General features: G+C 62.6%; 11 protein-coding genes across 30 annotated transcripts; 3 read left to right on the top strand and 8 right to left on the bottom strand.

Annotated features, from left to right (window-relative positions):
* The first annotated feature begins 42736 nt into the window (after window positions 1-42736).
* On the top strand, window positions 42737-109796 carry ADGRB1 (adhesion G protein-coupled receptor B1). 7 transcript variants are annotated; one of them, XM_088023080.1, is made up of 31 exons: window positions 42737-43523; window positions 55305-55466; window positions 56931-57041; window positions 57494-57658; window positions 57755-57919; window positions 58376-58540; window positions 58765-58929; window positions 59139-59240; window positions 60467-60573; window positions 60776-60970; window positions 61496-61564; window positions 62202-62310; window positions 63938-64081; window positions 64613-64688; window positions 64827-64929; window positions 65933-65976; window positions 80974-81115; window positions 87245-87348; window positions 89750-89852; window positions 90535-90685; window positions 91301-91370; window positions 92663-92729; window positions 94974-95059; window positions 96664-96762; window positions 99306-99477; window positions 102365-102460; window positions 104071-104125; window positions 106255-106937; window positions 107982-108017; window positions 108143-108247; window positions 109103-109796. In XM_088023080.1, exons 1-31 carry the CDS (start codon window positions 42737-42739, stop codon window positions 109298-109300), a joined length of 4836 nt encoding a protein of 1611 aa, XP_087879206.1. In that variant the 3' UTR covers window positions 109301-109796. The 7 variants fall into 7 exon arrangements, with proteins under 7 accessions (XP_087879206.1, XP_087879205.1, XP_087879211.1 ...); XM_088023079.1 differs by having other exon boundaries at window positions 109100-109796; XM_088023085.1 differs by lacking the exon at window positions 96664-96762 and adding an exon at window positions 57981-57985 and having other exon boundaries at window positions 57755-57923; window positions 91301-91352; window positions 104071-104110.
* Window positions 109797-112097: 2301 nt separating this feature from the next.
* Window positions 112098-172083, bottom strand: LOC148164595 (maestro heat-like repeat family member 5). Its single transcript, XM_088022876.1, has 43 exons — window positions 172071-172083; window positions 171800-171936; window positions 171135-171229; window positions 170995-171047; window positions 167335-167688; window positions 165867-165938; window positions 165210-165450; window positions 162200-162414; window positions 156610-156712; window positions 155349-155578; window positions 153048-153132; window positions 150158-150309; window positions 148201-148349; window positions 147058-147141; window positions 146556-146672; window positions 146198-146317; window positions 145574-145720; window positions 145301-145423; window positions 145104-145180; window positions 144359-144494; window positions 140262-140357; window positions 139558-139662; window positions 138941-139076; window positions 138774-138868; window positions 137471-137620; window positions 136690-136844; window positions 135536-135680; window positions 135039-135223; window positions 134542-134679; window positions 134230-134341; window positions 133854-133997; window positions 133151-133327; window positions 132117-132272; window positions 130443-130565; window positions 125658-125760; window positions 125330-125404; window positions 125031-125119; window positions 124515-124555; window positions 124209-124321; window positions 122237-122423; window positions 120936-121095; window positions 115770-115841; window positions 112098-112358 (listed from the first exon to the last, which is right to left on the bottom strand). Exons 1-43 carry the CDS (start codon window positions 172081-172083, stop codon window positions 112098-112100), a joined length of 5721 nt encoding a protein of 1906 aa, XP_087879002.1.
* On the bottom strand, window positions 170614-173797 carry ARC (activity regulated cytoskeleton associated protein). The gene is made up of 3 exons (XM_028096009.2): window positions 171800-173797; window positions 171440-171564; window positions 170614-171229 (listed from the first exon to the last, which is right to left on the bottom strand). The coding sequence occupies exon 1, from the start codon at window positions 173616-173618 to the stop codon at window positions 172428-172430; it is 1191 nt and encodes a 396-aa protein (XP_027951810.1). The 5' UTR covers window positions 173619-173797; the 3' UTR covers window positions 170614-171229; window positions 171440-171564; window positions 171800-172427.
* A 30308-nt stretch (window positions 173798-204105) lies between these two features.
* Window positions 204106-209962, bottom strand: JRK (Jrk helix-turn-helix protein). Of its 2 annotated transcripts, none has more exons than XM_028095988.2 (2): window positions 209914-209953; window positions 204106-207825 (listed from the first exon to the last, which is right to left on the bottom strand). In XM_028095988.2, exon 2 carries the CDS (start codon window positions 207409-207411, stop codon window positions 205786-205788), a length of 1626 nt encoding a protein of 541 aa, XP_027951789.1. In that variant the 5' UTR covers window positions 207412-207825; window positions 209914-209953; the 3' UTR covers window positions 204106-205785. The 2 variants fall into 2 exon arrangements, 1 of the variants encoding a protein (XP_027951789.1); XR_015768051.1 differs by lacking the exon at window positions 204106-207825 and adding an exon at window positions 208557-208936 and having other exon boundaries at window positions 209914-209962.
* Window positions 209963-216038: 6076 nt separating this feature from the next.
* On the top strand, window positions 216039-218232 carry PSCA (prostate stem cell antigen). The gene is given in 3 exon segments (XM_028095987.1): window positions 216039-216090; window positions 217434-217541; window positions 218018-218232. Coding segments are annotated over 3 exon segments (375 nt in total).
* Window positions 218233-221091: 2859 nt separating this feature from the next.
* THEM6 (thioesterase superfamily member 6) lies at window positions 221092-225492 on the top strand. The gene is made up of 2 exons (XM_028095982.2): window positions 221092-221704; window positions 223927-225492. The coding sequence occupies exons 1-2, from the start codon at window positions 221192-221194 to the stop codon at window positions 224038-224040; spliced, it is 627 nt and encodes a 208-aa protein (XP_027951783.1). The 5' UTR covers window positions 221092-221191; the 3' UTR covers window positions 224041-225492.
* A 2739-nt stretch (window positions 225493-228231) lies between these two features.
* Window positions 228232-229587, bottom strand: SLURP1 (secreted LY6/PLAUR domain containing 1). The gene is made up of 3 exons (XM_028096012.2): window positions 229480-229587; window positions 228932-229051; window positions 228232-228574 (listed from the first exon to the last, which is right to left on the bottom strand). Exons 1-3 carry the CDS (start codon window positions 229538-229540, stop codon window positions 228444-228446), a joined length of 312 nt encoding a protein of 103 aa, XP_027951813.1. The 5' UTR covers window positions 229541-229587; the 3' UTR covers window positions 228232-228443.
* A 3476-nt stretch (window positions 229588-233063) lies between these two features.
* Window positions 233064-234946, bottom strand: LYPD2 (LY6/PLAUR domain containing 2). 2 transcript variants are annotated; one of them, XM_088023078.1, is made up of 3 exons: window positions 234849-234946; window positions 233731-233850; window positions 233064-233269 (listed from the first exon to the last, which is right to left on the bottom strand). In XM_088023078.1, the coding sequence occupies exons 1-3, from the start codon at window positions 234913-234915 to the stop codon at window positions 233064-233066; spliced, it is 393 nt and encodes a 130-aa protein (XP_087879204.1). In that variant the 5' UTR covers window positions 234916-234946. The 2 variants fall into 2 exon arrangements, with proteins under 2 accessions (XP_087879204.1, XP_027951786.1); XM_028095985.1 differs by having other exon boundaries at window positions 234858-234946.
* Window positions 234947-239455: 4509 nt separating this feature from the next.
* SLURP2 (secreted LY6/PLAUR domain containing 2) lies at window positions 239456-243566 on the bottom strand. Its single transcript, XM_088022728.1, has 3 exons — window positions 243515-243566; window positions 240008-240106; window positions 239456-239741 (listed from the first exon to the last, which is right to left on the bottom strand). The coding sequence occupies exons 1-3, from the start codon at window positions 243564-243566 to the stop codon at window positions 239605-239607; spliced, it is 288 nt and encodes a 95-aa protein (XP_087878854.1). The 3' UTR covers window positions 239456-239604.
* Window positions 243567-244743: 1177 nt separating this feature from the next.
* On the bottom strand, window positions 244744-254824 carry LYNX1 (Ly6/neurotoxin 1). Of its 11 annotated transcripts, none has more exons than XM_028096003.2 (8): window positions 254716-254824; window positions 250769-250861; window positions 249641-249710; window positions 249317-249498; window positions 248997-249098; window positions 248766-248788; window positions 248243-248301; window positions 244744-246027 (listed from the first exon to the last, which is right to left on the bottom strand). In XM_028096003.2, the coding sequence occupies exons 4-8, from the start codon at window positions 249366-249368 to the stop codon at window positions 245868-245870; spliced, it is 396 nt and encodes a 131-aa protein (XP_027951804.1). In that variant the 5' UTR covers window positions 249369-249498; window positions 249641-249710; window positions 250769-250861; window positions 254716-254824; the 3' UTR covers window positions 244744-245867. The 11 variants fall into 11 exon arrangements, with proteins under 11 accessions (XP_027951804.1, XP_027951803.1, XP_027951809.1 ...); XM_028096002.2 differs by having other exon boundaries at window positions 249641-249727; window positions 254716-254811; XM_028096008.2 differs by lacking the exon at window positions 250769-250861.
* A 4425-nt stretch (window positions 254825-259249) lies between these two features.
* Window positions 259250-267759, bottom strand: LOC114202693 (lymphocyte antigen 6D). Of its 2 annotated transcripts, XM_028096011.2 has the most exons (4): window positions 267336-267759; window positions 261139-261254; window positions 260006-260104; window positions 259250-259794 (listed from the first exon to the last, which is right to left on the bottom strand). In XM_028096011.2, the coding sequence occupies exons 2-4, from the start codon at window positions 261188-261190 to the stop codon at window positions 259559-259561; spliced, it is 387 nt and encodes a 128-aa protein (XP_027951812.1). In that variant the 5' UTR covers window positions 261191-261254; window positions 267336-267759; the 3' UTR covers window positions 259250-259558. The 2 variants fall into 2 exon arrangements, with proteins under 2 accessions (XP_027951812.1, XP_027951811.1); XM_028096010.2 differs by lacking the exon at window positions 267336-267759 and having other exon boundaries at window positions 261139-263953.
* Between the last annotated feature and the right edge of the window lie 5225 nt (window positions 267760-272984).

Raw genomic sequence — 272984 nt, 5'->3', positions numbered from 1 at the left:
GTTCATTGTGTTTGTTGAGTGAATGATGGGCTGGGAGTGGCTGAGCTGTGTGGGTCTGGGAGATGGTCCAGACTATTCCAGGGGAAACTGAGGCCCAGAGAAAGGGTGAGGCCTCCTGGCCCTCCTCGGCTGTCGTGGTGGAGTGGGTCCTGAGGGCTGGGGGCCACCCTGTCTCTCCCCCATCCCTGAGTCCTCGCTGCTCCCCACGCTCCATCAACGCCCTCTGAGCCAGAGCCCCTAGCCGACCCTTCTCTGCCTCAGATACCTGCCCCTTGGCCAAGTTACGGGCTCTGAAGATCAGGTGGCAAGGGAGCTTGAGGCAGGGCTTCCGCTCTGGGGCTGCCGGGCCCGCGCTCCTTCACCCCCCAGCCTCACGGAGCCTGAGTGCTCAGAGGCGCCTGGCACCAGGATGGACAGCATCTCTGGCCCCTTGGAGGTCATGGAGCTAGGGACAGGTGATCTAGGCTGGACGGAGGTGAGCGGCTCCCTGAGCCCCTCCACAGGAAAGAGTTGGAGCACCCAGGGCAGCAGGCGGTTTCGGGAGGAGTTACCGTGCTGTCGACCATGCAACAGACTCCCCAGGTGTCTCCCTCGGTTTTCTTCACAGCAGGAGGCTAACATGCAGGTATCCTTACAAAGACCAGGTGCATGGGGGCCAGCACAGCTCCCAAGACAAACAGCAAGGGCCCAGCTGGTGGGACTCCTCTGTGCCTGGCCCCAGGCCCCTGTAGGGGTATTGGTCAGGGAGGCGAGGTCAGGGAGTGCCATGGGAGAGACAGCCCGAAGCCTGAGGTCCAGCCCCCGTGTCTGGAGCCACATGGACATTTCCAGATCTGGAAATTCCATTTCTATCTGGAGAAAGAGGCCTCTGATCTCAGTTCTGATCCTCACTTGGGTGCAACGTCACCTTCGGGGCAGAGCACAGACTCTTGGCAGGGCTCCCCTGCTCTCAGTTAAGGAAGAACGTGTTCCCAAGGCAAGTGCAAGGGGTTCTCTGGGCCCTGGGTATGCAAGGGTGTAGGCCTCGGGAGGAAGTCCTTAGGACCCTGTGATTCTCCAATTTGAAGATTCTAGTGTTCCATGATTCCTTCCACAAATGTTTATGGGGCTCAGCATGGCAGGGAAGGTGGCTGTGGGAAGGACTTCGGGCAGAGGGGCCAAGTGGGCAAGGCTCCGAGGAACACCCAGCAGCAACTGTGATGACCATGGCTGGGGGATGCAAGCTCCCCTCAGCCTCTGGACCCCACACTGTTCCATGTGAGATGTGGCTTTTAGAGGTACCAGGAGCTTTGTCCTGGTTCAGACCTGGCTCTTGGTCTTCTTTGCTGTGTGACTCTGAGCAAGTCACTCCACCTCTCTGGGCCTCAGTTCCTCCCAGGGAAATGGGTACCTGAGACCGACCACGTGGACATAAAGTATACAGAGCTTGGCAAACAGCTATTTGTACTTTGCACCATACCTGACAAGAAAGTGGAGTGCTAGGCTGTCCAAGATGGGAGAGGAGAAGGGTCTGTCCCTGAGAGCCTCATGCATCCGTCCCTCTGCCCTGGGTCCCTGGCCATGTGGGTGCACAGCTCACCAGGCTCCTCTGGTGACCATGGGCCAGTGCTGGGGTGGGAGGTGTTGGGTGGTGTTGGGTGCATTGCCCGTGTATGGTGATCACTGTTGTATTTATAGGGCTTGATGGGGATAAAAATAAAGTGGGGGCAATCTCGGGAGTCACCACAGAGTGCAGTGCACTGAAGAATCTGCCTCTCCTGTCTGGAGAGGAGGCCTGGAGGGGACAGGCAGGGGCAGGGGCACATGGGCCCAGGATGATACACGGACCTATCGGTGGATATCAGTGGATCCACATGCCCACCTGGAAGCAGAATTCCCACCACTACTGCTTCTCCTACCCAGGCCTCCCTGTGGCCAAAGCCTGTATTAGTGGATGTCCAATGAGGTAGGGCCTCAGCCTGGGACCAGGGTCTGGGTCAGCATATGACCAGGGTCGGGATTCAGTGTGTGACCAGGATCAGGGCTCAGTGTGTGACCAGGGTCAGGGTTCAGTGTGTGACCAGGATCAGGCTCTGTATGTGACCAGGATCTGGGCTCAGTGTGTGACCAGGATCAGGGCTCAGTGTGTGGCCAGGGTCAGGGTTCAGTGTGTGACCAGGATCAGGGCTCAGTGTGTGACGAGAGTCAGGGTTCAGTGTGTGACCAGGATCAGGGCTCAGTGTGTGACCAGGGTCAGGGCTCAGAGTGTGACCAGGATCAGGGCTCAGTGTGTGACCAGGGTCAGGGTTCAGTGTGTGACCAGGATCAGGCTCTGTATGTGACCAGGATCAGGGCTCAGAGTGTGACCAGGATCAGGGCTCAGAGTGTGACCAGGATCAGGGCTCATTGTGTGACCAGGGTCAGGGTTCTGGTGGTCTGGATCCTTCTGCATCAGGAGGCTGTCCTGAGTGCTTCTCCAGCAGCCGAGGCAGTGCTTCACAGAGGCGGGAACGCTGTGGCCCCTCCCTGTCTAAGGTCTCCCCACCCACGTCCTCCAAAGAGGCGGCTTCCTCCCCAGCTACCCCTTACCCTCCCACTGGAGCCGCGCCTCCTCACCTGTGAGCCCCTTGCCACGGGGGGTGGGGGAGTCTCAGAAGCAGGTGATTTGCCGTCAAGCCCATCCCCTTCCCCAGCCACGGAGCTTGCAGTGGTTTCCATGGACACCCCCAGATTCCCCTTCAGCCTGCTCCCTGCCACTCAAGTGTGGCCAGATGCCAGGGTCAGCCTCCCTCTGTGGGATGGATCTGACTCAAAGGAGCTAGCTTGCCCACACCCCAGGACTGGTTGACATGTGCTGCAGAGGCCCACACCCTTGTCCCTGGTTGGGACAGCTTTTCAGGGCCATCCCCCCTCCTGTGGGGCCGGCTGTGGCCTCCGGGACAGGGCAGCCAGCGCAGGCTCTCCCTCCGCTCAGCCTTGCCGCCCTCAACCCTGACATCAGACGTTCCCTTCACCTTTCCCCAGTAAATTTCCAGCAGGCAAGGCTCAGTCTCAGGGTCTGTGTCTGGGCTGAATCCTTCTTTCCTGTGGGCCCCATTGTGCCAGGACCCCATCCCTGATGCTTCCCCCCTCCCGGTTGGGGCTTCCCAGCCTTTCCTGCCTCTTCTGCTGGGGCCACTACATAGTAGATGCACATTTTGAAGGTACCTCTTTTTGTGCCACAGGCAGGAGCTTGTCTGAGAGCTGAGAAGCAAGATGGGGTGCACAGAGTACCACATGAGCTCCTGGATCCCCCTAGGCCTGAAGCAGTCTCCTGCCAGGAACTGATGGGGGTTTATTGGGTTTCCTTGCCCTCTGAGTTAGGACCCCACCCGGCCTGGCTAGGAGGCACTCTGTGAAGGGAGAGACACCTTGCAGGTGGGAGGTCGGGGGGAACTTCAGGGCTGCGGGTGCATTGTGAGTAAGGACTCAGGACCATGCAAGCCACAAGGAGTTTGGGGAATTAGCTGCTGTGTCTTGGAAGGTCATTTCCAGCTATCACAGCCCACCACCCCTGGTTCCAGGGAGCAGTGCTGGGGTCCCTGTCCCTGGGAAGGGGCAGGGGTGGCCCCCTCATCAGCTGACCCGGGCCCCACACATGAGGGTCTCTGCACAAGCAGCAAGTGGAGCAGGACCCCGGGGGAAGCCGGGTCAGCTCCAGGCAGAGGGCGAGTGCGGAGGCCGGGGAGCAGGGCCAGGCTCGGGCATCATTTGGGGAGCGCCCAGCCCCACCAGCAAGTCAGCTGGCCATGGAGGGGGCTCTCGTCCACTTCACTCCCAGGCAAGCCCCTGCCAGCACCGCACCAGCCATCTACCCCCGGCAGCTGCTGGCCAACACAGACATCACTCTGTTGGCAGAAACCAGGGTGTCCAGCGGCTGACCCCGAGACGTCCCTTCCTCAGATCCTGCAGCTCGGCCTGGTTACCTTCCATCAGCCCTGCTCGCCCCGCACCCCCTGCCCCCTGTGGGCCAACTGCCCTCTCTGCCTTGGGTCTCTGGGTGCCCCGTGGCCCAGCCCCCTGGGCAGAGTCTTCCAGAACTTGCAGTCCGTGAAGCAGAAATGAGGCACGGGGAGACTGAGGCTCCAAGAAGGTGGTGGCCAACAGCCCCATGGTAGAAGGACGGACCTGTCCCCCTGCCGCATTGTTCCGCACTCGGACCGGAGCGGCCGAGGGGCCACAGCCTCTGCCGGTCTCCCCATTCCCACTGTCGGGTGCAGCGGGGGCCCAGGTGGAGGGCTGCTGAGGGTAGCACAGCCCCCCCCCCCCAAGCCGCGCAGAGGTGTGCCCACAGCTCTGAGCGGTGTTGGCCACATCGGGGGTGAGAACGGCTGTGAGGTGGAGAAAAAGCAGGCCACCCAAAACGGGGCCAAGGAGGCGAGGGACTTAGTGGGTGACAGGGCAGCAGGCCTCCCGGTGCGGTGCGTACCAGGGCTAGCGGGCTGGCCACACCTGGCCCTCCCCAGCACACCTCCATCACCCGCCCTCTGCTCTCCCTGCCCTGCCCCTCCTCCGGGGGCCTCATCTCACCCACTTTCCCGGAGCTTCGTGGGGCCTCCTCAGGTCACCATCTTGGGGCTGGGAGTTCTGAGCAGACCACCTGCCACCCAACCCCAGGACCCTGGGCCCCACCCTCAGTGCCGCCTTAGGCCGTCAGAAGGGTCTCCTGGGGGTGGGCTGCCCTCTTCCCCGGGGCCTGGGAAACAGTCTGGAGCCTTCCTCTCTTGAAATGCCCGCGGCTCTGCAGGATGAGTCCCCGGGGTCCTGCGCCACCCCACCCTCCCAGGCCCCACCCCATGACCCCTCCCCAAACCTCCTGGGAGAGTCTTGGGGGTCTTGAGTGGAGCTTGTTTCCCAGCAATGCTCCATGTCCAAGAGCGGGGCCCTCCTGAAACTCTGCTTCTTCCCTCCTGAAATTCAAAGTCCCCCCGGGGGAAGGCAGGGAAGGAGCCCTGTGCCCCTCCTGGAACACAGCCCAGGGGCGCACCCTGCGCCCCACCCGGACCCTTGTTTCCACAGCTCCTCCAAACTGCCCTCCCCACCCCCAGCCCCCTAGAGCGGCGTCCCATCCCTGTTGTCTGGCACCCTTCTGTGACCCTCCTTGGCCTCTCTTCCCCCTCTGCCCCTCGCACGGCTCCGCTGCCGGACTCCCTGTGAGGACCCAGGGCAGCCTGGCCTTCCTGGAGCCTTAGCCCTTGCCCCTCATTTATCCTCTCCAGTGTGCTGGGTCCCCACAAACCCCCACACAGGGGTACCCTCCCACCTTGCACAAGGCAGAGGGGATGGAGGCCCGGGCCTTGCTGGTACCCAGACCCCTCCTCACACTGCTCCGGGTCCTAGAGGGGTTCCAGCCCGTCAGCCTCCCTCCCCCTGCCCTGCAGCCGGGCCCAGGTCAATGCACCAGCACCGAGCTCTCCCACGCCATCTCCCCAGGCCCCTGAGGACATGCGGGTCCACCACCCACAGAAACCCTGGAGCTGTCCCCGGCTGCGGAGGAACCCTGGCCTCTGCAGGGAGGGTCACGGCACGTCCTTCCTGTCTGCCTCCTGGACACCTGCAGGGTCCAAGCCCTGTCCCGTGAGACCCCTGGGCCAGGGTGCCTGAGGCTGCCCCCCACGGCGCGGCCCCTGCCTGGGCTCCGCGTGAATTACTGGGCTTCTCTGAAATGCCAGTCAGAAACAGCACCGCTTCCCAGGACGGCTGAGGGACAGAAGGAATCCGAGCGCACGTGCTCAAAGCAGGGGCCCCCAGTGCTGGGACCTCGGCCTCCCGCTGTCATCTCCTGTCCCCCCCCCCCCTCGCAGACTGTGAAGGGGTCTCGCTGGGTGGCCTGGGGACTGGCAGGGGTGGGAGGAGCGGAAGGAGGACCCACAGGGTGCAGAGGCCTGGGAGGCCCGCTGGGTACTGGTAGCCCCGCGGGCATTAGGCTTGGCTCCCGGCCTGCTCCCCAACGCCGGACTTGGCCGCGGCCGGGCACTAGGATGCACAAACGCACCAGGAGGCCTGTGGTGACCACGGGGATCTCCGCTGCTGGGTGGGTGCGAGTGTCACACCAGCCTCACTTCACCCTCCAGCTGCCGTTCCTGCCGCCAACACAGGGTCACCGAGACCTCCATCGTCACTGTCCCCCCCGCCGCGGTGCCACCCCATGTCCCATCTGCGGCTGTCGCCTCACCGTGCAGTCACCACCCCAGCCACCCCCACCGGGGGCCCCATCATTCCCCCGCTCCCCATCCTGCGGATGCTGTGCTTCGTCTATAGATGCTTGGCTTTCCCATCCGTTTGGTGATGGGAAAGGATGAGAAATTTTGGAACAAACATCTAAGGGACCACAGGCCGGCATCCAGGGAGAAGATAAAGGTTTTTCTGAAGGATCAAGGAAGGAAGTTTAGTCTTAGCAGTGCAGGGAGAGAAATTTTCATTTTATCGGAGAGTCAGAGAATTTTCAGGTCAGACAAGGATGCTTGTACTCACCTACCCCCTCTGAATTCAGGAATAATTCAGGAGACAGGGAGCCGTGGTCTGATGGCCTTGGTGTATGAAGGCCCAGCCGTCGCCTGCCCTATCACTGGGCCTGGTTAGCTTCACCCTGACCTTCTGCATGTGGGGTGATGCCTTGGCTTGAAGGTCAAGCTTAGACCCTCTCAAGTGTCCCAGAAGAGGGTCTGTGACTCCTCGCTGTTGCAGAGACAGTGAATTGGGGGTCCCCTGCCCCCTTTTGCCCTCTCCTCCCATCTGGAAATAGGTAGGGGTTGAGACCAGGGGAACGGGAGGTCTGTGTTAAAAGTACCGGAGTTGAGTTCTAGGTGAGACAACAGCCCTCTCCCATTGAGCGTGGCTATAAAACCCAAACAGTGTGCACGGGGCAGCCACACCAGGACTCTGGAAAATCGGCATCAGCCCGTGATTGGGGAAGATGCAGGAATCCGAAGCCACCTTCAGGTCACTGGTGTCCCCCCCCATTTTCCGTCTGGCGTCCTAAGGTCTGGAACGGGTGTTGGTGCCCACAGAGAGCTCAAAGAACGTCCCTCTGGTTCCAGCTCAAAAAGAACAGAGAGGACTGCTAGCATGGAGAGTGAGAGAAATTCCCGCTTGATTCTTCCTTTCTCTGCTACCCCGGCCCCGGCCCCAGGTGACCCTGGCGGTGGCTGGCACGGCAGCAGTGGGTCTATGGGCACCCGCTGTGGACGCCGAAGGACAAAACTCCCTCTGCAATCAGGAACCGTGCTCTCAAGAAGGCAGGATGGACCCGCACTTCTCCTCTTCTACTTCGTCCTCACCCACATGGCCCCAGATGTCAGTCCTAATGAAAACCCCACCTTTGGCCAGAAGACCCAGTGGAGGGTCCCAGGAAAGAGAAGGTATCCGGAGAACTCAGAAAAGGGGCTTGGGAAAGTGACCCCATACGCTTATTTCTGATTGCCGAGGACAAAACCCACGCTGAACACGCATGACCCCTATGAGAAATCAGCCGAAGGGCAGGCACGGCCAGCCCAGAGTGGCCATGGGGGCTCGCCCAGGATGGATGCAAATTGCACAGAGAGCCTGAATCACGGCCCCTGGAGACTGGCTGGAACGTGCCCCCTGGACCGACCTGACTCGGCTGCCTTCTCACATGAAAGTACCTGCACCTTCCCAGGACTTAGAGCAGATCCAGAGCCTTCGAAAACAGCATTCGGAATTTCCGGGACACAATCCAAGTGACTTGGCAAACAAGGAAACAGAAAAATCACAATTCGCGCTCCGAACGGCACAAGACAGCAAACAGAAGCCAACTCAAGACAACGCAGATGTTAGGACTAGCGAAAACCGCAAGGCAGTTATTATACAAAGGATTTCCACAGGTAAGAGCAAACACTCTTGAAACAAACAGAAATCCAGAAAGCCTCAGCAAAACAGGAGAGCAGATAGAAAGCAGGACCAGAAGGAAACGTGGGAACCGAAAGACCCATAAAATAAAACTCCTGGAGGTGTGAGTCCAAGCGCTGCACGGAAGGGACAGAACGGCTGGGCGTGAACACAGGTCCCTGGAAAGGGTCCCACATGACCAGGAGGAGAGAGTGAGGGGACCTGGGTGATAATACCAGGTCTACTCTTCGTGAACATGGGGAGGAGCATGGTGCAGAAAACTATTTGAAGAAAGAATGGCTCTAAGTTTCCCACACTTAGTGAAATGCATACACCTACAGAGTCAAGATCAGCCGACCAAGAAATTCGTTCCCGGGCACATCAGATTCAAACAGCTAGAAAATGAAGGTGTAGAATTAGCCCTTGACGGTGGACAGAGAAACAATACACATTGTTTATAAGGAGAAAAATCAGCCAGAGGACTCGGATGCATCGTCGGAAAGCATGGAGCCCAGAGGAGACCATGCACCGTGGAGCAGCGTGTTCAAGGCCCTGGAAGGCAAGAGCCCAGCGGCCCGGGCCCAGTGGGAGCATCCTCCAGGACCAGAGGAGGAACAGAGACCTCTCAGGGGCAGGCAGGCTGGGAACTTCCGTGGCTTGCGTTACTCTGACATAAGAGGTTAAGCAAACGGGTGAAACACATGAACAGACACTTCACCAAGGAGGGACCTGATGGTAAGTAAGCAGGTTCTCAACATTATTAGTCCTCGGGAACCACAAACACAAAGCATCACGAGGTCCCACCTCACTCCATTAGAACAGCTGAGCTGGAAAGCACCCGCCAGACCCCGAGCAGGAGGGATCGTGGGCACGGGGAGCCCGCGTGCTGGCAGGAGCACACCATGGACAGCCGCTCTGCAGCAAGGCTCGGCGGCCACTGCCCGAGTTCAACACCCAGGTGCGTGGGCCCCATTGCCCTGCCGGCAAGTGGGGGCCCACCCTCTGCGTTCACCCGAGTGAAACAAGCCTGTCCGCAGCTGTTCATGACATCTTTGTCTGTGCGTGCCCCAAGCTAAAAACCAGCCAGTGTCCTTCCGTGGATGACGCTGTGGCCTGCGGGGCAGGTCCACGCCCCAGAATGGTGCCCAGCCAGAAAAGGGAACAAGTTTTGGTCCACGCAACAACACGGTTACATTTCGGGTGGCAGAAGCCAGCTGCAGGGGATGGCATGCGCAGGATTCCGCCCACAGGACGTCCTCAGAAGGACCCGACTGTTAGGACAGAGGCCACACGAGCAGTGGCCAGGGCCTGGGGTTGGGGCGGGTATGACTGCAAACACCCCTCCCTCCTCCCTGCCTCTTTGAACAGGTTTTTACTCAAAGTCGGCTGTCGAAAGGGTTTGCATTTCTGGAGCAGACCAATTCCAGCTCCAGCAGTGGGCGCTTCCCTTCTGGCTGGCTGCCTGGGAGCTGACCACTCCCCCTCCGCAGCCCCTCTGCTCTGGCCTGGGCATGGCCCTCACAGCTCTGAGGATCTGGACAAGGCAAAGGGGGCAGGAAGCGGGTGGCAGGGGTGGCAGGTCAGGCCCCAGGGCTTCGCCGGATAGGGGGCCAGGAGACCCGGCCTGCTCTGCTGGTCACACACTGCGTCCAGCCCACTGATGCCAGGTGGGCATGGGCACTTGCCCTTCCCCTTCCCGGGCAGCAGGCCAGCCCACTGGACGACCCACCTCTGGGGTGCCACTGTAGTCTGGCCCCTGGATGGGCTGTCCCACCACCAGTCCTGAGGGCCCTCTCTGCCTTGGCCTGCCCTGCCTCCTCCCTGCCCAAAGCATCCAAAGGAAGCCCTTCCTCAGCATCTGTCTGACCATCTCCTGTGTCCCTCGATACCCCTGCCCGGATCTAAGGCTTGTCTCCCTACCAGCGTGTGGGTGACGAAGGGGAGCACAGTGTCTGAGTCGCCCCCCGCGCCACTTGCAGCTCCTGGAGCAAGGTGCCACACCACTTGCCTATGGGCATGGAGTCCTGGCCACAGGCTGAAGCCCAGCCTGCCAGGCCCTGTGTCGGAATGTCCCCACACTCCCAGGAGGTGGTGTCTCTAACCATGTGACCCAGGCTCCACTACCTAGTGCCCCTTCTTCCTCAGGAATGGAAGCCTGGGTGTATTGCTGGGTGAGAAGTAGCCCAAATAAACACCCTACTTCCCAGCCTGCCTTGCAGCTTGACCTAAGTTCTGACCAACAGAATATGTGAAAAGCTGGAGCCCTGATCACACTTGACCTGAAACCCATAAAGTTCAGACTTTTCATTTACATGAGCCAATCCAGCCCCTTTATGGTTCAAGCCAGCTTGAGTTGAGTTTTCTGTCACAGGCCAATGAAGCTTCCCAAAAGATCCTGTGGGGGAGGTGTGTGCTGTGAGAGAGGCATATGGCTCAATCTTCCTGTGGGAGGAGAGTCCTGAGGAGGGAAAGGAGCCTGGGGAACGCACAGAAGGCTTCCTGTAGGAGGCGGAGCACTGGAGGGGAGGGGGAAGAGCATCCCATACGGTGGGGCGAGGGTTAGGGCACAGGGGCTGGCCACGGTGCTGGCTACCTGTACAGACAGGGAGAAGCCACGGCCCCCAGACATGGCAGTCCTATGACCAAGAACCCGGACAGACCCGGTTGCCAAGTCCAGGACACCTTGCCAGTCTCCATTTGGCCCAATTTAAAATTCACAGGTAGCACCTCACAACTTCCTTGGAACTGTGAAAAGCACAGCATGACCTTCATACAATCTGGGAGGTTCGTTTCTCACACCACCCAGATTTTTCAAGGCCAGAGGGATTTGCCACTCCATTCTCTCCACCAGCTGCACGGGTCAGGCATGCTTGCACGCATATAACAAACACAAGTGCGTGTGCACTCATCCTATGAGGTCTGTGTGTATCTCGTCTGTTTACACATGTCCATGTGCACAAACCAGGCACGTTTGTGCTGTGCACATACACACATGTCCATGCCCAAGCATGAGTGTGGGGTGCACGCACATGCACACGGGTGTGGTGCACATGGTGTGTATGTGCCTGTGTGCATGTGTATGTACATAAGTGCATGTGTCCACACACAGATACACACGTCCACGCACATGCACATGAGTGTGGCACACGTGGGCATGTACCTGTCTGTGTGCACTTCCTGTGTGCACATGTACATGCCCAGGTACACGTGTATATGTGCATGCACATGTGTGTGGTGCATGTGGATGTGTATGTGCCTGTGTGCACGTGTCCACGCCCAGGTACACACGTCCACGCACATGCACATGAGTGTGGCGCACGTGGGCATGTACCTGTCTGTGTGCACTTCCTGTGTGCACATGTACATGCTCAGGTACATGTGTATACACACATGCAGGGTGGGAATGCATAATGGCGTGTGATCCAGGGGTGTGGGTGGGCTTGATGTGCACTAATACCCCATCGCCTCCTTATGTGCATCCCCCCAGTAAGATGTTTCTATAGACACCCTTGGGGGGGTATGCCCCAGGCCCCCTCCCTCCCTGCACCCCATCCAGGATGTGGGACTCTGGGCCATGGGCCTGGCTGGGGTGGGCACTGGACGAACACCCCCTTACGCCAGGCCCCATGGAGACCCCAGCCCAGCCCAAGGTCTTCCCCACTTCATTAACTCCAGCGCCTCAACCCCACCAGCAACGCTGCCCCAACTGCCATGCTCCCGCCCACCTTGGGCCCTCGGGGAATATTCTGTCGGCAGGACATGACCTCAAGGATCACAGACAGCAGAGCAGAGAAGTGATGGGCCCAAGACCCCACAACTTTTAGGGGCCAAGCTGGGGTCTGAGCCTGCCCCACCTGGCAGAAGGCCCCAGGCGCCGCCATCCCTGACCTAACACCAGCATCCTTCCGGCCTCCAGATGACACCTTCCCCACCAATACCACCCTCACTGTCTTCTTATTGCTGTGTCATCCTCCTCCTGACTGACGTTACACCCCTGCCAGCCCCAGCACGACCACCGACATCCCCAGGCCTGTCACCTCACACATCAGGGCCCTGGGGAGATGGGCACCAGGTGGCCAGCAGTGTCTCTCCAGCCAGCCCGACCTTCGCCAGGTATCTCCATGACAGCACTGTGGCCCGGCCGCTACCCGCCCGTTGCCCTCCCGGCGCCAACGTGGGCTCTCCCTCTGCGCCAGGCACCAGGTGACCCTGACCCTGTGACCGGCCGGTGCTGCGCGCCCCCCCCCCCACCGCCACGGTGCCCGGCCCTGTGCAGTTCCGCCAATTGCCACCCTTCCCTCTGCTAATGCCCTGAATGAGCACTAATGGAACCCTCTCGGCTGGCTGGCTTTGGTTTTTGTTGCCTGTTTATTTATTTTTTGTCTCTGCGTCTCACTCTTTTTTCTCCTCTAAATTGGCACGGCGTGGGGAATTCGCGATTCACCCTCCTGGTTCCCATTCCGGCACGCTCTCCTCTCTGCTGCCTTAATTATCTAATTTGTAATATTTCATCTCCCCTCCCTTTCATCTCTCTCCGAACACCCCGACCGGTTAAAATAAATATGTATTTTTAATTTTGAGGCGCCTAATTTAATCTGGCAGGCAACGTTCTGCCACTCACTGGCACGCAGCTCCGGCTGAGTCACACTCCGGGCCACCAGGCGCACCAGCCTCCCGCCCATCCTGCCAGCGGAGAGCCCGGGAGGCAGGCCCGGGGTAGGCGGGCAGTGCCGCGGCCCCAGCAGCGTCCTTTCCTGGAGAGAACCCACTTGACGCCACCCTGGAATCCCGCAGGAGGCTCCTGGCTCCGAGCGCTGGGACCCCCCCGCAGTCGGCCGGAGCCTTGGTTCTCACGCACCTTCCTCTCTCCAGGGGCCAGTCAGGTAGGAAGGGAGGGCCTGGCATCCGGTGAAGGGATGGGGCCCCCAGGCAGCTGACAGTTGCCCCTTCCTGGGCTGCATGGTATCGATTTCCAGCCCTTCATGCCTTCTGCTGGGCTCCTCTCAGACCACCCAGAGGACACAGTCACCTCCTTGGAGACCACCGACCCTCCCCACATTGCCATCCTTGCAGCTGAACTGGGATCTGCTTCCTCCCCTGCCTTCTGAGCTCCAGGCCCTGGCCATGCACTCCACGGGCAGGCCAGGGTCGAGAGGTGAGGGCAGCTCCTGGCCTGTCACCGGGTCTCCTCAGGGGCAAGGGTGTCGGCAAGGACAGAGAAGTGAGAGCCCCACTCTGCATCCCCTGGCCAGGCCTCTGCTCACCCGAAGATCTCCTGTAGCCCGTGGACTGTGTGCGACTTGAACTTCCCTGAGTTATTGAGCACCTTGCCTCCTAATGAAGTCCACCTGCTTCGTTCATTCACTTGTCCGTCTGTCCATCCACTCAGTCTGACCCAAGTGTGTCTGGCAGCCAGAGACGAGATTTGGAGTCCACGGACTGAGAAATGAGGTGTGCTGGGGGATGGGGTTCTCGCATCAGGAAGGCTCAATGTGCTCAGGGCTGGAGACAGCGGAAGTGAAGACAAGCCCCCAAACCACAGGGTATCTCCTACGGGCTTGCTGCCACTCCCACCAGTGCACGTGGTGGAGACCTGAACCCGGGCTGCACCCAGACCACCGCCCGACCTCTGCGGCCCGGCCCTCTCTGCCACTCCAGTGGCTCTGGGCAGCGTGGCTGCCACCCCCCCCTCCGGCTTCTTTCCACTGACCTGTCTCCGCTGACCTGCCTCCTGTCCCTTCCCCCCTCAGCCTCCAAGGCCAATGGGAATATCTGAGGAAGGGGACAGACATCAGGAAACCACAGGATGCTCATCCTCGCCCCCCTACCCAGGCCAGACCAGCTACAAGGTCAAGTATAGTAGCAGCCGGCACCCCTAAGGAGCAACCATATTGGACATTAAGCTGTGCCTGCCCTTTGACCTGTGTGCCTCTGTTTCCAGGTGCACACCCTAGAGGGGCCACCCCACCCACCTAAGAGGTCACAGGAGGTTGTTATGTGTGGCTTGATGTGGAGAGACCATGCAAACCTTGCCTGCACATGCCGGTCATTGCTCTAGGCCGAGACAACATCTCCTCTAATGTAGGTGACACCTGGGGGCTCTGGGAATGGGGTCAGGACAGAAGAATGGATGAAGGAATTATGGCCTGTCTCTGATGGGGTATTACACACAGTGAGGGTAAGGACGCCCAGAGTGAGCGTAAGGACCCATGCAGTGAGCATAAGGACGCACAGAGTGAGCATAAGGATGCACACAGTGAACGTAAGGACACACGCAGTGAGCGTAGGACGCACGCAGTGAGGGAAAGGATGCACAGAGCGAGGATAAGGACGCACAGAGTGAGCATAAGGATGCACACAGTGAGGGTAAGGATGCATGCAGTGAGGGTAGGGATGCATGCAGTGAGTGTAAGGACACACACAGTGAGGGTAAGGATGCATGCAGTGAGGGTAAGGATGCATGCAGTGAGGGTAAGGATGCATGCAGTGAGGGTAAGGACACACGCAGTGAGGTTAAGGATGCATGCAGTGAGGGTAAGGATGCACAGAATGAGGGTAAGGACCCACACAGTGAGGGTAAGGACACACGCAGTGAGGGTAAGGATGCATGCAGTGAGTGTAAGGACACACGCAGTGAGGGTAAGGACGCACACAGTGAGGGTAAGGATGCATGCAGTGAGGGTAAGGACATGCGCAGTGAGGGTAAGGATGCACACAGTGAGGGTAAGGACGCATGCAGTGAGGGTAAGGATGCACGCAGTGAGGGTAAGGATGCACACAGTGAGGGTAAGGATGCATGCAGTGAGGGTAAGGATGCACAGAATGAGGGTAAGGACCCACACAGTGAGGGTAAGGATGCATGCAGTGAGGTTAAGGACCCACGCAGTGAGGGTAAGGACCCACACAGTGAGGGTAAGAACGCACACAGTGAAGGTAAGGACGCACAGAGTGAGGGTAAGGACGCACAGAGTGAGGGTAAGGATGCACACAGTGAGGGTAAGGATGCACACAGTGAGGGTAAGGACCCACGCAGTGAGGGTAAGGATGCATGCAGTGAGGCTAAGGATCCACACAGTGAGGGTAAGGACCCACGCAGTGAGGGTAAGGATGCGCACAGTGAAGGTAAGGATGCACAGAGTGAGGGTAAGGATGCACGCAGTGAGGGTAAGGTTGCACACAGGGAGGGTAAGGATGCATGCAGTGAGTGTAAGGACACATGCAATGAGGGTAAGGATGCATGCAGTGAGGGTAAGGACGCACAGAGTGACGGTAAGGATGCACACAGTGAGAGTAAGGACGCATGCAGTCAGGGTAAGGACGCACACAGTGAGGGTAAGGATGCATGCACTGAGGGTAAGGACGCACAGAGTGAGGGTAAGGATGCACACAGTGAGGGTAAGGATGCATGCAGTGAGGGTAAGGACGCACGCAGTGAGGGTAAGGATGCATGCAGTGAGGGTAAGGATGCATGCAGTGAGGGTAAGGATGCACGCAGTGAGGGTAAGGATGCACACAGTGAGGGTAAGGATGCACGCAGTGAGGGTAAGGACGCATGCAGTGAGGGTAAGGATGCACGCACTGAGGGTAAGGACGCATGCAGTCAGGGTAAGGATGCATGCAGTGAGGGTAAGGATGCATGCAGTGAGTGTAAGGACACACGCAGTGAGGGTAAGGATGCATGCAGTGAGGGTAAGGATGCACACAGTGAGAGTAAGGACGCATGCAGTCAGGGTAAGGACGCACACAGTGAGGGTAAGGATGCATGCACTGAGGGTAAGGACGCACAGAGTGAGGGTAAGGATGCACGCAGTGAGGGTAAGGACGCACGCAGTGAGGGTAAGGACGCACGCAGTGAGGGTAAGGATGCATGCACTGAGGGTAAGGACACAGAGTGAGGGTAAGGACGCACGCAGTGAGGGTAAGGACGCACGCAGTGAGGGTAAGGACGCACGCAGTGAGGGTAAGGACGCACGCAGTGAGGGTAAGGACGCACACAGTGAGGGTAAGGATGCACAGAGCTGCACCGTTGGCACGGCTCTACCTCCCACAGAAGTCAGTGGGCTGCTGAGAGCATACAAGCACCAGTTAGGTGACGTCCATCTAGGGTCCCTGCAGAAGCTCAGGTGGCATTAAAGGCCAAGTGGGACACAGCAGGGGGGTCAGGATCCTGGGTTCAGGAGAACAGATGCTCAGACTGGCTCCACTCTGCCTGGGTGTGTGCTCTGGGTCCTGTGGGCCCAGTTCTGTGCATGTGTGCATGTGTGTGATTATGTGTATGTTGGTGGGTTTGGTGTGTGTATGTGTCTGTGCTCATGTATGTATACACAGGCAGGCACACCCTGGAACCGAGACCATGTGGGAGTCACAGCGCAGCAGTGAACATGGGACAGACAGAGCTCTGAGGGCCCTGCAGATCCAGGCTCTAGCTTGGGGGCAGAGGGGGGACAGCAGTAGATGCCTGCCTGGTCCCAGGGCATGGGGGTAGGCAGGGGTGGGGAAGAAGAGGGCTGCAGAGTAATGGAGGGTTCTTTGGAGTTTAGGGAGCTCTTCCCCTTGCCTTACCATATCTCCATATCTGGACTCATTTCAGCCTACATTTATCAGACAGTGACCAAGTAAGGAAGCCCCTCAGCCCAACCCTCAGCTAGGTGTGGGATAGATGCAGAAATAAGGATGCCCCAGGCCACACACCTGAGTACTGGGAGACAGACAGCACACCAGGAAGGAGCTGCCTGGGAGGACAGGATGTAGGGACAGCAATGAGAGGGAGACCCCTTGCCCAGAGCTGCAGCCTGAAAGGAGACAGTAGACTAACCATAGGCAGAAGGATATAGGCATTAAATAAACCAGCCACTTGCTCCAGAAGCATTGAGGAGAGGGCCACACAGACTCTTGTTCTTGGCTCCTTGAGTCTTCCAACGAGACAGACCCATGCTCTTCAACATCACAAAAATCACCATTGTCATCACCACCACCAACTCCACTACTACCATCACCACCATCATCATCAAAACCACCATCACCATCATCACCACCACCACCACCACCATCATCACCACCTCCATCACCATTATCCACCACCACCATCACCACCATCACCACCATTACCACCACCACCACCATCACCATCATCACCACCACCACCACCACCATCATCACCACCACCTCCACCACCATCATCACCACCTCCATCACCATTATCCACCACCACCATCACCACCATCACCACCATTACCACCACCACGACCATCACCATCATCACCACCACCACCACCATCATCATCATCACCACCACCATCCCCATTATCCACCACCACCATCACCACCATCACCACCATCACCATCATCACCACCACCACCACCACCATCATCACCACCACCTCCACCACCACCACCATCACCATCACCATCATCACCATCACCACCATCATCATCACCACTACCATCACCATTATCCACCACCACCCTCACCACCTCCACCACCATTGCCATCACCATCATCACCATCACCATCATCATCACCACCACCACCTCCACCACCACCACCACCATCACCACCACGACAACCACCTCCACCACCATCACCACCACCATCATCATCATCACCACCATCCTCACACCATCTCCACCACCACCATTGCCATCTCCATCACCATCACCTCCACCACCACCATCACCACCGTGACCTCTACCATCACCACCGTCACCTCCACCATCACCACCACCACCATCACTACCATCTTCCCTCATTAGGTTCTGGGCAGAGGACTATATAAGTCAGGTGGGGGCAGGAGGTGGTGAAGGAGAGCAGCAAGGATTGGCAGGTCTCAGGTCCTTACGAGGTTATTGCTTGTCATATGACCTAGCACAATTGACTTGCTATCTCTGAGCCTCAGTTTCCCCACTTTTAAGAAAGAAATTATGCTCCCCGACCTCTCTACTTCTCGATGTTGTTTTGACAGTGAAATAATTGGAGATATTTGAAGGTGTCATGTAAATTTCAAAGTGCTGAGCAAATGTGATGCATTATTATCACCATGTAGAGTCCAGCCCCAGTCATGCTCCCCCCTCAGCCCCCTCCCAGCAACACATACTGCCTGGTCTTGGGAGCACCACAGTCCCAGAAACCAACCCCAGGACCTGCAAGATTGCTTCCACCTTTGACTGGAATGCAAACAACATACAAACGAACATAGAACTGCCTCCGCTCCTTTTGGAGACCCCAGCCTGGTGTGGGATGGGCCGCCTCCTGCCTCTGTTCAGAATGTGGACGAGGGGCGAGGCTGTGGGAGGCGGAGGAGGGAAGGCTCAGAGAGGCCAGCACCGCCTGAGAACTCTCTGGCCGCCGTTCTCGCGAAGTCTCGGTCCCACAAAGCAGCAACACGTCAGTACAGAGATGCAGGCTTCCCTTCATTGTCTCCCATGCCGGCGTCTGCCCCTGTGTGTCCAGGCCGCTCCCTCCTCTCCTCCCCTCCTCCAGCTCTCCCTGGGCACCTGCGCAGGCCCTGGATTCGGTCTCCCTCAAGGGCAGCTGGGCTTCGGGGACAGAGACAAACAGAAGGTGACCCCCGCGTTCCACCCCACTGTCCCCGCACCCCACGACCGTGATTCAGGATGCGGAAGGACGTGGGGACACTGAGGCAGCGAGTCACCCTTACTTGGGGAAAGGCAGGAGTCCTCCCCGAGGGTGACATGGTCCAAAGGCAGAGGGTGCCCCAGATGGAGGACATATTGGGAAGGGACTTAGGAGAGCAAGCAAGAGCCTGGCTCAGACAGGGAGGGGCAGGGCAGGAGGGGTGGACAGGGAAATGCTCAGGATGAGGCAGGAGGGACAGCCGGGGGGACCAGGAGAGGCCTCGGACCTGGCTTGGTTTGGGGCTTCTTTGGCAGGAAATGGAGAGCCACTTAAGGCTTTGACGCCCAGGACAGTTGCAGGTCATGCCTGCCTTCAGAAGGATCTCAGCCAGTGGAGGTCAGGCGGCGGGAGGGCCAGAGTCCACCTTAACAGCCCTGATACTTGATCCAACTCTCCTTGAAGCTGCAGAAATACTGAGGCCCAGGTGAGGAGGGGCCTGGCCCACGTGGTCAGACCCGACGATTGTTCTTGGCCCCTCCCCAAGGCAGAGGGCGCCTCCTGCAGGTGGGCGGGTGGACTGTACCCCGGGGGCTCATCCTGCAGACAGATGGATGCCAGGGTCCCCGTGCCCCCTACAAGTCGGCCACCAACTCCGAGTCCTGCTGCGGTACTTTGGTGCGTATGCCCCAGGCCCAGGCCCTGACCTCCACTCCGCCACCCTGCCCACTGTGGCTGGCACTGGAGGAAAGAAGACAAAGCTGGCCCCACGCCATCACCTGAGCCCCAGGTAGGGCTCCCCTGGTCACCGTGGTGATAACCCTAGCCAGACTGAGGAGCCCCGACTCTGCCTGTGGGTGAGGGAGGCCCATGGAGGCGGCTCTCACCAGCCCTGGGCCAGGGCTGTCCATGTGCTGGGCTGCCGAGAGAGATCCTGATGCCTTGGAAACCCTAGTGTCCCATGCAGGGGGAGCGAAGCCATCCCACAGGCACCTCTGGTGGGATCTGCATCAAATCCTACCTCGCTCTCCTTTTGAACAATGTTAATCTGCTTGGGAGGAGCCCACTGTCCTGAGGCAGCCAGCAGGGCCTGTGTTCTTGCTGGAACCCGACATTAGGGCCGAGTGTCTGCTCTGTGAGTGTGAGGGAGGGATGGCGGGGGGTGGGGGGTGTGGGCTCCGTCCCCTCCCTGAGGCTCGTGCAAGTCCTGTGGCCCATGCTCACGTCCACACACACACACACACACACTCACACGTGCACCCTTGCTCCTCCTGCCTGCTCCCCCATGCACCTGCCCCTGGCCTCCTTCCCCTCCTCAGCCTTCTGTGTCCACTGGGTGAGCCCAGGCTGCTGTGACAAGCGGCACCACAGATTGGTGGCAGGAAAGTCACCATCACACAGTCCCCTGGGACCCAGGCCCCTCCATCTGTGGCCCACCAGCCCCAGATCTTGCCGGTTGTCATCTTTATCAAGCATGGGGAAGTATGGAGAAGTTGGGGGCCTCCAAGGGCCCAGCCCCATGGCCAGGACTCCATCGGCTGGAACCAGCCACATGCCACAGCTCAGGGAGGGGCGCTGGGAAGTGAGGGCACCTGACGGCGGTGTTGCCTGCATACAGTGGGGCATGTCGGTGTCGGCGTTGTGAGTGCCTCAAGGGGGCCCGTCCACCACACAGGACGGCCTGGGCTGAGGCCCTGCTGGGACAGGGCAGACAGGGGACAGGGAGAGATGACTTCCAGCCTGGTGGAGATGGCCTGGGAGACTCAGGGCACACAGTGGGAGTCGGGCTTCTGACCTAGGCCCAGCCCCCATTTTCCCCCAGGTGGCTTTCAGACTTCTGGGCTCTGAGGACGCCAAGACCCATCCCCAGGGTGTCAACCCCATGGACCCCCAGGTGCCCAAGGCCACCCTTTGAGAAACCCTGCTGTGGAGTTGTGTATCTACTGCTCTTTGTGCTCAGAGTCAGGGCTCAGTCTGCAATCAGGAATCAGGATCAGTATGTCTGTCCACCCACCTCCTGGCCCGGACTGTGTCCTGGGGTGCTCAGATAGACACACCACCAGTGATAGCTGGAGACAGTGAGACCACCCAGTAGGGCCATGGGTATGAGACATTGGGGCTGAGGTATGGGGCGGATATATGCAGAGGCCCAGGTCATGTCTGGGGTCCTTGTGAGCTGTGAGTATGTGGGAGTATGCCATCTTAGTTGGGGGGGCTGGGTGGGCACCAAGGATAGGTGAGGGAGACCTTGGCCAGCCCCCAAGAGGAGCAAGGGGGCCCACGCACTGTCCACACCTCTCGGAGCCTGCTGTATGCTGAGTGTGGCCGATGGAGTGCAGAGCCTGCATGGCTGCCTTCAACCTCCACTCCTGTTGGCTCCCTGATCCCTCTGATTGTTCTGATTTTCACTGCACTATTTATTAAATGCTTAATCTCCCACCACTGAATGTTTCCCAGAGCTCGCTTGGTATCCTGCATTCCCTGGGCTGGCTAAGCCCAGAGAGAGGGCCTGGAGGGGCAGCTGTGTGCTCAGGCCCTAAAGTCCACCCAGCCTCTGCTTGGGGAACCAGGGCTGGGGGGGAAAGGGTTGGGCCTGGTGTGGGCAGGGCCCCAGGCGCACAAGAGGGGCTTGATGAAAATGGGTCCAATGACTGTGGGTGATGCTAATCCTCAGGAAATGACCAGGATGTTAGAGGGTCAGAACTCAGTCTGTGATTATGGATCAGTGTACAGTGTATGCCCAGGATCAGGGCTCAGCCAGTGATAAGAGATCAGTATGTGCTCAGAGTCAGCGCCCAGTCTGTGATCAGGAATCAGGATCAGCACGGGGCCAAGACCTGGGCTCAGTCTGTGATGAGGGGATCTGGGCCATCTCACGACCAGGCCAGGGCTCAGGCAGGATGCTGTGAGGACTGGAAACAGTGCTCAGGAAGGGTCCAGGGCGGTTCCTGGCCTGGAGCCACTCCCTCTCCTTCCCTTTCCACCTGTCAGTCTCAAAGACCCCCTTTAAAGGACAAGTCTTTGGCCCGGGGCCCATGCTGGTCAGAGTGAAGGCTGTAGGGGCAGTCCTCGCTGCTGGCCACGTGGCCTCGGGCAAGTCACATCCGCTCTGTGAGCTGCAGTTTTTCCGGCTGTGGAATGGCGCCATGCCTGTGGCCTCTGGTCACTGCCCCGAGGGCCGATGGGGGCAGGGGACAGAGTCTCTTCCTCCAGTATAGCTGCCGAGCAAGTGCAGGAGGATGATTACCAGGCTTCAGGATTTGCAGGGGACTCAGTGGTCCCAGGGCTTCCCTGGCTGGCCTCCAGCCCCAGGGGACCCACAGTGCAGCAGTGGCAGCCGCAGGGGCTGGTTGCGTGGCTGGTGCTCCAGCCTCTCCCTGACCTGCATTTCCTTTGCCCGCCGCCCCCCCACCCCCCCCACCCCCGGCCAAGGTGTTAGGAAAACCCGCCATTTGCGCCTGGTTCTCACTGAGAGTTGTGAGAACTAGTGGTTGAAAATAGCCTAAAACTCCCCAGCCGCCTCCTCCCCAGGGAGGACAGGGGCAGGCGAGCGGTGCCCAAGGAGTGCACAGGGCCCCTGGGCTGGTCGAGGCTTGCCCACGGCGCCCTGCCCTGCTCCTCAGGAGAAGGCTGAGGACTCAGCGTCAGCACCATGGCCAGGGGGACATCTGGCGTCCGGCCTTGTGCAGGGAGAGGCCGGGGTCCCCGCAGCCAGGCCCCTTGTCTGCGGCCTGGACAGGCTTCCCTGGGGCTGGGTGTGGACACACTGTAAAGCACTTGGTCCTGAGTGTCCTCAGCCCCCTGCAGCCTGCCCTGGGTCCAGGCCGAGGGGGATTCGCTGTGTGGCCTTGGCCGGAGCCTTCACCTCTCTGAGCCTTTCCTGTGGACACAGAGAAATAAGGCTGCCCAGCCCAGACAAGGGCAGCTGTGGCCACACGGGTGAGCTCAGCAAAGGGGACTGGCCACTTGCCCGCTGCCCCCAACCCTTCTCTCCTCTCCTATGCCCTGTGTGTTGCCTCTCTCCCAGCCTGGGGGGCCAACTCTCAGGAAGCATGTCTCCCCTCTGAGTGCCCATACCCCGATGCCCCCAGGGCTTTGACACCATCCATGGGAGCAAGCACAGTGCCTCGCTGAAGGGACCTTAGTATTTGCAGGCCCAAGTGAGCCCTCAAATCTGTGAGGTGAGGACTGCTGTGCCAGGCAGGCCTGGCCTTCTCTGGGGCCTCACACAAATGGTCGGACACAGGGCCCAGGACAAGGCTCTAGACAGAGGGCTTCAGGTCAGGTGTAGGAGGAACTCCCAAGGGGCAGGGGCTCTAACCCCCAGGATTATGAGGGGAGCCCCTCTCCTGTGTTCCCACCCTGCCAAGGGCCAACGGCTGTGCTGAGGGTGTACACAGTGGGTCCCTGGAAACTCCTTCTGTGGGACTGGAGTGGGGCGAGGCAGGGCACTGTGGCCAGACGCGGGATGATGCCCTGGGCAGCAGTCATGCCTGCTGACCCAGAGGGGCTGGAAGAAGGGGGTTCCGTCCTGTGGGCTGGGCTGAGTCAGTGCAGGGGAGGAGGAGGGGGGCCGGAGCTGGGCCCAGGCCAGGACGTTTGGCACCAAAGAAAAAGAGAATGGGGCACACTTTCCCTGGTATTCACCATCTGCGTCAGGCTGGGTGAAGCCATTTCGTGGTTTAATCCTGACAAAGACCACATGAGTGGGCACTATCATCACCCCCAGTTCACAGATGGAGCAGGCACAGAGGGGTGAGTGACTCGCCTGTGGTCACACAGCTAGCAAACGGGGCAGTCAGGGTACAACCCTGTTGAGTCTGGCTGCAGCGACGGCGTCAACCGGCCTGGAGGATGCCCCGCTCTTACCCGGAGCCCCCAATGCGGGGAAGGGAGAGGTGCTGAGCAGCCCCGCGCTCTGTGGCAGGGCCTGGAACCACGGTTGGTGGGGGGGGGGGGGGGGCTGTTTGCTTGAGCCGAGTACGACAGGTCTCTCTGTACCTTCAGGCCCGGGAGCCCTGCCTGGGGGGAGCCTCCCGCCCAAATCACTTGTGCGTCCAGACCTGGCCTAGGCGGGTGCAGAAGACTGTGGAATGTCACAGAATCTGAACTGGCTGCACATCAGCCCGGGCCCCGCAGGATGATTGCCCGTCATCCCAGCTCTGTGCTGGCCCCGATGCAGAGTCTTTCCTTAGTGGAGGGTCTGCTCACTGTCCTCCTCCAGGCCCAGGCAGGAGGAGGGGCCTGGGGGCAGAGGGACCAGTGAGGGCCTCCAGCAGTGTCTGTCATGTGCCTGGACTGGGCCTTGCCTGCTGACAGGAGGTGAGAGCTTCCCAGAGGAACCGGGAGCCTCTTCCCTTACCATCCTCTCCCCCGAGCTGTTCGGGGAAGGATGGAGGGCTGAGCTGCAGGTGGGAAGGGGTGGGGGTGCCTGAGGGCACCAGGCGGGGCCTCGTTTCTGCTGAATGGCACTGCAAGCTCCCTCTGTCCTGACTGGGAGGCTAATTGCGGCTTGTTGCATCCACAATTAATTATCGTGCATGTGAATCAGCTAATTACTCCCCACACTCAGCCCCCACCCCTCACCCTTCTGCCTCGTGCCTGCAAAGTTCAATGAAGAGTTGGAGAGGACCCCGGGCTGCCCTGGGCTGGAAATCCTCTGTGTCCCCTCCTCCCCTGCACCCAGTGACCTCTGAAGACCCTGGGAAAGGTTCCCTGATGCTAAGTGCCCTCACTGCACCTCTGTCCCTTAAGGCAGGGAGGGGAGACCATTGGTTCTAGACAACCCCAACTCCCAACATGACCTCAAATAACCCCCTTAACCAAGCCCTCGCTTCTCACTCTGAGAATGGGACAGTCCTATGTGAAAATGCTTGGAAATAGACAGGACTTTAAGGTGTGTTTCTGCTGCTCTGCCCTGGGGTCTCCCTAGCCCCTGGAACGTTCCTGTTTGCCGTCCCTCAGGGATGCCTTAGAGTTTATGCCCAGCTGAGCAACCAAAGAGCCTGCCACGGAAACAGGCTCAGCATGTCACCAGGGTCAGGGTCCAGAGTGTGACCGGGGTCAGGGCTCAGTGTGTGCCCAGGATCAGGGCTCAGAGTGTGACTGGGGTCAAGGTCCAGAGTGTGACCAGGATCAGGGCTCAGAGTGTGACCAAGATCAAGGCTCACTTTGTGACCAAGGAAGGGCTCACTTTGTGATCAAGGTCAGGGTTCAGTGTGTGCCCAGGATCAGGGCTCAGAGTGTGACTGGGGTCAAGGTCCAGAGTGTGACCAAGGTCAGGGTTCAGTGTGTGACCAGGGTCAGGGCTCAGTGTGTGACCAGGGTCATGCTCAGTGTGTGACCAGGATCAGGGCTCAGAGAGTGACCCAGGATCAGGGCTCAGACTATGACCAGGATCAAGGCTCAGAGCGTGACCAGGGTCAGGGTTCAGTGTGTGACCAGGATTAGGGCTCAGAATGTGACTAGGGTCAGGGTCCAGAGTATAATCAGGTTCAGAGCCCAGAGTGTGACCAAGATCAAGGCTCACTTTGTGACCAGGGAAGGGCTCACTTTGTGATCAAGGTCAGGGTTCAGTGTGTGCCCAGGATCAGGGTTCAGAGTGTGACCAGGATCAGGGCTCAGAGTGTGACCAAGGTCAGGTTTCAGTGTGTGACCATGGTCAGGGCTCAGTGTGTAACCAGGGTCACGCTCAGAGTGTAACCAGGGTCAGGACTCAGTATGTGACCCGGGATCAGGGCTCAGACTATAACCAGGATCAGGGCTCAGAATGTGACCAGGGTCAGGGCTCAGAGCGTGACCAGGGTCAGGTTTCAGTGTGTGACCAGGATCAGGGCTCAGAATGTGACTAGGGTCAGGGTCCAGAGTATAATCAGGGTCAGAGCTCAGAGTGTGACAAAGATCAAGGCTTACTTTGTGACCAGGGAAGGGCTCACTTTGTGATCAAGGTCAGGGTTCAGTGTGTGACCAGGATCAGTGCTCAGTGTGTGCCCAGGATCAGGGTTCAGAGTGTGACCAGGATCAGGGCTCAGAGTGTGACGAGGTTCAGGGCTTAGTATGTGACCAGGATCAGGGCTCAGTGTGTGACCAGGGTCAGGGCTCAGAGGGTGACCAGGGTCAGGGCTCAGTATGTGATTTTGGTCAGTGTTCAGTGTGTGACCAGGGTCAGTGATCAATGAGTTCAAAGTCATTTAGAAGTCACAGCTGATTCAATGGCTGAGATTAGAGATGGTTAATGCATTAATAGGGTTTTAATGCGCTAAGTGTCATACTCCCTCTAGGGCTGTATGAGGAGGTTCTAGAACATGGTTTCCCACTGGATAAGGTTGGCCCAGGACCATCAATTTCAGCCTGCCATACTGAGCCCATCCTGGGTTTTTTCAAGCTGTGGCCAGGACTCCAGTTTTGGGTGTGAGTGGTAAGGGTCAAAGGTCAAGGTAGAGAAGTTGCCGGATATAAATTGGTAGCAAATCTCTGGAAAAGTGGCCATGGGTTCAGAGGTCTAGAATCTGGGAGTGTTTGGGCCATAAGAAACCTTCAAAACCATTCAGTCAAGATACTCCTGCACTAACAGGGAAACTGAGGCTGCAGCCCGGTAAAGGCGAGTCTCTTTATTTCAGGTAATTGGCTGAGGTGGGGGGGGTGGCACGGAAGAGGGGGCAACAGGAGGAATTACTACATCTGATCTTCAGGCGCCAAGCTGACTCTTCCTCCTTGGGGAGGAGCATGAGGGGGCCCGGGTCCTCTCTGCCTCCACGTGGGGGAACGATCTGGATTCTGGATCAGGAACTGGGACAAAGGGTCAATTTTCTAAAAGGGGCCGGTTGAGGAAGGAAGCAAGGAGTCCCCACATAGGGAGGGGGAAGGCCTGGCCCTGCTGAGAAGCCCCAATCCGAGGGGACACCGCCTCGCCCTGGGAACCCCAAGCCCTGACCCAGAGCGGAGGAGTGGGGGTGGCTGGCCCCCTCCCCCAGCAGCAGGGAGAAGGGCTGGTGGGAAAGCAGCCGCTGAAATCCTGACTCAGAGCAGCCCGCACCCTGGCGCTGCCTCGCCGCCGAATATCAGGGGCCCCCTGGTGGCCACGGGCTGCTGGTGCGGGAGAACAGCAAGGCCAGGCAGCTGCGGGCAGGACCCGGTGGTGGACTCTGCCGTGGGAAGGGGGGGCAGGTGCAGCTGGGGGGCCTCGGAGGCAGCCCCACCGCAGCACCACCTCCATCTCTTCTCTCAGTTCAGAGACTTGGGGAAGAAGGTGCTATCCCTCAGGAGGGAAGGGAACATTAAGGGTGCCTGAAGGTTGTCCTGGGGAGGGCCCGCCCCACCTCATGGTCTTTGTCTCCCCTGGCCTGACTGTCTCAGGACGCCCCTAGAGCTTTAGGCCCCACACCGGCCTTGTGAGAGGGTCTGGTTTGGACAGAGCTCCCTCTGCTGAGATGAGCAGTGAGCCAGGTGCCAGGCTGACTTAAGTTCCCCCCCCGCCACCCCCTGGGGCCAGTGCTTGTGGTGGGGGTGCTGACAGTGACCAGTGATGGTGTTGGCTGCGATGGGGATATCAGGGCCCTGAGTGGGGGCTACGGTGATGATCCCGAGGAGAATAGCACAGGGGTGGATGGTGACGAAGACTGCACTGATGTGTGATGGTGACAGTGATGATACCTGGATAGAGTCTCCTGCTGCGTCTGCTGAGAAAAGCGGACGGTTGGACCAGATGTTGGGCTTGAACAGCGGAAGTGTAAGTGGACTGTTATGGTGATAAGTGTGCAATGTATTGGGTATTCAGGCAGAGCCAAAGAGGATCTTGCATTCAGAGTGGACCCCAAGTTGTGCAAAAGGAGCAAGGAGCCAGGAGGCAGTGGCATCCTAGTAGAGAAGAACCCTGAAGTAATTTCCCTGAGGTCATTCCTCCAAGACTCTGGATTTCATTCTAGAGAGGCCCCCTGTGGGTATCTGGCTAAAGGTCTCAGGAGAAGAGGGATCATGGACACTTTATGAAGGGAGATAAAGCAGCTAAAGGGGCTGTCGCCATCAGTTTATGGAAAACAAAATCCAAATATGGAATTGGGATGTCCCCACTGTCACGAAGTCAAAGGAGGATGGATGGGGGATGGGAACAGAGAGGGACGAGTGAGGACAGCCCCACGGGGTGATGTGGGCTACACCTCTACTTTCAAACCCATCTCCTTTTGGCTCTTCTCCTAAGCCCCTCCCTCAGTATTTCTTAGGAGTCCCCCCAAGAAAAGACTGGACAAACCCAACCTGGACAGTACAAGTCGGCCCTCCCCCTACCCCCTCTGATCCTCTTGGATGGGGTCCAGCGTCTATGCCTCTGACTCTATCCCCTGATCATAACTCACTTCTTTCATCCAACCTGCCATCCACTTTCATCCGCCTGTCCACACATTCCACGCCCCCCCAACAGGCCACCATCTCTTCAGCCCTCCGCTCACATGCCATTCTTCTGTTTATGCACCATCTATAGCCTGTCCGTCCTCACCGGCCTCTTTCCTCCATCCGTCCATCCACCTTCCATTCTTCCATTCAACATCCCACCCACCTCTCTGACTTCAGATCCATCCATCTATCCTCTGGCACACCTCCTTCCTCTACACCACTTGCCTCACCCTTCCTTCCATGTGCCTCTACTCTCTATGTACAACCGCCTATAACTTCCTTCCCTCCATCCATCTGTCCTCTGTCCATCCACCCATCCACCCACCCATTCATCCACCCATCCATCCATCCACATATCCATCCATCCACCCATCCACCCATCCACCCATCCACCCATCCACCCATCCACCCATCCATCCATCCATCCACCCATCCATCCACCCATCCACCCATCCATCCATCCATCCGCCCATCCATCCACCCATCCATCCACGCATCCATCCATCCACCCATCCATCCATCCACCCATCCATTCATCCACCCATCCACCCATCCATCCATCCATCCACCCATCCATCCATCCATCCACCCATCCATCCATCCGCCCATCCATCCACCCATCCATCCACGCATCCATCCATCCACCCATCCATCCATCCACCCATCCATTCATCCACCCATCCACCCATCCATCCACCCATCCACACATCCACCCATCCATCCATCCACCCATCCATCCACGCATCCATTCATCCATTCATCCATCCATCCATCCATCCATCCATCCACCCATCCACCCATCCACCCATCCATCCATCCACCCATCCATCCATCCACCCATCCATCCACGCATCCATTCATCCATTCATCCATCCATCCATCCATCCATCCATCCATCCATCCACCCATCCACCCATCCACCCATCCACCCATCCATCCACCCATCCACCCATCCATCCATCCGCCCATCCATCCACCCATCCACCCACCCATCCATCCACCCATCCATCCATCCACCCATCCATCCATCCACCCATCCATCCACGCATCCATCCATCCACCCATCCATCCACCCATCCATCCATCCACCCATCCATCCACGCATCCATCCATCCACCCATCCATCCACCCATCCATCCATCCACCCATCCATCCACGCATCCATCCATCCACCCATCCATCCATCCACCCATCCATCCACGCATCCATTCATCCATCCATCCATCCATCCACCCATCCATTCATCCACCCACCAACCAGCCAGTGGGCAGCCACTCCTCGGCTCCTGGAAGACACAGAGAGCAGGGACCCAACTCTTGGCTTTCCTGCTGCATGGGGCAGGAGCAGGGCTTTCCTTGGTGTGCGCCCGTGTGTGTGCATTTTATCCGTACCCCCCCTTATCTCTCTCCCCTCCCCCACACCCCGCCCCCCGCTCGCGCTCCCCTCTAATGTGTGATCTGGAAGCTCTATAAAGCCTGATGTAATCCGTAATGCAGTCTCTGGCTCCCGATTCGGGATCCAGTTTCAGAGAGCGAGAGATTGGGGAGCGCCGGCAGCCCGGTGGGGGGAAGCAGCTCGCCTCTCTCCTCCTCCTTCTCCCCGTCCTCGGCCTCCTCCTCCTCCTCCCCTCGCCGCCCCGCCCCCGGCTCAGCTCGGCTCGCCCCCCCCTCAGGAAGGGGAAAAAAGGCGAGAAGAGCGGGGCAGGCGAGAGGAGCGGAGCGGCGGCGGCCGGAGAGGGAGCGGCGAGCGCAGGCGGCGGCGGCGGGCGCGGCGTTGGCGGCGGCCCCGGCGGAGCGAGCGCGGAGCCGGCGAGCCGGGAGCACAGGCGGCCGCGCCGCGTCCTGGCCGGGCCCCGGCCCGCGCGCCCCGCATCGCCTGCAGCCCGGGCATCCGGACCCCCGGCGCCTGGGGGGCTCCAGCAGGCGGGGGGAGGGGAGGGGGCCTGCGTGCGCCGGCGGGGGCACCCCGGGGTGCGTCCGGCTAGGCCTGGAGCGGGCCGGGGGCGGCGGCGGCAGGAGGAGCCCCCCCCCCGGGGTCGGGCGCCCAGCTCGGCCGCCGGCGACGCGGGGCGCTCCTGGGGATTTGCAACTCGCCGGATCAAGTCTTCGCCGGCGGGGCCGCCGCTGCTGGGGAAGGTAAGGAAGGCTCTGGCTGGGAACTGGGGCTGGGGGCGCGGCGAGAGGGGCGCAGCGAGGGTGGGAGGGGGTCGGGGGAGGGGCGGGCGCCCGGACTTCCTAACTTCGCCGTTTGGGGCTTCGCAGCTCCGAGGTTTGCGCTCGGAGCTCGGGAGTTTGGGACCCCCCCACCCAACGAGCCCCCTGCCTCCTCCAGCGGCAGCCACGGAATCCGGCAGGTCTCTGAGCGCCCGCACCGGGCGGGCTGAGGAGGGGGCGACCCTGGACGTGGTAGAGGCTCCTTGGCGCTGCTCACCTCCCCCCCCACCCAGTCTACACACGCAGCCTGGCCAGGCTAGCAGGCTGGGCTGGGGAAGGCATCCCCTCCCCATCACATGCACAGACCCAGGGCAGGCTGGAGAAGGCGTTCCCGTTGTGTCCCCAACACATACAGATATTGGCAGGGGTCTTTGGGAGCCCCAGATGTGACCCCTACAGCCACACATAGACCCAGGTAGGTTGAGGAGAGACACCCCAGTGTGTCCCCCTTCCCTTCATGACACTCAGAGCCCCCTACAGACATTGTAGGGGCCGGAGATGTCCTCCCCCCACGCAGAGCCCCTGGGCGGGCACAAGGAGCCTCGGTCTCCCCCTCTCAGCCCTCACCCGGTAGACCCGGCACTGGCTTTGGAGCCTCCCGGAGGTTCTCTTCGCCCCGAATCGGGAATCGGCAGAGGGCCACCCTAGCGCCCCCCACCACCCCCCACCACCCCCACACACAAACGACCTGGCTCGTTCTATTCTCGTCTTCTTTTCCACTTGCTCGGACAGGCCGCGCGGATAAGCCGCTCCGAAGTTTGGGTCGGCCCTGAGCCCTCTCCGCGCGAAGCGGCGAGGCTAGGAGCCGGGCATTCCTCGGTCCCCATCCCCAGCGGGCAGAGGCCGCCGGCCCCCCGTCGCCGCTGCGCTCTCTGGCAGCCTCGCGTAGCTGCCTCGAGGAATGAACACGTCCCCCTCCCGGGGAGGCTGGGGGCTCTGGGCCCAGCCAGGCGCCCTCTCCCCGGGTTTCCGTGGCCCCCTGGGCAGGGCAGAGAGCGCCTCGGGCCTGCCTCGGAGCGGGCGGCGCAGAGGAGAACCGCCGCGGAGCCAGGCGGCCGGGAGAGCTAGTCCGAGGCTGCGGCTCCGAGCCCCGGTTCCTCCGCCGAGCCTCGGCGGCTCCTGCTGGGTCACTTCCCAGGCAGCTCCGAGAGAGCGCCCAGCCTGGCAGCCAGGCCCCAGCCCGCTGGGCACCTTACCCTTCCCACTTTTATTTTGGGTTTCCAAGTTTCGTGGAGCGCAAGGACCCAGGCTGGGACCTGACGAGCCATAACCCACCCCTCGTAGGCACCTTCCGCTCGGCGCGCTCCCCATCACGTCCCATTCCCCCGGGTCTGGGGCAGGGATTCCTTAGCGGCAACTCGGGAGGAGTTGAAAGGCATGAAGGCGCGTGGGTGGGCAGGGGGCAAGCACCCCCGCCCTAGAGGAGCCTCTTGGCGTAGGTGTTGGGAAGGTGGCTGGGAGGTCTGCGCTCCCACCCCACCCTCGGGACCCAAGGAGACCCTTGGCGCCCTCCCCCACAGACACAAACACACGCCCCCTCCGAGCAGCGGCCGCGCGGGCGGTGGTGTGGGGGGAACCGGAGCCTAGGGTCCCTTTTCGTATCCGGGAGGTGGTACACGGTGTTTGGGGTCTGGAGAAGCGGCCATGGCGTCTTCTAGAACCCTGAAACCTTCCATTCCCCGACGACCCCCGCAGCCGAGGAGGCAAAGAGGGAGGTCGAGGGAGGGAGCCGCTCCCTCCCCGACCGCAGGCGACAGAAACTCTGCGCCCGGACGCCGGGTGCCGCCGGGTCCGGCTTTGAGTACCCCGGCAAGGTCAAGCAGGCGAAGGAGGGGGCGGGGGCTCTTGGGCGCGCCCCCGCCCGCGCAGAGTCGCAGCCTAGGGAGGGGATGTGGGCCGCCCGCCGAGTCACCCGAGCACCCGCCACCCGCGCCGGGTCCCTAGAGGCGGACGTTGCGCGCATTCGGGATCCCGGAGCGCCCCGCGCCGAGTCCGGCGCCTTCCTTCCCGGCTCGCTCGCTGCTCCTCCGCGCTGCTTTCAGACTTGTTGCGCCTGGATCTGGGGGGCGGGGGACGGCCCGGGAGCCCGGGAGCTCGGGCGGCTGGGGGCCGAGCCCTAGGCCCGCGGGAATGCGCCCCGGCGGCGCGCGGACGGGCACGGCGCGGGGGGCTCGAGCCGGGAGTTTGCTGCCTCGGATCCTGGAGAAGGGCTCTTGTCCCCGCCGCGCTCCCGCGCGGGGGCGAACACAAGGCGATTCGTCGCCCTCGGCCTCACGCCGCACTTCGCCGACCACAGGCGGGGAGGGGCCCAGCTAAGTTGCCGAGCCCTCCAAGTCCCTTCCCTCGTCCGCAGGCTCCGGCCCCTCTCGGGCCTCGGTGGCCGCGTCCGTGCAATGGGAGCGCGGGTTACGCTCTCGGAGCCCTTCCAGCCCAGGCCCTCGGTACTCGTCCCGCGATCCAACGTGCTGGGCCCGCAGCGTGCTGGGTCTGCGGCGTCCGGGCCGGCCAGGTCCCGAGGCAGCGGCGCGCCTACAGACACTCGGCTGCGAGGCTCGGCCATAGGCGGCCCCGGCAGGCCCGGGCGAGCGGCCGAACGCGGGCAGCCTCGCGTGGCGCCATCGCTCCGCTGGCCCGCCCGCCCGGCCTGGCCCGGCCCCGCCTCCCGGAGCGGGTCCGGGGACCCGAGCCCGCCCCCTGGGAACACCTCCCGGCCGGGGCCCGGGCGGCCGGCGCGGGGCTGCGGTGGCGGTGGCAGAGGGCGGCGCGCTGCCCCGGACGGCCGGGAGAGGGCGCCCGCGCCCGCCCGCCGGGCCTGCCCGCCCCTTCCGTCTCCTTCGCGCCCGCCCGCGCCCGCCCCATCCTGGGCAGCCCCCGGCCGCCCCGCCCTCCCGCCGGGTCCTCTGCTGCCCGCCAGGCCCGGTCACTGGCGTCTCAGCCGGGCCCCGTCACCTGTCTGTCCGCTCGCCTGGCCCCCGTGCCCTTGCGCACTGTGCACAGGCGTGAGCGAGCGTGTTTGTGTACATGTGTGCCACGCACGCTTCCGGCATGTGTGTGCAGACACGCACACTGTCACATCTGTGTGCGCGACGCGGTGCAGGTCTCCTGGGAGTGCGCGCCCGGGATGGCAGTGTTCCGTTGAGCTGCGTTTCACCCTTGGGCAGGTCCTGTGTCCGCACTGTGTGCAGGAAGTGGACCCTGGGAGTCAGGCTCTATCTGAGCCCCATGAAGACCCTGAACCTGGAGGGTTTGTGCCAGCAAACCCACACTCCCATTGTCCTCTGCAACCCTCCCACCTCCGGCCTCCCCGGCTGCAGCTGCGCCATAGGGCAGGGCTGTGATTTCCGGGGGAAACACGCATGGCCCAGGGCCCCTGTGCATCGTCCGCATGCACACACACACACTACACCTGGGGGTGCCCACGTGGGTACACTTGCACTGGGGGTGCAGTGAGGGCCAGGGGGAGGGCATGGTCACAGCCCCACACCCCCAACGTGGAGGCTGTCGAGAGGATGGGAGTAAAGATGCTCTGACAAGCCCTGTGAATCAGCTCTAGGGGGTGGAGGATAACAGCCAGCCTGCAGGGGTCCAGATGTGGGGCTCCCACAGAGGCTTCCGCCAGAAGGGGTGGGTGGGTGTGGTGAAGGGAAGGGAGCAGCCATGCAAAGGCCCTGTGGCAGGCGACAGGACAGCTGTGAGGAATGGACAGGACTTGGAAAGGAGGATGAATGGCAGGTGGGGGCTTCAGAGGGAGTGGGGCCTGACCTGAGCCCTGGAGGCTTTGGGCTGCTTCCTGGGAGCTGGGGGAGGACCAAGGGGGATCTTAAAGAGGGGTGGCGATTTGGCCTGATGGACATGTCAAAGCAGTGGCGGGCGCCCCTGTGGACAGCAGCCTCACAGGAGACGGAACGCACAGCCAGTGACAGGTGCTGCCACCCACACCTGTACCGCATGGCAGACTACATCCGTCAGGACCAAATGCCCCTCAAGACCCCCCACCCAGCTTGCAACAGGAGCAGACTCAGTGCAGCATGCATGTCCCATCAAGAAAAGTGCACAGAGTACCCCTGCCCTGCGGTCTGGACCCCGCTGTGCATGCGCACATCCCAGGGTGAGGTGTTGCTCAGAGGGGAGAGTCTCCATGGGCACAGCTGCAGGGGACGGAACACGACCCCCCCCCCCGCAGGAGCCCCGAGACCTGCAGATGCGGCTGGATGCAGAGCTCTGGGCTCCGATCCCCTCAGCTGTGTGCTGGGGCTGGCAGTCCCCCAGTCTCACAGGGTGAGGCAAAGACCGGCGCTCAGGGACAAAGCGCCAAGCGCGCTAAGGGGGCACCTCTGTCCTGCTCACCCTCACTTCCCCTGCCATCCCCCTTCTTCACGTGAACCCGCACCTATTAACCGAAGAAGTGGCAACGGACGGGAACACAGGGTCTGGGGAGCAGAAGGGAGTCTCCATCTCGTGCCCAAACTCCAGGTCCTCCTGCCCCGTGTGACCGTTAACGATTCCCTAACTTGCCACAAGACAACTGCGTGTGTCTGTCCTGAAAATGGTTCAGGCAAATGGAAGTGTCCAGTGTGTACTGTGCGCCTCTGGCTAGCCCTCCGCCCCACTGTCACCTTTGGCGCCTCCATTATCTTTGGGCTGGTCCCACCACCTGTCTCCTGTGCATGGATCTCTGTGCGCCCCTGCACCACCAGAAGCCAGGAGAGGCCTCCGGGGCAGGCGCCAGAGTTGGGCCCCGGCCCAGGCAGTTTTGGGAGGCTGGCTGCCAGTTTTGGGGTTCTGACTCTTGGCTGAGACGTGGGCTGAGGGTCCCTGAGGAGGAGATGCTGAGGGCTGGTGGGCAGAGGCCTCAGAGCTCTGCAGGGCCCCGCAGTGCCCCGCAGGGACCTGGCCCCCACCCGGATGGGGGGGCGGAGGGGAGCACCAGACCCCACCCCCTGAAGTCTGTGCCTCACCCCCGCCAACCCCTATTAAGCCCTGAGCCTGCATGGGAGTTGATGGCCCCAAGCTCCCTCCTGCTTGGCAAGGTGACTTTGGACCAGCCGCTTCTCGGAGACTCCATGACTCAGGGCCAGGAGCCCTTCCACCCTGTGCCCCAGAGTGCCGAGCACTGCAAAGGGCACGGCTGAGGTTGGCGCTGTCGAGGGCAGGTCTTGGTAAGGACCTGATCTGGCTGGAGTGGGGGGGGGGGTGACATCCGGTGCCCTGGGGAATGCATGGAAGGAGAGAGAATCTGCAGGGAGAGAGTGCCCTCCGCCGCCCGCTGCCCCTGCTCCCCGCCGGGGCCCAGACGAGCCCTGACCTGTCCCTGGGCCCCACCTCGCAGGTGGTGCCTCCGGAAGCCTTCCTCTCGACCAGAACACGCGCACTCGCACACTCACATGTGTGCACGCACACACTGGCACGCCGGCACGCCGGCAGCTCACTCACACTGCAAGTGCACACACTCCCTCCCCCACACAAAGCCTCACACACACATGTCCTGGGACACACACAGTCCCTCGTACATGTGTGTGCACACATGCTCTGCACCTGCACACGCTCCTCAGCACCCCAGCCCGTCCATCCGTGGGCCCCGTGGTCCTGCCCTGGGGCGCCGGGTCCGCTTGTCTCGGTCTCCTTCCAGAACTGGGGGAGGGGGGCTGTGGTTGGGGCCTTGAGCCCCAGCCCCTCTTTCTCTCTCCTTCTCCTTGGCTGCCCCCCACGGAGAGCAGAGGTCACCCTGGGTGACGGTGGAGGCCCTGGGTGCAGCCTCCAGCTTGGGGAGACTTTGCCCCTCCAAGCACTGGGTCGGGATGCCTGCCCTGCGTCTCCTGGGGGGGTCAGTCTTGCTGTAGCCGGGGGTGCTATTGGACTCTGGGAGCCAGAGGACCTTACTTCCACGAAGCGGTTGCAGGCTAAGTGCCGGTCTCTGCTCATCCCCCCCACACGCTGTCAGGACCTCTGCCGTCTCCGCCCAGCCCGGCCTGCCGGGGATGCCCCTGGGACCTCAGCACATCCTGCCCAGGGCAGCCCCATGACCTGAGCGTGCCCCTCAGCCCCTTCCTGACCACTTCTTCCCACCCTTCTGCTGTCTGCTGGCCCTCTCCATGTGACCTTGGGCAGGTGACCTTGGACAAGCCCATGCTCCTGGGGACCTGGGGAGCACAGATCCTGGTGTGGAGGTGTGGATAGGGGCAGCACTCACAAGCCAGCAGCTGGGTGGGCAGGCAGCGGAGCCTCTGTCCGTCTCGGGGCACAGGGGCTCACTCCGGGCACTAAGCCGGCCGACACAGAGAGGAGAGGGCACAGTGACGTCTGTCACACTCGGAGCCTCAGCGACCCCCTCCTCGTGAGAGTCCCCCACCCCCGTGGGGAGCCCCTAGCCCTAGGACAGATGCCGTCCCTGTCCCCACTTAGGACGCTCCCCAGGAGAGCCAGTCTGCGTGCACGTGTTTGCGCCAGACGTGCATGACCCCACGTGTGCATGTGTGCGAGGGCGCGTGCATGCGTGGGGATGCAGGACACATCCGCTCCTGGGAGGGCCCGGCAGCCTCAGGTACGGCTTCCTGGGGCAGGCCCTTGCCCCGCGCCCTGAAGGACGAGAAGGGGTTCGCCGGGCAGGGGCAGCGGGGGCAGCCCAGGAAGGGCAGAATGGAAGCAAAGCCAGGAGCTTGAGTGCATGGAGTGTCTTCAAGGCCTGTGAGTGGTTCGGGGTGATGGGATTCTGGGCAAGAGGTGGCGAGGCCCCTCGGAGAGCTGGCCCCTGGCTCCGGGACCAGGGGGTCTGGGGCAGTGGGGTGGGATGCGGGGTGATAGTCTCTCACTCCTGACTACTGAGACGGGGGCTCTGTCGACCCCCTTTGTGAAATAGAGGTGAAGACTGCCTTGCCCTCCATGGGTGGGGGAGCAGGTAGGGGTCTGTATGGGGTGGCCTGAAGCAGAGCCAGCACAGGACATGCCCTTCCCAGCAGCGGACCTTCGGGTGGGGAGGGCGGCTTCCTCTCTTGGCCAGCTCTGCCTGGCTTCCAGCCAGGTCCCCCCGCCATGGCCCCTGGGCCCAGGCCGGCGGGCAAGGGAAGGAGGCTTCCTGGGGGCTGGGGCTGGCAGGCATGGCGATGTGGAGGGCCTCTCAGGGGCCTGGCCTGGGGGCTCCTCAGGGCAGGCTTGGGATACCCCGCAGGTCAGCTGAGGGGTTCACCGGGAGCCTGGTTCACACGGGCTGGGAGTGCGGGCAGCTGGTGGCTGTGGGGTGGGGGGCAAGTTCTCACACCCCACCTGCTAATGTGCTCATGGAGGGAGGCCTGCCTGGCCCCTCTTGGCCTCTCCTTGTCCTGGGTTGTCCTGGATCGATATCAGCAGTACCCCCTTCTGCCCCCACCAGACCCGACATGGCCTCCCCGGGGACCAGGCTGCCTGACTTGCCACGGCCCAGGAGGGATGTGTGGGGGCTGATGGGACCCCCTGGGCAGGCAGGGCAGGCTGCCATGGGTGGGGGTGGTCGCGCGTCCCTGGACGGCCTCTCCTGCTTGCTCTGCCGGCCCCTGGGCTATCGTTGGTGCTGAGGGTGCCCACCCACCCCTCCCCCAGTGCAGCCTCTTCCCAGGACACACAGGCAGGCACTGTTCAGGGGGCCGGGCAGGACAACAGAGTGCCTTTTGTGGCTGGCATCTGGGGATGCCATTGGCGGCCTGGGGTGGGTGGGGAGGGGATGCGGAGGCCGGGCCTGAGGTGGGTCTGTGTGTGTGCATTGGGCCTTTGCGGGGGAGGGTGCTGAGCCTGGGGAGGAGGGTCGGACAGACCCAAGTGGGGCTGGAGAATCATGGAGCCTGCAGGGGCAGCGTCCAGCCCAGGCCCTTGCACGGTGGGGAAACTGAGGCACCCGGGGCTTCTGCTGTCGGGGCGGGGGCACAGATGGCCTGCACGTGCATGGATGCATCTGGGACGGTGTGGAAGGTGGGCGGGGCACCCCGCGGCTGATGGTGGCCCCGGGAGCCTTGCTGTGGCCTTGATTCTGCTCCTTCTGCACGGGGGTGCCGTGGGATTGAACAGGGGGGTTCCGTGGAGCAGCTTGCGGTCAGTGCTCAGGAAATAGCCGTCACTCTCACGGGTCCTCCTCACCCTGACTCCCAGCTTCCTGTCCCCACCTGGCACAGCCAGTTCTCTCGGTCCACACCCCCCCCACCGTCACGCCCCTCCCATTCCGGTGGCCTCTAGCCTGTGACCCCGCTCAGACACCTGCAGGGCTCCCCTGCCCTCCCGTGCAGGCTCAGGGAGGCCTTGCAACAGGGGCGGGGCTGAAGCTGGCCGGGGGCCGGGGGCTGGACACCAGGAAAAACTCCCTGGCAGCAAAGGCAGTTTGGCCCTGAGAAGGTGCTGGGGGAGGTAGGAACCCGAAGAGGTTCGGGTGCTAACGGTCACTGTCCTTGGGAGCCCAAGAGCGGCAGTGGGTGACAAACTGCAGTCACGCAGGCTGGGATCTGGGGGACCAGTGACCAGACCAGTGGCATGTGTGTGGGGAGAAGACAGCCCCCTGTGAGCGCTCCTGGAAAGGACCGGCGGTGGCCACACGAGAGCGCAGCACCAGGGGCAAGAGCGGAGCCTCCCCCAGCCCCTCACGGTTGGCCGCAGCAGGCTCAGAGAGCCCCGACCGCTGGCAGAGGCCTGGGCGCTGGATGTGGCTGAGGGAGGGGGTCCGAGCCAGCCCGGGGCGCCCCCGGGCAGGTGCTGCAGGAGCTGCGGGAGCTGCCCGCCGGCCCTGCACCTGGTATGGAGCCGGCCTTCCACCGGGCCCGGCCCTCCCACTCTGAGGCCCTGCCTTGGGCTCCTCGGGGCTCTGGCCTGGCCACTGGGGTCTCCCTAAGCAGTCCCCTCCAGGTCCCCTCCTGTCCCAGCCCCGGTGTGCATCTGGCCGACCCTCACATCCCAGGGAACACACACTGAGCCCTGTTCTCCTCTTGCCGTGGGACCATGTACAAGCGTGTGACCCGTGCATGTGTGCGCAGACGCGTGTGTACACATGTACATGTCTGTGCTTTCACATGCGTGCCCACACATGGGCATATTCCGACACGTATGTGGGCACACAGCTGCCTCCCATCTCCTTGAGGGCCCCCACTACCCAGCGTCATCTCTGTGACCCCGGCTCCCCCTGGCTCAGATCCCACGCAGGCCACTTCCTTGCTCTCCCTGCCTGCATCTGCCCCCAGCCGTCAGAGGGACCCCAGAATGAAGATCAAATCAGGCCCTGCCCCCACTCATCCTAGGACCTGACCCGAACACTGTCCCCTCTACGACCCCACCCCGAGCGCCAGGGCGGTCAGGACCACGCCTGGTATGCCCCCACCGTGTCTCAGCACCACTCGCCGTGGCCTGGGATAGACTCCACTTAGCCTCCCCCACGGCTGTTATGACCTGGGGCCTGACACCAGTGTGCCCCAAGCCTGCCCAGTTCTCTGCCCGCCTGGGGCCGCCTTGGCACAAGAAGGCTCAGAGGGGCCTGCAGCTACCCGAGGGGGCTCAGCTCTCCCTGGCCTGCCCCTTGCCACACCCTCACCCCTGCACGGCCCCCACACATCCCACAGCCCAGCTGGCCACTGGGACTTCTGTCTTCTCTCTCCCCAGCACCCTCCCCCCACTCCCCTCCTCCCCCACCACCACCCCTGCCCTTCCTGCCGAGACCACTCTCCCCGACGGACTGCAGGGCTGCCCTTCTTGGGGGCACGGCCCTGCCTCTAACCCTCCCTGCCACCTCTTCTTGGTGTGCAGGACACAGCAGGCAGGCCGCCCCCTGCACCACCACCCCCACCGCCCCGCAGGTGCTCAAAGAGTGGAGTGAGCCAGTGATGATGAGGGCCGGTGGTAGGGTTGCCGGGAGGACCCGGGCTCGGCCTGGCTCCCGCGGCCCTGGGACAGGCATCGGGTTAGGTGCGGTGCTGAGGGGCCAGCTCCGACCGGCAGACCAGGCTGTGGATCCTGGCTCAGGCACCTGGCACCTACGAGTTCCACTGAGGCTGGCTCCTCTGGGGTCCCAAATGGAACCCTAACAAAGTGCCCCAGGTTACAGTTCGCTGCCGTCAACACAAAATGCCGGGCACAGGACAGAGCTCCGCAGAATGTCCCCACCAGCGCAGGCCACCGAATCCACGGAGGTGTGGAGCGCAGAGGCACACTGTCATCCCCAGCACCACATGGCTGAGCATCTACTTCTTCCAGATGGGATGACAGAGGCCCTAGAGGACCCCGTGCCTGACACAGGCCCTCAGGCCACCTCCTGCACCCGCTCCTGGCCCCCCGGGACCAGCCCGCCTCTGCGGGAAGGTTATGGGATGGGCTGCCAGGGGCTGGGATGAGGGGCTGTGGCCGAGGGGGGCCCTTGGCCTGGGCCATTTCAGACTGTGCAGTCCCACTGGGGTCAGTGATGGGGCGCAGTGAGGTGGGCAGATGTATGTGGAGGTCAGTTTCTGCTGGGTTCTGCCAGCATCCCCCTGGGCCTGGAGCATTAGGGAGAGTCTGCCCCCGGGCTGGGGGCTGGCTTCCACATTAGGTCCCAGCCTGGGACTTGGCGTGGGGGGGCAGGGGTGCTGCAGTGGGGGCTGAGGCTCAGGAGAGGTTTCAGAACACACTGCCACCTCTCTGCAGCAAGCCTGCAGGGGACCGACCAAGTCTGGGATTGGCCGTAGGACCCCGGCCATGGCCTCTCCATCCCCATAATGTGGGGGCAGGTGGCCAGGACCAGGGGGCTCTGCTATGTCTACATCCAAGTCCGGCCCCAAGTGGTCTAGAGGCAGTGGGAGACCAAGGGCCAAGTGCAGAGTCTGCTCAGCTCTGCCCAGAGGTGCCAGGATGAGAAGTTTGCAAATTCTTTTCTCGGGGCACCTAAATATCTGCCACGAAAGAGCCCCCAGAGGACCGGGTTTGGCCCAGCTACCCCAGATCCAGAGCCCCACTCCAGCCTCCTCTCCCCTCTAGAGCCACCTCCTGCCCCAAACACGGGAAAAACCCCAGGTCTAGCTCTTACTCTCTTGCAGGAGAGGGTGAGGCTTCACCCCCCGTTTTACAGATGGGGAAGCGAGGCTGGGCGTCAAGAGACTCGCCCGAGGCCACACAGCCAGGAGGGGGCAGCCCGAGTCCAGGCTCCCCCACTTGGGTCTGCTCAGGGCCCAGGGCCGCCTGCTCCCAGCTCCCTGCTCCGCCAACAGCCGGTGCAGGAAGGACACCAGCCAGCTGGGCCTGGGCAGTGAGCAGGAAGCAGCGAGTCCCTGTGGGCAGGCGGCCGGCACGTGCAAGGTCAGCAGAGGGGAGGTCGGGCTGCCTGAGGTGCTGGTGGCAGCTCTCCTTCCTCACCCACCGGCTCAGCTGCTGCGTGCGATGGACAGCTGACCCAGCCTGTGGCCTTGGCGATAGTGGGGAAACTGAGGTCTGGAGGCAGAAGGAACTTGCCAGGGTGCACGTGGTGTCGAGTCCAGGAGGGGCATCGCCCATTTCTGAGCCCAGAGCGGCTCCACTGTCCCTGCACTAAGGGACTGGCGGCTGCCGTCCCACCCCAGCACGCGGCCAGCACCCTCTCCCAGAGCAGGGAGGGGACCCCGTGGGCTGCGGCACGGGCTGGGGTCAGTGGGGGAGGTTCACGGTGGGTTCTCGTACCCCTCACCGTGACCTCCGGTGAGTCACTTACCCTTATAGCCTGGGTCTTCCCAGCCGGAAGCTGGGGGTCCCAGTGCCGGCCTGGCAAAGAAGGGGTGAGGCAAGGGCTTAGTGTCGGCTGAAGCCTGGATGTATGTGGTTCTGGGTGGCTCCGTCCCCAGCCCTCCCTGCCCAGAGCTGCAGGGCCCCGGGGCCAGTGGGGGCCCAGGGTGGGAGGAGGGGGAGGGAGGCGGCCTGAGAGGCGGCCGTGACCCGTCTGGTAGTGTCACGGTCCTAGTGCGGTGAGGAGGCACCAGGCGACGGGCAAGCACCCCCACCCCTGGGGATGGAGAGAGTGACTTCTCCCCTCCACAGCCCCCTCCTCTTCCTTCCGCTGAGGTCTGTGGGGTTTTCCCTGAAAGGCAGGGGATGGAGAGGAGGAGGGCCTGAGAGGGCGAAGACCCAGGATGTGTCCAGGAGAGAGAGCCAGGCCCCCCACCAGAGGCCCCCGGGGGTGAGCGGCGGCTGTGGCCATGACAGGAGCAAGCAGGCAAGCCCGGAGTCCACGGGAGCCGCGCCGGGCCGCTCAGCCACACAGGCACAGCGAAGGCCCCAGTGGCACGCGGCGCCCGGCCTGGTGCTGCCCATCCCTCCCTGCTCCGGCCAGGCTGGGGGAGGAGGCCCCCTGGCCCCCTACAGGTGGACACACTGGCAGGAGGCAGACATGGGTGGACCGGGCAGGTGCCTGGGAGACAAGCCAAGCCCTACGTCGGCTGCCCAAAGCCCAGGCTGGGCAGTGGGGCCCGGCCGCAGCATGCCCAGGGTCCCAGTCTCCCAGGGGGGCTCACCCTATCCCTTCTTCTGCTCTTCTTCCAGCTACTGCTGAAGCCACAGGCCCACGTCAGGGCCCCGAACTTTAGGAGCCACTGCTGCCCTCGAGATCATCGGAAGCGTTCCCCTCCTGCTGCCCTGCCCCCCACCCCCAGCTCCTGCCCCGCCCGGCCCCGCCGTTGCCGGACCCTGGCATGTCAAGGCCTGGCCCGCGCCTGCCTGCCCAGCCCGCGGAACCCCGGCGGCCCCGCGAGCTAGGATGAGGGGCCAGGCCGCCGCCCCGGGCCCCCTCCGGACCCTGTGCCCCCCGCTGCTGCTGGTGCTGCTGGTGCTGGGGCGCCGGGCGCGGGCGGCCATGGGGGCAGACGCGGGGCCCGGGGCCGAGCCGTGTGCCACGCTGGTGCAGGGCAAGTTCTTCGGCTACTTCTCGGCGGCTGCTGTGTTCCCTGCCAACGCCTCGCGCTGCTCCTGGACCCTGCGCAACCCCGACCCTCGGCGCTACACGCTCTACATGAAGGTGGCCAAGGCGCCCGCGCCCTGTGGCGGCCCTGGGCGCGTCCGCACCTACCAGTTCGACTCCTTCCTGGAGTCCACGCGCACCTACCTGGGCGTGGAAAGCTTCGATGAGGTACTGCAGCTCTGTGACGCCTCGGCGCCCCTGGCCTTCCTGCAGGCCAGCAAGCAGTTCCTGCAGATGCTGCGCCAGCAGCCACCTCTGGACCGAGGCCCCCGGCTGCCGGGGGGTCCCCCAGGCCCCAGCGATGACTTCTCCGTGGAGTACCTGGTCGTGGGCAACCGCAACCCCAGCCGGGCCGCCTGCCAGATGCTGTGCCGCTGGCTGGATGCCTGTCTGGCGGGCAGCCGCAGCTCCCACCCCTGCGGCATCATGCAGACCCCCTGTGCCTGCGTGGGCGGGGACACCGGCGACTCTGCCCCCGGCTCCCTGGCCCCCCGCGGGGACGTCTGCCTGAGGGACGGCATGGCTGGCGGCCCTGAGAACTGCCTCACCAGCCTGACCCAGGATCAGGGCGGGGATGGCGCAGCAGGTGAGTGCCCGGCTGGGAGAGGACCTCCACTGGCTCTCTGGGCAGAGGGCGGGCGGGGGGAGAGGGTCATCTCTGCAGGGCTACCCCGGTCACCTGCCTCTGGAGCGGTCACCTGCCCCCAGAGCGGTCACCAGCCCCCGGCACGGTCGCCTGTCCCCGGAGCGGTCACCTGTCCCCGGCGCGGTCACCTGCCCCCGGCGTGGTCACCTGCCCCTGAGCGGTCACCAGCCCCCGGCATGGTCACCTGTCCCCGGAGCGGTCACCTGCCCCCGGTGTGGTCACCTGCCCCTGGAGCACACCACCAGGGAAGCCAAATGCATTGGGATAAGGTTGCTGCATGTGTGTGCTGCGGGCGGGCGGCCTGAGGACTTTGTCCTGGGTCCCAGGGCCCGCGTGCCTGGTGCCTGGGAGGGACCTGCTGAGCGTCAGTGAAGGGATGAATGACGGATTTCTCCCAGGATGAAGGAATGTTAATTCCTGGCTTGGGGAGGGTCCTTCCATCTTTGCAAGCAGACGTGCTAAGGGGCAGTGGGCTGCTCTGGCCTACAGCGGGGTCTGTGGGGCCTCTGGGGACTCGGGCTACACGGAGGAAAAGTGAGCCGAGTGGGCTGTTTGGAGATGTGGTTGGGAGCTGAAATTTGGGGACGGAAGGTGGTTCGGCCACACCAAGCATGTAGCCAGCAGCTGGTTACGGTGCGCCTGCAAGGTGCTGCGGGCACCAGGGACATGCAGTGAAAACAACAAAGACCCATTGTCAAGAGGCTGCCTTCAGGGCAGAGGAAGGGGCCAGCAGTCACAAGGGAGCTCATCGGGGAAACAATGCCGGGGAAGGGTCTGTGGTGGGCTGGGGTCTCTGTTTCACCAGGAGGTTGGGGGTCACCTGGACCAGGGAGCCGTGTTCAAGATTCCAGGAGGGGCACACTGAGCCCCAAGGGTGTCGAAGGGCATTGCAGGCTGTGGGCGGGGTGGATGTGTGCGGGGCATCCCAGCAGAGGGCTGGTGGGTCCTGTGCAGTTCTCGGCCTTCGGAGCATCTTGGCTTCTCCTTAGAGAGCTGGATGCCCGTGCGGGAGGATGTGACTGGGGGAATGGAGTGCCGGTAGGGCTCGGTGGGCAGTCCTGGGCAGGTTTGGTAGTGGAAGCCCCCTGGCGGAATGCCCGGGGTTTCGTGGGAGCATCCGGGAGGCTGGAGCTGTGGCCGGAACAGGGAGGCAGCAGGGGACAGCTCTTCTCAGACTGCTGAATGGCATGCAGGCCAGGCAGCTGAATACAGGCGCCGAGCAGCCAAGGGCTGGGCCCGGCTGGGGGTTTCACGCTGGGCAGGTCACTGTGGGGCCAGGTGACATTGTCCAGGGCCCTTGGCCAATGAGGTCAGCGGACTGCTCCGAACCAAGTCTTTAAAGGCAGAAAATAAGTTACAAGAGGTTTCAAAGGAAGCCAGTTATCTGGGAACACAGTTCCAATCATGGCCCCCGGCTGTACATCCCAGAACGTCTGGGAAGCAGTGAGCATTGCTGGAGAGGAGCAGAGGAAAGGGGGAGGCCACTGCCTCTCCCGTGGTCTCAGAAGGAGGAAGGCAGAGCCCCTGGGCGGTGGGGGCAGATGGGGTGTCCAGGAAACCAGCACAAATGCCCTGGGGACATTAGATGTGGGGGGGGGGCGCCCAGCACCAAGGTAAGAGGCTAGAAGGGCTGACCTTTGGGCTGGGCAAGATATAGGTCGCTGTGACTTTGGCCTGGGCAGCTTCCGTGGTGAGGCTGGAGGTGGTCCTCGGGAGATGAGGAGGAACAGAGCAGCCGGGCAGGAGCTGGTTTGGGGGGTGGGCAGATGATGCGGGGCAGGGCCGGGCCCTGGCCTGGCCTGTAGTCTTGCTCTGCTACTCCCCGGTGGTCATATACTCCCTGAGCTTTCATTTCTTTGTCTGCAAGGAAGGACTGTGGTGCCACATTGGGTTTGACGGCCCCAGGGCCCGGCCCACCGTGGCAGCTATGCATCAGAGCTGGTCTGTGTTAGCCTCGCGGGGCTTTAAGCATTAGAGTGACACGCGCTGGTGGTCCTTGGGCTGTCCATGCAGAAGGGCGCTGGAGCTCAGAGCAGGAGTTGGGGACAGGGTGGTGGCCACGGCAGGCACCCTGGAGGGAGCTGATGCTGGCCTGGCAGGGCGGGAGGAGGAGGACCTGGGGAGGTAGAAGCTGACAGTTGTGCTGATATGCAGGACGTGGGGAAGGAGATGACTAGAACACCCCCAAATCTGCAGCCAGGAGCTGGAGAAGCACGGGGTGGGGTTGCAATGGGGAGGAAGATCCGGAGGTCCGAGTGAGACTTCAGTGTGGGCTGGCCGGGGGTTCCCCAGGTGGGATTGTCATTTGAGCAGGGCACTCTGGGATCTGGGGCACCAGCCCAGGACCAGGTCAGCCTGACCCGCACTCACTGGGAGTCCTGAGCCAATCCCAGAAGCTCTGTTGGCCCCTCAGGCCGCTTGTCTTTAAAATGGAAAGAGCAAAAATAATCCTTCCTTGATTGCTTGAGGAATGAAGACCGGGTGGAAGCGATTTTGTGCAAAAAAGATGCCAGCAACAAAATACCAATGCCCGTGTCCATCATTAGGTGGGGGACAGAGGGCTTGGGGGGCAGGCTGCCGGAGGAGGGGCACTTGGGGACAGAGGCTGGGCAATCGGGGCTCGCACGGGAGATGCTAAAGAAGGAAATGCTTGGAAGTGGTATTCAGAAGAGGGCAGGAAGATGTGTGTGTTTCCACTCGTGTTCACACCTCCATGTGCACATGTGCAAGGACGTGTGCGCTGTATCGTGTGTGTATGCGTGTCGTGCATTGTGTGAGCACTGTGCTTGTGCGTCTGTGGATACAAGTGTGTGCACACATATGAGTGCATGCATTGTGTATGTGCATTGTGTGTGCATGCGTGTGCCCATGTATTTGTGCAGGATATTGAGCATGCACAGGTGCACGTTCACGCCTACATGTGTGTACACGCGTGTGCATGCTGGTGTGAACAGTACATGTGTGTACCTGTGCTTGTGTGTGAGCCCATGCGAGTGAGTACTCATGGTATGTACACATGTTCAAGCATGCATGTGTACACACGTGTGCACAGCTGGTGTGCACAGTACACCTGTGTACATTGTGCTTGTGTGTGAGCACTCACAGTATGTACACATAGTCAAGCATGTGTGTACATGTTTGCACAGCTGGTGTGCACATGTGTGAGCACTCGCGGTATGTACATGTGTTCACACATGCATGTGTACACACGTGTGCACAGTACACCGTGTGTACACTGCATGTGTGTGAGCACTCATGGTGTGCACGTGTTCATGCAGGCATGTGTACACACGTGTGCACAGCTGGTGTGTACAGTACACCGTGTGTACACTGTGCATGTGTGTGAGCACTCACGGTGTGCACATGTGTCCATGCATGCATGTGTGCATGGCTGGTATGTACGGTATACTGTGTGTACATTGTGCTTGTGTGTGAGCACTCACGGTGTGTATGCATGTTCAAGCACGTGTGTGTACGTGTGTGCACGGCTGTGTGCATATGTGCAAGTGTGTGAGCACTCGCCATATGTATGTGTGTTTATGCATGTGTGTGTACACGTGTGCAAGGCGGGTGTGTACACTGTGTTCATGTGTGAGCGTGTGTATGTGAACACTCGTGGTATGTGATCATATTCGTGCATGCATGTGTATGCACGTGTGCATGGCTGGTGTGCACAGTACACCGTGTATACATTGTGCTCACGTGTGAGCATGTGCGTGTGAACACTCACAGTATGTACGTGTGTTCAAGCATGCATGTGTGTGCACGTGTGCGCGGCTGGTGTGCACAGTACACCGTGTGTACATTGTGCTCGTGTGTGAGCCTGTGCGTGTGAACACTCACAGTATGTATGCGTGTTCAAGCATGCATGTGTACGCACGTGTGCGCGGCTGGTGTGCACAGTACACTGTGTGTACATTGTGCTCGTATGTGAGCCTGCGTGTGAACACTCACAGTATGTACGCGTGTTCAAGCATGCGTGTGTATGCACATGTGTGCAGCTGGTGTGCACAGTACACCATGTGTACATTGTGCTTGTGTGTGAGCGTGTGCACGTGAACACTCACAGTATGTACGCGTGTTCAAGCATGCATATGTACGCACGTGTGCATGGCTGGTGTGCACAGTACACCGTGTGTACATTGTGCTTGTGTGTGAGCGTGCGTATGAACACTCACAGTATGTACGTGTGTTCAAGCATGCATGCGTGTGCACGTGTGCACGGCTGGTGTGCACAGTACACCGTGTGTACATTGTGCTCATTTGTGAGCGTGCATGTGAACACTCAGTATGTACGCGTGTTCAAGCATGCATGTGTACGCACGTGTTCATGGCTGGTGTGCACAGTACACCGTGTGTACATTGTGCTCGTATGTGAGCCTGCGTGTGAACACTCACAGTATGTACGCGTGTTCAAGCATGCGTGTGTATGCACATGTGTGCAGCTGGTGTGCACAGTACACCATGTGTACATTGTGCTTGTGTGTGAGCGTGTGCACGTGAACACTCACAGTATGTACGCGTGTTCAAGCATGCATATGTACGCACGTGTGCATGGCTGGCGTGCACAGTACACCGTGTGTACATTGTGCTTGTGTGTGAGCGTACGTGTGAACACTCACCGTATGTGCGCGTGTTCAAGCACGCATGTGTACGTACGTCTGCGTGGCTGGTGTGCACAGTACACCGTGTGTACATTGTGCTCATGTGTGAGCATGTGTGTGTGAGCGCTCACGGTACACACGCGCCGCCGAGCATGTGTGCATTCTGAGGCTGGGCTCCGTGCAGGGCCAATTCCAGCGCTCCTGACAAAGGGCAGTGCCGCGGCTGTGTGGCCAGGGCTGGCGGTCTCGTGGGAAGACGATTTGGAGAGTGTGGGCTGGGACTGCCCGCCATGTGGAGGAGGGGGCTCGCCTGCGCTGGGCAAGGTTGGCCAGCTGGTGGTCACCAGGCCCAGAGGCAGCTCCCACCTCAGGACATGTCCCTGGACCCGGAATGCCCTGGTGCTTCTGGGACCTTGGGAATAAAAGCTCTCGTAGCAGTATTAACAGCAGCGGTGTCTTGAGGGTTTCCTTTGTGCCGGAAGCATCCACACATTAACGAGTTTACTCTTTCTAGCAGCCCATGAGATAGGCCCACCAAGCACCCTCCTGCCCCTGGGCCTTTGCGCTGGCTGTTCCTTTTGCCTGGAACACTCATCCCCGGATACCTGCAGGGCTCTTGGTCTCAAGTTCTTGCCCAGACACCACCTTCTCGGCAAACCCTGGCCGTGCTGGGTCAAACAGCGGCAGCCCGAGCCCCTCTCCAGCTCCACATGCTGTCCCTTTCTTTCCACAGCATGTATCGCCCGTGAACACACTGATAACTTGCTGATTTTGTTGGGTCCCTGCCCCATCCCCTGTCTCCGCTCGGGTGTAGGCACCACCTGGCTCACCACGTAGCCCCCAGTGTGCGGAACAGTGCCCGGCGCGGGGCAGGCCCGTGATGAGTGCTCCTTCACTGGAATAAGGCACAGAGACATTGGGGCAACAGCCGGGGTCACACAGCTTGGCAGGGGTGGGCTGGCCACAGGGCCAACTCATGGCTCCCGGGTGGCATGCGTGGGGGCTTCTCCTACAACAAGCTTTGCTGGGAAGCTGGCACTCCTGTGTGCACATGTGGGCAGCTCATGGACCGGGGAGGTGCCGCAGGCCCTCGGAAGACACGCAGCCGAGCCAGGCGGGTGCCAGACCCCAGATCTCGTCCGCTGAGCCAGGTGCCCCGGGCGCTCCAACCCCTCACGCTGGCCAGGGGAGGCCGGGGCAGGCACGGCCCTCCATCTGCACCCCAAGAAGGCCGTGCGTGGCGGCGCCGGGAGCCTGGCCAGCCCGTGGCCCATTTTCCGCCCCCCCCCCCACCACCCGGCCTGTCCAAATGCCACATGGCTGCGTCACGCCTCCGACCTGGCGAGCGCTTCTCAGGCCAGAGCAACTGTTCGCTGTCCTCCCCGCTGCCCGCCTGCTGCCCCGCGCCGGGGTCTCTCGGGGCCAGCTCCCACGCCTCGTCCCCCCGTCTCTCTCCCACAGTCTCTCTCTGCGTTTTTCCGCCTCTGGTGAGATGGGGCCATTTCTCTCAAGGATTGTTTTAAATATTCATGTTTTAATTAAAGAATTTTATTGCAGAAGCGACACATAAGAAAATGAAAAAGCAGCATCCTGGGGGCTGGGAGCAAGAGTGTGTGTGTGTGCGTGCGTGTGTGTGTCCCCGTGTGTCCGCGTCCCTGTGTGTGCGCATGCACTCCCACCATCACGTGCCTGCACAGCGTAGGGGTGCTGGGCTGTAGTGTAGGACATACAGGTGTGTGGGTCCCAGGGGCTGTGGGTGTGGGACAAGGCTGTGATGCGGGGCAGAGGAGCCAGACCTGCCCAAGGCCACACACACAGCCCGGGTTCCAGGCCCGTCACCACTCAGCCATGACACAGGCCCCTGCCGGGCTTTGGGGGTGTCCCAACCCCAAGTGCCCCCCACTACCTTTAGAAAGAAGGGTCTGGAGCCCCTCTCCAGGGTCAACGGGGTACAGAAAGAGGCTGGGCTTGGGCTGTGGAGGAATGATGGGGATCCAGGTGGAAAAGCCACATCTCTGAAGTTTGGGGGTGACCGGGGGAGTGGGATGGGGCATAGGAAGGTGTCAGGGCCTTCCTGCCAGGGACTGAGGCTTATCATCTCGGCCACGGGTACTGCTCTTTTTGCACCAGGACCCATTTATAAAAATCCAGAAAACAAGGTCCAGGCTCATTGTAGACAGTGCCTGTTTCAGACGAAATGGGATGTGACCCCATGAAAATGACAAGCTCACGGAAGCCATGGGGAATTCCCACCCGAGGTCAGAGCTCACCCCACGCACCCCCAACCCAGGCTGCCAGGGATGCAGAGCATTACGGCCCTGTTTGCCTTCCACGTCCCAGGATGATGGTGAGAAGGGGTGTCAGCTGAACAGCCAAGGCCAAGGTGGGGAAGCAACGTGTCCAGGTCAAAACGCCACAGGGCAGAGCCGGGGTGGGACCCGGCCATCAGGCTTTTAACAGGACACCCTTCCCAGGACAGGGGATAGACCCCTGCCTGACCGAGGAAGAGAGGCAGCAAGCAAGCATATAATCCTACAGATGAGGCCAAGCCAGCCAGGTAGGCAAGCCTCAGTTTCCCTTCTGTGAAATGGGGATGGGACAGACCTGGTCCCAGGGTCTGCCTGAGGCTAAAGGAGACGCAGCCTCTAGCGCAGGTGCTTGCAGTTCTAGTCCTACCTGAGCCAAGGCCCATGGCCAGTGGGCACGGCTCTCAGCCCCGTCCTGAGATCGGACGGCAGCTGCTGCGGCTGGGTGGGCTGCTGGCCACGTGGGTCCTAACAGTGGGAGCTGTGGGCCCCGGTGCAGGATCAGCTAAGTGGGGGCAGAACCAGTGGACAGGGGTTGGGTTGGGGAGGGGCATCGGGGAGCTGTCTTGTCCCCAGTGGTCCCCGTTTGCACATTCATGTGAGCGTGGGAGAGGAGGAGCCTGGGTGCTCCCTGGATAGGCCCTAGCTTGGTAGGGGGCAGGGGTCTTCCCGGGGGCTGGACCGTGCAGCGGGTCCCTGGGGAGCCCGGCCTGCAGCCGTGACAAGGACCCGTGGAGCCGCCCCCACTTGCGGGACTGGGGAGACCTCTGCTGGAGGAGACAGGAAGTGCGCGGCCCTCCTCTGAAGGGACCAAGGCCCCGGCGAGTGGGGGGCTCGGCGCGCCCCCGGCCGGCGCAGACTGCAGCAGCACAGCCTCCAGGCTGGGGCGCTGGGGTGGGAAGGCGGCCGCGGAGCCCCCTCACAGGCTCTCTCTCCTGGGCGGCCATTAATCGGCTCTATTCATCCATTAATGAGATGGAAATGAGGCGCTGAGACAGAGGGGCATTGAGCCGGGGAAGAATGCGGCTTCTTTCCGCGCCTGGAGGGGCAGCCCGCCCCCCCAGCCTTGCCCACTGCTCAGCAGCCCCGGGAAGCCCGCGGGGCCCTGCGGGCCGAGGAGCGTTTGCAGGGGGACCCCTCCGGTCATGGACGCATTCGCTCAACAAACACTGGTCCAGTGGCAGCCATGTGTGGGAACACACGTTAAAAATAAAAACGATAACAAAAATAGCAGCTTCCATCTCCTGAGTGATCATCAGCGGCCAGAGCATGGCCAAGGTTGGGGATCAGTATGTGACGGGGATCAGGCCTCAGTATGTGAATGGGGAGCAGGGATCATGCACCCAGGATCCCAAGTTAGTCTGTCACGAGGATCAAGGCTCCGAGTGTGACCAGGCTCAGAGCTAGACCCAGGGGCCAGCCTGTCCTCCAGGCTTGTGGGCCCCCTCCCCAGCACCCCCGATGCGCCCCCTCCTCCTTACCCCTCCCCCCCACCTGGGTCACCAAGGTAACCAGCCCTGAAATAGTGGGTGTTTTGGCAGCTGAGGCCTAACCTGAGTCTATCCTGAAACTCTGAGCTCTGCAGCAGTTGCCATGGGAACCAAGTGGCATCCTCCAATTAGCCTGGCTTGGACACCCTCTCTCTCCCACCCACTGCCAGTTTCCACGTCACTCAGGCTTCCTTGTGGGGGCTGGGCTGGAGCAGCCAGGAAGGAAGGGCAGGACGTGCCCCCTGACCCTGTCACCTGGCTATCTCCCTGGACTCCAGCCTCCTCCGTTCCTTTGGGTCTGCGTGACAGGATGGCACGGCTTCAGCAGGCGACACCACTGAGGCCTGGAGCGAGGGGTTGGGGCTTGTGGGCGGTCCTGGCAGGTGGCCTTAGTCGGGAGGCACGGGGGGGCTTTTGGAAGCTGATTCTGGGCTCGGTGCTGGCTCCTCTCCTCGTCAACGGGAGGTAACTGGGCCTCCCTTCTGCACCTGCCTGGCGGCGTGGGCACGAGGCTGCTGCCCACCCTGCCCGAACTGCCCCCCTGTCCTGGCCCGTGGCCACTGGGGGCTCCCCAGCCCTCTCCCCAGGCCCCCAGTCTGCGCACCTACTCACGTACCCAGCCCACCTCTCTGGAGTCCGTACAGGATATGGGTGGTTGAAGATGAAAAGGCATTTACGTAGGACCCTCCACGTGTACAGTTCCTACTCAGCTCTTGAGACCCTGGCTCCGTGCACCTTGGAGGCTCAGGCTTCCTCAGCGCCAGCACCCCCTCCCCGGGCAGACAGTCTGGCCCTAGCCCCTGGCTGTCCTGACCGCCACTCTGTGAGCCTCCATTTCCTCTGCTGTAAATGGGGTGAAAGTGGCCTCCTGGGCAGGCCGGGGTTCAAGGCTCCTGTGCCGAGGCGGCTGTCACAGATTAGGGCCCACCAGGGCAGGGATAGGGGCAGGGACAGGGGCAGGGTCCCCTGCACAGGAGGTCCCCCGGGGGGGCTGGCCACAGTGGCTGGGGAGGGAGCATCCTTTCTTGGAGGGTCCGACAGCCTGGCTCGATTGCCCTTTGGCCGCTCCCTAGCTGGGGGGCACAGGCACCCCTCCACTTCAGCGGGCCTTGGTCTTCTCATATGAGCAGTGGGAGCCACAAGGTGTCCCTCGTGGGAACTCAGTGACCAGTGAGAGCATCTGACCCAGACCCCGTAAGGGGCTCAAACCAGGCCCCCCCACCCCACCCCCCCACCAAGAGCGAGGAACCATGCAAAATGCAGCCCTGCTCCCACTGTGTGGCCCTGGCAGGCCCTTCCCAGGCCCGACAGCACATCTGCAAGCCCCGTGCTCCTGTGTGTGAGCCCCAGAGAGCAGCGTCCACGCCCGGCCACTGAGGGGCAGTGACTGCCGTCTGAGCCAGCCCCTCCCGCACGTTCCCTGTGGTCTGGATGCCTTAGCTGGCCTGCCTTCCCCATCCACCAGCACCAGCCGACGTGCAGGACGAGAGGCTTGACGGCTGTGGGCCCTTGGCAGAGGTGCTCTGCCCTTCTGGGCCCAGGGGGAAGGGGCTCCCGCGGGCCTGTGCCTCCCGTGCGCCTGCCCCGGCTCCCCCTGCTGGGCGCTTCCCAGCACAGGCCCACAGGCAATGAGGAGGGTCTCTGGCACCTTCCCAGGTGGCCACCCACAGAACAGATGAGCTCCCGCCCTGAGTCCCCTGGACACCAAGTGGGTTCTCCGGGGTCAACTCTGCCCCCAGTGACTGTCCACACCCATCCCCCCCCCAGCCCTTTCTTGCCATTTATCTCCATGCCATCAGTTCTGGGAAGTAGCTCCCCATCACCCTCAGATAAGAGGCATGAGGCCAGGGCAGGATGGACTTGACCATCCCATGCCAGTGGGCGGCGGGGGGGGGGCCCAGCATGGAAACCTGGTCTTTCAGCTCCAGCCCCGCCCTCTGCCCCTGTCCTAGGGCCCACCCTCGGGGGCTCCAGCAGCCTTCATTCTCTCCCTTGGGGTGGGGTCTACTTCCCCAAGCCACAGATAAAAACCAAACTCCAAGAGGCACCCGGGGCCCTTCTCACAGGCCACGTGTGTCCACCCTCAGGTGAGCAGGCCCCGTGGGGCAGTGGCCCAGCTTGAGTGCAGGTTCCCTGTTGGGCCCGGCCAATGCCAGCCAGTTTCCTGGCCACCTCGGAAGTCAGTGCCATGGCAGGGCGCCCCGCCCAGAGTAGGTGTTGGTGAAGCTGCTTACCCTGACCCAGTGTGCTCTGATCCTGCTTCGCTGGGAGCGTAGGGGTCCTGGTGTCCCCGAGGACACACGGGATGGCGGTGGCTAGAGTCCAGCGCAGCACCGTGGTCTGGGCCTGGACCCCGTGGTCCCCGTCCATGGCCTTCGGACAGAAACAGCCTCCCTCGGCCCATCAGTGCGGCCTCCACACTCTGGCCCAAGATGAGCAACCTCCCTGCGACTCGGCCATCAGCAGCCCCCCAGTACTTAGCCTGCTCAGCGTGCTTAGTAGACGTGGGCCACCCAGGGGCTCAGACCCTCAGGGATGTTAGGTCTGGATTTTAGGGCGACAGCGCCAGGATGGAGGAGACTTATGACAGGCGCTGAAAGGGGGTGGCTGGAGGCCTTCGTCCCCAAGCTCCCTCGGCAGCCAGGCACCAGCCCTCCTAGGTCTGGGGGAGTGACGGAGAGAGCACCCAGGTCATGGCCAGGAGGTGAGGGCTCAGAGGACACTGGACTGAGGACCATGGGGAGGGGTCCAGCAGGGCTTGAGGATCTGTGTCGGGGAATGAGGGCCCCCTTGGCCCTGGCACCTATCACCAGAACCTTACAAGAGGCAGCCATGGGGGGGGGGGGAGGCAGGGCTGTCTTTCTTTCTTTCTTTCTTTCTTTCACTCTTCAGACACCCCTGGGGCTCCAGCTCTGTGTCCAGCCCCTACACTGGGGGCCTGGGTTCACAGCCAGTAGAGACCTTGGCACAGAGAGCTGTGAGAGGGACAGAGAGCTGGAGAGGGACACCCGGGCAGTGGGGTAGGCACCAGGCCCCCAGGGCCATCCCCCAAGGCAGACCCTTTCCCCAGCACCTCTGCCCCTCCCTGCCCCTGCCTGGCCTCTGCTTCACAGGCCCAGGACCGGCTGCCCAGGCCCGCACTGGTCTCCCGGCCCAGCCCCCACAGGGCTGTGCTGCCTCACCGGCCCCACACTCACAGGCTTCGGACCCGCGGGTGCTCTACGACCCTGCCCAGGAGACTTCCAGAGGTCACTCCCTGAAAGACACCCCAGCCCTTTGCCCCGCCCCTGTCCCTGACCCCCACCCTCTGATTCCTCCCAGGTGGCTGGAAGCTGTGGTCCCTGTGGGGCGAGTGCACTCGGGACTGCGGGGGAGGCCTACAGACGCGGACGCGCACCTGCCTGCCGGCTCCCGGCACCGAGGGCCACGGCTGCGAGGGGGTGCTGGAGGAGGGCCGCCTGTGCAACCGCAAGGCCTGCGGCCGTGAGTGCGCTGACGACGCGCGGGCGCGTTGGGCCTGGGGGGCCGGGTGGAGGGCAGGGGTCCACGAGGCCAGAGGAGGGAGGGAGGGAGGGGGCCCAGGGCGGGGCCAAGGGAGGGAAGAGGCCCGGGGCGGGGCCAGAGGAGGGAGGGGGGGTCCGGGGCGGGGCCAGGGGAGGAGGGGCGGGGCCAGGGGAGGAGAGGGGAGGGAGGGATCCAGGGCGGGGTGGGACAGGGTGGAGGGAAGGAGACCTCGAGGGCAAGGTCGGGCCAGGGGAGGAAGGGCGCCCGGGGCGGGGCCAAGTGAGGGGAGGGAGGAGCCCGGGGAGGGGCCAGGTGAGGGAGAGCGGGGGCCCGGGGAGGGGCCAGGTGAGGGAGAGCGGGGGCCCGGGGTGGGGCCAGGTGAGGGAGAGCGGGGGCCCGGGGAGGGGCCAGGTGAGGGAGAGCGGGGGGCCCGGGGTGGGGCCAGGTGAGGGAGAGCGGGGGCCCGGGGAGGGGCCAGGTGAGGGAGGCTCGGGGGACGGGGCCGGACGAGGGAGGGGCCCGGGGCGGGGTGGGACCGGATAGAGGGGAAAGGAAACTTCGAGGGCAAGGTCAGGTGAGGGAGGGGCCTTGGCCCGAAAGAGGCAGGGTGGGCCCCGGGCTTTGTGGGGCGGGGCCTGGGGCGGGGCGGGGCCTGGGGCGGGGCGGGGCCTGGGGCGGGGCGGGGCCGAGGCCTGGTCCAGGTGGGGCAAGCACCCGTAGAGGTGAGGACCCGGGAGGAGGGGGTGGGACCCCCGCCCCGCCCGAAGTTAGGCGGAACTGGGTGGAGGAGCTTTCTTCACCCCTGGGGGAGTAGGAATTTGGGGGTGCTCGCGGAGGGCCGACTGCTCGCGGAGGACCCGGGGAGCCCGGGCCAGATCTGCTGGCCCCAGCCTGATTCTGACTCCAGAATGTATTTCTCTAATAAGCCTTTAATGTCCTTATGCATATTTTAGCCGCTTCCATAATGTTAAATCAAGTTATAATGAGACTGTCATTCTTCGGGTGGTTTATTCCCTGAAGAACTTTCCTGGGGAAGAGGAGCTCATCTCAAGAACCTGGGGAGGGCTCTGGGGTGTCAGGAGGCCATGGGAGACAGGAGCGCTGGTGGGACGCTGAGCAGGAAAGAGCAACAGCCACTCAGATCCGGCCCTGCCGGCGATGCCTGCGGACCCTGGAGGAAGAGAAGGAAGGGGCGGGCGCAGGGCAGGGGAGAGGGGACCCACAGGGAGGGGTCTCATGGTGACCCCTCAGGGGCTGGTGTCAGGCCAGGGTGTCCTGGTTTCAGGTTTCCTAACTGCAGTGGGGCCACATTACCCGGGTGTGGCAAGCCTGCCCCCACTCTGGCCAGGGTCGGAGGGACACAGGGCCCAGAGCGCCCCTCCCGAATTCCGGGGGTGGTGCTGCAGGTGGTGGCCTGGACACTGACCTGAGCCCGTCCTGCAGCGGCCAGTCGCACCAGCTCCCGAAGCCAGTCCTTGCGATCCACAGACGCTCGGCGGCGCGAGGAGCCGGGGGAGGAGCTGCAGCAGTTCGGGTTCCCGTCCCCACAGACAGGTGAGCCACGGGGTGAGCGGGCCTGGTGTGCCCGCGGTTAGACTAAAACACTACAAAGTGGGGAAGGTTGGTTTCAGGGAACAGGGTCTTTGGGCAAATATTCTATGTTATTAATTGCTGCTAATTCTAGGTAATAACCTTAATAACTTACCTTTAGACTCACCTCTTAGGTGCCAAGCAGACTGGATTTAGGGGATTGGTGCGAGGCGAGGGGGGCCTGTTTGGGGCTAGACCCGGGGACCCAGAGGTGGCACAAGGACACCCACAGAGATTCTCAGCCTTGTAGGGGAAATGGCAAGTCCTGAAGACCAGCCCAGGTGGGAACCTCCCGGGCTTAAGAGCCTAGCCAACGGCCTGCTGCCCCGCTCGGTGGCCCTGCTCCTCAGAGTCCGACCGCAGCCTCAGCACCGAGGCAGCGGCAGGCCTGCGATGCTGTTGGTCTGGGCCCGCAGGTGACCCCGCAGCCGAGGAGTGGTCCCCGTGGAGCGTGTGCTCCAGCACCTGCGGCGAGGGCTGGCAGACCCGCACGCGCTTCTGCGTGTCCTCTTCCTACAGCACGCAGTGCAGCGGGCCCCTGCGCGAGCAACGGCTGTGCAACAACTCGGCGGTGTGTCCAGGTGGGTCCGGGAGGGGGCGGGCCGGGGACTGGGCGGGGCAGCGGCGGACCAGCCGGGTTGCTGAGCCCAGCCACGCCCTCCCGTCCCCTCCCGCAGTGCATGGCGCCTGGGACGAGTGGTCGCCTTGGAGCCTCTGCTCCAGCACCTGTGGCCGTGGCTTCCGAGACCGCACGCGCACCTGCAGGCCCCCCCAGTTTGGAGGCAACCCCTGTGAGGGCCCTGAGAAGCAAACTAAGTTTTGCAACATTGCCCTGTGTCCTGGTAGGTGAGAGGGAGGGAGCTGGGCTGGGGGATGGGCAGGCGAAGAAAGGAAAGGGGGGAGGGCCGGTGGGTCACTGGCCAGCCGCAGGAGCCCAGGGCCAGCCCGCCAGGGTGCTTAGAGGTTGGAGAGCCTAGGGCATTCTCACTCATGTGTCATGGGTGTTGGGGTGGCACCCCCCCCAGGTGCTCACACCTATGTCCCAGGCTTCGTGGTGGTGTGGTGGACCCCAGAGGCGTTCACACCTATGACCCAGGGTGCATGGTGGAGTGGCAGGCCCCTAGAGGTGTTCACACTTGTGACACAGGGTTGGGTGGTGAGCCCCTGGGGGTGTTGATTTCTCCCCTGTGGTCCAGGCCGGATGGTGGGGTGGGAGGCCCCTGGAGGCATTCACACCCGTGACCTAGGCTGGGTACTCACGCTGGCTTCCTGTTCCCTTTCTCCCCCGGGCCGGGCAGTGGATGGAAACTGGAACGAGTGGTCAAGCTGGAGCGCGTGCTCCACCAGCTGCTCCCAGGGCCGGCAGCAGCGCACACGGGAGTGCAACGGGCCTTCCTATGGGGGCGCCGAATGCCAGGGCCACTGGGTGGAGACTCGAGACTGCTTCCTCCAGCAGTGCCCAGGTCAGGACCACGCCTGGGGCCTGTGGGGGGGGAGGTCACGGGGACCCCTGCACGGGGCGGGGTGGGGGGCTCTGGTTCTGCTCCCGGGTCTCAATTTTTTTTCTCCTCATGGCTTCCTGCTGCTACATCCCTGGGTCCCCATGTCTCTGCGTCCCCACGGCTCCTGGACCTGCACCTTCCTTGTCCCCATCGGGGTGTGCCCCGTGCCGGGCTGTGCCCTGCAGTGGATGGCAAGTGGCAGGCCTGGGCATCGTGGGGCGGCTGCAGTGTCACGTGTGGGGGCGGCACACAGCGACGGGCGCGCGCCTGCTCCGGCCCATTCTTCGGGGGGGCAGCCTGCCGGGGCCCGCAGGATGAGTTTCGGCAGTGTGGCGCCCAGCGGTGTCCTGGTGAGTGTCCTCGTTCCCGTCTCCCTGGCTGGGCTCTGGGCAGGGCCACCCGGAGCAACTGGGTGGGCTTGGGGCTTAGCTTTGCTGGGAATGGCTCTGCCTTGGGACAGTAGATGTTCTGGAAGGGTCTTGGCCTCCCAGAGCCTCTGCCAGCTCATGGTCCCCCTTCCCATACCCTGCCCCACCCACTGCTCCTGGCCCCTCGGCAGAGCCCCATGAGATCTGTGACGAGGACAACTTTGGCACGGTGGTCTGGAAAGAGACTCCGGCAGGAGAGGTGGCTGCCGTCCGGTGTCCCCGCAATGCCACAGGTGAGGGCTGGGGGGGGCCGAGTCCCACCTCGCAGAGAGGCACTAACACGCCCTCCGGGCTTGCCCCAAAGAACTGTCAGCTCATGCCCACTGAAGCCAGGGCAGCACGGCTGGGCCCCACGCGGCCTGCCCCCGTGTCCTGAATGCCCCCCAAAAACCAGCATCTGCACAGAGCCCATTGCAACGGATGTCCAGTTATAGGTGGGAAACTGAGGCACAAAGAGATTAACACACCTGCCCTGGGCTTGTGGGGCCAGTAAGAAGCTGACTCTGAATGCAAGCAGCCTTAATCCCCGGGCAGCCCTGTGGAGGGTTTGGGGGTGTGTGGAAAAGCGGGATGTGCTCCTAAGGGGAGGGGCTTAGCTGCCCTGAGGGCTTGGTCTTCTTTGTTCCTCTTATTTGAAGGAATGCCGTCAGTTTGTGGACCCTTATTGCTGTGTGATGTACAGGAATTGACTTGACCTCTCTGAGCCTCCATTTTATATCTGTAAAAGGAGGGTGTTTGGGGCTGTCCCACCAGGGCTGTCGCTAGGAAGGGTGGGGTGGGACACAGAGGTTGGGGACAGCGACGGGGCCCACGGTGGGGCTGTGTACTCCTGAGCCCCACCCCGTCTTGTTTACGTGTTCCTGGGAGCATATTGCAAATGCAGAGAAGCAAAGTTAAGAAAACGTAGGTCCCACGATGGCGTGATCACTGGCCTTTGGTCTGCGAGTATGACCACATTCCCGCCTTATTGTGATCCTGCGCCCCGCTGTGGAACAGGTGTCCCTTCCCGCCCAGGGGTTGGTGTCGGGTGGCAGTTCTCTGGGGTCAGCCCTGTGGTGTGCCACGGCTGCGTGGCCACTGCTGCCAAATGCCCCCTTGGTGTCCATACGATGCCCAGGCCAGCAGAGGCCCCTGCCGTGCTGTGGGTGGAGCTGGGCAGGGCCCCGGCCGTTGGCTCTCCCGGGGGCTCTGGGTTGAGAGGGGCTGCGGGAGAGGCCCCCCACTCAGCCGAGGCCTCCACCTCCACGCAGGTGGGGTCCTGGGTCCCTGGCCCAGCAGCTGCCTTGCAGGAGCTGCCACTAAATGTGCTGAAGGAAAGAAACAAGGAAGGCCAGGCCCCGTGCTGGGAGCCCCCCCCCCCCCCGGCCAGTCCTGCTTCTGAGGGCCGGAGGGGCTTGTGCCTAGGAGCAGGGGGTGGGATTTCTGCGCCGGAGGCAGAGGTGACCCGCTGTCTCCCCAGGCCTCATCCTGCGACGCTGTGAGCTGGACGAGGAGGGCATCGCCTACTGGGAGCCCCCCACCTACATCCGTTGTGTCTCCATCGACTACCGGAACATCCAGATGATGGTGAGAGGGGGCTCTGGGGTGTCCCGCCCTGCCCGGCACTCCTCTGCCCTTTAACTTCAGACCCAGCCCTACGGCCGGCCCCATGACATGGCCTGCGGACACGAGTCAGCTATGGCCACTGGCTGGGGGCGGCAGGAGGCCCAAGGCCCTGCCTTGCCGAGTCCTGCAGAATCATGGCATCCAACCCCCTCCATCATCCCAGACCCGGGAGCACCTGGCGAAGGCTCAGCGTGGGCTGCCTGGGGAGGGAGTCTCCGAGGTGATTCAAACGCTGGTGGAGATCTCCCAGGACGGGACCAGCTACAGTGGGGACCTTCTTTCCACCATTGATGTCCTGAGGAATATGACGGAGATCTTCCGGAGGGCGTACTACAGCCCCACCCCTGGGGATGCGCAGGTGGACTCCCAGAGGGCAGCCCTAGGGAGGGCACCTGGGAAAGTGAATAGGGAGTCCCTGACTCCAGCCTCACACTAAGCCCTGACCCGGCCACCTGCTGAGCCCTGACCCCTGTTACTGAGCCCTGACCTGGCCACCTGCTGAGCCCTGATCCCAGTTACTGAGCCCTGACCTGGCCACCTGCTGAGCCCCGATCCCAGTTACTGAGCTCTGACCCTGGCCACCTGCTGAGCCCTGATCCCAGTTACTGAGCTCTGGCCTTGGCCACCTGCTGAGCCCTGACCCCTATTACTGAGCCCTGACCTGGCCACCTGCTGAGCCCTGATCCCAGTTACTGAGCTCTGACCCTGGCCTCCTGCTGAGCCCTGATCCCAGTTACTGAGCCCTGACCTGGCCACCTGCTGAGCCCTGAGACCTCCCTGGCCCCACCGCCCCGTTACTGAGCCCTGACCCTGGGAGCACATTGAGCCATAATTCTGGTGCCTTTTTCTCTGCTCACTGGCCCTTTTTCCTCTTTTTTTCCAGAACTTTGTGCAGATCATCAGCAACCTGCTGGCGGAAGAGAACCGGGACAAGTGGGAGGAGGCTCAGCTGGTATGACAGCAGCCTGGGGCCTCCTGGTCAGGGCAGCAGGGTGGGGCCAGGCATGTCTGCTTCTTCCCTGGGGCCCAGGCTAGCCCAGGTGGGGCCCTGGTTTTGAATCCCAGCAGGACCTCCGAGCTGGTGTGACTTTGAGCTTCTATCTCCCCATCCACCAGAGGACGGTAGCTCACCTTGTGGGCTCAGTGGCGGGTGTGGGAAAAGGTGTTGGCCACATGGTACGTGTCGGGGCCACTGGGACATGGTCCGCCTTCCTTCCTCCTGGACTGACGTGGAACCTGCCGCCATCCCTGACCCCAGGACAGTAGTCGGTGTAAGGACGGTGGGTCTCCAGAGACCACGGCCTTGTCCCCAGGCTGGACCCCTGCCCACAAGTACAGCAGCCTCTCTGGGCTCAAGGTTCTGCTCTGCCAGATGTCAGTGGAGTCTCAGAGGTCCAACCCTGCTTCCCAAGTTGGACCCGGAGTCTCTTGGTGACAGGACCCTGGATAGGGGGCGACAGGTGCAGGAGCAGAGGAATGGGAGGGTGTGTCCCAGGCTGGGTGGGGGGCTTCGATGACACCCTCATTACCCTCTGTGGTCCCCCACCGGCTCTGAGGCTCCCTGCCCCTTACCCCCACCCTGTCCCCAGATGGGCCCCAATGCCAAGGAGCTCTTCCGGCTGGTGGAGGACTTTGTAGGCGTCATTGGCTTCCGCATGAAGGACCTTCGGGACGCATACCAGGTCACAGACAACTTGGGTGAGCCCCTGCCCACTCTGCTGACCCCCGGCCCTCTTCGCAGTGCTGGGCCGCCCTCCCGCCTCCACGGGAACAGGCGTCGGCCAGACGCCCTCCGCGGGCCCTCCCTGTGCCTTCGCACAGACTCAGCCCCCAGCCCCGTGTGGACCTCAGCCTGATGGGACCCCAGAGGGGAACCCCAGGGTGTCTCAACCCAAAAAAGGGCCTGCAGCACCGAGTCCCGGGCCAGAGCCAGCCCCTGCTTGCACCCGCAGTGGCCTGTGCTGGGACTGTGCAGAGGCTCCAAGGCAGGACCGTGCAGCCAGTCCTTTGTACCCTCCACCCCCAAGTGTCTCATCAGAGGGTCTCCGGCTCCACCCAGCGCAGGTGCACTGACCCAGTCTCTAAGATGGGACAGCCACCAGTTCTTGCCTCCTGGGGATACAGAGAGCCCCAGATCACCCCACCTGTCCTGCCAAACACCTGCAGCTAATGGATTCAATGGTGGTTATTACCCCACACACCCCACATACTTCACACCCCAGACCCACACACCACTGACCACATCATGTGCACGCCATACCACACACTCTACACACCACATACCACACCCCACACACCCCACGTCCCACACCCCACGCACCCCACGTATCCACACACCACACCCCACACACCCCACACGTCCACATACCCACACACCCCACACACCCCACATGTCCACATACCCCACAGCTCACACACCCCACATGTGCCTACATACCGCATGCACACTTCATATACCTACACACCCCATGGGTCTACACACCAATAGCCCACATACCCCATAGCCCACATACTGGACACTCAGAGAGATGGGCCCCATCTCTGTCCCTAGGTCCTCCTACAGGGAAGGTGCCCTTGTCCCATACAGCAAGTGCGTGGATGGTACAGCCAGGTAGCCAGGTGTGGAGGGGCCAAGGGAGTACGGGCAGGGGGCCCCATGAAAGCAAAGGCAGGGACGGACATGTGAACTGGCTGCATGTGGTGGGGTTTTGTTGGGGCTGAGGCCCCAGAGGTGGGTGAAGGCCAGGTGGTAGCTGGGCACCGCAGGTGGAGGCTGTGGGTTCCCAAGCCCCACCCCCTGTTCCCCACACCTAATGAGGGCAGGCCGTGGGGTGCTGGGAGAAGGGAGCATGGTGTCCGCCTGACATTGGCGGGCTTGGGGGGGGACTTGGAGACACTGGGACCCCCCCACCCCAGTCCTGTGCCCCCTAGCCTGTGTGTGCCACTTTGCCCCCAGGGATGACCTGGGAGGTGGGGTCTGTTCCCTTTTGTAGAGCAGGCAGGGCAGGGGGCTGGGCTCCAGCATCCCAGGGAGGAAGGGGGAGCCCCCAGGGGACATTGCTCCCTGGGGACCCCTTCATGGCCACAGTCCTGACTGCAGAAGTTGCCTTTGACCCGTGGGGCCACGGGGGCTGAGTCAAAGCCTGGATCCTCACCATGGCCGGGAGCTCCTGCTGGGGCGGGGGTGGGGATCCTTTGAGGGCTTGGAAGTTGGGGTCCCTTCTGAGCCACGAGCTTCCCAGGGCCAAGGCTTCCGGCTGCAATTGTTCTCTGCATGTTGTCTGTCTCTGTCCCTGTGGTCTCTGGGCGGGTCCGCCTGCCCCAGTCCTCAGCATCCATAAGCTTCCGGCCAGTGGAGCCACGGATATCAGCTTCCCCATGAAGGGCTGGCGGGCCACGGGCGACTGGGCCAAGGTGCCAGAGGACAGGGTCACGGTGTCCAAGAGCGTCTTCTCCACAGGGCTGGCAGGTGAGGGGCCCCAAGCTGCGGGAGGGGCCCTCTCGGGAGACTCAGGCCCTGGGGTCCGAGGGCCCACCTCCCTGCCTTCCCCCGCCCCGGAGCTTCCTTCTGGAATCGGGCCTGCTGCTTCAAGGGCCAGGACAGCCTTCGTTTCTTCTCCGTGTTCCTGAGGTCACCCCCTCCTCCAAGAAGCCCTCCCTGCCCTCCTGCTTTTGGAGGCTGCTAGGCGACCTCTGCTGAATGCCCCAGTGGACCTAGTCACTGCAGGGACGGAAGGGGTCGTCCTGGGAGTGCATGGGAGCCAACTCTGGTTCCCGGGAAGAGAAGTGTGCCCTGCCTGCCCCCCTGCCCTCAGGGGTCACTTAGGGGGACCTAGGCCTAGGCCACAACCCCAGCTCTCGGACTACAGTGCTGCGTGTGTGATGGGGGTGGACACCACCACGGAGCCCGGGCCTCCTCCCGGGGACGTGCGCTTCCCGCACCAGAGCGAGGCCCAGGCTACGGCGGGAGGGAGGAGGTGACCGCCGCACCCTCTTCCAGAGGCTGATGACTCGTCTGTGTTCGTGGTGGGCACCGTGCTCTACAGAAACCTGGGCAGCTTCCTGGCCCTGCAGAGGTGGGAGGCCCGGCGGGCCGGGAAGGGACACGGGCACAGCACGGGCGCGCGGGTCGGTGGGAGGCGTTCAGGGGAGGGGCTGGGTGGGGAAGCGTCACCCTTGTGGCCCCCTGACATGGCCTGCTGGCTCTGCCCCAGGAACACGACCGTGCTGAACTCCAAGGTCATCTCCGTGACTGTGAAGCCCCCACCCCGCTCCCTGCTCACGCCCTTGGAGATTGAGTTTGCCCACGTGTACAACGTGAGTGCCCCCTGTGTGCACAGGGCTGTGCATGTGTGCTCGATTCCTCCCGCCTGATCCCACGTGGATACTGCGGCCTTCTTGGGTCTCCCTTTAGCCTGCTGCTCGCATCCGTGACCGATAGAGGGGAAACAGGCTCAGAGAGGTGTGGTGATCCGCCCAGGCTCACACAGCGGGGGACGTGGGAGGCAAAATTCAACCTGCTTCTGTAGCCACTGCCCAAGCTCTAGTGGCCATGCCCGGCCCTGGTCGGCCTGATCTCGGGGAAGAGCCATCTCCTTCTGAGAAATGAGTCTGCCCCGGGCCTCACAGCCCCGCCGTGCCCTGCTCCTTGGGGCTCTCCATCAGGCCTCAGCGGTTGCCCTTTGGACCCGTTGAGAGCCGGGAAGCCAAGGGTGTGAGCCAATCCATTACCCAGCCAGGACAGAGCAGCGCCAGGCCTCGAACCCCCGGCCAGGGTCGTGGCAGGAACTGGCTCTACTCTTTCCCGCTGTGTGGCCTTGGGCGAGTTGCTCGGCCTCTCTGTGCCTCGGCTCTCCCTTATCAGACGGGAGCTGTAGCCTTGGTGGAGAACTAACATTCCCACCAGCGCTCAGAGCGCACCACTACTCACAAGTGCCCCGGGACCCTGCAGCTCGCCCTCCGCCGGCCTGCAGGACAGGGTCTGCTCAGGCCCCGCCTGTGCCCACCCCGCAGGGCCCCACGGGAGGGGTCTCCCTGGCACGCCATTTTGTATTACGCTGGACGGGCTGCCTGGTCACCCAAGATGGGCTTCGGCCTCGCTGCCCAGCCCCCCTTGAGGAGGGGAAAAGAGTGGCTTGAGGGCTGGGCCAGTGCCCTCCCCACTCTGGGCCTCAGTTTCCTCCTCCTCAAGCTCCATCTCTGGCGGCGACAGCAGAGTCAGAAGGCCCGCCTGGCAGGCCTGTGGGTAGCCCCTGGCAGTGACCCTGGGGCAGGCCTGTAGGGTGGGCACGTGACCCTGACTCTCGCTGCTCTCTCCCAGGGCACCACCAACCAGACCTGTATCCTGTGGGACGAGTCGGATGTGTAAGTCCACGTGGGCTTTGTGGCCTCGGGGCTTCCAGGGTGGGCTCGGGGGAGGCTGGCCCATGGGGAGGGGTGTGGTCTCAGGTTCGAGGCCGTGTCCTCACATCCACCCGTGTCTCACGTGATCCGTCCGTCCCTGTCCACGTCTGGCTCTGAGGCAGCTAGGAGCCCACCCAGCCCACCTCCCACCCCAGGAAAGAGTTGTGCAAAGGCCCGAAAGTGGGAGCAGCCTCCAGAGGAGGAGGGTCAGAATTTGGGGACATGGGGCGGGAGAGAGCTTGGCACTGGATCCTGGTGGGTCAGGTGAGCCTGGTGGGAGCTAGGCCTTCCCCACTGGGGAAGATGTGGTCGGGGGTTGGGCATCATTGTCGCCACCCGTCCCTCTCAGCGCTGGATCGGTATCCCTTAGGCCTCCCTGCCCCCCTTCCCCAGGCCGGCCAGGAGTGTGAGCGTGCACAGCCTGGCCCTACGAGCCTGGGGGCACATGCAGCAATCCCTTGTGCTCTGGGCAGGGCAGTGATGAGTGTGCGTCCTGGGAGGTCAGGAAGGCTCCCACGGTGGCTAACACTCAAGGAGGACACGTTTGCCTGGCAGGGAAGGGGACTGAAGCAGAAGCACAGCTTGAGCAAAAACATGGAATTTGGACGGTATGGGTGGAATGTGAGATGTGGCCAGGAAGAGCAGGTGGCTGGAGGACAGGCGGGATGGGACCAGTTGGTGGGGCTGTTGTGTCAGGAGCTATGGAAGCTGTTGGGATGGGAGCATCCACCCCCCCCCCACCCACCCACCCCCATCCGTTCACCCCCATCCATCCATCTACCTGTCCACCCACCCACCCACCCATCCATCCATCCATTCTCCAGTGATTACCGACCACAGACGAGGCACTTCTCTATCAGGTTTTGTCCTCAACCTTGTCCCGTCTCCAGTGAGGAGGGGCAGTAAAGCAGGAATATATAGATTTCTTTGAAAATGTCAGGTCATGCCGCATGCCAAGAAGTGGAGCCAGATGGATCTGATGGCAGGTGGGGTAAAGTGCCTTTTAAAGCGGGTTCCCGGGAGCCTCTCTGAGATGATGTTTGAGCAGAGGCCTGACATAGCACCGTGCACGTGGGTGTCTGGAGACAAACATTTTGGCAAAAAGGACAGGCAGTGCCAGGGCGCTGCTCTGAGGGCACGCGGGGCCATTCGGCAGATTCCGCTGGCCTTTCCGGCTCTGGGCCTGGGGCGGCAGCTGGGCTGGGGGAGGGCTGGGCAACCTGCAGGCCTGGCAAGTGGCCCTCTGGCTTTGGTCGTCGTCCTGCTTTTCTCTGGGTTTTACAAGCGGCACAACCTCTTGGTACACAATGGGGTGTCTGAAAGGAGTGATGACATACAGAGCAGGGAAGCAGGCCCGCACGCTTGCAGCGCCCCAGCCAGCCCCGCCGAGTTTGCATCCCCTGGCAGCCGGGTTGTGCTGTGGCTTCTGGTCCATCTGTCCGGCCCTTCCCGCCGCCTGGAGCTCCCTCCCACCGGGGGCAGTGCAAGGGCTGCCTGCAGTGCCAGGGCACGCGGCTCACCCCTGCTGCTGGAGGAGCCTCCTCTTTCTCCTCACAGCTTCACCCACATTTCCGATTGTCTCCAGGACATTGTTAAGCTCTTGGAAGTAGATTGCTTTCCAGAGAGGTGGGATTCATCCCCTTTGCCCTCCCTGGGCAGCTCTGGCCAGCCCAGCGTGTCCAGCTCACCGTCCTGCGGGCCCTCGTGTGGCCCAGGAGGACCACGTGGCCGACCGCGCCCTGGGGGAGCCTCCGCTCCCATCCTGTGGCCAGGTCCCCACTTCTCAGCTCTGGCCGTGAACACTGTCCCAGCGTGCCCCACCCACCTGCAGTGACTTCTGGTGGATGCATGGGATCATTAAGGTTTCTGTACCTGTGGGCCCAGGGCCCCGAGGACAGAAGGAAAGTGCCAGTAGCTGTGCCATGTTTGAGACGTGCCCCGGGCAGCATTCCCACACAAGCTCCCTGTTTGGTCCTGGGCATGGCCCTGGGAGCCCAGCTGCACGGTCCGCCACCTCGGAGGAAGCGGCGCTCCCTAGAGGCCTGTGACTCAGCGGACTGCTCAGGAGTGGGGAGGGTCCGAGGCTGGGGTGCTGTGGCGGAGGGAGCTGGCTCTGCCCCCCACTCCCACCCCTATTCTGCGCTGGACACCTTCTCCTTCCATGGCCGGGGGAGCTGCTCCTCACCCCACGAACGGGCCCAGAGGAGCCCAGGGTTTCCTAGATGACCTGACGTAGGGTCCAGGGACAGGGCCCCAAGTCGGCTTCCACCTGTGACCCAGGACCTGACTCTGTGCTGGCCTGGACCTGTGTGTGTGTGTGTGGACAGAGGGGGTGAGAAAGAGTGTCACATGTGTGCAGGATTGTGGGTGGGGGCTTGGGGGAGAGGGAACCAGGGACCATCCGTTGAGAAATAGTGATTTTCCATCCATGACAATGATCCCAAACGGAGCCCTGTCCTGATCACAGATGGAACCTTGACACAGGTCACCTGCTGAGCCCTGATCCCTGGTTACATACTGAGCCCTGATCCCGGTCACATAATGAGCCCTGACCTTTATCAAATACTCAGCCCTGACCCTGGTTACACACTGGGCTCTGACACTGGTCACGTGCTGAGCCCTGAGCCCCTGGTCACACACTGAGTCCTTACCCTGGTCACTCTCTGAGCTCTGACCCCAGTCACACTCTGGACCATGACCCTGCTCACTCTCTGAGCCCTAACCCTGGTCATATTCTGGGTCCTGATCCTGGTCACACTTTGAGCCCTGAGGCTGGTCAGATGCTGAGTCCTGGCCCTGCTCACACACTGAGCCCTTACCCGGGTCACACTCTGAGCTCTGACCCCAGTCACACTCTGGAACATGACCCTGCTCACTCTCTGAGCCCTGACCCCGGTCACATGCTGAGCCCTGACTATGTGTCTTCTCCTGGATCCGTTGAGCATGTTCACATATAATTATACATGTGTCATATGCTTGCAGGGCCACCTCCTCTTCTAGACACATGCGACAGTTGACCATGTGACATGCTCGTCTTAGAAAAACTGAGTCAGAGGCTTCCACCCACAGGACAGACCCTCCACCTGCCTCGCCCCCAGTTACACACACATTTCCACACGAAGCCTCGACACCCACGCTCGACAGCTCTGTCAACACTGGGCTCTGACAGCGCCCTGGAACCCCCCTTGCCGCAGATGCCCGCGTTATGTGGCCGGGTCCCCTCTCCCAGCCAAAGACCCCGATCACCCGCTCTGGAACCCCAGCTGACAGCATGGCTGGGCGCCCCTCCCCCGCAGCACTACTGCAGCCTGGCCCTGGCAGGGAGGCCCGGGGAGCGGGGGTGTTCGGGAGGGGAAGGGGGGGTCCCTGCAGAGCTCCCAGCCGTTCAGGAGGATGGGTGGAGGATGGGTGTGCCGAAAGGACGGACTGCTGGGTGACAGAGCCGAGGAGGGCCCGGAGCCCATCCTGGGCCCCGGTCCCGTGGTCCCGAGAAGCCAGCTCCTGGCGTCTCCCTCACGGCAGCTGCTGAGTTAGCGCCTAGAAGTCAGAGCTGGTAAGATTCTGGGAGACCGTCCGCTCTGCTGACTTGCAAGTGGGCCGGCTGGGGCCCCGCGTGCAGGCTGGGGGCAGGGACGCCCTCCCGTGCCCCTGCTGCAATGCCCATTTTGGGGGCTGCTGGGGGCCAGCCCCAGGAAGGCCCCGGGAAGGGCAGGGCTCCACGCTCTGGGACCCACACGCACCTCGGCTGCAAAGCCTCTGGCAGGTGCCCCCGGGTTGGGGGTTTCCCTCCCTGGGTGGCTCTTGGCACCCTTACTCTCTGCAAGCTGAGCCAGCAGAGGGGGCGTTGGGACAGGCTGGCGGAGGGGGTGGCGTCCCGCACGCTCCTGAAGCCTGACCCCACTCCGGGCTCTTCAGACGGGCTTCGCTGACTCACACAGGCTCTTGTCCACCGAGCAGACCGGCCCAGAACAGCGCCTGGCAAGCCAGGGTCGCCCTCGGGTCTGTGCTGCAGACCCTGGCCCTGCCACACAGGGACGCTCGGGACTCAGGCCGGCCCCTCCCCCGGGGCCCCTGCCCGAGTCTGTGCCCCGGTCCCTTTAAGAGCCTCACCCCCATCCTTGGCTTCCTTGGAGAGGGCAGTGAGGGGCAGGCGGGGCGGGGGGGGGGGAACGGAAGGGAGAGTTGGCAGGGTCCCTAGGTCCCTGTCAGTGGCCGGTTCCCAGCCGGAGCCCTCCCACGAAGGCTGGTTTCTGGTGGGGGCAGAGGAGGGGGGCAGAAGGCAGATGGGGCAGGATGGCCAGACCACCCCCGCTCCCCAGCCCAGTCCTCAGCCTGGCCCCTTCCCCAGTACCCTTCTCTTCTCTGAGTGCCCCCCCACTTTGTCCTTGGGGGGCAGGGGGCTGGCGGAGCTCCGCTGAGGACCTGCCCCCTCCTGCAGGGGCTGCTGAGCCCAGGCCTGCCTGTCTCCTTGCAGGGGTGGGAGCTGGAGGGGACAGACAGGCCACCAGGTCATGGTACCGCCGTTGCTTTCTGGCTGACAGCCCGGCTCCCCCAGCCACTGCCCTCCACCCCGTGGGCCCCTCGCTGCCGCCCCCCTCAGGGCAGTGGGGACGCGTGGCCCGTTTGTGCCTGGCCCCTGTGCGCAATTCTGCCGTGGCCTCAAACACCACCTGCACTGAGAGGCCTTCCCGCCCATTTTCCTACACCCACAGTCCTGTCTGCCACATCCAGCTCAGACCCCAGCGAGCAAGAAGTCTGTGCAGCCGTGCGTTTCCTGCCTCCTGTTTGCCCCTCCCCCTGCAGAATGGGGGCCCCAGGGCAGGGCCTGGGGCTCGTCCACTGTCCACACGTCTCCCCTGACAGGGACACACAGTAAGCCCCCAGGAGGTGAACAGAGGCTGCTGGACTGTGCCCCATTTGAAGGGGGTCCCTCATCCTCAGGGGACTGGGGATTTGCCCATTCACTCCTTCCCTGCATCCAGCCTGCCCAGTGGGGTCTGACTTCGGTGACAGTGTCCCGCCGTCGAGGTGCCCCCACGCCACCCACCCAGCAAGATATCCACCAGGGTGAGCCCACCCCCTCACCACTCACATACGGGATGAAAGGGGGCCCCTAGGAGGGCAGGGGCCAAGGAAGGTGAGTCTGCCCTGGACATGGCTCCAAACTGTCCCTACTGGAGTGCGCACTTGGGCCGGTATGTCCCAAGGGCAGGGGGGGAGTCTGTGTGGGTCCCCTAGCCACACTTGGCTGGCCAGGAGAGCTCCTCGCTCCAGCTCAGGAATCCCTGGCTCTGCTCACGCTGGCTGTGCAACCCCCAGCCTCAGTTTCCTTGACTGTACAATGGACGAGACAAGTGCCCACCACCACCCAGTCTGGGAAGGTGTCACCAGCCCCCTGACCCCCACCAGGCACCTCCCAGGCCATGGCAGAGGATGGGACTGCCAGTGGCGGCCCAGAGCCGGCCCCGGCCCCAGCCGCCCACCCCTCCCCCACCCCTCTCCCCTGCTTTCCCTTCTCGTTCTGCTGGAAAGCCATGCCAGTCGCTTCTGGCCAGTGACAGGCCTGGGGGACATGTCTGGAGAGGGGGCTTTGGCAGAGGAAGGGGGTGGTCTGGCCAGCAGCACGGTGGGGGTGTCAGAGGTGTGCACGGGGCCTGAGCGAGTTGGTGTGGAGGGCGCACCTCGGGATGGGGGCCTTTCCTGGATGGAGCGTCGGGCACACAAGCCTCCTACTGCTGTGTGTCCACCTGTGATAGGTGCCCCGGCGTTCGTCCCGTAGCATCTCTACACCCACAGGTGGGTGGGGCCGTGGCCCTGTGAGCGTGGCATCCATGGAGACACAAGGGTCGCGGGGGAGGCCCCCGAGCTCACGAGATCTGCCTGGCAGAGTGGGACCAGCGCTGGGTGGCCTGTGGCCAGCTCGGTTTCGGAGGATACCCGCAGGGGTGGGAGATGGGCCGGGCGGCTGTGGGTGCAGACGAGTCAACTACATTGCCTGTCCCTGGTCACGTGGCCAGGCAGACAGAGACCTTGGAAGAGGGGCTTGGGACCAGGCGGGACCATGGTCATCAGCACCCCCACCCACAGGCTCTGCCGTGTGAGCCTGTGCCAGGCTCTGGCTTGGGGAGGGGGTGCGGGCGAAGAAGACGAGCCCGGAGTTGCCCTCAGGGAGGAGGGGCTGGCGGCACAGGGAGCCCAGTGCTGGGCGCTAGAACGCTGGGCCGTGCCAGGAGATTGGGGGGGTGGAGGGGCTGGAGGGGAACGGCGGCCTGGTTGGGCCACGTCAGTGCAGGAAGTGGCGTGTGCGGGGACACAGCAGGGGCCTCTCTGGGCAGGGCCTGGGCCTGGGCTTTAGGATGATCCTAGCAGGGGTTCCATTCACCCGTCCGTCTGTCCTTCGTTCATAGCAATGCCCACCCATAGGGCGTGCTCACCCCACGAGCACTTTCATGCCACTCTGTCCCCCCAGGAAGAGGGCTCAGCTGTGCCCAGACATCTGTTCCTGCAGGGATGGCCCTGCCCAGACCCCGTCCTGCTGCCAGCCCCACGCTCTCGGGGGCCTCTCTGCCCACTGCCTCCCAGGCCCAGCCCACACCGCAGGCTGCCGGGGTTTGCCCACGCTGTCCTTTGCAGTGCCGTCCATCTGTCCTCTCCGAAGCCAGGTCCTCATGTCCAGAGTGCCTGCCCTGGAGCCCTGCCATGACCCGATAGCTGAGCAGGGAGGAGGAGGGGCTCCTACCCGCGGCAGGCCTGGCCTCAGATCTCGGCCCCATCCCTTGCTAACTGGGTCACGGTGGGTGAGCCCTTTTGTCTCCTTGAGACTCAGTTTCCACATCTGTAACACGGGGTTGCTGCACTGCCGAAATGAGGTGATGTGGGTCGAGTCCAGGTTGTGGAGTGGGGAAGTGTTCAGCAAGTAGGCGCCATCCTTACCCCTTCTCCAGGAAGATTGTGGGAGAAGGCCCCTCCCTGGCCTGCACTGTGCCCTGTGGGGTAAGCACCTGCCTCAGGGGCCCGGGGTGAGAATCCGACACCGGGTGGGGGGAGGCTTCCTGGTTCCCCAGCTGGAGGCCACCTGGAGGTGGGCAACAGAGGCCCTCTGGGTCCAAGCACAACACGTGCAAAGGGGCTGAGGCAGGGGTCCCCGGGCTGGACTTGCAGGGCAGGGGGCCATCTCCCTTGAGACACTTGCTTCCCTCTTCCAGGGGGTGTGACTGCTCATTTTCTGAGGCAGAAAGGTCTTAATCCCACTCCCCAGGCAGCCGGGGCCTCGTGCCCCTGCTGGTGGCCCCGGGGGCCAGTGACGCTCATCTGCAGGGAGCTGACGCGGCTTGCAGGAGGGGGTGACGGGGGGCAGACACGGGAAGGACTTGCAAGCTATCAGCGAGGCCGGAAGGACCGTGGCTGTCCGTTCTCCCCTCTGGGCCTCAGTACCGAGGCACCAGGAAGCAGGGGACGGTGGGATGACCTGGAGGGCACCCGAATCACTGGGCCTTTGGGGTCAGGAGGCCTGCGAGATGCCTGGAAGGTGGGGTGTGGTCAGGGGTGTGACAGGCGGTGGTGACGCTGTGGCTGCCCGCGTGCGTCCTGTCACGGGTGGTGGGGATGGCGGGACTGCCCGAGAGACGGGGTCCGTCTCCGCAGCGCCCCGGACGCGGCAGGCGCCGAGGAACGCTCGCCGGTGAAAGCCGGTGACGGGCTTGGCAATGGTCGCCGTGCTGGTGCCGAGGGGCCGAGGCGGCCGCAGTCGGGACGCTCACGGTGGCGGTGACGCGGGGACCAAGGAGGCCAGCGGTGGTGGGACGGCGGTGGTGATGCGGGTGATGGTGGCAGTAGGCACGTGGCCGATAGTGTGGAGGTGGTGCTGAGGCCATGGCTCACCAACGTGGCGGCGGTTGATCACATGACGCGTCGTTCTGGGGGGGGATGCCGGTGGCGGCGGGGACGCTGACGGGGCAGCGCTGTGGCCACGTGGCAGTGGCGGCGGTGGGGGCGGTGCGGTGACGGGCTGAGCTCGGGGGGGCCTGCAGCCCCCTCCCCGCGGAACCAGGGCACACCCATGGCGCAGGCAGCGAGCCAGAGCACGGCTTTCGGCGTCAGATGCCCCGCAGAGCGGAGAGGGTTGTGGGGGGGGAGAGCGGAGGGAGGCTGTGGCCTCGGGGAGCACCTCTTGGAGGTGCCTGGGCACAGAGCCTGGCAGAGGCTGGCCCGGGAGGTGCTTCCGAATGAATAAGTGAGCACGCCCGTGGACGGTGTATGGGTGTCAAGGCAGTGACCCCTCGAGTGACAGCACGGACGGAGCTTGGCCAGGGGCATACCGGGGGAATTTCTAAGTGAGGTGACAGGCTCGGGTAGGGTCCCCAGGGTGCAGGCCTCTGAGCTGGGAGGGGTTAGCAGGTGGAGCGGGGTCAGCCAGACCCCGGCCTTCTCAGGCCGGATCATTTGCTGGCGGGGCTGGGGGGCCCAGGGTCCCGCCCTCTCCCGGGGGTTCCCCAGTCTACCCAGGTGAGCGGAGGGGGTGAGGACAAGAGCCTGGACCATGGGGAGGGCCGGGTTTGCAGGCGGGCACAGGCCTGCGGCTGGAAGCACTGACTCAGAGTGTGGCTGGCGCCGGGTGGGAGCGAGGAGGCATCGTGAGCAGCGCAAGGAGCCACGGAGCCTCCAGTCATGAAATCACGAGGCTCAGACACTGTCAGCACCAGGAGAGCCACCCCACGGGCAGGGACACAGGCCTGAGGAGGCGCAGGTCTCATCCGGCAGCTCCCTTAGCAAGACCCAGGTCAGGCACGTGTCCCTCTCCAAGGTCCACGGGTCGCAAACATCAGGGTCCGCTCGCGACCACGGGTGTTGCCCCCAGAACCTGAACCAGGATAGGCTCGAGCTGACGTGGGCCAAGCCGTGGGGAAGCAGACACGACCTGCCCTGCGGGTTCTCATGAGCTGGAGGCCAGCTGGGGTCTGGGCACAGAGGGGAGCTCAGGGAGGCTTCCCTGAAGGACCAGGTGAGTCAGCCAGGGGACAGCAGGGCATGTGGTCAGAGGTACCGGCCAAGATCAAGGCCTGGAAGCAGGAGACGGCGCCTGTGTTCTGGGTCACCAGTGGTACTGTCTGGGCTGGTGTGTGCCGGCAGGTCCAGCGGGGCCAAGGGAGCTTGGGAGTCCTGATGAGTTCTGGCTGCTGGCTGAGGCAGGTCCCAGGGAGAGGGGTCCCAGCACAGAAGCGGGGCAGGACCTGATGGAGGGGTCTGGTGCAATGCTCAGGAATCCACAGGCTATCCAGGCAGGCTCCCTGGAGGAGGAGACTCAGCACAAACCTTGATCTATGGCTCAGAAGTCAATAGGCAGAGGTGGGAGGTGGGCCTCCTGATGGATGAAGTGTGATTTAGCAGGGCCTCTGCCTAAGATGGTGGGTTTGGGGAGCACAAGTGGAGGCCAGTCCGCTGAGGATCTTGAAGACCAGGCTGAAGAGTTTTGAGGGGCTTCTAGAAGCCCCTGCCTTCAGGGTCACTTTGCCTGCTCCCAGTTCCCCTATTGGGGTGTGCTGTGCCCACTCCGGCTTTTTTCTGTTGTGTGGGAGGCTACCTATGAGTCATTCACACTCCAGTGTGAATTAGCCCATCAAACCCCAGGGGACCCTGACGGTTCTAGTCCCGTAATAGACCTGCTTCGTGGGCCGGCAGGAGGCATCATGAATGCAGCGAATGCCCTGGCTTGGTGGGTGGACGAGCGGACAAGGGGGGCGGCTCTCAGCGCACCCTCAGTGTTACTGTCCCCTGATGCCCATGGGCATAGCGTCCCCGTGTCTCCCTCAACGGTGTGCTGGCTGAGGATTTGTGCCCACTTCACAGGGGGGGCAGCTCAGCGCCAAGTGGCTGGGACAGAATCTGCCCGAAGTGGGAACAGCTCCCCTTTCTTGGGCTGGGCACTGGCAGGTGGCAGGGGGGCAGGGGTGCCACGGGCTGAGCCTCCTCCCAGGGTCTCTGATGCTCCTTGGCTCCCACCCACCCTGGGCCCCAGGGAGGTGCCTTGGCGGCGCTGCCCGAGCCGGGTTGGGGACCAGGCCTGCTGCTGATGGCTGCCAGCTTGTCTTCTCTGGGCTGCTCTCGCCTGGGACTTGGGCACAGGCAGCGGCCCCACACTGAGTGCTAAGTGTGAGACGAGGTGGGCGTTTGTACTGGGAGCTGGGGTCCGCGGCCTGAACGTGGCCAAAGGGGAGCCCTTGAGGGGCAGAGCGGTGAGGTCAGGCCAGGGAGGCTGGACGGGCCCCTGGGGCCTGGGGGTCTCTCAGTGAGGGGTGGGCGCGTGGGAATTTTGAGCAGAGGATAACATGCCTAACACGTTTCCTGGCACTGTGGGGAGGACAGGTGGAGGCCAGGGGGCGCAGCAGATTTGGCGGGGGTCCCAGCAGGGTAGTGCCAGACGGGTGAGCGGCGGTCCGACTCTTGGGACCTTATGCAGGGAGGCCAGTTGGAGCGGCTCACGGGTCGGCTGTAGGTGTAGGAGGAGCAAGGGAGGAGGCGGCGAGGTCCCCAGGGGCTGCGGAAGTTTAGAGGGGCAGAGGGCCTGGCTGCCCAGTCTGCGCTGGTGCCCCCACTGGTGTGCCGGCAGCAAGGCGAGCGGGCTGGGCCTGGTCCTGCCCTCCCAGAGGAGCAGAGCAGAATGTGCGGTGGGAGAAGGTCCCCAGAGATGGAGGCTGTGGGTCAGGGACGGCCTCACTGGGGGAGCCCCGGAGCCGGCTGTAGCCATGGTGGCCTCCCAGCAGGTCAGGTGGTGTGATGGGGGAGGCATGGTTCTGTCCCGAGAGCCCTGGTCTGCTGGGGGAGACATGGCCCTTTTATGGGAGCCCTGATCTGAGGGGCCCAGGGGCCCCCAAATCCTCCCCTCAACTCCGGCGGGGCGGGGCTCCCTCTCTAACCCCTGGGTCCCCCTGCCCTCCTGGTCCTGGGAGGAGGGGTCACTGAGCCAGTTCCTTCTCCCGCCCTGGGCCTAGTGAGGGTCTCCCGCCCTGGACCTAGTGAGGGGAGGCGGAACAGGTGTCACTGACCCAGATTCCTCAGGCCTGGGCTCAGGGAGGTGGGGGTTGGCTCCATGACCCAGATATTCCAAGTTTCAGAGGCTCAGACAAGAGGCAGCAAATGGTCTCCCAGTGCTTTTGCTGCGGGCAGGAGGAGGGAATGGCCTGCCTGCGCTGCAGAGATGGGGACAGGTGTCCCTAGAGCAGGAAGGATTTCGGTCAGATGTGGGAAGAACTGCCAGATGTTGGGGTATAAGAGGATGTACCCTAGAGGTTTTGCTGAAAGAAGGACTGAGAATTCCCTGGCCTTTCCCAGGTCAGGGGGTGCCTAAGAGGCCAACGAGAGTGCTCGGGTCAGGGACCACCCGTCCACCTGTCTGGCTGCAGGTCAGTCCTTGGCTGATGTCCAGCGTGGCACGGGAGGCGTGGCGAACCACCTGAGCATCCTGCACGGACTGAGTTCTTTTCCTGGCCTGGGGGGGGAGGGACGTTGCTCGGACAGGTCACCTCTCTCTGCTTTGGGTCTCGGGTTATCCTTGAGGATCCCTTTCAGATGTGTTCTTCACAATCCAGTGGTTCAGAGGTTGTATGTCGGAAGCAGATGTCAGACAGATAGTCAGACAGATAAGGACAGGGGCTTATCTGCTGGCCCTGCTGCTGTCTTGCTGTGTGGCCTTGGGCAAGAGCACCCCCTCTCTGAGCCTCAGTTGCTATATCTACACAGTGGCGGCGAGGGCTGTTGCCAAGCTTCAGGGATAAAATGCACAGGAAGCCATTGTCACTGCGGTGTGGGAGGGAGCAACGAGAGGGTCCCGGTCCCTGTGCTGCGTGTCAGGAGCCCGAGCATGCTTCCCTGACACTGGCCACAGCTGCCCACAGAAGCCGGGGAGACGCTGGCATCAGGGACAGGTGGGGCGGAGGGCGCCCGCACGGCAGTCCTGCAGGGCCACGACGAGCCCCCGCCCCCTCGGTGCAGGCCCAGGCACCTTCCAGAGTGACCGCCAGCGGCCGCCTCCTGGACTGCCAGCCCGACCTGCCGGTTCTCTGGACCAGGGGTGGAGGCCTTCTTGTGCCCTTTGTGGCCTGAGGCTGCAGGGCAGGCAAAGTGGGCAGCAGCCCCCCGCCCACCCCCTCCTCCTCGGGAGCCCTGCAGGGCCAGCCAGCAGCCTGGACTGGCGTTCTCCCAGGGGGTGGTGTGCAGCTCTCAGCCTGGCGCCCTGCAGACCTGCCAGCGCTGCCTGGAAACCTTCCAGGCTGCCGGTCCCAGCCAGCTCGGCTCCCCTCACCCCCGGCCACAGGGTGCTGGCCCCGCCTGTCCTCCCAGGCAGGAGAGCTGGGCTCCGCATGCCCCCACCCCCACTTCGCTCAGAGGAGGGGAGCAGAGGCAGAGTCTGCGCCTGAACGAGGAGAAGCCCAACTGTGATTTGAGCCCAGGACAGGCTGGCCATGGACTCCTGCTCTTAAGAGCAGCTCCAGGGCTGATGTCCTGGACAAGCAGTCAGCTTGAGAGAGGGCTGCCCGGCTGCAGATGGGAATGGCCTGTAGGACTCTTTCTCAGAGCGGGCGGTGTTGGGCATCTCCTGGCCTGTGCCGTGTTGGCTGGCTCAGCGTCTGGTCAGCGGCTTGCGCATGCGGGGTGGCAGCCCCATATGCGGCTCCGGGCCTGAGGACAGGACACTCCTGGTGGGAGGGGGGACCCAGGGCAGCAGCAGGGGCCAGGGTCGGCCAGGGCTTAGCGCTCCGTGCCCCTGTTCTGTGTGGTGCTGGGGGATGGAGGGAGAGAGTTGGGGTGTGCCAGGGCACCCCAGCGAGGCCCTGATAAACCTCTGGCCCACAGTGCGGGGAGGACCAGGCTGGGCCTGGGGTACCCCTGGGAGCTCCGGGACTCTCCAGGACCCCTGCACTCCCTTTGCATTCCTGCCATTGTCCTGGTCCTGGTTCTGGTCTGTGGTTAGTGCAGAGGAAGGAAGAGGAGGAGGGGTCTCTGGTGGAGGCTTACCAGGCTTTGACTTTGCTGCACCCCGTGCCCCTCGGGGACTCATGGCTTCTCCTGCATTTATTTTATGGAAACCCCTGACAAATGGAAGAGCCTTGAGCTCCCCAATGCTGGGCCCTTTGAGCTCAGCCCACAGTGCCTGTGAGAAGAACATGCTCTCTTCTTCCTGAACTCTAGAGATGGAGCAGACCAGCTGGAGCACTGGGGTGGGGGCACTTCCCCGGGGGCCACAGAGCCCCGATGTGCCCTGATGCACCCCGATGCACCCCGCAGGGCCTATGGCCGGCTTCCGGGCCTTGAAACTCCGCCTTGCTGCCACTGTGAACTCGGCTAGCCCCTCAGGTCCCAGCTTTTCTCCTCTGCAAAAGGGGGGCAGGTCCTTCCCTGAGGAAAGAGAATCAAAAGAGCAAGGCCCACGCCCCGGCTTCTGGCCCAGCCCAGAATATATCCCTGCTCCCCGGGGGCCTGAAGCTCAGACCCGGGATTGTGTAACGTCCCCGATGCAACAGAGCCAGTCTGAGGCTCTCAGATCCCTGCAGCTGGAGATCCTAAACATTCCTGGAGATGCTCCCACATACGTGCAGGCACAGTGCCGGGTGCCTCAGGGGCGTGTGCCCACTTCATCCTCCCCATTTTAGAGCTCAGGAAACTAGCAGTGAGGATAGGGAATTTCCCCAGGTGACACGGTGAGGAAGCGGCCGAGGCTGGTCGTTTGCAAACCCAGGTGTTGCGCAGAGGTGGCACCCCCAGGGTCCGTGTGTGTGTAGGGGGGGAGTGTGTGTGCACGCGCACACACCTGCCGGGTCAGGGCTCCTGTGGGGAGAGCACTGGGCAGGGAGCAGCTCAGCCCCCAGCCCGCCAGGCATGCACAAGTGCTGGGGTGAAGCAGTCAGCTGCAGGCCCCGGAAGGCACTCTGCAGCTCCATCGCGCTTGGACTGAGAGGCCATGAAGCTGCAGCCTGATTCTAGAGCAGGTCCTGGGAAGACCCTTGCTGCAGAGACCTGGAATTTTCCCCTCAAGTCCTGCGAGGAGGCATGGGGTCTGAGTTATCTGTGGGAGACGGCAGGCCTTTTGCGGCCCTGGATTCACAAGACCACTCCGGGCTGTGGATCCCGAACTGCAGGGTTACCATCCGGCCTCTTCAGACCTCTCCGAGCCCCCTGCCCTTGCCCCGAGCCCGCAGGCCCAGGAACCCCCTACCCCACCCCCCACCCGGAGCGGCCCTCCATGGGCACCCTCTGCAGGCCGGGGGCCCCAGCAGGCTGAGACAAGGCAGGCCCAGCCCAGGGCCAGGTGTGCGTGGCTGGACACTCCTAAGTTCCTGTACTGGCGGGCTGGCCTTGCAGGGTGGGGGACTTGGCGACCGGCTTGCGGAGTAGTGGAGTCCTCCAGTCCCGGTGTTGAAATGGATAGGCGCAATCATGGGCCTCTAGACATCGGGGAAGGCTGTAATGGGCCCGGCCTGGGGCGGCGGACGCCTGGGGCGACCAGCCCGCGGAGGTGGAAGCGGGGGCGGAGGCGGTCCCAAGGTCACCCGCGCGCGGCGCCCGGCTCCGGGGCGGAGGCGGCCCCCCGCACCCCTCCCGGCGCGCCCCCGCCCTGCCCGCCGCCCCCGGCTCCGCTCGGCTCGGCTCCGGCGCGGGCTCCGGCTCGGGGCTCCGGCTCCGGCTCCCGCTCGGGCTCCGGCGCTGGGGGGCGCGGCGGGCGGGGCGCTCGGCGGGCGCGGGGCCAGGGCTCGGCGCCCCGCGCTCCCGCGACTCGCTCTCCCGTGGCTCCGCGGCGGCCATGGGGCGCGGGGCTCCGGGGGCCGGCGGCGGGGCGGGCGTGCGGCTGCGGGCGCAGGTGCGGGTGCGGGCCGGCGGGGGGCAGGGGGCCGGGCCGCCGGCCGCCAGCCGCTCACACCGCCCCTGTCCCCCCCCCACCCCCACCCCGTGTGTCCCGCCCCCCAGGCCCTCCTCCCCCGCCCCCCCGCAGCTCGGGCCCTGGTCGTGGCGCGGCTGCCGCACGGTGCCCCTCGACGCCCTCCGGACGCGCTGCCTCTGTGACCGGCTCTCCACCTTCGCCATCTTAGCCCAGCTCAGCGCCGACGCGGTGAGACCCCGGCCGGGACACGCGGGGGCGACGGGCGCGGGGGGCGCGGGGGGGAGGGGCGCGGGGGGGGGCGCGGGGCGGGCGCTTCCGGCGCAGGACGGGTGCGGGAGGGGCCGAACCCAGCCCTGCCCGGGTCTGTGCGCCGGCCGCCGCCCCCCCTCCCGCCGTGGCCTGGCGGCCGGCCGGCCTCTGGAGAGGGTGAGTGGGAGCTGGGCGGGTGGCAGTGTGGAGTTGGGGACTGGCCCCGGAGGGGCTGGGCACACCCTCCCCCCCCCCCAGGGACCGATGGGTGAGTTTCCCCCACTCTCCTTGGGGGCTTGGGACCTTGGAGGGAACCGATCCTCAGGGGAGCCAGGCAGGCTGGGCCCAGGCTTTTGAGGACTGGGGGAGGGCTTGGCCTGGCAGAGCAGGCATAGCCACTCACTTAGTCGCTGCTGCCCTCAGCTGGGGGACAGGGCCCTGGGCTGCCACCTTGTTGGAAGACCTTGCCCACCCTCCTCCCCAAGTGCCCCCAGGTCGGGGTCCTGGGGTGGCTGAGGGTGCCGGATCTGGCCCAGGTCCACAGCTCTGCTGGGGAAGGCCCCATCATCTCAGGGGCCTCCTTTCTGTTCCTGATTCTTGTGGGGGCTGCTGGTTTCTATGGCGATGGCGTCTGGGGCCAGCTCCTGGGCTGGGGCCCTGGGTGCTGCACTGGGCCCACTGGGGCTGATGGGCTGTCTCGTCCAGGGCTGAGCTCTATTCACGGGTCCCGGGAAGCTCTCCCCCCCCCCCCCGCCCAGCCACTGAGCCCCCCGAGGAGGGAAAGGGGCTGGGGTCTTCACTCACTGAGACCCCGGGTCCAGGCCCAGTGTGGAAGGATCATAGAGCAGCAGATGTGGAGGACAGACTGGGGAGGGGGACATGGCTTTCCTGGGTGTTTGGGGCAGCTGGTCCCCATCCAGTCGGGACAGCGCAGCTCTCCCTTCAGGGAGCCCTGGGTTTGATGTGGAAGATGGCTCGAGGCCTTTCTGAGAATGTTCTGCCCACCACCCCTTTGTCCAGTGGGACATGGGCAGGGAGGGCAGTGTTGTCAGCCAGGGTCCCCCAGGGGGGGAGAGCCAAACGCGACCTTAGAGGTCATTGCCGCTAAAACCTTCCATTGACAGGCAGGGAAACTGAGCCCTGGGGAGGGTGACTTGCTCCAGGTCTTGGGGCAAGTCGCCGGACTGGGGTCTGTGCTCTTGGCCCTGACTTCAGTGCACTCTTCCTCATTCTACGGTCCCTGTGACAGGGCTGTTGGTGTTGTTGGTTCTGGGGGAGGGCCCTGAAGGCTGCAGCCAGGGCCATCCTGGGGGCTCCCTGGAAGAGGTGGCTTTCTGTATAGGCGGTCATCAGTGCTAAAGCAGCAGGCTTCTTCTGCACAGGGGAGCAACCAATGGGGCTGGGGGCTTCCTGAGTCCCTGCGAGGCCAGAGCCAGCAGAGCATGGCCCAGCCTTGGGTCCCCAGGTGGCTGCCCATGCTTCGAGTGTAAGGAGGAAGGACCGGGGGCAGGGGAGTGTTCTGGAGTGGGACGTGTGACCAGGGTTAGTGTGGCCAAGTGTTGACACGCAGGTTTGTCCCTCACACACGGTGACTCTAGTCTGGTACTCTGTTCCTCTGAAGCTTTTTCTCCCATCAAACCGAAGTGATCGTGTGTTACTCAGGGTGGCTCTGAGGGGCGGACCAGTTGATGGGGGGGTCCTGCTGGGCCAGGGTCTGCAGCGTGGAGGGCCTACTGCATGCCCAGGCGGTGCCTTCCGCAGAAGGTGGCGTCCCGGTCGGGGGCTGAGCTCCAGGTTGGCTCGGGCACGGAGGCCGGGTTTGGTGAGGGGCAGGAGGCTGATGCTGGTGAAACCAGGCCCTGAAGACTTGGGGCCCAGGACCTCTCCCAGAAGACTGGCCTGCACTGGGTGCCACCAGGGCTGAGCATTCGGAGGCCGCTCTACCAGGGTGGGCAGGTCTCGGTCTGTGAGGGGTTTGAGGTTTTGTTTGGTAGGGGGGTCGGCAGCTGTAGTTGGGGGGGCTTCTGGTGCCATCCTGACCTACCGTGTCAGCGTACGTAGAGGTGGGACCCCATCCCCATATCCCAGAAGGGGAGCTGAGGCTCAAGGCACAGCAACTCACGGTGGCCAGTCCCCCAGTGGCCTTGGGGCCGAGGGCAGGCTGCCTGGCCGCTGGGAACCTCGGTCTCCTCATCTGTAAGATGGCATAGTAGTTGGCTCTGCCTAATTCCGGGACCCCTCCACGGGCATGGGCATGAGCTCAGAGCCAGAGTGCCAGAAGGACCGGGGTGGGCTCCGCCTCCCACCTGGTACGGGCCTGCCAGCCTGCCATCAAAGCCCTCTAGCACCTCCCTCTCCTTTCCTGGACAGCTCTGGGGCGGACCGCAGAGACACTGAGTGGGGGGGGGGGGTCCCCGAGCACAAAGGTGAGATCGCTGTCGTGCAGCCTGTGAGGGGCTGGGGCCGGGGCCTGTGCCAGACCCCAGGCTTGCCCAGGAGGAGCACAGGGTCTGCATCCCGACAGGCCTGTGGCGGCCCAGGCTGAAGGGACAGATGCTCTGGGGGCACAGCAACAGCTTGCGTCCCTCCCCGGGGGTGGTTTGGGAGGGGAGCATGAGGTGGAGGTATAGAGTGGGGCCCTGAGGGGTGAACAGGAGTTCACCAGCTGAGCTTAGTGGAGAGGAGCGGTGGTCATGCCGGGGAAGGTGAGGAAAGCAAAAAGAAGTGGGGGACAAGGTGGGGCTCAGAGGCCAGGGCAGGGGAGCAAGGCCAGTGCGGGGGAGAGCTGGAGCTGCATCCCGAAGGCAGCGGGGAGCTGGGTGGCCGGCAGAGGATGACAGAGGACGGTAGTGGGGTTGGGGCCTTGGAGGGATCCCAGCAGGAGTGAGGGCAGAGTACCCCAGCCGGCAGGTGGGGTAGTGGCAGAGGTGGGCTGCGCCTAGGGCAAGACGGGGTGCCACCTGCCTCTTCCCGGCTGGGGTTGGACGGGCGTGGGGATTTGGGTCCGAGCAAGTGGAGAAAATGGGAATCCTGGAGACTGGAGTGGCCACAGGGGACTGGAGTCCAGAACAAGGGCCAAGAGTTAATGGTGGAGATGGAGAGCTGGGGTCACAGGCCAGGAGCCAGGGAGGGCTGAGAGCCCACGCAGGGGCATGGGCGCAGGCGGCCCCCCCGGCTGCCGCCCGAGCTGCGCCTAGAGCCCCTGACCGCTGGAAGGTTGAGTAACGGCTCTGAGTCACATCGGTGAGGGGGCGACGCTGTCTGCCTCCGAGCTGCGGTGGGACTGAACTCAGTGAGGGGTTCGCAGCCCGGCGGGTGGTGGCGCCTGTGCCCACGGCTGCCGCTGTGGCACAGTGTGGCCAGGATGTGCCTGAGAGTGCGTCCCCGGCCTCGCCGGGGTCGGGGCTCGGCGTGTGACGGGGACGCGGGGCTGATCTGTGTGGGAGCTGTGAGCCACGGGTGGTGCAGTAAGAGGACAGCAAGGCTGGTGCTGGAGGAGGGAGATCCGTGTTCAGGACACATCAGATGTGTAGAGAGTTTAAGAGGAGGCTGAAAGCAGGGAGTTTATGGGGTAGAAACCAACGGTAACCATGTGGACGATAAGAGAGAATTCCTGGGTGCGTGGGGGGCCAAGTACCCTGGTGAGTCTCCAGATAAGGCGATGGGCAGAGACGAGGGGCTGGTTCAGACTGAACGTTCAGTGAGGGCCTCTGTGAGGGGGGTGACATCTAAGCTGAAGGCAGAGCCAGCCATGTGAAGGTCAGAGGAAGAGCACTGGGCAGTGAGAGCAGCATGTGCAAAGGCCCTGGGGTGGCACCGAACTTGGCTAGGGAACCAGTCTCCGGCGGGAGGCCGGCTGGCTTCCGCCCTCTCTCTGTGTGTGGGTTGGGGCCAGTCACTTGCCCTGGAGGTCTCCACTCCGACCCTCCCAACAAGAGCCAGAGTTCCTTGGCACCCCTGCCCACGCATTCTGTCTCCCCTGCCTTCCCCACATCATCTAGAACCTGCGGGACCGGGGCTGTCGGGAGTGACGGATGAGCCAGGTGGAGAGGAGGAGAGAGTGGGCAGGCGTGTGGCTGTCAGGCCTAATGAGGGCAGATGGAGGCAGATGGCCACAGAGGTCAGGGCCAGAGCCAGCCACAGAGCGGGTGCGAGCCACTTGCTCCACCACCCGTGACTCGCGTGGCCAGCCAGGCTTCGAGGTTACCTGGCAAGTTCAAGGGTGCGTGCGGCGGCCCAGAGCCCCCGCTTCCCTGGGTCCTCCAGCTCCCTGCATGGAAGCCCAAGTTTGTGTCAGACCCTCACCCTGGGCCATGCCTCCAGGGCCCGCTGACTGCTTGGCTGACCTTGGCTGACTTTCTCCCTTTTCCTGGAGCCTGCCTTCCCTGTCTCCATTCGTCTACCAGCCACTCGGGCTGAGTCTGAGCCGGGCCCGGGCTGAGGGGGCTCAGGAACGTGACGATGCTGGGCTGCGGGGACAGGCAGTCACCCCCAGGAGGGGGACCCGGGCTGGAACCCAGCAACACCCAGAAGGACCTGGGGGGCCGGAGGGGAAGGGCAGTCTGGGCCACGGGAACAGCATGCACGTGGGCAGAGGGCACAGCATGGTTTGCGCACCGCGCCGTCGGTGGGGGCAGCAGCGCCAGGTGGACCAGGTTCAGGCTCCAACTCTAGGGGCCTGAGGGAGGCGGAAGGCGCCACCTCGGGGCGGGAATGCTGGGCCAGGGCTCCCGGAGCCAGTGAGGTGGAGGAGTCTCCCTGGGCAGCCTGCGGGGTCAGCAGGGCTCGGAGAGCTGCTCTGAAGGGCTTTAGCCGAGTCAGACTTAGCGCAGGCACAGGAGTGTCCCATTTAGGGTGGGGGACCCCCTAGGAGGTCCCGTGCCCCCAGCACGCCTCCTCCTCCCTCAAGCACAGAGGCCGTGGGCTGGGGAGGGGCTGCAGAGACCGTCGTCAGTCCCTCCGAGCCTCCGTGGCGCCCTCACACAGAGGAGCCTCGCTCCCTGCTCACCGAGTGTGGCTGTCCACCTGCTGTGCGTCCGTGTGCCCACGTGCCCTGCCCACCGTGCGGCGGCCCTCAGCATGGACCGTGTGGGTCAGGCTGTGACACGGGGCTGAGCACGTGGAAGCACGCGTAAGCGGGGACCGGCCAGGTGCTCAGGCCTCCGTGGTGGGGAGCAGCCGGGCCCATCATCCAGCCCAAGGCACCCCCCACCCCCCCGAGAGGCACCAGCACATGACAGCTGGGAAGGGTGTTCTGGGTAGAGGGACCAGTCGCTGCCATGGCTCTGCAACGGTGGGAACGAGGAGGCAGTCAGTGATGGGGGGCAGGCCAGGCCCAGTGGCCTTCGGAGCATTCAGCCGATTGGGGAGAGGGTGGACGGGCAGGGGGTACTCTGAGCAGAGCAGGGGTGCTATCTTTAACGGCATTTTACAAAATTCTCCAGCCGCAGCCTGGAGAAGAGCCGTGGAGGCCGGGCCCGGGTGGGGAGCGGGGGTGCAGTGCAGGGATCTGGCAGAGCAGAAGGGAGGGTGTGAGGGAAGAGTAGAGAACAGGGATGCTTGGGGGGCTGTGGGGCAGCAGGTGCTGGGCTGGGAACCGGCTCTGAGGCAGTGGAGGCTGGGCCGATGCAGCTGCCACGGAGGGGCCCTTCCAGGAAGCCCTGTGGCCTGCTCTCGGCTGGTATTCCAGAAGCACGCAGCCTGGGAGAGCTGTGCCTGTCGTGGGGCGGGGCGGGGCGGAGCGGGGCAGGCCCCCCCCCCCCCCGTGACCTGTCTGTGACACGGGGAGATGGTCCCCCTCTGGAGCTGGGGGGTTCTGTGAAGTGCAGGCAAAGCCTTCATCGCTAGACTTGGCAGGTGGCTGTGACTGTACCAGTGACGGGGGTGGGGGTGTGCACAGAGACCCCACCCCCAGCGAGAGGCCAGAAGCCCCTCGCAGGGGCCAGCCCCGCCCAGCGGCACGGGGGGCGGGGGCATGTGGGGGGCGCGTGGGGGGGTGCTGGCAGTGGAGAGGGAAGGCTCCATCCCGGCATCCACCCCCACCCCCAGCCTCAGTCTGCATGTGCCCGGCCCCCTCACTCCGCTTTCTCTCTGCTCTGGAACCCTCAGAACATGGAGAAGGTGATCGTGCCGTCGGTGACGCTCATCGTGGGCTGTGGCGTGTCGTCCCTCACCCTGCTCATGCTGATCATCATCTACGTCTCCGTGTGGAGGTGGTGCCTGAACGCATGGGCTGGGCCGGGTGGGGGGCTGGCCCCCCGGTGGATCCCAGGAACGGGGTGGCCGGGGTCAAGTCTTGTTCCTTCTCCTTTGAGGGCGGCCGTGGGGGGTGGGCCGGTCCAGAGCCCCCTTCCCCGTCAGCAGCGCCACCCCCCCCATCTTCCCCTGCCCACCGCCATCACAGACCGACCGCACTCTGCCGCCACCCCCTCCCCTCTGTCCCCCTCCCTGGAAGCTGAATGACAATGACGGGCTGGGGCACAGGTGCAGGCCAGGGGTGGGCCGGTCGCCCTTGTGCTCCTGGCCTCCACTCCGGCCCACAGAAGGTGGCCACGCTTTCTCCTGCCCTCCGAATGCACTCCCTGGCCGATGCTGGCAGGCCTGGCATCCTGCCCTGGGGCCTCAGAGCCCCCAATTTCTGTGTTCTGCCACATGGGCGTGCAAGGCCACAGCCCTCTCTGAGCCCAGGGTCACATCTCGGGGCAAGAACCTCTGCTCGCATCCCTGCCCCTCACTCCCCTCCCCCGGGCCACAGGGCCTCATGCCAGGACCCCTGGACTGCCTCCCCAGGCAGGGCTGGGCAAGTCAGCAGCCCCCAGTGGTCCCCAGCTCTGGGGCGAGGAACATGTATGCACAGGCCTGAGCTGGGGTGTGCGAGGGGTGTGTGAGGGCGAGTGTGTGCCTGCAGGGCGGGTCTCACCTCCCTGCCCCCAGAGCCCTGCTTTGAGCCCCACTGAGCAGAGGCTTAGGACAGGGAGTGTGAGTCAAGGTCACCCACCCTGCAGCAACATGGGCAGCAGAACTGATGTCACACCCCGAGGCCAACAAGGAGAGATCGATGTGGGGGGCGGGTGGCTTGTGTTTGCCTGTGCCCCCTCCTCATCCTGCCTGAGGGCAGAAGCTAGCCCCGAACCGCCAAACCACCCTCATCCAGCCGGCACCCAGTGGCCCTCTGACCCAGCCCCTCCTCAGACCATCTGTCCCAACCCCCCACTGGCCCAGCCCACCCCCTCCCCGGAGGCCTCTGTTTCTGGAGGCCTCTGGGACAGGGGGCTTGGGACAGCCCCTCCAGCCCTGCCTGCTGTGGTTCCGAGGGGTTTGCCGATGGTTTTCAAAGCGCCTCCTTCCTGTGCTCTGCTGGCCGAGTCACTGCCCCTGTGAGCCACAGACAGGGCCCCATCCCGATGGTCCCCATGAGGAGATGGAGACCCACTCGGGGAAAGTGACCCGCCCAAGGTCACATCATGGCCCCTGAGGTGTAGCGCTGTCGCCTCTGCTCACCACCTGCCAGGATCTCAGCCCCCAAGGCCACTGGGATGCTGCACTGGGAAACGGGGGCAACACTTAGCAATGGTGGCTAACACTTCCTGCCTCCTGCCCATTTACTCTCAGCCACGCCCTGAGCAGCAGGTGCTATTCCTCCACCCATCCCACAGATGTGAAGACTGAGGCACAGAGGGGCTGGGCCACTTGCCCAATGTTACACTGCGGCCGACCCTCAGAACCACTCTGTCTTCCTGCCTCGAAGTCAGGATCAGACAGGGTGGGAAGGGCTGGGGGCCAGGGGGACAGCCAGGGTGAAAGCCAGGAGCAGGCAGAGACTGAGACCCTGGAAACGAGCTGTGTCCAAGGGATCATGGCCCTCCCTGGCACCTGACCGTGTGCTAGAATTTAATATGTGGTAGAGTGCAACTGGTGGTGATGGTGATGATGGTGGTGGTGGTGGTGATGGTGATGGAGGTGATGGTGTTGGTGGTGGTGGTGACAGTGGTGGAGGTGATGGTGGTGCTGGTGGTGTCTCTGGTGATGGTGGTGTCTGTGGTGATGGTGATGGTGACAGTGGTGTCCATGGTGATGGTGGTGGTGGTGGTGGTGGTGGTGATGGTGGTGGAGGTGATGGTGGTGACAGTGGTGGTGATGGTGGTGGAAGTGATGGTGGTGGAGGTGATGGTGATGGTGGTGGTGATGGTGGTAGAGGTGCTGGTGGTGGTGGTAGAGGTGCTGGTGGTGCTGGTGGAGGTGACAGTGGTGGAGGTGGTGGTAGTGGTGATGGTGCTGGAGGTGATGGTGGTGGTGGTGGTGGTGGTGGTGGTGGTGGAGGTGATGGTGGTGATGGTGGTGGAGGTGATGGTGGTGGTGGTGGTGGTGGTGGTGGTGATGGTGACGGTGATGGTGGTGACGGTGATGGTGGTGACAGTGGTGGTGGTGGAGGTGATGGTGGTGGAGGTGATGGTGGTGGTGGTGGTGGTGGTGGAGATGATGGTGGAGGTGACAGTGGCGATAGCAGCAATGTTCTCAGGGGGGAGGTAGTGCTCTAGCCTTGCTTTGGCCACAGGACCCCTGTTCCCGTGGAGATGAGGCCCCGTTGGGCGCTGAGCCCGCTCTCTCCCATAGGTACATCCGCTCGGAGCGGTCTGTCATCCTCATCAACTTTTGCTTGTCCATCATCTCCTCCAATGCCCTCATCCTCATCGGGCAGACCCAGACTCGCAATAAGGTATGTGACCTTTGCCCTTCCCTGCACATCCCAGTGCGCCCTGGTGGAATGGGGTGATGGTGAGGACCCCAAAAGGATTCCAAGGAAGCTTAGGGAGGAGAGTGCTGCAGCCACACAGAGGCCTTCGTTCTCTGACTGAGGCTGTCCCCTGGTCAGGGCATGGGGACAGGGTGTCTGGAGGGTCCAGCTGGACTGGCACTTTGAGATGGGCCGGTTCGAGCCCCCTGTCCCTGGCCCACCGTGGGGCCTGGACTGTCATCTTGTCTGTATGTTGTCATGTGGCCTTAGGGGTGACTCGCCCTCCCTGGGGATCGAGTTCACCACCTCCCGGGCAGATGGGCTCACACCAGAGCCTTTGAGCGGGCTCCTGCTGGCATGTGCTGTGTGTCTCCAGGTGGGTGAGGACGATGGGGCTGGGGGGGGGTCTCTCTCCCTGGCCGTCTGTGGACCAGGTGGCACACCCCCCCCAGGGGTCGGGGACCCCGGATGTACAACAGGCCACCTCGAGGCAGTGGACCAGGTGACCCTTCAGTGGCTTCCTGCTGGGGGGTCTGAGCTCGTCACCACTGCAGACACTGGGCTTGGGCCTCTCCCAGCCTCACCGAGCCCCTCCCGTGGAGCAGGCCTGGGGACGGGTGACCAGGCACCTGCCCCGCCTCACCCGCCTGCCTGCCCCGCCCAGGTGGTGTGCACGCTCGTGGCTGCCTTCCTGCACTTCTCCTTCCTGTCGTCCTTCTGCTGGGTGCTCACCGAGGCCTGGCAGTCCTACATGGCCGTGACAGGCCGACTCAGGAGCCGCCTCATCCGCAAACGCTTCCTCTGCCTGGGCTGGGGTGAGCGGTGCCGGGCAGGGTGTGGTGGGCCCCCCCCCCCCCCCCCCGCCTTTGACCTCTGTCCCCGCCCCTTGCGGCCCCATCCCCCACCCCCAGCCCGCTGTCCCCGCCCCTTGCGGCCCCATCCCCCACCCCTGGCCTCTGACTTCTGTCCCCGCCCCTTGCGGCCTCCGTCACCCCCACCCCCGGCCCCTGCGGCTGTCCCTACCCTTTGTGGCCCCATCCCCCACCCGCGGCCTTGCCCTCATCCTCCTGGGACCTCCACGGGGTTGTCAGGTAAAATGTGATGCTAAGTTCTATTTGAATTTCAGATAATGGGTTATTTTTTTAAGGATACCCCGTTCGGACACACTTACAATAAAAAGGGTTTCTTTTTTATCTGAAATTCAAGCGTGACCCGGCGTCCTGCGTTGCGTTTGCTAACCTGGCCGCCGTGCCCGCAGTGCGTAGGCCCTCCTGTTCCCTCTCTCGCGCTCAGCAGGACCCTGTTCCGGGGCTTCAGAGGCACAGTGTGCCCCGACCTCGCCCCACCCGCGGGGCTGGAAGGAGGCAGAGGGCGGACAGGGGCTTGGATGGTGGGGGAGCCAACACCCTTTCTTTCTGGTCCTTCCGCAGGGCTTCCTGCGCTGGTCGTGGCCATTTCTGTGGGATTCACCAAGGCCAAAGGGTACAGCACCATGAACTAGTGAGTCGGGGCAGGGTGGGGATGGGGTGGAGGCCGCTCGGCTCCCCCAGACCCTCCCACTGCCTAGAAGGTGACAGCTGGCTGGTGCCCATCTCACAGAGGAGAGCCAAGGCTGGGAGAGGCTGGGGGCCCCGGGACTGGAGGCTGGGGGCTCAGGGCCATCCGAGCTTCCCACCTCCTCCTTAGGTATCCTTGGACGGGTCTGTTAGCCTCAGTTTCCCCTCTGCACCAGTGTGTCCACCCCTGCACAACCATGGTGACAAGGGGGCTGTGGCCCCGAGGAGGGCAAGGCGCCTATTTCACAGATGAAGTCAGCGAGGCCCTGAAGGGTCAGCTGGGCCAGGCAGGTCCAGGGGCCTTGAATACCAAGCCAGGAAGCTCGGGGTTACCCTAAAAGCAGTGTGGCTGCTTTTAGGGTAAGGGGAGAGGAACCACGGGCTGGAGGGGGGCTGTGGCTACAGGCGTGGAGAAGAATGGGGGAGGCAGAGGCAGGAGGAGGGGTGGATGCAGGTTGCACAAGCTTGGCTCACCTTGGAGCCCCAGGGGGACAGGCCATTGCTGGGCCCTGGAGCAATGCCCCACTTGGGCAGCAGGGGCAGCAGACATGAATGAGGACCCAGTTACTGGAACCCCCGTAGGGTGAGTGCCAGGAGGTAACTATGGACACGGCTGCAGAGCTGAGAGGGTCAGGGGTGGGTCAGGGGAACACCAGGGGTTTTGAAGGCTGAAGAGGAGTTCGTCTGAGAGCGTTGTGGGGGGACGCTCAGGGCAGAGGAAACGGCACGTGAAGACTGCAGTGTCTTTGCTGGGCCCAGGGCTCCTGCAGGCCACCATCCGTGGGGTCCAGGAGATTTGGGGAAGTGTGGGGCCGGTGACCACGTGTGGCGTGAGGAGGGGCCCGGCCAGACGTGTGAGCAGAGGCCTGGGTGACCCGGCCGTGGGGCCTGGGTTGAGTGGGCAGGTGGAGGGCCAGACCAGGGACCCAACACAGAGTTTTGGCATCGTGTCCTGAGGAAGGGTCTGTGCATGATGTAGGAGGAGAGTTGGGGGGCCAGCCTGGGGCGGTCAGAACACCCTCCTTTCTGCCGTGTGGGTGCGAGCAGCCTGCCCCGTGCCTGTTTCTCCCTCCATAAACTGGGGTTCGTGGGGCCACGGGGGCCAGAGTGAGTGCAGTGTGCTGTGTGCAGGAGGGCCTGCCGGGTGCTGAGCTCCTTCTGCCCAACGTCTCACCTGCCTTCCCGGGGGGTGGGGGCATCATGCCTGGCCACTGACCAGCCTGTCTCCCTCCCCAGCTGCTGGCTCTCCCTGGAGGGGGGACTGTTGTACGCCTTCGTGGGACCGGCCGCCGCTGTTGTGCTGGTACTGACCCCTTCCCCATTGGCCCGGGCTGGGGCCTTGGACTGGACCCATTGCCCCTTCAGGGTCACCGTGGTCACCGAGGGGTGGATGGCGTTCCTGGCCCCCCCTCGACCTGCCCTCAGGGTTCAAGGGTGCGGAGACTGGGCTGCAGTGGGGGCCTTCTCTTTCCGTGAGCACCCCTCGCGTGGGGACTGGGCACTGGCTGTGCACCTGCCAGGAGATCCATGTGGGTTTGCAGGGTGAGTGGCCGGCTGAGGGGAGCCGAGTGGACAGATGACTGACCAGGGCAGCAGGGAGTGCCAGCTCGGCCTGGGGGATGGGCAGAGCCTGAGGCTGGGGGGCCGAGGCCGGACCTTGCTGCCGCTGGCTTTCACGCTCTGGAGAAGGAAGCAGCTACCTGCTCTCCCTCGCCACGAATTCCCAGACGCCTACGGGGAGGGATGCGAAACAGGGCCTTGGGGCTCACGGGGTTCCTGCCCCCGAGTTCGGGCTGGGCAGAGGGAGCCGGGCACATCTGGGGGCCGGCGCCTGCCCTGCCTGAGCCCATTGCTCTTCCAGCCCTCTGGCCCTCACGCAGGGCCACGCACCGCTCCGTGGCTCTGTGGCGGGGGCGCCCGGGCGCAGGCACAGGCATGGGGAGGCCGGAGGGCCCCGCGTGGGAGGATGGAGCGGTGGGCAGCAGGCCTAGCCCGAGGGTCCTGGCTCCTTTATTCTTTGAAGGGAGAGGCCTTCGTGCCGTGCATGTCAATGCGGCCCTTCAGAGACCAGGCCAGCTCGCCATTTTAAAGACAGGAGACTCGGGAGTGCGGGAGGCTCAGATGATGGAAGCAGGAACCCCCAGCCCCCACGTCCCTTCCCGGGGCGTCTGCAGGGCAGGGCCAGTGCCGATCTGCTGTGGCCCCCAGCCCAGGGCCCCCTCGGTAACATGGGGACATGCCGGTCAAGCCGCACAGAGCCTGCTTCGGGCAGGGCGTTGATGGCTGGTGGCCTGTCCCCCTCTGGCCCTGGCCTTGTCAGAATATGAGGTCACCCAGGAAAGACGCCTCCACCCCAGTCAGGCACTCCGGTGCTGGTGCCAGCATCTGGGAAGTTTCCGTTCGCACAGGGATGAAAGGCAGGGCCTGACCACGGTGGTGTGCAGAGTCAGGGGCGCTCAGAGCCGTGGGGTCACGGAGAGTCAGCCTCCTTGTACCTCTGCATCCGAGGGGCCTGGGGCCAGGCCTCGTTCCTCAGTCAGGCAGCCTCTGCAGAGTGGGAGCCCAGGGGACGGCTTTCGGGGGGCAAAGGAATGAGCTGGGAGCCTCCCCACCAGGAGAGAAGGCCAAAGAGGGGAAACCCCAAGGTCTCCAGGGCCGAGGCAGGGCCGACAGGGGCCCCTTGGGGACAGCTGCTGTTTGCTGTAGGCAGCGTGCGGGACGCGAACACCAAGGAGCACTTGCTAGGGTGCCGGCGCCCAGCGGGAAGGGGTCAGGAAAGGTGCCTTGGCAGAGAGCACAGGAGCAGTGTGCCCTCAGGTAGAGCCCGGATGGGGACGATGCCCCCAAGATGGCCCTCAAGGTGGGCCCCGGTGAGGGGTGGGCTCCCTGTCGTGGGAGGGTTGTAGGGAGCAGGGGTGCTGAGACGCTGGGGGCTGGCCACAGGGCACACCTAAGCGTGGAGGCAGCTGGGTCATCTGAGGTCCCTTCTGTGGTCGGAGCAGGCAGGCACCCTGGGAGTGCGCTGGAGCCAGCCTGACCTCTGACCCCTGGACAGCAGGAACCCCAGCTCCACAAACTGCTGCTGAACACCATGGGGATGGCAGATAGGCCTCTGGGCCATTCAGGGCAGACCACCCCGGGGATCCAGCCGGTCGGGAGGGCCCCCCACATCACTTCTGCACCCCCGCTGGGTCATGCTGGCCCCTTCTCACGTCCACCCCTGCCGGGCAGGGCTTCCAGATCCTCGTGGAGCGGGTCACGCAGGAGGGTCACATGGGGGGCGTGAGCTGGAGCTCCTTGCCCTGAGTGGGGTCTTGTGGCAGAAGAACCCCACCCAACAGCCAGGGCTCTGGGGGGAGCTGGCCAGGCCCAGGAGAAGGAGCTGGAGGCCTGGCGAGCCTATGCCAGTGGCCCCACCTCCTGGCCTGGGGAGTAGTGTCCCCAGAGCCAGTGCTGTGGGTGGGAGCCCACGCCGAACCCTGGTGTGGAGCCCGGAGCCCGGAGGGCAGTACCGCACCCCCACACTCGGCTCCTCTCTGCCTGGCAGGTGAACATGGTCATCGGGATCCTGGTGTTCAACAAGCTTGTGTCCAAGGATGGCATCACGGACAAGAAGCTGAAGGAGCGGGCAGGGTAGGGCGGGGCCCGCCAGGGCTCCTCACCTGCCTTGAGTCGAAAAGACCCAGAGCCCACTCACTCCCTGCCAGGCCCCAGAGCAGGCAGGGAAACCAGAGCACAGAGGTCTGTGTAGGCTGACAACCAGCCCCGGCCTTGCCCTGTGCCTCAGTTTCTCCGTCTGGCCTGTGGCAGGTCCTCAGAAACTGTGAAGCCAGTTGTTTTCAGAGACCCTGCCCCTGCAGGGACCACTGGGGTGGTGGGCGGGAGCCCCTGGCCTCCCCCTTCCCTACCGTGGGGTCGGGTGACCCCAAGCGAGGATGTAACTTGCCCATCCTTATGGTGCCTTCAGTGACAGGAGGAGAGGCCAGGGGACAAATAGGGTGTTCCTCCCGCGTGGGGAGGCTGAGCCCAGAGAGGGCAGGGCGTGGCCAGAGGGCACGTGGTCCCGAGCGACTGGGCGGTGCCCAGCAGTGAAGGCCAAGTGTGCTTGGGACAGGCCTGCTCCTGCAGCCCCCCAGGGCATGGGAACACCGAGATCACGGAGGGGCCGAGTCCAGGCTGAGACGGGCCCCTCTCTCCGTCCTGCCCCAGCCCTCTGTGCCCTCCTCACCTCCCCTCTGCCTGCTGCTCTGTTCGTCCCTCTGCCTTGGCTGGTGTGGGGGGGCCCGCCCTGCCTCCTCTGTGCCCTCCTCGGTGTCTGTCTCTGTCTCCCTCCTCTTCCTGCGCCTCCTGCTTACCCTGTAGCTTCAGGACACCATCCCCCGGAGGTCCCTGATGGCTTCTGGTCATGGTCAGAAGCCTGCTGCACGGCTTTGGAGGAGGTGTGTGATCCGGAGGCTGGCCTCGCCGTCTGTAGGCCTGGGTGCCCCACTCGCTGGGCACCGTCCCCTGGCAGTGGGGACTGACGTGCCCACATGCGTTCCTGGAAGGCCGTTTGGTTTGCTTCCTACAATAACCCCCGAGGCCGGCTCTCCTGTTCCGTTCCCGTCTGTACAGCCCAGTGGACTGAGGTTCAGGCAGGGTGAGCGGCTGGTGGTGGGGAAGGCTCTGGAGTCCAGCGTGTCCATGTGGCTGGCCGCCTCCTAGGGCCCCGTCCTGGGCGTGCCGCAGGTGCCCTGGCTCAGAATGCTCCTGGGGGCGCCCGCGGGGCCGTGCACAGAGACCCGCTCCCACACGGACAGGAGGCACCGTGCACACTGCTGTGTGCTTGCCAGCGTGCACACACACACACAGGGCCCGTGGGAGGACGCTGCCCAGCTAGCTCCCCGAACCCCAGTGCACTGGTGGATGGAGCCCTTGCCCCCTGGCTGGGGCGGTGCATGGTCAGGGCAGCTTCAGGGGGGCGAGAGGGAGGTGGCCGTGGCCTGCCCCTGGGAGTTCTGCTTCTCTGTGCAAACATGGACAGATCGGCTTCCCCTCTGCTCCGCGCGGGCATGCACGGGTGCCGGACCCGGACCGCCCCCACTTCCCGTGGCTCCCCTGCTTCCCCCGGGGAGCCCCCCACCCCCCAGGACCTGCCTAGGGAGGCGCAGGCCGGATTGCTGCGGTCGGTACGCACTCTGCCCCCGTCTGCGAGAACAGTGTTTGCTCTTGTCTCAGGCTTTGAATTTCACTTCCAGTCAGCTTCCCTGGGCCCCCCTTGGGCGCGCCCTCAAATGTGCCGAGTGTGGAGCCCTCTCCGCGGCCGCCGCCGCTGGTGATGCCACGTTAGTGCCTCTGCGCGCTGGCGCACCTGCCGGGCTCCGCTCTCCTCTCGGTTACACTCTGTTCCAAGCTTTTCCTGTCCTCTCTGCCGCCTCTGCCGACTTCTCTGGGGGTCCTCCGCTAGCCGGCCCTTCGCCAGGCTCCTCTCCCCCGTCTGCTGGGGCCTTGGGACAAGGTGGACCGGAGGATCAGTGCTGCCGGGATGGGATGGGGCCGGGTCAGCACAAGAACGCGCTCGGTGGGCCGGTCATTGGCGTGTGGTCGTGCTGGGGGCTGGGGCGCACTCTGTGTGTGCATGCGTGAATGTGTGAGAACGGGGTGTGCGTGAGCGTGTGGGCGTGAGTGTGAGTGTGCGTGAGCGTGTGTGCATGTGTGCGAGCATGTGGGGTGAGTGTGTGCGTGTGTGAGCGCATGTGGGTGTGTGGGCCCTGCTGCAGCGGGGCGGCCACGGGTTCGGGGCAGGACGGGTCCGTTGAGGCAGAAAGCTGTGTTGGGAGGGCCGAGGGGGACCAGGCTCTGGGAGTACGCGCTGTTTGTTTCACGCCCCAGCTCTGCCCTGGGGTAGGCCTGTCACGAGAGCCTTGGGGGCTGTTCCCTGAGAGGCCGAGTGGCAGGTTGGAGGCAGCGGCCCTGCTCCCCCGTCTCCGCTCCTGCCCCTCCCCCGGAAGGCATCAGACTTTCCAGAGGGCGGGGTGGGGGGGGTGTCCCAGTGCCCCCAGGCCTGCACCTGCTCCTCCCCCTGCCCTCTGCCCTCACAGAACCCTGCAGAGGCTGGGCTACAGGAATTCGAGTAGTTCACCCGTCCCCAGGCCCCAGCCACCTGCTCCCCCCTTCAGGCCTAGATAACAGGCCCCAGGCCCCAGGGAGGGTGACTCACAGCAGGATGACACTTCCCTGGGAGAGGCTCTGCCCTGCCATCCTGTTCCCAGCGTGTCCAGAGAAGGTCTGCTTCAGACGGGAGGAGGGAGACGAGGCAGCCCCCCCACCGCCGCCATGGGGAGACGCAGGGGCTCGGGGTCAGGGAGGGCCCGCTTCTTCAGGCTCTCCAGCAGGCGCGGAGAGAGGCAAGGCTGGGTGCCGGGACCCCGACTGGGGGTCTCCACCCTGGAAGGGGAGGTGAGGCGGGTCTGTGAAGTCCAGTTTGGAAGCTCGTGCAGTGGCCAGGGGAGGAGAGGCGTGGGGGCTTCAAGGCAACTCCTGGCTCTGGCTTGAGCCACCGGGCGGCTGGGCAGGGAGCCGTCCTGGAGAAGAAATGGGGCTGGGGCCGGGATGGGGACCTGGGTCCTGGAGCAGGGAGGGGGGAGGGAGGGGGAGGGAGGGGGGGAGCCGGGCCTGTCTTCTCCGCGTGAAACTGCGGAGCCCAGGCAGGACAGAGAGGACGCGGGAGCCGAGAGCACAGTCCTGGGGAGAGCTCCTGCCCCCACCCCTGACCAAGGTCCTGCTGCTTTGGGGGTGCTTCTTCAGGCCGGGCTTGAGGTCCTTCCAGCCTCTCTCCCACCGGCCCGTGCCCCCAGCCCCTTCCTGGTGTTCCTCGTGCCCCTCTCCCTGCCCACTCCCCACTCCCCCTGCCCCACCTCCTCATCCTTTTGACAAGGCCATTCTGTAAGGAGGGGAGCAGGTGGTCCTGACCTCGGCCCCCACCCCGGGGATGCCAGGGGCCCCAGCGGCTCCTTGGAGCCCCTGCACGGCAGTCACCTGCCCATGGGGGCTTCTGGAGGTCGTCATGGTGGTGAGGGTGGGGTCGGGCACATTTCCCAGACACCTGCTGCATGCCAGCCGTCCGCGGGCACCGTCTGCCCTCACACAGCGCCTCGAGGACGTGGCACGGTGACGGCACCGTCCGGAAGAGGCAGGCTCAGAGTGGCCACGGTGTAGCCCACAGTGGCGCAGGGAGGTGCCCGGCGGCAGAGGGCAGTGCCTGCCGTGGGCGCTCCTGGGGGCCGGCCGAGCAGGGCCTGCCAAGAGGATGAAGTGCCTGTGGGTCTCTGTCCTCGTCTCTGCCTCCCCGTGCTCCTCTGTCTGGCTCTGTCTGTCTGTCTGTCATCTCTCTGCTCCTGGAGCAGCTCTCTGCTCCTCTCTCTTTCTCTCCAGAGCTCAGAGGCCCGGCCAAACAACCCCCTCCATGGCCGCCTTAGAGTTGGGGCCCTGGACCCCTGGCGAGGGGGGCGGCCTGAGGGCCCTGGAAGCTGGGACCAGCAGGGGCCGTGGCCCCCCAGCTCCCCCCTCCAGTGTGCCTCCCCTCCTGTGGCCTCCTGGACAGTTAGGAACCTGGGTCTCCCAGAGAGGTCCCTCCCTGCCCACTGCCCAGCCCCCGGGGATCACCCTCGGAGTCTCCGGTCTCCACTGTGCCAGGAGCCCTCGGGCCGCTGGGCAGGCCGGGGGTGGGGGAGCAGAACTCTGTTCCTCAGAAGGGGCTGCGAGGCTGGTGGGCCCGGGTTCCTATAAGGACAGGAGGGGAGAGGAGAGGGAGGAGGTGAAGCCCAGCGAGGAGGGGTGCCGGGGTGGGGAGGGCGGCCGGGGACAGCCCTGACGAGGCCGCCCGCTGCGCTGTCCACAGGGCCTCACTCTGGAGCTCCTGCGTGGTGCTGCCCCTGCTGGCGCTGACCTGGATGTCGGCCGTGCTCGCCGTCACCGACCGCCGCTCAGCCCTCTTCCAGATCTTGTTCGCCGTCTTTGACTCGCTGGAGGGCTTCGTCATAGTGATGGTGCACTGCATCCTGCGCAGAGAGGTGGGCCGCGCGGGCGCCCCCCGCCCCCCACCCCAGGCCCTCGGTGGGGCAGATTCTGGGCCGCAGTGGGAGGTGGGGGGGCGTGGCTTCAGGGCCCCTCACTTCTGCAAGGCGGGGCGGCCTGGGCTGCCCGGCTGCCGGAGCCGTGGCTGCTTAGTATAAGCGCTTCTTCCTGGCTCGGACCGGGAGGGGGGCTCTGTCCTCCCGGGGTCCTTGGGACCGAGAGCCACTGGAACCGAAACAACTTTCAGCACAGCTGAGACTCCTGTCCTGGCGCCCTCTGGGCCTCTCCCAAAGGGAACAAGAGAGGGCCACCTGTCCTGGCTGCCGGCTGCCTGGTATAGCAACAGTTAAGGGGACCTGCTCCCATCTCAGGGGGGTCAGAATGTGGAAGAGTGTGCTCCTGACACGGATGAAAGAGGTGCCACCGTGAGGCTGGACGAGGCCAGGATGGCCGCGGAGGCTGAAGGGGCAGGTGTGGGTGGGCAGGCACGTGGAATTACCTCCCCTCGGAACCTCCTAGAAAGATGACAAAGTGATTTTTAAAAGCACTTAGATTCGAAGGGATGAGAGAACAGGAGAAGGGTTTTGCAGCAAACCCTGGGCTTTCAGGGAGAGAAGGACAAGGGGCATGAGCTCAGCCCACCCGAGGGAGCCCGGTCCGCAGCAGGTGTGGGGGGAGGCCGGGCAGCAGCTACTTCACACTCTGAAGCCAGAGCGCTTCTAGAAGGGGGTCTCCCGGGCCCCCCAGATGCCCAGGGAAGGTCTGCAGTGGACAGCAGGTGGTCTGCTTCAGGAGGGGCTTGGACCCCCTCCTGGGCTGGCAGTGCCGCCCCCACCCAGCCTCCCCCACCTGCAGCCCCACTGTCCGGGGTGGGGCCCTGGTCTGGGGGCGCCCGGCACAGCTGACAGCATGCTGAGACAGGGATGCGTGAGCTGCATCCTGGCTCTTGGGCACCCGTCGCCTGAGGCCCCCAGGCGGGAGGAGAGGCGAGCAGAAGGATGGCAGGACACAGAGCCCGCGATTCTGGGGTTGGACGGCCCCATCGACAGGCTCCCGCCCACAGCCCCTCCTTCCACCGTATGTAAATGTCCAGTCGGTCGTGAGCATCTGGTCTGAAATCCTGAGGACCCGGAGAGCCTGTGCCCGAAAAGCCACAGACCCGCGCAGCCGCGGCCCCCGGGCACAGCCCCGAGCTGGTGTCTCCAGAGAGGGGGACCAGCCCTGCTCCCCAGCCTTGCACCCGTGGGTGCCTGGCCCCAGCCGCCTTTACTTGTGCTAGCGGTTCTCACCGCGGGCCAGCTGCTGCCTGTCTTCCACACGCGGGCCAGCTCCGGGCCAGCACAGGCCTGTCGCTTCCGGGGGCAGGTAGCCAGATGTCACACTCCGGCCAGGCTCTAAGGCCCTGCTCTTGGCCCTCGGCTGCCTGGCTTCCGGGTAATGAGAAGAGCAGGCTATTAAGAAGGAACATCTGAGAATAGAAGGGAGCTTGTAGGAATTCAAAACCCGGGAGCAGACGCCGGAATATCCGGAGGGTGGGCCCACGCCTGGGGAGGGTCAGGCGCCCCTGAAGACACACGACTTCCCCGTCAGCCCTCTGTGACCTCCCGGGTCCCACACGTGGGGTTTGTGCTACAGGGATCCTTCAGCCAGGGGAAATTCGGGAGAGGGTCTCCATTGGGAGGGGTTGAGGAGGCCAATGCTGAAGAAGACAGGCCAGGAGCGGGTGGGCAGGGGTGATGCCAGGCAGCTCCAGCCAGCGCAGTGGGCATAGAACATTTGGCAGGTGGACAAGTAAGGTGGTCATCTGAGTCTCCTGGGGGGAACAGAGGGGGTGAGGCTGGCCAGGTGGCCTTCCTGGAGGAGGAGGCCATGAGGCACTTGGGGAGACCATCTGCTCTTCATGCCAGTGGAGAAATGCTTTCGCATCTGCCATCTCCTGGACTGCGGCCTGCCTCCACTGGGCACACCGTAGGTGCTTCGAGATGTTTGCTAGGCAGGTCAGTGAGTGCAAGGACGGGAGGAAGGCGCACCTGCATAGGAGGCCCAGCGGCCCTGAGGCCAGCGAGGCCCCGGCACTGCCTCTGATCAGCTGTGTGGCTGCAGGGCGCAGGGAACAGGTCCCCAGGTCTGCGCTGGGTCTGAATCTGAGCCAGGAACCCCCGGCGCACCCTCCTCCCAGAGCTCCCCCGTTCACTCAGGATGCCTCCTCCAGGAACCCCTCCATGCTTTCGCCGCCCCTGTGCCTTCCCTTATTCCCTTTGCACATCGTGACCGGGAAGCTCCTTGAGGGTGGGCAGTGCTCACTGCTGCGCCCAGCGCCCAGAGCAGTCGGTGGTGGAGAAGGTGCTATAGCCTTCACCCTTCGCTCACACTGACTGGCTCTGTCCATCCTGTGGGCAAGCTCTGTGCCAGCTGCTTGGGTGGCCCCTGGCACAGAGCCACCATCACCTCCTTTCAGAAGAGTCCGTGGCCATAATGCCTGAGACCCCCCTCGACGGAGCGCGCCCCACAGACGTGCTGTCCCCCCAAGGGCCCTTGTGGACACCGGGGTGGCGCTTCTCCAGGGGCGTGAGGGCGGGGCCCCCCGCTTGCCCAGCTGCTGTGGATTCCGGTGCCCTCCTCAGGCTGACGGCCGGTCCATCCGGACGGACTCCAGCTAGGAGGGCTGCGGCACGTTCGCGGGGGGTCCGGAGCTCCCTGACTTTGGAATTTCACACCCATGAAGGGCACAGAGAGAATCTCCGAGAGGGAAGGGCGGCGGGGCCCCCGCACACAGGCCACCCTCGCAGAGACCCCGCCCCATGCCGCTCGCCCTCACCTTCCCGCCACCCCACAAGGACGCCGCCCGGGGCGGCTGGGGACCGATCTGTTCTCTCTCCCCAGGTCCAGGACGCCGTGAAGTGTCGCGTGGTGGACCGCCAGGAGGAGGGCAACGGGGACTCGGGGGGCTCCTTCCAGAACGGCCATGCCCAGCTCATGGTAGGGCTCAGAGCTTGGTGCCCCCAGCGGTGCCTGCTCACGCTGCTCAGAGCTGCTCTGGGCTCCAGCAGTCCTTGGGAAGAGCTCCGAGCCCAGTCTGAGGCTGGGCACACTGAGGCTCACCAAGGTGACGTCCCCGTCCCAGGGTCTGAGGGCAGGCAGGACCAGATGGAGAGAGTCTGGCTGGGCCTGGCGTCGGCGCACCCCCACCCCCACTACCACAGCACCCTTGCCCAGATGCCAGCCTCCGGGGGCTGTTGCCTCAGCTGCTGCCCCCCACGCCCTGTGCCCCTCGCGCCCCCCTCAGTGCCCTCCAGCCTGGCCAGGATGGGACTGGGCTCCCTCGGTCTCCATCCGGGAGACCAGCCCTGGCCTGTCCACGCACCCTCCCCCCTGCCGTGGCCTTGTCCCAGCCATGTCCCCTTGGGCCCCCCAGCATCACACCTGGCATGCAGCCTGAGGCACGGCACGGCCCTCCCACCCTGCCGCCCACCTCGCAGGTGTCCACTAAGATGCCACCTCCAGGGAGCCCTCCCTGACCGCCCGCCCCCACTTCTGCCATCAGGCCTCCTGGCTGAATTCTCCACATTGTCGCTGGTGCCCCCTGGCGTGCCATGAGCCTGGTGGGCAGGGGGTACTCATTCAGTCCTCGGGGTGCCCAGGCTCCTTATGGTGGTTGTGAGCATCACAGGCAGGGCCTCAGCAGATGCCGGCAGATGCCGGCCATCGGACCTGGGGAGGCTACTTGGGTCCTCAGGGGTGAGGACAGGGGTCCCAGACCCCTCAGGCACTGCTCCTGGCCTGACCTGTGACCTCAAGCCAACCTCCGCGTTTGCGGAGGGGGAGCCTCTGGTTTTCCACAGCCCCAGGAGAAGGCCACACCCCGGCCGGTGGCCCCCGCCCACCGGGCTCTCTGAGGGCGGGGCCTGGGTCGCTTGCTGTCGCCTGCCCCTGTCCCAGGCTGGGATGGGGCAGGTGCTCTAGCAGGGGCCTCCGCCACTGCTCAAGGGACGGCTGGTCTCAGCCCGGCACCGACATCTGTGTCTGCAGCCTGTTCTGCTTCTCTGGCCGGCTGGCCTCCATTTCCTCGTCCCCAGGGCTGTGGTGAGGACTACAGGTGACATCCTGCACACTGGCAGGTGGCGGCCTGGGCGGCAGGGGCTCTGGCGTGAGACCCTCTGTGCCCCCCCACCCCGTCGGACGTGAGGGACAGAGCGAGGGGGTCTCGTGCTGCAGTCCCAGGGGGCCAGCGGTTGGGGGAGACTGAGCCAGGGGCGCCAGAGTGTCCGAGCTGCAGTGGGACCAGCCTCCCACTTCCCAGCTAAGCCGCACGCGCCGGGAAGGAGCCCCCGTGCACTCATGTACACACGCGCACACATGCGTGCACACACAGGCAAGAGCATGCAGGGTCAGGGCCCCCCACCAGGGCCCACGTGAGCACACGGGCAGCCTTGAGCTCGTGGCCCCCGTTAGCAGTCGGTAGCCGGCACGCACGTGTGCACGCACGCCCCTTCGAGGTATAGCTCCAGCTCGGCTGTTTCCCGCCAGCCCGCAGGCAGCCCTGCCTGCTCGCTCGCAGGCCCTCACCCGGCCTCGCCTCTGTCTTGCAGACTGACTTCGAGAAGGACGTGGATCTGGCCTGTAGATCAGGTGAGCGCCTGCCAGGTGAGAGCGACAGGTGGCCCTCGCCTGGGCCCACTTGCTTCCTTTTCTTTTCTCTGTGTGTCTGTCTGTCCATCTGTCTGTTCTCATCCCACCGCCCGCACGGCGAGGTTGGATCAGATCCTCCCCCGGGAGGCCGGGTCAGCACAGGGCCCGGCCCGCACCAGCCACCTCCTGCCTCCCCTCCTACTGCACTGAGGCTGCAGGCAGGGCCTGAGGAAAACTGTCCTGGAGCTCAGGCTTAGCAGGGGTGAGGCCCCTGCGCTGTGCGGGCGGAGCTCTTAGCCCCGGAGCAGACCCTGGGGCCCCCTGCGCTGGGGCTGGCCCGGTCCTCTCCCCACCGCGCCCTCTGCCTCAGCAGCCACACACACTTCTGTTCTTTGCTTTCCACGCTCTTCACTGGGGCACTGAGGCTGCCCACCTCCACCCTGCCACCCACCTCGCCACCCACCCCTGCCTGCCCTCCCTCAGGGCCCAAGCTCTGTGCTGTCTTCATGTCTTCATCCCCAGTCCATCCACGGGGGGCAGGGGGGGCTGGTCACGCTTTCAGAATGGGGGTGGGGGATAGCAGTGGGAGCAGGGGTAGAGCAGGGAGAAAGCCCTACCACTGAGCCCTAGGCTAGTGCTGAGTTTCTTGGAAGCACGTGGAAAAAGGGACTCAATTGCCCAATGAAAGGGAGCCCCCTCAAGGGTCATTGTTCTGGGAGCCGGGCGTCTGAGGCAGTGACAGTGTCTTCCGGAGCTGTGGAGAACCAGCTGGCCACACTGCCTTGCATCTGTCAGATATTTGGGGAGCATCTTCTCTAGAGACAGCCGTGGGGGCAGGGCCTGGGACAGCCGCAGGTTGGGAGTGTCAGCTGCTGCCAGGTGGACCCCAGAGGGCTTCCTGGAGGAGGTGGGCTCTGGTTGGGTTGAATGGGGGACTGGACAGAATGGTCTTCCACCTCCCGCCTTGGTCTTAGGCAGCCTTCCTGAGAGGTGGCCCCAAGACTCGGGGGCCTTGGAGGCTGGGGCCCAGCCCTGCTCGGGTGCTCCAGGCCTCTCTGAGACTCCAGTTTCTTCCTTGTCAGTAAGCTGGCCCAGCCGGGCCTGTGGCCTCTCAAGCACCTAGTGGCTGGGGGCCGAGCTGGGGGTGAGGGGGGCACACCAGCTGGGGGCCTGGGGGTCTAGAGGATGTGGGCCTGACTATGTGTGAGACCTGCAGCTGGGTTTGTGCAGGGGAGGCGCACCCTGGGTCCATGGGGCTTAGCGCTCACTCAGGCGGACCGAGAGACCTCAGTAGGGGGAACCCTGGAAGGGTGCAGGTTTCGCGGGTAAGATGGCAGGTCCCCTGCTGGGCTGCCCGGTGGAGGTCGGTGCCTGGAGGCTGGAGATGAGAGGGGGCCCGGCCCTGTCTGAGAGGAGGGAGAGGGCCCGGGAGGGGATGGCGGAGTGACCGTCTGCTGGGAGGGTGTGTGCTCATGGGGCGGCTGCAGGAGGCAGCTAACACGCGCTGCTGGTGTTCGGGGGCTGGGCAAGGGTGTGGCTGGGTGCCCGTGCGCCCGGCCAGCAAGGAGAGGGCCCTGCAGTCACAGCAGGCTTCCAGGGACGGGCCCTAAGTGGGGCGCGGGTGGGCGGCTGGGCCTGGCAGCTGTGTGCTCTCCACGGGCCGGTGAGGCTGGACTGACCGGTAGGAGCCCGGGTCAGGGGTCATGCGGCCCTGTCCCCCTGCAGCCGAACGGAAGGAGGGCAGCTAGGTGTACAGGACACGGCACCCCAGGACCGGGCCGCCCTGCCCCCCCCATGAGGAGCTGTGTCCCTGCACTTCCCAGAAGCGTGGGCTGGCTCCAGGGCCAACAGGGGCCCCCCAGCTGCCAGGGAGCGCACTGTGTGGGTGGTAGTCCTTTGTCCTCCTGTCCGCGGGGCAGACAGGAGCACCCCATGTTCCAGCCTTCGTAGAAGAGGCAAAGGAAACCCGGCCGCCCCAGCAGCACACACCACACGGTGGCCCCACTGACCAAGGCAGAGGGTGGCCTGCAAGGGGCCCGGGTGCTGGGAACCGCAGCTTCAGGGCTGTCAGAGGGCGTGTGGCCGATCGGGCCCTGGCCGGGGCACCCCCGAGGCTGGCCTGACCGCCCCGCCTGTCCCCACAGTGCTGAACAAGGACATTGCGGCCTGCCGCACGGCCACAATCACGGGCACGCTCAAGCGGCCGTCGCTGCCCGAGGAGGAGAAGCTAAAGCTAGCCCACGCCAAGGCGCCCCCCGCCAACTTCAACAGCCTGCCAGCCAACGTGTCCAAGCTGCACCTGCACGGCTCGCCCCGCTGCCCGGGCGGCCCCCTGCCCGACTTCCCCAACCACTCACTGACCCTCAAGAAGGACAGGGCACCCAAGTCCTCCTTTGCCGGTGATGGGGACATCTTCAAGAAGCTGGACTCGGAGTTGAGCCGGGCTCAGGAGAAGGCCCTGGACACCAGCTACGTAATCCTGCCCACGGCCACAGCCACACTGCGGCCCAAGCCCCAGGAGGAGCCCAAGCACAGCATCCACATCGATCAGATGCCCCAGACCCGCCTCATCCACCTCAACATGGCACCTGACGCCGGCCTCCCTGCCCGCAGCCCACCCACCCGCCAGCCCCCAGGCGGTGGGCCCCCGGAGGCCCCCCCTGCCCAGCCCCCACCACCCCCACCGCCCCCACCCCCGCCACCCACCCTGGAGCCAGCGCCCCCCAGCCTGGGGGAGCCTGGGGAGCCCGCTACCCACCCGGGGCCCAGCTCGGGGGCCGGGACCAGGAACGAGAACGTCTCCACCTTGTCTGTGAGCTCCTTGGAGGTGAGGGCAGCCCAGGGGCCCCAGGGGTAGGGCATGCCATGGGCACTGCTGGTTTGGGCTGCAGCCAGCGTTAGGAAGTCCAGGCCTGGGAATGCTGGGGGCCAGCGTCCCGGCTCCCCCCTGCTAGAAGGAGTCCCTTGACAAGAAGGGGGACATGCTGGGGAGCTGGCTGCTGACAGGGCATGCCCTAGGACAACCCCCCTGCCGCCATTCTCATTCTGTTCTCTAGCCACACTGCCCCTGGCGCTGCTGGGCCCTCGTGACAGGGAGCTTCTGGCCTGCGCCAAAATGGGGGTCTCTCCCATTGCAGAGAGGCCCACCAAGCTGGACTTGAGCTAGCCTGAGTTTAGCCCTTTCTGTGGTTGGGGTCAGGGCAGCAAGTCCCTCCTTAGACCAACCTGAAGCCTACACTTGATCCCAAGCCCACCCAGCCTATGCAACATGGGGCTCAGAGACTAGATTAGGGAAGCACTGCCGAGCACCCTCAAGGAACCCCACCCTCCCACCTCCTGGCTCACTGCCTCTGTGGCCCCCCAGCTGTGCCGCTGCCCTGCATCCAATGCTCCTTGTCCCTGGGGGCGTGTTCTGGGCAGGCTAAGCCTCTGCCCTTGCCCAGCACTGGCACTGGCCTGGAGGTGGGAGATGGCCCCGGGGACAGTCTGGCTCCTCTCAGCTGGGACAGAAAGTGACGAAGAGCTTCTGCAGGTTCACCCCCACTCGGGACCTGGGATACCAGAGCCCCAGGGTGTCATGGGGCAGAGAGCCTCCTTGGGACTGTCACTGCCCTCTGGGGCCGCGCTTCCTGTCCACTCTCTTCCCGCAGAGTCCTCCGGCTGGGCCCCCACTGTCTTTTAAGGCAGCGGGTGGCCTGAAAGGGGCCCTCAGAGGCATGTCCCCCAGGGCTTGGCTGAGACCCCGAGAGGAGGCCTGGGGTGAGGGGGTCCCTGGTCTCCCCCATACTCAGGCAAGGAGGGGCGAGGACCTGTGGTCTGGGAGGTTTTAGGGAGCTGCTTGCAAATGGGCACAAACCTCTTCTCCCCACAGCGGCGGAAATCGCGGTATGCAGAACTGGACTTCGAGGTGGGTCCTGGCGTCCCGTTCCCCACACGGCCAGGCTGGAGGTGCTCTGAGCCCTTCCAGCAGGCAGGGAGGGGCAGGGCAGCCCCCCTCTGGGCTCAGGCTCCGCCACCCCTCCTGCCCTGCAGAAAATCATGCACACGCGGAAGCGGCACCAGGACATGTTTCAGGACCTGAACCGGAAGCTGCAGCACGCGGAGAAGGACAAGGAGGTGCTAGGCCCAGACAGCAAGGTCTGGAGCGGGGCAGGGCCCTGGGGCGCTGGGTGGGGTGGCGGCGTGGGGCGGGGCGCTCCGGGAGAGCCCTTAGGTAAGGCTGTCTCCTGCCCTTTTCCTTCCTACCCTCCCCATTCATTCGTTCTTTCCTGCGACCTTTCCTGGAGACTGGCCTGACCTGGCCCGTGCTAGACCCTGGAGGGCAGGGCAAGCCAACGGGCCTTCCCCGGCAGGGGGGAGGCTGTCTGGAGGGGTGGGGGTGCACTGGCTCCTGGGGCCCCGTCTGGAGGGGCGCACCGATTCCTGGGGCCCCATCTGGGGCGTGGGGGTGCAGTGACTCCTGGGGCCCCGTCCGGAAGGGTGGGGGCACAGTGACTCCTGGGGCCCCGTCCGGAGGGGTGGGGGCGCGCCGACTCCTGGGGCCCCATAGGGAGGGGCGCACCGATTCCTGGGGCCCCATCTGGGGGGTGGGGGTGCAGTGACTCCTGGGGCCCCGTCCGGAGGGGTGGGGGCACAGTGACTCCTGGGGCCCCATAGGGAGGGGTGGGGGCGCAGTGACTCCTGGGGCCCCGTCCGGAGGGGTGGGGGTGCACTGGCGTATGGTCAGGCTGCCTCCCAAGGAAGACCACGGCCAAGGGAGTGCTGCCAGACAGCTGCCCTTCACCGCAGGCCTTCCCCCCACTCAGTGCTGACCCCACAGTGGGAGGTGCTCTGCTCCTGGGTCACCTGGGATCTCTCCCCCACTCCCCGCCTCTCCGCTGCCCCTTCCCCTCTGTTCTGACTGTTGCCTGCATTCTTTCCCTGCTCCCCATCTGATTTTGCTCCGTGGCCTCCCTCGCGGCCCCTCCCTCCGCCCTGCCCACGGCCCAGCAGCCAGAAAAGCAGCAGACACCCAACAAGCGGCCCTGGGAGAGCCTTCGGAAAGCCCACGGGACGCCTGCGTGGGTGAAGAAGGAACTGGAGCCGCTGCCGCCGTCCCCACTGGAGCTGCGGAGCGTGGAGTGGGAGAAGTCGGGCGCCACGATCCCGCTGGTGGGCCAGGACATCATCGACCTCCAGACCGAGGTCTGAGCAGGTGGGCGGCAGCCATGCACCGGGCCACGAGGAGGGATGCTGCTCTGCCCGCTCCTGCCCGCTCCTGCCACGGGACGGGCACAGACATGCTCTCGGGCTGTGGGCCAGGCCCGCGTCCCGGCCTCAGGGTGCTCGGATGGCGGCCAGGCGGAGGCCCGCAGTGCTGGGACCAGAGCCAGACGGGACAGGAGGCACCGGCGGCCCACGTGGGCACAGGGCTCCAGAGGCCGGAAGGTGCCTCAGACTCCGCCCTCCTCCAGCCCCGCGCCGGCGGGCAGGCGGGCGGGCCGCGCACAGGGGCCGGGCCAGGTGCGGCCAGCATCCCCGGGATGCCTGACGAGCTGCCGCAGCAGAGGACCAGCCTGCTTGGCCCAGCTGGCCTGGCACCATTTTTTAGACATCCTTACCCCTCGGGAAGCAGCCCCCCCACCTTTCCAGGGCCCGGGGCCCCTCCCCAGACCCAGGTGGAGAGCACAGCCCTTGCTCACCTGTGCAGACCCCAGGGGCAGGACTAGAAGCCCACTCCGGGAAGAGCAGGGGTGGGGAATCTATTTTTTCTCTCTTTTTCTTTTCTTCAATAAAAAGAATTAAAAACCCACGTCCCGTCTGTGTGGCCTCCCTCTGTGCTGCCCAAGCCACAGCCCCGTGGCTTTCACGGAGCGGCCTTGGTCCTTCCATGGGGGTCAAAAGGGCTGGGGAGGCCTGGTGGGCATGGGGCTCCACCCCTGCACCCTGCCCGGGAGTCAGGAGCCCACGCTGTGTGGACCTTGGCCCCCAGGCCCACGGTCGTGTGTCCCCCAAGCGTGCTATGAGGAAACTGATGGGGACCCTCGGATGCTGGGCTCCCTTGCTCCCCTGCCCCCAGACTTTTAGACCCACAGGGGTCGTTGGCGTGTGATGTCCCTGTGCCCTTGCCGTTTCCTGGGGGGGGAGGGGGCGATCTGGGACCGGGGCAGAGTATGTGGAGGGAGGGAGGGAGCCGGGGCCCCACTCCTTCCAGCTGGCCTTGGTGTGCCCAAGATCTCCTCCAGGACCCGGGCCCTCTGCCTCACCCCCGGCCCACACACCTCCCCCTTGGTCCTGGGGCAGGCGTGAGGGACAAATGAGGACACGCCTAGAGCCGCACCCCGTGCTCCATCCTGCCCTGCCCTCTGCCACCTCCCACCTTGGCCCGCTGCCCACAGCCCGGTTTCTGAGCCTGAACCTTTGAGAAGCTTGTCCCTGAGAGCAGAAATGCTTGCCTCTCCTCGGTGTTTCCAGCAGGGGACAGCCTGAGCCCGCGCAGAGAGCCCGGCCAGGCGCTGTGAGGCTGGGAGGGGCCGTGAGCCAGGCTCCGCCCCCAGGCTGCACGTCCCCCCCGCGGGCAGCAGAGTCCACTGGCCCAAAGAGGGGGTGCACAGGTGGGCTGTTGGCCGGCCCCAGCACCCTGAGATTGCGGCCCCCCAACCACGTCATTCAAGATGAACACAATGCCAAGCCCACTGAAAAGCGGGGGAACTGCCTGGCGTGGGTTCCCACGGCGCCTGGCCCACCACTCTGGACCGCCTCGGGCCACGAGCACAAGTGACCGAGGATGGAGAGGGGCCACTGGTGACCAGCGTGGCTGCTGGGGTTGTGGACAGCCAGAGGGGATGGCACAGGCACACAGGCACGCAAGAACCCGCCTCTCAGCCACGGTCCTGAACACTTCAAAACGCCAACTTTGTTTGGTGAGATTTGGCAGCAAAACCTAAGCCCAACCGAGGCTTGTTAAAGTTCATTTGACCGCTAGATGCGACCACGCACGTTCGAGGGCGGTGCTGGCCGGGCGCTGGCTGGCATCTTACCAGAAGTGAATGCATGCTCTCCACCCGGAGGTGCCTCGGACTCCAAGCCCCACTGGCCTGGGGGGTGCAGACGAGGGCGGGGGCCGGTGCCGGCTCTCTCATGCCCCCGCGGATGCCGAAGGAAGCCGGAGGACCCCCCGGGACGGGGGTCCCGGTAAGGGGACCACCGAGCGCAGGGCGCCCCGCTGCCCTTGTGGAGTGACCTGACCTCCCCTGCCCTGCTTACGCATGCCACAGAAAACCTGGAAGAAACGAACCAATCAGGGTGGACCCAGGCCACGTGCTCCCTGCCTGCAATGGGAGTGGCTCGGAGGGTGTGAACAGCGGCTCAGGCTCCCCTCCATTCTAGCTCCCACCAGGAGGGCCCTGTCCTTCCAGGAGAGGCCACATCCTCTGTTCTTCCCCGGGCCCCACATTCCCGGCTGTTCAGTGCTCCACGGCCACCTGGCATGGAGACGGAGCCCGGAAATCGCTGTCCTCTCTCCTGCCCACGGCGCAGGAAGCCTGCTGGGGACGTTCCCACCGGATTCGTCAAGACCGCTGGGCCCTGCGTGGGTCGGCCTCCGGTGCCTTCCGTGGTGACCCCCAGGTGCGCAGAGCTGGTCTCTGGGTGGCCCTCAGTTCATCCAGCCATTCCCACGGCTGTGCTCTTGGGGCTGGACAAGGCAGGGTCCTGGCAGCCTCTCCGGATGAGGAAACGGAGCCCCGGGTGTTGGAGTGGGGCTTCCCTGCGGGGCGGGGGCTGCGGGGCAGGTAGTGAGCCCAGCCCGCCGGCCCCAACCCCTGGACACTCCCCTCGGGGGGGAGGTCACCCATGGGCAGCCGCGGGCCTCCCTCTGCTGTCCCCTCGGTCACAAGCCGCTCCTTTCCCTGGACGCTGTTTCCCTCATGGTCACGGCACCTTTGTAGGCAGGCCGCGTCCTCCTCGGCCCTTCGAGGCTGCCTCCCAGGCCACCCTTCCCCTGCCGTCAGCGGGACCACCACGCCCCGAGGACGGGGCTGGCGATGGCGGTGGTCACTGTGGCGGGCAGGAACGTGTGCAGCCAAAGCTGGTGGGGACGCCTCTGTTGGGGTGGGGAGGGATTCTCGTGCTGGTGGCGGCGCTTCCGGGATGGCAAGGGCAATGTCCCCAGGCCACCCTGTCCCCCGCTCCCACAGACAGGAGGAGACCCTGGAGGCGGGGCCTGACGGACGGAAGGTAGAGGGACAATGACGCGGGCCCGAGTCCCCTGGGGGGCAGGGCGCGGGACGCGGCCACACTCCTGTCACCCAGGCAAGTGGCGCCTGCACAGAGTGGCCCTTCCTCTGGGCAGGTGGAGACTCTTCCTGGAAAAGCCTTCACAGCCACCCCTCCCAGCCCCCCTGGACCCAGCCAGCAGCGAGTCCGGACCATCGGAAGTCCCCCTTCCTATCTAACCCCCGGCCAGCCGCCAGCCGCAGTGAGAGGCTCCTGTCCCCAGCAGCAGACTGCTCTAGTTCTTACTCCCTTGGTCCCTCCCTCCATCCGTCTGGGCTGCTCCACAACCGCACGGCGGGGCCACACCGCAGCATCCTCGGGCTCCTCTCGGCCATGTTCACGGTGAAGGACCCGTCTCCAGGTTCCCATCACCTCCCCGGGCCCCGCGTCCACGTGGGCTTGCCTCCACAGAGAAGCGAATCCTCAGGGAACTCCAGGACTTGTTCCGGAACCTTCCATTAGCCGGGAGTGCCTTCCTGGCCCTGCTCCACCCACCCCCCAGCCCGCTGGGACGTCCTTCTGAACCTGGAGCGATGTCTGGGGAACGTGGGGCCGCACTGCCCCTGAGTTGACAAGGCAGCTGGTACCCCACCTAAGCCGCCCAGAAACCGCCACCCACATGGCGGCCATCCCACTGCTCTAGGGGGTTACCAGGCAGCGCTTTCTAGGGGCGCCTGGGCGGCTCAGTCGGTGAAGCGTCTGCCCTCGGCTCAGGTCGTGATGCCGGGCGCTGGGATGGAGCCCAGAGCTGTTCTCCCTCTCCCTCCGCCCCTCCCACAGCTCGCTCTCGCTCGCTCTGTCTCTCGCTCTCTCTCTGTCTCGCGCTCTGTCTCGCGCTCTCTCTGTCTCTGTCTCTCGCTCTCTCTGTCTCTCGCTCTGTCTCGCGCTCTCTGTCTGTCTCGCGCTCTCTCTATCTCTGTCTCGCGCTCTCTCTGTCTCTGTCTCTCGCTCTCTGTCTCTCGCTCTCTGTCTCTCGCTCTCTCTCTCTGTCTCTCACTCTCTCTCCGTCTCGCGCTCTGTCTCGCGCTCTCTCTGTCTCTGTCTCGCGCTCTCTCTGTCTCTGTCTCGCGCGCTCTCTCTCTGTCTCGCGCTCTCTCTCTCTGTCTCTGTCTCTCGCTCTCTGTCTCTCGCTCGCTCTCTCTGTCTCTCTCTCTCTCAAATAAATAAGATCTTAAAAAAAAAAATCCTGGGGTCCCTGGCTACCATCCCCGCCCCCCCATCCCTGTAAGTGTCTTGGCTCCTTACCCCGAGGAGGCTTCACTCCCAGGCCCTGGGGAGGGCACGAAGGCCCTGCAAGGAAGGGCTCGCACACTGGGCAGCGATACGAGGGGCTGCACTGGCCTCCCCCTGCGTTACCACTCTGCCACCTAAAGCCGGTGACCAAGGGAGTTCTCAGGCCTCCTGCAGAGGGGGGGTTCCCCCCACCGGGGTGTCCCACGGCACTGGCCAGGTCTGCTCGGAGTGGCCCACGGTGGATGGGAGACCAAAGGTGGGCCAGCTGGGGGCAGAAGGCCTTGACCTCGGGCAAGCCCCGCCCCTCTGGGCCTCAGTGTCCCCTCTGGCACTGTGGCAGCCAGACTGGGAGACTGAGATCCCTTCCAAGGCCAGCAATCGGTGGCCCTGCGGCTTCTTGAGCTGTGGGGACCAGCAGGCTCCCCATGTATTTTTTAGGGCCTAAAAATAACCAGGAGGGGAAGGGTGTCTCTGAATAGCTCAGGAATGTGCCAGTCACTGCCCCACTCGGAACTGCCTCCAAATAAGGCTGTGGCAGAGCCGGAAGCCCTGAGACAGTCACTGCTCACGTCAGCCTCCCAGCTGTGCTGCTCCAGAACCTTCCCTCCCACCCCGGCCAGCCCTCAGCCCGGCCCCAAGGGTCTCCCCCAGACAGCACTCAGGTCCAGGGCCGGGCATGGGGTAGGGGTCCTGGGAGCCCCCTGTGGACCACAGCTCTTTGGACAAAGAGTAAGGAAGTTACAGTCATACAATCTAAGATTTACTCGTCTAGAAACTTCCATTTACATGTGTGGATCTTAGGACAATCCAATCCAGACCCCTTCCCCAAATCCCAGAAGATGGAAGTGCGGGGCCCCCTGAAGAAGATGCATGCTCTCCCCTGGCACCCTGGGCGTCCCCAGGAGCGGATACCCCGACTGGCGACGGGGGGCAGCTTGGAGCCCTGCTCAGACCAGGTGCAGGGCGCAGGCGTCCCCAGCTGTCCCAGGAAGGCAGAGGAGGTGTTGCTGGACTCAATATGGCTCTCTGGGAACACCATATGGATGCGGCCCAGGAAGGGGAGTCGGGAGGAGGCAGGACGCAGTGCCCCCCCCACTGTATCCTCTCCTCTCCATCACAGGGAGTTCCCTTGGGAGGCAGGTGGCAGATGGGGTGGCCTGCAAGTCAGGGTTCCGGGACGATGCCCCTGCCTGAGACCTCAAGGGGCCTGTCCTCCTCTCTACCAGCCCATGCCCCGCCCCCGGCCGACTCTATCCCTCCCAGACCCTTTCCAGGCTCAGCGTCCCCCAGTCCTCAGAGGGCAGGCAGCTGACAGATGCCACCCCAGTCCCTCTAAACCTCCTGGAGAGATGAGAGTGGGTTTTGGGGAAAGCAGGTGGCAGAACAGGAAGAGAAGGGACGGAGTGGTGGTGGGCAGGGGCCACTTCCCTGGAGGAGAGGAGACAACACGGCCTGGTGATGGTGCCCTGAGAGCCAGAGCAGGGACGTGACCCCCCCCCCAAGGCCTCCTGGAGGAGGGGCCCAGGCCGAGCCTGAGGTCAGTGGGGTGGCAGACAGGTACCCAGGTGGGCAGCCTGAACCCAGCCTTGAGGATGCGGAAGGCTGGAGAGCCCGTCAGGGGCCTACCTGCTGCGGAGAACGAGGGTCCGCGCCCCGGCCCCACCCCCCGGGGGGATTCCAGGGGCCAGTGTGGGCTCTGGCCCACCCAACAAGTCACCAGCTGGGGCCAGGACGCTGCATGGCCAGCCCTAGGAGCACACTCCCCTTGCCCCAGCCCCAGCCCGGGCCCCGCCTTTGGCTCTGAATCTCTCTGGAGTCTCCATGGATCCTGCATCAGGTTTCAGGTAGGGATCTGGTACCCCTCAGACAGGGGCCACCCCCAACCCCAGTGTGCACAAGAGCTCTGTTCCTCTGACCGCTGAGAGGGTTCCTGGGGAAGGAGCGCCACCAGACCAGGCCGGGACGGTGTGCAGACCACCTTCACTCCCTGGGCACATGGCAAGGCCTGGGCCGCAGATGGACAAGGGGGACCGTGGAGTGAGCCGAGCGGGCAGGACAGGGGCAGGGGACAGCGGAGGCTAGGCTGTGGTCCAGGCCGAGCAGTGAGCCGCCAGGCTCGAAGACGCGGGGGGTGGGGGTCTCCTGGTGGGGGCTCCTGGCGGGGGCTTACACAGGCCCCGAGCAGCACAAGCTGACCGGTCGGGGGGCAGGCGCTGGTGAGGGGCAGAGGCGCGGTGACAGCCTGCCGGACCCCCACGGGGCAGACGTGTTAGCGCCAACCCCCTCCCCCGAAGAGGAGACTGAGACACGGAGAGGGCCAGTGACTTGCCCGCGCGGCTGCAGAGTTCAGGTTGCAGCAGGTGCACTCCCCAGAGACTGCAGCAGCCAGCTGGGTTTGTAATAATGGAGGATTGTCAGGGAAAAAACAGTCCTTTACATCGCCTGACTGAGAGCAAAGCACCAGGTGAGACCCCACGCCGACACAGTCGTTCCCGCGGCCTGGGCAGTCTTAAAGTGCCAGCCGGAGGCAAAATTTGTGGGCACACGGGCCAGGCCCTGACGCAGGCTTGGGCAGGAGGCTGGCGTCCGCCTCTCTCTGCACGATGTACCTCTCCCTTCCGCTGGGGCACCGGGGTGCGGACACCCCCCGCCTCCACGCCCTGCTCTGTGCAGGCCCCGAGACCAGGGATGCCTCCCCTTCCAGCCGCGGCCACATGGCCCTCAACTGGGCCTTCGCGTGCTTCATTTCCTTACACAAACATGCAGGCTTTCTACTTCTTCACTCACTTCTAGTGCGTTTTGTTTTTAGAAATCCATCTATTTCAACTAAGCTCTCAAATGTATTGGAATGAAATCACTTCTTCGGTTTCTGAGGGGTGCGCAGTTGGGTCCCCCTTGCACCCGGCCTTTGATTTGTGCCACCCTTCTCTCGTTCGACATCGCATCAGCCGCTGCAAAGAGCAGACTCATCGCTAGGTGGGCCCACGTCTCTCCTCTCTCTTTAATTCCTGCTCCCATCTTTGTTATTTCCTTCCTTCTTTTGGGGGTTTTTACGAACAAAAATACTTGAGCGGATGCCTATCACGTTAACTTTTAGCTTTTAACATTTATCTGATGTAGGTCTTCAGGCTATAAATGTCCCTCAAGGTGCTGCCTTAGCTCCACCTCACAAGTGTCCGTATGTATCATTTCCGTCCTCATTCAGTTTCAGTGGTTATTTATTTATTTTGGAGAGAGGGCGTACGAATGGGGGGCGCGAGGACCCTGAGCAGGACCCATGCCCAGTGTGCAGCCCAACGCGGGGCTCGATCCCACGACCCTGAGACCACGACCTGAGCCGAAAGCAATAGTCGGATGCTTAACTGACTGAGCCGTCCAGGCGCCCCCAGTTTTAATGGTTTTTAAATTTCCATTATGGTTACTTTCTTTGGTATGTTATTTTATATGATTTAGAAGTCCTAAATCATGGACATTTTTAATCTGCCTTTTTGTGGTTTCCATCGTAATTATAATGCTGTCATGGAATGTAGTCTGTAGGAGACCTGCTAGAATGTACCAAGTAAAAAAAAAAAATCTTCCACCCGTATTCTCCAGTTGCTGAGCTCACAATCATCTCTGTGGTCATCACACGAAGCCTGTCCACCCCATTGCTCCAACCTGCCATATGGCAAATCATTTTGTCTCTGCGTGACCTGCCAAGAGCTGAAAAAAGATGCACTGAAAATCCCCACTATGACAGTGGACTGTTTTTCTTTTTGGAGTTCTAGTAAAGTTGGTTTTGTTCATATGTCCTTTCATGTGGGGAACAGAGTTCAGAACTGACACATGTTCCCAGCAAATCAAATCTTCTATTCTTTTGAATTGACCGTCTCTCTGCATAATAATGTCTTTATCTCTGACTTACAGTCCATCTTGCTTGATGTCAATATACCCTAACTATCCTTTATTAAACTGTATTGAAAATCCTGCCAGAGAGGGTCTGTCTTGAGCTGGTTTGATCACATTGCGCATAACCGCTGCCCCTCAGCCTCACTTAGCGGCCCACGCTCGCCCTGCTGTTACAGCGCTTCAAAAATCCTCTTTCTTGATTTCTGAAATAATCGCATTTTTAAATATTTGTTTTTGATCCATTTTTACCTTTTATTGGTCCAGAAACCATACAGATTCTTTCCCTTTCAGCTTACCTTTGAAATGTAACCAGTTATTTAACTTGATAAGGTCTAAAATTTATCAAAATAGTTAACACCCTTTTCAAACAATACAAGGATCTCAGAACATTTTAATCCTTCTCTTTGGACTTACGTGCTCTATTATTTTAGCTCTGTATTTTTGAACTCCCTAAATTAGACATTATTTTTAAAAAAACAGACAATATTGGGTTGCATTTACTTACGTGTTGAGCAGTTTTACCTTTCTCACCATTTAAGTGGGTTCTGCACCCAATTCTGATTCGTGGGTGTGTGTTGGGGTGGGGTCCCACCACCAAGCGATTCTCCAGTTCTCAGTGGACCCTGACGGGGTGTCATCTCAACTCTGACATGACCTGGAGACGCCATCAGACCCACAAGGTGGGGGGCTCTGTCCCACGAGACGCCCCCACTTCAGACGCCAACTGCAAGTCCATCTTGTGACCTATGCTTCTGACCAACCAGCTCCAGACAGGAGGTTCCCACGCCCCCCGCCATGGGTTTGATTCATCTGCTAGAGCAGCTCACAGAACTCAGAGAACATTTCACTCACTGGATCACCGGTTTATTTAAGAGGATCTAACGCCAGACCAGCCAGCGATGCACAGGGCCCTGTGTGGGGAAGGGCACGGAGCCTCCGTCTCTCCAGGTGAGCCATTCTCCCAGAACCCTGATTTGTTCACCAACCTGGAAGCTCTCTGAACCCATTCCTTCCGGGTGTTAATGGAGGCTCCCTTACACAGGCATGACTGATGAGATCATTGGCTATTGGTGAACAATTCTATCTCCAGCTCCCTGCTCTCCCCAGAGGTCAGCGGTGGGACTGAAAATTCCAACCCTCTAATCCCAGGGTGGGTTCCTAGGGCCACCAGCCCTATCCGGAGGCAAGGTCCAAAAGTCATTCATTAACATAACAAAAGACGCCTTTCCGGTTTTCTTCTCTTGGAAATTCCAAGGGTCTTAGGAGCTCTGTCCCAGAGGAAGATGTGTGCTTACTCTAAATCACATCACACCAATCTGCCTCAAATTTCATGCCTTCCTTCCTTCTTCCTGGAGTACATTCTCTCAAAGTCCTTGTAGTCTGGGACGGTAATGCTCTCTCTTCTTCCACAAGCAGAAGACCAAGTCGCCCCTGCTCCGCAGCCCACGGCCCACCGCACCCCCATTCCTGTTTCCTTCTTCCCCCTTGTCCCTCCCACCAGCCCACAACTACTCTAATTTAATGTGTCTTTTTTGTTTGTAAGTGCTTTTGGGGAAAAAAAAGTTTCTGGTTTTTTTTGACTTTTTGAAATAATTTTAGGCATATGGAAGAGTTGCAAAAATAGTACAGAGATTCTGTACACCCTTCACGAGCTTCCTCTTATGTTAACATCCTATAAAACCGTGGAACACTTATCAAGTGTATGGATTTGAAATGTATTTAAGTTATATATCTCATTCTATATATTTTTCCAAGCCCTTTTTAAAAAAAAAAAACAACACCCATCTGGGTTGCTAGGTGTGCATCTGATCTGTTTTCTTTTTTTCCTTTTTCTTTACATGATTAATTTTAAGAAAAAAAATACTGCTGAATGTATATCCTAGATGACAAGAAGCCCCACATCATGACCCCCTGTGTGTGGTGACACACACCGATGTGCATGCTGGAATTTTCCGTGTTTTAGTCCACGTCACTGAGGCACGATTTATGTACAGGTACGACGCACCCATTTCAAGCGTTTGAGGTTTGCGGAGCGTGCACACCTGCAGAGCCACCGCCGGGGTCAGGGCTGGGACAGAGACACTGGCCTTCCTGCTGTGTTCGGGGAGGGGGGGGGGCTCACCGTTGCTTGCGGGGCGGGGGGGAGGGGCGGGGGGCGGTCCCTTGTCCTCCTGCCTGTGGCCTCTCACCTTCCCCTGGCAGCCCTGCTGTTCTCTTCCATGGCCTGCGCTCTCAGGGCTAAACCTACGTGCTCATCATTAGGCCAGCACCATCCTTTCTCCCGGGTGTTCTTCGAGAAGTTTTACAGTCCTTAGCTTTAGGACCCACCCAAATTCATGTTTGTGCTGGTGTGATGGCTCGGTCAGGATTTTTTTTTTTTTTTTTGGAATGCGGATGTTCCATTATTCCAGCACCACTTGTTGGGAAGACCATGGTTGCCCCACTGAATGGACTTGCTCTCTGTCAAACATGGGTCGGCAGCTATCACTGGGGAGGGCTCTATTTCCAGGCCCCGGGTTCTGTTCTCCTGACCCGTTAGTGTCTTCTTTCGCCAATACCGCCCTGTCTTGATATTTTATTCCTCTTCTGTTTTCGACTGCTCTGAGAGGTGCTAGTGTTCCACTCGTCGCTCATCTCTTAGGCACGATGACAGTCGTTGATGGAACGTCTCTGATGGTTTCCTCCTGTGAGCCATCTGTCCCTCCCTGTGCCCCGCACATGAGGTGTCCGGGTTTCTGCACAGGTCAAGACAGTTTGGAGTGCACCCCGGACACGTGGATACCTGCTTGTGAGACTCTGGGTCCTACTGAAACCCCGAGTATGGACTTGGGGGTTTATGTAGGCGATCAGATAGGCAAGGTTCGTGCTGCCCGTCCCACCTTCTGCGAGCACTGGTCCTAGTATCAGCTGGGTTTTAACTCTTTCCCCACGTCATTCAGGTCCGTGTCGTGTGGCCACAAGTGGCAAGTGTGAGACCAGAGCAGGTCTACGCCTTAGAGCAATCCTGGAATCTCGTGCGTGCTATTCAGGGTTGCACGCAAACATGCCCCGATCGGGGTGAGCCCAGCGCGTACATACAACTTCACGCGCCTGCTCTCCCAAACTCCCTCCTCCGTGCGGTTTCCCAATACTTCTTGGCTCTTAGGGGACCTCCAACCCCCGCCTAGCCTTCGGGCTACAAAGTCGGGGCCGCGGCTTGCCACTCAGCCGTGCACCTTCTCTAACTGGTTCTGTCTCCCAACCAGGTGCCAAGATCATAGAAAGAGAAACACGGACACGAAGCGGCACCCCCTCCCCACACCGTCCTCGGCCTTAGAGTCTGTACTACCAGCCGGGCTGCTGCCGCCACCAACCTCCTTGTCAGAGTCCCTGGGGCCTGGAGTAGAGAACAGAAAACAAACAAGAAAACAAGGGAATTCCCTTTTCCAGGTCACGTTAGGACCCCTACCTCCAGCTCCTGCACCTGCTCAACACGTCCAGGACTGGGGCTGTCTTCGAGCCCAGGCCAGGAGACACCAGCTCGGGGTCCTCTGCGTTCCACAATCCACGGGCTGGCATTTACAAAGTCCACAAAAAGCTGCTCCATGCACAGCATCCAGGAATTCCAGCTACATTCAGCGGAGAGGCAAAGCGGAGGATGCTTACTTCCCATCATGCCCAGAACCAGAACCGGGTCTGAGCCAGGACCTGCTACTGTTTCACGGCCCTCCGTGGCCTCCATTCCCCGTAGTTTATTTGCCCGCTTTCACACGATCGTCACAGGCACTGCTCTGGTGTGCATCCTTTTGCACCCGTATGAGAAGTGCTTTCCTCTGTGAAGGCAGGAAGGGGTGGGGGTCACTGGCGCGTGCCATCAGAGTGCTCTCTGCAAGGTCCGCACCCGTGCAGCGCCCTCGGGACCCACCAGCGCTCTCAGACCCACACGCTCACCAGCGCCAGGAGGAATCAGCTGGCTAGCGTTTGTCCGTCAGGAAGGCATAAAGCCAAGTCATTTTGTTTAATGTGCATTTCCCAAATGACTGATGAATGTCTGTATCTTTCCAAACACCTGCTGGCTTTGGGGGTCCCTCCTATGTGAACTCCCGCTTCTATCTGGGGTCTGTCCGGACTGGTCTGTCTGCTCTAGAGAACAGTTTCAGTGGCTGCGAGTCCCTGGTGCTTTCAGTGGTCTTTCGGCTTTGCCCCCAGCACCCTTCACGGCACAGAGCCCTGCTCCGGGGGCACACACTACCTTCTCTTCTGCGTCAGCTGTCATCTCGTGTTTGCAGGTCTGTGCCGGTGTAATCAAGTACATCCACCTCTGCCTCGCGGTTTATTCTCCGGCCCTTCATTGTCCACAGGTCCTAGAGATTCCCTATTTCACTGTCCCTGCATATTTAGCTCCGGAGCTGTTGGTAGGGAACCAGCTAAGCTTTTCTCCACGAAAAGAGGTTATTTCCAACCCGATCACTGAAATAATTCATCCTTTATGGATGTCTGTTCTTAAGCCAACACACACTCTTACTTTATTTTTGCTGTTACTGCTTCCTGGCTGCCAGGACTTTACAGTAGGTCTTAACACTTAGGAGGAGTCCCCGGTGCCTGGTATGTCCCGAGGCTGTGTTTTTGGTGCGTCTATGTTTCTGATGGTTGTAGCTCATCCTAACCCTCCCTTTACTACCTGCAACCAGTTTTGCTCAGTAGAGAAGTTTCTGCGTCTTGGAGTCTATTCTGCCAGCTAAGCAGACCGCCACTGCAGTTCTCACTCACCGATGCTCAGGATGCCGTGCTCCATCCCGGGCTTCCCCAGCTCCTCCAGGCTGACCCGAGCCGGGCATCAGTGTCTGGGTGTCTGAGCCGGTGCTCCTCTCAGCCCTGGGGCTGCCTGCCGGCTGCACCGCGGGCCCAGCTCCTGTGGAGTTAACAGCCTCGCCCTTGGCTGGCTTCCGGGGCGGCGCTGGACCCAAAGTCGGCCCGGGGGCTCTGTGCCTCCCTCCGTACTGGCAACACTGCCTTCTCTTCTGCTCTAACCAGCATGTCTCCGGGTGGGTCTACACTTGCCCACCGTGCTTGAGAGGCGTGCGCTTCCCATTGGCAGACGCATGCCTCCCAGCGGAACCGGGGTATCTCTAGGAATTCCCTGTGCAGCTTTCCACTCAGTTCTCCCCCCGGGTCTGATACGGGCTCTCCCACAAAGCCACGGAGATTCAAATGTAGCCGCCGTACTTTCCTAAAACTCCCTTTGATTCTTTTTCAGATCCGTTTGGCCATGTCTGGTAAGTTTTTATCTTTGGTCATTTTCTGGTTGTCTTTTTGTCTCTTCAAATATTTCTATATGTGATCATTTGGTGCAAAACTGTACATGTTGATTCCAGTCTCTGAAAATCCCAGGAGCCTGAAACAGCTGGGAGTTTGGTCGCACTCAGGGGCTTCTTTCCTCATGTCTGCAAACTTTTCTCAGGAGCTCAAATACGGTTTCACTCACCCCAACTGCATGCTGAGGGCATAAGGGGCAAACTCCCTCCTGTCGGGCGGCTATCTGCTAGCTGCTGCTTGGACCCGGGGGGCAAGGCTGCCCGCAGCCCCTTCCGGAGCCCAGACCAAGCCTACCTGGTCCAATGCTCCCTCCTCCCTGGCTTGGGGACCGCGGCCCTGGCCCCACCCCGGCCCCCAGCCCAGCCCCCCAGCCTGGCTTCCAGCCCGGCTCCACCCCAGCCCCCAGCTCAGCCCCCCAGCCCAGCCCCCCAACCCAGCCCCAGCTCGGCTCCCAGCCCGGCTCCACCCCAGCCCCCAGCCCGGCCCCCCAGCCCCTGGACTCTCAGTTGCTTCCCACCCACCATTCTGTCTGTCGGCTCAGTTTTGGATACTTTGCTTTTTTGCTTTTTGTTTTTAAGCCTTGAGAGATTTCCCTTACTGTTCTTGAGCACCAGCAATACATTTAATCTATCCAAGATCTACTTGTGTTTTCATGGGAGGCTTCTTTGGAACACTAGTCTGCACGCTGCGGATGTTGGCTGGGTTGTGTCCCCTCAGCAGACCCCAAAGCGCTCTGGAACAAGATACGCTCCCTGCCACCTTCCTCATCTGCTCTCTGAGGGCTCACTGGTTCTGGGCTCCTGCAAGGCCACACCCGTCCCCTCCTCTCTGACTGCTTCATGGACTATTCTTTGCCGGGCGCCCTCTTCCATCTAACCGCAAAAAGCCAAAAAGCCGCTGGCATCCTTAAAAGAGTCTGCTTGCTTCTCCCCGACCCCAGCTGCCTTGATGTGCAGACTCCTCCCCACAGCTCGGACTGCTCCTGGCCCCAGGCCCGCCCCCAGGCACAGATGCCCTGGTGCTCCCCACCCTGCCTTCTTGCCCACCCTGCCTTCCGGCCCTGACCACTCGGTACCACTGCCACGCAGGGCTCAGAAGGCAGGGGCACGGCTGTGCCAAGCTCCCAACAGCCACTGTCTGAAGAAGAGCCTCAGCCCCCCAACTGCTGGGAAAGGCCGTGGGGGGTAGCACAGGCTTCTCTCCTGCTCGACACCCCCATGGGCTCCACGTCTCCAGCAGACGCAGGCCCAGACTCGCAGGCCTCTGCAGCTCCCTAGCCTGCCCCTGCCCACTCTTCCAGCTTCTCGCTCGGGCCCCAACCTGTCAGCTGCTGGCCGCAGGGCGGGCCTGGCCTTCGAAGGTTCACGCAGCACCTCCTGCCAAGGCAGGCTCCAGCTCAGTGCCTTCTACCCCCCTGACCACTCACTGGCCACGTCCTCCAGGCTGGCCTCCAGCTTCCCCTTCTCCAGAACGCTCCCTCGCCTTCCTGGCTGGAGTCTCTGGGGGACTCCTGGCCTCCGCACAGCTGAAGGGGTGCACCTGCACAAGCAGGCCCACAGCACCTCGGGAGGATGAGAGCCGTGTCCCAGGCATTGTCTTCACTCGTTGGTCTGAGTCACATTCACCAGGCGACTACCACGTGTCCAGAACTTTCTGAGAAGCTGTGGATGCCGTCCCCAGAACAGCCACAGGGAGCAAGGGGGCCACAGCACACACTGGAAGCGCCCCTCACCGGGGTCTGCAACCATGCCGCTTTGCAATGCCGCTTGGGCACTGAGGAGAGCGAGCGGAACAGGCAGGGAGACAAGCCAGAGCAGGCATCAGGAAGGGGCAGACCAGGTCCCAAGGGTCTCAGGGCCACGGATGGGGCAGGAGGAGAGACTGGGGGGCCTGGGTCAGGGCAGGGCACATGGGGAGTGTCCAGACGCTGGGGAGTAGGGATCACTGGATCTGAAGCACTGGGAGGGCTGGGGGGTGTCAAGGCCGACCCCCGAGGCTCTGGGCTCAGCACCAGCAGGCAAGGTCTTGGCTCATGCGGCCAAAGGACACAGCAGCAGAATTCCTGAGGACCCCATGTCCTGAGTGTCTGGAGAGGAGACCACCTAGCCTCACAGAGGGAGGTGGCAGGAGGGTCCCAGGCAGGGAGAGTCTGGGGACGCCAAAGGGAACTCTGTCACATTTTTAATAGAGAAATAACACAGCATCTGCCAGGAACAAGTGCAGCCTCGGCTGGGGCTCAGTGCCTCACAAACTGGGAGAGTTCACTGATGTCTTCCAAAAAGCTGTGGTAGAATCTGCGGCTCACGGAGTCTGGGTCCTGCTTCAGGACCTCCACGTCTGCAGCAGAGATGCCCAGGGTCTGACGCACAGCGCCCCGGGGTGCAGCCCTGCCCCGGGAGCCCATGTGGGGTGGGGGGGGCACAGCCCTGTCCTGGAAGGGAGTCTCAAGGACAAAACAATGCCCCACCCTTGGGACAGGCTGGTTGAGGGACCTTCTTAGGAGTTGGGAGACAAAGAGGTCCCATGTTCTTGGCCCCCGGGGCTCACATTTCCTGAGGATTTTCAGGTCATCCTTCTTCAGGGAAAAGCAGAGGTCGGTAAAGTATTCCTGCAGAATGCCCCCTGGGTCAGGGAGGGGAGGTGGTGGGTATGGGCGCCTCTGGGGCCCAAGGGAGGCCAGCTTGGCAGGGAAAGGAAGTCAGCACCTGGCTGATGGGACCGGACTGTCCATGCCATGGGGCCAGCGCCACTGCCCCTACTGAGGCTGCCCCCAGGGCACAGGAGCGTGACCTTTAATGTGGCAGCTCAGGCAGTGGGGGGGGGGAGGGGGGGCGGGCACCGCGGTGGAAGGGCAGGACCACGGGCCGGCACCTACCGATGAACTTCATGGCCGTGTGCTTCAGGTTTTTGTGGGGGCTGACTAGGTAAATCAACGCCTGCATGAGAAACTGGTGGTAACTGCCAAAGTTGCTCTCCACCTGGGGGGGGGAGGGGAGACAAGGGCCCCATGGCTCCTGGGCCTCTGTGACCTGGCTCTGCCCGGGGCCAGCCAGCAATCCCAGGCCTGGAGGGAAGAGGGCCATGACCCCAGTCTGGGTCCAGGCCCCAGAAGCTGGTCCCCTACAGGGGGGAGGGGGAGAGGGGCTGGCAGAGTCCCACCCCACTGTCGGGGGCGGGGGCGGGGGGAGGGAGCCTGCGTTGAGGGGTCTGGGACCTTCCACATGGCCACCACCCCCAGCACTGTCCCAAATGTCCTCCAGGAAGCCACCCGTGCCGCTCCCACCGGAGCTCCAGCAACGGGCTCAGGGCCGGTCGGAGGCAGGGAGGGCTGCTGACCTCCCTGCTGGCCTCCCTGCCGGCCTCGCACATTCCCCCGGGGCACGTGCCGTGGACTCCCGGGGTGTGCGGCCACTTTTCCAAACAGGGGAGAGCTGGCCCAGGACGAGGCCGCCCCCCAGGAGGTGGGGCAGGGGACGCGCACAGCCCAGCTGCTCGTGCCGGCCGTTCCGTGGCCGCGTGGCCGCGTCCTCTGAGCCTATCCAGGTTTGGAAACCAGTTTTACCGTCTAAGCCTGCTTGGATTGGCTTCTCTGCTGCAAGCGCTCCCCCTGCCTCAGCCGCCAAGGCCGCCGTGTGGCCCACACGTCCCACAGAGAGCTACCGTGCGCACGCCAGGCCGGGCTTCCCCGAGGGGCACTAACTCCGGGCCACCCCGGCCGGCCTGGCCATCCCCTCTGGCCCTGCGCTGGCCGGACGGACCCTCAGAGCCGCCTTCCCTCCACAAATGTCACCTGAGACCTCCAGGTCCGGACGAGGCAGCCTGAGGCCCACAGACATGCTCCTTCCAGCCCCAGGACCCGCTGCGACCAGACTCCCCTTCTGGTCACAGACCCACGTGCTGGGAATTTGGTCATCTGCTGGTGACTTTACAAAGACAGCTGCCTTCCTGCTCTGTGTCCGCTTGAGGGCCCACCTGCCAAGCTGCGAGCCCGCTCAGCCAGACTCTGGGCCCTCATGCCCTTTTCCATTCAGACCCCAGGACTTCCTGGAGGCAGCTGATCCCGTGTCTTGGAGAGGAAAAGCCCTAGGAAGGGTCTGGAACATTCTAATGCTCCAGAAAGAAGAATGCCTAAAGAAAGGGTCCAGGGGCAGGGCTCACGAGAGAAAGGCCTCACGTTCAGGAGAGGCCAGGTGTGACGGCTCGAGCAATACAGTGATGCAGCTAACAGTGCGAATAACACCTCCCTGGAGCGAGCGGGGTCTCTCGTGAGCCGCAGGATGGGCTGGACCGCGTCCCCCCAAAAGAGATGCTGAGTCCCAATCCCCAAGACCTCAGAATAGGACCGTACTTGGAGATGGGGCCGCTGGAGGCGATGCCGTTATGGGGTCACGCAGTAGCCGTGGAGCAGCTCGGCTGGTGTCCTCGGGAGGAGGGGAGGCGCCCACACAGCGTGCAGGGCGGCAGTGACGCGGCCGGAGCCCAGGGACCCCGGCCTCCAGAGCTGGGGGACAACAGCTGGTGGAGTGGTCACCACGGCCGAGGGAACCCCCACAGGCCGAGCAGGACGGGGCCCCAGCGCACCTGCAGGGACACGGGAGGACAGCCGCCATGTGCAGGGCCGGGAGCATTGCAACTGGAGAACACGTCACCCGCGTGTCTCAAGTGGGACGGAATTCCCACACCCGTGGATCGGTTGAAGTATCGGGACGGCGGCACGGGAGGACAGGAACGCCGGCCCCAGACACTTAGCGGAAGAGTTCGGGAAAGGGGGGAGTTTTGAAAAGTAAAAGGTAAGTGACAGCGAGTGGCTCAAAGGCAGCAGATGTGGTGGATGACACGTCACCGCGGACGGAGCCCTGCCAGCCCGGGATGACACCCGCTTCCTCCTAGGCAAAACTCCAGAGCTCCTGGAAGGTGTGGACGTGGGAAAGTCTGCAAACCCAGGGACGTCTCCTTGGGGAAGAGCAGGAAGGGAGGGCCCTGGAGTGGAAAGCGGCGGGGACCACGTCGCTCCCCCAGCACCTGAGCCGCCCCCGGGACCCCCACGGTCACACCGAGGCCAGTGGTGAAGACTCACTTTCCCCCAGCACCTGAGCCGCCCCCGGGACCCCCACGGTCACACTGATGCCGGTGCTGAAGGCTCACACTCGTCTCAAGAAGTCTGTAGCCGACACGCAAATACAGTCACAGAGAAACAGACTTTGTGAAATCCGTGACCGTGACCTAGTAACGTGGACGGTTCAATGTCCTAACAGACGGCCCATTTAACGAATCGATAAGATTTGGAAAGTAGGTATTAACGTTGCACACGCTCTCTACCTCTCTTCAGCAGCTCACGAGACAGAGGTCCCCAGGGCGGACGCGGGCGGGGTGGAACCAGAGCCAGAAGTCCCCGGCAGGCACCGCGTCCGTGGGAGGGGGGAGCAGCCAGCAGACCTGGCATCACACACGCACTGCTGCAGTCTGGACCCAGGAAGGCAGAGGGAAACCGGAAGGGAGTCTGTCTCTCTCGTGCCCTGAGTGAGGAGCAGGAGCCCCGTCCCTGAGGAGTGGCGATCCGGCGCAGAGCCACCTGAGCACCTAGGACAGCTCAGAGCTGCCACGTCAAATCCGTCCCAGGTCCTACTGGCGGGACAGCACGAAGGACTCTGGAATGGGGCGCACAAAGAGAAAGACCACAATCCGAAACGACAGGATACACGAGCTGAAAACCCACCATGGGCCATAGTCGGAAAACACCCGGAGCAAGACTCGATGCTGGAATTCCAGGCAAGCGAGCCCCCGGGGGGTGACAGTTACCTCTGGGGACAACGGGAGCTCATGAGAAGGGAGCCGTCCGCAGGAGGACGAGCGCCAGTAGGGGTGCCGAGGGCAGGTCAGAGGCGGGTGTGGAGAGCGGAGGTGGATGGAAGGCAAGGCAGCCTCTCCCAGGGGTGGCAGCCTGAGAAGGCCAAACGCACCCGACGCGGGAGCCTCCCGGTGCCCAGGGCAGCTCGCCTCCTCGCGGCCCCAAGCCTGCCCTCGTTGCGTGCTCTCTAAGCGCGGAACCGGGTCCCCAAGTGTCGCCCACGCCGGGGCGGGGGCGGGGGGCGCCGGGTGACTCGCTGGACGGTGGTGGAGAGACGGAGCGGGCTCCCGCACCGGTCCCCCAGGCTCACCCTGCCCGGGGGCTCCCGTGCCCGCTCCGCGCGTGCACCATCCCAGACATCCCAGGGGGCTTGTCCGCAATGAGTCGTGTGCCACGCAGGCCGCTGTGCCCCGAGGGGTGGTGGCCATGGTCTCACGGGGCCCGGCCCTCAGCTCAGGGGCTGGGGGCGTCCTGGGCACTTCTCTCAGCCCCCGGCTGCGGCTCTCTTCCGCTCCGGCTGTCCCGGCGGTACCACGTTCCTTGGAGCTTGCCCGCCTCCCACTTTATGCCAGCATACCCCTGGACGGATCCGGACGGACAGACGCTGAGTCCCCCTCACAGCCGTAAGCGTCAAGGTGCAGCAGGCTGCAGGTGCCCACGACCTGCGCTTCAGGTGACTGCTCGGTGCCACGTGGAGCCTCTGCGCGCAGCGGGTCACCAGCACCCCACGTCCCCGGGGCGGGAGCTCGGCACCGCCTAGATGGCGGGGCACAACCAACCTGCCCCCCCGCCCCGCTGCAGGTCTCGCTCCTGGCCGCTCCTGGCACCAGCACTGTCCTGCAGCAGCGAGGGGTTTCTTATCCAGACCCAAGCACAAACCACGGGAAAGTCACACGTCTGCCTATGTAAAATTCAGAACTTCTGCCCGACCAGAGACACGGTGAGTGAAGTCAACAAGTCACAAACTGGGCAAAAATACAAATAACTGGCCAAGGACCCACACCTGGAGCGTGCAGACAGTTCATCATTCACACGCATCAAAGCACAAAACCAACGATCCCACACGCAGTGGGCAGGGGACTCAGCACGGCGGCCCCACCAGGCCCCGCCGGGCCCCCCAGAGAGGCGGCACCCACGAGAGGAACTGCCCTCCGGACCTGGGGAGCCCAGCCTCCCTCTCTCTGGGCACCTTTGCCCCCAGACTGCGGGCCTCCCCCCCTTCTCAGTCTCCCAGCCTTGGCAGGGCCCCCGGACTCTCACACCTCCACCAGATCCAGCATGGGCCAGGTGTGGCAGCCTGCCCACCGCCAAGCTGAAGAAAAGCCTGGGATCGCGGCCCCTGAGCAGCAAGGACAGGTCCCAGCCGGACAGGGGCCGACTCAGAAATAAACTGACTGCTAGAAATCAGAGCTAGGGTTTCTTGCTCAGCCACCTCCTCACAGCCGTCCTCAGAAGGGGACATGGGCCCAGCGATGTCTGGGGGCGGGTGGGTCCTGAGTTCCGGGAGCTACAGGGCCCTCCTCATGTCTGCACTGGGGGCATCAGTGGGGGCCATGCCCCCGAAGTTCTCCTCAACCGCAGCCGTGGGAACTGTGCCCCTCCCAGGGGCTGCAGCGGCCCCCACGGAGCCGGCCTTCAGTACAAACCCGCGGGACCGAGTCAGGGACCACCCAAGGGGCTTCCAGCACCAAGCCTGTCCCCATCGGGGTGCCCCTTAGAGGGTGCCGGGGCTAAGCCAATTCCCAGAGGCCCCCGGAGTTTGTACGGCCCTTGTCCGCCTCCCCGGTGTGCAGGAGGGCGCTGGCGCCTTACCATGTAGATGAAAATGTCGTTCTCAGCACCCAGGCCATGGCCCCATGCCAACTTCCCGAACAGCTCCTTCCGAAACTCCCACTTGAGCAGGATGGCACAGCGCAGGAAGGTCAGCTTTGTATTCTGTGGGCGGCACGCAGGGAGAGGCGGGTCTCAGCCCTCCCCATCATCAGTGCCCTCCTGGCCACACCCCAAGAGGGTGGCCTTCTGCAGCCATGCTGGCCCAGAGGCACTGGGGGTCCTGGGCCCAGCGAGGACCCCACTCACAGCTGTGCCCAGGCCAGGAGCCTGCCCAAGCCCTGGAGGGGGCTCCATCCATGGGGGCAAGGGTCGCCCCCACAGTAGGGTCTCACCCCCCACACCCCGTGGGTGTTCTGCTCTAATTCACAGGAAAACTCGAGAAGCCAGTGGTCACTCTGGCCACCCCGGCCTCCTTCCTGACCCTGGGGGCTTCTCTCAAGGGCTGAGGGACAGGCACCCACGGAAGGAACACTGGCCCCTCACTCACCAACACCCAATAGCCACAGCCTCTAGTCTAGAACTCCTTTAGAAAGTCTCTGTGCCCCTGTGATGGGCAGAACCGTGTCTGTCCCGGTAACCCCCAGCACCTCAGAATGTGACTGTCTGTGGGTGGGGTCTCTACGGAGGTGATTAAGGGCATGGGGTTCCTGGATGGCCCTGGGGGAATCTGACTGGTGTCCTTATGAGGAGGAGAAATTTGGACACACACACAAGGGGATGACCACGTGAAGACACGGGGAGAAAGACGCGGTCTACATGCCCAGGAGAGAGACCTCAGAGGGGACCAACCCTACCCCACCCTAAACCCAGCAGTGGCCTGAGCTGAGACAGGCCTGTTCCCAAGCGGGCCTCTCCCTGCCTTGCTGAGTTGAGCGGGGAGTGGCCCACCTGGTCTTCTCCAAAGCCCTCAGCTTCCTCCTAAGTCCACCTGCCAGGTGCTCACACCTCTGTCCCCCAGGAGACTGTGCTCTCCTCCAGCACCTATGACGAGGCCCCGATCACAGCCCGGGCCGGCCCTCCCCCTCCTCCGTTCATTCCTGCTGGCTCAGAGAATGTGCTGCCCTCCCTCACTAGGAGGCCCCTGGCCCCGGGCAGCTTGTCCTAAGACTGCAGTTTCCAAGGCTTTTATAGCCCAGCCTCCCCCAGGCAGCCTCTCCGGCTTACCTTGACACTCTCCTCTGAACTCCTATGTGTACCCCCCACCTCCCACCTGGTCTCCCTCCACCCCCCTTTCACCCCTTCACTCCGCCACACGGCACTCAGCAGCCGCCCGTTGTCAGGTCTGGGTGGGGGCTGGCTGTACAGACCCACAAGCTGAGGCACACCCCCTCCCGGGCTCGAGGGCTTCCTAGCCCCGTCAGGCCACCAGCAAAGGGTCCGGAGGGCTGGCTCCTGGGTCTAATGGTCTGGGACATGGGCAGAAAGGAGGCATGGGACTGGAGGAAGCCCCTTTGTGAGAAGGAAGCAGTTTGCTGAGGGCTTGAGAGGGGCTGGGGAGGAGGTGGCCATGAGCAAGAGGGCTGCAGGCAGGGCTGCCTGGGTAGGGGTGGGGGGCGCTGAGCCAAGTTATCAGATGATTGGAGGCACCACCCTGGATGGGCCCTCTCCTTTTGCCGGTGTGCATGTTTGGGCGCAAGGCTGGGGGGCGCTCACCGTGACCACTTTGGGGCAGGAGTCCACCAGGTGAAAGAGCAGCGGCACCAGGGCCTGGAAGGCATAGCTCTTGAGCACCTGCCGATACTTCTTGCCGCCGCTGTAGATGACATCTCCGAACAGGGAGATGGCTCTGCCCCGAACCTGGGCCTGCTCCTGCGGGAGGTGGGGGGCCCTCAGCCACAAGCAGACCCCCACCCACCACGTCCCCTCTCTCACCTTCCTCTCTGGCCGCCAGGCTTGCTGCGGCCCAGATGCTGGACGGCTAACCAGGTGGCCTCCCAGCACTGACACTCCGGGGCCTGTCCCACCAGCGAGGGCTGCCTTCTCTCTGGCCAGCCCCGGCTCCTCGAGCCACCCCCTCCGGTGGCTGCAGCCCTCCCCGACTGGATTGGCCATTTGTCCCCGGTTCCGCTCCTCGGTGGGTTCTCTGCGGGGCCTCGGCCGCGGCAGCCACATGTCCACTCCCGGGCACGCCGGGCGAGGGCTGGGGCGCAGGCCCTGCAGCGAGACCTGCCACTTTCTAGCTCGGGAACCCCGGCCGGCCGGGGACCCTTCGGGCTTCGGGCCGGGGTCGTGCTGGGGCCTCCCCCGCCTTACCCAGCCTCGCGGACCGCAGCTCCCGCGCCCCTCGCCGCCCGCCCCCCGGGCCCTGAGGTCCCTCTCGGCCTCCGCCCCTCCTGCTCCTCCTGCCGTCAGCTCGCGGGCTGCACCCCAACCCCTGCACTACGGACCCCGCCCCGGCCCGCTGCCGCCCCCCTCCCCCAACCCCTGTGCCCCACCCCCACCCTCGGCCCCAGCCCTCCATGTGGAGGAGCACGTGGCTTGGGCAGCGCAGAGGCCTCCCAGAACCTTCCGTCCTGCGGGCCAGTTTTCCGCGGGGCTCCACAGGACTTTACCCACAAGCCCCGGGGGTGGGGGTGGGAAGCAGCTCGGCTGCTCGGATTGGCGGGAAGAGCAGCTTCGGCTGCTCCGATTGGCTGGCTGGCAGCTTCGGCTGCTCTCATTGGCTGTGCAGCCGCCCCGGCCCTCACATCCTCGAACAGCGGCAGCAGGTGCTGGGCCATCTTGAGGCTGGTGGCGCCGACGCCCTGGGTGCCCAGGTGATGCAGGATGTCGCCCAGGATCTCCATCAGGCCCAGGAGGTCCTTGGGCTCGGGCTTCGCGAAGCCGTCCAGCAGCCCGGCCAGCCGATTGCGGAGCAGCGCCACCTGCGGGGTGGGGAGGAGACTCAGCCGCTCCCCGGCCTGCCCTGCGCCCCCCCCACCCCCGGGACTGCCCGTCCGCCTTCTGCACCTGCTCCACCGGGCCGTCACCTCCACGGCGCGGGCCGCGTCGGAGGCTGCCGCCTCCCTGGCGCGCGCAGCAGGGGCCTCAGCCCCAGCCCTCGGCCTGCACTGTGGGGCGTGGACATGTTCTGGAAGGCCTGAAGGGCAGGTGGAGGAAGGACGTCCCCGTCCAGCCAAGTGTGAGTCCTCCATGTGCCGGGTGGAGCAGGAACAGGCCACCTAGCTGGCCTGGCTGTCAGGTAGGGAGGCCAGAGTCCCAGCCCCCAGAGGCCCCTCCGGCCCTATGCAGTACAGCAGGGTTTCCCAAACATTCCCAGCCTCTCCTGCCTTGCCGGACTTGCCTCCCTCGTCCACCCCTTCCAGCTGGACCCGCGGTGGAGGCTCTTCTCAAATGTCTCCTCCTCCCTAAAGTCTTCCTGGCCGAGGAGTGGGCAGCCCCTCCTCTCACCTTCTTGGGGTGCATCAGGATGCTGCTGAGGCCCTTCAGGCTCATGGCCCGCACCAGCTGGTTGGGGTTGTTCAGGCCCAGGCTCAGGAATTTGTCCATGGTTCTCCGAGATATGTACTGGGTGAGCTCTTGGCTGTTGAGAAACTGAGTGGGGTTGGCACAGTCAGCCGCCAGGGCAAATTGGCCTGTAGCATGAGATAGTCGGGTTAGGCATAAGGGGGCACTTCCAGGCAGCAAGCAGGTCTGACGCGGAAGGCAGAAGTTAGGATGCCCCTCTACTGGAGGGTACGGAAGCAAGTCCAATTCTCTGACCTTCTTAAGGGCCAGAGGACAGTGGTGAGGAGCAGGGGCAGGGCAGAGCCAAGGAGGGGCTGACCTCTGTGATGATGAGGATGGCCACGATGTTGTCCCGTTCCTCGGAGCTCTTCAGGGAGATGACTGCCTGCCCCAAGACAGCCTTGACCTCACAGTCGTAGTGGGCCATGGCCCTGCCAGGCGAGAAGCAGACACAGGGGCCCCGAGGCCTTCATCCTTGGCTGGGAGATCCCTCCAAGCCCCCAACAGACCTGGCCCTCTCAGGGACATGGCCCAGGCAGCGGAGTCTAGAGCACAGGTCCCAGGACGGGGCACAGGAGCAGCCCCACAAGGGATGCTCTCTGGGGCCAGGTCCCCCAAGGCTTGCGCTCACCTAGCCAAGAGGGTCACTCCCTCTGTGTAGGTTTCCGAGTGCTCAAAGAGCTCCCAGCCTCTCAACAGCTTGAGGTAGGCAAACACCTCCCAGTAGTTGGTAGTCCAGAAGAGACCCTTCAGGGCCTCCAGGCAGGTCCTAGGGGCACGTGGGGTATTTAGAGGAGGCGAGTCAGGGCTCGGGGCCAGGTTCTCCACCCGGAACACAAGGTCCTCTTCTGCCTCTCTCTCCTGTCTGGGCCCAGGTGAGCTTCCATCTTCTGACTCTGCCTCAGGATCCCGGCTCCTGCTGGCTTTTGGTTGCTGTGCCCCCTGCTCCCCACCCTGGACTGCAAGCCTCCAGCTGGAGCTGGAGTTCATCCCTTTCTGGGTCCCCCGCGCTTAGCCCAGGGCCTGGTGCCCACCAGGGGTTCCACAGGTGTGTGGAAGGACCCAGGAAGAGGGCCTGGCGTGGGGTCCTGAGGGGGCTGGGCCCTGAGGCCCAGTCAGAAATCCCACCTGCAGGGGCTGAGGGGCTTCATTTCCAGGATGCCCTCCTGGTAGTCCGAGATGCCCTCCACCACATCCAGCTCAAACAGGTAACGGAGCTGTGTCAGCAGGCCCACGAGGATCCCTGCGAAGGCCCAGTGCACCGTGGCCTTGTACTCCCGGGTGTACAGGAGCTCGTAAATGGTACCCAGGGCCTGCAGCGGGCAACAGGGCTGGGCTCGGATAGGCGACACCCCCGCGGAGCTAGCTGAGCGGCTGGGAGCAGCAATCGCGGCTCCCCGCCGCCCCCCCACCCCCCCCCACCCCAGGCCCAGGCCCCTGCTGCCTACACCTGGCTGGGGCTGGGAGTGTCCACTCTGGGGCTCAGCATCAAGAGTCCTTGGCTGCTTCTACTGAGACCCTCTGCTGCCAGGTCACCCCAGCATCCCACGGGGCCCCTCAATGACAATGCTGTTGCCGGGGGGGCGCTGGGCGGGGAGACACAGTGGGGATGTGGTGCTGCTCACCAGCAAGGAGATGAGCTCAGCCTGCTGGCTGAGCCTGATGAGCTCCTTAGGGGGCCGCAGCTTCAGCTTCACATAGAGCAGGGTGAGGACCTTGCGGGCCAGCTGGGTATTGCTGGCCAGGGCCTTCCACAGGGGTAGGACCTGTCTGGGGAGGCAGGGAGCCCATTCCTGCCAGCTGGCTGGCCCCACGGGGTAGAGGGGCCGGTGGGACGTGACCCTCAGGACTGCAGGATGACCTGTCAGCCGTGTGGAAGTGGAGATGCCCGGGCCCCTCGGGAACGGGGAGCCCTTCCCTCGGGGGGTCCAGGAGGCTGTGTCCTGATGGCCAGTCAGGTGGCGGCCCCTGCTCCAAGCCCAGAGCACAAGCTAGCTTTCCCTAACGTTGGTGCGCGTTCCCATGTTGCTGCAGTCCCTTGCTGAGTGACCTTCCCCAGCTTGCTTCCTCCCTGGGGACACGGGGCTCACCCCTCTGGCGGCCTACGAACAGCTGGACTGGGCAAAGTGGCACCACATTGGGCATGTCTCCCTGGGGAAGGAGGGGCTCGTGGACCTGCACCCCTGGGAGGCCTGCTCCCTGTCGAAGGGAGTGTGGCCCTGTGACAGGCTGGTGTTCCCCAAGATGCTCCCAGGGGCACCCTGGTCCCCAGCACCTCTCAGACTTCAGAGTGCACACACACCACTCAGGGCTGCTCGGACTGGGGCTTCTCAGCAGCCTGGGGCCCCTGCATTTGTCCCGGGCTCCAGCCTCCTGCTGCTGGGCCCAGCTGACGTCCCCAGGTGCACTTGCAAACCTAACACTAGCCCCGAAGGGTGGTGGGGCGGACCGTGTGTGGGCCTGGGTCACCCAGCTGACCTCCGGGCCCCCTGCCGTTTGGCCTTTAAGGGCTCTCTGAGTCTGAGGGACACTTCCATGCTGAAAGCCCCCTTCCTGGGACTGCTGGAGCCTCCGCCTTAACCCCTCAGCCTGGAACAGCTCCGGGAACCCCCGGCCTTGGTTCCAGGATCTGGGAAGGAGAGGAGAGTAGGGCAAGCGTCCTGCACACAGCTGCCTGCCCAGGAGCAGGGTCTGCCCAGGGAGAGTGTGTGGCCTGGGAGCGCCGACCACAGACGAGGCACAGGTATCTGCCTCTGGGTTGTGGGCGCAGGTGACCTACCTCTCAGAGGGGTGACACAGGGACAGTATCACCTCGACTGTCTCCTCGGGGTACTGAGTCCCCAGCACTGTCACCACCTTCATCATGGTCTGCAGGATGCTCTTGAACACAATAGAGGGCAGCTCCTGGAACAGGCCCTGCAGGATCTCGGCCACCTGCGCGTGGAAGGACAGGCAGGACAGAGCCTCACAGCAGCCCCCCCAGGCCCCGCCTCGGTGCCCTGCCAGGGCCAGAGTCCGTCGTGGCCTCCCCGGCCCACAACAAGTCATCTGCACGCATGCCGGACCCATGGCTAGTGCTGCCTGCCGCCACCATGTCTTCACCCCGCCTCCCCCCCGTCCCTGGGACCAGGAGGGTCGATGGGTCTGGCAGCCCCAAGAGACAAAACGTCTGCGTGGGCTGTGGACTAGGTGGGCCAGGCCAGACCCACGGCGGTCAAACGCCCAGGGAGCAGGGGGGTGGGCAGGGAACGCTCTCCTGCTGAGTAAGACTGAATGAGCAGGGCAGGGTGTCGCTGTCATTGCCGTGGCAGGGCTCTGGGGCCTCGAGGAGGCTGGGGCCTGCTGGCGGCTGGGCTGTGCCATTTCGTGTAGCAGGGGCAGGGCTGTGTAGTGCTGTGGGCTAGGGGCGTACTCAGGGCCCACTGCCTCTGGGGTTCAGTGCTCTCTGTGACAAGGTGTGTGCCCCCACGGGCACATGGACCCCCTGGAGGCGCGGCCGGCGTGCTGCCCCCTGACTCCCGCACGGGGCCCGCAGACAGGGCCCGGCGCCCAGGGCGCACCTGCTCCGCCTTGATGCTGCGGTCCTCGAAGATCATCAGGAGCAGCTGCGAGGCCAGGTCGCACTGCAGACGGTTATGGCTGCACAGCCCTCCCAGGAGGGCGAGGGTGAGCTGTGTGTGCTGGGCCACGGTCAGGCTCCTGTTCAAGGCCTGTGCCAAGGGGTGGGGTTGAGGGGCCAGAGGGCCACCGGCCCTGCTCTGCAGCTGGGTAGGCTCTCCTGGGGTGGGCGCGGAGATGGGGCCGAGGCGGGGGCGCTGCTCTTACTCAGGTGGGTTGGATGCCAGGTGTGCAGACTTGCAGGGACCCCCAAAGGACCCCGCCTTTCCCCCTTCCCCCAACAGGCTCTGGGGTGTCCACCCCCTGCCCCCCAGCTCGGCTCGGTGGCTGGTACAGCCTGCCAACCGCGTCTGCTCTGGGCAGTTGCTCTGGGTGGTGATGGGAGCAAGCAGTTCTGTGCAGGGGTCAGGGGCCCCCACCTGCAGCCTGCAGCCAGGGACTGACTCGGGCACAAGGGTCCAGCCCCTGCTTCGGGAGGGGGTGCACTTCATGCTGCCACACTCCTGTGTGTCGGGCTGGGACCACCCCCCTCAGCTCATCCCTGCCCCATCTTGCTCCCCTCACTCCCCCGTCCTGAGCACCCAGCTTCGTCCTTGTAACTGCCCATCCCAGGCTCTGTTTCCAGGGACCCCACCAGGACAGCAGGCTTCTGAGCACCCAGCTCTCCTGGAGGGGTTCCCGGGGGCCGTCCATCTGTGCCGGGCCGGCGAGGGATTGCGGCTCCCGTCCCAGCCGGCCTGTGCAGCCTGGGGCTCAGGCCCAGTGACCCTCGCTTAGAACGGCAGGGAAAACCGAAGTGTGGAAGGGTTGAACGACCCCCTTCCCCCAGCTGTTGAAGGCGGAGCTCGGACTCGAACCCGAACCCTTGACTCCTAGTGCACCTTGAGGGGAGGGGCCAGCCTGGGAAGGACGCACCCAGGGCAGGAAGGGCAGAGGCAGCGAGCGTCGGCCAGTCCCAGCAGACGCACTTGGCGCCCTCGTGAGGAGCCACAGAAGAGAGGCCACAGGGGAGTGGGTGCCAAGAGGGCAGACGTCAGTGAGAGCCCTAGACTCTGACTCAGGGGGCCCTACCGCACCTCCAGGTCACAGGTGGGAGGGTGCGGTGTCCGTGGCCTGGCCCCACATGCCCTGCCCCCTGCATAGGCTGTAGAATGGGCAGGGGGCTGGGGGCAGCAGACGGGGGGCGTTGCTCTGGGGCCGTGGGGGTCCTGCCGCCCCTCCCCGCCGCAGCTCTGACAGGCCCACCTTCACCACGTTGTAGAACCTCATTTCTGACTCTCTGCGGGCCTTTGCTTCAAAGTTCTTCATTTTATTCAAATGCATGAATTGCTCCGTGCTCCCTGTGGAGGGCACCTCATCAGGAGGCCTGGAGCTGCGATCCCCTGGGTCAGGGGCGGGGGCTCCCCACTCACCCTTCTGCTGGATCAGGAGCTGGAGGAGCAGGTAGATGCACTGGCGGGAGTGGCTCTGTGTCACCGGGTCCTTGTCCCGCCACAGCAGCGCCAGCAGGCCTATCTGGTGGCCCAGCAGGGAGGGCGTGGCCTCTTCCTGGGGAGGCCGGGCAGATTGAAGCCCGGCCTGGCATGCAGATGTCCTCGCCCCGTGCATGCCCCTGCCGTCCAGCTGTCCGTCCATCCTGGGCCCAGCGTCTCACGGGCCAGGCCTCTGGGCGTTGGCCGGCACTCTTCCCTCGGCGGGAGTGCCCTCCCTCTACCACCCAGTCTCCTTCGCCATCTTCCTTCAAGTCTTTGCTCCCAGGCAGCCGTGCCATCAAGATCTCCCCGACCACCCTATCTGAACTGTAACCTCTGCCCCAGGACCGGGGGCACCGCAGGGCCTTCGTCTTGTCCCCCAGCACCGTGCCTAGCAGCCCGGACACTCGGTGAATACTGACTGTGGGAGTCAGGAGCAGGGGCTGGGCTGGGTCCAGCACGGAGGCAGGAGCACCCTGGGGGCTCCTTGCTCCTCCCTTCACTCGGGCCCGCCTGCCTGTCCCCCGCCACCCCCGCTGGGTGTCGAGACCACTCACAGTGAGCGTCACGTAGTCCACCACGTACTTGAGGAGCGGGAAGATGGTCTGCACCACCCGCTTGCGCTCATGGCTCTTGTCTGACTGCAGCCAGGGCTCCATGTGCTGCAATGGGGGAGAGGCGAGCCCGAGAGCCCAGTCAGCCTCGTGGACCCACCCTCGGCACCCACCTGGACCCACCTGGCTTGGACGTGGCCGCTGGGGCTGAGTGACGGTGAGGTGACCATAGCCAGTCCCGCCCACCAGATGGTTCAGGCTTTCGTGTCCGGCCACCAGCCCAGCTCCCCCGGGTGAGGCCAGGTCTGGGACCGTGTGATCCAGAAAGCCCTGGGTCGCCCTCAGCTGCCTCGGGGGCTGCAGCAGCCGCGGAGGACAGCAGAGGGAAGCCAGGAGCCCGCAGACCATCCCTGAGTCTGTTGCTCCCTGCCCTCAGGGGTGCCGGAAGCTGAGGTCAGTGGGTCACTTTGATCCTTGCAGGGTCCTTAGCTCTTCCAAAACACCCACCGCTGCCCTCGTGAGAGAGGACAGCCCCTGGAGCACTTGGGTCAGCGGCATGGGGCATACCTGCCAACCTGGCCCTCTTGCCCCTCCCCCCCCGAATACGAGGGACCGACGCTGAGTGGACCTTAGAGAGTCCAAGGCCAGGATCGAGGTGGGCAAGGGGGAGCCCTCTGTTCTGCACCCCATGCCAGCCCAACCCTCACCTGCAGGAGGAAGCACATCTCATCCATGCTCTTGTTCTCAGAGATGAAATTCTGGAGAAGCAGGTCCAGCGCCTGCATGGATTTCTTGTACAGCACCTAAGGGGACAGACCGCGACCTGGCGTCAGTCCACCGGGGTTGGCCTGCCAGCGCCATGGCCTCCGTGGCCGACACGCTCACCCATCTCTCCCCAGGGGTCCCAGGAACTGCCCCCGGCAAGGGCTTGGTCACTCCTCCCTGCAGGGCCTAGGGAGATGATTGTAACGACCAGCCCTGTGTGCCCACCGTGTCCCTGGTGAGGACAGACAGCACCCTCATGGCCGCCCGGTCTTTACGTCACAACTCCTGTGGGGGTTAGACCTCTCCCCAAGGCCCCAGAAGGGAGCCGAGTCCAGGGAGCCGCAGATGCTGTGGGCACACTGCCCCGCCCCGGGCTCCTCAGGCAGCACCCCTAGGAACTCCTCCCAGCACGGAAACTAAAACCAGAAAGTACTTTGAGGGAAAATGAAAACACAACATGTCAAAATTGATCATCTCCACAGAAACAGCAAAAGCATTTGACAAAGTCCAACATCTGTCCTGATCAACATGCCCCACAAACCAGAAACAGAAGAGAACCTTCCCAGCCTAACGAAAAGCATCTAAGGACCCACAAGAAACCACAGCAACAACACACCGGATGGTGAAGCTGGGTGCCTTCCCCGTCGGACCGGGGAAGATGAAGTCAGCGTGCTGCTGGAGGTTCTAGCACGTGCGGTAAGCTAAGGAGGCAGAGCAGGCATCCACACCGAAAAAAAAGAAGGAAACTACTCACAGAAGTCATGTGGAAAATGCTACAGAATCTATAGAAAGCTCCAAACAGCTAATCAGTGGTTCAGCAGGGTTTCAGGAAGGTACAAGATCAATGTAACAGAAGTCAATTGTAGTCCTGTATACTAGCAATGAACAAGCGGAAATTAAAACTTTAAATATTACTGTCAATATCAGAAAAAAATACAAAATACACAGGAAAGAATCTGACAAAAGACGTGCAAGACATTGTACACGGGAAACCGGGGAGCTTTTGAGGGGCTTAAAGACAACCGAAGTGAACGGAGAGGTACGTGGAGCTCCTCGATTACAAGACAAGATGATGTCAAAGTGTCAGTTTCCCCCAAATCGTTCTATAGATTCAATGTAATCTCAATCAAAATCGCCGTGTGCCGACCTACTGATTCTGTAATTCACATGGAAACGCACAGAACCCAGAAAAGTGGAAACAACTTTGAAAAGGATGAACCAAGTTGGAGAACATCCACCACTTCAGAATGTACCTGAAGCTCCCCAGGGCAGGACAATGTGGCTTTAGCATAAACAGATTGATAGAGCTAAGGGTACTTGAGTGACACAGGTGGTTAAGCATCTGACTCCTGGTTTTGGCTCCGGGCATGATCTCAGGGTCATGCAATCAAGCCCTACGTCGGGCTCAGCATGGACTCTGCGTAAGACTCTCTCTCCTGCTGCCCTCCCTTCCGCTCTCTCGCTTGCTTGCTCTCTCTAGCTCTCTCTCAAATAAATAAATCTTAAAAAACAAAAAACAGATCAATAGATCCGCGGAACAGAATAAAGAGGTCAGAAACAGAAGCAGACACACGATCAGCTGATTTTCCAGAGGCGTAAAGGTGATCCGGAAGAGAAGGGGCGGTCTTTTCAACCCGTAAGCTGGGACCTGGGTGGTCCTGGGACACCAGCAAGAAGCTAAGCTTCAGTCCGTACCATACACCATGTAAAAGCTCAAAACGTCATGGACCTAAGAGTGAAACCTAGGAGACAAATCTTTGTCACCTTGGTTTAAAGAAAGAGTTCCTTGATACAACACCAAGAACACGATCCGTGAAAGAAAAAATAGATAAATTGAACTTCCTCAAGATCAAGAACTTCCACGGGCGCCTGGGTGGCTCAGTTGGTTAAGCGACTGCCTTCGGCTCAGGTCATGATCCCGGAGTCCCGGGATCGAGTCCCACATCGGGCTCCCTGCTCGGCAGGGAGTCTGCTCCTCCCTCTGACCCTCTTCCCTCTTGTGCTCTCTATCTCTCATTCTCTCTCTCTCTCAAATAAATAAATAAAATCTTTAAAAAAAAAAAAAAAGATCAAGAACTTCCACTTTTCAGAAAAGACTCTTAAGACAATAAAAAGATAAGCCACTGATGGGAAGAAAGTATTTTCAAATCACCTGATAAAGGATTCACATTGCAACTATAAAAGGGACTCTAGAAACTAATGACCAAACAAATAATGTAATTTAAAAACTAGGGATAAGATTTAACAGACACCTCACCAAGGAAGATATGAAGATGGTGAAAAGCACACGAAAAGATGCTCCACATCTTAGTCAGTAGAGAAATTAAATTTCAAGCCACCACCAGACACCACAACACACCCACTGGAATGGCCAGACTTGAGGACCGACTCCCATGGGTGTTGACGTGGACATGGAAGGACCCGGGGCTCCCGTCCGTGCTGGTGAGATACAAAGCAGCACAGCCCGGTGGCAAGGCAGTTTGGCAAGTTAAACATACAGCTACCTTATGACCCAGAAATTCCAGTCCTGGGCATTTACCCCAAAAATCAAAATCGAGTCTGTACAAACACCTGCATGCACAGCAGCAGTATTCGTAATAGTCGCAAACCGGAGGCAACAGGATGCCTGTCGACCAGTGAGTGTATGCCAGGAAAGCGGATTGCGCCGCGGATACGAGCTACGGTGTAGATGAACCTCAGGACCACTACGTGGAGCGGGGAGAATCCAGGCAGATAAACATATACCGAATGATTGCACTTGTATAAAGTTCTAGAAGATTCAAACTATCATGACGACAATAGCGAGACGGAGGGACTCCACAGTGGCACGAGGAAGCTTTTGGGGGTGATAAATATGCTCATCATCTTCATTTCAAGGCTAGTTTCACAAATAGAGGTTAAAATGTGTAAAATTGTATACTTTGAATGTGTGCCATTTTTTTTTTTTCTGTGGCAATTCTACTTCAGTTGTTGACTCTGTTAACCAAGCCCAGCTCCTGCCCAGGGTCACGTTCTGTGGCCTCACTTCTGAGGCCCTGGCCTGGGCTCCAATTAGATGTTGGACTTGGGGACCAGGCACCCCCTCCCAGCTGCTGGCCGCTCAGGACTTGGCCTCCAACTTACGCCCCAGTGGCTGGCCGGTGCCCTGGCTGGCTGGTGTTCTAATTCAGCTGCTTCGGCACCAGAGTTCCCCCAGAGGATCGGCGGAACCCCCTCGCAGCTAGCTGCACGGCGGTCCACTTCTCCTGTGATCCTCACCCTCTGAGCTCCCCCAGGAGTGCACCCCCGACTCCGGGTTCACATCTGCTCCCTGGGAGCCGAGCCTGGGCACAGCTCACGTCCCTGCTGTGACTTGTCTCCACGGCGGTCTGCTATTTCTCATGACGGGGTTCCCGGGAGCAGGAGTGTGTGTGCCCTGTCGGTGCTGTTCTTAACACAACACTTGTGGGCTGGAAGTTTCACTGCCTGCTCTGCTTTGTTTTCATGGGACCGAAACTAAAGTCCTCAAAGAAAAATGATTCTTGGGGGACTGTGTCACCCAGCCCCCTGTCAGTGCTCACCAGGACTCTGCTTCCCTGTGGATGGAGAGCAAGCTGGCCTGCACTTCGGGCACTCGGGACCTGCCTGGCTGCTGGCGTGTGGGTGGACGTGTGTCCGTGTGTCCCTGCCAGCCCCTGGGGGGACAGCACGCTGGGCCTGACTGGTGGGGGAGTGTGTTTGTTAGGGCAGTGGAAGCTGACGGATAGGCGGTCAGAAGCAGCACACGTCTGGGGAGTGCTTTTGCGCCCTGGTCCCATCTTAACCACAAAACATCAGTGGGCAGCATGGAGACCAGAGCCCCGCTGCAGGGACAGACATCAAGACTCAGGCTTTTCCAGAGTCAGGATAAGACTGTGGCAAAGCCAGGATGAAAGCCGGGCGGCCAGGGTTCTCTCCTGTGCTCCCCTCCGCTCCCACATGCGGCAAGGGCTTGACAAACCAGCCCAGCCCCCAGAACCCAGCCCCCAGGGCCGGGAGAGTCCCAAGAACAGGCAGTCACCATGACATCTGGGGCCGAGTCCAGCGGAGGTAAGCAGCTCTTCAACTTCTCCATGGGTGGGAGCATGAACAGGCTCTGCAAGCAGGTCTGCAGGATCCTGGACTTGACCACGGGTTTGAGACTGGGCCGTAGTTTGCTAAAAGAAATACGAAGTTTCCGGAATTCTTCATAGAGCCCATGGTCCAGGAATGAGAGACCTGGCTGAAACAGATTCCCAGCTGGGAGAGGCTTTCACAACTTAAAATTTGGAAGTGGATCTGGATTCCAGACAGGCCTTAGACTCTGGCTTGGTGGGAGGGTTCTGTGAGGGAAAACAGAGCTCATTGGGACTGAGGGAGGCCATCCCAGTTCATTCACTTGGGTTCAGTGACATTTATTTGTGAGAAAACGTGGGAATTATTCTGCAGTCAGTGTCAGCACTGTGAATGGGATCAGGGGTCAACCTGTGAAAAAGGTCCGGGCTCAGTGTGTGACCAGGGTCAGGGCTCAAAGTGTGACCAGGGGCAGGACTCAGCGTGTGACTGAGGCCAGGATCTGGTGTGTGACCAGGTCAGGGATCAGTCTGTGTCAAGGTTAACAACCTGTCTTGGACAGGAAACAAAGCAAATCGGCCCCTGATGGTAGGTGGCTTGGCTTCACTGGGCCAGTCCCTCCCACCGTGCACCTGTCTCCTCACACATGGACTCCCACCGAATACACAAAGGACTTGACCTGTCTTCGTTCCTGGACCCCAAAGGAGAGTTACCTCAGTCCCACAATGACCAGTATGATCTTCTGCCGGAAGAGGGTGGCCAGGAAGTTGGGCTCCTTCTGGAGGATGCCCTGGGGGGGTCAGAGCAAGAGGTGCTTGGCGATAGCTCCCAGCCTGGTTCACGCATGCTCCGTGTCCTGCTGGCCGCCCCTGTGATCAACGGCTGGCAGGTCCCCGTGGGAGTCACTCACCAGGAGGCACTGGATAAGCTCTGGTATCTGAGAGAATTTGTAGCTCTGGGTGCTGTTCTCTTGCTTGAGAGCTTTCATAAGCATGATGACGGCCGAGAGGAAGCTGGTTTTCAGGATATTGTCCTGTCCGTGCAGAGTCAGGGGAGGGTCAGCGGGCGGTCCCTGGCCCGCCACCACACAGCCCGAGTGCCCGCCCCGTCAGAGGCTAGGCGGCCCCCGTGCGTGCATGCAGACACCCTGCACCCCTGCTGCCCGAGCTGGGGCAGGGCTCACGTAGCAGCTGCAGGAGAAGTAGTAGACCATCCTGGAGATGATGTTGTCCACCCAGGGCAGGATCTGCTCCCTGGCGTGCAGCGCCATCCGCCCGTAGCAGAGCAGGGAGGTGCAGCTGACCCACCTCCAGTGCCTGTCGGGGTCCAGCTGCTGCAGAACGGAGCGTGTTAGCCCTGGGCACTGGTGCCGGCCCCTCCCCCAGAAGGCCCTTGGCTCCCCTGCCCTCTAGCGGGAGTTGCTCCTTCTCCAGGCGGGCCAGGGCCCCTGAGTGTCTCCTGCGCATCTGCTCTTCCCAGCGAGGGGCCGAGGAATAGCAAAGTAGAGGTGCTCAACGTAGACCCGCAGGGCAGGTGCCAGGTGAGGAAGCTGAGGTCGGGGCCAGCCCACAGTTCCCAACCGTCAGACCCCCACAGAGGCTCTGGATCGTATGTGTGGGGCCCCAGGGACCAGGCTCACAAGTGCCAGGCCACAGCAAGAACCAAGACAGTCTGAAAGCCATGCACCAGCCCCTCAGGGAGGTGGGCAGGGCAGCAGTCACGTTTCCGACGAGCAGATGAGGCTCGAGCGCCCGCATGACATCTCCAGGCCCCCAGGCCCCTCCCGCCCGCAGGCTGCCCTGTCTACCTGGCAGTCTGGGGACATGAAGGCGGTCCGCAGGAGCCTGGTGCGGCCCAGGTGCTCCAGCACTGCCCAGACGGCCGGCAGATGGGAGGAAGACACAATACCGATGGCAGTAGCGATGCCCTGCGGGCCGGAGGACCCCGAGAGTTGGTCCCCCCGCGGCCGTGCCGGGTGTGCTTGCTGCCTCCTGCCCGCTCCTCCCGAGGGCCCTGCAAAGGCAGGCCTTGAAGGGCGTCAGGGCAGGATGGAGCCGGGACACGGCTGTGGGCTGCACCTGCAACCGGGCGGCCCCATGTTTCCCAGCGCAGCGCTGGGGGCTGGGGGCTGGGGGCGCCCGGGGGGCTGGGGGCCGTGGACCCACCTCCCGCTGGTTGGCTGACTGGTGGGACAGCTCCAGGAGGTCGGCCAGGTGCCTTCTCACCAGCTCCTTGTTGGCACTCTCTCTGAGGATCAGCCCGTAAATGTGGAAGAGGAAGGTCTGGGAGGAGGCGTGTTGGAGCAGGTGTTGGGCCCCGCGGGCCAGGGACTGGGGCAGCCACCCCCTCTGGGTGAGGGATGAAGGAAGCTGGGGAGCCTATCCTGAGCCCCCTCCCAAACTGCACGGCCCCCGCCCCAGGCTGCTGTGCCCACCATCTGGGTGAGACTGGAGGAGGCGCGGGGGTTCACCGCAGCACCCCCCCCAACCTTGCAGTGCTTCCTTGCTGGGCCTGGGGCACTGTCCATGTACCCAGAGCTTCAGACCATGACAGTCACTTGGGGGGTGGGGAGGGGCCTCAGCAGCCACATGCTCTGCCACACTTAGAGCCTCGTGGGGGTCTCGGAGCACACATAGGCACCCTGGGCAGCCCTGCCCAGGCACTGACCTTCTCCAAAGGCTGCTTGAGTTCCAGGTTCAAGGGTGCCAGGAGCTCCTGGATGCCAGTGTTAGCTACCTCCTTCCAGATGAGCTGCAAGCAGAACACAGGGCTTGGGCCCCACCCGACCCGCCCAGGGGAGCTGGACACCAAATCCCTCAGGAACCCCCAAGGATGGTGGTCCCCTATGGGTGAGCAGAGAAGACAAGCTACTCCCAAAAGGTCAGGAGAGATTTGGGGGTGCTACCTTCCAGCAACCCGCCAGGGGGCTCACTCAAAGTGTGATTCTGGCCATGCCTACTTCTGCTTGATCCCTGGCAACCCCCTACCTGTAGGACAGAGGCTGGTTAGCCCCTGATGGCCTGGCCCCACTGGCATCTCCTGAGAGTGCTCCCCAGCTCTCTCCTACCACCATCTTGCTGGCCTCAGGGCCTTTGCACAGACTCTTCCCCACTGGCTGGATTTCCCCTCCACCCCACCTCTGAGCCAGGGTCCCCAAGCATGGCTTGGCCATCAGCCGGATTTCCAGCTTCCGAAGCTGAGGTCTGTGTGTGCTTGGAGCTGTCTCCCTCTGTGGGCATCGGTCTTGCTCTTTATCCCCCTACTCAGTCCTGTCTGTCAGCTCCGAGCCCCCAGAGAATCTGGAGCAGGAATGTGGAGGACAGAGGCCGGGAGAGCCCCACCCGACCCGGGACGTCAGCCACCACTGGACAGAGGCCAGGGCATGCGGGGCATCAGGGAAGAGCAGGGCCTGGCCCCCCACAATTGCAGGAGGTCTGAGCTGGGAAGCCTCCCGTACCCCACAGGTTGGGAGGTCCTCAGGCACAGAGGAGGGCCAGACACCACCTGTCCTCTACCGCCCCCTAGGCCTAGAGGAGGAGGCAGGCTGTGTCTGGCTCCATGTGGCTCCCAGGCCCACCCTTGGCTGCCAGGCACTGAGCACCAGCTGGTAAGGTCTCTGTCCAACCTGCTCCTCTCCTTTGCCCCAACTCCTTCCTGCCTTCTGGCACCTTCTGCCACACATCCCAGGAGGTCAGGGGCTTCAGCGACGCAGAGGCCAGTGGAAGCCAAGGGGCAACGTGGGCCCCAGTGCGCCCTGAAGTGGCGGAGGGGGATGTCCTGCAGGGGCGAGCAGGTCTCCCAGAGTCCCACCTGGCTGTGCTCCTTGATGCAGTGGTGGATGGCGTCCAACACCACGTTCTTCTGCAAGACTGACATGGTCCTGATTTTGCCGAGGAGTGCTTCCTCCCAGAGCAGTCTGTCATTCAGGGGCTCCTCCAAGATTGCCCCGTCTGGGTGAGCTGCAGACCACAGAGAAGCAGCCCTGTGCTGGGGGTGCCAAAGAGAAGCCTAGGCCTCCCAGGTCTGGCTCTGGCTGGGCCCCTAAGTCACGGGGCCCAAGCGACTTTGTTTGCAGTGCGTCTGCGTCTGCAGGGAAAGCTGTGAGAAAGCAGCAGGAGACGGAGAGCACGGAGCGCTGAGGGCAGGTGCCTTGCTGGGCGCTGGGACACAGCCCGGAGGCGCAGGTCAAAGGGAACACACCTCACGACAGGAGCACAGAACTCCAGCCCAAGAGAGCGAGGTCCCAAAGCTCATCATTTGTACTAAAAAATTAACCTAGGTCCCTACTCTACTTCTCACACCAAAATAAATAGCAGGCAGTTACGATATTGGAATTTCCAAAGGACTGTAAACGTACTGAGCAGACTGGGCTTTGTAACTCGAGAAATCCCAGAGTAGAGAAGGGCTCTCTCAACGTGACACAAAGACAAACAAAGGGAGACGAGTGTTAGGGTTAGCGCCACGGACCTGGGGCCCACGTGCTCGGCACAGCTGCCACGCAGGGACCACAGAAGAGATACCTGCTGCGTGTACAACACAAGGTCAGTGGTACCACGGAAGAAACTCTCCTAGGTCGGGAGAGGGGTGGAGAGGAGAGAGACCCCGGTGGCCAGCAGAGAAATGAGAAGACGCACACCCACCGCTGATGAAAGAAAGGCAAATTAAAACCATCAGAAACAGGATTTCTGTGTCAGCGAGGCGCAGAGGCGCGGGAGCGAGGGGAGAGGCCGTTCTCCCACCAACAGGCTTCCTCGCAGACACAAAATACAGCCTGGGAGCTTTAAGATAACCGTGAGTCCAGGTTTCCAAACTGTCCGGCACCTGACAAAGATAATCGATACTTCTTTGATCAGGAAAAAGAGGGGAGCGTGAAGCCAGCACCCTGCTGGGAATAAAAAAAAATAAGTCAGGTCTGGGGTCAGGGGCAGTGTGGGCCCTGCACCGCCGGTCACTCCCGCAGGTCGGGAGCCAGCGTCTCCCGTGCGCTCGGCCCTCCCGGCCACGGCACGCCCCACGGCCTCGGGCCTGCTGGTGTGTCCGAGCGTGTCCCGCTCGGGGACCCCCCACCCCAGCTGACACGAACAGCCAGGCCCAGGCTTGAGGCTGCTTGTTAGGCAGCTTCACTGGTGCCGCTGACCCGCTGACCCGCTGCCTGCTGGACCCATCCATCCATCCTTCGTTCCTTCATTCATTCAGTTGGAGCTTGTTGAGAATCTACTACTTGCCAGGCACTGGAACCACAAACAAACCCAACACTCTCGAGGGGTCTGTGCCCCCAGAGCAGGCGGGAGACCACCCGCCACTCCCTGCTGGGGCCGCAGGCGGGGCGGCACAGAGGGGGGACCCCAGGTGCCTCCTGCATCTGCTCCCGCATGGCTGTGACCCTGATCTTCTTGGGTGCAGGGCTGGCTGTGGCCCTTCACGGCGCCACAGGCGGGTGGGGACAGCAGGGCTCCAAAGCAAGCGTCCCCTGCTTGGTAAGGCTCCAGAGGCCACGCCTTTCCAGAAGTTTCTATCAGGTGCACATGGAGCTGTCCCCGCCCCCAGAAGACGTGAGACCCCAGCACCCTCTGTGCACCCTGGGCACTGCGCCCACACCCTGCACTGAGCAGACACTCAAAATTGGGCACGGGGGACCTGAAACAAGGGCCCGGGGAAGGGGTGCGCTCCGAGCCTGGGGGGACAGAGAGCCGACCAGAAATAGCCCCGCGGGCCCTTGAAGGCCCTGGAGCCCCGCTGCCCACAGGCCCCTGCCTGCCCTGCTCACCGGCATCCAGCTCCTCCTCCTCTGTGGGCGACAGGCGGTTGGAAGTCCCCTGGGGACCGGGGGAGTCATCACTGGGTGCAGTCACCATGGACAACCGCACCTCCTGGGAGCACCGGTCGTGGGTGGGGGGCAGAGGGCAGGACCAGACAGACCTGCTCAAGAGGGGCCAGACACAGTGGGGCCCCCCGCCTTGGTCAGTCACCCCAGCCTCACCAGGGTCCCCCACCTTCATCAGTCACCCCAACCCCACCAGGGCCCCTGACCTCAGTAACCCCAACCCTCCAGACCCTGGACCTCCGTCAATCACCCCAACCCTCCCAGGGACCCCCAACTCAGTCAGTCACCCCAAACCTACCGGGGGCCCCCAGCTCAGTCAGTCACCCCAACCTTCCAGGTGTCCCCCACCTTAGTCAGTCACCCCAACCCCACCAGGGCCCCTGACCTCAGTTAGTCACCCCAACCTTCTCAGGCGCCCCCCACCTCAGTCAGTCACCCCAACCGTACCTGGGGCCCCTAGGTCATGCAGCTCCAGGAGCTCTAGGGAACCTAGGGAAGGAGGGAAGGATGAGGTTCCTACCTGGAGCTGACATGCAAGGCCCTCCTGTCTTTACCAGGCCCCAGGCTCCCCTCCCTAGAGGCTCTGGGATTCCGTATCCTGAGTCCACGTGGCAGTGACCGCACTGGCTTCCCACCATCCATACAACCACAGCTCAAGAACGTGGCAGAGGCGCCAAAGGAGCTTCCCCGCCGTGGCATGGGCCTGGGTGGCGGGGTCATGTGCTCTGAGAGGCTTGCGGCCCCATGGCAGCCTGGGCCCTCCTCTGCCCTCACCTCCCCCCCTGGACTGTCTATGCCCACCCACCCTTGCACCAGGCTCCCAGCATGAGGAGATGGCGAGGGGCCTGGTTCTGGGGCACCTTCTGGTTCTGAGGGCCTGGGACAGGCCAGATTCTGCATTTCTAAGAAGGCTCCAGGTGACCCTGATGCTGCCGGCTGGGCTCAGGGGCCGCCCGGGGGCCCCACAAATCCCTCTCTGGGCTGGACCCCGGTAGCGCTGCAGATGCGCGCGGGTGTACCTCCCTCAGGGCCCTGACCCGGGGACTCTTCCTCCGGGAGAGGGCGCCTCTGAGAGCACCAGCCACCCTAGGGCTCTGGCATCCCTTGGACCCCTCCCACTGCCCCCACCTTAACTCCCAGGGGCTCCCCAAAACTGTCCCACTCACGCGCCACTGCCCCCGAAGGACCCTCACCCGTCTCCTGAGCCCTGGCCTCGCTTCCCGGCCTCTGTTCCAGTCCTCCCGGAGAGCGGGGCCTCCGGGGCGCTGTCCTGCGCTTCCTCACCACCCCCAGTCTGGTTCCCTCCCCTCTGCACCCCAAGGCCCCGATGTGTACAGGGACCCATGAGTATGTGCCCGCCAGAGGACGCACCCGACGGTGAGCCAAGGAAAGCGCCCAGCCTCTCCCCAGGCAGTGGGGACCTGGGCCGTGAGCCTCTTACACCGGCTGGCACGGTGCCCACGAAGACGTGGGCACCTGTCTGTGCTCATGAGCCGGACCTGTGTCTCCCTGCTCCTTCCCTCTCGCCACCTTTCTGCCCTCACTCGACAGATGGCCGGGGTCCCTCTGCCCCGGGCCTGGAGCATGTGACAACTGACAAGCACAGCCCAGCCCTGCCCTCCGTCCCAGGGCCACCTACCTCCAGGCGTCCCCCAAATCCCAACATCGGACCCACCCTTCTCGCCCAGGCCCTCCAGCACTCTGTCTCTTCAGGGGCCATGTCAGCTCCTTCCTTCCGCGTCCCAGGCTGAGATGTCCGTGCCCGCATGGGGGGCCCCCGCGACTCCTTCCCGACCCCAGCGGGCCCCACTCTTGCTCTGGCGTGGCTCATGGTGATAGACTCCTGAGGGCGCCCCCGACACCCCATGCACAGGTGCTGGCCTCCACAAAGACTCTCATGACCTGCGCTCTGGCTGTGGGCTCTGGATGGGAGGGTGCTGATGTGTTTAGAGAAGACAGCTTTCCCTGGAGGTTGAACCCCCTTCTGCAGATCAGTCCCCAAAACTCTTTTCATGATTAAGACAAAGGCCACGGTCATCCATTCCAAGCCTGGGATGGGGCCAGGCTGCTGGCAGTGATGGTGGGAGCAAGCCTGGGGGGCTTCCTGGAGGAGGTGAGGTGAGACCCCAAAGGCAGAGAAGGGGACAGTAGACCCGAAGAGGTAACCAAGTCCCAAAGAGAATACTTTGGCCAGAGAGGGCAGAGGTCAGCTGGGGAGGCAGCTGGGGGAGGGGAGAGCACGGGCTGGGCCCTCCTCCCCCCCCCCCCCGCCACCACTACCAGATGCAGTGACCTCCTGGCTCCCTGCTGCCCGCACAGCCCTCCACGCCCTGGTCCCTCAAGCTACGGGCCCTCTGCTCTGGCCCCCGTCCGCCCCTGCGGCGGCCCCACGTGGGTCGGCTGCCTGGAGAGCCGCTCAGGTATGCTGCGAGTCAGCTCGGAAATGAGCGTCAGGCTCATCCAAGAAATCTTGTATGACAGATGTTGTTCACCCGTAAACATTGTTTAAATGTTATCAAAGACAACGGCCCCCGGGGGGGGGTCTCTGCCAAGACCCCCAGAGTGCACACTAGTTGACGGAGAACCTCACTTCTGGGAATTTAATCTACGTAAGGACTATTTCATGGTGGGGGAGACTGCTTAGGATCCCACATGCAGTAACAAGGTCCCAGGATTCTCATGTAAAATCAGAGGTGGTCTCGGGCGCAAGGTTCGGGGGGCTTTGTCTGCGGCGAGCCCGGCCGACCCTTACCAGAGATGGAATGTCCATTGAAAACAAAGACGGTGAGGGGTTAGAACAAAGGTAAGGACAAGACAGGTCAGTGGACACTACCTGGGGCCTGGGGGGGCAGGGCCGGCTCCGGAGCGGGGGGGCTGCATGGGCGGGGGACGCTGCCCAGGCGCGAGGTCCGGGGAGCCTGAGGAGAGGACGGGGGGGGGGGGGTCAGGGCTCTGAGCGGCCAGTGTCGGCGGGGAGGCTCCCGGGGGTAGGACAGGGTGCTCTGGGCGAACCCGGGCGTCCTGCAGTCGAGGACATATGAGTTCATAGGGTCCGGAGCAAAGCCAGGCTGAGGGGACCCCGAGGGGCCTCCCCGCCCTGCCCTGCTGGCCCGGGGAGCCCAAGCAGCCTGGCTTCCCTCCGTGTCATCTGGAGGTGAGCAGAGGCCCCGTGACGTCGGGGTCAATATTGCCCGTGGTTGTGAGCAAGGTGGGCCGGGAGGCGGAGGGGGTTGCCCTGCTGAGCTGGGGAGCACCCAGAAAGGACAGTGGGGGTTTACCACTGCTCGGCTGGGGCTCGGGTGGGGGTGGGTACCTCCGAGAGACACCGCTGTGAGTCAAGAGTCCCTGTCCCCAGGGCTCACTGCGGACTCGTCTCCTGAGGAAGTGAGTCCAGGAACCAAGGTTCGGGTTCCAGCTGGCCATCCCCCAACAGCCAGCAGGCCTGAGAATTCCGTCCTCCAACCGACACCGCGGGCGGTTGGGGCCTTCCCCACGCACGAGGCCGTGACTTTGGTGCTCTGAGGCCTAGAGGGACCCCAGGCTGGACGCTGACTCAGACAGGCCCTGGGACTGTGGTGCCACCCTGGCTCGTGGCAGTCACCCCAGAAGGCAGGACCTGCCCCATCCTAGGTGGCCTCCCTCTGGCTGCCGGTCAGGCCAGGCTCCAGAAGCTCCTCTTTGGAGAGACCTGGGTTTGCCCCTGCCCAGCACCATGAAGACCCTTGGGGGGGGGGCATGTCCCCCACACCATCACGCGGGTGCTGCCTGCCTGAGTTCATTCCCAGGTTTGGGCTTCCTGGGTCGCCGGGTCATGTGTCTCCGACCCAGGGTGGCCATGCGCTCAGCTCCCACAGCCCCGGGGCCGTCCCCTCCAAAGCCCGGAGAATATATAATGGATCCAGACTTGAGCTACCTGCCCAAAGGCATATTCAGTGACATTCTCCCCTTCACCGCACACCGCGACCACGACCAGAGGGCACTCAGGGGCCGAGCTGAACCACCTGCCCCTGGGAGGGGCCTCTGAGAAAACTGAGCCCCTTCCTGGTGTGTGCTCCCCAAGGGACCCTTCTCCCGCCTCACCGCCCCCAGGGCAGCTCCGTGACGGAGAGCCACCTCCAGCCCCAGCAGACCAGCGGTCCCCTCCCCGTGGGGCCTCCGGCTGACCCCTCACCCAGGACCCCCTCCACCAGCGGGCTGCCACTTCAGGGTAAAGCAAGTTGCCCAGGGGCGGTTCTGAGCAGAAGTGGGGAGGCGCTGCGGCCCTGGGAACCAGTGGTTTTCCCCCCCAGCCAAGGGGCTTAGTGTCCCCCAGGCCCTGTGCTCAGCAGGCATGCCCCCCTCCCAAGGCTGGCAGCATGGCAGGGGGGCTGGGGGAAGGGGTCCTGCACCCTGACAGCCCTTCCCCAGGCCCTCAGCCCAGCCTGGAGGGGGCTTCCCGGAGGAGGAAGAGAGGGGAGCTGGGGGAAACTGAGGCATGACTGCAGTTGGACAAGAGGGCTTCGGGGCAGGCAGTGTCCCGTGTCCCCAGGAGCTGGCAGAGGGCCCAGCAGGAGACCAAGGCTCAGGGGACCCTGGGGATGGAGCTGGCAAGGTCCCTCCTAGCTGGGGTCAGAAGTCAAGCATTGACCAGGCCTCGAAGGGCGATTTCTAGACAGGAGAGTGCGCGTGCCAGTGGTGCGGCCACTGGCCTGGGGTTGGTGACCGAAGGTGTGAGGAAGCAAGAGACGGCCCTCAACCCCGGCGTGGGCACGGAGTCAGGTGCAGCCTGGGAAGGCTTCTCGGAGGACGCAGAGAGGGGCAGAGGACCCTGGGTGCTCTTGGGGGGGCCGTCGTGAGAGGAGGGGCAGGGTGGGCACACAGACGTGGGGCACCACGGGAGGGGGTAACAGTGCAGCAGTGGGGAGCAGGCGAGGGGAACAGGGTGGGGTTGGGAGAAGGACTCCCAGCTGGAGCCGTGAGGCTTTGTGGAGACAGCAGGCAGGGTGGCTGCGCAGCGGCAGGGGTGGGGCGGGAGGTGGAATCAGGTCCCTGGTGTGGGGAGGGGTGTGCGGGGTGAACAGAAGGTGTGCGGGGTGAACAGAACAGGACGAGCAGGCCGAGGAGTGGGGACAAGCCCTGTTCCGGCCAAGGTCACGGTACTGGTGAGTGGCCACGAGCTCCTGCAGGCGGGCAGCCAGAGGGCTCCGGACGGGGAGGCGGCCAGCGTGTACCTGGTGGAGAAGCTCCGTCCCCGGGGCCTTCCGGGCAGCCCGCGGGAGGCCGTCCGCCCTCGAGCCTCCCAGTGGAGGGGCCTCAGCCGAGAAGGCCCCTGACGGCTGCACATTCTCACGCCCCCGACCTCGCTCCCAGTTCCCTCGTGCGCACCTGTCACGGCCAGAACCCAGAGCCGGTGTATAGAAAGCTAGATTTACCGAGGGACAGAGCAGTGGGGGGGGGAACCCGCACCCCCATCTGGAGGCGCCCCTGGGCTGAGGAAGGCCCTGAACAGCACAAGCCCTCGGGTCACACCGGGAGTCTGGGAGCCCAAGCTGCTCACGTCACAAGGGACTGGCTCTGCCCAGGCCTCGCCCTGTGCCTGTGACTCTTACCGCGATGACTTTGCACCCTGCTGCCCAAGGTCCACGCGGGGGCTGGGGAACGGGGCAGGGCGGCGGGGGCCGCACCATCTCACATGGATGGGTCCCTCCCCGGGGGGAGCGGTAGGGAGGGAAAGACACAGGCTCCTCCGAGTCCTGCTACAGCCCACGGCTCCCCGCGACAGGCTGTCACCATCTGACTCATTTACTTATTCAACAGATGAGAACTGAACGCCCAGAATGTACTGTCCCCCATCAGCTTGGGAAAGGAAGGAGAAGGTGTGACCAAGGCGGGCTCTGTCCTAGGGCCTCAGCCTGGTAGGGAAACAGACTCATAAATGAATAGTCTCTCCAAAGGGCAAGTGCCCCGCGGAAACCGTCCGGTTCTGCCTGGGAGAATCCAGGCAGGACTCCTGGAGGAAGGGGCATCCGAGCTGAGGCTTGAAGCATAGGTAGGAGTTTGCCAGATTGCAGCACGCAATGGGAACCGCATACAAAGGCATGGAGCAGGGAAAGCTCCAGCCAGTGTCAGGAGTGTGTGGTGTGCAAGGGCGGAGCCCAGGGGAGGAACGTATTTGCAAGGGGGAGCTTGGGGGGGGGGGCTCTCACGTGGCCCACACAGCAGGGGGCAGTGGGCTGGTATCCTCATCAAATGCAAGGCTCTGGACTTAGGTTTTGCCTTTTGGTAGAAGGGAGCCTTGTGAGGTTTCAAAGCAGAGGGAGCAGGGTCTCGGCCGCAGGAAGACAGTATCTGGTCTCCATCAGACTCCCGACTTCCAGGCTTTGCAAGAGGCCTCAGCAGCGCTGTCCCATGCTCACATTCGGCTCTGGCTCCCGCCCACACAGTCCCCGGCTGCCCCAGGCTCCTCCACCGTGATTCTCCAGGGTCCAGTGGGGCCCGAGGGGGCCAAGGAGGGGGAGCCTGGGGAGGGACAGGGATGTGGGCGGCTTCAAGGAGCCCGCGGCCAAGCCACGTGGGCCAGGGCTTGCTTCTCCTGTGGTCAGCCCGACTGTGGCCAAATCCCACAGGACCCCTTCTGCTCAGAGCCCAGGCTCAGACCTGCGACTCCTCCACATGCTGTGTGGCCTTGGGCAGATTAGTGAGCCACCCTGGGCCTCGGTTTCCTGTAAAGTAGCTGTTGCTGCCTAGGGTTGTGATGCAGATTAGCTGAGCATCTCCTTGCAAAAGGCTGCTAATGGCGCTGGGGCAAGAAGAGCAGTAAAAGACAGCAGAAATACGAGGCTGCCAGAAACGAGTAGGGTGCAGATCCTCAGGGTGCCCCGGGTAGGGCTGGCGGCAGGGAGGAGCCCGGGCCCTGCGGACCAGGCTCTGTCCTCAGATTGGGTGCTCAGGGAGATGGTGGCTGGTACCGAAACCGGAGGAAGCCGGAGGGCAGGGCTGGAGGGGCCCGGGAGGGAGGCATTTCAGGCAGAAGGGCGCGGCTCCCACTGCGTGAGTGGAGCGAGCACGCGAACAAGCCGGGCAGCGAAGGAGCACCGCGCACTGAGCCCAGTGGCCGGCCTCTCGGAAGACTTCCCGGCGGCAGCTCGGGGCGGTGCCCCCACGATGATTTCTTTGCCCACTGGCTGCAGCGTCCTTCTGTGCAGTCTGGCCCCATTCAGCGTTCTCTCACTCACGGGAGATTTCAAGAAGCCTGGGGCAACACAGACTTTGTCCTAGTTTTCTAGCAACGCCGTGGTGCTCCGTGAGTGCGCGCCGAGTGAGTGAGTGAGTGAGTGAGTGAGTGAGTAGCCCGGCAGGAGCAGCGCTGAGCGGGCGCGTGCGGGCCGGCGACCCGCTTGGGACCCGGCTTGGGAGAACAGCCTCACCAAGACGTCCCTGCCTCCCCCCTGCCTCCTCCCTCGGGGTCCCCACCAACCCCAGCAATGTCCAGCTGTGTCAGGCGGGCCCCGGCGGCCCCACCCTGTCAGCCTGACCAGCCTCAGCCCTGCCCTGCCCTTCCCTAGTGCCCCCTGCCCACATGTCAGAGCCGGGACTGGGAGCTAGGCCTGTCCCTGGCTGCAGGCCAGCCGCTAGCCATCTGCTTGGGGTGGGGCTGGGCCCCTCTGAGGGGCATAGCCAGCTGTGGGCTGCCTCTGGGGGCCCCGGAGTGCTCTGCACCCCCCGGCCGCACCTGCAGGCCAGCCCTGCCCTTTGGAGCGAGCCTGGAGCGAGGAAGAAGGAGGGAAGCTTGAAGGCAGCCAGGCAAGGAGCCGTCGCCACTACAACAGGGATCAGAGGTGGGCTGAGCAGGATGGCAGGGGGCACCGACTGTGCCTGCCCCAGTTAGAACGGCAGTCAGCTGAAGTTAACCCCAGCCCAACAGTAGTGGCTCAAATAAGTGGATCCGCCTCTCCCATCCCAAGTTCAGAGCAGGCAGCCCAATGCTAGTTTGGAAACTCCATGCCCCACCAAGGGTCCTGCCTCCTCCTACCCTCTTAATATGGGATATTTTTTTTCTTCCCTCTTGTCTCCGAGATGGCTGCTTTGGCTCCAACTGTCACATCACCAAACAAAAAAGGTCACATTGCGGTGGCAAAAGGGGTGACCGGTTCTGTGTCAGCTGAAAAGAAGCGCTTTCCTGTCAGCCCCACCCAGGGACTTACTCTGCATTGGCAAGAAATGAGCCACATGACTCGAGGTTCTGGAGAGGCGCTCTGGGGATAGCCACGTGGCCACTTCAGTCAAAAGCAGGGCTTCAGTGGGGAAGAGAAGGGGTGTGGAAGTTGAGCAGGCAGCCGGCGGGTCTGTAGGGGAGACAATACTACTCACGGTGATCCCTTGGAGACCCGCCCGCCCACTTCACTGGCTGGCCCTGTCGTCACCGGCCCCATGGGCACCGTGCCCCCGTCACTGCTAGGACACCCCCTTCGCACTGTGTTTGCCAGTGTGGGTCTGTCCCCCGACTTGACTGTGAGCCCCTGAAGTCACCTCAGGACCCCCAGCCCCCCACAGAGACACCAGTGGCACTCAGGGACAACGATGATGCAGATGACAGGAGACCACCACACGTGGGGCTTCCTGTGGGCCCTGGGGCCAGATGCTCGGGGTTCCGGGAGCCCGTCACTAGCATCCCCCCCCCCCCAGCCACGCAGCTATCCCGGATGCCGAGCGTAGGGGCACCACGCTCACTAACACCATATGGGGGCAGCAATGTTGCATTGCCCTATCATGAATAACCCACGAGTCCCCGCCTGTAGGAGCTCTGACCACAAAGGTGTTGTTTCTCCCTCAAGGGCCACCTTGGTTGACAGCGTGAGGTGACAGCTGTGGGAAGGGAGCGTGGTGGAGCCATGGTGGGGGAGGAAATGGGTATTTCCCTCCACCCCCCAGAGTCTGACAGTCACTTAACGATTCCTCCACTCTGTCCTTGGCCACCCCTCCAGCTAAGGCTGAAATTATCCCCACCTATCAGCAGGCACCTTCAAAGGACCAGCTCGGGGCTCCTGGCTGGCTCAGTCGGTTGGGTGTCTGCCTTCATTTGGCTCAGGTCATGGGGTCCCAGACTCCTGGGATCGAGCCCCGCATCGGGCTCCCTGCTCAGCGGGAAGCCTGCTTCTCCCTCTCCCTCTGCCTGCCACTCTGTCTACTTGTGTGCTCTCTCTCTCTCTCTCTCTCTGTCGAATAAATAAATTGGACAGTGTTATTTGTGTTACATCATGTTACATTGTATTCTCTTTCCTTGGCTTAGTTCTTTGGCTCCTTGGGGTTCATTTCATGAAGCTAGCACTACTCTGGCACCAAAACCAGACAGAGACGGTATAAGAAAGAAAAAGAGGAAGGAAGGAAGGAAGGAAGGAAGGAAGGAAGGAAGGAAGGAAGGGTTATTTCTTCCTTTAAATGTGTATGTCTTTTATGTATTTTTCTTGCCTTCTTTCAGTGGCTAGAACTTCTAGTATTCCTGATCTTAGAAGGAAAACATTTGATCTTTTACCACTGGTATGGTGTGGGGTATAAGTTTCCTGTAGACTCTCTTTATCAGGTTGAAAGAGCTCCCTTCTGTTCCTATTTTTCTGAGTTTTTATCATAACCTGAGTGTTACATTTTCTCAACTATCTTTTCAGCATCAAGTGATATGATCCTGTGATTTTATTTTCTTTAGCCTGTTAATATGGTGAATTACATTATTTGATTTTCTTTTTCCTTTTTTCTTTTTTTTTTTTTTTAGAGGGGGAGAGGGGCAGAGGGAGAGGAAGAAAGAATCCTCAAGCAGATTCCCTGCTGAGCACGGAGCCTGATTTGAGGCTCGATCTCACGACCCTGAGATCATGCATGACCTGAGCCAAAATCAAGGGTCGGATGCTTAACCAACTGAGCCACCCAGGCACCCTCGTTGCTTGATTTACAAATACTGAGCCCGCCTCGCATCCCAGGAACAAGCCTCTTGGTCACCGTATATGATTATTTTTATACACTGCTGAATTCTATTTGTTATTATTTTGTTAGGGATTTTTGCACCTATATTTGTGACAGACATTAATCTGTGTTCCCCTTCCTTTCCTTTCTTCCTTCCTTCCTTCCTTTCTCTTTCTTTCTTTCTTTCTTTCTTTCTTTCTCTCTTTCTTATACTGTCTCTGTCTGGTTTTGGTGCCAGGGTAGTGCTAGCTTCATGAAATGAACCCCAAGAAGACGAAGAGCTGAAACAAGGAAGGAGAATAACAATGTAACACCATGTAACACGAGGTAGCATTGCGTGTGTGTGTGTGTGTGTGTGTGTGTGTGTGTGTGTGTGTGGTGGGGAGCTGTCCTGGGACAAGACAAATGGAAGCAGGAGCCCTTTGGAAGAGAGGGAAGAGAAAGAGTAGGGGCCGTCAGAAGGGGGGCACTCTGGAAGACAGGGGTGCTGTGGGAGGGGGGCACCGCAGGAGGGGCCCTGCACGATGGGGAAGAAGGGACACAGCTGGAGGGTTTGCATGAACAGGCTAGGAAGGCCTGACTCATCTCAGAGCTGAGGCAAGGACCAGAGCTGGAGACTTGGGGGCGAGAGGGAGGGGGCATGCTGGAGTCTTGGGGCGGGTGACAGTGAGGATCAGGAGGTAAGGGTGGTGCGGTCACTCCAGCATACCCACGCCCCCACCCACCTGCCTTGGGGAGCCCACAATCACAGAGCTGTGAGAGCAGCAGAAAACAGGGCCAAGATGGAGGCTGTAGGTAGGTCCAGGAGGAGAGAGGGGGGAGAGTGGGAGCCTCACAGGCTGACAATCCCCCAGGGAAACCCCTCCAGGGAGTTCTGAGGTGCCTGAGGTTGGGGTTCCAGGAAGGCTCAATGGGGCCAGGGTCGCTGTGGGCGAGGGCAAGCACGAACTATGGTTTTCTGCCCAAGATGAAATGCACCGGGGTCAGAGCTGGCATTTACATCCCGCCCCAGGCCTTGGTCAAAGCCAGGAAGCTGTTAGGACCAGGTCGGGGGAGACTCAGAGAAGCACACAGACACCGGGCAGAAGAAATGCTGAGACCAAGCTCGAAAGAGACGGGATGACGCCTGTGCTTGAGACTCCGTGTGTTCTGCCGGCCAGCGGGCGCCGCGACGGGTTTCCACGACTGGCCACTAGCATCGCTGGGAAGTGGCTCCGAGGCCCCCTGGCCGTGAGGCAGCACGTCCCGCTGAGTTCTCAGAGATGGGGCCGAGCCTCTTCCAGAGCGTGGGGCCCTCTGGGGTCCCTCGGGCTCCCTGGCTGGCTGGCAGCGACCCCCTGGACTCGGCCCCCTCACCCAGCGGTCAGGCTTAGCAAACCAGCCCCGGCCCTCCCTGGGGCTGTCCCCTGCCTGGGGCCTTGCTCGCCTGGGTGAGGCACACTGCACATGGCCACAGAAAGAGCGTGCGCCAGAAATGTGACTTAAAATTTTCTAGTAGCCACAATAAAAAATAAAGAGAAATTCATTTTAATTATGCATTTTTTAACCCAATATATCCAAAGCATGACCCTGTGCAGGAAGTACTCCAGAGGGGGAGGGAGAGAGAGTCCTCAGGCAGGTGTGATCTATAGGACCGGGAAGGACTTTGTCAGGTGTCAGAGCCAGGGAGCAGGACGTGTTGCGGAGGCACAGCCCTGTCCTGGGAGCCTGCTCTGCTGGGGCCCAGGGCTCCGATGTGGGTCAGACCCCCCTGAGCCTGCATCCCATCCCCAAGCATGCAGCCCCACTGGCTGGCCTGGTGGGGGCGCTGGGGGGGGGGGACTGCAGGAAGGGAGGAGCCCGGAGGCTGGCAGAAGACCGGCCCCTGCGGCTCTCCTCGCCTCTCCTCTCCCACCCACGCGGCTCATCTGGACTCCGGGCTCGGAGCTCCCAGGTGGGCGGAGGCCGATGACAGGCGACAGGGGTGGGGGGGCTGCTGTCAGCACTGCAGCACCGAGCCCAGTGCCGCAGCCCATCCCCCACCCCGGGGGGGCCCCTCTCCCCTCAGCTCGCCTCCGTGCTCCGTGGTCTGGATCCCAAGAGCAACAGAGGGCCCTGGAGATGCCGGGTGGCCCTGCTGCTGCCGAGATGGGGACGCCGAAGGGCAGGAGAAAGCCCAGAGGACAGCAAGGCCTTGTGCCCAGGGAGCCCGCAGGGCCTGCAGCTCGGGGCACCCCGCGTCACCGCTGGAGGGCTGAGGCCAGCACTGACTCAGCTCCGCAAGCTGCCTGAGGGAAAGGAGGGGAGGCCCTGGAGTCAGACAGGCGGAAGGAAGGGGGCCGCAAGGGGCCAGGGCTGAAGGGAGGCCGCTGGGGCTGCAGGGACGGCGGGCGGCCGGGCGGCCAGGACGGCGGCACCCAGGAGGGGCAGCCGTGAGGAGCAGGGCCGTGGCCGTGATGGGGTCACACCCCTGCTGCGGAGGCTGGGGTAGCGCGCGCTGTGGGCTTCCCACAACCACCTTCCCTCTGCGCCTCCTGCTCCAGGCCACGAACCGCAGGGGCCCTTCTCAGCCCCCAGGCACGCCTCCCCCCGCCACACACGCGCACACAGGCACACCTCCTGACGTGCACGCACACCCCCTACCACGCAAGCACACACACGCAGGTGGTCCTGAAACTCATCCATCAAGGATGCCGTGGGTACCACAGCCTGGTTTCCATAGCAACACCTGGATGACGGGACAGGGGAGAAGAGTGGAAATGCAGAGAGACATTAAATAAAGAACAACAACTTCAAAACATGAGCATCTGGGGAGAAATAAGCGTGGAGGGAGGGCCCTGAAGGCCGGCCAGGGGGAGTCAGAGGTGCCAGCTGACCTCAGGGGAGGCGTTGAGGTCCGGAGGCCCCAGGCCCCAGGCCGTGTCCCCTCCTGCACCTCCCACCGAGAAGCCTCCTTCTGTGCCTCTGTTCCCACAGATGCCTGTCTCCAGCCCAAGGAAGGACTTAGGATCCCAGCCCCAGGCAGTGGTGCGCATGGCCACGTCCCATCTGTTCTTGATGGGGAGCCCTGCACAGCAGTGATTTACCTGCTCAAAGGCGCAAACCCAGTTAGGGTCTCCTCGGAGGCTTAGAGGAACAGCAGGAATACACAGAGTTCCTGCCTGCCAAGGACAGGCTCCAGGAGATGTGGGGGTCTGAGTGGACCCCAAGCTCTTGCTTCATCCAGGGATCAGAGGAAAGCAGCGTCTGCTCCCCAAGGCCAGGCCCAAATCCTCACAGACAAGAACTCTTTGCACAGATGGCTTCAGTGCACCTCATCCAGGCCAGGCCCTGTTTTGAGCGCAGTCGGGGCACAGGTGAGGCCTCAGCCTGCAACCCCCAGCCACCGTCCCACCCCCAGGCCCCTCTGGCTGGGAGGTGTCAGAATTTCCTCCGAGGCCCTCCTGGCCTCTGTTAGGTGGGGCCGGTGTCTCCTGTAGCAGGAGAGCAGAGCCCCCCCGGAGGTGAAATCAGAAGAGGTTCTCTGAGCAGCACAGCCAGCACCCACCCACTCCATGGTGGGGGTCCCCCTCGTCCCCGTTTCCCCTGAGTGTGAAGACAGACTGACATTTTCTGGCAGAACTGTACCAAGCACAGGGCAAAACAGAGACAAAGATAATTTTACGGGGATAACGGAGGCTAAAAATAGCTTTCTTCACAGCCCAGACTCCTGCCACGGAAGACGCCAGACGAGCCAGCAGCAGGAGCCTGGGAGCCCGGGGCCCGCCACAGAGGGGCGGCCCCCAGTGCACAGAAGGGCAAAGGGGGGGGGGCACAGGGCTGCCACGGCGGTCTCTGTCTTCAGAGAGCACCAAGCAGGTGCCAGGACAGGGAGGGCCAGGGAGGGCCCACGGAGGTGACACCAAGGGTGGGCTGAAGGGTGGTGGCCATGGAGGGGAGGCCAAGAGAGAGCAGGGCTTTGCAGGGTGAATAGAAGTCCGGCAGACGGGGAGGGGGGGCGGGACTGGAGTCTCACGGGCCACTCTGTGGCCCCCATGAGATGTCCAGAGAGGCAAGCGAGGTGGCATCCCAGACGGCCTCAGAGATCCCTGCTCTGACTCTCTTTCTAGAGCCATTTTGTTACTCTTGCAGTGAGGTGCTCACTCCCTCCTCAGGTTGCTGCTGTCCCTGGGGAACAAACCGCCTCTGAGCAAGACCCCCCTCCTTTGGGCACCCTGAGCCAAGGCTTGTCCTGCTCTAAATGGGGCCACGGCTCAGAGACGGGACCGTGGCTGGCACCTAGCAGCCTCCACGGGTCAGAGCCAAGCTCGGGACCCGGCCGTGGACAGGGGAAGGGACTCAGAGGGGGACACCTGGCATCCCCAGCCCTTTCCAGGGCTGAGCCGAGGGGGCTGTGCGCAGAGGTCACTCGGCGGGGGGCCTGTGCCCAAGGTCCAGGACTCCTGCAAAGAGGCAGGTCGGAGGGAAGAGGCATTCCAGAGCAGTGCCAGGTGGACAGAGGTGGGCAGCGGGAGACAGCTGGGGAGAGCTGGCAGGGGGCAGGGGCCAGTGGGAGAGAGCAGAGGAGGAAGTTTTGCTTCTAAGGGATTCTGGAAGGACACAGCGGCTGGCAGGACGGGAGGGGCCAGAGGATGCTGGAGAGAGAGGAGGCAGAGGTAGGGACGGAAGGGCCGGGGTGGAAGGAGGGGGACGGGGAGGTCTGCAAAGGGGGGTGTGGCGACGGCGTGGCACCCCCCCCCGTAGCACTGTGGGGTGGCGGCTAGGGGCAAGGGGGTGGGTCTGGAACTGGGGTTCTATGCAGAGGCAGTGGGAGACCCCTGGGGAGTTGGGCCTTTCTGGTCCTCGGTTTGGTTTCTTAAAGGTCTTTGTATTCCAGGACGAGGGTCTCCGGAAAACAAATCAGCACAAACGAGACACAAAAGCAGACGCAACGGGGCTGTAGGACAAAGCGCCTCAGAGGGCGGGAGTGAGCCGTGCCTGTGAGCAGAGTCAGAGCGAGCGAAGAGCCATCTGAAATTCCGGGAAAAACAAAACCTAAGAAAGGACATGTCATCACAGGCCACACCCTGGGGGAAGAGCGCACACTGAGTCTGAAATCCAAAGAGGGTGCTGGCGCCTGGGGAGAGGCAGGTGCATGGCGGCTGGGGGAGTGTGGTGGCTGAGGGGGTGGCAGCTCCGGGGCAGGGTGGCGGCTGGGGGGGTGGCGGCTGTGGGGGGTGGCGGCTCCGGGGCAGGGTGGCGGCTGGGGCTGGTGGTGGCTGGGGGTGGTGGTGGCTGAGGGGGTGGCAGCTGCGGGGGGTGGCGGCTCCGGGGCAGGGTGGTGACTGGGGGGGGTGGCGGCTGGGGGAGTGACGGCTGGGGTGGTGGCGGCTCCAGGGTGGGGTGGCTGAGGCTGGCACAGGGTTAGTGGCGGCCCTGGGGCAGTTACAGAAGAAACAAGGGACCTAAGCCAGCTTGCCCTGGGGCGGGGTCTGGGTGAGGAGGGTGGGCAGGGTCTGGGTGCTGGGGTGGGGGCATCCCGGCCCTTCCTAGGCCCCCAGCTGGGACTTGAGGGCCACCATGAGGAGGGGGGTCAGTCCTGGGGACCCAGGGGTGTAGCCTTAGTGCAGCGTCCACTGGTTGGTGGGGTTGGGGGCTTAAGGGGAGCAAACCCCACCCTGCCAGTGGCCTTGCTTCTGGAAAGGCCACCCCCACCCTGTGGTCCAGCTTCAGCTGCACCCTCAGGCCGAGCTGCCCTCACCTGGGTCCCCCAGGCGGCCCGGGCTCAGCCCTGGGGTTAGCGGGCCATCTGGGCAGGCCGGGTTTGGGCTGCCTAAGAGGAGAGCAGGGGCGCCGGCGTGGGGCTACACGGGGTCGGAGAGAGCTGGGAAGACAGAGGATGGAGCCCAGGAAGGGACGCTTGCTGCCTGACGTCCTGCTTTCACTCTGGTGAGAGGTTCGGCCTGAGGTGGACCGAGACTCGAAGGAGGCTCTTTGGGTCACCTGGTGACTCCCAGCCCCCTGGGACCTCAGTGTCCCCTCTCCGGGGAGGCGGGCAGGCTCCGAGGCCCCATTGCAGTGGAAAGTGAGGGCCAGGTGGGGCCTCCAGAGCCCCCAGCTGGGGGTCTGCGTCTGCCTGGCCTCTGTCCTGGAGGAAACAAGTTAATGGAAAGCAGGGCGCTGGCTGGGAGCACCACAGCGTGGGAGGGGGTGCTCGGGGGCGCAGGGCGGCACGGCAGGGAGGAGAGGAAAAGCTCAGGGAGCCTCACGGGGACAGGAGAGGTCGGCCGGATGGTGGTCCCCAGTCACTCAAGGGACACACAGCTCTGAGCACAGCGATGGAAGCCCCCTTGGAGGGAGCTCAGCCGAGCTGGGGGCTGCACCCGGGACCAAGGGCTCAGAAGTCTCTTTGCTCTTTAAATGAGTGCTGGAGCTCCAAGTTACAAATCCCCACCCAAGTTTTCCCTTCAGATTCTAAGGGACACTTAGCAGTGCTACACCTGTGTGGCCAATTGAAGGGGACTTTAATGTTTGGTCCCACTGATGCCTCCGAACCTTTTAAACTACATCCATAAAATCCAACATATTCTATGGGGAATCTATTTTTTTCAAACTTTGTGAAATTTCTAAATACTTAAAAATTATTATAAACTCGGGGCGCCTGGGTGGCTCAGTCGTTCAGCGTCTGCCCTCGGCTCAGGTCATGGTCCCAGGGTCCTGGGATCGAGCCCCGCATCGGGCTCCCTACCCGGTGGGAAGCCTGCTTCTCCCTCTCCCACTCCCCCTGCTTGTGTTCCCTCTCTTGCTGTGTCTCTCTCTGTCAAGTACATAAATAAAATCTTTTAAAAAATTATTATAAACTCAATAAATTAGGCTAAAAAATATGGTGATTCTTAAGCTCTTTCCAATGTTCCAGTACTATACATAAAATTATATGGTTTCTACCTAAAGTCACAAGTCTACACCAGCGACCCCGTTAGACAATTCATGTCAGCATCATGAGCTTCTCCCTTATTCCTATCAGTCCAACTCTCTCCAGTGGGAAAATGCTTGAAATATGAAGCATATATAAATTCTTGACAAAAATGATAACATTTTGAGTTTGATTCTGTTAAATTTCTATGTTAATCCTAAATCCCCTTGGAGTTAAAAGTCCCTTATGGACTAGAAAGAGTGACATCATCTATGAAGTTGTATCACCTGGGAACAATTCTCAAGACCACCCTCACTTCTGATGCCAATTGCAGAGTCTGGGGTCCCCAAGACCCCATTGGGTCTGCTGATTCGCTCGAAGGGCTCCCAGAACTCACGAGAGCTGTCGTGCTCACAGTTACGGTTTATCGCAGGGAAAGGACCCAGACCGCCAACAGCCAAGGGAAGGGGCGCCCAGAGCAGGGCCCAGGAGGGTCCATACTGCCTCTCCCCATGGAGTCGCGGGCCCCGAAGTGACAGCACATACGAGTGTTGCCAGCCGGGGAAGCCCCCAGCCTCGGTGTCCAAGGTCTTTATCTGGTTCCCGTCACTCAGACCCGGTCGGCTGCCCGCGTGGCTGACCTCAGTCTCCAGCCCCTCCGGAGGCCGAGCTGATACCGTGTGGCCCAGAGCCCCAGGGGAACAAGGACACTGGACTCAGGATGTCCCCGGGCTCAGCAGTGACCTCCCAGCAGCTGAGGACAGAGGCCCGACCTCCCTGGGGCAAGGTGAAGTTCACACTACCCCGAACAATTTTCCGTGTGGCCTTCTGCCCTCTGGCTGTCCACCAAAATCCTCCCCCTGACTCCCTCCTACATGCAGCTATAGATGTGGCCCTGTGACTGTGTGCCCTGGGGCTGGTGTGGGTGGCAGGGATGGGCCTCTTCCCTGGGCTTCTCTGAGCCTAAAGACTGTGGTATGCCCTTCCTGTGTCTTTGCCCTTCCTCTGGCTTCAGGCAGCAGACAAGGACAGTGGCCTGGATGTGGCAGCGCACTTGCAAGGTCTGAATAAGCCCAGGAGCCCAGGCACCAGCTGCATGCTCATGGGACTGCAAAGAAGCCGTTTTGTTGGGCCTCTTTGTTACAGCAGCTTGGCCTCACTCTGACTCATACACTTTTCCAAGCCCGTTTCTCAGGCTGGCCCTTGCAGCTTGCTTAACCCCCAGGGCTAAGTGCTCACCCCCAGCAGCACATTAAGGGGACATGCAAGACCTATGTCTCAGCTGAGCCTTGGAGAGACAATAGGGAGTAACACTCTGAGCACCTCCCCAGCCTGGGCCCCCTGCCCTCTGACCCTCATGCCAGCTCTATGGGCAGACCTGACCTTAGAGAAAAGGCAGCCCTGGGGCTTGAGCCCACATCCACATGGCTCAGAAGCCCCGCAGCGAATTGGATCTGTAGGGTGAGCCCCCGCAGGGCTTCTGGATGGCCTGTCTCCAGTTCCAGCTCTGATCCCCAAAGGGAGGCAAGCAAAGCCCCTCCCTGTGCCTCAGTTTCCCCAAGCACTTGTTGAGAAGGGAGGCTGGGTAGTCTGTGATCATGGGCAAGCAAGACGGGGAGGCGTGAGCGCGGCCTGTTCTGGGAACATCCCGTTCCGTTTGGGATGTGACTGGGTCTGGGCCCCTCCACCCCACGCCACCCTGCCCGGCTCCTCCCTCACCCTCAGCCTCTTCTCTGAGGACACAGAGATTCGGAGCTGCATCTCCAATTATTTGAAGTGCTCAGATAGCCTGTCTCACAATCATCCAATTACAGGGAGTAGTTTTTTATTATTAAAAAGAAAAAGCACCTACAGCTTCCAGCTTTTGATGTGAGCTGGAGTGTTTCTCTGGGAGAGATCACTGCCTCTCAGGCGTCGCCGTGGGGCCCCGGCCTCCTGTTCCTGTCAATTTCCTTTCCCCATTCTTGTCACAGTGTCCATTATTTAAAAGAAATAAAAGGGAAGAATAGGGAACAGGCTGCCTTCTCGCCACGGAGGGCCTTGCTCAGGGCTGCCAGCCCCCCCCCCCCCCCGCAGAGGTGACGACACTTCCTCGTGGCAGGTGGTTCTTTCTGCCCCCGCTCACTTCCTGCCCCCGCAGGTCTCCTCCTTGTGGCTTCGCAGGGCTCCTTCCTCCACAGGACCCTGCAGCGAGGCTCTAGCAGGGGCGGCCCTCCCCAGGCTGGCCTGTGCTCGCACTACGCACGCCTGCCTTGGCCCCCTGGCCCAGCACCCCCTGGAGCAGAGCAGCCCCTCTGGAGGGGAGTACCTGTGCTGGGTGGGTGACCAGCATCTGCCCATGACTGTGGCATTTGCGATGGTCAGTTTTACATGTCAGCCTCGCTAGGGAACCATCCCCCAGCATTCAATCAAACCCTAATGCAAGTATTGCTTGGAAGGCCTTTTGCAGGTGTGACTGAAGCCCATAATCAGTTGACTTTACCTAAGGATGATCACCGAGGGCATCTGGGTGGGCCTGGCTCAATCAGTTGACGGGCCCTAATTGCGGTGGGAAGAAGAAATCCCACAGCAGCTCAGCCTGAGCCCCGGAGGTCCAGCCTGCCCCACAACTGAGCAAGCGAACTCCTTGTAACCAAAGGCTCACTGTCCACCTCCGCTGGACCTGCTTCTCCTTGATCACTGGCTGGTCCAGGGGTTTGAGCCCTCTCCAGTCTAGCTCTCCCTCTTGGGGGCCTTGGGACCTCACAGAGGCCAGTGAGGTTCCATGCCACCCACAGGGCACAAGATGGCCCTTGTCTCTCCGTTCTTGAACCTGCACATGGATTTATATTAGTGACGGTTTGCTCATTTGGCAGATGAGGAAACAGGCTTGGAGAGAACACGTTTACGACCCAGGATTTGTCAGGGTCACCTCCCAGCGGGGATCTTGCCTTGCCTGGGTCCCCAGGGCTCGATGCTGGAGGAGACCCCGAGGCAGAAGCCCTGGGCCTCCATGTGGGCTGAGGCTGGTGGCAGGAGAGCTCTTAGGACACCCCCACGCCCCAGCGGGCAGGGGGCAGAGGATGCTGGGGGGCAGTCCTCAGCTTAGCCAGGAGGCAGTCTCCAACAATCTCTGCCACTGCTGGCTGCCTCAGGCCTGGAGGCCCCAGGGCGTGGGCTTCCATGAGGGGAGCCCCTAAGGCCCTACTGTCCTGAGGATCCAGGACCCTGACCAACTGGCCTGCAGGGTGACGGGGCTGTGCTCCCTAGGTCCCCAAAGACCCTTCATTCTGCACTCATGTGGCTTCTGGGGACCACCACCCTGAGCCACCTCCCTCCGCAGCTCCATGCCAGCCAACGAGAAACAACAGCACACACCGAGAAGTTTCACTGTTTTATTAACAAAATCTTACAAAAGAGTCTGTCTTCAGGTAAGGTGACAGGGGTACACACAGCCTGGTCCGACACTGAAGGCCTGACCCGCTGGGGACGGGGCGGGGGGGGGAGACCAGTCACACCCTCTTGAGGACCCCAGGGCCTCCCTGCAGCCTATGCCAGCCTATGAGTATGGGTTATGGCTTATGTGCAAAAATAAAATCTGGGGGGGGGGGGCCGGCAGGAGTGCAGGATGGAGGAACTGACAGAGTCACCTGCAGCCATCAGTCCCCTGAATCTGGAAACCCCCACTGGACAGGCAGAAAGGAGAACCCCCGGCCAGGGCCTCCTCGGGCTGCAGACACGAGTGGCCGGCCAGCACCAGGGCGCTGGGGGTCCCCCAGGTGGGGGTCTGGGCCCCGGCTATGGCGGGGCCTGCCTAAGCCCCAGGTGCAAGGCTTCTGGGATCTCCTGGGGCTGGGCCTGGGGCTGCGGGCAGGGGCTGGGGCTGGAGCCTCAGCCTCAGAGCTCCTGGAAAGCTCTGGCAAGAGAGGATGGCCGCCGTGCGGTGGGCAAGGGTTCCTGGGCTGGAGCGAGACCGGCCCGAGGTAGCAGACCCCACCTCCAGCCACAGCGGCCGTGGGGGCGGGCAGGCTGGTGGTCAGCGGGGCAGGCCTAGAGGCAGGCCCTGGCCCTCACACTGGCCCGTCTTCATCACCAGCTCTCTGCCGGGCCCACCCTCTCTGCGGCCCCTCTGCTGACCTCAGCGTCTCCTCGGGCGGGCAGCTTGCAGGAGGAGAGGGAGGGGCATGCCAGGCATGGCAGGGAAGGCTCTGTGGGAGCGCGAGCGTTGAGACCTGAAAGAAAGACGGGGGGGGGGGGGGGCGGTGAGAGACAGGCCACAGGCTGGGAGGGGCCACACAGGAGGGGTATGGGATGGACGCTATGGGGCTGCTCCCCCAGGGCCAAGCCCCCATGCTGGGCTGCCTCTCAGCTTGCCCAGAGCGCTGTGTTGGGGGGAGGGGCGGCGGGCAGGGGCAGGGTCTCAGTGGAGAGAGCGGCCATACCTGTCGTCACTCTCCTGGCTCCTCAGCTGAGTTTGAGGACTCAGGCCCTGTGGGACCCTCCCCCGGCTGCGGGTGAGTCATCGAGCCCAGCGGATCCTTTTCCAGGCTGCGGTGAATCACTAGTGCTGAGGAAAGAGAGAGCACGGGGTCGTGTGAGAGCCGGCTCCGCCGTCCCACCGCCCCGCCGCCCACCCGGGCCCTTCTCCCTGATCCCTGGGGGCTCTGCTCCTTCCCCACAACTCCGTGCTGCAGCCCTCCCCCACCCCATCCCTGCAGCTAACCTGCTGGGGCTGTCCTGGCCCCGGGCCCTCCCTACCCCACAGTGCCCCCTGGCGGGGGTGCCTTGGGGCTGGAGCTCACCTGAGGGGCCAGGAGGCACCAGGACGCCAGGTCTGCTGCTGCCGTCGCAGTGCTGCTGCCGCAGCGGTCAGTCGCTCCTGAGGCTCTGGCTTTCCGCAGCAGGAGGGAGCCTCGCTGCCTGAGGCTGGCCGGCTGCCCTGGGCGGCGGCAAGAGTGCCAGCCGGCTGCACAGCAACTGCCAGGGGAGGGCGGCGCCCCAAAGCCAAGGTTCCCGTGGTGTTGCTGCTGTCTTAGCTTCTGCTCTGGGGTGTCCCCTGGGCTCGGGGCTCACTGGCCTGGGCCATCTGGACATTTGATTTCTGAGTGCCCAGGGGGCCCGGGCGGTTGAGCAGAATACCAAAGCTGGGAGGTCCTGGGGTGGCCAGAGAGTGTGCAGGATGGGGCCAGAGACCGGGAAAGACAGACACAGAGGGAGGATGACAGGGCAGGGGCCCTTCGCTGTTTGGGGGGTACTGCCCACAGCTGGATGACATGTGTCTGTGTGAGTCAGGCTGGGAGGCTGAGGGCGGGTGCCCAGCCAGGTGGGGATGCGGGGCTCCCCTGTGCAGGAGTCAGCCCGGCTCGACAGTCCTGGTTGGCAAAGGCCACAGGCGGGGTGTGGTGGGCAGGCTGGGGCCCGGGCTGGCCTCTATTCGGGCTGGGTCCGGTCACTGGTGACAGACTCGCTGGTGAGGGCTGGCGTGAGCGCCTCGGCCTCGTCCTCCGTGGGGAGGCGGGGGCCCGTGGGCTCGGCCGTCTGCTCCAGGCCGTCCTGTACTTCCATGCCCCTCTGGATGAGCTGCTCCAGGGTCTTGGGCAGTGGATGGCGCAAGAAGCGCTTGAGCTTGGGCTGCAGGGTGCCCACCACGTACTGGATGATCTCCTCCTCCTCGGCGTCCACATAGAGCGTCTGGTACAGGTCCCGCTTGCGCCACAGGAACTGGTCCAGCGGCTCCCCCTGCTTCTGCGGCAGGTCCAGCTCCCGCTGGATGGCCTCCCGGGACAGTGTGCCCTCGCTGTACTGCAGGAACTCTTTCTTGAACTCAACCCAATTCTTCACAGAGCCCTGCTTGAACTCCCACCACTTCTTGGCCGGCCCGTTCATGTGGTTCTGGATTTGCGACAGCCAGTACTCCTCGGAGCCGCCCACCTGTCGCAGGTACTCCTCCAGGTGGCTGAGGAACTCCCTCGGATCCTCGAAGATCTGCGTGTCCACACCGGGACTGGGCTGCCCGTCCTCACCGGCCCCCCAGGGCGGGTACTGCTGGGCGTCCACGGGCTCCTGCCCGGGCAGCTCGCCGCTGGCAGGCGGCGGGGTGATGGCGTAGGGGCTGACGGTGTAGTCGTAGGCATCCGCCTCCTGGCAGTAGCCCTCCGGACCCCCGACGCCCACGGAGACGGTGTGGCGAGCCGGATCGTTGCCCACCGGGTACTTGCCGCCCATGGACTCCAGGCGGTCGGCCCACTTCTCCAGCCGGTAGAAGACCTCCCGCCACACATGCATCTCCCGCTTGACCCAGCGCTCCAGGTTGGCGATGGTCTCCTGGCAGCGACACAAGCAGGCCTTGATGGACTTCTTCCAGCGCTGCGAGTCGCCGGTGGGCACGTAGCCGTCCAGGTTGCTCTCCAGCTTCCCCACCGACCTGTGCAGCCCCTTCAGCTCCCGCTCCACCTGCTTGGACACCTCGGTGAGCAGGTGTCGGTGGGTCCTCCGCACGTGCTCCAGCATCTCGGCCCGGCACTTACCGATCTGCAGGATCACGTTGGGCTTGGCCGCTGGCCCGCCCCGCGGCCCGGGGTAGGCGTGGAGGCCGCCGCTCGTCATGTGGTCGAGCTCCATCGGTGCGCAGGTGGCCGCGGCGATCGGACTGGCGAGGGGCGGCAGGCTGCAAAGTCCTCGTGGACCGGCTGTGCCGTGGAGCCAGGACGGTCCCTTCGGTCCAGCGGCGGCAGCGGCGGCGAGAGAACGCGGAAGAGTGCGGCGCAGCGGGGAGGAGCAGAGAGCCGCGGCGCCGAGCTCTGCGCCCTGCAGCCGCCGCCGGCTCTTTATGCGGCCGCGCGGCCGTGGGCGGCCCCCTCGCCGAGCCCCCGCTCCCATTGGTCCCGGCCGGGCTCTCCGCCCCGCGCGCCCCGCCCCCCGCGCCCGCCCGCGCGCCCGGCGCCCGGGGAGGACCCACCCCCTGCACGCGCCAGCGGCCCGGGTGACTAATCCGCCTGCGGGCTCCCGACGCCCCCTCCCCGGCTCATTCAGCCTGCGGGGCGAGGGAAGGTGCCGGGACCCAGCGACCCCCCTCCTGCCCGCGACCGGCGGGGCGGCGCAGGTGTGAGCCCGCGGGGGCCTGGAGCGGGTAGTGAGCTGCCGCCACCCACCCAAAGGTTAGGAGGAAGAAGCCCCTACCTCCCCCAGGGTCTCCGGGTGGGCCCCCTCCTCTCCGTCCGTACTAGGGGGCGGGGTGGTGCTGGACTCTGCTCTCTCAGGGCCTCACTGCCCCTGCCCCCGCCCCCGCCCCTGCCTGGTCCGGCGTGGCCGGATGTCCAGCCACGGAGGAGCCCTGGCGACCACCCCGACAGCCATCGATACCCTCCTTCCCTGGAGCTGAAGGCTTCAAGGAGCTTTCCTGTGCCGGGCGAGTGCAAGCACGCCCAAGTGTCCCCAGGTCCCCAAGTGTGCTTTCCCAGGTGTGGCCTCTAGCTCCTGCCTACCGCTGTAGGGGGCTCTCAAGTCTGGGCGCGCGGGGCTGGTCCTCCCCCCTCCCCGTGTGTGTGCATGTGTGACACCAGTGTGGCAATGGCTGGACAGGACTGCCCGGTGCCCCCACTCCCACGCCTGTGGTGAGGGCCAGAACTTCTCCATGTAGTACCTCCAGAGAAATCTGGAAGCTGCTCCCTGCGGATGTGGAGGAGATGAAGGGGTCCTGCTCCCTGAACCTTCCAGGCCACAGAGGGAACCCGGTCAGAAGCTCCAAGACTTCTGAGAGGATGGAAGAGGGTTGGGGGGAGGAGGGGGAAGGAAGGTGGGGGAAGGACGGAGAAGGGGGAGGAGGAGGAGGGAGGAGAAGGGGAGGAGGGGAGGGGGGAGGGGGGAGGGAGGAGAAGGGGGGGAGGGGGGAGGGGGGAGGAGGGGGAGGAAGAAGAAGGAGGAGGGGGAGGGAGGAGGAGAGGGAGGGAGGAGGAGGGGAGGAGGGGGAGGAAGGAGGAGGCGGTAGCCGACGGAAGGGGTGCTGGCAGCCTTATGCAGTCAGGAGAGGCAGAGAAAAGCAGAACACCATATAAGGAACGGGGCTCCGGAAGCTGAGATTCCCTCGGGACGGAGGCCCCTTCTGCCTCCCTGGCAACAGTGGTGGGGGAGGGACATCCTTTCTGGGTTACCCCAGGATGGATGCTTATGGGTTCCAGGTCCTCTGATGTTAGGCGGGCACAGGTAATGCATGCTGCCCAAAGCCAGAGGCAGACACACAACCAGTGAGTCAAGACCCCCTAGCCCCTGCTGCCAGTTTCCCACTCCCTCTCTCAGACACACACTGCACACTCGTGGCCTCCTCTCATACCCCCCACCCATCCCCAGACACAGTCATACCCCCCACCCATCCCCAGACACAGTCATACCCCCCACCCATCCCCCAGACACACTCATACCCCCACCCATCCCCCAGACACACTCATACCCCCCACCCATCCCCAGACACACTCATACCCCCCACCCAGCCATCCCCCAGACACACTCATACCCCACCCAGCCATCCCCCAGACACACTCATACCCCCCACCCATCCCCCAGACACACTCATACCCCCCACCCATCCCCCAGACACACTCATACCCCCCACCCACCCATTCCCCAGACACACTCATACCCCCCACCCATCCCCAGACACACTCATACCCCACCCAGCCATCCCCCAGACACACTCATACCCCCCACCCATCCCCAGACACACTCATACCCCCCACCTGTCCCCCGATCCGTGTCCAGCCCCACTCTGTCTGACTCACACACTCTCTGGAATCCCCACTCCCTGCCCCTCCACCAGGCCCCTTCTCCCTGCTCTCCTGGAAACCCTCCTCCCTACCCCAGAGCCAATCTGTCTCTTTTCCCCTCTGAGCTTCCACCCCTAGTTGGGGGGAAATGTCTTTCTGGCAAAAACTTGCCCAGAATCGCTCTCCTGGCATTTCTAATTAAAGGCGAGTGGGTGGGCAGAAGGGAGGGTGGAGGGCCCGCGTGGAGTAGGGTGGGGGAGCCGGGCAGAGAAGCTGCGAGAACAGGAATCCCAGAGCTGCCCAGCCCAGGCTGCGTTCCTGGGAACCTGCCTGTGCCCATGTGTGCAATGTCTGTGTGGCGGGGAGCGTGGCCAGGCCCACAGGTGTGACTGGCTGGTCATCACAGGGCCTGCCTGTAGCTCTGAGTCTGTGTCCACGTCTGGGGTGAGCTCAGGCTTGTGTCTCAGGGCCGTTGTCGGGGAAGACACCTAATAAGCCAGCTGGGCCGGGACCACACTCACATGCACATGTGTGTGTGCATGCGTGTGCAAGCAGTGGGAGTGCCAGAGAGCCAGCCCGTGAATGACCAGCGGCTTACAAAGACCAGGTCACTCCTGAGGATGACACTAAGGCCCAGGTCTCCTGACCAGCTGGGTGGCCCAGGCCAGGGCACAGCTCTCTGGGTCTCGGGCCCACAGTGACCTCCAGCCCCCACTCCACCCGACCCAAGCTGGCAGCCATCGGGCAGGGCTTCCTGGAGCGGGGAGCCCAGCTGGGACCTAGAGGGCTGGAGGGGTTGACCAGACCCAGAAAAGCAGCGAAGCACTAGGGGCGCTGGGGGCTGAGTGAGCATCCCCTTTGTGGGGGTACCCAGGTAGGGGAGAGGATCTCAGACTCGGAGCCCTTGGTGCCCCCCTCCCAGGGGCAGAGCAGCCTGCTGCGGGCACGAGGAAGAACAGTCCAGCGGAGGGGGGCGCTGGCGGGCACGGGGAGACCTGGCAGGACCTGCGCGGAGGCCGCACAGCACTGGCCGTCACAGGTGACAGGCGACAGCCTCAGCGTGGGAACACTTAATCGCTGCCCAATTATCGCCCCAGAAGCCCTCAGCACACCTCCGCACTGGAGCCTCGGGCTGCGTTCTTTTGCTGCCTCCGGAGAAGAGGTCAGTCTGGCTCCGCACCACCCAGGATGGGGGCGTCGGCCCCGCCCTGCTCCGCCGCCCCCCTTTCTCCACAAGCAGGGGTGAAGGTGCAGAGTGCGGCCTCCAGCCCCCAACCTCACCCAGAGCAGGGCAGCTCAGGGCTGCAGGGTAGGGAGAGGGAGGGGAAGCTGTGCAGGGGGGAGGCCTGGGGGATTGTCACCGCCCCCCCCTTAGAGCAAAGCTGGTCAGCTGCTCCTTGGACTGCCTTCGAAGGAGGGGGCTCTGTCGGCAGGGAGGGCAGGCCAGAGTGACCACAGGGGGAGGTCTGCAGGCAGCAACCCCCCCCCCACCCCCGTTCTGTCCCTTTGGGGTTCCAGTCTTCTGCCGCTCGGGTTCCGGGCTCCCAGACCCCGGGTGCTGGTCCGTGAGGCTAAGGTGCCTATTTGGAGATGAGATGACGGCCCCCTCCCAAATGCACAGCCTCAGGGAGCCACACCCCCCACCCGCACCGGAAACACGGCCCCAGGCCCCCTCCGCAGGTCCTGCCTCCCTCTGGCTGCTCTGTGACCCAGTCCTTTCATGCAGGGCTCACACCTGCCCTGGGGCCCCTTAGTGCAGGCTCCCTGTCCCACTGCTGGGCTCCCCGGGTGTGCTGGGGGGTAAAGCTCATCCAGGCCCGTCAGGCTGCCTGTGCCTGTGGACTCATAGCCCTGGGACTTTCCAGACTCCCCCTGTCTGCACAGGGCCTCCATCGCAGCTAGTCGCCAGGAAATCGCCTGCGGTGGTCAGTGGTTAGCAGCACTTAGCCCCCAGGGTGGGAGCACAGGCTCCGTGGGGGGAGCAGAGCACCAGCTGATGATGCCCGCCCTGCCCCGTACCAGGGCCGCCGCTGCACCAGCCCCGTGACCCTGTCCTTGTGGGGTAGAAGCCGGGCAGCTAGGGTCCACCCACTGCTCACCTGGCCCTCCCTGCCCAGGCTTGGCCCATGGTCCCTGCCTGCCACCCCGTGGGGCCCTCCTGGGTCACATGGCCTCACTCCACTGCCCCCACAACCGGTGGGGTGGTGGGGGGGAAGGACGAGGCCCACCCGGACTCCCCACGAGCTCTCTGCAGGCCCAGCTCTCCTTCCCCAGCATCTCCTCAGGAGGGGCTGTGTCTTTGGAGGCAGCCCGGGGGCCGGGACGGCTGCCTTGGGGGGTTGCTGCACAGGCCCCAGGGATGTGGGAGGGCCAGGGCATGGGGCACGGTGTGGTGGAGGTGAGGCTGGGCCCAAGGGCAAAGAGGCAAGAAGGACCCGTGGGGCAGAGGGGCAGAGAGATGGAGACGCCAGGAAAGCGGGAGCGACAGGGCCCCCGTTCCTTTCTCAAGGAGACATTCTCGCCCTGTTTTCACAGAGGTTCTCAGGGGTGGGGGACCCTGCCCCGGGCCCTTTAGCCAGCAAGAGAGCAGTGGGGTCCCTCGGCCACACCTGCCTGACGCACCTCCGAGGGACGAGGGACGGATGCCTGGGAGCCCAGGGCAGAGTGGGGGCAGGGCAGCAGAACCCCGTCAGCGGCGGGCGCATGCGCTGCCGAGAGGCCTGAGATGGGGGCCTGAGCACTGGCGTGGGGGGCCCTGTGGGAGGCAGAGGTGTCTGGATGTGGGGGGGCTCCAAGTGAGCACCCAGAGCTGAGGGAGCATCTTTCCAATCCCCCCCCACCCGAACTTCCTCTTGTCTCCGGCTTGGCAGGGTGTGTGTGCTGCGTCCTCTCCCTGGAACAGGCAGCCTGTTCGTTCTGGGCCCCCACACAGCAGACCCTCTCCCCCCCCTCCTGCCGCCTGCCTCAGCGCCTCCCTCCCCGCGCGGGCTCCAAGGAAAGTTTTGTATTTTTCCGATGAGGGCGGCACAGCGGTGCCTGAGCCAGCTGCGCCGTGCACCCTGCCGGCACCCGCCCTAGGCCTGGAGGTCGAGCCCCAGGGACTGGAGACCATCCTCACCAGCGCCCTGAGCCAGTACGGAAGGAAGAAACAGACCCGGAGAGAGCCAGGGACTTGTCCAAGCTCCGCAGCAAGGAGGCCAGACCAGGGCACTGCGGCGAGCCTGGGTGGGGAAAGGCCTGCAGGCTCCTGGAGGTCCCGTGAGCTCAGCCCGTGCCCTGTGCAACCGTGGGTAAGTGCTGTCAGCCCTGCCCCTTCCGGGCACCCACATTCCTCCCTGTAAAGAATCCTCACCCCACTCAGCCAGGGGGCAAGTCAGTCATTCAATCAAGAACGGCTCCCGAGCCCGACATGGCAGGTGCTATTCAAGGTGGGGTGCGGGGCCGTGCAGATGGCCCCATAAAACAGGGGCATCGTCATGACCCGCACATGGGCCCTGGAGGACGGGGCCTAGGAGGACGCAGGCTGTGTGTGGCTCTAGGCATGCAGGTCAGGCCTCAGCGCGGAGCCCCGGGCTCTTCCCCTCCAGCAAATCAGACTGGCTCCCCTCCCAGCAGAGCCAGGACCAGGGGAGGAGGGAGGCCTCCGTGGTGTGCAGGGTGGGGGGTCTTAGTGCCCCCACTCCAGGAGGCAGGTGTACAGGTGGGCCCGGGACTCGCTGCACGCACGCGGCTCACCGCGTGTCTGTGTCTCAACCCTTGGCTCGGCAGGTGCCTCAGGCTGCGTCTGAGCGTCCACAGAACACTGGAGGGGCATTGGTGGCCCCTGCGTCCCCACCCCGCTTCTCCTCGAGGCACTGTGTGACCTCCTGCAGATGCATGAGCCCCTCTGGCCCCGGCGTCCCCCTTGCCACATGGTGGGCACACTGTACCCAGGGGAGGCCAAGGGTCCTGGCGTGGGCAGCTTGGAGGCTGGCCGCAGTGGCGGGCGCCGACGAGGAGTGGGCTGGACCTCTGCCCTCCCTGTTCACTCTATGAATGCCCGATCCGACTCACGGCACATCACCCCTGATTCCAGTGACAAAGGCCTGTCCAGTTTTAAAACCGAAGCATAAAAACCTCGGCGTGGTTTTACACGTTGTCTAAATCTGAGCCCGCTGTCAGTGCCTCCAGGAAGCCTTCCCATACTCATAGCACTATGTTAACTGGGTCTTTTGTGACCTTGTCCTCCCTAGTACACCCCTGCCTCAGAGCCCCTGAGCACGCTGTCTTCCTCTGTGTGTCAGGGTATGAGTGTGAACGTGTGCGGGGCGGGGGGCTGTGTGCATCAGTGCCTTCCTGATCCTCTGTCCAAGCAAGGCATGCTCTCGCTGACTGTGCAGCCTCTGAGCCTGCGCTGGGCCTGTGGGGTGGACGAGCCCACCGGGCTCCTCCCCTGAGGAGACTCGGTCTGCTCAGATTCCCCAACACCCCAGGTGTTCTGGGCCCAGCAGCCCAAGGAGCCCTGACGGGTGGGGAGAGCTGGAGCATGAGCCGGGGTGGGCCGGCTGCAGGGGGGGCCAGCAGGGCAGGGGGGCAGGATTTCGGGGTTCTGTCCCTCGCCAGGGGCAGAGCCGGGAGCGGAGGGTTACTAGAGAGAGGGGAGAGGTCTGTGGAGGGAGGACAGGGGCCTGGGCGGGGGCAGGCGGCTGGAAAGCTGAGCTGTGGGTGGGAGAAGGTTCGAGGCCTGTGAGGAGGGTCAGGGATGAGGGGAGAGCCAGGGTCCCAGGGTCCCAGCAGTCACGTGCAGGAGCGCCGTGAGGACTCGCAGGCGCAGCTGGGAGCCCGCCTGCGGGGGTTGGAGCCCGTGGCCACCCCCTCCTCCCTGCCCCACTGGGCGCCCTGCCAGGCTGCACCACCCCCGCCGCCTCCCTGGACACCCAGGGACTCAGATCAGATCGTGCCACAGGAGCCCTGAGCATGGCCGGCCCCTCCGCCCGGACGGGGGGTGTGCTGCGAGCTGGCCCTGGCCGGACACCCCCGGAGCTGGGGCTTCAGGACGTCCAGGGAGGGGGTGATGGCCAACTTTCCTGCCGTTCTGTGCCTCTCCATTTAGAGCGCGCCCAGCACAGAGCGCCGGCTCCCAGGCACACTTCCGGAGCCATACAAGGAGACAGGCCGAGAATAGCTCAGTGTGACGCAGCCAGGAGCTTCCCCACGCAGGCGGGCTCTGAGCCATGCCTGCACCCCGGGGAGGCCGCCCTGGAGGGACCCCTGCCTGCACCCCCCCCTGCCGGAAATGGCTTGGGGTCCCTTCTGCTCTCTGTCTGCTAGCCCCTCCCGCCCCTCCCCTGGGGCTGGGGCCTGGGCCCCCTGCCCCTCCCGCTGTCACCCCTGCCACTGCGAGACCTCTCTCCTGGGGCCTTGACCTGGATGTCCCAGAGCCGCCGGCCTGGCCACCCTGCTCCGCGGCAGGCCCCACGGCTGCCCCACGCAGGCATCTGGCGTCTCCCCCCACTCCTGCTTCACGGGCGTGGGCACCTCCCTGTCTGCCGCAGGCCTCTGGGGTTCCAGGCGTGAGCCATGATGGCTCTTGGTCTTAAGAACTGTGTCTGGGGCAGGTGCCTGACCGGGGAATTTGGGAGGGATGGCAGCAACCCCACAAGCACTGCGTCCTGGGAGGACAGCTGCCTGCAGGGCAGTCATGGGGGTGGGGGACAGTCTTGCTCTGGCGGTGGTGTGTGGCACTGACCCCCCAGGTTGGGGGCTCCACCCCTTCCTCACTCTGAGGCCCCACCCGCCCCAAGCCCCCAGCCAGCCTGCCCCGATGCCCCGATGCCCTGCCTTAGAGGCCTGTCCTCCAAGCGCTGCCCCTCCACCATCCCTGCTTTGGGCAGGGACGAGTGAATGTGCGTTTGGAGGAATCCACGAAGTGGGAAGAGCCCAGACAGGAGGCTCGGGGCGCAGACAGCCATCATGTTCTGCACTGTACATCGTTTCCTCGGCAATCTTGGACGATTCCTGACCCTCAGGACACTGGAGGCCGGCCTGGAGCTTGGTCAGGGAGAGGGAAGAAGGGACATCGGCCAGGTCCTGTCCAGGGATGGTGGGAGAAGCCAGTAGCTGCACCCTGGCCCCCCCCCCCCAGCTCTGCAGTCCACGCTGGCTTACGGGGAACAGACAGGTGTCCCGAAACCAGGGGGAGGCACGTAGTAGGCCCGGCAGATGCCTGAGAGGTCATCTCCCACCTCAAAGCACCCCGGCCCCTCTGCACTGTGCTCCCCCTTACCTGCAGGGGAGGGGGCGCTGGGCCCCATCCGTTCTTGAATGCAGGCAGGGCTGGACTCCAGGGCTCTTCCCGCCGCAGCCCCCCATCCCAGACCCACGGCTGCCCCTGCCCTCTGCTCTGTCTTCCTCCTCCGTCCCTCACCAACCACTGGCACCCTAGGCCCATCCAGGGCCCGGGCGCCACCTGCCGGCTGTGCGCCCACCTAGCACGTTCTCTGGCCTCCCCTCCTCCCCCCTCTCCCCTTTGCTGCACTTCGGTTCCTCTGTCTCCAGGCCTGATGCCACTGGCCTGACCCCTCAGCCGTCCTTGCAGATGGCGGTCACCGATGCCACTCTCCTTACTCCGCGGCAGAAGGAAGTCAGGCCCTCCCTGTGTGGGGCTGGGGCTGGGGCCAAACCACCAGGGGAGAGAAGGAGCAGGTTAGGAGGATGGCCCTGGATATGGCCTCTGGGGGGCAGTTGTCCGACCCCCAAACCTGGAGGTCAGAGGCAGGGTACAGGGCCCCCGGGGGATGCCCCCAACCCACCGCAGTTCCAGCTCAGCACACCCACACCCACACACGTGCCCCTCTGAGCGGAGAATCAGGGCCCTTTCTGCCTAGCAGGCCCCCAGACTTTACCCCCATCAGGCTTCCGCAGGCCCTCAGACCCACTCCTGGAAGGGCCCAGAGCACACCCCCTTCACTTCCAAAACCTCAGCTAAAGCCACAACTCCCACATCCTGCCTCTTTGGCCTCCTCCTGCCCAGGGGCAATGGGAGCTATGAACCAGGCCTTCGCCTCCCCCTCCACTGAAGGACGGTCACCTGCCTATCCCAGAACCCTCAGGCCATCCCCAGGGCCCCATGTGTCCCCCACAGGTGGGGCTCTGGGTCTTGGCTCCTTCAGACCTGGGTCTGGGCAGGGCCTGGCAGTCCGGGGAGCCTCAGGGAGGAAGTCAGATGCCCCCAGACACTGGCTTCAGCCGTGAGGAGTCAGGTTTCCCGCACCTGAGGCTGCCAGACTGACACTGGGAAGAAGGCAGACAAGGGGCTCCCCTCCCTAGGCACTGCTCCCGCCCCTCCCGAAGCCACCCAGGCCAGAGATGGATGACTGAGGTGGGTCCCTCACCAGAGCAGAGGCATCGATTGAGCAATTTACGGTGTTCTACCCCATTTCTATAGCAGGAGCAGCTTGGGGAGCCTCCGGCTGCCTGCCTGCCTCAGCTGGAAATGAGCCCTTCATGTTTGCCTAACCACCACAAGATGAGATGGGACCACATTCCCTGAACTGAGTGGACACTGCCTTTTCCTACATAAGAATAAAATGCCGTGACCGGAGCCCACAAGGACCTCAGTGTCAAGTTGAGAGCGAACCTGGAGAGCCAGGAGATGGTGTCTGGAGAGCCGTCCCATAGGCCCGCAGGCTCAGGCTGCCTGTGGTGGGAGCAGTGTGGCTGTTCCCCAATGCCACCCTCGGTAAGGAGGCAGTCCCATAAAACCCACTGCCACTGGGGAGGGGCCCAGGGCCATGCCATAGCCTCCCTGGAGGACAAACTGAAGAGAGTGAAAATAACTTCCTCTGCCAGCCCACATCTGGGGCAGGAGGTTGGGGGGCAAGGCAAGGCTTAAATCTGTAGACAGTCTTCTGAGCCAATCCTGGAAAAACTTCTCAATCCATTCAGCTCAGAGCCTGATGTCACCATTATCATCCTTGTCACCACCCTTGGCATTCACCTGGCCAACGTCATCACCTCCACCAGCACCAGATGCCTGTCATCCATGCTGTCATCATCGCTTCTAGCACTGATACCAACACCTTCAGTGCTTCCTTCACCGTATCACTTGACATCACAGTGATTACCACCACCACCATCACCACCATCCCTATCATCACCATCACCATCCTCATCACCATCATCATCACCATCACCACCAGCACCATCACCGCCATCACCATCATCCTCATCAACACCATCATCACCATTACCACCATCATCCTCCTCATCACTATCACCATCATCACCACCATCACCATCCTCATCATCACCACCATCACCATCCTCACCATCATCACCATCATCTTCCTCATCACCATCATCGTCCTCATCATCGTCACCATCACCACCACCACCACTATCATCCTCCTCCTCACCTTCCTCCTCCTCATCACCATCACCATCATCACGACCACTTTCATCACCAATACTCCTGATACCCAACAGCTCGTTGCATTGGCCATCCTTATCACCTATGTAACTATGAACACCGCAATCACAGTTAATCCTTCCCCCATCCTTCTTCCATCCTTCCATCTACCACCTAGCCTTCCATCCTTCCATCTACCACCTAGCCTTCCATCCTTCCATCTACCACCTAGCCTTCCATCCTTCCATCTACCACCTAGCCTTCCATCCTTCCATCTACCACCTAGCCTTCCATCCTTCCATCTACCACCTAGCCTTCCATCCTTCCATCTACCACCTAGCCTTCCATCCTTCCATCTACCACCTAGCCTTCCATCCTTCCATCTACCACCTAGCCTTCCATCCTTCCATCTACCACCTAGCCTTCCATCCTTCCACCTACCACCTAGCCTTCCATCCTTCCACCTACCACCTAGCCTTCCATCCTTCCACCTACCACCTAGCCTTCCATCCTTCCACCTACCACCTAGCCTTCCATCCTTCCACCTACCACCTAGCCTTCCATCCTTCCATCTACCACCTAGCCTTCCATCCTTCCATCTACCACCTAGCCTTCCATCCTTCCATCTACCACCTAGCCTTCCATCCTTCCATCTACCACCTAGCCTTCCATCCTTCCATCTACCACCTAGCCTTCCATCCTTCCATCTACCACCTAGCCTTCCATCCTTCCATCTACCACCTAGCCTTCCATCCTTCCATCTACCACCTAGCCTTCCATCCTTCCATCTACCACCTAGCCTTCCATCCTTCCATCTACCACCTAGCCTTCCATCCTTCCATCTACCACCTAGCCTTCCATCCTTCCATCTACCACCTAGCCTTCCATCCTTCCATCTACCACCTAGCCTTCCATCCTTCCATCTACCACCTAGCCTTCCATCCTTCCATCTACCACCTAGCCTTCCATCCTTCCATCTACCACCTAGCCTTCCATCCTTCCATCTAGCAAGATCTTCTCCATCCAGTGTCTGCCCACCTACCCAAGCTTTGAGGTGCAAGATGGTGAAGACCAAACCACAGTCCTCACAGAGTCCAGTGTATGCAGACCTCTGGGGCACAGACCACGAGGGGCTCTAAAAGTGTACATCAGGGCTCTAGGGACCAGAGGAGGAACCACTGGTCTTTTGGGGTCCTAGAGACAGAGCCCGGAGCAGCTACTAAGGAGTGGGTGGATGGTGAATGTGGCTGAGCAGTGGGCCTGGGAACCTCTCTCCCACAGACCCCTTCCCCTCCATCCAGACAAGGGTCAAGGGGCTCTGCAGGGAGCCCCAGACCTTGGAGGTCCGAGGTTTGCCCAGAGCACAAGCTCCTCTTCCCTGCCCTCAGTCACAGGCGGGTTCTTTGCTGCACTCCTTTGTGTGACAAAGGACCCTCCCATGCATTCATCTGCTGTATTCAGCAACTCTGTATTGGTGACTTGCTTTGGCCATACAGGGTATTGGGGTGGTGCGCCAGTGACTCATCACATCCGTGCTGGAGGCATCTGGGCTCGTTCGCAGGTGGCTCTCACCCATGGTGGGAATGCCGAGGGCTGCGGAGGTCCAGGGGTTCAGATGGCTCAGCCCTGGGGAGGGCAAACACGCAGGAACAGAGGTCTCAGGGAGGCCAAGCTGGTCAGGGACCACCCCAGCTGCCTCACAGGGAGAAGGCCTGAGGTCTGGCTGGTGCCCCCAGGTGGGCAGAGCCCCATCAGCCCAAGCACCCTTCTGCCTGGCCTGACACCACTCCCACGGTGTTCCCTGCTCCCCCAGACCAGCTCCAGCACCCAGAATGGTAGGCTCAGCCCTTGTGCTGGCATCTGGGCTCCCTACGCAGGGAGCCTGCCAGCACAGAGGGGCCCTGGGGGTGGTTATCTGCTGAATCACCGCAGAGATGTCACTGAGCCCTGGCACCCAGCTGCAATCCAGGTTGGGAGACAAAGCTCCCGCCCCCAGCTCCCTGTGCTCGCTCTCTCGCTCTCTCTCTCAGAAAGGCCTGGCCCAGCTCCAGCAGGAAAAGGAGGCTGTACCAGGGTCTTCAAGCACGCTGGCCAAGTTTTTTCCATTCAGGGCCTGGCTGGATACCCCCTGTCCCCTACTCCCCTGAGTGAGGGGGTGCTCACCCAAGCCCTGGGCAGAACAGCCTTGGCTGTGCTCACAGCTGTGAGCAGCGCAGGAAGAACTGTCCCCCAACAGCACTCCAGAGGCGGGGCCCTCTCCTCACCCATGGCCTTGGACACCAAGGGCCAACCTCTTGGAATGGCTGAGGGTGGCCATGGCCTCTAGTCCACTTCCTAGAAGCAGGACCTAATGTGAGGACATCTGTTCCAGTGGCTCACTGAGGGGGGCTCTCTGTCGGGGGGGGGTGGGCGGGGGCAGAGCTGAGGAAGGGCTTGTACACAACCAAGTCGGGCTTCAGCAACCCCCATGGAGCTCCGAAGGGTAAACGTGCTCCCTGGAGCCCCTTGGCCCACCTTTCATCCCAGGCCGGCCAGTGGCCTCTACCTCCTAGAGGGGGGGTCCCTCCCCGACAAGGGCAGTTCTCCAAAGGAAGGGGTGCTGTGACTTGTTCCCAGCCAGCACTCAGAGCAGCTGGGCGGGGGGTGCCACCCAAGTGGAGGGGTCTGGGAGGGCCCGAGGGATGGGGCGTATGCCCCGAGGTCAGCAGCTTCAAGCAGCCATCGTATTCTCTCTCGGCATCCATGGGGCAGGAACTTGGAGGCCTGGGCTCATGCAGGGCTCTGCTCAGCGCCCTTCCAGGCTGGCTGCCTGCATCAGCTGAGGGATGGACCCAGGACATATCTACTCCTGAGTTCATAAGCCTGGCCGCCGACGGGAGGCTCCAGCTTCTCACTAGTTGTTGATCAGCCTGCACAGCAGCCTGCTATGATGGGGAGGAAAAGGAGAGAGTCAGCGAGAGAGCCCTTAAAAAGTGATCTGGGCTCCTCCGGACGCTGGCCCCACCCCCTCCTGGAAGATGCCCCCTCCCCGCCCCAACACTGACCTTCTGCTCTCTTGCCTTCCCAGTGTCCCCTCTGGGAAGCTTCTCGGGCTCTTTTTTGCATCCCCCAGCCCCTGGTCTCCAGGCCTCTTCAGGTGGGAGCTGTGTCCCAGGGAGCACAGGGCCAGGCAAGACAGGTGCTGAGAGAAGGGAGTTCCCTGCCCCTTCAGGGGCCCCCGGCTGGCTCTCTGGGCTCACCCCACCCTGGGACCTGCAACCTTCTGATTTCTGCAGCGGGAGGCCACCGACTCCAGCTGGTGCCTGGGAAGGGCCAGAGCCCAAGACCCTGTTAGGTGGCGGGGGGGAGGGGGGGGGCAGGGCAGGTGGCCACTAGGCCCCAAAGACCCATGGCCACAGAGGGTGGAGCTCGGCACAGAGGGATTTCTGCTCTGGCCCCGGCAGGCCCCTGCCTACTGTGCAACTGCATGTGCTCCGTTCTGCAGGAAAACGCGGCCCTGGTTGCTTCCCCAGGAGCCCCCGGGAGAGCTGCAGTCTGGGAGCTGTGTGGGGAGCCCGGCTCGGACACTGACGCCTCCCCCGGCTCTTCAGTGAGTCAGCTCCAGGACCACTCGTCCGCCCCCACACCCAGGACCGTGGCTGTCACCCAGGGGACCTGGAACCACACTCAGAGCTAGAGTTGTGACAGGCGGAGCAGGGGGAGTGTTTCAGCCAGGGAGAGCACTGAGTCACACGTGGGAGGAGGCAGGAGGTCAGCACAGGCTCCTGGCTTCTAGAGGTTAAAACACACACAGGGCTCCAGGCTCCCTGGTCTTGCCCTCTTTGGGAGCTGAGAAAATACAGGGGCCAGGGTGAGAACTCAGCCTGTGACTACCTTCAAGGATTAACCTGTGACCACGGGCAGGGCTCGGAGTGTGACCAGAGTCAGGGCTCAGAGTGTGACCACGGTCAGGGCTCAGTGTGTGACTTAAGATCAGGACTCAGTGTGTGACCATGTTCAGGACTCAGCCTGTGGTTGGGATCAGGGCTCAGTGTTGCACCTGGGTCTGGAGCATAGTCTGGGGCTCAGGCTGTGTGGGATCCTACTGTTCCTGCTGTCGGGAGGAAGCATTATAGGGTACCAGTGATCACCGCGAATGGTCCATACCTGTCCATATGCTTGGGCACCCCGGGTGTGCCTTCCTCAGCTGCCTTTGTGGCCTCCGTGTACTTTTCCTGGCATTTATGGGGCACATACCTGTCCTGGGCACACAGCGTTGCCCAGAGGAATCAGCCTGGCCTCAGCCCTGAGAAGCTCTGGGACCTCGTGGGGTTCAGTGCTTGGACGCTGGGGTCTCCCTGGGGTAGGAGATGCTGGGAGGAGGCGGGAAGATTGGAGGCTGCAGTGTTCTGGGCAATGACAAGGCCCTGGGCTGACGGTGGGCAGTAGACAGTGGAGGTGGGAGGGGAGAGGAGGCATGGAAGGGATGGGGGGAGGGGTGGGTACTGGCTTGGGAAGGGAGGCGCCTTGGGGACTGTGAGGAGACGCCTGGCTTTCACCCCATGTCCCGGCCACCCAGACACACACCTGCCTGCCCAGACCAGGCACAGCAGATCCCTGGCTCCCGGCTGAGGGGAACCTTCTGGCTCCGTTGGCGGCAGTGGGTTGGAGTCACGCGTACTCCCTCATGCGTCCAGCAGAGGGCACTGCGCAGTCCGGAGAGAGAGCAAAGCGAGCCCCTGGCCGGTGCGGGTCTGTGGGGTGCTGAAGGCGCCGTGTCCACACTCACGGGCCTCTTGTGCCCAGGCTGGAGGCTGTTCCCGGAGAGGGTGTGACAGAGGAGTGACAACCGCACCTTACAGCCTCGTCTCTGTGGGGGCGGTGGGAGCAGCCCATCAAACCAGACGCGGCAGCCCCACGTGCCCTCACCTTGCTGTGCCCCTGGCCCAGACCCAGGGCAGTGGGCTGACCCTGCCAGAGAAGGGCGGCGACCCCCCTGCTGGGCCCGGGGGCTCTAGACTCTTCTTTGGGCCGTGCCCAACAGTCCCTTCCTGCCCACAGTCCAGGGAGGTAGACACACGGGATGGGCATCACATGGGGGGAGATCAGTGGTCAGGGACGCCTGGGGACCCCTGTGCGACGGGGCGGTGGTGGGCATAGTCCACACTCCACCCCCCTGGCCCGGCCTTCTCCACCTCCAAAGGCCCATGTCCCCAGAAGGTCTGGTTGGGACCAGAGAGGTGGAGGACCCGGCCACAGTTCAGGAGGGCACAGGAGCCCCGTGCCATGAACCCCAGCCAGATGGAGGCCCAGACCACTGTCCCCACAGCCGGCCTCGGGCTCCCCGTGTGGGCACTGAGTGGGCACAACAGACTTTCCAAGCTCCGTGGTCTCAGGCAGGCAATCTGGGGAGGTCTGGCTTTCTCCCAAGCTGAGAGGGTTCCTGATTCAGAGTCCCTGGGCCCGAGCTGCCCTCTAGACCTGTGTGCCCTCGGGCCATCTCTGTCCCCCTGTTCCTGAGGGGGTGGGGGGAGCCGCTGTCAGGGAGGTGGTGCAGGGCCGTGTCCGTGCACAGGAGGGACGTGTTAGCTGGAGCTGGGGCAGGATGTCACACAGCCCCACACGTGGGGTCTCCCTGGGGTAGGAGGACCTGGGCATTGCCTGCCTGTAGCTGAGGGCCCAGGCCCTTTGGGGAAGGGACCACCCCCGCCATTCCTGTGCCGGTCCCCGCGCTGTCCAGAGGGACAGAAGTGACCCACAAGCAGTGACCACGGGGAGTGGCTGGTGTGCCCCCGGGGGTCTACTGGGACCCTCCTCTTCAGTGGCAAGAGGCCTTCATGCCTCCGGGGAAGGCACGTCCAGCAGCCACACTGCACAGCCCCCGCGGGCCTGGGCTCTAGGGGCGCCGGGTGTGCGCCGTGGGGGCCGCAGAACAGCGCCCCCGTGTGCCGGGGCGGGCAGAGCTCTGCTGAGCAAAGGCAGCGGCTCTTCCTGGAGGCCCCTCCTCGGCCCCTGTGAAAGCCTCTCCCCGAGCAAACAGCACGCACAGGTGGGGACGGGGTGAGGGCCCGCACACCCTCGTCGCCCTGCCCTGCCCAACATTCCCCATTTCCCCTTCGTTCTCCCCTCTCTCCTGGAGCGTCTTGGAGCAAACCCCACACCCCACGCCCTTCTCCCGTAAGTCCTTTGGTACGTATCTGTGAAACAAGCCTCCTGGGAATAGAAACAGACATGACTCATGACTCCAGTAACACTTGCACCATCCCTGCTAGGATCTGAGGCCCGACCAGGCTCAGTTTTCCCAGCTGACTACAGAATACTTTTTACCGTTGGTTTTTCCAGTCGAGAGTGAATGCGGCCCTGCATTGTGTGGCTTGGTTCCTGGTAGACCACCCTTGCTTTGGGGCCCTGAGGGTCAGCCAGGAGACAAAGCCTGTGTGCTGATATGGTGAGACGGACGCCCAGGACCCACCATAGTGGGGTGCCCAGGGAGGACTCCGCAGAGCCACCTTGATGGACTCAGGCTGGGAGGAAAGCACATGCAAAGGCCCTGAGGCAGGAATGAGCTTGCCATGTTTGAGAAACAGAAGGAAGGAGCCCTGGGAGGAGGGGAGGCATGGAATGTTGGAAAGGAGGCCGAAGGTGAGCAGCAAGGTCCAGCCGAGAAGGCCCGTGGGCTGGGGTGGGGGTGGGGGGAGGAGGGGAACTTATTCCAGGGCAGAGGAGGATGTGCTCTAGCCTTTGTGGGAGAAGGGTGGGGGGGGTGAGGGCTGGGGAGGGTGGTGGGGCCATGGTCCAGGTTGACCATCCCCTTCTTTTCTCTATGGATTAGAGGTCCATGATGCAGAGGCTGACCTTCTCCCCTGAGGCTGAATGTCCCTGCAGGTGGGCCCAGGACCAGAGGGGCTGGCAGGAGCCCGGGGCACCCCTTCCTCTGTCGGGCCGGTGGCTGAGGGTGAGGCGGACAGAGAGCAGGCAGCTGTAGGGAGGCAGGCAGGAATCCCCCGAGCAGCTCCCGTGTACCAGGCACTGTTGCAGACCCTGCAGCAAACACAACAGTAAAACCCCGTCTCTGTGTATTTTCTGCCCATTACCCTCCTGCTCCTGGTCCTCCTCCCCTGGGTACGCTCAAGTTCCCTCCCCAGGACACAGTCCCCTCTTCTCTCTGTGTGGGCTGCCCCGCCTGGGGCGCTGAGGTGGGGGCCGGCACAGGGCCAGGCTGCAGGGAGGACCGAGGGGCGCCAGAAGTCTACAAGCCTGGCCTGCAAGGCCCAGGGGTCCTGCCTGCTCACTGTCTCAGGCTCAAGGTCCCCATGACTAAGTGGCTGGACCTCAAATAAGGCAGAGAAGATTGTGACCAGGGACCACACGGCCTGCTGAAGAGCCCATGCCTAGGCCGAGGGTGGGAGGGGCCACGTCCTGCTATGTCCCCCGCCCAGAGAGCACAGTATGGCTGGCAGGCTCAGGGTGGGCAGAGGGAGACCTCCACACCTACACACACTATTCCCGGGAGTGGGAGAGGTCCCCGGGAGTGGGAGAGGTCCCCGGGAGCGGGCAGGTCCCCGGGAGTGGGAGAGGTCCCCGGGAGCGGGCAGGTCCCCGGGAGTGGGAGAGGTCCCCGGGAGCGGGCAGGTCCCCGGGAGTGGGAGAGGTCCCCGGGAGCGGGCAGGTCCCCGGGAGTGGGAGAGGTCCCCGGGAGCGGGCAGGTCCCCGGGAGTGGGAGAGGTCCCCGGGAGCGGGCAGGTCCCCGGGAGTGGGAGAGGTCCCCGGGAGCGGGCAGGTCCCCGGGAGTGGGAGAGGTCCCCGGGAGCGGGCAGGTCCCCGGGAGTGGGCAGGTCCCCGGGAGTGGGCAGGTCCCCGGGAGTGGGAGAGGTCCCCGGGAGTGGGAGAGGTCCCCGGGAGCGGGCAGGTCCCCGGGAGTGGGAGAGGTCCCCGGGAGCGGGCAGGTCCCCGGGAGTGGGAGAGGTCCCCGGGAGTGGGCAGGTCCCCGGGAGTGGGAGAGGTCCCCGGGAGTGGGAGAGGTCCCCGGGAGCGGGCAGGTCCCCGGGAGTGGGAGAGGTCCCCGGGAGTGGGAGAGGTCCCCGGGAGTGGGAGAGGTCCCCGGGAGCGGGCAGGTCCCCGGGAGTGGGCAGGTCCCCGGGAGTGGGCGAGGTCCCCGGGAGTGGGCAGGTCCCCGGGAGTGGGAGAGGTTCCTGGGAGTGGGCAAGGATGGAGACAAAAAGTTGCTGGGGAGCCTGGGTGGCTCAGGTGGTTAAGCATCCAACTCGATTTTGGCTCAGGTCATGATCTCAGGGTTGTGAGATTGAGCCCCACAGCACGCTCTGTGCTCAGTGGGGACTCTGCTTCTCTCTCTCCCTCTGCCTCTGCCCCTCCTTCTCTCTCTCTCTCACAAATAAATAAATAAATCTTTAAAAAAAAAAAAGTGCCTAGGAGCACCAGCGTCCCCAGTGTCAAGGAGTCCAACAGCCTAGGACACAGGACAGGAGGGTGAGGTTCTAGGAGTTGCTGCAGAATGTGAACAAGAGGGTGGTGTGGCCCTGCCTGTGTTCCTCCACATACGTGCCCCTTGTCTGTGGACGCCTTGTCCTCTATTGCCTGGCCTTGAAGAGCCCCTGCCCCTGCCCGTGCTGCACCCCCACCTAGACTGCCCATCCCTCCTTGCCGCTGGCTGGTGGCCCCTTCCAGAGAGCCCTCCATGATGCATCCCCTGCACATTGCACGTGCCAGGTCCTAAGGCTGTTGAATGTTCTGGGATTTGTTGGTCACGTGTTTGTCACCCTTCAGGTCATGGCCCCTCAAGTGTCCCCAGTGCCCAGGACTGGCACGTGGTAGGTACAAAGCCCCTGAGGATGATGGGATGAACCAGAGAGGGGATGGGAGTACTACAGAACCAGTGGAGACCCCAAGAGAAGCCCCAGTGCTGACCTGGGCCCAGGTTCATGTGGTGACTCTGGATGGTAGAATGAAGGGACTTCCCAGGGTGGCACCATGAGCCCACGCCTAGCAGCACTTCCACACTGGTCGCTAGAAAAGGCCACTGGACCAGGAAGTCCCAGTGCCCATCAGACGAGGCTAGAGCATGGGCCTTAGCACCTCTGGTTGGAATGGGGCACCCTCTACTTGCCCACTCTGGTCCCATCACGTCCCTTCTGCCCACGTGGCCATGGTCATGGGAGGCAGTGAGCTACTGATGGATGTTTTTATTTCCCATCAGGGCCCGGGAACCAAGGACACCTAATTCAGGGAGTGGAGCCAGGTAAAGCCCCTCACTGTGGCTTAGCATGCAAATACCAGGAGAAAAGCTGGACTCTGGAAATTTCTGGGCTGTCAGAGGAAGTGAACTGCTCTGTGGGAAGGAGTGGGGTGGTGACCAGCTGTGTAGTGAAGGCATGAGTGGATTTCTTACTACAAGTCCCGCACCCACCCCACGGCTCCAGAGCCTTTTCTCCATCCCTGAGAATTTCTGGGGCTTGGTCTCTTAGTGGCTCAGGTGACTTTCAAGGGCAGTGGGCCAGCCATACACATGACTTAGGAGGCTGAAGGACTGCCTCTGCTCCCAGTGGGTGCCTGGTTGAGTGGACACAGGGAAGCCAGCTCCTCTGGCCTCAGCTCCCCACTGGTAAAGGGGTGGGAATACTCTCATCCACAGGATGCAGCAAGATGAGGGGTATTAGGGCCCAGCACAGCCTGGCACCCATCAGGAGCAAAGTAGAAGTCCAGGTGGAGGACATTCAAGAAGGCTGAGCACACTTTGAGAAGAAACTCAGTGTCTCAGCTGGTCTAATCTGTAGCCCGCCAGCGATCTGTCCTTTCTCTCTGGGCCTCTGCTCCCATCTCTAAGGTGGGAACACCTACAACTCGATTGTGAATCTGGGAAGTGATTGATAAGGAGTTCACGTTGTGAGCTCTTATTCTAAGTATGGGAAAGGCACGGCCCCAGTGGTCCCCAAGAGTAAGGGAGACCTAATGCAGTAAGCTCCAGGAGGGAACAAAATCACAGCAGGCTGCTCAGTGAGAGTGAGAGGGGTGGATGGACAGACGGATGGATGGATGGATGAGTAGAAGGATGCATGGATACACGGATGGATGGATGGATGGGTGGATGGATGGATGGATGGGTGGATGGATGGATGGTGGATGGGTGGATGGATGGGTGGATGGATGGATGGATGGATGGTGGATGGGTGGATGGATGGGGGGGTGGGTGGATGGATGGATGGATGGATGGATGGATGGATGGATGGTGGATGGGTGGATGGATGGGTGGATGAATGGATGGATGGATGGTGGATGGGTGGATGGATGGGGGGGTGGGTGGATGGATGGTGGATGGGTGGATGGATGGACGGACGATGGATGAATGGATGGATGGGTGAATGGGGGGTGAATGAGTGGCCAAGTCAGTGGATAGAAGGGTGTGTAGAAAATTAGGTGGATGGATCGGTGGGTTAATGGATGAGTGAATGAATGAGAGCCTAAAGTGAATGAATGAGGGAGTGATCATTTGCTAAACCCAAGTGAGTGCCAGTTCTGTGGTGGACATACCCCATGTATTATTTCTGTTGACCTCACAGATGTCCAAGAGGAAGACAGGTCTCAGGGGTGGAGGGTGCCCTGTCCAGGGTCACATTCTGGCACGGCTAAGACTGAGAGCCAGGTCCGTGACTGCCAAGGCTATGTGCTCTTGGCTGCACAGGGAGATCTATCAGGCTGAGTCCTCAAAACACCCAGGCACAAACCCAAGAAAGCCAGGCCAAGACCTAGGCCATGTCTATGAGCACCCTGTCCCTGCACAGCCTGGTCCTCGCTCCTGGCTGATCTCGCTCCTCCTTGGAGCTGCCCCTCACCCTCCTAGGCTCACAGCAAACACACGACGAATAACCAAGGCCTCTCTCCTTGACCATCTCCCCCTGGCCTGCGAGTCCTGTGCTACACGGGCCTGCTGTCATGCACAGCAGAATCCGCAGGGTCTGCACACAGTGGGGCTCCATAAATGTGATGAAAGAGGGATGGTGGGCAGAGGTAGGCAGGCCTGGATGGCCTCCCAGCACTCACCTCAGGCTCACCCCACCGGAGCGCGGCCGGGCAGAGGACAAAGCCCCAGAGCCCTGCCCCCCAGGGCCTCTTCCTGCTCTAGCAGGGGTGGGGCAGGAGGGGTGTCTGACCTCTGTTCCTCTAGGCCTAGGTTGCCCACAGTAGGTGTTCAGTAAACATTTGCTCATGCAAGGACCGAGCAAAAGACCCCCAGCGCTTCCCCACTGTGCCAGCCCCAAGGCCCCTCTGGCCGGTCCCTCCTGCAAGGTCAGCCCTGGTCTGCCCCAGGCTTGTGTCCCTGTGGACTGGGGGCTGGGTTGCTGAAGGGCACGGGGAGGCAGGATGAGAGGGACGGGCTAGGGAATGTCTCCCCACACCCTGCATTGCTTCCTCAGGCTGCAGTCCCCAGGCGTCCCCAGCCCTGGGTGCCTGTTCCTCCAGCGGCCCGCTAGGGCTGGCCTCTCGGTGGCCTCACCTGTTCCTCCCGCGGCTTGTCCACGCCCTCAAGCCCAGAGCCACCAGGTCCTGACCACTAGGCCCTTGTTCCCATTTCTTACAACTCTGTATTCATCGTGGCAAAACAGACATACCATTTTCACCATCCTCAGTGGCACTGATCACATTCACAATGTCGTGCACCCCTCACTAGCATCTCTAGAACTTTTCTTCACTCCAAACATGCTCTGTGGCATGAAGTGCCCTGGCACTCCGTGGAGAGTCCCCAAGCACAGCCCCTGGCAGGGCCACACCCCTGGGGCCTCACTGGGGCCGCCAAGGAAGACTCAAAACCAAAGGGCCACACGCCTGTCCCCGAAACAGTGGCACAGAAATCCCAACTCAGGGCCCCTCCTCTGCTCCCCAACCCCTCCTCTGTGCTCAGGGGATCACCCAGGGCTGCCCAGATGGCACTCAGAGTGGAGACAGAAAATGTGACTACTAATGAGAGAGGCCCGTGATGCATTCATTACCTGGCAGACAGCAGCTAGAGAATACAATTCAATTAATTGAACACTTTTAAGTTCAATCAAGAGAAGGGCTGTTTTATTGATTTAATTGTTTTAGCTGCAGTAGAGTGCGCACATCTAATCCTCTGTCCTTGGGAAGTGGGGGACATGGGTCTCCTTGCAGGGCAATGCATCCTGCACAAATGACAGGGCGGTGGGGGGGGGGGGGCTGCAGTCAGAAGCCTGTGGGTGTGCTGTGGGGCTCTCCTGGTCTAGGAATGGTGAGATGGGGCAGGCAGCAGGGGTGAGTGAGGGGCCCAGCAGCAGGAGGGAGAGGCTGGCCGGGGGTCCTGCAGAGCAGCTGCTGACCCCACATAGGGAGGCCAGAGGGCCAGCACCTGCCAGGGCCCTGGGAGACCCCCGGCACGTTCCCCCCAGCCCCAGGCTCCTCCCTCCCAGAAGCTGCCGTCCCGCCGACCCCTCCCCTGCCCTGACACTCTGGCCCCTCTCTGCTGTTCCAGTATCTGTTTAATTAAAGAATGAGGCACAGTGAGAGCCCATGGCCTCATTTTTGGAGCCACAAGTAAGAGGAGATTCATGGGTGCCCTCATTGGAGTTGCTGGCAACAGGCACGTTCCTGAGCTAGGGGGAAGTCTTGCACTCTGCGCTCACAGAAAAAAAGCACTTTATTAAAACGACTGCCCCCTGAAAAGGGGCAAAATACCTTATTCAGTAAGGAAGAGGAAGTGTGTTATGGCGGGCCCCAGGGACCCACCACCTCGCACACCTGCCCTGGCCAGGGCCTCCCCCACCAGACAGCCCCAGGCCTAGTTCAGGCACCTCCTACCACCAGCCACTGGGGCCAAGCTCCCGCAGCCCCTGCCCAAGTCCTCCCCCACAGGCTGCATGTCTCTCCATGTTCGTCTCCCCCGTTCCAGCCAGGACCCCCAGCCTTGCCCTCTGCAGCAGCAGGGCCTCTGGAACCAGCAGTGGAAGGAGGACGTGGCTGGCAGAGAAGTGGTAGGGAGGTGAGAGTGGGGCTGATCTGGGGTGGGGCCGTCCCACCACAGGGTGCAGGCTGGGACCCCAGAAAGGGAAGCGAGAGAGGGGAAAGGCGGGGAAGGAGGGCCGGCTGGGAGCTGGCAGGAAGAGCCGACTCCGCTGGGGAGAAGCCCGCCGTGGCCGCACCGCAGCGCTGGGAGACCGGAAGGCCGTGTGAGGACCGGGGTGGCCCCTCTGTGCAGGCCCATCCCGGCCCCGACACCCAGGCCATAGACGGTGGCCCAGCGGAGCTCCCCTCCTCAGGGTACAGGCTGGCCCCTGCTTAGCGACCACCCCAGGCTCCAGAGCCTTCACTCCACGGCATCCAGCTGCCCATCCGAGGCCTCGGGCCAGCTGAGGACATATCCGCCAGTGGGGGGATGTGCAGACTGTCGGGGACACGGAGAGGCCACTGGAGCCTCCATCCCTCCAGGGTCCCACTGACTGGAGTAGTAAGCCCATCAAGCTCAGGGTGGGGGTAGTGGGGAAGGTCTGCCGCCCAGCCTAGAGATCTGGAAGCCATCGGTTAGCTTCTGCAGGCCCCTGGCTCCCAACGTCAAGGGCCCCCTGGTCTACACTCACCTCCACTCCTACCCACAGGGCAGATGCCCACACCCCACCTGGGTAACAGCCTCCCTGCTGCTCCTTGCTTCCTGCTGGAGGCCCATCCCTGGGGGAGAGTCACCACCTGTGGGCCTCTAGGCCCCCCCAGCCTAGTGAGGTCATGGTCCACATTTCAAGGTGGACCTTGGAACAATGGCCCCCGACACATGGGCCAGGCTGAGGCTAGCTCCTGTAGCATCAGATGGCCCATCTGCCCGACCAGGGGTGGGGGCATCATGTGAAGAGTGGGCCTCAGCAGGGTGTCCCCATGAGATGCACTGTCCAAACCCAGACCCTGGAGAGTGAAAGGATGCTATTAAGGATTGTGCCCAGACACCAGGTGCCCACCAGGACCAGCCCAGGCCAACCAGGACATGGGGTCCTCTTTGGGTCCCCCGGGCCCAGCAGGGCCCAGACAGACAGCGCAGAGCCAGAAGACCCCGAGACTGAGGAGAGTGCCTCCAGCTGCTGGGGCTGGCCAGGGGGGACACGGCCAGGCCTGGGACAGGGCCGGGCCCATCTGGCAGCTGCCCAAAGAGGGAACTGGCCTCAGCTGGGCAGCCTCTTGATGAGTGACAATAGCCTGGGGCCCGCCCCCCTTCACTTCTCCCCTTAAGCCCCCAGCCCTCCACAGTGGAGGGGGTCTGGCAGGCCACAGACCTCTTCTTATTTCCAACAGAGCCTAAGGACCAGAGAAGGCTATGTTCGTCTCAAGTCCTCAGCCCCTGTGGCAGAGCAGGTGCTGAGCCCACCCGGGCTGGGCCCAGGCCACTGGCCCTCTGTGGGGCTTCTCCTGGGCTTGGGCAGCCTGGTGACCTCTGCGCTCTGGTGTCCGATGCCGGTGGGTCACAGCCACATGGGGACCCTGCACCCGTTGGCAGGGGAACGCCATAGCCAGTCCCACGGTCAGAATCCCGAGGCCCTAGCTCTCCTGCCCGGGCTCCCTCTTGTCCATCCGAGGCTCTTCCAGTCCCTAAGCCCCAGTCAACTCAGGTCCCCAGGGCACAGGCCATCCCCTGAGATTCTGCCTCTCCCAGAGTCCCTGCTGTAGACTGGAGGGTCTCAGTCCTGGAGTCACCACCTCCGCCAGGTGAAGGTGTCCCTCGCTCCCTGGATGTAGAGCTGCAGCACCTCAGTGGGGGCTCCCTGATGGGGACAGGCTGGGAAGGAGCCCAGATAGAGCACTGAGGGGAAGGGCTGGGCGGGAGGCAGCCCAGAGACCACCCTCTCACACCACCATGACCCCACCTGCCGGGACCAAGTATCCTGTCTGTCCTGCTGGGTGGCTGACCTACCTGGGGGCTGTTCCTGCCCTGCAGCAGCCTCCCCGAGCCCTTGTCTGCCTACAAGGCCTAGTTCCCAATTTCAGCCAGAGAACTCCTGTGCACCCTCCCTGGCCCACTTCCAAGCTCACCACCTCCATGAAGCCCTCTCAGTTCCCCCAAGCCTTTCCTAAAACCCCAACCTTCTGCTCGGTGGCCTACCTCTCTCAGGCTGCATTCACCCTGCTCACCTCTGTCCCACCAGCCAGGCAGCCCCCGGGGCATGAAAAGCCTCAATAAAGGCTGGATAAATGAGTAAGGGTCCTGAATGGCACTGGGAGAGCCACCTTTCCGCACACAAGACTGTCCCGGGCTCCTGCTGGCTCCCAAGTCCACATTGGCTCAGGTGGAACGACACTGCCCCTCCTTCTCTGACGAGCATTTAGCTGGGGCCCTAACTTGGTTCGGCTCCCTCTCCCTCCTGCCTCCCTGTGCGTCTCTGGGCCTGAAGGGTGGGACGCACGCTCAGCCTCGAGGACTGGACGGCCAGAGCCGCACCTCCTGTGCCGTGGCTCCCAGCCACGGAAGCCACATTGGGCTTTAGCAGGTTTTTTTCCAGTTGTAAGAATTGCTGCCCCGCCCCCACCTTCCTGAACATTCCTCTGTGGCAGCCCAGTGCGGGGGCCGGTAAGGAAAAGCCTGTCCCGACCTCCCGGAGCTCCCCAGTGTAGATGGATGGCCACAGATGGAGACGCCAAGGGTCCCGGGTCTTGAGCAGGGAGCATACCCAGCCTCAGGCTGGAAAGTGTGCCCTGGGTTGGGGAGGAGGCAGTCCGCGCCTCCCGAGTCCACCGTGGAGAGCCATCCCACCCTGCCTGCCCCTGCTCAGACGGGGCCCCTCACCTCTGAAGCTCCCTTCCCAGGCCTCCCTGGGACGTGGAGGCCACTGTTTCTCATCTCGCTCCAGCTGCCTGAGCCCAGGACTTGCCAGCAGAGGGCAAGGACGGCGCTCTGGGTGGTGTGGGGGCTGGTGTGCGCTGACACGGAGGTGAAGACGGGGTGCGGGGGGCCTGGAGGCCCTCTGCGCCCCCGCGGGGAGAGGGCATGGGAAGCGCACACTGCCCTGTGTGGGTGCCCACGAGATATGCTTCCGCACCAAAATACAGAACAAGTTCTCTAAGGCAAGTTTGCGGACAACGGTCAATTTTACATAAATCCGTGTGCCTGGAAGTGCCGTGCGGCCTGACGTGGCAGTGGTGAGCACAGTGCCCTTCCCGGGTCCTGGCCAGCTCCGAGCACTCGTGGCGGCCACAGTGGCCAGCGGCCACCACAGCACCCGCCCTCCAGGCCCGAAGCGCAGCCCCGCCTGCAGGGGCTTGGTCCCGGCAGCTGCCACTGGCTCTGCGGGAGAAGCCGAGGTCCGGGGCCGCACAGGGCCTCGGGGCTGCTCTGTGTGGCGGGGACCACACTGCCAAGCTCAGCAAGGGTCAGGGAGGCGTGGCAGGTCCCCGTGCTGAGGGTCCCGCGTCTTTCTGTCCCTCCGTTCACCTGCGGCTTTTGCAGTTTCTTCTAACGTAGCACTTAAATTTCTCTAACAGGTTTGTTCATGACTCTTGAGTTCTCTCCTAAGTGGTTGCTCTCAGGCCAACCAGAATGTTCTTTGGATGTGGACGTGTTCACTTCCTGCCGGAGACCCTTCCAGTGTGGTTGTGACACAGGGCACATCTACAAACATGATGAACCCAAGATTGTCACTTTATGGAATGACAGGCTTTTTCAAGAAGCTGCCAGGGGCACCTGGGTGGCCAGCCAGTTAAGCATCGGCTTTTAGCTTCAGCTCAGGGTCATGGGATCGAGCCCCACGTCTGGCTCTGGGCTGGGCAGAGTCTGCTTGAGATGCTCTCTCCCTCGGCCCCTCCCGCTCATGCTCTCTCTAAAATCTCTCATAAATCTTAAAAAAATAAAAATAAAAAAAAAGCAGCAGCAGCAGGAGCTGCCAGAGGAAAGGGCAGCAGGGGGTTGGTGCCCATAACCCCAAAGGTGTCCAACGTCAAGTGGACCCTGTCTCCCCTGAGGACAGAACTGCCTTTAGCAGGGCTTTGTTCTGAGCAGATCTGATTTACTGTCTTGAGTCACTTGCTTTGAGCCCCAAGAACTTCCTTTACCATTTCTTGGAAGGCGGGCCCACCAGCAGCAAATTCTGTTTTTGTGCATCTACAAACATCGTTCACTCACTTTATTCTGAGAGCGCGCTTTGGCAGACGCGGGAGTCTTGGCCGTGAGTTTCCTGAGCACTCGGGCCACACCGTCCCCGACTGAGCTCAGCCGCCAGCCCCGCTGGGTGTCCTCGGGACGGGGACAGCTTTCCCTGTGTTCCCGACTCTGTGGATCACACCGTTGGTCCCACTGGAGCTCACTGGGCCTGATTTGTAGATGAACGTGGGGATTTTTCGGGCACCGTGTATTTTTTGTTCCCTTCTTCCCCCTGGGGCTCTGGTGGCACATGGGCGTCCCTGCCCTGCGTGGTCACCTAGGGCTCCGGGTCAGTCGAGGTCACGGGTTCTTTCGCCTGCCAGCTTACAGCGGCTGCTGAGCCCCTTGGGAACTCTCCACTTCGGTTCTCATACTGTTCGGCTCCGGAACCCCCACTCGGTTCTTCTAGGTGTGATCATTCTCATCTTCCCCTTGATGTTATGTGACGTGCCATCACCAGTCTCTCCCTTCACCCCACGCCCCCCCAACCATGTGCAGAAGGGCCAAGTTCAAGTATCTTCCTGTGAAGTCCAGCGCCCGCCGGCTCTGCAGCCTACTACTTTTCTCCTGGAGTCTGAGCCATACCTGTTTGCACGTTCGGGTGGGAAACGGGTCACTCCGGGGAGTGCACTGCCGCAGTTCTGGGTCCTGGCCACCCCGCCGGGTTGCATTGCTGTCCCTCACTTTGTTTGCTGGTGTGGCACTGGGCTTCTCCCTGCCCCCGCAGCCCTTGCTCCGGCCTCTGCTGCCTCCAGGGGTGCAGCCTTGGGCTGGCCCACAGTCATCCTGGGAGGACAGCAGCTCCGGCAAAGCTGGACTGTCCTCCCGGCCCACACCAGCTCCTCGGCGCCACTCCTTGTTGGCAGACTGCCCTGGGTTTTCCAGTCACGCCCTGGGCATAAAGGTTTCAGAGCCTAATCCAAGTAAATTTGGCTCCTTTGGAAGAACAGCTCCTAGCATTAGTGAGAGTCTTCCTGACCCACAGCCAGCCTACAGCTCAGCCCGTCACCAATCCATCCACCGCTCCTCCCGCATGCTGTTCTCCACAAGCTCCCTCTTTTGCGAGCGCCCCTGAACCTCACGCAAGCGAAGTCAGTCCTTTTGTGGTGGGAAGGGGACTGGGTCACAGCCTGCCTCTCCGGACAAGGCTGTTCGTCTCTGACAGCCCTGCGGGTGGAGGATGGCAGGCCCAGCTCTCCGGGGCTGGTCTCCGCGTGGAGCCCCCACCCAAGCCGAGACCACCACGGGCTGCCTGCCTCCAGCCTCCACACGCCGGGCTCTCCCGGGGCATCTGCCCGCTGTGTCCTTGCAGAGGGGCTGAGGCCAGGACGCGGCTGCTGGAGAGGGCGTGGCAGAGGGGGGAGTCCGGAGACCCGGCCCGGCTTTCCCAGATGGCTCCCTGGTGCGCACCTTCCCTTTTCCAGCCACACTGCCCAGATGCCCCAGTGGCCGGTGGGGCCTGTGGGACCGTGACCCGGCTCAAAGGACTGGAGCAGAAGTGACGCGTGTCGGCGGAGGGGCAGCTCAGAGGAAGTGTGCTTCCTGTGGCTGAGAGGTGGAAGCAGCAGACACCAGGGTGGGACCTGGAACGGTCTTGAAACACACGGGGGAGCCACAGGTCCCAAGCGGCAGAGGAGCCTGGCTCCACGTGCGGAGCTGCCTCACCACCCTGGGTCGCCCTCCTGCACTTGCCGGCGGGACCCGAGGCGGGCAGGAACCCGTCTGTGCTCTCCCGCCCTTATGGACCCACTGACACCTCGAGCCACCTGCCGCCCCTCACCCATGTCCCGGTCTCCCCAGCAGCTCCCTGCCCTGTCGGTAAGCCCTCGCCCTCCGGAGGCAGGCCAGGGGCCTTGTCTGATCACCCTCCGGCCTCGGGCCGAGCACAATGGCCAGTGCAGAGCCAGCAGTGAACACCTGCCACACTCTATGCTCAATGATGGATGAAGCGTGAGCACATTTGCACACCGAGAAAGGCCGCTGAAGCTGGCACCTGCGCTTCCCACAGCAGCTCAGGCTGGCCCTTGAGGGCAGCAGTGGCGGGTCCCGTTTGCCCCAAATTCTGCTTCCCGCGCACCCCGGGCTCCCGGGAAAGCACGCAGTCTGCATGGTCGCCTACCCCTGCCTCTGCCCCGTTCCTCCAGGGCCAAATCCGACTCCAAGGGTCCTGAGCTGCCTCCAAAGGCTCTGCCTTCTGGCCCAGGAAAGACTAGCCAGGAGGGGTGCAAGCATGGCTCAAGGGGATGGAGAAGCCTCCCAGACGCCGCACCCGTGGACCCTACCGCTGGGACTCTGGGCCTCATGCTCGTGGGGGACGCAGAGCCCAGGCCTCCTGAAGGTGCCTCCGCAATGGCCAGAGAGGAAAGAAGGGGGCACTGGTCACACTGGCTCCGATTTCACATCCAGTCTAGTCGGGCTCCACCCAGAACTGCTTGGGAAGGATTCTGAGGCACAAGCACTCTGACCCCTGAGCCTGAGAGGCCGGGCAGGAAGTGCTGAGCGGAGCAGCTGGGAGGGGCTCCCAGAGGGCAGGGTGGCGGCGGGATGGGGTGGAGGCACTCACCAGCCGCCGGGCCGCACAGCTCCCCAGACAGCCTTGCTGGGCCCTGGGCCTCTGCCACCACCCACATGTGGCTCCGTGGCTGGCTGCGGCACCTGGCTCCGCCCGAGCCAGCAGCAGAGGCCACATGCAGAGAAGCGTGCTGCCCATCAGAGAGGGAGGCAGGGGAGGCCAGAGCCTGCTCTGCCCCAGAACCTCCCGAGCAGCAAGAGGGTTCGAGCTGGTGCCGTGCTCTGTGGCTGCTTCTGAAAGGTGCGCTCTGAGGACAGACACCCCTCAGGCTGTCCGATGACAAGCATTTACTGACCGGCCACAGAACAGCCAGGACAGGGGCAGGTCACGAATCCATGGCCTGGGGTCTACAGTCTGATGGGACAAAGCCTCCACCGGGGACCCAGGAGCCCCACGTGTCCTGCCCCTCCCCTGGCTGCACCCAGCCAGTGAAGTCCCACTGTTCGAGAAGCACGGGGGAGCTCCTCAGCATCCGGCCGCCTCTCCGGGCCGCCACCACCTACACCGACATGAGGACAGGCACTCCAGGGACCCCTGACACCTCACGTCCCGTGACACCGCAAGCAGCTGCAATTCAACACCACGGAGCCACATGAGTCCGAATTGGCAGCCAACCACACGGGTGCACAGATGTCACCCTGGGCACAGGAAGGAAAGGGCGCAACGGCAGCACAGCCCTGAGGCAATTTGGCCTGAAGGCTCTACAACGACGCTCTGAAAAATGGCCTTGCTCGGTTCACAACCTTCAGCCCTGCATTTAAAGCAGGAAGCACGCACGTCCACAGGGTGACACTGTGGCAGCAACAACCGTCGCCTTATGCTTGGGAAGATGCACACACAGCAGAGGAATGGACAATGAACCAAACGTCGCGGGGGGGTGGGCGGCCTGAGAACCACGAGCTGGCCAGACGGCCAGGCCGGAATGCCAGGGCGCAGAGGTGAAAGACAGAAAGTCACAGCCCCCCATATGCGCGCAAGGAGGGTGCGCCGCTGTCCCCGGGGGCCAGTCCAGGCTACGGGCAGCAGGGAGCCACAATCTTCCCACAACCAAGCCGTGCAGCCGGCTCTTCCCCGCATGGGGTACTGAGGCGTGAACAGCCAACGCCGAAGTTCAAACACAGCTGGAAATCCAAACAGCTCATCTTACGCAGGGTCACAAGTGCACGCCTAAGACACATTTCTGAACGCCTCAGCAAACTCAGTGACATGCAGGCGATCAGGACGAACTCCTGCACAACGGAGGCTCAGACAACGGAGTAGATTCGGCACCAGGACGCTGGACATGCCCACAGTGCGCCAGGGCCCCCTCGGGGCAACGGGAGGCCTGGGCAGACAGTCCTGCTTGCGTTAGGGGAAGCGACTCCGCCGTGCCAACCCGATGTGCGGTCCCCACGCCCTGGGGTCCCAGCCCAAGGGGTGAGACCTCCTGGCAACACGGAGGAACTTGCAGGAGGCTGGCGCAGCTAAATGAGTTCATGGCTGAAGTGACGACCCGCCACCTATAAAGCCACAGACAGGGGCGCCCACCTGACTCAGGGACGGCGCCACACCACAGACCGCGCCCCGAGGGGAAGGCAGGTGGGCCCAGGGAAACACTAGCCCTGGCAAGTGGCCCCAGGTACTGCCATCAGTTGGCCCAAGGGCCGGCTTTGCTCCTCCTGGATGGACAGACATCTCCACCCACACACACAGCAGGGCTCAGCTGGCAAACACGAGGCCAGAATCTGCCTGGCACGGTCCTGGCTTCTGGCCACGGGACGCTCCGCTCAGCTTCGGGTGCACGGGACCCTTCCGGAGCGGCTGCTCACACTGACGTGCCAGGACGGAAAACATGGTAAGCCCGCGATGAACCAGACGCGCGGGGATGGGCCATCCCGAGCGGCCGAGAGCCCACACCAGGCACCCCGACCTCCCGGACAAGCTCCGGCCCGCAGGTGAGGGATGCGCCGACGTCAGTGCTCGCCTGCCGTGGAGGAGCAGGGCAGAGGGGGGGCCTCCTGGGGGGCCTCGAGTTTGACCATGGCCCTGAGGGCCACACGCCGCCGATTCACCTGCCTCTGCCTGGCGAACACCGAGCGCAGCGCACGCAGCTGCCCCACCTCCTGCGCCGTGAAGCAGGACTGTCCCTCAGCGAAGCGCACCACGGCGTCAAAGGACAAGGCTGCCTGCTCCCAGGCCGCCTCGTCACCGTCCTTCTCGGCCTGCTCCGGGCTCCCGGCAGCCGGGGCCAGGCCCTCTCCAGCCACACGACCCAGCCCGCCCTGCTCTGCAGCCACGCCCCGGGGAAGCCGGCTGCCAGGGCGGGCCGGGGCCTCTCTCCCCAGCTCCAGGATGTGTGCAAAAGTCTGATCGTGAGGCTTCGCTCGGAGGCGCTCCGGCTCCTCCTCCGAAGACGAGCCCTCGGCGAACGTGACCGCGGGCCACAGCTTCCTCCAGGCCCGGCTGAAGACGTCACGGGGCACGGCACTCCAGGCGCAGGCCACGTTGAAGACAGCGTCGTTCATGCTGTAGCGGGGGTGGCAGGCCTGCAGTGGGACGGGGGGGTTGATGAAGTGCCTCATGAAATCTCTCCGAATGCCCTGGTCCATGGGCTGAATCAACGCGGTGACGGTGGCGGGCAGGAAGACGGTGAAGATGTTACCGGAGGCCAGCTCGGACTCCCGCGGGCGGGCGCGGGCGTTGTCCAGCAGCAGAATGGCTTTGCTGTCCTCGGGCAGACCCGCTGCCCGGAAGTGCTCCTTCACCGACGGAACGAAGATATGATGGAACCAGTCCGAAAAAATCTCCTTGTCCACCCACGCGTTACCTTGGGCTTTGTAGGCAACAGGCAGGTGCTGAATGCCCCCAAAAGCCCGGGGGCCGCCGCCTTTCCCAATCACCAAGGGCTTGATCTTGTGGGAGCCGGTGGCATTGGCACACATGAGGACGGTCAGTCTATCCTTGCTCTGCTTGATGCCGGGCACTGTCCCACCTTCCAGGCTGGGATTGGGCAGGCACCGCCAGAAAAGGCCGGTCTCATCGGCGTTGTAAACCTGCTCAGGGGACAGGCCGTGCTCGGCCGTGAGGCTCCGGAAAAAGCCACAGAACTGCTCGGCTGCTCGGTGGTCGGCCACTTGTTTCTCGCTAGACGCGTCCAGCTTCTTAATGCCGTGCCTGGCCTTAAAACGCCAGAGCCACCCGCCAGAAAACACGCAGGGCTCCGTTAACTGCATCTGTTCATAGAAGTCCTTGGCCTTCTCGATGAGCATGGGGCCTGAGACAGGCACACCCTCGGCCCGCTTCCCCAGGAACCACTGGTACAGGACCCGGTCCAGGTGCTCGAGCTTGGGCGTGTGCAGGGTGCGACGCTGCTCCAGGGCCTTGTTGGAGTCTGAGTTGGCAAAGAAGCGCAGCAGCTGCGCCTTGTGGGCCTTGATGTCGTACAGGGTGGACATGCCCACGTTGTACTCCTGCATCAGCACCTTCCTGCTCTCCCCCTTTTCCAGGCGCGTGCAGATGTCAATCTTCTCTTTCAGGGTCAGCACCACCCTCTTGCGCTTCTCCCCTGGGCTCCGCCCAGCGGCCTGCTTGGAGGCCATGGGGGGCAGTGGCTTCTCCCCAGGGGCTGGGGAGGACACACGTGGGAGGGGGTCCTGGCGGACTCCTTGCCTCTCCTCCCCGTCCTCTGCTCCCTCACCGGCCTGTCCCGTTCCACTGATCCTGGGCCACCACGAGCCACAGTTCCTCCTCTGATCCCCCCTCCAGTGATAGCGATGTTGCCGCCTCCCTGCCTCTCTGCAGGAGAGACGACTCGTGTCACACTGTCCCTGGACGCGTCCACACCGTTGGAACTCCTGGCCTTCTCTGAGGGGGACGGTGGCCGCTCCTCCCTTCAAATGTGGACCAGAGCGTCGAGGGGTCCCGGGAGCTGGCTTCTGGCTACGCGAGGCTGTGCTGTCTCCGCAGGATGCCTCTCCGGGCTCACGGCACTGTCTGACGCCGTGCTTTAGGAACTGGAAGGCAGAACAGGGGAAGAAAGAACATTACAGACCGCGGGCCTGGGCGACCTGCAGGCATGCACTTTTGACTTCAGGTGCACAGGGAAGCTGCAGCAGAAACCACAGTGCTGTAGGGGCAACCGACACGGGAGCTGGCCCGAGCACGCAGCGTCCGGGAGGCTGCCCAGCTGGGCACACGGGTTCTTTCCAGCGACCTCTCGGTCACCACCGCTCCTTCAGGCTGGACAACTCCATCCTCTCCTGACCCTCCCTGCGGCGCTGAGTAGACTTGCAGGGCTGAGACTAGAGGCAGCCTTGCTGGATCCTTCGGGAATCACATCCCCACCGCACTTGGCCTGCTACGACACCAACATCCTCCAGCCTGTTGCCGGCAGTGACCGGCCCTGCTGGCCTACTCAGTGCAGTGTCTGCTGGGACAGTCCCATCTCCTCCCTCACAGCCCACGTCCCCTCAGTTCCTTCATGACTTGGCCCCTCTCACCCAGGAGAGATGGCAGATCGCCAGGGAGGCTACAGCCAGCTCACCGCCAGTCATCCCGTCCTGCAACGGAAGGCATGCAGTCCTCACAGGTGGGCTTCGAGCAACTCCCCACTGCCTCCCACCCAAACCCTTACTTTGGCTGTGTCTTCCCACCTTGTGCAGATGCTGAGGCCACAGGACGACTCGTATGTGGAGCATAAAAATGTAGCTCTTTGAGGACACAACTCAAGAGAAATGATGTTTATTCAAATGTAGCAAGAACCCCGAAGACTAACTCTAGACCCATCACCAGCCAGCTCTGGGCACATCCCTTCCCCCTTCTGGATCAGCCTCCTGGTCTGCCCGGTGAGCACGCTGCTCCTTCAGGGATCTATCTTCATCCTGCTTCCAGGGCAGCAATGACAGTGTACTGCTTGACCCTCCCGGCAGCAGAGGGAAGTAAAGGCCACCATGAGAGACTAAGTCCAAGCACAGCAGAGGGCAGGAGGGGGAACCGCCCAGAAAGGCCTCCTGCAGGCTCCGCCCCTGAAACGGAGGGTTCTAGACGTTTCCTCTTCCTGACATGCGGGTGTATGCAAGATGTGTGCAGGGTGACATTCAGTAGTTGAAAACACTGTGGTCCCGCCTGCGAGACAAAACTCCTTTTAAAACTGAAATTCAGATAACCGGATATTCTGGAACAATTTCTTAAACCAAAAGGTCACCTCGTACAGCAAGAGAATTAAGGCGGTTTCTAGCCTTGTGAGTTTAACATAAGCACTGAGACTGAGGCCACACGAACACGGGTGTACACACCTCATCCTCCTGTGCGGGGGGGACAGACAAAACACGGGGCGGGGGGGGGCATGAAGGGACAGAGCGGGCAGGAGGCAAAGGAGGGCGCGCCCCTTCACGTTAGCTCCCCTTCCCCGCGAGGGGAAGCCTGGACCTGAGAAGAGAGCCTGAAGGGTTTAGGAGAAGGAGGCGGAGCAGCGGTGTGAGGGGGGGCGGGGGGGCCATGAGGGAGAAACACTAAAGAAAACAAGTAATTTAGAGACTGGGGCAAACACAGGGAAAATCCACGGGCGAGGAATGCGCAGGGGCAGGTGCACGGGGAAGGGGGGCGCAGCCTGCTGGGGGGCGTCAGGGGGCGCGGTCTGATGGGGGGCGCCGGGGGGGGGTGCCGGGGGGGGTGCCGGGGGGGGGGCGCCGAGGCGGGGGGGGCGCCGAGGCGGGGGGGGGGTCCGGGGAGGGGCGTCAGCAGGCCCGGCTCCGCCCACAGCGCAGGTGCGGGGCCTCCACGGGAACGCCGGGGCCAAGGCGACGAGGGCCGGCGTGCCTTGAAAGCGCTTCCTTCCCGGGGCCCACGCCTGGGGGCAGAAGCTCGGCCCGGGGCAAACGCGCACACCGGAAAGAAAAGAGGAAAGCCGTGCAAGTCCCCGTCCGGTGGGTCCCGGGGCGGGGACCCCGTGACCGACCCTCTCCGCCGGCGGGGCCCCGAGGGTCTGCGAGCGGCGGCGCGGCCAGACCCGGCGGCGGCGGCGGGGCTGGCACGGGAGGAGCCTCCGCCCGGGAAGGCACACACCGCGCGGCGCCCGCCCCCCCGGCCCTGCCCCCACTCACCTGCGGACCCGGGCCGCAACCGCCGCCGCCGCCGGAAGTGCCGCCGCTCTCCCGGCCGCCGGTCCGCCCCTGCCGCCTTCCCCGGGCCACTTCCGGGACGCTCTAGGCAGCCGGGAGGACTGGCTCGGCCTCTCGGTGGCCTTGCGGGCCGCCGAGCGCCGCGGCGCGGGGACGGCGGGGCCCCTCCCGGTGCACCTGCCGGCGGGCGCACCCGCCCGGGAGTCGCGGTTCTTGTGTGAGTGCAGCCCTGTGCTGAAGGACTCGGGGCTCTTGCAGTCCCGAGCCAGGGTTGGCAGGAGCGCGGCGATGGGGCCGCTCCCGTTAGTGAAATCCAATGCCAGCGTGTTTTCTTCCCACTGGGCCTCTTCCTCAGCTGGCGCCTCTTCCACACCTGATGTGCGGGGTTTGGATGTTGACGTGTGAGGCTTTAGAGCTGGTGAGACTTGCAGTGGACCTCCAGATGGGAGTCTTTTGGAGACCAGAGTCCAGCCCTGGCGGCTGAAGAGTGCCCCCCACCACGCCCACACCTCCACAGCCCCATCCCCAGAATCTAGGGATACGTGACCTCAGGTGGCAACAGGGGCTTTGCAGATGTGATTAAGATTCTTGAGATGGAGAGATCATCCTGATTATCGGGGGCAGGGGGCAGTGTAAGCACGGGGTCTAGCAGGAGGGAGGGAGGAGGGTCAGGGAAGACGACATGACCACGGGAGCAGAGGAAAAGGAAATGTGACCAGAGACACGGGTCGGAGTGTGTGATTTGTAGGCGGAGGAGGAGCTGCAAGCCGAGGAGTGTGCATTCTTTCCTGCAGCCTCTGGAAGGAACCAGCGCTGCTGACACCATGTGTGTCACTTTTGGCCACCAAGTGTCTAGTTACTTGTTACATAGCCACGGGGGACTAAAACAGTTCCGTCGCTCCTTCCCACTCCATTCACTTTCCTCCCCGGGCTCCCAGGGTGCTACCACCCCAGGCCCTCCTTCCCCGCACCCCCCTGAGGATTCCTGGCTGCCTGGGCTCACTCCTTGGCTCTCCCCTCTCTAGCCACACCCACTCGCTGGGTGATCTCGTCTCTGGGCAAGTACCAGCACTGGCAGGTCCTACCAGGACCCGTCTCGGGAACCCTTCCCAGCATCTCCGTGTGCAGCACCTCACGCCCAGCATTTCTAGGCCTGAGCTCAGGACGCCGCCCAGCCTTGCCCCATCCATGCACTGCCCATCTCAGTGAGTGGCACTGTCATCTTTGCATTCACTCGGGCCAAAAATTCAGTCATGCTTCACTCGCGCTGTGCCTTGCGGCCTGATTGACCGGGAGGTCTGCCCAGCTCTGCCCTCCCCACCCACGCCCCATCTGATCTCCTCACGCCCACAGCTGCTCTCTCCCTGGCCCGGGGCCCCCTGGCCTCCTTGCTTCTGTCCTTGCCCCCACAGCAGCCACCTACTACTGCATGATGAAGCACCCCCAAACTCAGTGGCTCGAGACTAACCACCTTGCTGCACGTGGATCTGTGGGTCAAGAGTCTGGAGGTGCTAGAAGCGGATGTGTTTCACAGAGGAGAAAATTGGGGCCACTGAGCATAACTCGAGGGGGACTGAGCAGGGTCTCTTGGGGCAGCCAGGTGACCCCCCAGGAAGGCTGGCTCCATCCCTGTGGGTGACAGTCTGCTGCCACCTCGTGGACACGGGATTGCATGCACCTCCCCGAACCGGCATGGGGCTGGCAGGGGCCTGGGGTTTGACTCCCAAGATGCATGGGGTTCCCCCAGATGCTCCCATCATCACTCCGGGACCCTTGGGCCGCATCTCCAGGACTGAGCCCATGCTGACAGAGAAGAAACGGTCAGAAAGAGGAGGAGAAGAAAGATGTGGTGTCTCCTAGGGACTGCCACTGAGGACTCCCCTCTCCCTGTCACCCCCCATGCACAGGACTGAGTCCCCAGACCACACCTGCTCACCACGACAGCCTCCCTATCCCTGTTCACAGCCAGAGTGGCCTTGAGAGCGTCAGTCTGAGCAGATCACCCCCCCGCCCCACCCCTGGCATCCCAGTGGGCTCCACAGAAAGGTCCCCAGCAGGCCACACCACATCTGACTCTCCCTGCCCCCTCCAGGCCCACCACAGGAGCCCCTTCTGGGCATGTCGTCCCTCAGCCTGCAGGCCTCCACCTGGAGGCAGGACTGGATGCAGCAGAACCACTCGCCCGGATCCTGGAGGCCTCAGGTGGGGAAACATCACCAGCCAGTCCCCAGAGCGGGGCTCTTGGAGTGACAAGTCTCTCACAGCAAAGAGGGGGCTTTGGCTCCAGGCTGGGGGTGCTTGTGAATTCCACACCCTCTGGCAGAGGGGTGGCGCTGCCTGAGTGGGCCGGGTCTCCTGGGCTCCCTGACCTCACTCCAGGAGGGAGGAGAGAGGGACAGATCTGAGAGGCACCAGAGGAGGAGGGGCCCGGCAGAGGGCTGGAATGGAGGAGGGGCTGGGTTTGGGGCAGAGCCTCCAGTGGTGCATGGGACACCTTTGTGAGGACCGGGAAGAGGCCCCTCCTCTGGGGCGCAAGGCCCTTCACAGAATTAGAGATGATCGGGCACCCAGGCTGGCAGTGGGCTGTGGGAGCTTGGCCGTGGTGGGCCAGGGGGTGAGAAGCAGGCTCCCAGGGCCCGTCATGGGACTCAGTGCCCCCATACCCGCATGCACACGCACACACACACACACACATGCACGCGCAGAGCTTGCAAGATGCCTGAATGTCAAGAGCCCAAAATGGGAGACCGGGCACTGAGCGTGTTTTCCCAGTTGTCAGTGGTCTGGCAGCATGTGGATGACCCTCTCGATTTTACGAATGCATTTTTCTAAAGGAAAAGGTCTACAGAAGTGGAAGGTGAAATCAGTAGTGGTTTTGTATTTAACCTACCATCTTTATTTTTAAATTAATTCTGCCTAAAATATAAGATTCATCCAAAACTGGTGTCCATTCACATAGCAGCCCTGGGAGGTCGTGGTCTGTTGGTAAAGACCCTGCACAAGGTGGGGTCAGCGATCCTGCCTCCTCCCAGGGCCTGGCCCTGCTGCTGGTCCCACCAGCCCTGGCTTTCTGGCTTTCCATCCTGGGGAGAAGGGAAATGTGAGCAGGCAGGATCTCCAGGGACCCCAGCGGGTTGGGCAGGCAGGTGCAGAAGTGAGCGAGAACAGGAAAATCTGGAGCCCCAGAAGGCGACCGCAAAGCAGAGGAGAGGAAAGGGGCTAAGGGTGAGTCATACCAAAGCCACACCCTGACCCCGTCCACTGCAGGGAGGGACTGCAGGGCCTCATGCCCCTTAGTGACAGGCCTTCCCAGGAAGTGGGACAGCCAGAGGGTCCAGGCTCAGTCTAGGCTGAGGGGCTGTATTCAGGATGTGCCCGAAGCATGGGTGATGGGACAAGACGCCGTCAGTGACCGGGGCCAGGTCCTCTGGGTGACCGGGGTCAGGGCTCATTTGGTGAGCAGAGTAAGGGCTCAGACTGTGACCCTAGCGAGGGCTTAGTTTTGGACTAATGTCAGAGATCAGCCTGTGCCAGGGTGGGGGGCAGTTAATAACCGTGTCTAGGGCATTGTGGCCATGGGCTTCAGGATTTCAGCTATGGCTTATAGGCCATGAGCTCAGTCGGCTCAGGCCGCCATAATAAGTGACTACAGACCGGGTGACAAAAACAACAGAGACTGATTTCTCAGAGCTCTGGAGGCTGGAAGTCTGAGATCGGGGTGCCGGCAGGGTCGGGTTCTGGCGAGGACCCACGTCCTGGACTGCAGACGGCCCCCTTCTTGCTGTGTTCTCACCTGGTGGGGGGAGCTCTGGTGTCTGATCTTATCAGGGCACAAACCCCATCGTGGGGACCCCACCCTCATGACCTCATCTGAACCTATTCGCCTCCCAGCGGCCCCACCTCCAAATACATCTCATTGGGGCTTCAACATAGGACTTGGGGGGACACAAGTCAGACCATAGCATTTTTGCCCCTGGCCGCCCAAAATTCATGTCCTTCCCTGCTTGGTCTGATTCTCTGCCCTCCGTCTTCAGTGGGACAGCAGTCTCATCCCGGTGGCTCCTGCCCCGAGGTTCTGTTCGCATCAAGCTGGATGTGTCTCTGTCATGGGCGCATCCTGTGCAGGATGCTGAGCAGCATTTTTGGCCTGCACCCACTGGAAGGCAGTGGCACCCCCCTGATGGGACAACTGACAATGTCCTCAGGCATTGCCAAATGTCCTCCGGGGCCCAGAAGCACCCCCTGCTTGAGAACCACTGCCTTAGGGTCATCACCTCATACCAAATCAGACTAACAAACATTTATGCACCTGTCAATATTTGAAGAATGAATGCTCCAGGCTGGTGCTAGGTACTGGGTGCCTTGAATAAAAAGGCAGATAAGAAAGGCTCCAGTCCAGGGCACCCCCAGTCCCAGTGAGCTGGGGGTGGGCCAGCAGGCAGACAGCCATACACTGAAACGGTGAAGTCACAAACATTTTACCACATGAGGCACCTGAGCTGATGGCACTGGGGATGGTGGGCTGGAGTGGGGGTGTTCAGGGAGAAAGTTCTGAGCCGGCAGAGTAGACCAGAAAGGCAGCTGGTGGAGGGACCACATTCACCTCCCCCCCCATGTGACCTTGAGCAAGGTCCTGTCCGTCTCTGGGCCCCAGGCTCCTCATCTGCCAAAGGAGAGACGCCCTCCACGGGAAAGGGCCCAAACTGGTGGCTGCCAGGGGGCCGTGTAGGAAAGACCCCAGAGGTGCAGAAAATCCCAGGGAGCTCTGGGTCTCACCCCTGGCCCACATCACCATGTGACCTTGACCCAGGACTCAGGGTGAAAGGGTTGAAGCTGCCCCCCACCAGGGGTGTCGTTCTGCTCCCCCCACTGCCCAGGAGAGCTGGGAGATGGAGCCCATTTCCCCAGCGAGGGCCTTGCCAGCAACACGCACTTGGCCCTGCCCAGGGGAATGAGGTCAGATGCCAAAGCAAGGTCAGAGGTGCCATCCCAGGGCCAAGTGAGCATCAGGAAATGAAAGGTGCTCTCTCCACCCCTGGGAGGAGCCTGTCCCCTCCCCAGACACATGGGGTCAGCAGGTGGTGGACGTGGCCTGTAGCTGCCAGCACCCAGCGGACACTCCAAGGGGTCATGGGGAGACTGCTTACAAAGGGAAGGTCACGCTTAGAGGGACAATGGGGAGCATGAATGGGCCCCAGGCCAAGAGCGGCAGGAAGCCCCTGGGCCCCTGGGCTTGGAGGGGTGAGGGGAAGGGACCGTTACCCGAGGCTGGCTGGGGCTGGTGGGAAGGAAGGAGGCTGGCCCCCAGGACACGGCCAGGCATGGCCACTGCAGCCTCGCTGTTGGGGCACAGCGGAAGAGATGGCCCAGCCTCTGCACCTCCCACCCTCTGGTCTCCAGCCAGTGGAAGCCCTTTGGGACCCTCAAGGGATCTCAGGACACAAACAGGGTGGAGAGTGGGTCTGGGCTGCGGACAATGTCCAGCGCGGTGCCAACCCCCTTCCACCTCCTCCTACAGAGGCTGCTGATGCTTTATTTCCCAGACTCCCTTGCAGCTAAAGCTCCATGGTGTGTGGGGATTAAGGAAGGTCACGAGGGTTAAGCCTGCACCCCAGCGTGCACTTGGACTGTGCCAGCCCTCCTCTGGCCTCCAGGGCACTTTCCAGAATGGTCTCCCCCTACCCCCCTGCCCCCTGCACCAAGGCACCTCTCATGTGTGGCCATTCAAGGCCTGTTGCCCCTGGGGGACCAGGAGCCCTGGGAGCAGAGCAGGGCCCAAGGGAGGCTGGCCCTCAAACTTGGCCCCCCCACTCACCCTTCTCTGCCCTCACTGCTTGCTCTGGCGCCTCGGCACCTCGCCCTGGGGTGGCTAAGAAATGGCCCCTGCCCTGGGCAGGCCCTGCCTTCTGGAAGTAGACAGAAAGACAAAGGGAGCGGTGGCGAGCAGCCTGGCAGGGCAGCCGGAGATTGGGATCTACCCGCCCCGGAGTACTTGCTGGCCCTGGGGAACCCGTCCCTATTGACAGTGGGTGGTGGAGCCTCCCCCTTGCCAGCCAAAGCTGTATAAAGCCACCCTGAGTCCAGCCCACCGCCACCCGCTGGTGACCATGAAGGCTGTCCTCCTCACCCTGCTGGCCATTGGTTTGGCCCTGCGGCCAGGTGAGACCTCCACCACCATGGCGCAGGGCCACGGGAACAGGGCTTGGGGGGACAGTCAGGGGAGACCAGAGGGGCACTCAGAGAGGGGACCACCCAGAAGGACAGAGAGAGGAGGTGGAGGTGGGGGCTGGGGGGAGGGAGTCAGGTGGGAGGTAAGGGAGGAAGCGGCAGGAAGAAGGGGCTTTGGTCCTTGCCCGTGTCACCCCCGGGGCAGCTCCAAGTGCAGCCAGGGTGCAGCAGGGCCTCACCCAGAGGCAGGCAGCGCAGGATGGCGTTCTCCTTTACCACCATGGCACAGGGCCTGGCTCCTGGAGAGCCACCAGCCGGAGGGATACACGGGGAGCCTGCAGTGTTGGGGGAGGCACAGGGGCAAAAAGCCTCAAGGTAAGAAGTGCCACGGAGGCAAGGAGGGCAGAATGAAAGGGGGGAGCCTGGGGGTGTCCTGAGAGCACCTGGGGCCTCTCCCCAGGCCCAGCCCTGGGGTCCACTGTGGGCAGCAAGGACAGCAGACACCCAGACTGGGGTCCCGGGGAAAAGGTGCGGGCTTCGGCTGCTCTAGTCTGCACTCCAAGCCCAGCTCGGGCTCACCAAGTCTCTTAGAGCCTCAGCTTCCTCTTCTGGAAAGTGGGGGGTCATGACAATGACCCCCAAGGCTGCTGGGGGTCAGCTAGTGTGTGTGGTGACCAAGCACGGGACTAGCAGCATGGGGCCTGCTTACGCTCAGGTGACTTGATCCCATCCCATCATTGTTTTGACCAGAAGGGACCTTATCATGCCGGCTGGTGCCATTACCCCCGGGGAACAGAGCAGGGCCTGGCCAGGGGCCCACACAGGGTCTCCTGGCACTGGGGAGGCCTGGGCGGGGCTGGGAGGCTGGGTCGGGCTTGCACAGGCTTTTAGAGACAGTGATGGAAGGGCCTCGATGCCTGGTGGCAGGAGCAATTCTGGGAAGGGTCCTGTCCACCCTGGCCTCACCTGCCCAGTGCCCAGCTGGGCCGCCTGCCGAGTGGGGGGAGCCAGTTTGCAGTCACTCCCTTCCGTCTCAGACCGCAGGCATTTGACAGAGGGGTGGGCTGGGGCACTAACGGTGGGTTCCAGGGGCCGTGGCAGCAGGTGGGCAGAGAAGCGTTCCTGGTGGACTTTGATGAGTGGAGTGCCCTCCCTGGGCACTAGTGCTCCCCACTAACAGGGGGTCCCAGTTTGCAGTGGGCTCTTGTGCTCTTGCACACTCCCAGCAACCTGGAAGCTGTGACAGATGGGAAAACGAGTCTGCTTCCCCACTCTGAGCACCCCCCAGGCACCGCCCTGCAGTGCTGCTTCCCCACTCTGAGCACCCTCCCCAGGCACCACCCTGCAGTGCTTCTCCTGCAAGGCCCAGGTGAGCAACCACGATTGCCAGCATGTGCAGAACTGCACCAGCTCCGAGACCTAGTGCTGGACCGAGCGTAACCGTGAGTGGCCCTGCCGTCCCCACAGACCTCCCCGTGACCCTGCCCAGATTCCCCCAGGGCTGGATGGGGCTCTGCCCTGCCTCTTGCCATTCCCTTTGACTCCCTGCACCTTCCCACCCCCTGGTAGGGACTCAAAGAACCTTCTGTCCACCTGCCCACTTGTTCATCCATCCACTCACAGATACAGGTGCTCAGCTTCCCACCCATCCATCCCCCCCCCATCCATCAGTCATTCATCCATCCCTGCATTCACCCATTCATTAGGCATTTTAAGTGCCCAGCAGAAGGTCTGGCTGCCTTGGGCATGTGGATGTGGATGAGCCCCTGCACTTGCCCTGACACTGCAGGCTTGAGGTCGTCACCCAGAGTGACTATAGACTGGTAGTTAGGGGACAGAGAGAGGGCCATGGGAGTGGGGACAAGGCCAGGGGGTGAGTGTCCAGGACCCAGACCCAGCTGAGCGTCCCGACCCCCAGGTGCTGTTGGCATCGTGACAGCCATTAGCAAGGGCTGCCGCTCACACTGTGTGGAGGACTCGCAGAACTACTACACGGACAAGAAGAACATCACGTGTTGCTCCACTGACCCGTGCAACGCCAACAGGGCCCACGCCCTGCAGCCAGCTGCTGTCACACTCACACTGCTCACCGCTCCTGGTGGCCTGCTGCTCCGGGGCCCCAGCAGGCTGTAGGATCCGGGAGGACCCCACTGTGACCCACACGGGCTCTCGGTGCCCAAGGGCCCCGGAGCACTCTTTGCACACACCTGGCCCAGTTGAGGCCCCTCCTAGACCCTAACTCAGGTGGCCCATGCCCCTCTGCCTTTCCCAGCCTGCCATGGCTCCCTCCAGAAGCCCTGCCCAGCTCCTGCTGCTCAGTAGGCTGGGTTCTATTGATGTGGCACTGTTCCAAGTCAATAGAACCCAGCCTGCACGCGGTCCATCCAACTCCCTTGTTGCAGCCTACTCCTTAACCCTTGCTCAGGCATCGCTTCCTCCAGGAAGCCTTCCCTGCCCCACCCCCTCCATCATCTGAGCCATGTTCCACCCATGGTGTCCCCTGCAACCAGCAAGGAGCAGGCACTCAGGAGGGCGCCATGAAGGCTGAGTAGAATTAGGGGCAGGGAATGTGAGGTCCCACAGGCCCAGAGATGAGGTGTGGAGGGGGGGTCCAGCTCCCCATAGCCATGGGGGTCCTGGGGCAGGAATCCCAGCACCCAGGAGGCCCTTAATAAAGTCCCCCTGACCTGGTGGCAGAGAGCTCTGTTCTTGCGTGTCCCCAGATGGAAGTCAGGGTTGGGGTGCAGGGCTGTGCTGGGCAGCCACACTGGAGTCCCAGGGTCGCCCCATCGGAAGGGTAGAGTTCCCTGCTCTGAGTGCTGATTCTCCCCACTCCCTTCCCAGCCCAGGCGCCCAGCTCCTGTGGAGGAGCTGTGGGCTCTGGCCTCTCCCACGATGCCCCTCTGGGGCCCAAGCCACACTCAGCACACAGACCTGGCTTGGCTCCAGTCCAGGGTCCAGGGTTCAGGGCTGGGCCTTTGTTTCCTGGGAGGGCACCCCAGAACTGGGCGGCCCTGGGCAGAGCATTAGGCCCATTAGGGTCTGAGCTGGGCTGGAGCTTGGAAACTGAGGACTGGTGGGCACTCAGGACTGGGCTTCTGGTGGTACTTTGTGCCCTGAAGCTGTGGGGCCCAGACTCATCGACCCTGCCCGGGTGACCATAGAGGACACTGGGGACATCTGCCCAGAACAGACACCTACCATGTTCCAGGCACTGTTCCAGGCACACCAGAAACAGCAGTGGCCCGGGCTTGGATGGATTCTCCCCGACCTATCTTGATGCCCTAGAGCCACCCCAGATCACGGAGCTTACAGGACAGTGGGGTTAGGTGAACAGGATAAACAGAGAAATATGTAGCATGTTAGCAGAAGAAGCTTGAAAAAGAATAAAGCACAGAGAGAGGATCACAAACAGCGGTGTGTGGCTGGAGGGCCTCTGGGGGGCCTGGAAGTCCAGAGGGACGGGCCACACAGTCCACTGAGCAGGGTAGGGAGCCTACAGTGGCCCACACGTCAGCCACACCCTTGGGCAAGGGTCCTCCTCCCTGGGGCTGAGACTCAGGGCGGTGAGGCAGTGCCCCAGACCCCCAGACCCTGTCCTGGGCTCCTGGGTTAGAAATACTTGGGCCCGGGTGAGGGGGGAGGGCAGGCAGGCTCTGTGATGTGGGAGGCCCAGCTGGCTTCTCCATGTCCTAGAACCAGGGGATCCTCTGACCTCCTGAGCTGTCCCCAAGTTCATGCAGCCTCAGGCTGAGAGCCTCAGGGGGGGCCAGCCTCCCCCGCCCTCCAGACAACAGAAGGAAGGGCAAGAGCCCCTCCCAACCCAGCAAGCTGGGGCAGTGGTCCTCCAGGACGGAGGGCCGATGGGGGCTCCTCCTCTTGGGGTGGGGACAGCAGGGGGGGGCCACCTGCAGGAGCAGCCCACTGGCCCAAGGCAGGGTGTGGGTGGGACCCTAATCTCCCTCTCCCCTCACCATCCCGTCCTTTACTACAGAAGGGCCAGGAAGAAGGGAGTGCGGGACTCAGACCCCCACACCCTAGACTAGTGTCTGCACCGTCCGCGGGACGCTTCCTGTGCAAGCACGCGCAGGTGCATGCCGCGGGTGTGCACACCTGGGTCACGGTACACGCTCCCCAGCAAACTGCTTTCTCAAACATGGATCTTTCCATATCGAGGAATAGAGACCCTCACGGTTCTATCCGGGGGCTGAGGTGCTCCCCTGGACAGACGAACTTGTGTTCGTTTTTAAGGGAACACCCGTGATTCCTTTACATTTGCGACTCCTCTCCTCCATCCCTGGCGTTATTTGCTCCCTTTGCAAAAGGACCAAGGATGGGAATGCTTGGGAATGAGTCTGAGATTACCAGGACCCGGGGGGTGGGGTTAATGAGGTTACAAACTGGAACTGAAAAAGCCACAGGGGCCAGACCGTGATGCACCCTGAATCCACCGCAAAGGCACGGGGGCGGCCGCCCTGCCGAGGTGGGGTACCCCCGGATGTTCTGGAGATTCGGAGGGTCGATTTCCAGGGGAATCTTGAAGCAGTGCCGCTGGGGACCGCTGCGTCCGTTTCTCTTGCAAAGCCCTGCCACCTGGACCGGGAAGTGCGGGAGCCTCTGATTTTGCTCAGATCAGTGGCCGAATCTCCCAGGCCAGGCCGAGTCTTCAAGGGCCTGGGAGAGAGGCAGGAGGGGCTCGGGCTCCCAACCAGGCGGGGGTGGAAGGGGTGGGGGGAGACGCGGCCGATCCACCGGGACGCTTCTGCGCCTGCAGTGCGAGGCGCCACCGCCAGATGGCGCTGTGGCGCGGCGCAAGGCGGAAGGAAAAGTGGGGTGGGACGCGGGCCGACGTGGGGGAGGACGGACCACTGAGGGCGCGGAGGGGGGGGCGCCGGCGCGGGGGGGGGCGGGGCCCTGGCCTGCGGCACTGGCGGCCCCTGGCGCGTCCCTCCCCAGCCGGCCTCGCGAGGTGGTTCGCTCCGGCGGCGCGGCGCTCCCGGCGAGCGGGCAGGCGCGGTGCGGGCACCGGCACCGCCGAGACCAGGGCCGTGGCCTCCGCCGCCGCGCCCCGCGCCCCGCGCCCGCCGCCGAGATGCTGGGGCTGCTCGTGGCGTCGCTGGTCGCGGCGCTCGCCTACTTCGCGCTGCTGGACGGTTGGTACCTGGTGCGCGTGCCGTGCGCCGTGCTGCGCGCGCGCCTGCTGCAGCCGCGCGTCCGCGACCTGCTGGCCGAGCAACGCTACGCGGGCCGCGTGCTGCCCTCGGACCTGGACCTGCTGCTGCACATGAACAACGCGCGCTACTTGCGCGAGGCCGACGTGGCGCGCGCGGCGCACCTGGCCCGCTGCGGGGTCCTGGGGGCGCTGCGCGCGCTCGGGGCCCAAGCCGTGCTGGCCGCCTCGTGTGCGCGCTATCGCCGCTCGCTGCGCTTGTTCGAGCCCTTCGAGGTGCGCACCCGCCTGCTGGGCTGGGACGACCGCGCCTTTTACGTGGAGGCGCGCTTCGTCAGCCTGCGCGATGGCTTCGTGTGCGCGCTGCTGCGCTCCCGCCAGCACGTGCTGGGCACCTCGCCGGAGCGCGTCGTGGAGCACCTGTGCAAGCGCCGGGTGAGCACCCTCTATCCCCGCGCCCCCCCCCACACACTCCCCGGACCCGGGTGCACGCCCCCCGCAGGGCCCTCAGGGCTCCTGGTCTCTGCCCCCTCCCCTAGGGAAGGCCAGCCGCCTGTGCCACCTTGGGGTGCCCCTGTCCCTCTGAGTACCACTCCAGCCCTTTCCTTTGGATCCAGGGCCTCCCTTCACTAAAGCCCATTCTTCCCAGGAGCTCCCGGGGTCCCCGAATCAACTCCTCATGCACATTCTTAGCATGCTTCCCTCTGGTGGCGGCTTAACCTTGCCCCTCCGGACTCCATGCCATACCCTCCACCGTTCCCAGTACAGGGAACCCCAGACCAGATCCCTCCCAGGAGTCTGAGCCCTGGTGCTGCTGTGTGGCTTGGAGTGTGGAGCCACCCTCTCGGGTCCTTGGTTCTGAATATAAGGGATGGTGTCAATAAGAGGAGGTTACTGGGAATTTTCCCAAGGGCCTGAGGACACCCCACCCCTCCCCCTGTCCTTTTCACACAGTTTGGCTCACCGTCCCCTGGGTTTGGGGTGGGGAGATTGAGCCCCAGAGAGCTGCAAGCTTTTCTGCCTTTGCCAGTTGGGGAGAGTACCTGAGTGCCTGCTTAGGGCTGAGGGACCCTCCCCAGGGCCTGCTCTTTCCAGCACAGCCTGATACTGCAGCCTGGCAACAGGGGCCCTGGGGACAAGCTGGGGCACCGCCACGGTGATGGTTTCCAGGGCAGGCTCCAGCCTAAGGCAGGTTCCCAAAAATTTGCCTGGAGCCTCCATGCCAAAGCCAGGGTCTGCCCCAACCCCTAGGTGCCCTAAACCAGGACGCCACCCTCTCTGGCTTTGGACAGGTGCCTCCTGAGCAAGGAGGGACACAAGCTCACCTTAATTGTGAGAGGCCAACCTTTCCCCCATATCAGAGGTGGGGAAACTGAGGCTCAGGCAAGGGGAACTGCCCAAGGCTGTACCGTGGGCCATGGGCACAGCTCCCTGGTTTTTGTCTCTGTCTCTGAACACCCCCAAAGGTCCTGGTTGTCCCCCATGCCATAGGGACAGAGATGCTTCATGTGTCCCTTCATGTGGACATGTCCCGGGCCATGGAGGCTTTTATTCGAGGGACTGAGAGTAGAAACTAAAAGACAGAGGGAGCATTTCCTACAAGAGAGGGTGCCAGGTGGCCGGTGTAGGCTGGAAGGGGCTTTGGAGAGAGCTGGTAGCCCCGCTCAGCAGGCATACCCTGAGGACGCCTGGCCATGGATGGGAGGGCCAGGGCGTGGCTGGAGGGGCCCGGGTGCCTGGCCTAGCCTAGCGCCTGGGTCAGGGAAAGCCCCAGACAGAGTCTCGAGTTTAGTGCAGGGCAATCTGAGCCTAGTACCCAGAGATGCTACGTGCTGAAACTAGGGTGGCCTTGGAGCGAGAGCTGGCCTACAGCTGAGTCACTACAGCTGGTCACTATGGCTTGCTGGGAAGAGAGTGCTCCCGAAAGCCTGGCCTGGATGCTGAGCAGAGCTCACCTATCTGCAGGGAAGGCCAGGGCTGTGGCTCTGAGCCCTTCTGCCCCTGCTTCTCCCCTTGCTCCTGAGAACACCCACAGCCCATCTGCAAGGCCTCTGACCTCTCAGGCCGGACCCCGCATCATGCCTGCCTCCCCATCACAAAATGGTGGCTGAGTGTGCAGCAAGGCAGCGGTGTGGCTGAGTGGGCAGGGGTGGGGACGGGTAGTCAAGCCCAGGGCTGCGGGGCCAGCTTCTCCTGATCCACTCAAGAAGAGAGAGGCTCCAGGCAAGCCCCTGTCCAGCACTTTGCCAGCAGAGGCGCTCTGACAGCCGCCCCTCCGCCCCTCCACACCTCCACCCCTCCATTCCCCAGCTCCAGACTCCTGAAGCTCTCTAGGCCTCCCCTCTCCTGTCACCCCTCTCCAACCAGCTGGCCTCAGAGGCTCTTGCCTGGGTTCTGGGGACACACAGAGGGCTCAGGTGTGGCCCTGTTGGGGAGACGGGGCTGGTGAAGGAGGGTGGGGTCTTGAGCGCTAGCATGGGGGGAGTACAGGCGCTGAGGGCCTCCGGGAGGGTGCCTGGAAGAGAAGGAAGAGGGAACAGCATGAGCAGAGGCCCAGAGATGTGAAGGCAGCACCCTGGTGGGGCGCCCCTCCTTACACCCCTGCTCATTGCCATTGGCAGTGGTACGGGTGGGAATGTCACCATCTCCCCCTGCAGGTGGAGGCCCCTGAGCTACCAGAAGACCTGCGGCACTGGGTGGCCTACAACGAGGCCAGCAGTCAGCTGCTCAGGGCTGAGAGCGGGCTCAGTGACGTCGTCAAGGACCAATGAGCACTGCGCCCTGCCTGCCGGCCCCACCCTGGGGGCACCTGCCCTCCCTTCCGGGCCTGCCGGGGGCAGAGAGTGCAGAATGGGCCCGCCGGGCTGGGCTGTCTCCCAGCTGGAGTGGCCTGCTGTTCGGCGGGCTTGGCCCACCCCCTCCCCACACTCAGACCTTCCCTCCACCAGCCAGTTATCGACGCCCCCCCCCCCACCCCGCTGGGCTCCGGACAGCAGGGTGGGGGACCCACACACAGATGCCCTGACCCAGCTCTGCCCTCGGGGTGGAGATGATGAGGAAAAGGGGAGGCCCAGGGCCCTCAGCGTGTGGGCGCTGGGGGGCTGGGGGGCTGGGGCGCTGGGCCCCACCCTGCAAATGAAGCCACACTTCCACAGGCTCAAGTTGGGAGAGTGCTTGGACCAGAGGGGCCAGCTAAAGCCATCCTGAGCACCAGAGCCTGGAGTTTGATGGAGGTGAGGGGTGAAGCCAGAGCGGTCCTGGGGGCAGGGCTGGGGCCTGATTCCGGCCTGGTGAGGAGCTGTGAAGGGTCGGAACAGCATTTCGAGGCAGATCCCTGTGGCTGTGGGTGGGGGAGAGGCAGGCCCAGGCAGACTGACCAGAGGGCACGGGGGTTCCCCTGGGGTCGGGGAGGGCCTATGGCCAGAGGGTGGGCCAGGGCCAGTGCAGGTCAGATGGCACAGGGTCTCCTGGGGTGGTGGTGAGCTTCCTGTCCTACTTGGGGCCTGCTGCTGAGCAGGGAGCAGAGCAGAGAGCGGGATTCTGCCTCGGTGCCCTCTGCACCTTGCCCTCGCTTATCTGCACCCCGGGTGCTTCTAGGGCTGCCCTCTGTGACTGTGGGTAGGACCCCACCGTCTCTGGGCCTACAGCACCTCAGGTGTCTACCCTCCTGGGGTCGTCCTCAACATGTGCCCTGCTGGTGACTCTTCCCTTCCTATGCTGAGGGGCTGCCTCACTCCCTGGGCTGGGGCCGAGGAAGGGTCTTCTGGGCTTTGCCTGATGCTGGGACACCTGCTGAGTTGCCTGCTCCTGCCTAATCGCTTGCCTTCCAGCTAGGGAGGCCTGGAGAGAAGCAGAAACTGGCCCAGACGGCAAGGCAGGGGTGGGCAGGGCAGGGAGCCTTAGCTCCCTGGCTGGCTGGGGACACAGGGGTCAAAGCCCTGGGGGTGGGATCGCTGCTTGCTCCCGTGTGTGGCTGTTCAGGACGAGGTGGCCACCTGCCTGTGCATCCGCCAGCCTGTGGTGTGCACCAGAGCCGTGGAGCCCCGGAACCACCTCCTTCACCCTGTCCGGGTGCCCCACCTCCCACTGGAGCTAGGAGCACAGCAACGCCCCGATCCCTTGCCTGCCCCCCATGCTGACATCTGCCTTACAGCCACAATGGGAAAGCTGCAATGTTTCTGTTTTATTTAAAGAAAGCCCAAGATTAAAGAGTTTTTAACGTCTCTGTGCTGGGGGAAGTCCTCATTTGTCAAGGCCTGGCCCCCCAGGGAAGCAGTGGGCCACTCACAGCTGTGTGTTCCCACAAGGGGGGCTGTCTAGGCTTCTCGGGTTCCTGTGAGCTTAGGGACCTGGTAGACAGGGCAGGACTTGCTCCCATTTCACAGAACGTGGGACCGAGGCCAGAAAGGATTTGCCCCAAGCCCTGTGTAGGCCCTGCTGCTCTCCTTGTCCCCGGCCCCCGGGCCTTGCTGCCCCATCTGCGGGTGCCTGGTGTCCATTTCTGGTTTGGTCTTGGGATCCAGTCCCAGGATCCTCCGGAGGAGTTTGGGCGGTTAGGCCTCAGACTGGGATTACCGGGGTGAGCTTGTGGGGTGGCAAGTGGGGCAGAGGTCAGTGGACTGTAACGGGTCTGGGGTGGGGTCAGCATACGGGTTACTCTGCAAGCCCCTCAAAGAAGGTAGGTGGTGGAGGCTGCCAGGATATAAGGCAGGGGCTGATGGCGTGGGCCACGTTGTGCTCTGGCCACCTGCTCAGGAGGGCCCGGCTCTGCAGGCCTGGAAAAGAATGGGCAGTTGGAAAAGTTGGATTTGCAGCAAGCATTCGGTGATGGGGTAGCGATGTGGCAGTGATGTGGCCTGGCTGAGGTTGCATGGCAGGCCCGTGGTCTGCAGCCAGGGAGGTGGGCGGAAGCCTCACTCTTCCCACCTCCTAGGCAGGCCCGGGGGCCCTGGGCTGGCCACGCTGGGCCTCACACCTGCCCTGAGCAGCCGGCCCCCAGCCTGCAGGGGCGCTTGGATATCTACATGGAGTATCTGTCTCTTCGCCTAAGAGGTGTTCATGCAGGTCCTGTGGGGCACATACAGGCAGTGGGGGAGCTTGGGGATCGCTGCAGCTGTCAGGGACAGATTCCCCAGAGGGCCTGGGGACAGGAAATGGTGTGCACACAGCGGGTCTGGGTCCCAGCAGGTGCATCGAGGGGTGGCGGCCAGTTGGCACCCTGGAGCAGGGCAGGGGCTGGGGGTCTATAGGAGGTGTTCAGGGTGGTCAGGGGCATCTGGGCTGAATGTCACTGTGTCCCACGGGGCACTGCAGTTTCTCTGTCCACTCAGGGGAGACACACCCCAGCCAGGTGGGAGCAGGGGGAGGGGAGGCTCTCTCGCTCTTTCTGTTTGGAGGCGGTCCAGCCACAGAGGGGCGGAAGGTCTTGCTGACTAGGGCACAGTGGGGTTTGAGCAGCCTCACCCATGCGCTTGTGAATGACCTCCCGTCCTTCTGCATTCTTTGTGACCCCACGAGCCAACTCCTCCATCCTAAGGCCCCAAGTGCCCCTGCTGGTGTGAGCAGCTCCGGTGTGCACTGCGGCCACCCCAGGGCCAGCCCTCCCAAGGCCCAGTCTGTGGCCTCCCCAGCTCCTGAGGGGGACACCGGGCTGTGCAGGGCTGGGAGGTGTTCTCAGGCCTGCAGACGTCAGGGGCTCTCCTTAGGCTCATGCCACTTGGCCAAGTTCGAGGTGGCAGCTCCCACCCTGGGAGGTCCCCGCAGCCCGTCGCTCAGGTGGTGATGGGCAGGGGCGCCCTCTGTTGGCCATGCCCATGCTGTGCGGAGGCCCCCAGGTGCATGGGGCCCCCCACCTGTTTTCCCCAGGAATGGGGCGGCTGCCCACCCCCTCTGCATCCTGGAAAAGCTCAAAGGCAATGCCCCTGTTGCCCCACTGGAAGCTGAAGCCAAGAGCTGCAGTGTGATACTGCTCAGTCCCCGTGTCTGAGGTGGTGGCCCTGGCCCCTTGCCTCCAAATCCAGGGCCCAGTAGAGGCTCTCTGGAAGGCCGGCCATATGCAGAACCTGGAAAGTGCCCAGCCCAGAGGGCACCGGTGGGCATTTGGGCCTGGAGCGGGGCAGTGGCATGCTGGGCTGACGCAGGCTCCAAGGCTGCCGGTGTGCTGGGTGCGGCTCCTGCCCTCCACCTCTCTCCAGGGCTGCAGAGCCAGGTCACGACCAGGGCCAGCTGGGGAGCCTCGTGAGGGGAAAGCAGGAGCCTGAGGTTCAACCCCCCAGGGCCACTGCTGCCCATCTGCTGGCTGGGAGTGCTGCTGCCGGCCCAGGGGGCCCAGAGCCCAGCCCTGGCCCTTGGTGTCTGGGATGAGCTGGGCTGTCCTTGCACACGGTTCCATGCACACGGTTTCCTCTCATTTCAACTGTCTCCAGGGCTAAGGACACAGTAGGCCCCTTGTCAGGGGAGGTGACCAAAGCCCGTGGAGGTGTGCAGGTGTCCACTGGCCCAGATGCGCCCCACCCCGCACGCTCCCGGGGAGACCCGGGCTGGGCGGGCAGGCTGCCTGCACATCCACGGGCTCCCTTCCCAGCTTCCCCATGCTGGACCTGTGGAGCCGGACATGCCCACCCTTGACTCCAGCTTCCTTCCCACCTGGGGGGTGGGGGGTGGGGTGGGGGCAATGCCTCCAGGGGCTGAGGGTAGACTCTGGAAGTGGGGCCAGACTTCCCTTAGGCTAAGGAACTGGTCCTACTCTGAGGTGGTGCGGGACTGGTTTGCAGGAAGGCCGGCCCAGGATGCATTTCTCCCCCGGAGCCTCCATTTCCCCTTCTGTGAAATGAGTATGAGTGGCCCTGGGTGAGAAGGGGGGTCAGGTGTCCCGAATGGGCCTGGCTCAGCCCGGCACTCCTGAAGGCTGGCTCCATGGGCTCTTGGCAGCCAGGAAGGAAGGAGGTCGCCTCTGCCTCAGCTTTATTTATTCTCTGTAAGTGTGGGAGACAGAGAGTGCCCCTGTCAAGGCTCTGGGCCCTTGGGCTCCATGATTAACCTGAGGCTCAGGGAGCTCATGGAAGCACGTGGCTACGTAGAGATGGTCTCCGGTGGTGCCGGGCCCTTCAGGGAAGGAGGCGGCCGAGGAGTGTGGCCCCCAGTGGGGCAGGGCCCTGGCACCCAGCCTGGTGGCCTACATGGAGTTGCACAAGTCACGGAAGCAGCAGTAGACAGGGTGGGCGAGCCCCATGCTGTCGGGGTCAGTGGCTATGCAGGAGGTGCTGCAGGAGCGGATCACCATGGGTCTCTGGTTGAAGGGGTACTCTGCAGGGGTGGGCAAGTGTCAGAGCCGGCTCCTCCCCTGCACAGTGCCCTCCCCAGCTGCCCCAACCTCCAGGCACTCGATTTGGCCCTTCCTGACTGACTGCTCCAGTGAGGGCCGGTGACCCCCAGACTAATGGCTGGGCCTGGGAAGTCCTCCATGCTCCTCCCTCCAGGCCCCTTGCTAGGGGATGCAGTGCAGCCTTGGGGTGGGGTCCTGGAGCCTCAAGGCTGATGCAGCCCTTGTGCTGCACCCCAGAGCCAGTCTGTGGGACCTCCACCGCTGCCCCCCACAGCCCTGAGGACCATTTGGGGAAGGTGACCACTGTGAACCCCCAGCCCACTGTGGGCTGGACTCACCTGACTCTATCTGCACCAGCATGGTCTTGCAGGCCGTGGCCTCTGGCTTGCAGTAAGAAATGTTCTTGCACAAAGAAATGGCTGTGGGCTGCTCACATGTGAAGCATTTGAAGGCCTCACCTGGGCGAGGGATGGGGCAAACCTCATCACCTGGCCTTGAGACCCATCTTGGAAGGCTGGAGCCAAGGCCCTTACGGTCTAGCCCCTGGGCATACCCCACCTGGAGTGTCTCCCTTCCCATCCCTGCTTGGGGGAGGTAGCTCGCCTCGCTGAGACCCTTCGAGGCCCAGGGCTCTGGCCAGCAGACTGGAGCCCTGCATTCCTCCCCTGAGCCTTGGTTTTCCTGCCTGGAAAATGGGGCCTTGAAGCCTGTCCCGATCGAAGGCTCTAGGGCCCGGGAGGCTCATTTAGGGCAAGGGAGATGAGCCTAGGGGGTGCCCAAGGAGGCCTTCTGCCCAAGTCCCAGAAGGGCTTTCCCCCTCCAAGGAGGTGGGCCAAGTGAGGCCTAGAGACATGTCCCTTGCGAGCCACACCACCGTCCCACTCACCGGCATGCAAGCTGGAGGCTGCGATGAGCAGCAGCGGGAGCACAGCCCTGCACCAGGCCATCTGCCGCACTCAGAAGCCGGGAGAGGCAGAGTCTGGGCCACCTCTGTGGACACTTATACCCTCCCCTCCCTGCGGTGCATGCCAGGGTGGCGGCGGAAGTGGTGTGTGAGTCAGCGGGGTGGCCCCGGGTAGAAGTGGGAGGTAGCGGGCGGGGCGGTGGGCAGGCGGGCCGCATCACTCACAGGCCCTCAGGGAGGGGGACCCCTCATTCCTCGAGCCTGCGTGGTGCCGGCCCACACAGACGCTACACGGGCACTGAGCCCCACTGGGGAGGCCCTGGCCTGGACTCAGGTCAGTCTCCTTCACACACAGGTGCCCGCCAGAACACAGGCCCGGAGGGGGGTCAGGACAAGTGCAGAGGAGGGGGAGTGCCTGGTGAGGTGTGGGGTGGTACGGGCCCCCCGGGCTACTCTCGGGCTGATGGGTGTGGGGCTCCAGACAGGCCCCACCGTCACTTCTAGCCCCTTCCCTACAAATGACCTTGAGGCCAAGCCTGAGCTTCCCAGTTTAGGCCCCGGACAACAGGGTTCTGCCCACCCCCCACCTCCTGGCCTGACAGCCTTCTGTGACTTTGTTCACTGCCCACCTCCCATTGCAGGCTTTCCCATGCCCACACCTTTGTCTGTGCTCTGCCTCTCAGTGGACACCATCTCTGGTCTCCCATCCTAGCCTCAAATCTTCCCCATGCTATAAGGCCGAGTCCAGGTGCCCCTCACCCAGAGGCCTTCCTGGTGTTTTAGACTCTCTAGTTTCTCTGTCCTCTGACAGCCTAATGGGTGGATGGGAGGGTGGGTGGGTGGATGGATGGGTGGGTGGGTGAGTGGGTGAGTAGATGGATGGATGGATGGGTGAGTAGATGGGTGGGTGGGTGAGTGGGTGAGTAGATGGGTGGGTGGGTGAATAGATGGATGGGTGGGTGGGTGGGTGAATAGAAGGATGGGTGGGTGGGTGTGTGAGTAGATGGGTGGATGAGTAGATGGCTGGGTGGGTGGGTGGGTGATGTTTGAGGGAGTGGAAGGGTTCAGGGTGGAGTGAACGGCTGGAGAGTGCATGAATAGAGGGAGGAAAGATGGGGAAAGAAGGTAGATGATGGATGGAAGAGCAATTGGATGGGTAGGTGGCAGATGAAAGAATGTGTGTGGGGGGGCTGCTGAAGGGTATGGAGTTGTACCCCACTCTCCAGGCAGGATGACATGCTGGGAGGAGCTTGGGCTGGCACTCAGGATGCCTGGGGTTTGGTCTTAGTTTTGCTGCTGGCTCCACGTGTGGCCTTGGAGTGACTCCCTTGCCCCTCTAGATGGCATTCCTGTTTGTAGGATGAGACTAGGGACCCAGAGCAGTTTCGAGGGCCGACGTGACCTGGCCTTGTGGACTGAGGAAACAAAGAAAGGGCGTTGCTTGCAAAGGAATAGATGGCGGTTGCTGCAGCTCCAACAACTGGGCCTCACATGGCAGGTGCAGGCGCAGACAGCGGCCAGGGTGGCCCTTCCCCAGGGCGGCCCTTCCCTGGGGCCTGGTCCGTGATTGCACCCAGGATGTTGCAAGAGGAGCCAGGGAGTGTCTAGTGTGGAGTCTGACAGATTGAGTGGGTCCCAGCCCCGCCTGACCTCCTGTGTGACCAGTCTGCTCACGAATCCCTCTGACCCCCTTTCTTTCACCTGTAAACTAGGCAGAGCGTCCTGTGCCCCAGAGGGCAGCTGTAAAGACAAGGGGGTGGACAGGGACCTGGAGCAGCCATGGGGCGAGCGTGCCGAGAGCACAGCTGGCATGGGCAGGCGGGTGAGAGACCCCATGTGCTGTCGGGGGCTGCCTGGAAGGGCCCTTGCTCTGGCTTCGGAGGGGAGGGAAGGTCAGGTGGGAGCAGTGGCCAGGAGCAGGGCGCAGAGCTTTCCCATGTTTCCCTGGAAGGCTGTGTGCACGTGCGTGTGCGTGTACATGCGTGTGTGTGCATGCGTGTGTGTGTGTGTGTGTGTGTGTGTGTACTGGGTCCCAAACCAGGCTCTAAGACTCAAGTGACCCCACCACTCTCCTCACTTTTGTGGTAGACACGAGAAACGCCATGGGAGAAGTGTGAGGAATTACTGGACGGGGCCCCCTTCGTGACAAAGTCAGAGTTCAGAGCTACAACCCCAAATGGAGGCATCTTGACAGCACTTGACCGTGCCTGGCCTCCCAAGTTCCCTGCCGTTCCCGGAGACTGCCGAAGGGGTCCCTGGTGGATGGTGACCATGCAGTGCGGTCAGCCTGTGCTAGACACATGGGGCGGGGGGCTTGCTGGGCAGTGGGGGTTCTGTCCTCCAGGATCTGTCTCAGGACCACAGAGCCCCTGAGACTGTAGGTCTTGCCACAGGAGGCAGAGGCGTGGGGTTCCTGGGGTCCCAGGGATAGGGGGCCTTCTGGCCACTGGTCTCCTCTCCCAGAGGCGTGGGGTGTCCTTTGCCCCAGGACAGTCCTGCTTCAGGTCCTGGCTGCCCCCTGCCATCCATCCAAGAGCTGGGAACCCCAGAGAGGGTGAGGGCTGGTTGTGAGGGCTCTTTGGACTCTGAGTCGGAGGCTAGTGGGGAGAACCCCAGCCCCGTCTCAGCTTGGCTGGATGCCACTGCTGTGCGCCCCCCTCCCAGGACCAGGCTCACCCAGGGGCCCAGGAGAAGCCGCTGGAGCAGAGGACAGAGAGGAGGGACAGGTCCCAGGGTGACTGAGGCCCTCTCCCCCCCTCCCCCTCCCGCCTCCCCCAGGTGGTCCTGGGAGGGTGATCTGGAGGATTTGGTGCTGGCCAAGGCCAAGGTGGAGTGAAGGTCCCCTCTGCCCTGGAGCTTGGGCTGCCCTGGGCGCCCAGGGAGTGGGGCTTGGTGAGCCGGGAGAAGGCAAGTGGTGGATGTGCCCAGTAGCACCCCTGCCGCCCAACATAAGGGGACGGTGTCCAGGGGCCAGGTGAGTGGGCGGTAGGTGCTTCATGGATCGATCCCGGATCCCAGGCCACCCTCCTGGATCTTCCTTGCACCGGGCGTGGCCTGCTCTCCTCCACCCAAACAATCTCTCAGTCACTCAAAGCCTGGCCTTAATGGCCCCCTCCTCCGAGAAGCCACCTGTGACCTGGCCCTGGCAGGAGTGGTGCTACCCCTGCCTGTGGGTTCCCACTTTCTGCCCTACTGCAGTCGGGCCCCCTGCAGGGCCCAGAGAGCAAAGTCCTGCCCGGTTTGCTGGCCTAGTGACCATCCCTGCTCAGCATGTCTGGGGACAGGGAGAGGAGACAGACAGGGGCAGCCCTGTGGGTGCGGAGAGCCCCAGAGAGAAGCCAGAGGCCAGGGGGTGCAGAGATGGACCGGGAGAGGAGGGGCTGAGAATGGGCAGGACGGGGACACAAGACGAAGGGGCAGAGCCAGACTTGAGGCTCAAGGCCCTCCCGCCCCGGTGGGCAGGGCTGCCGAAAGGAGATGCAGGAGGCCTGGTGCAGGGACAATGCTTCTTCAGGGGCGTTTAGGGCTGGCACGGATGGGGGGTGGGGACAGAGGGGGCGGGGGCTCTAGAGGCTGAGGCTGCAGAGCAGGAGGAGCGCCAGCGCCAAGGCCAGGCTGCGGCCGCCGTCCAGGGCGGGGGCCCCGTCTATGTTGCAGAGGTCCGTGTTGCAGCAGGACACAGGCCGGGTCTGGCCGATGCCGTCCACGTCCGAGGGCACACACTGCACCGCGCAGGACTTGGTCACCGTGGAGTCCCCCAGGAAGGGGTACACTGTGGGCCATGTTGCATGCCTGGTCAGCTCACGAGCTTCAGGGACCCCACGCCCAGCCCCCATGACCCCAGGGTGGGATCAGTCCCTCCGTGACCCGTCCCCCACTCCCCTTTCCTTCTGCCACTGTGGGCTGAGTGCCGCCTCTGTGCTGGGGACACAGCGACTTGCACAGGATTCCTGGCTGGGTGAGGCAGTTCCTTTCCAGGAAATCCCCGGGCAAGGTGAGGATTCCTTTCCATTAAAGGAAAGAAGGGAGGAGGGAGGAAGGCCTAATTGCTTGGACCAAAAACCCTTTTGCAAACGGCTAAGGCAGTGGATGCACACTGCGCATAGATGGCCAGGAGTGACCGTCCTGGAGGCAGCTCTGACCCTGGGACCCTGGCCCCTCCCCACCCAGCCCCCGCCGACCTGTCTCCAGGGGGTAGAGGGTGGTCGCCCCGCCCCCCTAGCCCCCGCTGACCTGTCTCCAGGGAGTAGAGGATGGTCTTGCATGCGGTCTCGTTGGCGCTGCAGGTGGCGATGGTCACACAGCTGGACGCACCAGTAGGCTCATGACAGGTGTAGCATTGCAGGGCCACCACTGGATAAGAAGGGACAAAGGACGCATCAGGCAGGCCCTGCCCCTCCCCAAGCCCGCTCTCCTGGAGGCACAGGTTTGAGGGGGACCATGCCATTCAGGCTCCAGTTGCCCGGCGACCCAAACTCTGGGAGGACTCAGGAGGTTTGAGCTGTGGTCCTTAGAGATGGAGTGTGCCCCTGACGGGCTCAGCCTGCAGGGCCAAGGTGCGGAGGGGACAGCTCTGGAAGCATCGAGGAGGTGCTCCCTGAGGCAGGGTCAGGGAGGGCCTCGGTGTGTCTGGACACCCCCTTGGGGTCCTGATCAGCAAAGAGCAGCACCCAAAGAGCGGCAGTGGGCATCAGGAACAGACAAGGAGGTGTGTGGGGTGCAGGGTGGACCGGGCTGGGCCTGGGGCACCCACGGGTGCCAGCTTAACAAAGGAGGGAAGAGCCGCAAGGCCCCGGACAGGTTGGGGTGTGGGCCGGCAGGGGCGGGGGCCCCAGGGTGCACCGCTCTGTGTCCCACCCCACCACAGCAGCCTCGGTGAGCCTGACTGGCGCCAGCTGGTCCGTGCACAGTGAGGCCACAGGCTCCTCTTCCCCCACTGTGTGTCACTGCGTCTCGGGTTGACCTCAGTTTCCCCTCTGGCTGGGGCCCCCTCTTCCCAGCTCCTTTTCTGGTTGCACCTGGGGGCCCCGAGGGGCTGGGGTGTCTCCCCCAGTTGTTCTCTCAGACCCCCTGTCAGCCCCAGTTCCCGGCGCCTTTCTGGTCTCCCCAAGACACCCCCTGAGGCCTGCCTCCACCATGGCCCCTGAACCAGGGAGCATGATTCTCCAGCTAAAGCCTTTCCGGGGTGCCCACGGCCCCCAGGGACATGCGGTTCTGCTGCTGCCCCAGCCCTGGGGGGCGGCCCCCTGGTACCATGCCCTCCTCTCCCTTCCCCCCGGCTCACGCTCGCTCCCCACCCCGCCTCTCCTCGGTCTCCCCGCTTTCCTCCACTCCCTGGCCCCCCTGCCTGCGCCCCTCACCGAGCTCACGGCTGCAGGTTGCCAGCAGCACCACTAGCACCAGCTGTGTGCCCCTCATGGTCCAGTCCTCACACCGCTCCACAGCCCGTTCGCCTTCGGCCTGCCCGCAGGGACAGCGGACACCCAGTGCAGCCGCCCAACCAGTCAGCCAAGCTGATTAGTGGGTTTGGGTTTTCTGGGGCGGCAGAGGTGCAGAGACCCGCCCCCCTCCACCCACTGGGGCCCCTCCCGCCTCCACTGGATGCCCCATTCCTCTGTGGGTACTGCTCCTGACCTCCCTGGCCCCTTCCTCTACCTCCCACAGCCTGGGGTCCCTCCCCGGCCCTGACGGCCCCTCTCTATGGTTTGGGGGCCCTCACCTCCCTCCGTGACCCCCCTTACCTGGGCTCCCCACCTTCTCCTTCCTCCTCCACCCCTACCCCCACCCTGGTTTCTGCCTCTGCTGGGCACCCTTCCCACTTGGGTCCCCAGGCCTATCTCCAGGGAAGAGTCTGGGTCTAGGCGTCCTGGGTTTCAGTGCTAGCAGGGTGCCCTACAACCCACCCCCAGCTCCTTTGAGGTAGTCTCGTGGGGCATAGTGATATAGGGACAGATTGCTGCCTGGACAAACAGCCAAAATGTACTCAGAGGCTTATAGGCACAAAGACAGGAAAAGTACTGGGTCAACAGCAAGGTCCTGGATGGAGGTTGGAGGTGGGGAGGGGCCGGGGTCGCCTTGGGGACACTAACCCCGGTGTCCACTGAAGGAGCAGGTACCCCTTGGTCTCTAAGGAAGCCAAAGGGGCTGCCCCTTGGGCAGGGCTCTCTTGGGCCCATTGTAGGTCAGGAAATTGACAGGAAGGTCCTTGCCCAGGGCCCAGACAGGACTGAAGTGTGGCTCCAGCCACTGGTCCCCCCCAACACGCACATGCACACGCATGTGCACACACATGCACACAGGCACTCCCCTCCCCCAGAGTGCCTGCACTTCAGCCTCCCCAGGATGTCCTTACTTGTAACCCAGTCACACCCTCCACCAAGCCCACAGCTGCCAGGGTGAACCCTGGGGTGGGGTGGGGTGGGTTGTTGACAGGTCCCAGGGTCTCTAGCTGGGCAGTCAAGGCCTTGGTGCCCAGACTCACTTGGGGCCACACTGCAACCCCACCCAACTCCTCCATCTTCTCTCAGAGGGTCCAAATCTTACTCCCATCCTAGACTTTGCATCTGCTCTTCCTGTCACCAGGGATGCCCATCCCTCCCCGCCCTCCTATGGTTGAAATTCTCTGTCTGGGCACTCTCCCCCCACCCCCATCCCACAGCCTTTTTATGGTCCTTGGCTTTCCTTTGAGATCAGCTCCATGTGGGAACTGAAGGGGCTTGAGCCTCCCTGGGCACTGGGTGGGGCCTGAGGGCGAGGCTTGTGTTTTCCTGTAGCATCCAGCCTGTGTCAGCCACATCCTCTGCTGGATCTATTTTCCTTGCTATGGCTCTGGAGGCACACAACACTAACAACTCTACTTTGGATATAAGATCAGATGCTCCTGGCAGCTGCTGACTTGGGCGGATCACCTTGCGTGGGCTGAGGAAAAGCAAGCAGCAACCGGGCTTGTCTGATTTTACACTTCACTACGCCACCACACTGCAACTGGGCGCTGATGCTGGATGCAGCTAACTGGATTAGACACCCACTGCACACACCCTAACTTCCTCCTCCGGTCTAGCCCAATTCCATTGCTGCAGCCCATACCAGCCCAACTCCTGTTCTCGGACCCAAGGGCCCCACCCGTGCTTTCCACCTGGAACACACCCCTGACCCCTGAGCATTCGCTCCTCCTACAGTTTCTGCCTGATCCCTGGGTAGCCAGGCTGAACCGTACTGCAAAGTTGCACCTGTCTACTTAGGTAGGAGAGAAATGTGGCTCAGTCAGAGTCTGGATGGGTTCTGTCTAGGATGCCTCCATGCTGAGAGGTCTCCAACCACCCCTCAGTTCTACTAGGAGCCTCGAGGGCAGGGCTCAGAGTGTGACCAGGGGCAGCGCTCAGAGTTTGACCAGGATCAGGGCTCAGCGTGTGACCAGGATCAGGGCTCAGGGTGTGACCAGGATCAGGGCTCAGGGTGTGACCAGGATCAGGGTTCAGAGTTTGACCAGGATCAGGGCTCAGCATGTGACCAGAATCAGGGCTCCGTCTGTGATCAGGGTCAGGGCTCAGAGTGTGACCAGGTGTCAGGGCTCAGACTGTGACGGGGTTCAGGGCTCAGCGTGTGACCAGGGTCAGGGCTAGAGTGTGACCAGGGTCATGGCTCAAAGTGTGACCAGGATCAGGGCTCAGAGTGTGACAAAGATCAGGGCTCAGGGTGTGATCAGGGTCAGGGCTCAGCGTGTGACCAGGATCGTGGCTCAGAGTGTGACCAGGTGTCAGGACTCAGAGTGTGACCAGGTGTCAGGACTCAGAGTGTGACCAGGGTCAGGGCTCAAAGTGTGACCAGGTGTCAGGACTCAGAGTGTGACCAGGTGTCAGGACTCAGAGTGTGACAAAGATCAAGGCTCAGGGTGTGACCAGAGTCAGGGCTCAGAGTGTGACCAGGATCAGGGCTCAGTGTGTGACCAGGATCAGGCTCAGTGTGTGACCAGGATCAGGGCTCGGCGTGTGACCAGGGTTATAGCTCCTCTGCTGCTGCATATCCACCCGCTAGGCTTCCTCTCCAGCTGCCTGTGGGTGGCCTCCTCTGGGCAGTGTGCCAAACCCAGGAAGGCAGAGGGGTGTCCTCGGCTCCTGGTCACCTGTTCCCCTGTGGGGTCCAGCAGAGTAGACCGATGACTCCTAAGCTCACGTTTCTACCCTGTGAAGGAAGTGCGGGGTGTAGCGTTCTCCCCGAGGCAGCCCTTTCTGCCGTGCGCTTCCTGAAGGACCCAGATGTGGATGTGCCCTACTGTATGGCCACCTGTGTATGAGCAGGAGTCAGGCTGCTCCCGTCTATGCTGTGACCAGCATCTTCCAGCGGGACATGCACTCGGAGGCACAGAGCTGGGGACACCTGGGAACCCTCGCCATCCCCCCGACACGGGCTCCTTGCCCATGTGATCAGCGCTTCTACTCCCCGCCCACCACGGCCTGACCCTTCCACGAGGTATGCAGGAACTTTGTGAAAGGCCCATCCGCTCTTCAGCGAAAACCAGGAGACATCTGTTTACACCTCTAGACTCTGAAACCCTGCCTAGGAGTCCTGAACTACTTTGTCAGGGCGCTCACCCAGCCCTCACTAGGCGCCCACATTGGGAGCCCTGCCTTTCACCAGATTCTCGAGCCTCAAGCAGGGGAGGCGCAGGCTCTGTGTGGGCGGCCACTCCCTCCCGTCCACAGGGGTTTGGTGACATTTCGGGGGCCCAGCACTCAACAGAGTTCTCGGGGCATCTTAGAGTTTCATGCTGCGGCGGACGTGCCCTCCAGGGGCGGCACCCCTCCACCCAGGCACACAGCGGGCTGGCTTCCCGCCCGTCCTCACCCTGCTTCCCTGTGTGCTCACTCGTCGATTGAAACACTACTTTGACTTTGCTCCTTTCTGACTCTGAGTGTGGTTGATTTCCTTTTCGGTGAAACTGCTGCTCAGGTCCTTTGCTCCTCCTTGTGGATTCGGAAGTATTTAGTGTTCACAGGTATTCACACGTGTGGCAGGCATTTCCTACTTTGTCTCCTGTGTTTTAGTTTTGTGTATCGTACTTTTTCATGTATTTCACTTAGATATTCTTTCTAAGAAACATGAATCGTTCTCAGTCTGGATTTTCAGACTGGTTTTTCTTTCAAACACTTTTTTTTTCCCTCTTTTTAATTTGTAACAGCTTTATTGGACATGCTTCACATTCCATCCAATTCACCCACTGGAAGTTTCTGGTATATTCACAGGTCCTGCGACCATCCCCAGTCAGGCTTAGGAAGAACCCCACCACCCCCCCGCCCTTGGGCTGCCACCCCCGCGCACCAGCGCATTCCCAGCAGGCCCTGGCCACCGCTCGCTGGCTCCCCGCCTCTTCGCATTTGCCTGTGCTGAGCACTTCGAAGAAATGGAAGCACGGAGAATGCGGTCTTCCGGTCTTCCGTATGTGGCCTCTTGCTCTCCGTGTGTCTCAGGTTCGTGCAGCCCTTGGCAGCACCAGGGGACGCACTCCGCGGTCTGGAGAGACACCCTCCCATGTGCCCCCAGCCCTGCTGGCCCGAGGTCCTGCTTGTGCCTTTGTGTGGGGTCACTCTCTGCTGGGACACTACCCCCCACACTGGGTGGCTGCACCACCACACTGGCCTTTCCACGTTTTCTTTCATGAGAGCGTGGCCGGGGTAAGGACAAGGAAAGGGCTGGGCGCTGTGCCTGGGGTCATGTGGTGGGGAGGAGCCATGCCCCCTGGCTGGGGGGGGGGGGTCTTGGTCCACTTCGCAGCTGGAGGCTGGCTGGAGCCATGATTAAGTTTCCCAGTGTGTGGGGTGGGGTGCGGGGGCGCGGGGGCGCGCGTGCACCTGTGCATGGGTGGGGGTGGGGGCGCCTGTCTGCTCTGTTCCTGCCGTCTTCCCCTCTCCAGTTCCCCCAAGCGCCCCTCCCCCTCCCCGCCCAGGGCCACCTCTAGTTCTTCCGAGCTGCTGCTCTGCCCTGGGACGCTCCTGGAGCGTCTCCCCAGCCCTGGTGGCCCGGCTCAGCTGCCTGGGGAGCAGCGTCTGCCTGGGGGTCTGGGCACATGTCAGCTCTGTGAGTGGGGGGACAGCTGAGGGGGAACGGCGGTCAGTCGGTGTTGCAGAGGCTGTACTGGCAGCAGACGATGGACACGTCGGGGCCCAGGCCCAGGCTGGGGATGTCCGGACAGCCGCTGTAGCACGATTTGGTCACCAGAGGCAGGTCAATGGCGCTGAAGGGGACTCCTGGGGTGGACAGAAGCCCCCTGAGGCTCTGACCTGCCCGTGCGCCCTGCCCCCCCCGCCGCCACCAAGCCGAGAGTCGGTCCCCCAGCCTGGGCGTAACTGGCCCCCTCCCTTGGGTCCCTTCCTGATCTGAGGTCAGTGGATGCTCCCCTCACCCTGTTCCTGACTTGTTGGGAGCCTGGCTCAGCTCTGCCCCCTCTGAGCCTGGGTCTCCTCTCCTGGGCAAGGAGGGCACGGCTGGCCCACCCCGCGCATCCCCTACTCACGGGTGCCGATGCTGACACAGTAGTTGGAGCCCCAGGGGCATCTGGACGCATTGAGGCACCCTCCGAAGCCCTTGCACTGGTGACAATTCAAGCCTCGGGCTGCAGCAGTGGGTGGAGAGACGGGTGAATGGACACACAGACAGAGAGGGACACAGGTACGGGCAACGCCCGCCTAACAGCACCCTCTCTTCCCACCCAGTGCCCCCTCTCATCCTCAGGACCCTAGGCCCGCATCCTGGGGTGCCCAATCCCTTAAGACCTCTCAGATAGGGGCGGGGAGGTCACCATGTCCCAAGCCTCAGCCCGGGGCTGGATAAGGTCCTGGCCCCCTGCCCTGCCATCCTGCTGGACTGCTCTTCCCAGGGTGCAGGTGGTCAGGCCCAGGGCCACAGCGGGGACGGCTGCAGCTGGAGGCGGCTCTTTGAGTCCGTGCACCCAGGACGGCGCTGGGCTGGGAGGCAGGATGGGGTCTTCCCGGGTTCACTGTGTGCCCCCCCAGGGGAGTGGATGAGCAGGGGCCTCACACAGGAGCTGAGGGTTGGGGGGACTTTGGGATGGGGGAAGGTGGTGAGGGCTCCCCAAGACATGGCCATGCCCATGTTCCCTCTGTGGGGCCTGAGCAGGACCCCGTAGGCCCACAGGCGCCTTTGGTGGTGGTGGCTGTAGTGGTGGGGCCTCCCCAGCCTCCGTGGGGAATGGGGAAGCAAGGGGGACAGAAAAGCTGGACAATGAAAGGGACGGGAGGGAGGCTGGCACAGTTCTGGTTGATGTTTTTTCTACGAGGACAACCTGGAGGCTTTGGAAATACCAAGTTCATCCCAGAAATGTCTGGCAGATCTGCCCATCAGCCCTGTCCTCGCACGTGGGCGCTTCGTGGGGCTCTCTGTCCCTCTGTACCCCCCTGCCATGTTTCTTGCCTCGAACTTCCTCCCTCCCTCCCTGCGTCTCCTTCTCTGGTTCCTGCACTCCGGGTTTCTGTCCAGGTCCTGAGCCACGGTGCCCAGGCCTGCTCTGGCCTTCTGCATGTGCAGACACAGCATGCTCCCAGTCACAGAGCCAGTGGAACGAGCTGTGAGGCCCGCACCATGCACGCTCACCATGTGGAGGCTCGGAGCCCCAGGAAGCTTGTGCCACAGTCCAGGGCAGTGCGCTCACGCCCCACCCACCCCCCAGTCCGTCCTTCGGGCCTCTGCTAGGCTGCCCCAGCCCCGCCGTCACCGTTGCCATGGATCTGCCCCAGATCAGCACAATTCTCAGACCTGGGTCCGTGGCCACGATGATGCATTGCACACTTTCACCAAACCATAGTGTGCACGGGCACACACACACACACACACACTGGGCAGGGACACACCGCACCTCCTGACCAGCCCTGAGCCCTCTGCTCAACCCCTGGGGTTGTGGGTGGCCTCCTCCCAGAACCATAGAGTAGGTAATGGAGACAAGGAAGGCTCCACCATGGGAATGTGCCCACCATCAGCCTTGACTTGTCTGCCAGCCCCACAGAGCAATCTGAGACCCCACAGGTGACCAGGAAAGGTAACAGCTCATGTCACAAAGCCCATCAAAGCGGCTTGAAGCCACCCTCACATCAAACCCGATGAGGGTGTGGTAAGCTGAGTATGCCACCTAATGGACAGACAGGGGACTGTCACCTGGAAAGCCGGGGTGTCTGTGCCCCAAAGGTACTCCGGCCCCATGAGAAATGGTTCCTGCCTCCCGCTCTCATCTGCTCAGCCTCCCAAATGCCTCCCTGCTTTGCCCATGCTCTTCCTTCTGCCGTCCAGGCAAAACAGGTCCCAGCTCAATATGCCACCTCCTCTAAGAAGGCCTTCTGGATTTCCAGGCAGAGTTGATGGTTCCTCCTTTTACATGCCCACCCCGGGTTGCTGGCACCTCTGCTCCAGCTGGTGACAGTGTCCCTGCCCCATGTGATCTTGCTCAGGACTCCCTCCCTACCCCCACTGCCTCTGACGTGAAGGACATGGGTGGGGTATTTCACCCACTCTTCCGTGCCCCCAGAGCATCCTCCTCTGTACCTAGTGGGGCTCAGGAGAGCTTTGTGGAGGGAAGGAAGGAAGGTAGGAAGGAAGGAAGGAAGGAAGGAAGGAAGGAAGGAAGGAAGGAAGGAAGGAAGGAAGGAAGGAAGGGAGGGCAGCCTGGTGGCAGGGCTGTGGGTGCCGCTGACCAGGCTCGTGTCCTATCCTGGCTCACTGTGCTGCAGACACCTCCCACTCTGATCCCTCTTCACTCTGAAGCAGGGCTGGCATGTGGCCAGGGGGGACAGGTGTGCTTCTCCTGGGGAGCAGGGAGAGGACACCAGCAATGCTGTGGCATGTGGGGCGCCTGTGATCCACTGGACCTGGGCTGAGCCAGGGGAGGGTGGAGGGGCCTGTGGGTGGCCACTCCTGGATGCCACGCAACCCCTGTGACAGCCCTGGTGGTGACAAAGTCTTTCCCCATCCCTGTCCATCCACACCGATGACCCTGGGACAGTTCTTAGGGCTCATTGAGGAGACCTGGGTCCTGAGCCTCCCAGACCTTCCCCACCGAACAGAGAGCCTGCAAGAGCCCGGGCCTGGGGAGGGTTCCCGCAGGTGCGACAGCGGCAGATCCCAGACAGTGCTGGGTGGAGCCCGATGCCCATGCCAGGGGCCATCCAGACACTCGCTCTATCTCATTGAGGGCCGCAGGCCATGAGGAGGGTGCTGACCCAGATGTAGAGACAGAAGCCTTGCCAGGTGAGGGCTGGGGGTGGGGTGGGGCTGGTTGCGGTTGGATTGGGGGTCTAGCTGGTTTTGTTCGGGCCTCTGGGTGGGCGGCTGGAGATGCCATCCCACCTCGGGTGCGGTAGGAAGGTGAGACCAGATTGTGGGCAGCCCCCTTTGAGGAGAGGTCCCCAAGAAGCCCTCAGGAAGGCATCTGGTCCAATGGGCCTGGAGCTGGACAGGATGGGGCCAGCGATAGCAGACCTGGGCACAGCCGAATACGGCAATGGCCAGAGTGGGGAATTGGCCCCAGAAGGAAGCCTGAGCAAGGGAGGAGAGACCCGCGTCTCAGCCAGAAGAGAGTTAGGAGAGGGCCAGAAGAGGGTGGTCCTAGGAAACAGGTGCAGGCCAGGTAGAGCTGGAAGAGGGCCCTCACACTCATTGTGGGGGGGGGGGTCACTGTTGAGTTGGAGAAGCCTGTGGGGGAGGTGGGGGGGACAGGGCTGTCAAGCTCGGGGCAGGGCGCTGGGAGGTGGGCAGCCTTTGCAGGGACAAGGACAGCACTGAGCGCTTGGCTGATGGGCCTGTGGGTCCAGGAGGGGGTGGGGGAGAACTATTGAGTGCTGTCCACAAGCAGCGGGTAGGAGGTGGCAGGTGGGGAGGGTCTAGCGCCCAAAGGGGTGGAGGGCGCAGGAATTGGGCTTCCCTGGGGTGAGGAGCCACAGTGCAGGGCTCAGTGGTGACTGGGGTTGGGGGACCGGCTTAGAGCAGTGGGGAAGGAGGTGGCCCCTGGACTCACCCAGCTCCAGGCTCAAGGCAGCGGCCAGCAAGAGCCCAGGGAGCAGCCGCATGGTCTCCTGGGGTGAGGCTGGCTCCCGGGACACCCGGCTGCCATCTTATACCTGCTGCTCCCACCCCGCACCCGCCAACTCCGCCGTCTGACTCACCTGGCAGCTGACTCAGCCACGAAGCCAGGCCGGGGCCCACCCAGCCCCCAGGCCCGAGGGCAAGCCCAGTTTATCACGCAGACCTCTTTCCTTGCCCATCAGGTTGCAGGGTGGGGATCAGGTAAGACCACCTGGCACAGGGCGGACCCTCAGCTCACAGACTCTGGTTTTCCTGCGAGGAACTGGAACGAGGGTCCAGCACGGGCCTGAGGTCACCCTTCCCCCTCAACATGCCAGCGAAGCTTAGGGCCAGCCAAAACTGCCCCCTGGGTGTTCGATGAGCAGCTACTCTCCGCAGAGGCAGAACATGGGCGTCCTCAGTGGTCCTGCCTGTCAGATGGGCCTTTGTCCAGAAGTGGCCGTGGGGGGCTTGCCTGCCTTGCTAGGAGTCATGCAGGCTCATGGCTGTCACCGAGCTCACACTGCAGGACCCAAGACCTGCAGCTGTTTGCCCGGTGGCGGGGGGACAGGTAGCAGAGAGGTATTTAAAAGGGTCCCATGATGGGTGAGAGCCCAAAAGGGCACACGTCCGCCAGCCACACCGTTCTGCCAAAGCTGGCGGGGGCTGGGGCAGGATGGGGGCAGTGCAGGGGGCATCCACGGGGCGTTGACGCTGCCCACCCGCGGAGCTCTGTGTGTAAGCTCTGGCTGCTGAGTGGTGTTTGTTGGCCACTCTATCTGGTGGGCTCCTCAGGGCTGGGGGCTGGGTGGATTCAGACCCTGCTCCCAGGTGGAGGAGCCTGAAAGCCGGGGTGGTAGGTGGGTTCCTGGGGTCGCGCCTCCCTCCCCCGGCCCTCTCCAGCCTTCTCTAGGGACCCCTCTCTAAGGAAGCGGCTGGGTGAGTTGGTGGGCCTGCCGCTTTCCCTGGAGCCCAGAAACCTCCTGCCTCTCCGGCTCGCTCCCCTCCCGCGGGTCGTCCCCTTGCCCTGGGCCAGCCCTGGCTCCAAGGGACAACTGGATGAACCAGGGTGAACTGGAGTCCGGGACCGACACAGCCGGCAGGACCAGCCCTACCAGACCGGACAGAGGGAGCTGAGCTCGGGCCAAGGTGGCTGGTGAGGACTGACCAAGGGCAGACACATTTATTCATCCATTTATTCACACACTCGAGATACTGAGGGGGCCTCTCTGAGGGCTAGAGTGAGCCAAGGAGGGCACCCTGGCCTGAGGGCGGATTCTCATGCTGGTCAAGGTCAGAATCAGGGCTAGGGGTTAGCATTAGCTGCTGGCAGGGGCACGGCCCTCGAAGTGCCCAGACCTCGCAAGTGGCATGAAGGCAAGAGGGACCTCCCACCGATCCGTCCGTCTGTCCATCGGAGGCCTCCTGTGTGCTAAGCCCTGGGCTGGGCACGTACACCCACAGCCTCGTCCATCCCCCTGAGGCCTCGGCTTGGTGGGAACCATCATTCCCACTTTGTCAATGAGACAGCTGAGGCTCAGAGACGTGAGTGATGACCTCCAGGCACCCCGAGTTGTAGGATCCAACAAAACTCACTGAGGGGGGGCAGGAGAAAGAAAGAGGTGTCCCAGTTTCTTTGTACCCTTTTCAGAGGTAAGATACATGTTTAACAAACAAATCAGCCAGTGCCAAGGGAGATGGGGCGGTTGGTCCAGCCTCCCCATCCCCCGCCCAGCACCAGGGCACCAGCAGCGGGGCTGGTGGGGCTGGTGGGGCTGGCGCTCTGGATGCACCCCTTCCTGGTGCCTTCTGCATGCAGCGGGGCTAGGCTGCATGCACAGCTCTGGAGCTGCCTCTGGCTGCAGACGCCAACCTGTGCCCCCGGGGTCAGCACCTGCAGCCTCAGCTCCTCAGCTGGGCTCTGAGGGTAGCCACAGGCGGCGGCACGGCACAGAGACGCTCAGGCGGCTTCCAGACTTGGGACACCACAGAGAGCTTCGGGGAGCCCGAGCATCTATCCACATTGAGGGGGTACTCACTTCCGCTGGAGGGATCCCCACAGCGGACATGCCCACTGCCTGGGGGCAGCCCGCTGCCCCTGTGCCATCCTCTCTGTGACCCCAGCCCACGGTCCGGGACACAGACACAGGGCTGGACGCCTGCCTGGGGGCCTCAGGGCTCCTCGGATCTCTGGTTCCACTCTTATCCTTCTAGAGCTTTCCTGACCCTAAGCTCTTAGAAGTATTTCACAGGCTCAGATCGCTTTCAGTTTACAATCCCCCCTCCTCGGCTGCCCCGCCCCGGGCTCAGGGATGCAGTCTCCCAGCTGGTGGGAGAAGACTCTGCACAGCGGGGCAGGGGTGTGGTGTTTGGGCACCCCGGTCACGCTGGGCCTCAGCTTCCTCACCTGTAATGGGGGTGTGGTAATGGTTCACACCTTGCAGGGTGGACGCGGAGAGCTTGCAGCTGGGACAAGGGAAGCCACAGAGGTCAGCTCCCGTCCTCGTGAGTGCCGTCCCCACTGGCACTGCCCTTCGAGTTCAGTGACACAGGCTTCCCACTAGGGGCCGGCCCCGTAGTAGTTGAGGGCCTCCCGAGGGCTCTGTGCTGGGTTCTGAAGGCAGCCCAGCCGGCCAGGGGCCTGGGGGTAGGTGGGTGGGGCGGGGGCATTATCCTGCGGGCCGGGTGCAATGTTGTGGGTATTGGGTTTGGACCAGGTCACAGCGGAGGATGGACAGATGGGGGACAGAAGGCAGGTATAAGAGGCACCCCCATACTGCAGCAAGCCCAGGTCCCTGCTCTCAGTGACCCCAGAGCCCACAGGTGGCCAGGCAGGCCTCTAACTTCATCACCCACTGAGGGGAGGGAGGACTGATCCTGTGCTCCTCCCAGCTGTGGCCTGGGACACCTGCTGACCCAGGACAAAGGTCTTACACAAGCAGTTTAACAACTGCTTCCAAGCCTCTCCCTCTGAGTCAGGAGGCCAAGGGTGGCTAGGGCTGGAGGCCCACGTTCACCCTTTCTTCCAGCTGGCTTCCGCATCCAGAGGCCTCTGCTGGCCTTCCAGCCGGCTCTGTGGGGGAGCTGGGTCATTTCCCCGAGGCTGACCCTTCTGGGGGGTCCTGCTGGACCTGTGGGAGCTCAGGGCTGGGGTCTGGCTTGCTCCCAGCCTCCCCCAGGGAAGGGCTCACACTGAATTGGGCTTCATGGGGAGGAGACACCCAGGTCTCCTGTGGGGACTGAGTTCTTAACCAGACACTCCTTGGGGTGCAGCTCCTTCCCGCCCAGGATGAGGCCCATCTTCCCGGACCTTCTGGGAGGTCCAACCAGCTCTGCCTGAGGACCCCTACTGAGGCTCACGCAGGCTCTCCCAATCCCTTGAGCTCTGGAGGCACTGGGTGAAGCTCTCCAGGCAGACTCTCCAGCACAGGCCCCCTGATGAGGGCCACGTTTGGGGGCCATGGGCTCCTGAGTTCCAGGGACAATCGCACCACATAGGCATTTGCCACAATCCTGCCAACTTAGGACCAGACAGCTAGAAGGGGGTCCTGGGCCCCTCTACAGACACCAGAGGTGGGGACAATGGTCAGGTAGCCCTTATATCCAGGATAAGGGCTGGATATGTGCTGGGCAGACATATCCCCAGCTGGGCAGTGCTGTGCTGGGTGGACTCTTGTTTCCCAAAGCAGGCCAGGGATGAGATTCACCTAGGCTGGGTACCCTTTAAATAATGCCAATTCTTGGGCCCTTGGGGGTCCCAATGCCCCACTGGGTTGGGGGCACCTGCAGACCACTCCTCAAATCAAGGAGGGAGCTCTTCAGCCCAGGGTGGACCTCTCTCTCCCCCCTCAGGTGGAGTCAGAGGGTAGAGGGTCCTGTGGAGACTCTCAGGCTGATGGGCTCAGCCTTTGGGTCCAAGGCCAGCTCAGCCAGCACTCATTCAGCCAGGCCTGCGGGCCACAGCGGAAGGGGGCCAGAGGGTGTGGACAGTGGTTGTTGGGATTGGGGTTGCAGAGGAAATCCCGGGGCGCAGCTTCTGGGGGGAGCCTGGTCATCTGCAGCCCAGACCCCGCCTCTCCCAGCCTCTGCCCCGGGCGGGGGGCTTCCAGGATCCCCCTAGCCCTGGCTGACTCAGGTGAGCACATTCTCTCAGATGCCTGCTGCAGCTCACCCCCCTCCATTAACAGGCATGCTTGGGCTGAAGGCCAGGCTCTTTTGGCCCCACTCAGCTTCCTTCCCTCCCTGCCAAAAATAGCCCTGGGGTCAGCTCTCAAGCTCCACCAAATATAGCCGCCTGCCTGCCCTGCCCCCAAGTGCCGGCCGGCCTCAGGCCAGGGTGGGGAAGGGGGAAAGGTCAAGGATTTGGCAGAGCAAGAAGGGAAGAACCTCTTACCAGGCTTCTGGGACTGGGGGCCCGAGGGTCCTCTTTAGGATGAGCCCACCCCCAAGCCCCCAGCCAAGGGCTGCCTGGATACACCAGGCTTCCTGGCACTCCTACCTGGGACATCTGACAGGGACAAAGGCCTTCCTCACATGGCCCTCTATGCCACACCTACCCTGGGCAGCTCCTGGCCTCAGTCAGACCAGAGACCGCCCTCCTGGTGCCCCAGCAAGCCCTTCTTCCCAGGATGGTCCCCCACCCATCCTGTCCCGACTTTGCCCTGTGCCTCCCCACACTTACTGCGCAGACTGTGGCAGGGCCTTGCTCCCAGAGCTGCCACGAAGGTGGGCCAAGTCTCCCTGCAAATCAGTGTTCCTCAGCCAACTGAGGACCCCAACTAAGCAGCACACTTTGCCAGACGCCTTTGGGAGGGCTGATCCCACATCAACCTCCCGGGCATGGAAGGTCATGGTCTGGGAGCGAGGCCCAGGGCGGTGGGCACTCCAGCAGGCAGTCCTGGGTGTGGCTGGGTGGGGGGTGGGGGGGGTCTCTGGGAGTGCAGAAGGTGGGTGGCGTGTGCAGGGTGAAAGGGTAGGGCTGAGCCTCTCGGAACTTTGTCCTTGAGTGGGTCTGGGTGGGGGGCGGGGGTTTAGAGCAGACCCCGGAGGGTAGCCAGGAATATGGGGGCCAGGGCCAGGGTCCCAGGGACGGAGAGGCCAGCGCTGTTACAGAGGTCATACTGGCAGCAGGAGGTGGTAGAGGTGTGTCTGGAGTAACCATCATACACCGTCTCGAAGCAGCTGGGCACACATGACTTGCTCACCTTCATCTTGGTCGGGGTATAGTCTGCAGAGGGGAGGTGGGCGAGGACCCCAGGTTGGCCCACCCTGGCGCGCAGGGCCTTTAGGGCCGGTTCTCCCTCAGCCAGGTGCTCCCAGAAAGAATCCCAGGGCAAGTGGGAGCCTCCCTCCTCAGGGTCCCACACTCCCAAGGGCAGGAAAGAACACCCCTCACGCCTCCCAGAAAGGGCTGCTGGGGGCACCCACTGACTCACAGGTGCGCGTGGTCATGCAGTAGGTAACCATGGCCGGGCAGCGCATGGGGTTGAAGCAGTTCTCTCCGTTGTAGGCACACACGTGGCAGTCCAGAGCCTGGGCTGGGGGCCAGCGGATGGGGTGGGAGCTGGGTGGGGTGGGTCGCCGAACAGGGAGAGGCCCCTCCTGCAGCCCACCAGACCCCAGGTCCTATCACCTTGCCCAGGGCGGGACAGCTAGAAGGAGAGCTGGTTAGGAGTTCTGGCCTCCCTCCCCACTTCTGGCCCACCTGCCCCCCGAACATGGGGCTGTCCATCCTTCTGTCCTCCATCCGTCTTACCCAGAGGGAGGCCCACCAGGGCCACCAGGAACAGGGTGAGCAGGGGCGCCATGGCTGGAGGTGAGAGGACCGAGTGGGAGCGGTGAGCTGAACAGTCCACGCTGGGGCTGGGGCAGGGGGGAGGGGGGGCAGACCACCCCCCGCTGTCCCGGGGCTCCTGGTTTACTGGAGGCACGGCAGTCCTGCAGAGAGGGGGACAAAGACAGGTGGTCCCCACGGGGACTGAGGGACCCCAGGAGACCTGGGCAGAGGAGTCCTGTGCAGACCTGTGCAGACTGAAGCGGGGGGGGGGGGGGGTAGTTCATGCAGGGGCCCTATCCTCACCTAAGGCCCTGAGTGCAGGACTGGGCCCCAGGGGTGGATCTCTCTTCACTGCTTCCCCTCCTCTTTGCTCCTGGTGATGAAGGCGAGCTGAAGACAAAGCATAAGCGGACACCTAGCAACCTCCCCCCGGCCCCCACTCCTGGGTAGGATATGGGATATTGTTCCAAGAAGCTCCCAACTGTCTTAATGTTATTGCTTTACTACAGGGAAAAAAAACCCTCGACAACAGCAAGGCCTCCAGTGTCTTGTAGGTCCTCTTTAGCATATGAAAGGTCTTTTGAAAACCTCCGTTTTTCCTTCCCTCCACCAACCCCTTAGTATATAATCAATTGCTCCTCACAACCCCAGGATAGCTCCTTCTGCCCATGGTCCCGACCCCAGGCTTTAATAAAACCACCATTTTGCACCAAAGACCTCTCAAGAATTCTTTCTTGGTCGTGGGCTCCAGACCCCACCCCACCAAACCTCACCTATATTCCAAAACCACAACACTGGGGTATCCCTGAGTGGGTCCCCCACTTCTCCTTTCAGGGCCCAGGTGGGGGCCGCTTTCCCAGGAAGACCTCCAGAGCCCAGCCTTACTTGGGCCTTTCAGGTCCGAGTCCCTGGCCACAGGGGGAGCTCCCGGCAGTGATGAGCTCTGATCAGGCGGTGGGGGAAGGGCGCTTTGAATGTGTTCCAGGGGGGCCCTCGGGCAAAACAGCAGGAAGAACTAACTTCCCAGTTTCCATATGGTGTTTGGGATGAAGACATTCAATCTCTGGTAAGGGGTTGGAGGAAATCTGGACTACGACTCCCCTCCGCCCTGCGGGGATATTCGGGAGCGGTGGGGGGTGCACAGCGTCCCCACCCCAGGGGACTAAATTAGACTCCGCCCTCCCCGAGAACATCAAACCAACACTTCTTCCAGGCCCCATTTCCCAAGAGTCAAATGCCTGAGTGAGGCATCCATCCCATTTCAGGATGTCAAAGGCCTGAGTGAGGCCAGGCCTGCGGCTCCAGCGCTTCCCGCCCCCTCCCGGAGAGCTCCGCCCCAAAGAGTGCCGTCCCAAGCAGAGGGGGAAGGTTTCGGGGTGACCTCAACAGTGACCTTCAGCACACTGTACCTCCGCTGCGCCCGGGACTCACCCGCCGCCACTCGCCGACCGCTCGGTCTGACAGCGCGATGGTCCGAGCGCCCCGCATTGACCACGCGGCAATACCCCTCCGCAGTCTCTGCCGCTGGAAGCCACGCACTGCGCGTGAGCTCACTGCAGAAGGCCCCGCCCCGCCCCGCCCCGGCCCACCCCCGGCCGGCTTTGGACCCTCCCCGGACCCGGCCCTGGCCCGCCCCTCGCCAGCTCCTTCCTGTCTCCGCCCCGCTCCCCCGCCCGCCCCCTCCAGTCCGTCCCAGCCCCGCTCCGGCCCCGCCCCCTCCCCTGCTCCAACTCCCGGCTCCACTTAGTCTCGGCCCCGCCCCAGCCCTGCCCAGTCTTCGCCCTGCCCCGCCCCGCCCCTTCCCAGCCCCGCCCAGTCCCCGCCCCGGCCCCGCCCAGATCCGCCCCCGGCTCCATTTCATCTTGGCTCCGCCCAGCTCCGCCCCCCCCGTTTCGTCTCGGTCACGCCGCAGCTCCGCCCAGTCTCAGCCCCGCCCCGGCGCCGCTGTCTCCGCCCCCGCCCCAGGTCCGCCCAGGCTCCACCCCCCACCCCCTCGGGTCTCGCTTCAGCCCGCGGCCCCCCGCCCACGTGGACTCAAACCCCAGCCCTGGAGTCGCGTACCTCGGGAGCCGAGAAGTGCGGCCCCACAGTGATACCCACGCGATCCTCAGATACACGTGCACCATTCAGGAGCTATCTCCACGGGGTCTGGCCGCAGTCACCCCGCTGAAACTTCTGGCTCTCCCTATCCTCCCCCCTGCTTCTGCCACATGCACTTTGCCCCCTTGCCCACGCCATCACCCGGGCCCTATTCCTTGAGCCCAGTTCAACAGAGGTGCTGCTTGGAGCCGTCCCAGGGCGCAGTGACCCCTGGACCTGGCTCCCTCTTCAGCCTGCCTGGGTCCCACCTCGCCCTGCCTTAGCTGCTGAATGACTTCCGCATTTTACCTAGCATTTCTGGGCTTCAGTCCCCGCGCCTGGTCCCATCTAGCAAAGTGTAGAGGCAAGCCTTGAAAGGATCCCGTTATTTCATGGACCCCCTCCAACCATAATAACATCAATATTAAATAACTGTTTTTTACTTATATAACTTTACTTCAGCATTTAGCTTTTCTGTTTTGGGCAAAATTTAAAATTTTCATGGGCCCTAAATGTTTCATTTTTTTTCTTTTTCTTTTTAAAGAATGTGTTTATTCATTCATCCATTGTGAATAACATCCTTTAGTTTTTGGGGTTTTTTTAAGATTTTACTTATTTATTTGACAGAGAGAGACATAGCGAGAGCAGGAACACAAGCAGGGGGAGTGGGAGAGGGAGAAGCAGGCTTCCCGCCGAGCAGGGAGCCCGATGCGGGGCTCCATCCCAGGACCCTGGGACCATGACCTGAGCGGAAGGCAGACTTTTAACGACTGAGCCACCCAAGTGCCCCTTACCGCCCTGTCTTAAGCAACCAAAAAAGGGAGAACAAATGAAGCAGCACTTTTTGGACATTGCATGACAGGCCAGCAGAGGCAGGGATGCTGGAGGAAGGGGCTTCTAAGAAAAGAAGTGCAGGTTTTGCCTCAGGGGGCGGGGGTGGGGGGAAACCAAACAGAGCGCACGCTCTCCCTGATGGAGGAGGCAAGTGGGGAGTCAGTCCGGGAGGCCGGGGCAGCTGGAATTCACCGGGCAGAGCTCAGATTAAGGGGAGAGAGGAAAGAGCTAGGAGGTGAGCAGAGGGAGCTGTTGAGAAGGAGCAGGCAAAACAGTCCCCAGAGTCGCACAGCACTGGGGGTTCGCCTGTGTGAGCCGGGAGCAGAGACCTTAAAATATGGGGTCACTGGGCAGAGTGCTCAGAAGGAAATTGCCTTAATCGTGGGGACTACTCGCCTGGATTACAGATCACACCTGGTCCCACCTAACGAAGCCTAAATGCAAGCCTCGAAAGGGTCCAATCATCTCCAAGTAACTTCATTGCGACCTGAGACAAAACTCAAAAGAGAAAGGGAGCCAGCATCCCACAACGTAAAATTCATCTGATTAAGTGCCTGACACCCAATTGAAAACACCATCAGGTATGCGAAGAAGCAGGAAAATGTGGCCCATCGTGGGCAGAAAAAAATCATTAGAAACAGACTCACAAATGACACAGCCTATAGTGAGCACGTGCATCAAAACAGACATCATATTTCCTATATTCAAGCAGATAGAGGAGAGCATGACTGTGTCGGGGACCCGGGGGAAATAAAAAAATACAAATTGAATTTCTAAAGATGAAAAATAGGTCTGTGATGAAAAACATGCTGCGGGGGGTGGGGGGTGATTAACATCCCGTTTGAGTCTGCGAGCCAAAGATCAGCGGGCTTGAGGACAAAGCATCAGGCAGAGGATGCCAGGAAACAGGATGAGCGGGGACAGCGCAGCGGGGAGCAATGTGGCCACAGCTTCTAGCGCCCCGTGTGTGTCACCGGAGTCCCAGAGAACAGGCGAGGAAGACAAAAAATAGTTCCAAGAAATAATGGCCACATTTTCCCGAATTTGTTGATAAGTATAAACCCATGGGACCCAGAAACTCAATGAACCCTAAGCACAAGAAATATGAAGAAAACCAGGCCAGAGCACGTCTTAGGCAAGTGCGGAGAAGCAGCGACAGCGGGGGACCCTGAGGGCGCGCGGGAGAGTGCGCGCAGCGGTCTGGGTGAGCTAGCCGCACGGAGAGGCGACGTCTGGAACCCCAGAACCCAGGCCAGACTGTAGCAGCGCCTGGAGCGTCTGAAAGTGCAGGGGACAGGGCAGGCAAAGCCCCCCCCACCAGGGCGGGGTGCAGGGGGCGTGGAGGGGGTGTGGAGGTTCCTCGCAGGGGGCGTGGAGGGGCGTGCAGGGGGCGTGCAGGAGCGTGGAGGAGCATGCAGGGGCATGCAGGGGCGTGCAGGGGGTGTGGAGGATCCTTGCAGGGGTTGTGCTGGGGCATGCGGGGGGCGGCGGGGGCGGGGGAGAGTCGCCCCATCCCCCGATTGCGTGAGGGGCGTGGAGAGTCCTCCCTGAGGGCTGCACGCAGGGGGCGTGGAGAGTCCCCGCAGGGCTGCGTGCACGGGGCACGGAGGGAACGTGGAGGGGGCGTGAGGGGGCGTGGAGTCCCCATCCCTCCGACCCCAGGCAGAAGGTAAATTATGCCTCTGGGACACAAGTCTGCACAGAGGAGTGGAAACAGTAGAAATGGGAAAGAGAAGGTACTTTTTTCTTATTTTGAAATTACTTTAGAAGCTAATTGGCTGCTTAGAGCAGAAGTAGTAACACTCTACTAAGAGATGTTTAGCAAATGCAGAAGTAAATTGTATGACCGTAGTAGCCACACGGTCCTGGGCAGAAGGGAAATGCACAGTTGTCCATTTATTTCCTGCAGGTGAGCCGGCTTCGTTCTGGAACACAGACTGTGATAGGTTAAAGATGTGCACTATAGACACTAAAGCAACCACACACACACACACACACACACACACACACACACACACAGAAAGAGAATGAAAAGCAAAATCAAAGAGCTCTATGTAAGAAAGCAACAAAGGAGATTAAAGGGACCAGAAAAAATTAATCTGTGAGTCAAAGAGAAGGCAGAGGAAGGGGTGAGAGAGGGAAGAGCTTGGGGGCCAAGGAGAAGACAGTGGCAGGAGAACAGACTCAAAGCACCTGCTCCACGGTCCAAACCCCCGGAGAGAAGCAGAGACAGAGCCACACACGTGCTGTCCTCAAGAAGCCCGCCGCTCTGTACAGACCCGAGCAGGCTGAACATGCAAGAGAAAGATACACGTTAACATGGAGGAAAAGAAAGCAAGGGTGGCCGCAGTCACACCAGACAACGGGCGTCTAGAGCAGAGAAAATAACCAGCAAAGAGGGACATTCTATAACTGCAAGGGGGTCGGTTTGGAAAGGCACAGAGCAATCCTAAATGTTTACTTACCTGACAGTTGAACTTGGGAACACACGAAGCACTGTAGCCTGCAAAATTGAAGAGAGGAAAAGAAAATCACACTTACAGTCGGAGGTTTCAGTTCTCCTTTCTCAAGATCCGAGAGCAGAAGTGGGCAGAATCGGTAAGGGCAGAGAGGACTTGAGCAACACAGCTACTTGCTTCATGTGCAGGGAGCCCTGCAGCCTGCAGGGGTGGGGGACAGAGCATTTTCCAAGACAGCCTGTGCAATGGGCCATAGGACAGATCTCAGTACATTTACAAGGATGAGATCATACGAATTGTTTCCTTAGACAACAGTGGAATTATATTAGAAGCCAGGAACAGAAAAATATGTGTAAGATCTGCCAAATATTTAGACACTGAGCAGCGCATTTCTAAATAACTGATGGGTCAAAGGAGAAATTTGAAAAGAAATGAGAAAGAATTTCCAGCCCAATGAAAGTGAAAACACAACCCGGCAAAGTTAGGGGGCACAGCTAAAGCAGTATTTGGAAAGGGAGTGTTCTGGCTAATGCTCACGTTAGAAAACCAGAAAGCTCTCAACACAGCGAGACTAGAACAAGAGCAAAGCAAACCCCAAGGGAGCAAAATAAGGGGAATAATAAAAATAAGGGGGAAAAAAACCACAATGAGATAGCGAAAGAAAAACAATAGGGAAGATCAGTCAAACCGAAAGCTGACTCTTTGAGAACATCAATATGATTTTTAAACCTCTGTGTAGACTGATGAAAAAAGAGAAAAGACGAGACAAACCACAAAAAGCAGGAATGAGAAAGGGGACATCAGAACATGACAACATTACACCAATGCGTCCTACAGCTTAGGTGACTCGGGCCAGGCCCCTCACACACGGGCCCGCGGCGCTCACTCGACAGGAAATACGTAACAGATTATGCCCCGCGGAGCAGGGAGCCCGATGTGGGGCTCGATCCCAGGACCACGGGATCATGACCTGAGCCGAAGGCAGACGCTCCACCGACTGAGCTCCCAGGCGCCCCTACAAAGCATTGAAAGAAAGACGCACACCGACACTCTCCGACCCCTTCTGGAGAAGGAGGGCTGTGCCCACTCGTTGGGAGCCACCATCCTTCTGAGACCAGAACCAGACACAGACGCTACAGGGAACCACAGCAGACCGGCGTCTCTCCCGGACTTAGCTGTAAAAGGTATGAACGTAAGTGTAGCAAACGAATCCAATAATAGAGAAAAGGAAATAGAACATGACAAAGAACAATGCCAGTTTGACATTGAAGATCGAGTGTGATTCACCACATCCACAAGACGACCATCTGCATAGATTTGGGAAAAACGTTTGACAAAATCTCATGTCCGTTTCTGTTTAAACCAACCAGCCAACCAACCAACCAGCCTCTCAGCAAACTAGGAACAGGGGGGACCTGTCTTAGCCTGATAAAGGCACCTGCAGAAAACCTACAGTTCATCTATTCAGTTTGGAAAGACAGAGCAAGGGCCCACACTCGCCAGAGCAGAGCAGGGCCTCTGATGGTTCTCACTCGGCTTCACGCTGGAAGCCCAGCTGTACAACGAGGCACAACAAAGACCTCAAAAGACACAAAGATTGGAAGGGAAGTACAACTGCCCTGGTTTTCGGATGACAGGTATTCACAAAGAAAATTTCGGGGAATGTACCAAAAAACAAACAAACAAACAAACAAACAAACAAAGCCAACTCAAGAAAGCCCTCCTAGACCTATGTTGGTTTAGCAAGGTTGTGGGATAAAAGGTTAACAGGCAAAAACTTAGGGATGATGTTGACGAAAGAAGTAGAAGACACGTTCACTTTGAAAACCACAAAACATTGCTGAAATACATTCTTAAAGGGCTTCACCAGATGGAGACGTTTGTCATACTCACTGATACTCACACTCATCGATGAGCAGACTTTACAATGAGATGTAACTTCTCTCCAAACACATCTGTGGTTTAGGTGCATTCCCAGCCCAAAACCCAAGGGCGTTTTTCTTGAAGAAATTACCAGGCTAACTCTAAAATTTATATGGAAATGCAAAGCATCTGAAATAGCTAAAACCATTTTTGAAAAAGAAAGTAAAAGGTAGAGGTCTCACACGACCTGATTTTAGGCCTTAATATACTCACAACAGTGGGGAAGGGGTGTCAGAATGGACAGACCCCACGTGTATGGTCAGCTGACTTTTGACAAAGGTACTAAGTCATTTCAACGGAGCGAGGAATACCATTTCCACCAGCGAGGCCAGATGCAAGCACGCTTGACTTTCCATCTGTGCATCCCGGCTCGCTCACAGACGGGCTCCCGGTGGGTCACAGACCTTACCTAAGAGTGACACCACCAGAAATCTTAGTGACCTCGGGTATGGCAAACATTTCTTTAAAAACACAGACTATATGAGAAGAAATCCATAAACTGGACTTCATCAAAACGAAACTTTTGCTCTTCACAAAACAATGTTATAAAAATGAAAAAACAAGCCAGATCAGGAGAACATATTTGCAAAATATGTATCTAGGAAGTTGTATCTAAAATGGATGAATAAGTATTACAAATAATCATCAGCCAAACGACCCAAAAGAGACAAGGGAGTAAAAGGTTTCTAACAATTTATCAAAGAAGATACCCAGACGGCAAACATACACACGAGAAGATGCTCAGTGTTCATTAATGAGGGGTGTGCAAACCAGACCTGCAGGGAGCCCCCATGACCCCCGAATCAGGACGGCTCTGGCTGAAGGCTGACAACAGCAAGGCGAGGGTGTGCACTGACTGGAACCTTCTTCCTTTGCTGGGGGGAATGTGGGGAGAACAGCCGCTTTGGAGAACAGTTTAGTGGCCACTCAAAACGGAAGCATCTTCTGTCATCAGCCCCGTGCACCCCACTCCTAGCTTTTGTCCAAGTGAGAGGAAACCTCTGTCCCCACGAAGACCTGGACGTGAATGTTCATAGCAACGTCACTCTGAGAGCTCAGGCCCGGAGCCGTCCAGGTGCGCGGATGGACCGTCCACACGGTGACCGCACCTCGTGGTGGTCGGACAGCCGAGCTCCGGCAGCAGTAGGAGCAAAAGACCGAGACGCCCCGGAGCAGGGCTGCATCTCTGAATGCTGTCGGATTCCATTTTACCAAAATCTGGAAAATGTGGGCTGATGTGTAGTGTTGGGGGGGGTCTCGGTTTGAGCGGTCACGAGTAACATTGCCACGAACAGAGCAGATCCGTGGTTGCTTGGGGTGGGGTGCGCAAGGAAGGGTGGAGGGGGCACGGGCAGGGGTGCGGGCGGCTTTGGAGGGAATGGCTATGCTCCTTGTCTTGATGGTAGGATGATTCGTGCGACTGAGACACGTTCGATCTCATCTCCTTGCGCACTTCAGGCGTGTACTGTTTCTCGTACTCAAGTTGTACCTTGATTAAACTGAAGACAGTGTGTTAGACGGTGCAAAAGCTACGGGGAAGAATGGAGGGGGTCGAGCCCCACGTGGGCAAACACCTGGGACACAGGCCCGTCAGATGGTGGCGCCCAAGCGAGGCTCCTGTGATGGAGACACAGCCCCGGGGGAGTAGGCACTGGGCCTGGCAGCTCTGGAAGCCACTCTCGCCACAGTGCTCGGGCCACATGGAGCCCTGCTCCTCCTGCTCCTGGCTGGGCCCCACATCGCCATCCCTCAGCCATGCACCCTGCCGGGGCCACCACCAGCCACAGCTCCTCCTTGCCGGCACTGGAGTTGGGGCTCTGTCTGACCCACAGTGAGGCCTGAGACTGTGATGACTGCCCCGAGAGATGGAGCAGAAGCCTCCAGTCCTCCCTGGAGTGGGGAGGGCTGCTTGCGTGGGCACCTGCTGGGTTCTGGGAACTCCCAGACACAGAATGATCCAAACTGCTCAGATCCAGACAGCAAGCCCCAAACCCAGGCAGTGGGGCCCTGAACCCAGGCAGGGGGCCTGGATCCAGACAGCAAGCCCTGAACCCAGGCAGTGGGGGCCCTGAATCCAGGCAGTGGGGCCCCGAACCCAGGCAGGGGGGCCCAGACCCGGGCAGTGGGGCCCCGAACCCGGGCAGGGAGCCCAGACCCAGACAGCAAGCCCCGAACCCAGGCAGTGGGACCCCAAACACAGGCAGTAGGGCCCAGATCCAGGCAGTAGGACCAAGGTAAGTTTACCTACCTTGGGTTGACCCCGTCCAGGTGAGCTCAGCAGCCCCCTTGGCCAGCCTCCCCAGGGTGGGGATGGTATGTGTGTGTGTATGTGTGTCTGACCACCTGCGCTGGGTGCCAGAAAGAGCACCCAAGCCTTCTGTCCTATGCTCCTACTCAGGACCCCCCAGGAGCGCCCCTCCCTTCTGGGGCTGCAGAGAGGGTGCCTGGGGAGGCTTGTGTCTCCTCTGAAGGTGAGGAGTGACAGTGGCATTTCAGGCCTCGTGCGTGTCGCCAAGACTGGCCCCAGGTGACAAGCCTCAGGAGCTGGGGGCCTGTGTGGCCAGGCGGCCCCCTCCCCACCTCCTGTACCCCGGATACAGCACAAACACAACCACGCTGATTTTCAGGCATTTATTCCTATGCAAGTAGAAAAACAAACGGAAACGGAACAGAATTAATGTCAAATCAGAAGGGGTCAGAATGCCTCCTGCCTCCTGCCTTCCTGCTGTTCAGGGAGGTTACATCCTCCTGTCTTGGGGGAGGGGGCTCCCAGAACTTCAGAAGCAGGCTCAGCCCGGGGTGTCCCAACCTCCCCCTCACGGCGCCCGTGGGAGGGGCTGCGGAGTCCCCCCAGGGCAGGGAAAGGAAGGGACCGGGCGCATGGAAGTCCCCTGGGAAAGGGATGGGGGCCCCTGCCCGCAGGAGGTCACAGGCTGGGGGCCACGAGGAGGGCGAGGAGGCCGAGGGCCAGCGCCAAGCCGAGGGCAGTGCTGGGGAGCGGGGTGCGGGCGGGCGCGCGGCTCTGCAGACTCCAGTTGCACAAGTCGTCCTGACAGCACAGGGTGGTGGCCGCCCCGCTGCTCACCTGGCCCGGCAGGCTGTGCATGGGCGTGCACGACTCCACGCAGGCCTTCTCCACCAGGTTCCCCATCAGGGTCTCCACTGGCAACACGTGGGCGCAGTCAGGCTGGGCAGCGGCTTCTGAACCCCACAGCCCATGCAGCCGGCCTCCATGGCACCCCAAGTCCCTGCTCCGGCCACAGCAACCCACTCGTCACCGACATCCTCCCACCAGCCTTCCGGCCATGGTCCCCTGACCCCCGGGGCGCCTGGACAGAGCTGCGCCCCGGCCCCGCGCTCCCGGATCACTCACTCTTGGTGCTGGTCCTGCAGTAGCGCGCGCTGGCCGCACAGTTCTGGGCGTTCTCACAGTTGCTGGAGCTGGAGCAGACGTGACAGCGGAGAGCACGGGCTGGGGGGGGGGGGACGAGGGACACAGGGAGGCCTGGGGTCACTGTCTGGACACTGCCCTCTGCCATCCCTGCCCTAGACCGACCAGGCCCCTCTGGGGCCTCCGGGCCCTGCGGGGGCTCCTGTCCTGCGCACAACCTCCGCAGGAGCCGGGAGGCGACAGTCCTGGACGGCTGGGACCGTGGGACCACGCGTGCCTGGAGGGGGTGCCCGTGTTGGGTGCGTGCCTGGAGGGGGTGCCCGTGTTGGGTGCGTGCCTGGAGGGGGTGCCCGTGTTGGGTGTGTCCAGAGAGCTGCTGGGAAGGTGGCTGGCGTGGGCTATGCTGGGGACCCCTCCACAGGGGCACCACAGAGCTCCCTCTGAGACCTGCAAAGAGCAGCTCAGAGCCCGCGACTACTGTCCCGCTCCCCACAGCCTGTCCCCAGTGGGCAGCAATGGTCATGAGGACCTGAAGCTAAGTCAGGGCCGGGGGCTTCATCTTGAGCACGCTGAGCTTGCGGGAGGAGGGGTAGCCCTGGGGACAGAAAGTCAGGGGCTGGAGGACCTGGCGGCTGGTCTTTCCCGGGGGGTGGCGGTGGGGGTGGGGGGGGCACCTCAAGACAGTTCCCCGCCTCTCTCCCCCCTCTGAGTGTCGGATCCCGGGTGCTGATTCTGAGATATTTGAAGTCTGATTCCACTAAGCTAAGATGTAGGTTCATTTCGTTTTAAATTCTTCTTTTTTTTTCTTTACATTTAATTTATTTATTTGACAGAGAGAGAGAGATCACAAGTAGGCAGGCAGAGGCAGAGAGAGAAGCAGGCTCCCCGCTGAGCAGGGAGCCTGATGCGGGGCTCAATGCCAGGACCCTGGGATCGTGACCTGAGCCGAAGGCAGACGCTTAACCGACTGAGCCACCCAGGCGCCCCTGGTTTTAAATTCTGAGTCCAGCAGCCCGGGAGTCCAGGACGCTCCCAGCCTGAAGGCCAGTACTGCCAGCCTCCTGTGTGTGTCCCACAGGCCCCAGCTGCCCACCCCGCCCCAGGCCCTCACCCACCTGGCCCGGCAGCCACTGCCAGAGCAACGAGGAGCAGCAGGGCTGTCTTCATCTTGGGGCGTCTCTGGGAGCAGTGGGGCCCCTCCTCTCTGGAGGCTTTATAGCTAGGACAGGTGCTGGTGGGAGGGGTCAAGGTGGGCAGCCAGCCAGGGGGCGGCATTCCATCTGCCCCACCCTGGCCGGCCCACACCCACCAGCCCAGCGCCCGGCTGCCCCTGCCACAGCCACCTGGAGGGACCTTGGCCGCTGGCTGCCTACCCCCCAGGGCAGGGGTCCGCCCTCCCCCATCTCCGGGCTATGGACAGAAGCCTCAGCTGCCTCTGCGGCTTACTGCCCGTCTCCCTCTCTCTGGCTCTCTGTCCGTCCCTAGATCACTTTGTGTCGGGCCTTCCACTCCCTCCCTTGCACCCCCCACCCTCAGATAAGGTCAACAGAGTCACAAGCCTAAGCAGGTGCCTTGTGGGTGCCCAGGGCTGTGCCCCCGGGGCTAGCGAGGCAGGAGTAGGCACTGGCCCTGCCTTCCTGGGCTCGGAGCTCAGGACTGCTAGGTCCACCCATGGAGCCCTGGGAAGAGGACCCGCATGGAAGCAGGGCATCTTGCTGGGGTATCAGGATGTCGGGGTAGTGAGGAAGAGGCCCTCCCGGGAGCGGGCGGGCAGCAGGCCAAGCGCGTGGATGTGCCTGCAGAGAGGCGAGCGCCGGACCAGGCACATCTGGGAGAGGGGCGGGGGCAGGGCTGCTGGGAGAGGGAAGGGTGTGGAGGCAGAGACTCAAGGGAAACTGAGGGCCCCTGTGTCTCCACCAGCCCTGCCTTGGACGCCTCCCCTCCAGGACTCTTTCCACCGTGCTCCAGCCCCCGGCCATCTTGGAGGGGAAGCAGCCTTCATCCTGCTTTGGGACCAGGCCTCTCCATCTCCTGCTCTGGTCCCTGAGGGCAGTGAGCTCTTCCGGACCAGGGGCGGTGAGTGCTGGGTAGAGCCCCCCAACTTCACTGTCTCACAGTGCCCGAGGCAGGGGGAGACTTGGCCCCTAAGCACAGGCACTGCCCTCCCTTCCCCGAAGGTTTCCCTGTCCGCTTGCTGGCCCTGGGACCTTCCTGTGCCCGGCGGACCCCACTGGGTTGTGGGGGGGAGCTCTACAGAGGCCTCCCCCTGACCCTATCCTGGCAGACCACGCTGACTATGACCGTGAGTCGGGCCTGAGCTCTGAGCACAGAGCTCAGAACTGGAGGGGCAGGACCTACTGCAGGGAGGGTGGCCCTGGGCTGGAGGGAGGGCAGGGGGCAGAGCCAGCCTACAGCTCTTGGGAACACTGGGGGCTCAGGCCGGGGAGCTCTGGGAGCCCTTGACCCTTCCTCCTGGCATGGCCTGGACAAGCCAGCTCCTGAGCCGGGCCTCACCTGGGCGAGGTGGGTTGCCTCATGGTGCCAGGGGTCCAGGGACCTGCTGCCTGACACTCTGGGCCGCCCTCCCTAAAGATGTTACTGGACCTGGTGAGACCTGGCCAGAGGTGCAGGGCTGGTGTGGCGTTCCTTCCAGGACCCTGGCAGGGCAGGGAGGGTGCAAGCAGGAGCCCCTGAGGCAGCCCCACATCAGCATCCTGAGCCTGTCCCACGGCTGGTCCCAGGCTCCCTGGGTCTTATTTAGGGTAGCTGGGGTCTCTCTTGACAAGGCAGTTAGTATGGGGGACCTGTGCCCTCACCCAGAGAGAGGAAGTCACTCCAAGCTCTGAGGCCTGGAATTCATCAGGCACAGCCCTTCATGGGCCGGTAGAAGGAGGATGCCCCAGAGGCCTCGGGAACCAGGACGTAGGGCTCGGTGACTGAGTGGTGACTGGCATGGGGTGGGGGGGTAGGAATGACAGGTGGGGAGGGGTGACTCACTGAGGCCAGGGGGCATGGAAGCTACCAGGAAAACGGGTTTGGGGGATTGGATTTCCCATAGGGCCTGGTAGAGCTGAGGGGTCCAGGGGTGTTGGGCAGACCAGGAGTGGAAATCTGGGTGTGAGGCTGCTGGGCAGCAGGCTCCCCTCACTGGGGCTGGAGGGCACCCCTGCACCCCTGGCCCATCCTCATGGGGCACCTGAGGCTTCACTGGCCGCACGCCCTGCAGGCAGGGACAGACACCTACTGAAGCAGAGGTGGCAGCCAGGTTCTGGTTCCATGGGAAAAAAGCCTTGTCTCTGACAGGACTGCCAGTGAGGGCCAGGGCTGCCCACCTAGATGTGAGCTGCCTGTCCCGGGGGCTTCCTAGCAGGACCACCAACAGCAGCATCAGACACAGTTTACTTGTACGAGAAAGTGGGCGATTTCCACGGCAGGAGCTCTCGGAGACCTGGGAGTCATCGGACAGTGTAGTCAGGGAGGGCTTCCTGAAGGTGGTGACCTGATTGCCCTGATCTTGGAGGCAGATTTCAGGGGAGAGAGGAGCTGTCATGGCCCCTTGAGTTGGCCCCTTCCAACATCCTTTTACTGGTGAGGAAGTGAGGTTCTGAGGGGGCCCCGCTGGCGCCAGCCCCTGACACTTTCACATCACATGGCCTATCCTCCTGCCCCCTCATCGTCTGCAGAAAGCTGCCACTGTCCAGCACGCAAGCCCTCTCACCCAGTCCCTGGACCCAGCCAGGTCCCTGGGCCTGACAGTGCCAGCAGAACGTTGGCAGCAGAAACAAAGTCTAGAGGAGGTCTTGGGGGGCATGGGGTCGGGAGTACGAGCAGCCCACCCCTCAGCCCTCCTGCTTCCTGAACTCAGCGGGCCGGAAGCCAGGTGCCAGGACAAGCCCAGACCTCTGCTGCCTCCTGCTTTCCCTGTTCACAACCCCCCAACCCGCCCCCCCCCGCCCTCCTTCCTACTGCTCCCCAGGGGCTCGGCCTTGGAGTGGGGCAGGGGCTGGAATCAAGGCCTGGGGTCCCACACAGGGGGCGAGTGGCCCAGACAGGGAAGCGCCTGGCTCAGCGCAGACAGTGGCCACTCCAGACCTTCTGAAAATGCAGCCTAGGGGGTTCCCGGGCCTTGCCTTGGGCTGAGGGTGGGCACCAGGATGGGCAAGGCGGGTTCCCTCCCTGGAGGCGCCCCCACACCTTGGGGCCTGCAGACAAGGCTTCTTCAGTTTCCAGGTGCATCATGGGCGAGTGCTGGCTGGCCGCACATAGGGGGGCACCATACCTGCCCGCTCGCTCGCTCATTTAGCAGGACCCGCCATGGACCACACACTCAGGGCATGACAGACAGACAGGAGGGACGGGGCCAGCCCTCGGGACCCCCAGATGAGCTGGGGAGGCGAGGCACACACAAGTGGGGGCCCCATGTGAGTGGGACACTCGGGGAAGCCAAAGAACGGGGCTTCTGAAGGATGGAGCAAGGACGGGCGTCGGGGCCTGGGTCTGGGCCTGGGGGGCCTTGGGCACGGCACACCCCTTCTTCCCCACAGGGCTGAGGTGACTACCCCGTGAGTCAGGCTGTGGAAGGATACAGTGTCATGCTGCCCTGGGGGAGGGCTTGCCTTGTCCCTCCATTCACGGACCTGCACACACTGGCAGGGCCTCCCTCAGATAACACAGAGAGGGCAGGGCCTTGCCCAGGATCACCCAGCCAGCCAGTGGGAACCAGAGCTGGGCCTGCCCTCCTCCCCCAACTCCGTCCCGGCTGGCCTGGGGCTCTTACCCCACGCCCAGGCCTTCCTACTCCTCCCTCCTGTGCAGGAGACTCACCTTCACACACAGGGCCACAGGCCTAGACACAGGTCTCTCTCACCTGCTTCCCAGGGCCTGGCACGGCCCCACCTGTCTAGATCATGCCCTGGGACCCTGGCCACCAGTGTGGGGCCTCTCTTTCCTGCTCTACCAGAGTGCAAATCCAGGGAGCAGCCACATGGGCGGCCCTTCCCTGCCTTGGGACCTAGCCTGTTCCCCGGGAATGGCTGGACGGGAGCCCCGGGTTCCTGCAGGCCAGGAGAGACACACCGGTTCCCAGGTCTGGCAGGCAACTCCCCTGAGAGAGGCCCCACAGGATCTCTGCCTGCACCAGCACCTAGCACTAGCACCTAGCACCAGCAGAGGTCTGGCATGTGCCTTGCTCATCAGTTTCTCTGGCCATGTCCCTTCATGAAGTGCAGGAAGAGGGCCTGCAGAAGGGCGTGGGCACAGAGCCACAGAACCACAGCAACCTTGGGGAACTCGGAGGCCCAAGGGTGCAGGCTCTTAGCAGTGTGGGCTTGCAGAGCATGGAATCCCAGAACTGCGGGACCCAAAGAGCCTGAGAATCTGGGATCCTGTAGGGGGTTTATTCTCTCCATGTGAGGAAAGCTCCCTCTAGGGTTCTAGAAAAGGACAGAGTATTTGTGTTCATGTTCTATCCCGAGGTCCTCCATTCGGCTGTGCCACTGCTGTGCCCCTCCTGTTGTAGCCTGAGCTTGTGGCTCTAAACCCTTGAGCTCCAGGATGGCACTGGGTGTAATTTCCAGGGTAGTGAACACCTACCACCTATGTAATCCACTCATCTAACTGTTAGTTATCCATTCATTCATCCATCCACCAGCCAGCCCTGTATCCATCCATCCACCCATCCATCCATCCATGCATCCATCCATGCACCCATCCATCCATCCATCCATCCATCCATCCATCCATGCATCCATCCATGCACCCATCCAACATCCATCCAACATCCATCCATCCATGCATCCATCCATCCATCCATCCATCCATCCATCCATCCATCCAACATCCATCCATCCATCCAACATCCATCCATCTACCCACTCATCCGTCCATCATCCATCCATACACTTTTCATGTCCTGTAGGAGATAATTACCATGATGTCTCTCTCTCCTGTCCCCTCTTCCCTTTCTCATTTACTTGCCCACCTGCCCCGGACAAGAGAACACAGTAATTCTCAAAGACTGTGGAGTGAAACCCAGTGGGGGCTCCGAGAGCCTTACACCTGCAAGTGGTTGGCAGGCAGCTCTGGGACTTGCGACACCCAAACATGCAGACACGCTCTTTTTACTCAAGATTATATAATCAGTTGGGGGTGGCTTTGGGAGGACATCATTGATCCTAACCCTTCAGAGTTTGTGCCCTGTTGGTATGTCTGTCCGTCTCTGGCCACTAGTATCTCTTACACAGAGCAGTGTAAATTCCTTTCCTTGACAATCCCTAACCCTCTCATCTGTCCCTTGTCCCTTGGGAACAGTGAATGGCCCCTTATTGGGCCCTGCCACTCTTTAAGCCCCACTAAAACACTGCCAGGACAACCGGATTTTTTAAAAAAGATTTTTTTTGGAAACAGCTGGTGAAGTTCTCGGATGGGGACTACTGTCCTCCCAAGTATGTGTGGGGGAGGGCTTCAATCTCGCAGTGAGCCCCACATTTCAGACGTGGGCGGCTTCTTTCCAACCCTGCATTTTATAGACGAGGTTCCCGGTGCTTGTCAGGGTACAGGGTAATGGGAGCTGACAGGGCTGTGTCTACATCGGCCAGGCGGCCCGGGGACGAACGGTACGTTGTCCTCACATGGCCTAGATGCTGAGGAGATGCAGGTCCCACTCCTCTGGGCCTCAGGCAGCTGCTGAGCTTTGAATCTGGAGCAGCCCCGCTCAGCCACTCCCTGCTCAGCCGGGTGGCCTCAGGGGCCCGGCTTTGGCACCCGGCCCTGGTCCAGGGGTTTGGCCTGCTGTTGTAACCTGCTCTGGGGGTGGGGCCCGGCTCCCCAGGGCAGGGAGTGGGTCATGAGCTGGGCTGGCAGGGAGCTCATTACCTACAAAGCTTAGGGGATCAAGGGGCTTGTGTCATCTCACCCTGGGAATATTATAAGAACAGAGAAGGGCTGCTCCTTGGGGAGCAGGGGATGCTGGGGGGAGGCCCAGGAACTTCCCAGAGCTGAACGCAGGTCCCAGGGGCCAGCCCCGGCTGTGAACCCCAGGGCACACAGAGCCAGGACAAAAGCCACCTCGGTGCTGCCCGCGGCATGTCGGCCAAGCTCATAGCTCCGGCTGCCACCCTGCCTTCCTGCCTGTGCCCTCAGCCACTTCAGGAGCAGTCCACGCCCACGCCACCCCACAGTGCTCCTCTCTGAGGCTCCAGCCCAGCTTCCCTGTCCTGCTGCCCACAAACCCTGCTCAGCGGACACGCCTGCAGCCCACTGTCGCGGTTCTCATGGCGGGGGCCTCCCTGCAGACCCTCCAGCCCTTTCTTACCTCTGGGCCTTTGTACCTGAGGTCCTCACGGCCTTCCCAGGGTCAGGATGGCAGCCGTCACCGCCCCCTCTGAGAGGCTGGCAACCCTCCCAGCAGCCCACCTTCCCCCACAGCCCTGGTAACCACCAGGCCGCGCTGGTCTGTGAGGTTTGTGAGCTTGCTGGCTGCGTTCTACTGCACTGGTCCCAGTGCCCGCACGATCCTGGTGCACAACGGGCGCTTTCTGAGCGTCTATTGATTTGATGATGTGGTGCAGCCGTGGGGGCGGGGGGGGGGGTTGGTGGGCGGCTGAGGCAGAGAGAATTCAGGCTCTGGGGCAGACCACTCTGCCAGCCCAGAACTGAATCCGAAAAGCTCTTGTGCCTCAATGTCCTCTGTAGCAAGGGAAGTGAATGTCCTCATAGGGAACCATCCGCTGGCCCCACCCCAACTTCTGAACGCAGAAGCTCCTGGAGGAGGAGGCCATGGGCCATCGTGTGGCACCCAGTGTGGTTTTCCCTTGCGACTTGTAAGGGTGGGACCTGCCCTGGAGGGAAGGCTGGTCAGACAGGAGTCAAGAGAGGAAATTTCCACTCCCCTTAAGAAAAGAAACCCAAGGTGGTGCCTGGGTCGCTCAGTCGTTAAGCGTCTGCCTTTGGCTCAGGTCATGATCCAGCATCCTGGGATCAAGCCCCGCATCGGGCTCCCTGCTCAGCGGGAAGCCTGCTTCTCCCTCTCCCGCTCCTCCTGCTTGTGTTCCCTCTCTCGCTGTCTCTCTCTCTGTCAAATAAATAAACAAAATCTTTAAAAAGAAAAGAAACCCAACCTTCCAAGGCTGGGTGGGGTGGCCCAACCCTGAATCCCAGCTTTGTTCCTGAGATGGCCACTTCACGTGGGCTCCATGCCAACCTCCCCCTGGAGCCCGGCAGGCCTGGCCATAAAGGGAAATTGCATCTGAGGCTTGGAGGAGCCCCAAGGGAAAGCTGACATCCTTGTTTCCGGGCTGGGCCCCCTCCGCCACCTGCTCTTCCAGGGTCTTCCAGGGCGCAGACCGGGCCACAGCAAATCTGCAAGCGGCCAGGCATCCTCCCGCTGGCCTGCCTCCCCACACGCCTGCAGAGCACCGCGCTCCCCCAGGAATGGCCGCCACAGGACTGTCCTGGGCACGGGGCACCCACAGCAGGCCAGGCTCATAGGCACCGGGGGGCAGGGGCCCTGCAAGGACAGAGAGGTGGCCGCTGGGAACGGGAAGGGCCTGTGTCCCTCCAGGGGTAGGAGGGCAAGGCTGGGCTGGGGGAGGCTGGGCATGTTAGCTGCACATCTGCTGCTTGGTTCCCAGAACTGCAGCCCACGCCCAACTAGGGAAGCGCCCGCCATCACCAGGCCCCGTGGCCTTGGGCACTTGAGCTGTGGGACCCCAGCTCTGCCAGACAGGCCCCCTGGGAGGGATGTGAGGGTCAGTGACGTGGGGGAAGGGAAATGACTCGGGGCCTGCGTGGGGAGGAGGTAGGTGGGCCAGGGCAGAGCCCCACAGGCTAGGAACAGGGAGATCCTGCCGGAGCAGAGGCAAGGGGGACCCATGCGGGGGGGGGGGTGTTGTGAGGAGAGGCCCTGCGTAGAGGTGAGGAAGGAGAGCTGGAGCCTCTAGAGGGCCTGGCCAGCCAAGAAGAGCCCTGGGTACCCGGCAGGGCCCTGACTGGGGGTTCAGGACGGTGAGGGTTGTGGTGCACACTGCAGGGCTGGCCACAGATGCTGGGGGACCCCATGTGAGCCCTTAGGTCAAGGAGGTGGGAATGGATGCTGGCTTCTTGGATTCTGAGGGGGGTGTGCGTTTTCCTCTCTGAGTTCATGCCTGGAGAGTGCTCCTACCCTCCATGAAGTGCCCCCTGCCTGCATCTGAAGTACACCCTCCCCACCGCCCAGATTCAAGGTCTCAGAGAATGGGGACCGGACAGGATGTGCAACTTTATTCTCCTCTCACGAGCTCCTGGGGGGTGGGCTTGCGGCTCTGCGCTCTGCGAGAGGCAGTGAGAACAGATGCGCGCGGCTTCCGCCCCCACAGCGGGCAGCCAGGGGACCGGGCAGCCAGGGGACCGGGAACAAGACTGTCTTCACCCGGCAGGGACTGGGGGTGGGGATGTGGCGGCCCCTGAAAGCCCTCACCCCATCTCGGACTTCGGGCACTGGGCGGAGCCCCTGAACCACGGCGCTGGGCAGGGCCTGGCAGCTCTGTTAGGGCGCCCGGCTCCCAGGAGGCCCCCGGGGGGGGGTTCGGTGGGTTCAGGAGGGGTGAGCGTGCCCACTGAGGTGTGAGTAAGCAGTGGAAGGAGTGGGATGCACGTGGGAGCACAGGGGTGACTGGTGCGGGGGCGGGGGACGCCCAGACCTCTGACCCCCTCACGTGTGCACACGAGGCCGGTCGGGGAGGAACTCCCAGTGGAAGCCCCTGAAATGGGGTGGAGGGCGCCGGGGAGGATGGAGGTGCCCTTCCCACAGCCGGGGCGCCAGGACCCCAGGAGAGGGCTGAGGGTCCGTCGGAGGTGGGTTCCCTGAGGCGGGGGGAGAGGGGCCTTCGCGGGGGGAGGAGCCCGACGAGGGGGCTGGGCGTGGCCTGGGGGAAGCCGGGCGGAGCGCGGGGAGAGACACGGGCTGGCGGTGCCTGGCGCGCAGGCGTGCGGGGAGCGGCGCGGGCTGCCAAGGACTGAGAGGCGCCGGGCGAGAGCCAGGGTCAGCGCGGGCACGGCGGGCTCACCAGGCCGCCCGGAGCAGCGGCAACAGCAGGCTGGCCGAGGCGCTGAGCCACAGCGCCCCGTGGCTCCCCGCCAGGCCCGCGGCCGCACTGCGGTTACACTGGCTGCCCTGGCAGCAGGAGACAGACAGGGTGCGGCCGTCCGAGGACATGGTGCTGTTGGGGCACACCGGGGCGCAGGACTTCATGACCAGGATGCCACCAGGGTTTGCTGTGGAGAGAGGGGCGAGGGCCCATGGCTGGCGTGCTCCGGATGCCCCCCACGCGGCCGGCCCGCCACCCCGGGGCCACCAGCACCGCCGGCCCACCAGCTTCCAGGGTTCCCGGGTCGCGAACGAGAGTGCCCGAAGAGCCTGCTGTGGTTGGGGGCTCCTTCCGTGGCACCCGTGGGTCTGGGGAGTCCTGTCTCCCCCTGAGGCCAGGCCCCTCTGGGACACCTGTGGCAGGGAGTGGCTCAGTGACCCCACCCCCCACCCCCACCCCTTCCCTCTGACAGGTGCCTGGGCTCACTCCCAAGCTCTGAGTCTCAGGGTCTAGAGGAGGTGTCAGGCCCAGCCCGCACGCCTGCCCCCTTCCTGGGCCGGGAGGCAGGACGCCTCCACCTGTGTGACCCACTGGCTTGGCTTCTGTGTCTGCGCTTGGGGACAGCTGAGCACAGGGTTCCTGAAGCGCCCGGCAGGCGCTCAAGCCAGCGGTGCCTGCGAGGCGAACGTGAGGTCCTTCCCTCCCCCTGGCACTCAGAGCGCGCTCGCTGCTGCAGCCCTACCAGAAGGGGGCTTAACGGCCGGCGCAGACCCCAGGCTGCGCGGCTGACATCTCTGGCTCAGCTTCCTCATCCAGAAGATGGATGACCAGAGAAGCCGCCCCCGAGACTGTTTGGGGATCAACTAAGTTAATTCACGCGCAGCACTGGAGCTGGGTGGAATAAACGCTAGTTTTAGCGAAGGTAGTCAGCAGCAGTGCGTAGGGCTGCCGGGCAAAGAGCAGCCAGTGCTCGGAAGGACAGAGCCCTTAGCGGCCTTGGCAGAGCAGAGGGCTGGACAGGCTGCGGCAACACTAGGAGGGTGTCGGGGGGGCCCAGCCGAGGGCCTCAGGGTGGGTGGCAGGCCCCAGCCCCTCAAGAAGCCACCCCCGTGCACATTCCGCCTCCCGAGCCTGGGCCCTCAATTGGACACCATGCAGCCCAGGAGCAAATTCTTCAGTTAAGCATGATGGTTGGTCAGGCCCATGCTCAGTTCCTGTGGGAAAGAACATGTATTTGTGGATAGAATGGACTGGGGGCAGGTGCCACCCTGAGGCTCCAGGGCCTGGTGGCATTTACGCAACATGGCCACCTCCTCCCCAGCTGGGCTCTGAGCCTCAGGCTCTTCCCTTGAGAAACGGGGTAGGTACTAGGCCAGTCTAGGTAGGGCTGAATCAGAAGGCAACTAGTGCATGGTGCCGCGGCAGCCCCTGACATTTATCTTTGTCACAGGCAAGACCCATTTGGCTCTTTGCTGTGAGGACAGCCGTATGCCCCCCCCTTGGGGTTGCCAGCAGGGAGCCAGGACATGCTGCCACCCCCACAACCCGCTGGGAGAGCCTCGGTGATGCAGGGAGCATGTGGGAATGACCATGCTACCACCTGCCCACGCCTGGACTCTCCAGCCAGGGGTCGCCTCAGGTGCTGTTCCAGGATGCCCCCTGCGTCCCCCTGCCCACACGGGAGGGCCTCTGCTCACCGCTCCCTCTAGGGAGCACCCCGTCCCCCTTGTCATCCGGGGCACCCCATTACTGCCCTGTGGTCAACACATCTGCCGCCCCTGGAGGATCCGCTCAGGGAGCGCTGCCTGGCCCGACACACGGATGGACAGACAGATGCAGCAGATGGTCCGTAAGGAGCAATCAAAAGGGGGGATGACGGTGGGGATGGCAGGCCCACTGGTCTAAAGGAAGCTCCCAGCCTGGGGACGGAACTGTGGGCCCTCAGGGCGTGTGGTCCTGTCCAGGGTCTAAGAACTGATGCTTCATGGGCAAAGGGAACCCATGGGGGCTCTTGGAATGCTGGGGGCCACTGGGGAGAAGCCCCCTCAGCCCCTCTGCAGCCCTCCCACACACCCCCTCACGTCAAGGTCTGTGGTTTTAGGACCCCTCCCCCACGGACACTGCGCAAGGCTGGCCCGGCCAGCAGTGCACGGGCAGGTGCTCAAGCTGGCGGCCAGGTGACCCAAGGAGAGCACCGTCTGGCTGTGGCCCCCACACCAGGCCTTGGCCAAGGGGGTGAGTGTCCCCTAGCCCCGGAGGAAGCGACACGGTCCTCGGGCAGGGTCCCCCTCCGCCCAACAAGGGAGGGTCCTGCAGACATTGTAGGGGTTTGTGCAGCTTCCTCACAGGGGCCCTGGGCCGAGCAGGGGGCAAGTCCTACTGTGGCCCCGGGCCAGACACCACGTCTCCTGGTAATAAGGGGGCTGTGTGCCATGCGGGAAAGCCTTTGTAATCATGCAGGTTTATAGGGAGCAGGGGCCCCGATGAGGCTACCCAGCTGCCTTGCCTGTGGCAGAGCCCCTGCTTCATCCAGGGGGTCTCTGGGGGTGCTGCTGGGACCCCCCCACAGGACACCCATGGTGACTGTAACCTGCAGGAGGAGGGGGCTCCTCGTTCCCTCCCAGGAGCCCAGGGCCTCCTGCACCGCACACCGCCATCTATGGGGGACCCGGGTCACGTCACACCTCCTCCTCCCTCGGGGGGGGGCTTCACAGCAGCTTGCAGCCCCCACACACACTTCAAGCCCCCACCCTGTCACTGCTGTCCCTCTAGGCCAGCTTCCCCACTGCCCTGTCCAGCCCCCTGCCACTCCTCGGGGTCACCGCAGTCACTGCACCCTTCGCCTCCCTGCCGTGTGACCTTCTGTGGCCTGCACCCCGACCCTGCCAGTCATGTCA

The sequence above is a fragment of the Eumetopias jubatus genome, unplaced genomic scaffold (assembly GCF_037043125.1).
Source record: "Eumetopias jubatus isolate StellerSeaLion01/CBP00866 unplaced genomic scaffold, mEumJub1_p1.0 scaffold_4, whole genome shotgun sequence".
In the NCBI taxonomy this organism is placed as follows: domain Eukaryota; kingdom Metazoa; phylum Chordata; class Mammalia; order Carnivora; family Otariidae; genus Eumetopias; species Eumetopias jubatus.
Note: the sequence above shows the minus strand (reverse complement) of the source record. Positions and strands in the feature narration are given on the sequence as shown.

Coding starts and splice junctions, on each gene's coding strand:
- JRK (XM_028095988.2), bottom strand. CDS start 207,411: ATGGCCTCCAAGCAGGCCGCTGGGCGGAGCCCAGGGGAGAAGCGCAAG.
- ADGRB1 (XM_088023079.1), top strand. CDS start 42,737: ATGAGGGGCCAGGCCGCCGCCCCGGGCCCCCTCCGGACCCTGTGCCCC. Junction 91,371..92,662: donor GGGTACAGCACCATGAACTA/GTGAGTCGGGGC, acceptor CTCCCTCCCCAG/CTGCTGGCTCTCCCTGGAGG. Junction 104,126..106,254: donor ATCAGGTGAGCGCCTGCCAG/GTGAGAGCGACA, acceptor CTGTCCCCACAG/TGCTGAACAAGGACATTGCG.
- LYNX1 (XM_028096003.2), bottom strand. CDS start 249,368: ATGGCGCCCCTGCTCACCCTGTTCCTGGTGGCCCTGGTGGGCCTCCCT. Junction 249,099..249,316: donor CCTGGTGGGCCTCCCTCTGG/GTAAGACGGATG, acceptor GCTGGCCCCCAG/CCCAGGCTCTGGACTGCCAC. Junction 246,028..248,242: donor GCCCTGCCACAGTCTGCGCA/GTAAGTGTGGGG, acceptor CCCTTGTCCCAG/CTGCAAGCTCTCCGCGTCCA.
- SLURP1 (XM_028096012.2), bottom strand. CDS start 229,540: ATGGCCTGGTGCAGGGCTGTGCTCCCGCTGCTGCTCATCGCAGCCTCC. Junction 229,052..229,479: donor AGCCTCCAGCTTGCATGCCG/GTGAGTGGGACG, acceptor TCCCTCGCCCAG/GTGAGGCCTTCAAATGCTTC. Junction 228,575..228,931: donor GCTGGTGCAGATAGAGTCAG/GTGAGTCCAGCC, acceptor CCACCCCTGCAG/AGTACCCCTTCAACCAGAGA.
- LYPD2 (XM_088023078.1), bottom strand. CDS start 234,915: ATGAGGGGCACACAGCTGGTGCTAGTGGTGCTGCTGGCAACCTGCAGC. Junction 233,851..234,848: donor CCGTGAGCTCGGTGAGGGGC/GCAGGCAGGGGG, acceptor CTTCTTATCCAG/TGGTGGCCCTGCAATGCTAC. Junction 233,270..233,730: donor CCTCTACTCCCTGGAGACAG/GTCAGCGGGGGC, acceptor CATGGCCCACAG/TGTACCCCTTCCTGGGGGAC.
- LOC148164595 (XM_088022876.1), bottom strand. Junction 171,230..171,799: donor GGTGCCTCCTGGCCCCTCAG/GTGAGCTCCAGC, acceptor TCTTTCTTTCAG/GTCTCAACGCTCGCGCTCCC. Junction 132,273..133,150: donor TGCTGCCGCTGTTCGAGGAT/GTGAGGGCCGGG, acceptor CACCTCCCGCAG/GAGCAGGCCCAGGTTCGGGG.
- LOC114202693 (XM_028096010.2), bottom strand. CDS start 261,298: ATGCCGCCCCCTGGCTGGCTGCCCACCTTGACCCCTCCCACCAGCACC. Junction 260,105..261,138: donor GGCAGTGGCTGCCGGGCCAG/GTGGGTGAGGGC, acceptor CCCCCCCCCCAG/CCCGTGCTCTCCGCTGTCAC. Junction 259,795..260,005: donor CTGCAGGACCAGCACCAAGA/GTGAGTGATCCG, acceptor ACGTGTTGCCAG/TGGAGACCCTGATGGGGAAC.
- SLURP2 (XM_088022728.1), bottom strand. CDS start 243,566: ATGCGGCTGCTCCCTGGGCTCTTGCTGGCCGCTGCCTTGAGCCTGGAG. Junction 240,107..243,514: donor TGCCTTGAGCCTGGAGCTGG/GTGAGTCCAGGG, acceptor CCACTGCTGCAG/CCCGAGGCTTGAATTGTCAC. Junction 239,742..240,007: donor CTGTGTCAGCATCGGCACCC/GTGAGTAGGGGA, acceptor TGTCCACCCCAG/GAGTCCCCTTCAGCGCCATT.
- THEM6 (XM_028095982.2), top strand. CDS start 221,192: ATGCTGGGGCTGCTCGTGGCGTCGCTGGTCGCGGCGCTCGCCTACTTC. Junction 221,705..223,926: donor AGCACCTGTGCAAGCGCCGG/GTGAGCACCCTC, acceptor CTCCCCCTGCAG/GTGGAGGCCCCTGAGCTACC.
- ARC (XM_028096009.2), bottom strand. CDS start 173,618: ATGGAGCTCGACCACATGACGAGCGGCGGCCTCCACGCCTACCCCGGG.